At 41.7% G+C, this 243793-nt stretch overlaps 3 protein-coding genes and 1 pseudogene across 11 annotated transcripts; 1 reads left to right on the plus strand and 3 right to left on the minus strand.

The window, feature by feature from the left end:
* Positions 1-121524: 121524 nt before the first annotated feature.
* On the plus strand, positions 121525-144747 carry CLDN18 (claudin 18). Its single transcript, XM_054482293.2, has 5 exons — positions 121525-121744; positions 134655-134819; positions 135607-135724; positions 140892-141002; positions 142061-144747. Exons 1-5 carry the CDS (start codon positions 121525-121527, stop codon positions 142230-142232), a joined length of 786 nt encoding a protein of 261 aa, XP_054338268.1. The 3' UTR covers positions 142233-144747.
* Positions 128758-226148, minus strand: DZIP1L (DAZ interacting zinc finger protein 1 like). Of its 9 annotated transcripts, none has more exons than XR_010125763.1 (19): positions 225276-225676; positions 222312-222448; positions 213395-213976; positions 207658-207742; positions 204777-204898; positions 203536-203697; positions 202283-202444; positions 198275-198403; positions 196856-196918; positions 195472-195612; positions 193089-193119; positions 191941-191994; positions 188868-189001; positions 182968-183160; positions 179486-179702; positions 178868-179037; positions 175969-176108; positions 165128-165227; positions 128758-142939 (listed from the first exon to the last, which is right to left on the minus strand). XR_010125763.1 is itself a non-coding variant. In XM_063662200.1 (18 exons), the coding sequence occupies exons 3-18, from the start codon at positions 213893-213895 to the stop codon at positions 174158-174160; spliced, it is 2466 nt and encodes an 821-aa protein (XP_063518270.1). In that variant the 5' UTR covers positions 213896-213976; positions 222312-222448; positions 225276-226148; the 3' UTR covers positions 173332-174157. The 9 variants fall into 9 exon arrangements, 6 of the variants coding, with proteins under 6 accessions (XP_063518270.1, XP_063518271.1, XP_054339105.1 ...); XR_010125761.1 differs by having other exon boundaries at positions 128758-160452; XR_010125762.1 differs by having other exon boundaries at positions 128758-160521.
* LOC129033929 (keratin, type II cytoskeletal 8-like) lies at positions 211279-213216 on the minus strand (annotated as a pseudogene).
* Positions 226149-233498: 7350 nt separating the features above from the next.
* A4GNT (alpha-1,4-N-acetylglucosaminyltransferase) lies at positions 233499-242367 on the minus strand. The gene is made up of 3 exons (XM_054483646.2): positions 242189-242367; positions 240825-241258; positions 233499-234826 (listed from the first exon to the last, which is right to left on the minus strand). Exons 2-3 carry the CDS (start codon positions 241230-241232, stop codon positions 234212-234214), a joined length of 1023 nt encoding a protein of 340 aa, XP_054339621.1. The 5' UTR covers positions 241233-241258; positions 242189-242367; the 3' UTR covers positions 233499-234211.
* Between the last annotated feature and the right edge of the window lie 1426 nt (positions 242368-243793).

The following is a 243793-nucleotide window of genomic DNA, read 5'->3' on the forward strand; positions in this document are numbered from 1 at the left end:
GGATGAATCAAATAGCTCTTCAAATGACTAACAATATAGCAAAAAAGCCTAGGGGATTTTTCAGGGTAAGACAAAATGGGGATGTTTTAGATAAATGAACAGTCTTATATACAAAGGAGAAAAGGTAAAGTGGCACAGACAACTGGTACAAATGTCTCAGAAGGATATTTGGTATATATATATATGTTATAAAGTTTTAAAAATTTCTTGACTTTTTATCCAATAGTCCCATTTCTAGTCATTTGTCCTGAGGATATATGGGGGTGTGGGAGGGATGGTTGCTGGAATCAGAAATGCTCACAAACAAATAAGCCTAAGAAGGTTCATATCAATCTTATAAAGAATAACAAAGAATGAGCAGCAGCTTATATGTCCAGTAATAGAGATTTTGAATTATATATGTATTATTAAGTTATATATTTACTTGGATATTATCTGTCTTCATACTCAAGAATGAGAGGCAAAACTTTTTTCATTCACTGGGGTATCCCCAGTGGATATATTGCAGATTCTGTATCTGTCTATCACCTCTCTTAATTTATTTTTTGGTTTAATTTAATATACAATTATTAAAATGTGCTTAGAAGTATTGTTTATGTGCCCACATCAAAAAGTTAGAAAAATTTCAAATTAATAGCCTAATATCACAACTAAAAGAAATAGAGAAGCAAGAGCAAACTAACCCCAAAGCTAGCAGAGACAAGAAATAACCCAAATCAGAGCTATGCTGAAGAAGATCAAAACAGGAAAACCATTTGAAAGATCAATAAATTCAGGAGTTGGTTTTTTAAAGAAATTAATAAGATAGGCCACTAGCTAGACTAATAAAGAAGAAAATAAACAAGATCCAAATAAACACAATTAGAAACAACATAGAGTATGTTACCACTGATCCCACAGAAATATAAATAGCCATCTGAGACTGCTATGGACACTTGTATGCACACAAACTAGGGAACCTAGAAGAGATGAATAAATTCCTGGATACATGCACCCTTCCAAGACTAAACCAAGTAATTGATTCCTGTAACCAATAATGAGATTCAAAGTTGAATCAGTAATAAATAGCCCACACACAAAAAAAACTCCATGACCACCAGATGGATTCACAGCCGAATTCTACCAGATATACAAAGAAGAGCTGATACCATTCCTACTGAAACTATCCCAAAACCTCATTCTATGAGGCCAGCATTATCCTGATACCAAAACCTGGCAAAGACACAAGAAAAAAGAAAACCTCAGGCCAATATCCTTGATGAAAATTGATGCAAAAATCAACAAAATACTTGCAAAGCTAATCCAGCAGTACATCAAAAAGCTAAACCACCATGATCAAGTAGGCTTTATCCCTGGGATTCAAGGTTGGTTCAAATACACAAATCAAAAAATGTGATTCATCACATAAACAGAACTAAAGACAAAAATTACAAGATTATCTTAATAAATGCAGAAAAGACTTTTGATAAAATTCAACATCACTTCATGTTAAAAACTCTCAAGGGGGCGGTTCCAAGATGGCCGAATAAGAACAGCTCTGGTCTACAGCTCCCAGCACGAGCAATGCAGAAGATGAGTGATTTCTGCATTTCCAACTGAGATATCAGGTTCATCTCACTGGGGCTTGTCAGACAGTGGGTGCAGGACAGTGGGTGCAGCACACCGAGCATGAGCCAAAGCAGGGCGAGGCATCGCCTCACCCAGGAAGTGCAAGGGGTCAGGGAATTACCTTTCCTAGCCAAGCAAAGCTGTGACAGACAGCACCTGGAAAATCGGGTCACTCCCACCCTAATACTGCACTTTTCCAATGGTCTTAGCAAATGGCACACCAGGAGATTATCTCCCGCACCTGACTCAGAGGGTCCCATGCCCATGGAGCCTCACTCATTGCTAGCACAGCAGTCTGAGATTGAACTGCAAGGTGGCAGTGAGGCTGGGGGAGGGACGCCCGCCATTGCTGAGCCTTGAGTAGGTAAACAAAGTGGCCAGGAAACTCGAACTCGGTGGAGCCGATCGCAGCTCAGGGAGGCCTGCCTGCCTCTGTAGACTTCACCTCTGGGGGCAGGACATAGCCGAACAAAAGGCCACAGAAACCTCTGCAGACTTAAATGTCCCTGTCTGACAGCTTTGAAGAGAGTAGTGGTTCTCCTAGCACAGAGTTTGAGATCTGAGAACGGACAGACTGCCTCCTCAAGTGGGTTCCTGACCCCCAAGTGGCCTATCTGGGAGGCATCCCCCAGTAGGGGCAGACTGACACCTCATACGGCCAGGTACCCCTCTGAGACGAAACCTCCAGAGGAACAATCAGACAGCAACATTTGCTGTTCAGCAGTATTTGCTGTTCTGCAGCCTCCGCTGATGACACCCAGGCAAACAGGGTCTGGAGTGGACCTCCAGCAAACTCCAACAGACCTGCAGCTGAGGGTCCTGACCATTCAAAGGAAAACTGACAAATAGAAAGGATATCAACACCAAAACCCCATGTGTACGTCACTATCATCAAAGACCAAAAGTAGATAAAACCAAAAAGATGGGGAAAAAACAGAACAGAAAAACTGAAAATTCTAAAAATCAGAGCTCCTCTCCTCCTTCAAAGCAACCGAGCTCCTCACCTGCAACGGAACAAAGCTGGACAGAGAATGACTTTGACGCATTGAGAGAAGAAGGCTTCAGATGATCAAACTTCTCCAAGCTAAAGAAGGAAGTTTGAACCCATCGCAAGGAAGTTAAAAACCTTGAAAAAAGATTAGACAAATGGCTAACTAGAATAACAAATGCAGAGAAGTCCTTAAAGGACCTCATGGAGCTGAAAACCAAGGCACGAGAACTACGTGACGAATGCACAAGCTTCAGTAGCCAATTGAATCAACTAGAAGAAAGGGTATCAGTAATTGAAGATCAAATGAATGAAATGAAGTGAGAAGAGAACTTTAGAGAAAAAAGAATTAAAAGAAATGAACAAAGCCTCCAAGAAATATGGGACTATGTCAAAAGAACAAATCTATATCTGATTGCTGTACCTCAAAGTGATGGGGAGAATGGAACCAAGTTGGAAAACACTCTGCAGGATATTATCCAGGACAACTTCCCCAACCTAGCAAGGCAGGCCAACTTTCAAATTCAGGAAATACAGAGAATGCCACAAAGATACTCCTCGAAAAGAGCAACTCCAAGACACATAATTATCAGATTCACCAAAGTTGAAATGAAGGAAAAAATGTTAAGGGCAGCCAGAGAAAAAGGTCGGGTTACCCACAAAGGGAAGCCCATCAGACTAACAGCGGATCTCTTGGCAGAAACTCTACAAGCCAGAAGAGAGTGGGGGGCAATATTCAACATTTTTAAAGAAAAGAATTTTCAACCCAGAATTTCATATGCAGCCAAACTAAGATCCGTAAGTGAAGGAGAAATAAAATCCTTTACAGACAAGCAAATGCTGAGAGATTTTGTCACCACCAGGCCTGCCCTACAAGAGCTCCTGAAGGAAGCACTAAACATGGAAAGGAACAACTGGTACCAGCCACTGCAAAAACATGCCAAATTGTAAAGACCATCGAGGCTAGGAAGAAACTGCATCAACTAACGAGCAAAATAACCAGCTGACATCATAATGACAGGATCAAATTCACACATAACAATATTAACCTTAAATGTAAATGGGCTAAATGCTCCAATTGAAAGACACAGACTGGCAAATTGGATAAACAGTCAAGACCCATCAGTGTGCTGTATTCAGGAAACCCGTCTCGCGTGCAGAGACATACATAGGCTCAAAACAAAGGGATGGAGGAAGCTCTACCAAGCAAATGGAAAACAAAAAAGGGCAGATGTTGCAATCCTAGTCTCTGATAAAACAGACTTTAAACCAACAAATATCAAAAGAGACAAAGAAGGCCATTACATAATGATAAAGGGATCAATTCAACAAGAACAGCTAACTATCCTAAATATATATGCACTCAATACAGGAGCACCCAGATTCATAAAGTAAGTCCTTAGTGACCTACAAAGAGACTTAGACACCCACACAATAATAATGGGAGACTTTAACACCCCACTGTCAACTTTAGACAGATCAACGAGACAGAAAGTTAACAAGGATATCCAGGAATTGAACTCAGCTCTGCACCAAGCAGACCTAATAGACATCTACAGAACTCTCCACTCCAAATCAACAGAATATACATTCTTCTCAGCACCACATCGCACTTACTCCAAAATTGACCACATAGTTGGAAGTAAAGCACTCCTCAGCAAATGTAAAAGGACAGAAATTATAACAAACTGTCCCTCAGACCACAGTGCAATCAAACTAGAACTCAGGATTAAGAAACTTGCTCAAAACTGCTCAACTACATGGAAACTGAACAACCTGCTCCTGAATGACTACTGGGTATGTAATGAAATGAAGGCAGAAATAAAGATGTTCTTTGAAACCAATGAGAACAAAGACACAACATACCAGAATGTCTGGGACACATTTAAAGCAGTATGTAGAGGGAAATTTATAGCACTAAATGCCCACAAGAGAAAGCAGGAAAGATCTAAAATTGACACCCTAACATCACAATTAAAAGAACTAGAGAAGCAAGAGCAAACACATTCAAAAGCTAGCAGAAGGCAAGAAATAACCAAGATCAGAGCAGAAATGAAGGAGATAGAGACAAAAAAAACCCTTCAAAAAATGAATGAATCCAGGAGCTGGTTTCCTGAAAAGATCAACAAAATTGATAGACCGCTAGCAAGACTAATAAAGAAGAAAACAGAAGAATCAAATAGACGCAATAAAAAATGGTAAAGGAGATATCACCACCGATCCCACAGAAATACAAACTACCATCAGAGATTACTATAAACACCTCTATGCAAATAAACTAGAAAATCTAGAAGAAATGGATAAATTCCTGGACACATACACCCTCCCAAGACTAAACCAGGAAGAAGTTGAATCTCTTAATAGACCAATAACAGGATCTGAAATTGAGGCAATAATTAATACCTTACCAACAAAAACAGTCCAGGACCAGACATATTCACTGCCAAATTCTACCAGAGGTACAAGGAGGAATTGGTACCATTCCTTCTGAAATTATTCCAATCAATAGAAAAAGAGGGAATCCTCCCTAACTCATTTTGTGAGGCCAGCATCATCCTGATACCAAAGCCTGGCAGAGACAAAACAAAAAAAAGAGAATTTTAGACCAATATCCTTGATGAACATCAATGCAAAAATCCTCAATAAAATACTGGCAAACTGAATCCAGCAGCACATCAAAAAGCTTATCCAACATGATCAAGTGGGCTTCATCCCTGGGATGTAAGGCTGGTTCAACATACACAAATCAATAATCATAATCCAGCATATAAACAGAACCAAAGACAAAAATCACATGATTATCTCAATAGATGCAGAAAAGGCCTTCAACAAAATTCAGCAGCCCTTCGTGCTAAAAACTCTCAGTAAATTAGGTATTGATGGGACATATCTCAAAATAATAAGAGCTATTTATGACAAACCCACAGCCAATATCATACTGAATGGGCAAAAACTGGAAGCATTCCCTTTGAAAACTGGCACAAGACAGGGATGCCCTCTCTCACCACTCCTATTCAACACAGTGTTGAAAGTTCTGGCCAAGGCAATCAGGCAGGAGAAAGAAATAAAGGGTATTCAATTAGGAAAAGAGGAAGTCAAATTGTCCCTGTTTGCAGATGACATGATTGTATATCTAGAAAACTTCATCGTCTCAGCCCTAAATCTCCTTAAGCTGATAAGCAACTTCAGCAAAGTCTCAGGATACAAAATCAATGCACAAAAATCACGAGTATTCCTATACATCAATAACAGACAAACAGAGAGCCAAATCATGAGTGAACTCCCATTCACAATTGCTACAAAGAGAATAAAATACCTAGGTATCCAAATTACAAGGGATGTGAAGGACCTCTTCAAGGACAACTACAAACCACTGCTCAACGAAATAAAAGAGGACACAAACAAATGGAAGAACATTCCATGCTCATGGATAGGAAGAATCAATATCGTGAAAATGACCATACTGCCCAAGGTAATTTATAGATTCAATGCCATCCCCATCAAGCTACTAATGACTTTCTTCACAGAATTGGAAAAAACTACTTTAAAGTTCATATGGAACCAAAAAAGAGCCCACATTGCCAAGCCAATCCTAAGCCAAAAGAACAAAGCTGGAGGCATCATGCTACCTGACTTCAAACTATACTACAAGGCTACAGTAACCAAAACAGCATGGTACTGTTACCAAAACGGAGACATAGATCAATGGAACAGAACAGAGCCCTCAGAAATAATGCCACATATCTACAACTATCTGATCTTTGACAAACCTGACAAAAACAAGCAATTGGGAAAGGATTCCCTATTTAATAAATGGTGCTGGGAAAACTGGCTAGCCATATGTAGAAAGTTGAAACTTGATCCCTTCCTTACACCTTATGCAAAAATTAATTCAAGATGGATTAAAGACTTAAATGTTAGACCTAAAAACCATAAAAACCCTAGAAGAAAACCTAGGCATTACCATTCAGGACATAGGCATGGGCAAGGACTTCATGTCTAAAACACCAAAAGCAATGGCAACAAAAGCCAAAATTGACAAATGGGATCTAATTAAGCTAAAGAGCTTCTGCACAGCAAAAGAAACTACCATCAGAGTGAACAGGCAACCTACAAAGTGGGAGAACATTTTTGCAACCTACTCATCTGACAAAGGGCTAATATCCAGAATCTACAATGAACTCAAACAAATTTACAAGAAAAAAACAAAAAAACCCATCAAAAAGTGGGCAAAGGATATGAACAGACACTTCTCAAAAGAAGACGTTTATGCAGCCAAAAGACACATGAAAAAATGCTCATCATCATTGGCCATCAGAGAAATGCAAATCAAAACCACAATGAGATACCATCTCACACCAGTTAGAATGGCAATCATTAAAAAGTCAGGAAACAACAGGTGCTGGAGAGGATGTGGAGAAATAGGAACATTTTTATACTGTCGGTGGGACTGTAAACTAGTTCAACCATTGTGGAAGACAGTGTGGCGATTCCTCAGGGATCTAGAACTAGAAATACCATTTGACCCAGCCATCCCATTACTGGGTATATACCCAAAGGATTATAAATCATACTGCTATAAAGACATATGCACATGTATGTTTATTGCGGCACTATTCACAGTAGCAAAGACTTGGAACCAACCCAAATGTCCAACAATGATAGACTGGATTAAGAAAATGTGGCACATATACACCATGGAATACTATGCAGCCATAAGAAATGATGAATTCATGTCCTTTGTAGGGACATGGATGAAATTGGAAACCATCATTCTCAGCAAACTATCACAAGGACAAAAAACCAAACACCACATGTTCTCACTCATAGGTGGGAATTGAACAATGAGAACACTTGGACACAGGAAGGGGAACATAGGAAGGGTGGGGGGAGGGGGGAGGGAAAGCATTAGGAGATATACCTAATGTAAATGATGAGTTAATGGGTGCTGCACACCAACATGGCACATGTATACATGTGTAACAAACCTGCACGTTGTGCACATGTATCCTAGAACTTAAAGTATAATAAAAAATATATATATAAAAGAAAAAATAATAAAAACTCTGAATAAACTAGGTATTGAAGGAACATACCTCAAAATAATAAGAGTCATCTATGACAAACCCACAGCCAACATCATATTGAATGGGCAAAAGCTGGAAGCATTGCCCTTGAAAATCAGCACAAGACAAGAATGCCCTGTCTCACAATTCCTATTCAACATATTATTGGAAGTCCTGGCCAGAGCAATCAGGCAAGAGAAAGAAATAAAAGGCATCCATATAGGAAAAGAGGAAATCAAATTATCTCGGCTTGCAAACAACATGATTCTATATCTACAAAACCCCTAGTCTCTGCCCAGAACCTCCTTAAGCTGGTAAACGATTTTAGCAAAGTTTCAGGATACAAAATCAATGTACAAAAATTACTGGCATTCCTATACAACAACAACAGCCAAGCCGAGAGTCTAATCATAATTCAATTCCATTCACAATTGGCACAGAAAGAATAAAATACCTAGGAATACAGCTAACCAGGGAGGTGAAACATCTCTACATTGACAATTACAAAACACTGCTCAAAGAAATCAGAGATGACACAAACAAATGGAAAAACATTCTAAACTCATGTATAGAAAGAATCAATATTGTTAAATGGACATACTGCTCAAAGCAATTTGCAAATTCAATTCCATCCCTATGAAACTACCAATGACATTCCTCACAGAACTAGATAAAACTATTTTAACATCCATGTGAAACCAAAAAACAGTCCAAATAGTCAAGGTAATCCTAAGCAAAAAGAACAAAGCTGGAGGCATTATGCAACCTAACTTCAAACTATACTACAGGGCTATAGTAACCCAAACAGTATGGTACTGGTACAAAAATAGGCATGTAGACCAATGGAATAGAATGGAGGGCCCAGAAGTAAGGCCGTACACCTACAACCATCTGATCTTTGACAAAGCTGACAAAAAATAAGCAGCAGGGGAAGGACTTGCTATTCAATAAACAATGCTGGTATAACTGGCCAGCCACATGCAAAAGATTGAAATGGGACCTCTTTCTTATACCATATACACCAAATACTCAAGATGGATTAAAAACTTAAAGGTAAAACCCAAAACTATAAAAACCCTGGAAGACAGCATAGGCAATACCATTCTGGACATAGGAATTGGCAAAGATTTCATGACAAAAATGCCAAAAGCAATCACAAAAAGGCAAAAATTGACAAACTGGATCTAATTAAACTTAAGAGCTTCTTCACAGCAAAAGAAACTGTCAACAGAGTAAACAGACAACCTACAGAATGGGAGAAAATATTTGCAAAATATGCATTTGGCAAAGATTTAATATCCAGCATCTATAGGGAACTTAAGCAATTTACAAAAAAAAAAAAAAAAAACTGCATTAAAAAGTGGCCAGAGGACATGAACCGACACTTTTCAAAAGAACACATACATGTGCCAATAAGCATATGAAAAAAGTTCAATATCACCGACCATTAGAGAAATGCAAATCAAAACCACAATGAGATACCTTCTCACATTAGTCAGAATGGCTATTATTAAGAAGTCAAGGAGATTTTGGGCTGAGAAAATGGAGTTTTCTAGATATACAATCATGTCGTCTGCAAACAGGGACAATTTGACTTCCTCTTTTCCTAATTGAATACCCTTTATTTCCTTCTCCTGCCTAATTGCCCTGGCCAGAACTTCCAACACTATGTTGAATAGGAGTGGTGAGAGAGGGCATCCCTGTCTTGTGCCAGTTTTCAAAGGGAAAGCTTCCAGTTTTTGCCCATTCAGTATGATATTGGCTGTGGGTTTGTCATAGATAGCTCTTATTATTTTGAGATACGTCCCATCAATACCTAATTTCTTGAGAGTTTTGAGCATGAAGGGTTGTTGAATTTTGTCAAAGGCCTTTTCTGCATCTATTGAGATAATCATGTGATTTTTGTCTTTGGTTCTGTTTATATGCTGGATTACATTTATTGATTTGCATATATTGAACCAGCCTAGCATCCCAGGGATGAAGCCCACTTGACCATAGTGGATAAGCTTTTTGATGTGCTGCTGGATTCGGTTTGCCAGTATTTTATTGAGGATTTTTGCATCAATGTTCATCAAGGATATTGGTCTAAAATTCTCTTTTTTTGTTGTGTCTCTGCCAGGCTTTGGTATCAGAGTGATGCTGGCCTCATAAAATGAGTTAGGGAGGATTCCCTCTTTTTCTATTGATTGGAATAATTTCAGAAGGAATGGTACCAATTCCTCCTTGTACCTCTGGTAGAATTCGGCTGTGAATCCATATGGTCCTGGACTCTTTTTGGTTGGTAAGCTATTGATTATTGCCACAATTTCAGATCCTGTTATTGGTCTATTCAGAGATTCAACTTCTTCCTGGTTTAGTCTTGGGACAGTGTATGTGTCCAGGAATTTATCCATTTCTTCTAGATTTTCTAGTTTATTTTCATAGAGGTGTTTGTAGTATTCTCTGATGGTAGTTTGTATTTCTGTGAGATCAGTGGTGATATCCCCTTTATCATTTTTTATTGCGTCTATTTGATTCTTCTCTCTTTTTTTCTTTATTAGTCTTGCTAGTGGTCCATCAATTTTGTTGATCTTTTCAAAAAACCAGCTCCTGGATTCATTCATTTTTTGAAGGGTTTTTTTGGTCTCTATTTCTTTCAGTTCTGCTCTGATTTTAGTTATTTCTTGCCTTCTGCTAGCTTTTGAATGTGTTTGCTCTTGCTTTTCTAGTTCTTTTAATTGTGATGTTAGGGTGTCAATTTTAGATCTTTCCTGCTTTCTCTTGTGGGCATTTAGTGCTATAAATTTCCCTGTACACACTGCTTTGAATGTGTCCCAGAGATTCTGGTATGTTGTGTCTTTGTTCTCGTTGGTTTCAAAGAGCATCTTTATTTCTGCCTTCATTTCGTTATGTACCCAGTAGTCATTCAGGAGCAGGTTGTTCAGTTTCCATCTAGTTGAGCAGTTTTGAGTGAGTTTCTTAATCCTGAGTTCTAGTTTGATTGCACTGTGGTCTGAGAGACAGTTTGTTATAATTTCTGTTCTTTCACATTTGCTGAGGAGTGCTTTACTTCCAACTATGTGGTCAATTTTCGAATAGGTGTGGTGTGGTGCTGAAAAAAATGTATATTCTGTTGATTTGGAGTGGAGAGTTCTGTAGATGTCTATTAGGTCTGCTTGGTGCACAGCTGAGTTCAATTCCTGGGTATCCTTGTTAACTTTCTGTCTCATTGATCCCAAATATCCTTAAGCTGATAAGCAACTTCAGCAAAGTCTCAGGATACAAAATCAATGTACAAAAATCACAAGCATTCTTATACACCAATAACAGACAAACAGAGAGCCAAATCGTGAGTGAACTCCCATTCACAATCGCTTCAAAGAGAATAAAATACTTAGGAATCCAACTTACAAGGGACGTGAAGGACCTCTTCAAGGAGAACTACAAACCACTGCTCAAGGAAATAAAAGAGGATACAAACAAATGGAAGAACATTCCATGCTCATGGGTAGGAAGTATCAATATCATGAAAATGGCCATACTACCCAAGGTAATTTATAGACTCAATGCCATCCCCATCAAGCTACCAATGACTTTCTTCACAGAATTGGAAAAAACTACTTTAAAGTTCATATGGAACCAAAAAAGAGCCTGCATCGCCAAGTCAATCCTAAGCCAAAAGAACAAAGCTGGAGGCATCATGCTACCTGACTTCAAACTATACTACAAGGCTACAGTAACCAAAACAGCATGGTACTGGTACCAAAATGGAGACATAGATCAATGGAACAGAACAGAGCCCTCAGAAATAATGCCACATATCTATAACTATCTGATCTTTGACAAACCTGACAAAAACAAGCAACTGGGAAAGGATTCCCTATTTAATAAATGGTGCTGGGAAAACTGGCTAGCCATATGTAGAAAGTTGAAACTTGATCCCTTCCTTACACCTTATACAAAAATTAATTCAAGATGGATTAAAGACTTAAACTTTAGACCTAAAAACCATAAAAACCCTAGAAGAAAACCTAGGCATTACCATTCAGGACATAGGCATGGGCAAGGACTTCATGTCTAAAACACCAAAAGCAATGGCAACAAAAGCCAAAATTGACAAATGGGATCTAATTAAACTAAAGAGCTTCTGCACAGCAAAAGAAACTACCATCAGAGTGAACAGGCAACCTACAAAGTGGGAGAACATTTTTGCAACCTACTCATCTGACAAAGGGCTAATATCCAGAATCTACAATGAACTCAAACAAATTTACAAGAAAAAAACAAAAAAACCCATCAAAAAGTGGGCAAAGGATATGAACAGACACTTCTCAAAAGAAGACGTTTATGCAGCCAAAAGACACATGAAAAAATGCTCATCATCATTGGCCATCAGAGAAATGCAAATCAAAACCACAATGAGATACCATCTCACACCAGTTAGAATGGCAATCATTAAAAAGTCAGGAAAAAACAGGTGCTGGAGAGGATGTGGAGAAATAGGAACACTTTTACACTGTCGGTGGGACTGTAAACTAGTTCAGCCATTGTGGAAGTCAGTGTGGTGATTCCTCAGGGATCTAGAACTGGAAATACCATTTGACCCAGCCATCCCATTACTGGGTATATACCCAAAGGACTATAAATCATGCTGCTATAAAGACACATGCACACGTATGTTTATTGCGGCACTATTCACAATAACAAAGACTTGGAACCAATCCAAATGTCCAACAGTGATAGACTGGATTAAGAAAATGTGGCACATATACACCATGGAATACCATGCAGCCATAAAAAATGATGAGTTCATGTCCTTTGTAGGCACATGGATGAAATTGGAAATCATCATTCTCAGTAAACTAGCACAAGGACAAAAAACCAAACACCGCATGTTCTCACTCATAGATGGGAATTGAACAATGAGAACACATGGACACAGGAAGGGGAACATCACACTCTGGGGACTGTTGTGGGGTGGGGGGAGGGGGGAGGGATAGCATTAGGAGATATACCTAATGCTAAATGACAAGTTAATGGGTGCAGCACACCAGCATGGCACATGTATACGTATGTAACTAACCTGCACCTTGTGTACATGTACCCTAAAACTTAAAGTATAATAAAAAAAGAAAAAAAATAACAAATGCTGGTGAGGTTGCAGAGAAAAGGGAACACTTAAACACTTTTGGTGAGAGTAAATTAGTTAAAACATTGTGGAAAGCAGTGTGGCAATTCCTCAAAGGGCTAAAAACAGAACTACCATTCAACCCAGCAATCCCATTACTGGATATATACTCAAAGGAATATAAATCATTCTACCATAAAGACACATGCATGCAAATGTTCATCGCCACACCACTCACAATAGTGAAGACACGGAATCAACCTACCTGCCCATCAATAGTAGACTAAAGAAAATACAGTACATATACACCGTGGAATACTATGCAGTCACAAAAAGGAACAAGATCATGTCCTTTGCAGGAACATGGATTGTGCTGGAGGACATTATCCTTAGCAAACTAACACATGAATAAAAAACCAAATACCACATATTCTCACTTATACATGGGAGTCAAATGATGAGAACATATGAACACAGAGAGGAGAAAAACAGACACTGGGGCCTACTTGAGGGTAGAGGGTGGGAAGCAGAAGAGGATCTGGAAAAAAAAAAACATTGGTTACTAGGCTTAGTACCTGGGTGATGAAATAATCCATATAACAAACTCCCATGACATGAGTTTACCTACATAACAAACCTGCACATGTACCCCTGGACCTAAAATGAAAGTTTACTTTAAAGTTTTGTTTATGATATGAATGTGGCACCAGTTTAGTTCTGAATCTTCCCACTTCTTCTGGAGGCCAACAAGAGCAACAAGGAGAGTGAAGAAGGAAAATCTCACACAATACATTTCAATGTAACTAGGACACAAAGGAAACCTGAATACTTAAAATTGTAGGTAAGTGTTTCAAAGCAGAGCCAAACAGCAAACCTATGCTGAAACAGCAAGCCCACCTTCATGGGTGGCCCAGGTGAGAGCAGTAAGTATAGAGGAAGCAGAAGGGCACATAAATCTGGGAAATCTCTGCAAATATTCCCTTCCGGAAGGGTTCCTGCTGGGATAAACTCCAAATGAACCAAATATTTGAATATAAAAAATGAAACCATGCAAGCTCTAGATAATAACACAAATTCCTTTATAAACCTGGAGTGGGGAAGATCTTCCTGTGACTCAAAATCCAGAAGCCTTAAAATAAAAGTTTAACAATTGTATTATATGAAATTTTTATAAAAGTTCAAAAGCAATGTGAAGAAACTCCTGATGTATTGGAAAGAATATTTATAACTCACATTGCAGACAAAGAGCTAATCTCCCAAATACATAAAAAGGTGTAGAAACATTAGAAGAAAAAGTCTTAGCCCAACCCAAAAGGAAACACAGAACTTGAACAGATGGTTCACTGAAAAGAAATATTAAGCACATGAAAGGAAGTTCAATCTTACCGAAATAAAGAAATGCGAAGAAAGACCACATTGATCTACCATTGTCACCTACCAGAGTGGTACAGAGAAAAAAGAGTTTGAGAATACACTTTGTTGTCAAGGCTGTGGATAAATAGGGCCTCTCATACTTTACTGGGGGTTGTCACAATGGAACAATGCCTAAGGGGTCAGGTGAAGAGGAATCTGGCAAGTTTATAAATGCATTTGCCTTTACACAGGCAATTCTACTTGTGGGACACCTACACATGTATGGAACAACATATGAACAAGGTTATTTATTGAGACACCGCTTGTAGCAGCAAAATCCTGGAAAGAATCCCAGTGTTCAAAGGTTTCTATACTCTGTAGTTGAACATAAAGTTTGAAAGAGGTGCACACAATCAGCTCTCTTCAGCCAATGACAGCTGGCTACAGTCTTCCACTGAATATGAGTCTAATATAGGAATAAAACTATGTAATTGTTATTGATATGTATAAAATTGTGCATAACCCAAGACTGAATATATGGAGATTCACACCTGCTCCTCAGTACAAAATCTTAATATCATAAAACTGCTAGTTATTTAATATAACTAATTATAAATGAATATAAAATTCTAACCCCCATTGAAAATCTTATGTTTTTATTCAACAAAATGATTTTATGTTATTTTAAAGAATAAATATGGGCGAGGCCAAGATGGCTGACTAGAAACAGCAGCGTTCAGAGGCTCCCATCGAAAAAAAATCACAATAAGCGTATGAAACCTTCACCAGCAACCAAGGTATCCAGGTTCTCTCATCAAAATTGACTAGGCGGCTGGCATGACCCACAAAGAGAAGGAAGAACAGTGTGGTGCGGTGGCCCACCTGAGAGCCACACAGGGCGGGGGAGCCCCCTCCCCCAGCAAAGGGAGGCAGTGAGTGAGCATGCTACCCAGCCAGGGAAACTGTGCTTTTTCCATGGAACTGTGCAATCCATGGATCGGAAGATCCCACTCATGAGACTATATCCCTGGGCCTAGCATCCCAACCCCAGAACACATAGACTATTAACACCCTCTCAGCTGGAATCTGCTTAAGCCTACCAAACTCCCAGGGCAAGGGGCAACCAACACCGCAGCTGCTGCTGCCTGCTGTCTAAGCCATTTGAGGTCCTTGGGGAAGGGGCAGTAGCCAGCACTGGGACTTGCAACTGCCTAACACGCTAAGCTCCCTGGCAGGGGAAGAGCAGCACCCATCTCTATAGCCCAGGCTGTGCTTTTTCCCTGCTGGAGCCAGGGAGGGTGGACAGCTTTGTCCCAAGACTTTTCCCCCACAACCCAACACACCAGCAGTGGCAGTCTGTGGCCGGGTGCCTCTTCAGGCCTGACCCTGACCCATCCTTCCTCACTGGGTGGGGCTTCCCTGCAGGAACTCCAATAACTCCAGCCAGAGGCTCAGGGACAGAACCGGATCTCCCTGGTACTAAGCCCCTATGCGGGAGGGGTGGCCACAACCTCTGCAGACCAGCAGACTTAGCCTTCCCTCCTGGTAGTTCTGAGGAATCCGGGCAGCCCAGACAAGTGGGTGTCCCTTCAGGGAGGCACACCCCCTCCACAAAGAGATAAAGTGCTTCTCTAAAGAGGTCCTGTTCCCCATGCCACCCAACAGGGGTTGTCAGATGCCCCATACAAGAGCAATCCTATTGGCATTAGGTTGGTCCCCTCAAGGTCAAAGGTCCAGAAGAAGGAGAAGACACCCATGTTTGCTCTTCTCCAGCCTCCTTGAGTGATATTCCAGGTGCGGAAGCAAATCAGATGAATAGGGCCTGAAGTGAGCCCCCGACAAACTGCAGCAGCCCTACAGAAGAGGGACCTAATCATTGAAAGAAAAACAAACAAGCAGAAAGCAACAATAACAGCATCATCAACAACAACAAAAAAGCCTCCACAAAAACCCCATCCAAGTTTCAGCAGCCTCAAAGACAGAAACTAGACAAACTCACGAAGATGAAAAAGAATCAATGGAAAAATGCTGAAAACCCAAAAGGCCAGAGTGCCTCTTCTCCTCAAAATGATCGCAATGTGTCTCCATCAAGGGCACAGAGCAGCATGGAGGATCAGATGGACAAATTGACAGAAGTAGGCTTCAAAAGATGGGTAATAAAAAAATGCACTGAGCTAAAGGAGCATGTTCTAAACCAATGCAAAGAAGCTGAGAACTTTGATAAAAGGTTAGAAGAATTGTTAACTAGAAAAACCAGTTTAGAGAGGAACATAACTGACCTGATGGAGCTGAAAAACACAGCACAAGAACTCCATGAAGCAGACACAAGTATCAATAGCCAAATTGACCAAGTGGAAGAAAGAATATCAGAGTTTAAAGACCACCTTGCTGAAATAAGGCATGCAGACAAGACTAGAGAAAAAAGAATGAAAAGAAATGAGCAAAGCCTCCAAGAAATATGGGACTTCATAAAAAGACTGAACCTGCAATTGATTGGAGTACCAGAAGGAGACCGGGAAATGGAAACAAGCTGGAAAACACACTTCAGGATATCATCCAGGAGAACTTCCCCAACCTAGCAAGATAGGCCAACAAGCAAATTCAGGAAATACAGAGAACACCATTAAGATACTCCACAAAAAAATCAACCCCAAGACACATAATCATCAGATTCTCCAAGGTCAAAATGCAGGAAAAACTGTTAGGGGCCGCCAGAGAGAAAAGCCAGGTCACCTACAAAGGGAGGCCTATCAGACTAACAGCAGACCTCTCAGCAGAAACTCTACAAGCCAAAACAGATTGGGGGCCAATATTAAACATTCTTAAAGAAAAAAAATTTCAACCCCAAATTTCATATCCAGCCATATTAAGCTTCATAAGTGAGGAGAAATAAAATCCAGACAAGCAAATGCTAAGGGATTTCATTACCACGAGGCCTTCCCTGAAAGAGCTCCTGAAAGAGGCACTAAATATGGAAAGGAAAAGCCAGTACCAGCCACTGCAAAAACACACCAAAATATAAAGACCAATGACACTATGAAGAAACTGCATCAGCTAGTGTGCAAAATAACCAAACAGCAGCATGATGACAGGATCAAATTCACACATAACAATATTAACACTAAATGTAAATAGGCTAAAGGCCCAATTGAAAGACACACACTGACAAATTGGATAAAGAGTCAAGACCTATCCATGTGCTGTATTCAGAAGACCCATCTTATGTGCAAGAACACACATAGGCTCAAAATAAAGAGATGGAGGAAAATTTACCAAGAAAATGGAAAGCAAAAAAAAGTGGGGGTTGCAATCCTAGTCTCTAACAAAACAGACTTCAAACCAACAAAGATCAAAAAAGACAAAGAAGGGCATTACATAATGGTAAAGGGAACAATTCAACAAGAACAGCTAATTATTCTAAATTATTCTAAATATATATGCACCCAATACAGGAGCACCCAGATTCATAAAACAAGTACTTAGAGACGTTCAAAGAGACTTAGACTCCCACACAATAATAGTGGAAGACTTTAACACCCCACTGACAGATCAATGAGACAGAAAATTAACAAGGATATTCAGGACTTGAACTCAGCTCTGGATCAAGTGGACCTAGTAGACGTCTAGAGAACTCTGTGCCTCAAATCAACAGAATATACATTTTTCTCAGTGCCACATGGCACTTGTTCTAAAATTGACCACATAATTGGAAGTAAAACATTCCTCAGCAAATGCAAAAGAAATGAAATCATAATGAACAGTCTCTCAGACCACAGTGCAACCAAATTAGAACTCAGGATTAAGAAACTCACTCAAAACCACACAATTACATGGAAATTGAACAACTTGCTCCTGAATGACTCCTGGGTAATTAACGAAATTAAGGCAGAAATAAATAAGTTCTTTGAAACCAATGAGAACAAAGACACAACATACCAGAATCTCTGGAACAGAGCTAAAGAAGGGTTAAGACGGAAATTTATAGTACCAAATTCCCACATCAGACAGCTTGAAAGATCTCAAAACGACACTCTAACATCACAACTAAAAGAGCTAGAGAGGCAAGAACAAACTGATCCAAAAACTAGCAGAAGACAAGAAATAACTAAGATCAGACAAGAATTGATGGAGATAGAGACACAAAAATCCCTCCAAAAAATCAATGAATTTAGGAGCTGGTTTTTCAAAAAAATTAAGAAAATAGATAGACCACTAGCCAGACAAAACTAATAAGGAAGAAAAGACAGAAGCATCAAATAGACAAAATAAAAATTGATAAAGGGGATATCACCACTGACCCCACAGAAATACAAACTACCATCAGACAATACTATAAACACCTCTATGCAAATAAACTAGAAAATCTAGAAGAAATTGTTAAATCCCTGGATGCCTACACCCTCCCAATTCAAAACCAAGAAGAAGTTGAATCTCTAAATAGACCAATAACAAGTTCTGAAATTGACGCAGTAATTAATAGCCTAACAACCAAAAAAAGTCCAGGACTAGAGTGATTCACAGCTGAATTCTAACAGAAATACTAAGAGAAGCTGGTACCATTCCTTCTGAAACTATTCCAAACAACTGAAAAGGAGGGGCTCCTCCCTCATTTTATGAAGCCAGCATCATTCTGATACCAAAACCGGGAAGAGATAGAACAAAAAAAAGTAAACTTCAGCTAAAATATCCTGAACATCTATGCAAAAATCCTCCATAAAATACCAGCAAGCTGAATCCAGCAGCACATAAAAACATTTATCCACCATGATCAAGTCAGCTTCATCCCTGGGATGCAAGGCTGGCTCAACAAACACAAATCAATAAACATAATCCATCACATAAACAGAACCAATGACAAAAACCACATGATTATCTCAATAGATGCAGAAAAGGACTTTGATAAAATGAAACATCTCTTCATGTTAAAAACTCTAAATAAACTAGGCATTGATGGAACATATCTCAAAATAATAAGAGCTATTTATGACAAACCCACAGCCAATATCATATTGAATGGGCAGAAGCTGGAAGCATTCCCTTTGAAAACCGGTACAAGACAAGGATACCCTCTCTCACCACTCCTATTCAACATAGTATTGGAAGTTCTGATCAGGGCAATCGGGCAAGAGAAAGAAATAAAACATATTCAAATAGGAAGAGAGGAAGTCAAATTGTCTCTTTCTGCAGACAACATGATTGTATATTTAGAAAACCCCATCATCTCAGCCCAAAAACTTCTTAAACTCATAAGCAATTTCACCAAAGTCTCAGGATACAAAATCAATGTGCAAAAATCACAAGCATTCCCTTGCACCAACAATAGACAAGCAGAGAGTCAAATCATAAATGAAATCCCATTCACAATTGCTACAAAGAGAATAAAATATCTAAGAATACAGCTAATAAGGGATATGAAGGATCTCTTCAAGGAGAACTACAAACCACTGCCCAAGGAAATAAGAGAGGATGCAAACAAATGGAAAAATATTGCATCTTCATGGATAGGAAGAATCACTATCATGAAAATGGCCACACTGCCCAAAGTAATTTATAGATTCAATGCTATTCCCATCAAACTACCATTGACATTCTTTACGGAAGTAGGAAAAAAACTATTTTAAATTTCATATGGAATCAAAGAAGACCCCATATAGCCAAGACAATCCTAAGCAAAGAGAACAAACCTGGAGGCATCACGCTACCTGACTTTAAACTATACTATAAGGCTACAGTAACCAAAGCAGCATGGTACTGGTACCAAAATGGACACATAGAAGAAAGGAGCAGAACAGAGACCTCAGCAATAACACCACACATTTACAACCATCTAATCTTCGACAAACCTGACAAAAACAAGCAATAGGGAAACGATTCCCTGTTTAAAAAGTGGTGCTGGGAAAACTGGCTAGCCATATGCAGGAAACTGATACTGGACCCCTTCTTTGTACCTTATAGAGAAATTAACTCAAGATATATTAAAGACTTAAATGTAAAACCCAAAACCATAAAAACCCTAGAAGAAAACCTAGGCAGTACCATTCAGGACATATGCATGGGCAAAGACTTCATGACAAAAATGCCAAAAGCAATTGCAACAAAAGCCAAAATTGACAAATGGGACCTAATTAAACTAAAGAGTTTCTGCACAGCAAAAGAAACTACCATCAGAGTGAACAGGCAACCTACAGAATGGGAGAAAATTTTTGCAATCTACCCATCCAACAAAGGCCTAATATACAGAATAAACAATGAACTTAAATTTACAAGAAAAAAGCAAACAATCCCATCAAAAAGTGGGCAAAGGATATGAACAGACACTTCTCAAAAGAAGACACTTATGCAGCCAACAAATATATGAGAAAAAAGCTCAACATCACTGATCATCAGAGGAATGCAAATCAAAACCACGATGAGATACCACCTCATGCAGTCAGAATGGTGATCATTAAAAAGTCAAGAAACAATAGATGCTGGTGAGGCTGTGGAGAAATAAGAACACCTTTACGTTCTTGGTAGGAGTGTAAATTAGTTCAACCATTGTGGAAGACAGTAAGGTGATTCCTCAAAGATCTAGAACCAGAAATACCATTTGACCCAGCAATCCCATTACTGGGTATATACCCAAAGGAATATAAATCATTCTACTACAAAGATACATAAACACATATGTTTATTACAGCATTATTTACAATACCAAAGACATAGAACCAACCCAAATGCCCATCAATGATAGACTGGATAAAGAAAATGTGGTACATAGACACCATGGAACACTATGCAGACATAAAATGGAATGAATGAGATTATGTCCTTTGCAGGGACATAGATGAAGCTGGAAGCCATCATCCTCAGCAAACTAACAAAGGAACAGAAAACCAAACACCACATGTTCTCACTTGTAAGTGGGAGTCGAACAATGAGAACACATGGACACAGTGAGGGGAACAATACACGCTGGGGCCTGTTGGTGGGTTGGGGGTGAGGGGAGGGAACTTAGAGGACGAGTCAATAGGTGCAGCAAACCACAATGGCAAATGTATACCTGTGTAACAAACCTGCACGTTCTGCATATGTATCCCATTTTTTTTTTTAGACAAAATAAAAAAAAAGAAAATGATGTTTTGGTATCCCATTCTGTTTTTAGAAAACTTTTAAGTATGTTTCGAACAGCTTGAGCATGTGATTCTACTGTTTTTGAGAATATATTTTATAAAATCTAAATATAGATAAAATATTTCTGATGAAAATTAGCTTCTAAATTAAGATGTGCTGTCAGTGTAAAATACTCACCAGATTTTGAGGATGTTGTATGATAAAAAAAAATGTGAACTATCTTACTGGTAATTTTTTATATTGATTACATGTTGAAATGGTTATATTTGTATATATTGGGTTAAATAAAGTGCATTATGAACATTAAGAAAAAGAATAAATATAAAAAAGAATAATCACATGAAAATTATCAAAAATACTTCTTAAAGCATACAGAAAGGTTACTTATTCCAGCAGATATTAAAAATTACTACAAAGTCACTGTGGCTAAAATGATATTAACATAAAATGAGATAAATAGATCAATGGAATAGAGTACAAAATTTAGTAGAAATCTAATTATATACAAGATCTTATTTGATAAAGGTGGCATTTCAGTGGAGGGAAAGATGATTTAATAAATGCTGTTGACAGAATTAGCTTTTCATTTAATGTTTCTTATTGCAAAATATAACATACATACAGAATAATGCATAAAATATAGCGGTACAGAGTAGGAAATAATTATGGCGTGAACACACACATATCACCACCCATGTCAAGAAGCTGGACATTGCCCATCTTCCCATCCTGTTATGTTTCTCTTGGATGACAATCTCCTCCCTCTCCCCAAAAGGTAACTCTTAGCCTGACTTAGATGTTAATCAATTTTTTGCTTTTTAAACATAATTTTTCCATACACATACGCATCTCTAAACATCGTGAGATATCAGTTTCCATCTTTTTGAAACTTAGTAAGTCACACTCTGTATTTTTTGCTTCTTTCACTTAAAATTATATTTGTGAGATTGCCCCATGATGTTTAGTGAAACTATGGTTCATTCATTTTTCTAAAGTCAGGTTTATTGAGGTATAATTTACATTTAAAAACTCACCTTTTTAAAAAAGATGCATAATTCTATGTGTTTTGACAAACATATGCAATCATGTATCCATCACCACAATCCAGATATAGAATATTTGTTACTCCAAAAAGTTTCTGTGTGCCCATTTGTAAGTCCCTTCTCCTACCTTCACACCCTAGTAACCACTAACCTGGTATCTGCCCTTACAGCTTTGCTTTTTCTAGAATCTTATATAAATAGAATTGCACAGAACATAGGACTTTATGTTTGACTACTTTCACTTAGCATAATGCTTTTGGAATTCATTCGTGTTGCGTCTCTCAACAGTTCACTCATTTTTATTGCTAGTAACATTTGTTTGTATGGACACATCCCAGTGTGTTTGTGCAGTTCTGTCTATGCAGTGTGTTTATTCCAGTGGATATTTTATTGCTAGTAACATTGGTTTGTATGGACACATCCCTGTGTGTTTGTGCAATTCTGTCTATACAGTGTGTTTATACCAGTGGATATCTGGGTTTCTTTCAGGTTTTGCTGATTATAAATAAAGCTGCAACAAATATTTGTATACAGGTCTTTGTGTGGACATATGTTTTCATTTCTCTTGGATAAATACACAGGAGTAGATAACTAGGTCATATAGTAAATGTACATTTGAATTTTATACGGAACTGTCAAACTGTCTCCCAAAGTGCCTATGCCATTTTCCATTCCCATCAACAGTATATGCTTAGTATCCTGAAAACTAGGTATTGCTGGCTATTTTTTATTTTTTTTGTTTTTTTAAACATGTTTAATAATAAATTTTATTTAATAAAATATATTCAAAATATTATTTGAAAATATAAAAAAATTTAAAAATTATCGATGTGATACTTTTTTTGAGATTGGCTCTTGCTCTGTCACTCAGGCTGGAGCGCAGTGGAGCGATCACAGCTGACTGAAGCCTTGACCTCCTAGGCTCAAGCAATCCTCCTACCTCAGCCTCCTGAGCAGGTGCGCACCACCAGGGCCTGCTAATTTTTGTATTTTTTGTAGTGACAGGGTCTTGCTATATTGCCCAGGCTGGTCTAAAACTCCTGCGTTCAAATGATCTTCCCATCTTGGCCTCCCAAAGTGCTGGGATTACAGGCTTGAGCCACCATGTCCAGCCTATATTTTGTGTTTTGTACTAATTGTTTGAAAATTATTGTGTATTTTATACTTACAGCTCAACTTAGCTAAACACATTTCCAGTGCTCAATAGCCACATGTGGCTAGTGGCTACCCTATCAGATAGTGAAGGTCTAGACATTACTAAATTACTTGCCTAAGTTTTGCTACCAATATATGAGCATTCCAATTATACATCTTTATCAACAGTTGGTATGTCAGATATTTTCAGTTTTTTGCTGGCTATTTTGAAAATTTCAGTTTAGTCATTCGAATAAGTGCCTAGAGGCATCTCATCATGTGTTTTTAAATTATTCATTCTTTCATTTACAGCAATATTCACTCTTTTTGGTGTATAGTTATTTGAGTTTTGGCAAATTCATATATTCTTTTATTATTATGATTATTATTATATTTTAAGTTCTGGGTTACATGTGCAGAATGTGCAGTTTTGTTACATAAGTATACACATGCCCTGGTGGTTTGCTGCACCCATCAACTCATCATCTACATTAGGTATTTCTCCTAATGTTATCTCTCCCCTAGCCGCCTAACCCCAACAGGCCCTGGTGTGTGATATTCCCCTCCCTGTGTCCACATGTTCTCCTTGTTCAACTCCCACTTATGAGTGAGAACATGCGGTGTTTGACTTTCTGATCTTGTGATAGTTTGCTGAGAATGATGGTTTCCAGCTTCATCCATGTCCCTGCAAAGGACATGAACTCATCCTTTTTTAAGGCTGCATAGTATTCCACAGTATATATGTGCCACATATTTTTTATCTAGTCTATCGTTTATGGACATTGGGGTTGGTTCCAAGTCTTTGCTATTGTGAATAGTGCCACAATAAACATACGTGTGCATGTGTCTTTATTGTAGAATGACTTATAATCCTTTGGGTATATACCCAGTAATGGGATTACTGGGTCAAATGGTTATTTCCAGTTCTAGATCCTTGAGGAATCGCCACACTGTCTTCCACAATGGTTGAAATAATTTACACTCCCACCAACAGTGTAAAAGCATTCCTATTTTTCCACAACCTCTCCAGCATCTGTTGTTTCCTGACTTTTTAATGATCGCCATTCTAACTAGGATGAGATGGTATCTCATTGTGGTTTCGATTTGCATTTCTCTAATGACCACTGATGATGAGCATTTTTTCATATATTTGTTGGCTGTAAAAATGTCTGCTTTTGAGAAGTGTCTGTTCATATCCTTCACCCACTTTTTGATGGGGTTGTTTGCTTTTTTCTTGTAAATTTGTTTAAGTTCTTTGTAGATTCCAGATATTAGCCCTTTGTCTGATGGATAGATTGCAAAATTTTCTCCCATTCTGTAGGTTGCCTGTTCACTCTGATGATAGTTTCTTTTGCTGTGCAGAAGCTCTTTAATTTAATCAGATCCTGTTTGTCAATTTTGGGTTTTGTTGCCATTGCTTTTGGTGTTTTAGACATGAAGTCTTTGTCCACGCCTATGTCCTGAATGGTATTGCCCCGGTTTTCTTCTAGGATTTTTATGGTTTTAGGTCTTATGTTTAAGTCTTTAATCCATCTTGAGTTAATTTTTGTAAAAGGTGTAAGGAAGGGGTCCAGTTTCTAGGATTTTTATGGTTTTAGGTCTTATGTTTAAGTCTTTAATCCATCTTGAGTTGATTTTTGTAAAAGGTGTAAGGAAGGGGTCCAGTTTCAGTTTTCTGCTTATGGCTAGCCAGTTTTCCCAGAACCATTTATTAAATAGGGAATCTTTTCCCCATTGCTTGTGTGCATCAGGTTTGTCAAAGATCAGATGGTTGTAGCTGTGTGGAGTTATTTCTGATGCCTCCGTTCTGTTCCATTGGTCTATATATCTGTTTTGGTACCAGTACCACGCTGTTTTGGTTACTGTAGCCTTGTAGTATAGTTTGAAGTCAGGTAGCATGATGCCTCCAGTTTTGTTCTTCTTGCCCAGGATTGTCTTGGCTATGCGGCCTCTTTTCTGGTTCCAAATGAAGTTTGAAGTAGTTTTTTCCAATTCTGTGAAGAAAATTCATATATTCTTGTAACCACCACATCAAGATACACGATAGTTCAATCATCAGAAACATTCCTTTGCACTGTCCATTTGTTTTCAACCCTTTTCTCCATCCCAGGTTCTGATCTGTTTTCTGTCCCTATAATTTTACCTTTTCAGAATCTCACTGTGGATTTAATTAGCATATCTCTAATGAGTGATGCTATTGAGCATATTGTCTTTGTGAAGTAATTATTCAAACATTTCACCTATTCTTTAAAAGATTGGTTTCTTATTATCAATTTATAATAGGTTTTTTTGTATATTCTGGATCTAAATCCTTCATCAGATATGTGTTTCACAAATATTTTATCTCAGTCAGTGGCTTTTTATTTTGTTAACATTGTCTTTTGAATAGCGTATGTTTTAATTTTGATGAAATCTAATTTATTGAATTTTTCTCTTATGATTACTGCTGTTTGTGTCCTATCTAAAAATTATTTCCCTAACCAAAGATCACAAAGAATTTCTCCTATATTTTCTTAGAAGTGGTATAGTTTTTGGTTTTACATTTAGGACTATAATTTAAGTATTATATATGGTGTGAAGTACAGGCCGAATTTTATGTTTTTACAAATGGATATTCAATTGTTCCAGCACTATTTGTTGGAAAACGTTTCTTGTTTTCATAGAGTCATCTTGGCCCCTTTGTTAAAAATCTATTGTGCTGTTTTTCCAACTGGGATAAGGCAGAAATTTGCAAGCCAGGAAGAGGGCCCGCATCAGGAACAGAAGTGACCCGCACTTGATCTTAGACTTCCCAGCCTCCAGAATGGGGAGAAATAAATGTCTCTTGTTTAAGCCACCCAGTCTCTGGCATTTTGTCATAGCAGCCCAAGGTGACTAAAACAAATTTTGGTACCAGGAAGTGAAGTACAGCTATAACAAATTCCTAAAAATGTGAAAGTGGCTTTGGAACTGAGTAATGAGTAGAGGCTGAAAAAAAATCCAAGGGTCCACACAAAGGTATGTATACTCTGCAGTTGAACATAAAGCTTGGAAGAGGTGTGCACAATAAGCTTTCTTGAGCCCAAAATGGAAAGCTCATGTCAGCATAAAGAGCTCATCTTCTCCCTAAAAGTAGGCTCTAATTGGAGACCTGGTGATAATCAGAGGCTGCTTGAGCAGTGAAGACCCTTAAGACAGTTATGTAGACAGATCAAATGGCCTCTCCCTCATCGGGTACCAAAAGTCCCTTGAACTAGTTAAACTAAGAGGGGGAGTATTTATAAGGAACTGAGGTATCTCTAAGGTATATAGTACAGCCTGGCTTCATTAGGAATAAAACTGAAAAGCCTCAGGATCCCAAGCTCTGCCTCCACCATCTCTCTCCCAACCCTAGTGTCTCTACTTCTCATTTAATATCCCTTTTTCATCTTTCTCTTTCTTTCTGCTGAGTCATTTTTACTAATTAAGCATGCTCCTGACCAAACACGATCACCTCAAGGCTACTGAATTTTATATCCTCAACTGAAAGGGTCAGTTGAGACTAGCTAGAATTACCATCCAAATTTGCAGGAGCCAAATTCCAATGAGATGAACTTGGATCAGAGGTCCTATCTTGGTGCAATCAACTCTGGCCAAGCCCAGGCTTCTGAGTGGGTGAAACAGATTCTCAGAGAAGGGGATTTGCAGATGTTAAGACATTCTAAACAGTGGCTTTCACTAATGGCCCTAACAGATGTATGCTGATGTAGCCATTTCACAGTAAAAATTGTCTCTATCATTTGGCTACAATTTTTCTCCCACAGATGGGACTGGAATGAGAACACCTACTTTTGTTTCGGTGGTATTCTTTTTTCTCCACTCTTGTAGCTGATCACTGAATTGACACGTTTATTGATCATTAATAAATAAACACACTAAACCAGGTTTAGTGTGACCTCAGAACCTACTCGTCTTTCTGGTTACCTTGCATATCTTTGTTCTTGCTCATCATATGTTAACTTTCCAGTTTAACTCTCAGAGAGTATTATTATTTCCATCACTTTCAAGTTTTGTGGAGAACCAACTATAGAACCAAGTCATTAACACTTTATTTTTTCAAATTATTTTGTTGTGCATATAAATCTTAAAGAAGGGTCAGAGATTTTGGAGCAAGAGTCACAAAATGGTTAAGAAATATGAATACAGTTAACCTGAAAAACTCAGAACAGAGTATTAGATATGTAATCCATGTTATCTTTAGAAGGTGAAAAACTGAGCAAAAAGAGAAGACTGAAAATGGAAAACTCACTTTAAATAATCATGATAACCCATATGCTATCTGTGCTGCACATTCGTGTATGTGATATATAGAAATAGATATGGAAACCACATTGGAATTTGAGGTAGAGATAGACATGGACATCACAGAGAACAGGCTCAGAAAGAGTGGGAGCCACTGTGTATGGGCACCTTCACAGCACCTAGACCACTCCACTTGGGGTAACTTGACAACTACAACAGCTACATTTCACAACAGAGCATTTGCCAGTCTGGAAAGAGCTAAAAACCCACTAAAACTCCTGCCTTGGTTTCTCATACTCTATCAGAGCCAACAGATTCATGCCCTCATTCAAGTGAAAGATAAAAGACAAGGCTTTTTCCTTGTCAGAGAATTAAATGGTAAATACAAGTGTTTAACTCTACTTCAACCTAAAATGGGGGAGAAGGGGAGAAAAACTATTTTGTCCATAGACAAACAGGGAAGACAGGGAGAGACTTCAAGATTTTGGAGCATTAAAAGTGATGCAAAGCCCATTTAATGGACACCCCCAGAGCTTTTTTGCCCCCAAGCACCGCAATTGATTGCCACAAGATTATGATGCCATTAAAATTCTCTCTGCCCATAAACTAATGCTGCGGAAAATGCTGACGTTTATAGCGGTTCCTACAAGGGACATATTTCAGTGTGAAAGTAAGTCCTAATGTAAGAACTTTATCTCAGTAAAGCAACATCTAGGATGGGGGGAAGGAGGAGGAGGAAGAGAGGCTGTCCAGAGTGCTGTGAGTTTTATTTCTCTCAATAATGGGTGTATGGATGCTAAATTTCGAAGACTTTTTAAAATAAATCTATTGGCCTTTGACAAAATCAATCCAAACCCCATAAACCAAGAAGTCATCCACTTGATATTAATGAGCCCACATTTGCATTTATTTGTCTCTTACACTAGACAAACCATTAATTTCGTGTTTATGCTTCCTTTGAAGTCTGATTGCTCATAGATAGATGGCCTCATCGAATCTCCTGCTGCTACATTAATATTTCACTATAAATGATAAATTTTATCATTTTCCACAACACCCCTTTTTACTTTAAGAAAGCTGTGAAAATACAAGCAATAAGTCTTAAGGTCTGAAAGCACAGCTTTTTTTTTAATACTGTTCAGCAGAGATCATTAAAATAGTGATATCTTTAACGTCAAGATACCTTTGATGGCCTCTAGGACTTAGAAACCAACATGATGTATATCTCATCAACTCATCAACCTTTCTTGGGTAAAAGATGGTTCATTTGGCTAGGGCTGGCAGGCAGGCCCACTCTTGACCAAGACTCAGTGCCTAAAGTTTTTTCAGAATTTATCTGACAATATTTTCATTTCAAATATGAGCCTAACTTATTGGTATTCAAAGGAAAAGTATTTTCAAAAGATCAAGGTAGAAATGTCCACCACCAGCCTGGTGTTCTCACTTGGTAGGGCATAGGAATGGCAAAGTACCAAGTGGAGGGTCAAGGAGTTCTAGATTAAATATGTTCAATATTAATAATATACAATGCATTAAGCCACAAAGATGCTCACAGTTTGGTTCTTCTATTTGATGATGATGGTGATGATGATGACAATTGATAAATATTTATTGAGCTCTTTCTGCATGTCAGACACTGAGCTATAGGCTCTGGAACCATCCTCTCAACAATTCTGGGAAGTAGTTGCAACTGTTATTCCCAGTTTATAGATGAGAGAACCGAAGCTAAAAAGGGTGTAAATAATGTATCAAAGGTGTAACTGTTATATAGAATGGTAGATCCATTTGCCTCTTTGCCACTGTGCTGTTACATTCAGATCCACCAAGATCTCCTAAGGTTGGTTCTATAAATGCCTGAAACCTTTCATTTAGCTCTATATCATCCCTTTTAATTCTGCTCTCATAGTAGAGTTAAGAAAGAGACCCTAGAAAGGAATTTCCAGGTGATTAACTACAGGTGATGGTGACATCACCTGTAGTCAGCCTGAATCAGGAGCATGGAAGAACTGGAGCATCTCTCAAGCTTTGGTCTGGAGCATCTTATGGGCACATTCTCTCCCTTCTCCTATCCTTCAAGCAGCCTCTTTTCCATTACTGGCAGCTCCACAAGTCCAGTCTCACCCACAGACTGTCACTCAGCGTTCTCAGATGTGTTCTATTTCTCTTCCTCAACCCCAACACCTAAATGTACTTACCCTTTGCTTATATGTATAAAGTTTTTACTACATTTCATATTTTGCTTTGATGTTTCATTAAAATCAATGTGCAGCTTTTTTATATATCTTATAAATATGCATTCACATCCATTTTTTTAGATTAATATTACACATTTCTTTTGAGGGATGATGGGCAGGAATTCTATCCTTGACCAGAATCCCCATGTTCAAACTGATTCCGTAAAAGAGACTATTTGCATTAGCTAAAAAGTCATCATAATAAAACATTTATAAATTATTATGATGCCAGGTATTTATATATTTTATTTAGCTTTTTTTTTTTAACTTCTGAGCCAAATCTGTGATTCAGGACTGTATGTTTAACATGCAAATGTAAGCTTTGTTATTAAAATAATGGATTGACCAGAAATTAGAAGGCAGCTTATTAGTAAAGTGACCAAGAAATCCTTCTCTGTTTGGAAAAAGTGGTCACAGGAATAAGTAGCTCAGTTACTGGTAGACTAGAATTACCCCTCCTGCATCATCCACAAGCAAGGAAATAAAAGAATACAGCCAACCTTCCTGGCCACAGAAAAGGCTACGAGAGCAAACTAGGTTGTCTTTTTGTAACTAACTGGTGATTTGGGGTGAAGGAAAATCATCAATAGCAAGAAGGAACATTGAGAAGACTCGTTTAGGCATCAAGTGCACATGGACACAAAGAAGAGAACAATAGACACCATGGCCTACCTGATGGTGCAGAGTAGGAGAAGGGTAAGGACTGAAAAACTATATAATTGGTGTTATGCAGATTACCTGGATGACAGTTATCTGTACACCAACCCCCCACAACATGCAATCAGCCCATGTAACAAACCTGCACATGTACCCCTTGAACTTAAAATAAAAGTTGGAAAGTAAAAAAAGAAAAATTATCCAATAATTTTAGAAATGAATGGATTACAAAATACTTACAAATATTAGTTAAATAAAATTTCAAAACAAAGAAACAAGAATGAAAGTAAAATATTTTAAGAGGAGAAAGTAAAATGAAATCACTTAAGAGAAGAGACCACATTGGGAGATAAAATAAAGGAAAACAGATACTGCTAAAAGAAGTCACTCATATATGTCAATGGCAGGCTTTTAAAATGAATAAAAGGAAGAGGAATAAGTTTTTTAAAAATTAAAAGGATTACAGAGAAATTGAAAGCTATAGAAGACTCAAAACCCAAATCCATAAAAATCCATATTACTCATAAATACAACGAAGGAAATTATATAAAACATAATTGTATGATTTAATTTACTAAAGAAATATTAAAACATGAAAATGAAAAAAAAGACTTGTTTAGGGGCTTTTGATGCCTATCTGATCTGCATTCACAGCACTTAACATGTATCGAAGCTTACTTACTAGGTTGCAGGCACCCTTTTAAGTGCTTCACATTTGATTCCACAACTACCCCTTACACTATCATTATCCCCATTTCAAAGATAGGAAACGTAACACCCTGGATGTAAAGCCCTGATGATAGCTAATTTGCCTAAGGTCACATAGCTACTGGAGATAGAGCTGGGATTCAAATCCAGGAGCCCCCTCTTCACTCCAACACTATATTGCTTCCTTAATGGTTACAGATTAAGCCCAGAAAGGAAGCCTGTTTCAATACACTAGATATAGTTACTGTGATTATATATTTTAATAAATGGTCCTTTTATTTAAAAAAAAAGATATCTAAAGAGAAAACCATAATAATCTCTCAGGTAATTGTGGCCACAGCCAAAACCAGTCTTTCTAAACCTAAAGACTCTCATAAAGGCCCTGTCACATAACTTCTCCACTTCCCAGTAAAGCATTGAGGAGGAAACAACAGGCTTTTGAGAGCTGGACATTCTATCTTATACTTGAGAATTATACCCAAAATAACCTAGGACTCTGTATGGGTCCTAGGTTATTTTGGATACAACTAGTTGGAGCAACTTAATTTTTTAAAATTGTTTTGTGATTTTCCTTCTGAGAAAGCAGCTACACTAAGACAAATTGGCTTGTCTGTGATCAGAATTAATCAGACTGGATCTAGAGTTTTTATTAATATAAGTCTAAGGCTTTGGCAAATCTCCTCAGGGGCAATAAGGAGGATAGGGAACTCTGGTACTGACTAAACAGCCTTTACTTTAATTCCTTTTTTCATTATGTCTTCATGTTTCTTCACTTTATGGAAAAACTTACGCCATCTTTAATTACCCTTAAGGAGAACCCTCAAGAAGATGACAGTACACTATGGGGCTGGAGAAGTTAAAAAAGGTTCCTTAGAGAAGGCAGGATATGAACTAGGGCTTGAAAGAAGGGTGGAATAACCAGTGGCCTTATTTTTCCATTGAACTGACCCACTAATTGACTGTAACTATGCTACATGAAACTACCGCATCAAAATCCAGAAGATTTTGATCAAAATGTTAGTTAGACTAGTTCTCAAGGTCTTGTTGCAATGCTTGGCTCCAAATAGTGTTTTCTTGATGCTGGTTAGGTGACCATAGATCGTTTTGTCTGGTAAACTAAAAACTACCCTAACCAAGCCAACTTCCAGAAAAACACTAATTCAAGACATAACAGGGGGCTTTGTACTGCTGCCTGACTGAAAACAAACTAAAAGAAAACAAATTATGAGAGTAAACATTTTTAAATAAGCAATACAATTTGAAAAAATAAATGTAAATAAGCCTAATGGCATTGGCATTTCCACAAGTACTGATCCTAACACAAAGTCATTTGTCTCCATAGCAGGGGAGTATCTACAGAAGGAGACAGTAAGGATTTCTGGGCTTAGGTTCTCAACTGTAGAGGAGCAACTCCCTCGGCGGGGCCCTGCCCTGAGCCATTAACCACTCATTAGTGTGGATCCAGAAGCCCAAGCCCTTATTGGTCCTCACTCCTTGTGGGTTCCAGGCCTGAGATGGCCACCTGCCCTATGGTTTCCCTTAACTCATTAATAATATCATTAAAGAGACGCAACAATTGAGAGTATCTTTAATTTTTTTTTACCTCTATCCACTCTCTTCTTTTCCCACCAACCATTTCAGGTTCTCCATTGGATTTCCTGATTCTGGAAGCAAGGCTGAAATTCACTGTAGTCTATTCACTTTGGACAGAGAAATAAAGAAAAGAATGGGAAAACAAAATTTATTTTTTTAAAAAAAAAGAAATGTTAACACACAAGGCTCAGTGGACACACACCAAACAAAGTTCTTTTTGTCCTGTAGCAATCACCTCGAGAAGTAGGTGCCATTGTGTTGGGCAAGGTTGCAGCACAGGGCCCACTGTGTGGGATGTGAGTGAGTGTGTCAGCACCTCCGCTGCCAGAGCCTGTTCTGTCCTCAGAATGGTACCCATTGTGCCCATGTTGCTAGAAGCACTCCAGCTCACCAATGGAAAACACTCACTCCCACCTTCCCCCAACTTCTGCTTTGCCATCCAAATCTACTGTTATGGATATAATGCAGACCTCCAGCATTCGGGGTCCTCCTGCCCTGTACTTCTGAAACAAAAGCTATTATACTGCACCATGAAAGCATGGACACAGAGAAATAAAGCAGCCCAGAAGACTAGCCTAAGAGGGGGAGTGTGAGCTCCATTTAAAGTTAAAAACCCAAGGAAAACAAAACACTTCCAATTAAAAATGGGTTTTCATGCCTTTGTGTATACATATATGTGTATTCATCAGAACATTTCATCCAAATGCTCATGACAAAAGCGAGTGACCTGTCCTTGCTTTCAGAAACCAAGAGAGGTGTAGCAGGAGAAGAGGAGCAGAAAAGAAGGAATTCTAAGCTTGTTAAATAAAGCTTATTCTAATTAATGGGCTCCAACACAGAGCTGGGAAGGAGGAAGGGTGTCTTCTTACTAAGAAATGGCAGATAAGAAATACAATGTGTTTCATGCATCCACAGAAATGAAGGATGCAACCAGAACATTTGTTTACAGGGTCCACCCTTTTTTTTTTTTTTTTTTAATTTTATTTTATTTATTTTTTTCTTTTTATTATTATTATTATTATTATTATTATTATTATTATTATACTTTAGGCTCTATGGTACATGTGCGCAACGTGCAGGTAAGTTACATATGTATACATGTGCCATGCTGGTGCGCTGCACCCACCAACTCGTCATCTAGCATTAGGTATATCTCCCAATGCTATCCCTCCCCCCTCCCCCCACCCCACAACAGTCCCCGAAGTGTGATGTTCCCCTTCCTGTGTCCATGTGTTCTCATTGTTCAATTCCCACCTATGAGTGAGAATATGTGGTGTTTGGTTTTTTGTTCTTGCGATAGTTTACTGAGAATGATGATTTCCAATTTCATCCACGTCCCTACAAAGGACGTGAACTCATCCTTTTTTATGGCTGCATAGTATTCCATGGTGTATATGTGCCACATTTTCTTAATCCAGTCTATCATTGTTGGACATTTGGGTTGGTTCCAAGTCTTTGCTATTGTGAATAATGCCGCAATAAACATACGTGTGCATGTGTCTTTATAGCAGCATGATTTATAGTCCTTTGGGTATATACCCAGTAATGGGATGGCTGGGTCAAATGGAATTTCTAGTTCTAGATCCCTGAGGAATCGCCACACTGACTTCCACAAGGGTTGAACTAGTTTACAGTCCCACCAACAGTGTAAAAGTGTTCCTATTTCTCCACATCCTCTCCAGCACCTGTTGTTTCCTGACTTTTTAATGATTGCCATTCTAACTGGTGTGAGATGGTATCTCATTGTGGTTTTGATTTGCATTTCTCTGATGGCCAGTGATGGTGAGCATTTTTTCATGTGTTTTTTGGCTGCATAAATGTCTTCTTTTGAGAAGTGTCTGTTCATGTCCTTCGCCCACTTTTTGATGGGGTTGTTTGTTTTTTTCTTGTAAATTTGTTGGAGTTCATTGTAGATTCTGGATATTAGCCCTTTGTCAGATGAGTAGGTTGCGAAAATTTTCTCCCATTTTGTAGGTTGCCTGTTCACTCTGATGGTAGTTTCTTTTGCTGTGCAGAAGCTCTTTAGTTTAATTAGATCCCATTTGTCAATTTTGGCTTTTGTTGCCATTGCTTTTGGAGTTTTAGACGTGAAGTCCTTGCCCATGCCTATGTCCTGAATGGTATTGCCTAGGTTTTCTTCTAGGGTTTTTATGGTTTTAGGTCTAACATTTAAGTCTTTAATCCATCTTGAATTAATTTTTGTATAAGGTGTAAGGAAGGGATCCAGTTTCAGCTTTCTACATATGGCTAGCCAGTTTTCCCAGCACCATTTATTAAATAGGGAATCCTTTCCCCATTTCTTGTTTTTGTCAGGTTTGTCAAAGATCAGATAGTTGTAGATATGTGGCATTATTTCTGAGGGCTCTGTTCTGTTCCATTGATCTATATCTCTGTTTTGGTACCAGTACCATGCTGTTTTGGTTACTGTAGCCTTGTAGTATAGTTTGAAGTCAGGTAGCGTGATGCCTCCAGCTTTGTTCTTTTGGCTTAGGATTGACTTGGCAATGCGGGCTCTTTTTTGGTTCCATATGAACTTTAAAGTAGTTTTTTCCAATTCTGTGAAGAAAGTCATTGGTAGCTTGATGGGGATGGCATTGAATCTGTAAATTACCTTGGGAAGGATGGCCATTTTCATGATATTGATTCTTCCTACCCATGAGCATGGAATGTTCTTCCATTTGTTTGTATCCTCTTTTATTTCCTTGAGCAGTGGTTTGTAGTTCTCCTTGAAGAGGTCCTTCACATCCCTTGTAAGTTGGATTCCTAGGTATTTTATTCTCTTTGAAGCAATTGTGAATGGGAGTTCACTCATGATTTGGCTCTCTGTTTGTCTGTTATTGATGTATAAGAATGCTTGTGATTTTTGTACATTGATTTTGTATCCTGAGACTTTGCTGAAGTTGCTTATCAGCTTAAGGAGATTTTGGGCTGAGACAATGGGGTTTTCTAGATATACTATCATGTCATCTGCAAACAGGGACAATTTGACTTCCTCTTTTCCTAATTGAATACCCTTTATTTCCTTCTCTTGCCTAATTGCCCTGGCCAGAACTTCCAACACTATGTTGAATAGAAGTGGTGAGAGAGGGCATCCCTGTCTTGTGCCAGTTTTCAAAGGGAATGCTTCCAGTTTTTGCCCATTCAGTATGATATTGGCTGTGGGTTTGTCATAAATAGCTCTTATTATTTTGAGATACATCCCATCAATACCTAATTTATTGAGAGTTTTTAGCATGAAGGGTTGTTGAATTTTGTCAAAGGCCTTTTCTGCATCTATTGAGATAATCATGTGGTTTTTGACTTTGGTTCTGTTTATATGCTGGATTACATTTATTGATTTGCGTATATTGAACCAGCCTTGCATCCCAGGGATGAAGCCCACTTGATCATGGTGGATAAGCTTTTTGATGTGCTGCTGGATTCTGTTTGCCAGTATTTTATTGAGGATTTTTGCATCAATGTTCATCAAGGATATTGGTCTAAAATTCTCTTTTTTTGTTGTGTCTCTGCCAGGCTTTGGTATCAGGATGATGCTGGCCTCATAAAATGAGTTAGGGAGGAGTCCCTCTTTTTCTATTGATTGGAATAGTTTCAGAAGGAATGGTACCAGCTCCTCCTTGTACCTCTGGTAGAATTCAGCTGTGAACCCATCTGGTCCTGGACTTTTTTTGGTTGGTAAGCTATTGATTATTGCCACAATTTCAGCTCCTGTTATTGGTCTATTCGGAGATTCAACTTCTTCCTGGTTTAGTCTTGGGAGGGTGTATGTGTTGAGGAATTTATCCATTTCTTCTAGATTTTCTAGTTTATTTGCGTAGAGGTGTTTGTAATAGTCTCTGATGGTAGTTTGTATTTCTGTGGGATCGGTGGTGATATCCCCTTTATCATTTTTTATTGCATCTATTTGATTCTTCTCTCTTTTTTTCTTTATTAATCTTGCTAGTGGTCTATCAATTTTGTTGATCCTCTCAAAAAACCAGCCCCTGGATTCATTTATTTTTTGAAGGATTTTTTGTGTCTCTATTTCCTTCAGTTCTGCTCTGATTTTAGTTATTTCTTGCCTTCTGCTAGCTTTTGAATGTGTTTGCTCTTGCTTTTCTAGTTCTTTTAATTGTGATGTTAGGGTGTCAATTTTGGATCTTTCCTGCTTTCTCTTGTGGGCATTTAGTGCTATAAATTTCCCTCTACACACTGCTTTGAATGCATCCCAGAGATTCTGGTATGTTGTGTCTTGGTTCTCGTTGGTTTCAAAGAACATCTTTATCTCTGCCTTCATTTCGTTATGTACCCAGTAGTCATTCAGGAGCAGGTTGTTCAGTTTCCACATAGTTGAGCGGTTTTGAGTGAGATTCTTAATCCTGAGTTCTAGCTTGATTGCACTGTGATCTGAGAGAGAGTTTGTTATAATTTCTGTTCTTTTACATTTATTGAGGAGAGCTTTACTTCCAAGTATATGGTCAATTTTGGAATAGGTGCGGTGTGGTGCTGAAAAAAATGTATATTCTGTTGATTTGGGGTGGAGAGTTCTGTAGATGTCTATTAGGTCTGCTTGGTGCAGAGCTGAGTTCAATTCCTGGGTATCCTTGTTGATTTTCTGTTTCGTTGATCTGTCTAATGTTGACAGTGGGGTGTTCAAGTCTCCCATTATTAATGTGTGGGAGTCTAAGTCTCTTTGTAGGTCACTCAGGACTTGCTTTATGAATCTGGGTGGTCCTGTATTGGGTGCATATATATTTAGGATAGTTAGCTCTTCTTGTTGAATTAATCCCTTTACCATTATGTAATGGCCTTCTTTGTCTCTTTTGATCTTTGTTGGTTTAAAGTCTGTTTTATCAGAGACTAGGATTGCAACCCCTGCCTTTTTTTGTTTTCCATTTGCTTGGTAGATCTTCCTCCATCCTTTTATTTTGAGCCTATGTGTGTCTCTGCACGTGAGATGGGTTTCCTGAATACAGCACACTGATGGGTCTTGAGTCTTTGTCCAATTTGCCAGTCTGTGTCTTTTAATTGGAGCATTTAGTCCATTTACATTTAAAGTTAATATTGTTATGTGTGAATCTGATCCTGTCATTATGATGTTAGCTGGTTATTTTGCTCGTTAGTTGATGCAGTCTCTTCCTAGTCTCGATGGTCTTTACAATTCAGTATGATTTTGCAGTGGCTGGTACCGGTTGTGCCTTTCCATGTTTAGCGCTTCCTTCAGGAGCTCTTTTAGGGCAGGCCTGGTGGTGACAAAATCTCTTAGCATTTGCTTGTCTGTAAAGGATTTTATTTCTCCTTCACTTATGAAGCTTAGTTTGGCTGGATATGAAATTCTGGGTTGAAAATTCTTTTCTTTAAGAATGTTGAATATTGGCCCCCACTCTCTTCTGGCTTGTAGGGTTTCTGCCGAGAGATCCGCTGTTAGTCTGATGGGCTTCCCTTTGATGGTAACCCGACCTTTCTCTCTGGCTGCCCTTAATATTTTTTCCTTCATTTCAACTTTGGTGAATCTGACAATTATGTGTCTTGGAGTTGCTCTTCTCGAGGAGTATCTCTGTGGCGTTCTCTGTATTTCCTGAATCTGAATGTTGGCCTGTCTTGCTAGATTGGGGAAGTTCTCCTTAATATCCTGCAGAGTGTTTTCCAACTTGTTTCCATTCTCCCCGTCACTTTCAGGTACACCAATCAGACGTAGATTTGGTCTTTTCACATAGTCCCACATTTCTTGGAGGCTTTGCTCGTTTCTTTTTATTCTTTTTTCTCTAAACTTCCCTTCTCGCTTCATTTCATTCATTTCATCTTCCAGGGCTGATACCCTTTCTTCCATTTGATCGCATCGGCTCCTGAGGCTTCTGCATTCTTCACGTAGTTCTCGAGCCTTGGTTTTCAGCTCCATCAGCTCCTTTAAGCACTTCTCTGTATTGGTTATTCTAGTTATACATTCTTCTAAATTTTTTTCAAAGTTTTCAACTTCTTTGCCTTTGGTTTGAATATCCTCCCGTAGCTCAGAGTAATTTGATCGTCTGAAGCCTTCTTCTCTCAGCTCGTCAAAGTCATTCTCCGTCCAGCTTTGTTCCGTTGCTGGTGAGGAACTGCGTTCCTTTGGAGGAGGACAGGTGCTCTGCTTTTTAGAGTTTCCAGTTTTTCTGCTCTGTTTTTTCCCCATCTTTGTGGTTTTATCTACTTTTGGTCTTTGATGATGGTGATGTACAGATGGGTTTTTGGTGTGGATGTCCTTTCTGTTAGTTTTCCTTCTAACAGACAGGACCCTCAGCTGCAGGTCTGTTGGAGTACCTGGCCGGCCGTGTGAGGTGTCAGTCTGCCCCTGCTGGGGGGTGCCTCCCAGTTAGGCTGCTCGGGGGTCACGGGTTAGGGACCCACTTGAGGAGGCAGTCAGCCCGTTCTCAGATCTCCAGCTGCGTGCTGGGAGAACCACTGCTCTCCTCAAAGGTGTCAGACAGGGACATTTAAGTCTGCAGAGGTTACTGCTGTCTTTTTGTTTGTCTGTGTCCTGCCCCCAGAGGTGGAGCCTACAGAGGCAGGCAGGCCTCTTTGAGCTGTGGTGGGCTCCACCCAGTTCAAGCTTCCAGGCTGCTTTGTTTACCTAAGCGAGCCTGGGCAATGGCGGGCGCCCCTCCCCCAGCCTCGCTGCCGACTTGCTGTTTGGTCTCTGACTGCTGTGCTAGCAATCAGCGAGACTCCGTGGTCGTAGGAGCCTCTGAGCCAGGTGCGGGCTATACTCTCCTGGGGCACCGTTTCCTAAGCCCGTCGGAAAAACACAGTATTCGGGTGGGAGTGGCCGGACTTTCCAGGTGCCGTCTGTCACCCCTGGAAAGGGAACTCCCCGACCCTTTGCGCTTCCCGAGTGAGGCAATGCCTCGCCCCTGCTTCGGCTGGCGCACGGTGCACTCACCCACTGACCTGCACCCACTGTCTGGCACTCCCTAGTGAGATGAACATGGTATCTCAGATGGAAATGCAGAAATCACCCGTCTTCTGTGTCGCTCGCGCTGGGAGCTGTAGACCAGAGCTGTTCCTATTCGGCCATCTTGGCTCCTCCCCCTACAGGGTCCACCCTTTTAGGAGAGAAGCAGCAGAAAGCAGGTGGAGTTTTGCTTTCATTGTGGGAAATTCAGTGCTCACCAAAAATGCTGAAGGCACTATCCACGGCCAAGTGGCTGATGTGTTGGATTTGTCATCTAACTTTCTGAGAAGCTCAAGGAGTTTAGAAAACTTAGGTGTCAGGGAAAAATTGCTGAGCATAATCTTCAGGTTTTACAGTGACCCTGAGAAATTATGTGAGGCTTACTCTGGCTTTGGGCATCACACATTCCACACACATGTCCCAGGTAGGTCAGATACGATATTTTCTTAAAGCTCTCCAGAGCCGAACATCTCATGACTTCGCCCAGTCACCCATTCTTGTACCAAATTCACCTTTATTGCTTTGCCCATGCTGTTCCCTCTGCCCAGAAGCCCTTCCTTCCTCTCTTCATCTAACTCTTACTCGATTCTTCTCAACTTGGTTTTGACAAACACCAGGCCCTCCAACTCCAAGACTGGATGAGGTGCACCTTCTCCCTTAGGCCTCTACCTTAGTCCTATCTGATGATTTATCAGGTTGTAGAGAAAGTATTTCCTACTCCACTGGGAGCTTACTGCCTCATTTCACCTCACAGCACTAATGACTTATAACATAGCTGACAAAATGCCTATGCTAGGTAAACATTTGACAAGTGAACAACTAATGACTGGAAATTCTTTCTTATTCCAGTTCTAAGTCTCTTTATGCTACCACTTAAGGTCAAGATCATCAATTCTATCTCTCTTCTTCCTCAGGACCAGAGTGTCCCCTTCCACAGGCTGAAGAATGAAGCAGACGCTGAGGGTTGTTCTTTAGTGGCCACAAGCTAGGCTTGTCTGCTGGAAGCAGGGTGCAAATGGAAGGTCTATGAGGACACCCAGGTCCAGGGACAGATCTGCTTTCTAATCACAACAGCAAAGCCAGAGGTCACCCATCCTGCTGCAAGCAGAGGGCACTTAAATCCAGAAATAATTGAAATAGGGTCAGCTCAAAGGAGTGAGCACTGTAAACTGAAGCCAAGCCAGAGTTCAGAACTTGAGTGCCAGTCTAACTGCGATGAGGACCAAACTTTAGCAGGCAGTAGGTGAACAGCAAGAAGCATCAAGGAGATCACAGACCTAGGCATGGCAAATAGTATTTTTTTTAAGCACAGGAAATCCAACCCCTTGGACACAGGATAACACAAGGCTGGATTTAGAGCTAGGGGTTAAGTGTGAATATTCAAAAACATTAGAGAAGTGTGAGCCAGGCTGCACCATATATCATAATCTCACTTAGTCCTGTGCTTTCCAAGACAGTCACACACATTCAGGCTTTTGGGGGTTTGAGATACCCAATTATATCCTCTTCCTGAGCACGGAGCACACACAGGACACTACTTGAAAGGGAAGAAGTACTGATTTTACTAATCAGTATCCATAATCTCCCAACACAGGGCTTTCTGGCCAAAACTGGAGTGGGGAACATAGCTTGTGGCAAGAGACCAAGGTGACATTTCCCACTTTCAACCAAAGACCGGGATCTTGGGACCCATAGTCCCAGATATTCCTGTAGTGATATCTAAGAGCCCAGAACAAGTTGTAATTTCATTTCCCAGGAAACTGCATGGATGCTTCTAGTTAGCCTCTAGCTTGACACCATAGGAGAAGGACCAAGTGAGCCAGTTGCACTTGGGCAGTTAGGAAGAAACAGCAGGCCTTGTTCTGCTATTGAAATACAGTCATTCTACCCCCCAGTAAAATGTGGCTTATTAAATATCAGTCCCCCATGAGGCAGCTGAAGCAGATAAGGGAGTACAACACACCTTCAGCCAAGGCAGGAATAGAGAAGCTATTGTTTCATGTTCCAGGTTTAAGAACAAAGAATTACATAGACCTACATGTTTCCTCTAGCTTCATGATATAAGTATTTACATCCCATACAGTCAAGCCATTAAGCCAGCACCAGAATCATAAATGAAGCATCAACACCAAGATAAGGTATATTTTAGGCATGGAAGGTGATAACACACAAAAATATGTGTGAGACATATGGAAAGATTTGGTTCTTTCCAACTCAACCTAGAAGGCTTGGACATGGAGATGGTGTGTTTAGAAGTTTTTAAAAGAACAGTGTAAAGGATGTCCACTTTGGAGAAGAGTTGATTTGGAGCACTTCCACCATAGAGGTGCCTAAGAAGTGACAACTCAACGAAACAAGCAATTTTGTATCAAAACTACTTTGGCAGCCACAGCAGATTGTCTTCAAAATTACCAGATTGTCTTCAAGCATTAAAATTTTTTAATGTAAGTAGAACCTGATGACAATTCTATCTTTCTACAAATTCCAGAAATAACTCATCTTCCTCCCAAACTGTTCTTCATCTTGAGTTTCCTAATGGTACCACCATTCACCAGTCACACAAGTCAGAAATCTGGGAGATTACTCTTGCTGTCTCAACCTTCATATCCAACCCACAATCTACATCCTGTAGATTTCATCTTCTAAACATGTTGTGCATTTATTTTCTCCCCTCCATCTCCATTGGCAATGCATGATCCCAGAGCCTCATCTCTCTCTTGCTTCTCTCTGCCACAGGTATTGTCCCTCACACTTACTCCTGATCCCTTCTTCACTCTCCATCTTAGTGAACTTTCTTGAATGCAAGCCAGAGGCATTCCCTTGCTCATGTTTGGGTTGTTTGAGGGTTTTTGTTTGTTTGTTGATGTTTTTGTTTTTTGGGGGGTTTTTTTGTTTGGTTGGTTTTTTTTTGCTTGTTTGTTTGGTTTTCCCACAACTTTCACCTTCCCTTCTGGTTTTAATGAGAAGTCCATATCAGAATCAATTAAGGAGATTTTACAGACCTACTGAATGGAAGTTTCCAAGGGCCATAGGAGATAGTTTTTAATAGGGAAATGGATAGTTTACTATGGGGAGCAGACTGATGGCACATACAAGAGTTGCTAAGCAGCCCAAGATGGAAGACAGTGCATTTTTATTCTTATCTGTAGAGTTACAAAAACTCCTCCAACAGGGATCACCATTCTGTTGCTGGAGTTGAAATGGTAACAGATTACATGAATCTACATACCATCATCAAACGAATCTCTAAATCATAGCACCAACTGTGCCACTTAATGATTCACTCACTATCCACCCAATTCAGCACCTTACACAGTATAACCTCAACCTGCCTTTCCAGCTTTATCTCCTATACCAAATCCTCCAAACAATTAAATTCTTCCCTGTGTCCTGTAAAGTCCCTGATTCACACCTTTGCTCACAGTCTTCCAGCCTTCCAGCCATCTGAAGTTCCCCCCAATCCCCAGTCACATCACACCTGAAGTCCCTGGTGGGTGGCAGCGAAGGGGGGCTGCCCATTTAAAAAAGTGTTTTCCTTCTTGCCAAGCTGTACAAGGACTTTAGCAAAATGTTGTTTGTGATTATATTATGCTTTGGGAGATAAAGAGGCCCATTGTGTGGGCTAATTATCGTGAACAAAAATAGGAGCAAATGTAGCAAGCTTTCTCTGGGCATCAAGTACTTACATGAGAATACTTTCAGTGTTTTACCAAACTTACTAAGGAATATAAAGAAGTGGAGCCAATAAAATTTAGACTCCTGCTTCTCCTAGGTGGGCCTTAGGTACAAATCAGCCAATGAGAAATAGTCACCAGCTTCTGGAATAACTACCCTAAGGAGAAGAACACTGTAAAGAGACACAGTGGTTCACACTTGTAATCCCAGCACTTTGGGAGGCCAAGGTGGGTGGATCACATGAGGCCAGGAGTTCCAGACAAGCCTGGCCAATATGGTGAAACCCCATCTCTACTGAAAATACAAAAATTAGCTGGGCCTGGTGGTGCAGGCTTGTAATCCCAGCTATTCTAGTGGCTGAGGCAGAAGAATCGCTTGAACCTGAGAGGTGGAGGTTGCAGTGAGCAGAGATGTCACCACTGCACTCCAGCCTGGGCGACAGAGCAACTGCCATCTCAAATAAATAAATAAATAAATAGTAAAAAGAAACAAAAAAAGAAATGGGCCACACTCCTGTAGTCCCAGCTACTCTGGAGGCTGAGGTGGAAGAATCACCTGCACCCAGCAGGCGGAGGCTGCAGTGGGCTATGATCGCGCCACTGCACTCCAGCCTGGGTGACAGAGCAAGACCCTGTCTCAAAAGAAAGAAAAAAGAAAAGAAGAAAGAAAAGGAAAGAAAGAAAGAAAGAGAAAGGAGGGAGGGAGGGAGAGAGGGAGGGAGGGAAGGAAAGAAGGAAGGAAGGAAGGAAGGAAGGAAGGAAGGAAGGAAGGAAGGAAGGAAGGAAGGAAGGAAGGAAGGAAAGAAAGAAAGAAAGAAAGAAAGAAAGAAAGAAAGAAAGAAAGAAAGAAAGAAAGAAAGAAAGAAAGGAAAAGAAAAGAAAGAAGAAGGAAGGAAGGAAGAAGAAAGAAAGAAAAAGAAAGAAAGAAGAAAGAAAGAGAAAGAAAGAAAGAGAGAGAAAGCAAGCAAGCAGGAAGGGAGAAAGGGAAGAAAAGAAAGAGAGAAAGAAAGAGGAGGGAGGGAGAGAGGGAGGGCAGAAGGAAGGAAGGAAAAGAGAGAAAGGAAAGAAGGAAAGCCTTGGTTCCGTAGTATCATTTCATACTGCATCCTGCTAATCAGAAGATGTGCTAAAGTCTCTGAAGGGGCAGAGTCCAGCAGCTGTCTGAAGGGTCATCACCATCATGTCTGTCAATAGTTACATTCATCCTGGACAAGACCCAGGAAGATTAGGGATGGTGCGGCTAAGCATCTTTGCCACTTTCTTTATTTGCTGCTCTAACAAAGAGGACTTATTTTGGTTTGGTTTGGTTTAAAGTTTCTGAAGTTAAGAGTGATTGATTAGACTGGGCCATGTAGGTGGGTTAAGGAGGATTAGGGTAACAGGTTTCCTCCAGCCCTTAACTCTTCTAGATAACCCCAGCAAATATCTTCATTGACCCTACCTTCTCCTTCTTCCAGAGAGCTTAGCACTTGGACTACAGGACATAAGAGCTACAAACACCCTAATTCAGTCCCCTTGAATCTGCCTTTCCACACACAGTCTGGCTGCTTCTTAGGATGAGACATATTTGAAAGCACATTTGAATAATAATGTTTTCCAGTTAGGATATAGAATGACATCTGTACATCCCACCTAACTGCCCAGAGTTATGGAGGCTTAGCCAGTCCACAGCCATCTGCTCTGCCTTTCACTATACAAGGGGCAACTGAAGTAGAGGAATATGGGAGACAGGGAGAGACAGGAGCCGGTGCAGGCAGTTGGAAAAAGTAGTGTGTTCCTACAGTGACAGAGGAAAGCAGTGACAGAGGAAAGCACCTGAACAGAGGAGGACAGGGAAGGCTTCTCCAAGAAGGATGTGCCTCAGGTGAGCTCTGACAGAGAGCCTGGGTCTCCTGGGGAGATGCCTTCAGCCCAGATATGGACAAGATATGGCTGGGTGTACTTTTTTTAAAGTACCTTCATGCCTTCCAGAGTGAATTCCTGCTGCCAACAATTTTTTTTTTTTTTTAGATACAGTCTTGCTCTGTTGCTTTTTTTTTTTTTTTTTTTTTTTTTTGTGACAGACTCTCACTGTGTCACCCAGGCTGGAGTGCAGTGGCGCGATCTCAGCTCACTGCAACCTCTGCTTCCTGGGTTCAAGTGATTCTTCTGCCTCAGCCTCCCAAGTAGCTGGGATTACAGGTGCTTGCCACTATGTCCAGTTAATTTTTGTATTTTTAGTAAAGACGAGGTTTCACCATGTTGGCCAGGCTGGTCTTGAACTCCTGACCTCAAGTGATCTGCCCACCTCACCTCTCAAAGTGTTGAGATTACAGGCGTGAGCCACCACGTCCGGCCAACAGTAGATTATTTAATTAGGACACATGAAGATTCTATGACCTAGAACTGGGACAGATGAGTGGCTCTATATCTTAATAAAGTGATATTATCTTATGCTACAATTAGCTCTACTCACTATTGGAATGTCCTTCTAAATACTATTCTTATCACATTAATTTCCTGCTCAAGAATTTATCAGGCTTTTTAATGTCTTTGAAACTAACCTAACCCAACTTTCGATGCCATCTCCATGTGTAATGCCCAAAATATTTCCCAGTCTTATCCTTTGGCTTCAGCCAAACCTGTTGCCTGATCAGCTTTGGTACAAAAATTCTTATTTCCTCCTATTTACCCTTGATTGGGCTGTTCCCATTATTTGGACAGGAAAGGAGGATGGAGGTGGGAGTACAAAGGGAGTGGGGAGGGAGAAGGAGGACAAGATAATAGAGAGGTAGGGAATATGAAGAAATACAGAGAAAGGGAATAAGATGTTTGCACTGAGCTACCCGATTCCATCCAACTTCCCAGCATGTATTTTGTGCTCTTCCTTCACGCAGCCCTTTTCAAGGAGGCAAATCAATTGTTTGACACACTTTCAGTAAGTACTGAGTGTTTACCTCCAAGGTATTATCCTGCTTTGTGATTTCTAAAGTCATCTCTACCCTGCAGAAAATGATATAAAAAGAAGACAAGTTAATTTTTAGCCACAGATGCAGAGAACAGGACAAGTCTTCTTGTGGAGTCCTGGTCCTCTACATAATTTTGAGTAGTTTGTGCATCAATGTTTCATTTTGCTCATCCTTAGTCCTCAGAGCAACTACACATGTTAATAAGTTATAAACTGAAGCAGAGATGCAGGACACTGGGTTTCAGCAAAGTTCTCACCCACGCAGTCATTTCTTTTTTTTTCTTTTTTTCTTTTTTTTTTTTTTGAGACAGAGCCTTACTCTGTCACCCAGGCTGGAGTGCAGTGGCCCGATCTCGGCTCACTGCAACCTCTGCCTCCTGGGTTCAAGCCATTATCCTGCCTCAGCCTCCCCAGTAGCTGGGATTATAGGTGTGCACCACCATACCCAGCTAATTTTTGTATTTTTAGTAGAGATGGGGTTTCACCATGTTGGCCAGGCTGGTCTGGAACTCCTGACCTCATGATCCATCCACCTCGGCCTCCCAAAGTGCTGGGATTACAGGCTTGAGCCACTGCACTCAGCCCTCTTTTTTTTTTAAAGACAAGGTCTTCCTCTGTCACCCAGACTACAGTGCAATATGTGATCAGAGCTCACTGAAGCCTTGAACTCCTGGGCTTAAGGTATCCTCCTGCTTCAGCCTCCTAAGTAGCTCGGACTATAAGCATGCACCACCATGCCTGGCAAATTTTCTTATTTTTGTAGAGATAGGGTCTTACTATGTTGCCCAGGCTTGTCTCAAACCCCTGGGCTCAAGCAATCCTCCTGCCTCGGCCTCCCAAAGTGCTGAGATTACAGGCATGAGCCACCTTGCCTGGCCCAGTCATTTCTTAAATAAGTGCAAAACACTGGCCCTATTATCAATAGCCATTCTTCTTTCCTTCTTAGATTTGGCATCCCACCAAAATCCTGCCCCTGAAGCCTCCTCACATGTGTACATGTAATGACAAAGCACCAAATGAACCCACAAATAATTCGATCTAAAGCCAAAGACAATTCTGAATGATTTGCCTCAAAAGAATTAACAGAATTTGTCAAATGCTCTGATGTTCTATAAGCATAATTGCACTTCATAATTTGTTGCCACACAGTCACTAGGAGACAGAAGTGCTGAATTAATTGTACCATTTTGTGACCTCTTGACTTTTTCCGTTAAGATCAAGTTTATTTCTCAACATGGGAAGATTCATTTATTTGTATAGAATAATTTCAATAATAAACCCAGAGCATAAGTGAGCGGTGTGCACAAACAGCTGCTATCAAATGGCTGTGTGATCACACTGCAGTTCAGCTTAAATGCAATTTGTGTCAAATGCATTAATGGAGGATGTGATGAGTATTTGATTTGTTTTGGCTTTGTGGCCAAATAGCATCATTTCTCAAGAATTTGGATATGCGTTTGTGACTAGGTGAAACTAGTAAGTCATGTTCACCTGGAGGGTCATTTATGGGGTCTGGATGCACTCCAGGAAGAGACAGGCTTTGCTGTGGAGACATCTAGGAAGATCACTCATGCAGGGTGCTCCAGATCCCAAAGAGGCCATCGAGCATGTGCTGTTTTTGAGTCCACAGGGGTGTATTATTTTCCAAAAGCTAATGGTAACCTGATTTATTTTCATGTAAGTGAGGAGTAAAGAATGTAAAAAATTGAACAAATCTAAATCATTTATGGCCTCTTCTAAGTCAGAAAAACTAGTTTTTCAGATGCTGTCTACTGTTTTAGTTTTTTTTCCATTGATGATCTTGAGTATGAATGCTAGTTAATCCTAAGACATTACACTGTGATAAAATTTATGTTATTTCTACTTATAAATTCTATTTAGCTAGTTTGTTCCAATGAATTATTGGTTAAAATGATATATAAGTAGTAATACGGCTTTAAAAGTGATTAAAATATACATTATCAAGAAATTAATCATTTGAACATTACTATATCAGATGTTCTTAAGAAACTTGGGACAGATTCACAGTCAGTACAGTGTTCTTTCTTATTTCCCCTGAAAAATGGGAAAATTAAGCTAAATATCTGGTACATGGAAAAGATCTGACATTACCATTACCCAGAGGTTTCTGGGAATGGTAGGGCAGCATCCAGCAACAGCAGCCTGGAGGGTGGAGAACACACAAATGTTTAGGGGGAGGACAGGATGCTGGCACTAGGGAGCCTCAGAATAAGCAGCAAGCCGTTAAATCTCAGGCTTGAAAAACGGTGCCTTTTGATGAGCCATGCTCTGACCGAGAAATATCTTTCCTCTTTTAAAATGTAGAGTTTCATGTCTGATGAGCAAATTTGCATGTATGTACTCAGAAGCCAGATGGAAATATGGAAACACTCAATATACTACTAAACTTCTTTGATTACCACAGCTCTTCTTGAGATTTTTAAAGTGATATAGTCCAAACCTAGGATGAAGTTGTTTTTTCTGCCACCTGTATATAAATGGTTTATAAGGCAAATTAACAGTGCAAAAATTTCAGATAGAAATTTCATATTGAAATCATTGTTTTCTTCTTCTTTTTTAATTTTACTTTCTGTTCCAAGATACATGTGCAGAATATGCAGGTTTGTTACACAGGTATACATGTGCCATGGTGGTTTGCTGCACCTATCAACCCGTCATCTAAGTTTTAAGCCCTGCATACATTAGGTATTTGTCCTAATGCTCTCCCTTCCCTTGCCCCCAACCCCCGACAGGCCCCAGTATGTGTTCTTCCCCTCCCTGTGTCCATGTGTTCTCATTGTTCAGCTCCCACTTATGAGTGAAAACATGCGGTGTTTGGTTTTCTATTCCTGTGTTAGTTTGCTGAGGATGATGGCTTCCAGCTTCATCCATGTCCCTGCAAAGGACATGATCTCATCCTTTTTTATGACTGCATAGTATTCCATGGTGTATATGTACCACATTTTCTTTATCCAGTTTATCACTTATGGGCATTTGGGTTGGTTCTATGTCTTTGCTATTGTAAATAGTGTTGAAATAAACATACGTGTGCATGTGTCTTTATAGTAGAATTATTTATATTCCTTTGGGTATATACCCAGTAATGGAATTGCTGAGTCAAATGGTATTTCTGGTTCTAGATCCTTGAGGAATCCCCACACTGTCTTCCACAATGGTTGAACTAGTTTACATTCCCACCAACAGTGTAAAAGCATTTCTATTTCTCCACAGCCTCACCGGCATCTGTTGTTTCTTGACTTTTTAATAATTGCGATTCCGACTGGTATGGGATGGTATCCCACTGCGGTTTTGATTTGCATTTCTCTAGTGATCAGTGATGATGAGTTTTTTTTCATGCTGCATAAATGTCTTTTTTAAAGAAGTTTCTGTTCATATCCTTTGCCCACTTTTTGATGGGATTGTTTGGTGTTTTCTTCTTGTAAATTTGTTTAAGTTCCTTGTAGATTCTGGATATTAGACCTTTGTCAGATGGATAGATTGCAAAAATTTTCTCCCATTCTGTAGGTTGCTTATTCACTCTGATGATAGTTTCTTTTGCTGTGCAGAAGCTCTTCAGTTTAACTAGATCCCGTTTGTCAATTTTGGTTTTTGTTGCAATTGCTTTTGGTGTTCTAGTCATGAAGACTCCCCATGGTCTATGTCCTGAATGGTATTGCCTAGGTTTTCTTCTAGGGTTTTTATGGTTTGGGGTTTTACATTTAAGTCTTTAATCCATCTCAAGTTAATTTTTGTATAAGGTATAAGGAAAGGGCCCAGTTTCTGTTTTCTTCATATGGCTAGCCAGTTTTCCCAGCACTATTTACTAAATAGGGAATCCTTTCCTCATTGCTTGTTTTTGTCAGCTTTGTCAAAGATCAAATGGTTGTAGATGTGTGGTGTTATTTCTGAGGTCTCCATTCTGTTCCGTTGGTCTATATGTCTGTTTTGGTACCAGTACCATGCTGTTTTTGTTACTGTAGACTTGTAGTATAGTTTGAATTCAGGTAGCATGATGCCTCCAGCTTTGTTCTTTTTGCTTAGTATTGTCTTAGCTATATGGGCTCTTTTTTTGGTTCCATGTGAAACTTAAAGTAGTTTTTTTCTAAATCTGTGAAGAATGTCAATGGTAGTTTGATGAGAATAGCACTGAATCTATAAATTACTTTGGGCTGCATATGTTTCAAAAACATCAGAAACAGTCATTTATATAAAAGCAGTGGTATGTTAAGTACATTCACATGTTGCTGATCTGAAGGATAAACTCTGCAAAACCAGCACTTATGTAGCCAAGAATCCAGAAGCAAACATGACAACATTCTTCCCATTCTTCAGCACTCAGATTAAACCCCACCTCCTCCGAGAAGATGCACACCTTGCTCCCAAGGAGTTGTTGGCTCATGCAGACACAGTACTGGGCACTCATTTGGAGATGATGTTCATTTCTGAATCCCTCACCCCCACCCCCTTGATCTGGGAGCTCTCAGAGAGCAGGGACCATGTCTTTTATCTCTTTGTTGAAGCATGTCCTCCTGACATGAAGAAGGAGCCAATAACTGCAAGAAGAGAAGAGGGGGGAGGAAGAGAAAGGGGAAAAGAGGATGAGGTAGGAGAAGATGGAGGAAATTAAATAAAGAAGGACAGAAAAATCTTCTAAAAGGAAAAGTAGAACCACCCCAGATTATCATTTTTATATGACAACAAAGTACTACATTATGAAAAATTATGTGCTAATGTAAAGAGTGATAGAAGAGAGCAGAGAGAACCAGCAAAAGACCTCTATGAAGCATGTGCTGTTTTCTCTGTGCTCCAGTAATTTAACACAGCAGCCCAGAGCCACTAGGAGCAAACAAACCATATGGGGACAAGACTGAGTAGTTGCTGGATATAAAATACAGGGTAAAGTGGGAGCTTGGTCAGAGATAAAAAGCATGGGAACCGAGTTATAATACTTAGATCTGGCATTCAAGGACTTGCTTAAGGAGGACTGGGGCCAGAATCCTAACTGGGGCCAAGTGAATGGCACTGGTTGACAGGCTTAAAGAAGGGCAGGAGCAACAAGACAAAGTCATTATATTTACTCTTACCTTCTATTAATCTTCAATTATTTACATTTTTGCTCAACTAATTTTCTGGAAATATCAGTAAGGCCTAGAATGGTAATACAGCTAGTATATCTAAAGATGGGAGGCAAAGCGCCACCAGTTGGGTTCTGTAGAAGCAGACACTTGAGATGGAGTTTGAGTTTCCAAGATTTATTAGGATTCCAAGGGAGGAAGTAGGATTGAACAGAGGGAGAAGTCAAACTGCAGCACATCCCTGACAAAACCTTAGCCAACGTGAAGGGGAGCTCTGGAGGAAAGATTGCTGATCATAATTGTTCATGTCAGGTCAAAGTGGCCAAGCTTCTATACCCCTGTCTTGCTCTGTCACCATATGCAGCCTATCCTATAAAGATATGACCTCAGAAAACTTGGCTCTCTATAGATGAGCCCAACCCTTCAGGAGCTGATGGCAGGAAGTTTATGCTGACCACCTCACAACTGAAAGGGAAACTGAGTGGTGCATCTCTGTGTTATTCATAGTCCACCCTTTGCACTGCTCAAATCCACTTCTCATATGCATTTAGGGAACATCTATTCAAGGATTCTATTGGGTCTCTCTACTTAAATAGAAGTTCATTAGAGGGTGTCATGGGATGAATTGTGTCCACCCAAAATTCATACGTTGAAGTTTTAAACCCCAATACCTCAAAAAATAACCATATATTTCTAGATACGGTCTTTAAAGAGGTAAGTAAGCTAAAATGAGGTCTTTAGGGTTTATCTTAATCCAGTATGACTTGGGTTCCTTTTTTTTGGGGGGTCAGAGTTTCGCTCTTGTGGCCCAGGCTGGAGTGCAATGGTGCAATCTCAGCTCACTGCAACCTCTGTCTCCCGGATTCAAGAGATTATCCTGCCTCAGCCTCCCGAGTAGCTGGGATTAATTTGGACACAGACATGCATGTTCACAGAGGAAAGACTATATAAGAACACGCAAGAAAGTGACAATCTGCAAACTAAGAAGACAGACCTCAGAAAAAAGCAAACGTACTGACACCTTGATCTGGGACCTCTAGCCTACAGAAAAGTAAGAAAATAAATTTCTATTGTTTAGGCACCCAGTCTGTGGGACAGTCATCCCTCCATATCTGCAGGTTCCATATCTCTGGTTCCACACTGTAGATTCAACCAATCACGAATCAAAGATATTTTGGGGGAAAAATAAAATAGAAAATAACACAACTATTAAAAATAATACAAATAAAAACAATACAACAACTATTTACATAGAATATACATTGTATTAGGTACTATAAGGAGTCTAGAGGTTATTTAAAGTATACAAGAGAATGTGCATAGGTTATATGCAAATATTGCACCATTTTATATAAGGAATTTGAGCATCCACAGATGTTGGTATCCTTGGTTCTTCCTAAAACTAATCTCCTGGGTTTGGTTTCAGGGATGACTGTATTTTGTTATGGCAGTCCAAGTAAACTAATATAGAAGGAGATAGTAGGATGAACTACAGCCCTGCCACTGCGGTTGGTCTCAGGACCACAGTGGATCCTCACTGTCTCCCTCCTCCACTTTCTATTCTAGATTCTTCTCATCTTCAGCTAGCACCTCTGCAGGTTTCAGTGGCTTCCCCTGGTGGATTGACCAAGACACTCACGCTCAAGTCCCTCAAGCCACTGGTTACCATACCCTTCCCAGGTTGGGCTTACTCTTCCTGTTCACTTTCAGTCACAATTGGTCAAGGGAGCACCAAAAGGAACCCAAGTGAATCAGCTGAGTTTCATGTAATTTCCTCTCTGGCTACATTAGTAACAATAGGCTACATCCTCTTGGTAATCAGGAAGTCACCATGCCAAGACAGTAACTCTTTTTCTTTACTGCTGATCCCCAGACACAAGGATGCCAAAGTGCCCAAGCAGCAGCCATAATAGCACAATAGCTTAAAATTAAATGGGACCCTTACTATGCCCTCCAGTGAAAGTGGGTACTCTGGAAACTAGGGCTTCTGACCTTAGAGAGCCCAGAGTCCCAGGGACATGAATCACAAAGTCCCTCAGTGGATCCTTGGGAGTGATGGTAAGTGGGGTCATTGCTGCTTCTATTTATTTGTTCAAAGACCCATGTGTTCTTCCTATTGGAGACATAGCAACCTATTTTAAAAGTCTTTGATTCCATGCATACACTGTGTCTTGAAGAATGGCACCCTGTCCTCAAAGGATATTACCTAATAGTTGGAGTTTTGGCTACTTCTTCAGCAGGCTGCTCCAATGCTTTATCAGGCCGTCAGCACATGAATGGCCCAATATGTGAAATGATCAGTGTATTCCTTGGTCATGGGCCCACTCCTGTACTTTCTTTGCTGTAAAATGGATCCCCTGGTGTGACACAGTATGCGGGGCCTGAGTCAGTGGATCAAAATCTATAGACCGTCAGGTAGAGGTGCAGCTTGAAGCCCTACAGAAAGGAAAGCCAAACCTGTACACAGAATAAGTGTTTGTTCCTGTGAAAACCAACCTCTGGCTCTTCCTGGAAAGAAAGAACTCAATGTCCTCAACAGCTTGCCTTCAAGTAGCTAGTTGGCCTCCTCAAGGGATGGTGCCTTCAGGAGCTCAGAATTAGTGTCTGTTGGTGGCAGGTTGATTTTATGTTGTGCAATAACTATATCAGTCTTGACAAATAGGAGTCCCTGCTGTCGGGCCAATAGGTAGTCTCCACCTTGGCCATCATGGCTAGTTTGTTCACATGCTCATCATGCAGTTGGCCAATGACAGAGAATGGCTCTTTTCAATGGACTGGGTCATTTGGCTTACCTGGGTTGTTTGTGCTTCCTCTATAGCAAACAGTCTCTGGTGAGTGATAAAACGTGATACAAAGATCTTCACACTTTTGCCCACTCTCATATGTCCTTTTACTTGCCCTTCTTCCAGATGTTCTTATTCCCAGTCTTCTAATATTTTCCTTACAGTCCCTTGACCTGCTAGTCAGGCCATTCGCCACTGCTCATGAGTGGTAGTCTTACCTTAGACCCTTATCTTTCCATGAAAAGTGGATTCCAGGTCTGCCACCCAATACAATGGCCATTGGGAAAATATTCTGTCAACACTGTCTTTCAAGGCAACACATAAGAAAGGTTAAAGTGCAGCTACTATCCATTTTAGCCTGTGTGTACCTACCATGCCAAGCTATTCATACATGAAGATCAAGATTTTTCTTCTATTTCAGCTGGTTGTACATGATCCTCCATACAGGTCACAGTTTAATAAAACATTGACGGGTGTGCTGGGGGTAAGTTTGCTTGCATCCTCTCGTCCTACTCATTCTTGATCCCAGATATACAAGTTCCATGTTACAAAGAATTATTGTTGAGATCACCCAACCTATGGCCTGGTGGGTCCTACAGGGCACAATTCATGAGGAGCAGTTCCAGCCTTGTAGTCATATGGTGGCCCATGGTCAAGCGGTCTGTCTTTACTAGAGCCTAATGGCACAACAGAAGTTGCTTTTTGAAAGACATACAATTTTCCGCTGTAGATGACATAGCTTTGCTCCAGAAATCCAGGGGCCGTGTTATGATTTTCCAACTGGAGCTTGTCACAAACTCCACACAGCATCTTTTCCTATTACCAATATCTCCATCTCCAACATCACAGGGTCTGCTGAACTGTCGAGCTGAAAGGTGCAGCGCCCTTTTCAGCTCTGGGGCCTATTAAATCTAGCAGTCTTTTATGCCACTCAGTGTATATACCAGATAAGTATCTCTTGATGTGGAATATCCTGCCTCTAAAACCCAAAGAGTCCCACCAGGTGTTGTGTTTACTTCTTTTTGGCAGATGATGCAGGACGCAATAATCTTTTTACTTTGAATGGGATATCCCAGCAATCCCCTGATCACTAGACTCCTAAGTATTTTACAGATGTGGCAAGCTGTTGGATCTTCACAGGGCTTATCTCCCATTTCTGGAGCACTTGAGTTTACCAAACACTCCAACTTGTTGTCCAGGCTGATCAGCACAATACCACTGAGTAATGGACCAATGTGATGCTCTGCAGAATGCTTAAAATGTCTAGATCTCTTCAGGCCATATTATGACAGAGAGTGGGAGAGTTAGAAAAACCCTGGGGGGAAGCTATCAAGTATATTGTTGGGTTTTTCCATATGAATACAAACTGTTTCTGGTCCTCATTTCTGGTTGGGATAGAAAAGAATACATTGGCCAAATTCCTGTTCCACATCATGTACTTGAGGTCATATCCATTTTTTCTAACAAAGATACCAGATCTGACACAGGGGCTGCAATCAGGTTCATCACTTGGTTGAGCTCAGGATAGTCCATTGTCATCATCCAACATTCATCCAGTTTCTCCAGGGGCCAGACTAGTGAATTAATTTGAGACATTACGGAGACCACCTCTCCTGACCCTATTAGATCAGGAGTCAGCAAACTAAGGCCAAAAGACCAAATCCAGCCTGCCCCCTGTTTATGTAACTAAAGCTTTACTGGAACACAGTGGCACCCATTCATTTACACATCTTATGGCTATTTTTATGCTGCAGCAGCAAAGTTGGGTAGTTGTGACAGAACATATGGCCCACAACGTCTAAATTATTTACTATCTGCCACTTTACAGAAAAAAGAATTTGCCAACTCCTGCTATAGTTCCTTAAAGGTGACACTTATCTCCACAATTCACCCTGGGATGCAATATTGATTTTGGTTTATGACTTGGCCATTGTGTAATTGGATGATTTCAGAGATTTCCATGTGGCATTCTCTACTATGATAGCTCTTACCCTTTCCTACCATGATAGCTCTTTCCCCAGAGACCAAAAACCCAATATTGAGGTTTTACCAACTGTCAAGTGTGTCAGTCACAATTATACATTCAGGAACTGAGTAAATGACTACTGGGTGAGTTCTCAGACCCAGTGGATCCAATGTAAGATCCCACATGACCCTACTCTAACAGAGGGTCAACAATGACATTTTAGGTCTCTAGGTATCAATGTCAACTCAGAGCTGGTGTTCAAAAGTCCTCAAAATATCAGGGTATTTCTCTTTCCCCACATTCAGTTACCTGAGAAAGTGGCCAAAATCCCTTTGAGGAAAGAATTATTATAGTAAAAAATTGCCATGGTGTTGTAAGGACCTTCCTCCCAGAAACCTGGCCACTGCATCAGTCAATAGACTAGAAGTCTACAAACTGGCTGGTGTCTGGAAACTAGGAAGTGAACATAACTTTTTATTGGAGCAATCACCTCCAGCCTTCTAATTATCCATCCTTGATTTATGCTGCTAGTACAAGCTAGGTAGTACCCTTGTTAGATGTCCATTCATTTAACTTCTTAGGACACCATATTCAATTCACCATCTCCATAACCCTCTGTGGAGCACGTCCTCTTGGCTTCCACTCTAACTTTACTGGTTGTTGCAATGACTGTAATTTCCCCATGTTTTGGAGACTAAGCACCTCAACCTGACTACAGCTCTTTTAGGGTCCTATCATCCCCATTGCCATCAGTGAGTCAAATTTTATAACACCTTTTATCATCGGCTCCAGCCTATAGGGGATAGCTACCACTGAACATCTTAGTGATGCCAAAGGCCCTCTCACCAATGCATTTCTTTTTTTTTTTTTAACTTTTGTTTTAGGTTCAGGGATACATGTGCAGGTTTGCTATATAGGTAAATTGTGTGTTGCAAGGGGTTGGTGTACAGATTATTTCATCACCCAGGTAAAAAGCATAGTACTTGACTGGTAGCTTTTTAATCCTCACCCTCCTCCCACCCTCCACCCTCAGGTAGGCCCCTCACCAGCACATTTCTTTTGCTCTTCTTAAATGATGTGCCCTCATTTAAGAAGACCAAAAAGAATATGCTGGAACATAGTCATTTGGCTAGCCTTCCAGCTGTGCAAAGTATACCTATTCTAGCATGCCCACTTTCCTGAGCTGTTTAATCCCTTTATCCATCATCTGCCAAGGCAATTCTGGCATTTAAACTTTTCTAAGCATAGTGCATTGCTTCTTTCATGCTTCCAGGAGCCATCCTAGTAGCAAGTTCTTACTTAGTCAGGGGTCCTTGCCAGGATGTTAAATCCTGAATGTCAGGAGAGTACTTCCAAGTCAACAAAGTCTTCCCTATTCAATTTATGTTCTGGGACCCCTGATCAAACACTCTTAGAATCTAGTCCCAGGATACATTGACTACATCTTGCAGCCTTTTAAAAGTAGAATATTTTTTCTTCCTTATCCCGACCAGCACATTCTCAGCTGGGATGTACTGAGACCAACCCTGCTTATAGGCCTAATCCCCAAGAGGAGAAGTAGGAGTGGATTCCGAGGGGGTGGTACCCACTGCCTTTTGGAGAAGAGGTCTCTGCATCCTCTTCCGGCACAGAGGAGTGCTAGCACTTACCAGAGAGTGTTCAGCCACTTTTGCAGCCTCAGAAGTTTCAAGGCAGTCTAGGAAGCCAAAATGCTTAGAAGCATTGCCCAGATGTCTTTATCTCATGTGTTAGAGTCCTAGGATTTTCTAATCAGGGCCCTAACTCCGGCACAACAGATCTGCTTTAAGTGGACATTTAACTTTCCTTGATATTCAGCCACTGAACCTATAAAGTTCTAAGCTTGATCCTTGGCTTCCTCTTGTTCTCCAAGCAAGACAAGGCGGCTTCTTTGTGTATAACCAAGGAAACTCTTTGGCTTTCACACCTGCCTTTCAGTTGCCTGCTACTTGTTCTTCGCTGTTCATTATCTTAGTATAGGCTATCACTGGCACTTAGCAATAGCTGTCCAATACTGTTACCCTTAGAGCTCTTGTTTCTTCATACCTTTCAAACAGCCTGACACATCTCGTCTGCTAGCATATTCCTTTCCACTGTACAATACCCCCAATTCACCACTGCTTAACAATTGGAACTCCATCTTATACCAGATACCTCTGTGATCACCCACCAACAGTGATAAGCTCCTCACTACAGACAGGTGGTGAATAATCCTACTCCAAAACTGTATCTCATTGTCGACACTCTTTAACCAACCATTCATGGTACCAACCATTCCAGCTTGGGTTCTCTGGAAGCAGATGGGGAGAGAAAATTTAAGGTGTAAGGTGCCCATTAGGGACCAACACCTTTGAAAGGAAGGGGTGAAAGCAGGATTAGCTTACAATGCGGGCCTGATTGGGCTGGAACGGTTGGGCCTTTATACTGCCACCTTGTTAAATCACTGGATGTTGGCTATTAAGGAAGTTGTAACCTCAGCTATCTACAGCTGAGGCCAACCCTTGAAGGCACTCACAACTGACAGTCACCTGCTAACCACACTTCCTGGTACAACCAGAAAGCAAGTCCTTCCTTGAAGAGGAATCTGGGTGGTTCATGCCCACGTCTACTGCACAAAGATTTTCAGTTACTACTCCTCAATATCCATTTTCCCTTTTTTTCGTAATAATAATACTATAATTTTTACTTGAGCAGAGTAATTGCTAAGAATAAACACTACATTTTCCAGCCTCCCTTGCAGAAGTCATGGCAATGTGGCCAAGCTCTAATCAATGAATTGTGGGCAGATGTTTCACGTAACATTCCCAGGAACCTAATCTTCCTAAACAGACGACTGCTACTTATCCTTTGTCCTTTTTCTCCATCCCTTCCTCATTGTTGACCAGAATGCAACATGATGTCAGAGTCTGCTATAGCCCTCCTGGGACATGAGGTGATTGTGCAAATAAGGCCACATGTGTGACCAACAGGATGGAGGTGGCCAGGTCTCTGAGGACTTTGTGAAGCAGAGCTACATACCTTCCCTCGATTCCCTGTCTCTGGACCCTCAAGAGACACAAATAAATTCTGTCTTATTTGGATCATTGCTATTTTGGGTCTCTGGTTTTTTGTTGTTGTTGTTGTTTTTCTTTTTTTTTTTTTTTAGATGAAGTCTCACTTTGTCACCCAGGCTGGAGTGCAGTGGTGTGATCTCGGCTTACTGCAACCTCTGCCTCCTGAGTTCAAATGATTCTCCTGCCTCAGTCTCCCAAGTAACTGGGATTACAGGTGCCCGTCACCACACCTGGCTAATTTTTGTATTTTTATTAGAGACAGGGGTTTCACCATGTTGGCAGGCTGATCTCAAACTCCTGACCTCAGGTGATCTGCCTGCTTCGGTCCCTAAAGTGCCGGGATTACAGGTGTGAGCCACCACACCAGGTCTTGGGTCTCTGTTTTTTAATAGCCAAATCTAATTCTAATTGATACAGATGGATCCTGGCTAAGCATTTCCCAGGTGTAGGTGGCTCATAGGGAACAATTGTCCACTTTGGAGGAGACTCAGCCATGTTATACAATGACTGTATTGGATCTCTAGCTAAAATGATACTGCCTTAAAATCATATTCTCATCATAGCAGTAGGATGGTCAGAGCTTTGGCTGGGGCATTAACTTGAACCTTACTTGAATGTCCAGGGATGCCAGCCTGGAATGTAGGTGTGGGTTCCTTTATCCCTGATCATTCTAGGCCTGTGATAACCTGCAACTACTAGGATGACTCCCTACCAAGTCTCCCCTCCAGAAGCCACCTTTCCCTTGCAATGTCCTGGCTTTCAGATGCTGCTCTGGTAACAGCCTCTTCCCCTAAATTGTTAAGATTTTCTTCACCAGTGGTGGAGTCCCAGGATGTCCTTTCTAGGCACGCATGAGAATAAACAAAACATTTAGTCTTCACTTTCTTTTTTCTCTTTTGTTTGTTTCTTTTTTTTTTTTCCTTTTTTGTCAGCAATATGACTATTTTTCATCTAGTGCAAATTCTTTAAGTTCTGATGCCTAAATTTGATTTTCTGTTTTACAGTAGCATTTGTAATTAACAGTTTCAAACTTTGAGTCAGCTTCCAGATGCAAACCTACCACTCATCTTTTGTGTGATCTTGAAAAAACAATTTGCCCTCCCTGAGACTCAGTTTCCTCACCTGTTAAATGAGTGCCAGTTTTAGCCGATCATCTCCAACTTACCTTTGCGGGGGCGGGGCGGAGGGGGGAGTGTTTGTCCTATTGCATCCGTGAGTTGCTACCGCCCTCTAGTGGTCATAAGATGATTTGATTTCCTCCAAGAAAGTAGCCCCGGGGCCTGATGGCTTCCTGGAAACACGAAATGCAATCTTCAGAACTCAACCATGTAACAGGCGAGCTGTATTGTCACATCCTATTAGGATGCCACAGGGAAGAGCAAACTAAGAAAAGTGCAAACATTAGATAAACTGTGGGATAAATGTTTAATTTAAAACAGAGAATAAATAAATCTCACAACTACCATCACAAACTCGGCAATACCTTAAAGGTGTCAGTGACATAAAATAAGCCAAAACTGGTAGGTAAACTCTATGTTCTTTGTAAGATTTCAGAATCCTCTCTGGTATGTCTTAGCATGTATCAAGATTGGGAATCAGAACTAAAACAGCTTTCAACTTATCCTTGCTATACAGTGGCTCCTTTGTTGTCCATTTTCATAGCCCTAACCAACTTGCACATGGTCTAATATTTAGGAGGCATTTAGTCAACTTTATGCAGAAGGAAAATAAATCCACACAGTTGCATATGTCAAATTGCTCATCCCATAGGGAGAATATTAACAGCTGATATTTAATAAGGACTTAACTCTGTGCCAAGCATTTAATATGCAATCACTCACTGAAGTCTCATGACACTCCTATGAAATAGGTATAATGATTACCATAACCTCTTTACTATAAGGAAACTGCCCAGGCTCATAGCAGAATTGCATTCACTCCCCTCTTCAAGTCAGGCATCACCACGTGATTTCAGTGAGCCAATGAAGTATGAGTGGAAGTGGCCTCAGTTCAGGCCCCCATGATAGCATTTAAGAGTTACATGAACTTGGGCACATGTCTTGACTTTTCTGCACCTCGATTTCTAACTGTGTGATTTTGAGCAGCTTACTTAATCCTCTGTGCTTCTGTTTCTTCATCTGTAAGCTGAGAGAATAAGCACTATCTCACCTGGGTTTGTGAGGATTCAGTGAGATAGTGTGTAAAGGAGCTGGCAAGTGTAGAAAGTCAATAAATGCAGTAATGTTTTTATAAAATTATCAGGATTTTTTTTCTTTTTTTTTTTTTTTTTTGAGATGGAGTCTTGCTTTGTCACCCAGGCTGGAGTGCAGTGGCGCAATCTTGGCTCACTGCAACTTCTGCCTCCTGGGTTCAAGTGATTCTTCTGCCTCAGCCTCCCGAGTAGCTGGGACTACAGGAGTGCAGCACCACACCCGGCTAGTTTTTGTATTTTTTTTAGTAGAGACAGAGTTTCACCATATTGGCCAGGCTGGTCTTGAACTCCTGACCTTGTGATCCACCCACCTCGGCCTCCCAAAGTGCTGGGATTACAGGCATGAAACACTGCGCCCAGCCAAATTGTCAGGATTTTAAGAAAAGCTATGCCTTTATATTAGGAATATTTTTGAAGTTGTTTAAAGGTAAAAGAAGGAATTTCTATGGCACAAATGAAGAACATGGGAAAGACCCAATGCGGAGCATGTGCTTATGTTGAAACAAGTTGTCAGCATGTTCTTCCCAATTTGACAGGACTCTTGATAGCAGCTCAGCTACACCTTTGGAAACCCTGAGGGCACCAGCTTGGTTTATAGGCTGCTCACTGGGCTCTGCTGACTCACATATTCCCCTTGTGAATGCTACCTCTACTCTGAGCCTGGCACTGATGGCCAACAACAAGCCTGAGAAGCAGTGTCCCATCCAGAGGAGACACATGCATTTGTAGAAAGCATAGCTGGTGGAGAAGTAGAGATCGGACAGGAAATCAAGCAGCCTCTGATGAAAGGCACCACTGTCAGAGAGCTCCAACCTCACAGGCATCCACACCAGGTCAGATGAAGAGGAATTCCTGGGCTGGCTTCCCACAGACATGGGGGAGTAGCACTATCCCCAGGCATCCCCCAGTGCTGTGCCATCTGTCAGAACCACAGACACTTCCACCATCAAGGAGAGCTAGAAAGAGGGAATGTGGTAGGGCAAGTCAACATCCTCCAGGCACATGCCTGTTTATTCCTTTAAGGCGATGTTGTGCAGAAGTAGCTCCAGCCTGCTTGGTAAAGCCCAGCCCAGCCCAGCAAGTGCACGAGTAGTGAAGCCAAAAGTCATTCAATTTTAATCCTACTTGACCCTGGGACTCGAGTTTCGCTATGTGCTTATTAATGCTGGAGAAGTACCTCACTGGCATCTGAAGACAGAAGGAACAAAGTGGCAACAAAATACTCAATGTTAAAGCAAGCACATTGACCCACAGAGGTCTTTACATGCAGCTGAGCCACCATCCTCATCTTCAAAGAAGGTGATTAGGGATCTCACACTGGGCAACTTGCACCTAAAAGGGTCTACTGCTGGCAAAGGCTATCTAGATCAACTTCCTGCTGTGAAATTTAGATGGCAGTGGCTACCTGCAGGCTAAATGAAGAGGAACCCTGACAAGGTGTGTGTCCCTAGGAGGGAGATGGGTCCAGAGGCTATTCCCCTGCCCAAAAGTGGGTTCTTGGATACAGTGCCCCAGGGCTCAGCTTAGGGCGAAACTTAGAGTTAACCTCAAAAATTGTTCCTGGAAATGACACTAATAATCATATCTTCTACTTAAAATCATTGTACTGGGCACTTTACATTACTTCATTTAATTCTCACTGCATTTAATATCTTCAGCTTCCACATATGAAAACTAAGGTTCTGAAAGGTTAACTTGTCCAAAATCAAACAGCCAGTGAATAGTAAAGAAATTCCAAATTATGTTCCTAGCCACAGTATCTGAACTTAGGCCTGTGCTGGAAATATGGTAATGGGTCCAGGAAAGAAACTATCTTTCTCCACTCAGACATCAGAAAGCACTGAAAGTCTCTAAAGAACTCCTTAGCTTGCAGAAATGCAAACAGAGCATTTTTCAGAGAAGTTTGGAAAATTAATAAGTAGAAGCTTGAGGAAGGTCTTCTCTCATGCTTCATGACCGAGGGCTTTGGAGTGGGACTCAGGATGACTAACTACAGAAGTCCTAGCAGTCGTAGTAGCAGCTATCAGTGAGGGCCTATTTAGATGTCATGCCAAGCATTCTTCTAAGCCCTTTACATGTACTGACTATTTAATCCTGTCTACAACTCAGTGAGGGTGGTGCTATTACTATCCTTATCTTACAAATGAAGAAACTAAGGTACAGATCATTTAAAAACTTGTCCAGATCATACCACTGTGCTGGATTTGCTGGATTTCAACCCAGGTGGTCTGGCTGCAAACACAACCACTACACTGCATGGTGACATGGAATAGCAGCAGAGACCTGACCAGAGTGCCAGGATAGCAAAGGGCAGTTTGGAAGACTCATGAGGAATGGCTAGTGACACTTCTGGTTCAGGAGAATTATACCCTCTGCATCAGTTTCCTATTGCTGCTGTAATAAATTACACCAACTTAGTGGCTTAAAACAATACTCAATTATCATCTTACAGTTCCTATAGGTCAATCACAGTGTGGATGAATAGGTGGTTTCAATAGCTCCAGCACAGTATGGATGAATATGTGGTTTCTATAGCTCCAGCACAGTGTGGATGAATAGATGGTTTCTATAGGTCCAACACAGTGTGGATGAATAGATGGTTTCTACAGATCCAACACAGTGTGGATGAATTCTCTACTCAGGGTCTCACCAGTCTAAAATCAGGGGGCTCTGATTCTCATCTGGAGCTCGAGGTCCTCTTCCAAGCTCACTGGTGTTAGCAGAATTCAGTCCCTAGTGGTTGTAGGACTGAAGTCCCCATTTCCTTGTCACAGGGCCACATTCGCCTTCAAACAGCAATAGCATATGCAATACTTTTCTTGCTTCAAATATCTCAGTCTGATTTCTCCTGCCACATTTCTCTGACTTCCATTTTGGCCTTCCTCTTGTGCCACCAGCCAGAGAAAGTTCTCTGCTTTTAGGGACTCATATGATTAAATTAGACTCAATTGGATAATCCAGAATAATCTCCCTATTTTAAGGTCCTTTGATTGATAACCTTAATTATGTTTCACTCCATGGCATAACACCAGAGTCTGAAAGCCAGGGGCCAACATTCTGCTCACCACACCCTTCCATGCCTGGATTCCTGTGACTCTTAGCCCAGGGAGCCCAGGTTGAGCCTTATTTGCTAATAACCATTTCCTTCTTGACTTTCTCCATGAAAACAAGGACAGTGTTTGTCTCGTGCATCACTATATCCCTGCACCAACACAATGCCCAGCACATAGTAGATACTCAACAAACACCTTCTGGCTGAATGGCTGACTGACCCTAACAATCATCATCAGTAATCTACCAACTGTCATTTGCTTTTGGTGACTGAGAGAAAAAAAGTAATTTACCTCCATCCATCAAATTTGCATCTTCTCCCTTTCCCATAGTAGAATGAACAGATTTATTTCTTCAAAAAAATTCAAGCATTGGCAAGAAGGTAAAATTATAGAGTGGCTGGAATACCCTAAATCACTCCTTGTAAATGTTTCTCCATGAGTTAATTCACCAGGTTTTTCTTGAAGTGGCTTGCCTGCCTGCATCTGCAGATGGCAAAAAATAAACCCAAAATAAGATGGTGGAGTTAACGCCAATATATCAAGAATCATAATACATGTAAGCAGATTATATTTACCAATTAAAGTATAAAGATTATAAGAATTTTTTAAAGATCAACCTAAAATAAAACCAAAAGAAAGATGAAAAATAAAGGAATCCAAAATGATATGTCATACAAATATTAGCTCACGCCTGCAATCCCAGCACTTTGGGAGGTCGAGGCAGGCGAATCACGAGGTCAGGAGACCAGCCCGGCCAACATGGTGAAACCTTGTCTCTACTAAAAATACAAAACTAGCCAGGTGTGGTGACACACACCTGTAATCCCAGCTACACAGGAGGCTGAGACAAGAGAATTGTTTGAACCCGGGAGGCGGAGATTGCAGTGAGCCGAGGTCATGCCACCGCACTCCAGCCCTAGCGACAGAGTGAGACACTGTCTCAAAACAAGAAAAAGGAAGAAAAAAAAAGAAAACTAAGCAAGTAATATTAATTGCATCAAAAATGATGTGTTTAAGTTTTTCTTTTTAAGTTCCAGGGTACATGTGTACTATGTGCAGGTTTGTTACATACGTAAATGTGTGCCATGCTGGTTTGCTGCACCTATCAACCCATCACCTAGGTATTAAGCCCAGCATGCATTAGCTATTTTTCTAATGCTTTCCCTCTCCCCGCCCCAACAACAATAGGCCGCAGAGTATGTTGCTCCCCTCCCTGTGTCTGCGTGTTCTCATTGTTTAGCTCCAACTTATAAGTGAGAACATACGGTGTTTGGTTTTCTGTTCCTGTGTTAGTTTGCTGAATATAATGGCTTCCAGCTCCATCCATGTCCCTGCAAAGGACATGATTTTGTTCCCTTTTATGGCTGCATAGTATTCCATGGTGTATATCTACATTTCCTTTATCCAGTCTATCATTGATGGGTATTTGGGTTGATTCCATGTCTTTGCTATTGTGAATAGTGCTGCAATGAACATACGTATGCATGTATCTTTATAATAGAATGATTTATATTCCTCTGGGTATATACCCAGCAATGGGATTGCCGGGTCAAATGGTATTTCCGGTTCCAGGTTTTTGAGGAATCGTCACTGCCTTCCACAATGGTTGAACTAATTTACATTCCCACCAACAGTATAAAAACATTCCTATTTCTCTGCAACCTTGCCAGCATCTATAGTCTCTTGACTTTGTAATAATTGACATTCTGAAAAACATAAGATGGTATCTCATTGTGGTTTTGATTTGCATTTCTCTAATAATCACTGATGTTGAGCATTTTTTCATATGTTTGTTGGCTTCATAAATATCTTCTTTTGAGAAGTGTCTCTTTATGTCATTTGTCCACTTTTTAATGGGGTTGTTTTTTTTTCTTATAAATTTGTTTAAATTTCTTGTAGACTCTGGATATTAGACCTTTGTCAGATGGTCAGATTGCAAAAATTTTCTCCCATTCGATAGGTTGCCTGTTCACTCTGATGATAGTTTCTTTTGCTGTGCAGGAGCTCTTTAGTTTAATTAGATCCCATTTGTCAATTTTTGCTTTGGTCAATTGCTTTTGGTGTTTTTGTTATGAAATTTGTGCCTGTGTCTATGTCCTGAATGGTATTGCCTAGATTTTCTTCTAGGGTTTCTATAGTTTTGGTTTTTACATTTAAATCTTTAATCAATCTTGAGTTAGTTTTTGTATAAAGTGTAAGGAAGTGGTCCACTTTCAATTTTCTGCCTATGGCTAGCCAAGTATCCCAGCAGCATTTAATTAATAGGGAATCCTTTCCCCATTGCTTGTTTTTGTCAGGTTTATCAAAGATCAGATTGTTGTAGATGTGCCATCTTATTTCTCAGCTCTCTATTCTTCTGTTCCATTGGCCTATATGTCTGTTTTGGTACCAGTGTCATGCTGTTTTTGTTACTGTAGCCTTGTAGTATAGTTTGAAGTCAGGTAGTATGATGCCTCCAGCTTTGTTCTTTTTGCTTAGGATTGCCTTGGCTATACATGCCATTTTTTGATTCCATATGATTTTTAAAATAGTTTTTTTTAATTCTGTGAAGAATGTCAGTGGTAGTTTAATGGGAATAGCATTGAATCTATACATTACTTTAAGCAGTATAGCCATTTTCACGATATCAATTCTTCCTGTCCATGAGCATTGAATGTTTTTCCATTTGTTTGCATCCCATCTGATTTCCTTGAGCAGTGGTTTATAGTTCTCCTTGAAAAGTTTCTTTACTTCCCTGTATTCCTAGGTATTTTATTCTCTTTGTAACGATTATGAATGGTAGTTCATTTATAATTTGGTTCTCTGCTTGTCTGTTGTTGGCGTATAGGAATATAGGTGTATATCTTGTGATTTTTGCACATTGATTTTGTATCCTTAGACTTTGTTGAAGTTGCTTATCAGTTTAAGAAGCTTTGGGGCTGAGACGATGGGGTTTTCTAGATATAGGATTGTGTCATCTGCAAACAAAGACAATTGACTTCCTCTCTTCCTTTTTGAATACCGTTTATTTCTTTCTCTTTCCTGATTGCCCTGGCCAGAACTTCCAATACTATGTTGAATAGGAGTGGTGAGAGAGGGCATCCTTGTCTTGTGCCAGTTTTCAAGGGGAATGCTTCCAGCTGTTGCCCATTCAGTATGATGTTGCCTGTGGTTTGTCATAAATGGCTCTTATTATTTTGAGGTATGTTGCTTCAATATCTAGTTTACTGAGAGTTTTAAACATGAACAGATGTTGAATTTTATTGAAGGCCTTTACTGCTTCTATTGAGATAATCATGTGGTTTTTGTCTTTAGTTCTGTTTATGTGATGAATCATATTTATTGATTTGCATATGTTGAACCAGTCTTGCATCCCGAGGATGAAGCCAGCTTGATCATGGTGGATAAACTTTTTGATGTGCTGGTGGATTCAGTTTGCCAGTATTTTATTGGGGATTTTTGCATTGATATTAATCAGGGATATTGGCCAGAAGTTTTCTTTTTTTGTTGTATCTCCACCAGGTTTTGGTATCAGGATGATGCTGGCCTCATAAAATGAGTTAGGGAGGAGTCCCTCCTTTTCAATTGTTTGAATAGTTTCAGAATAAATCGTATCAGCTCCTCTTTGTACCTCTGGTAGAATTCAGCTATAAATCCATCTGGCCCTGGGCCTTTTTTGGTAGGTAGGCTATTTATTACTGCCTCAATTTCAGAACTCATTATTGGTCTATTCAGGGATTCAACTTCTTCTTGGTTCAGTCTTGGGAGAGTGTATACATCCAGGAATTTATTCATTTCTTCTAGATTTTCTAGATTATTTGCATAGAAGTGTTTATAGTATTCTATGATGGCTGTTTGTATTTCTGTGGGTCAGTGATGATATCCGCTTTATCATTTCTAATTGTGTCTATTTGGTTCTTTTCTCTTTTCTTTATTAGTCTAACTAGTGGTCTATTTTATTAATTTTTTTCAAAAAACCAGCCCCTGGATTCATTGATTTTTTGAAGGGTTTTCATGTCTTTATCTCCTTCAGTTCTGCTCTGATCTTGGTTATTTCTTGTCCTCTGCTGGCTTTGGGGTTTGTTTGCTCTTCATTCTATAGTTCTTTTAGTTATGATGTTAGGATGTCGATTTGAGATCTTTCTAGTTTTTTGATGTGGGCATTTAGTGTTATAAATTTCCCTCTTAACATTGCTTTAGCTGCATTCCAGAGATTCTGATATATTGTCTCTTTGTTCTCATTAGTTTCAAAGAACTTCTTGACTTCTGCCTTAATTTTATTATTTACCCAGGAGTTATTCAGGAGCAGGTTGTTCAATTTCCACGTAGTTGTGCAGTTTTGAGTGAGTTTCTTAATTTTGAGTTCTAATTTGATTGTGCTGTAATCTGAGAGACTGTTTGTTATTATTTCAGTTCTTCTGCATTTTCTGAGGAGTGTTTTACTTCAATTATATGATCAATTTTAGACTAAGTGCCATGTGACACCAAGAAGAATGTATATTATGTTGTTTTTGGGTGGAAAGTTCTGTAGATATCTATTAGGTTCACTTGGTCCAGAGCTGAGTTCATGTCCTGTATATCTTTGTTAATTTTCTATCTCAATGATCTGTCTAATATTGACAGTGGGGTGTTAAAGTCTCCTCCTATTATTGTGTGGGAGTCTAAGTTTCTTTGTAAGTCTCTAAGAATTTGCTTTATGAATCTGGGTGCTCCTGTATTGTGTGTATATATATTTAGGATAGCTAAATGCCCAAATTAAAAGACACAGAATGGTAGGCTGGATAAAGAGTCAAGACCCATCAATGTGCTGTATTCAACAGACCAATCTCATGGGCAAAGACACACACAGGCTCAAAATAAAGGGATGGAGGAAAATTTAGCAAGCAAATGGAAAACAGAAAAAAGCAGAGGTTGCAGTCCTAGTCTCTCACAAAACAGACTTTAAACCAACAAAGATCAAAAAAGACAAAGAAAGACATTACATAATGGTAAAGGGTTCAATTCAACAAGATGTTTAAGACTAATAGAAACAAAAAGGAGCACAACATAATAATAAAAGGCATATTCAAACAACATCTATATATAGAGGGGGGAAAAAAGAGAGAAACAGAGAGAGAAAGAGAATAAAAGCTGCAAATATGCACCCAACGACATGGGCTCTGAGGCAGATTTTGTTTTCCAAACCAGTAAGATGCAGCAGCAGTAATACTAGGAAACTTCAAGGGGCAAGGTCAGAAGAAACCTTACAACCTCTGCCTTGGTCTCTTGGAATTCTTCCCCTCTAGACACACCCTCTCGGGTGCTCCTTCAGAAGGCTGCTGCCATGTTGTGAGAAGGCCAAGACCTTGGTGAGGGGGGTGGCATGTGGAGGTGCCCTGGACATCAGACTCAGCCTTTGAATCTCTCCAGGTAAGGTCCTAGACATGCAAGACATGCAAGTGAAGAAGTCTCCAGGTGGTTCCAGTGTCCACCCACTAAGAACACCTCTAGCAATTTGCATCTTCCCAACTGAGGCCCCACACACGGTGGAGCAGAAAGAAACCATTTCTGCTGTTCTTTGCTCAAATTCTTGACTCAGAATCCATAAGCATAACAAAAATGGTGGTTGTATTATGCCACACAGATATGCTACCTAGATAACCAGAATAGACTTAAGAAATACAATGAAAACCAACTACATAGGCTCAATAAGTATAAAAAGTTATAAAATTGCAAACAAAATTAAAGAATCTATAATCACATCTGGAAATGTTAACGCAGCTCTATCAAAAACAATAGATCAAGCAAATTAAAATATTATAAGAATAAAGAACAACAAAATTAGCAAGTTGATCTAATCAATATAAAGAAGGATTTTGAACCCACAAAATAAATAATACATATTTTTTCACAAATTTAAATGTAACATTTCCTTTAAAAATTATTTTTTTAACATGGCATTGACCTTATATTAGATAACAAAAGAAGTCTCAAGTAATTTCAAAATCAATGCAATTAATTGATTTAAATAAATTATTTGTATTTATAATTTATATTGTATTTATATATAATTATATAATATGTAATTATATATAATATAATTTATATTATGTTATACTTGTATTCTTATTTATATTATATTATATTTATATTATAATTTATTTATATTAAATAATGATTTTAATAAAATAAAATAAATGCAATGAAGATAATTTTTGACATAATACAATTAAATCAGAAATGAACAATCAGTTGATAACATTTAAAATATATAATATTAAAATATGTAAAGTGTGCACATATATACAAATGCATCACTAAATTTATTGTTTAAAGAGGAAATTCACAATGGAAATGAAAAAACTGTTTAGAACTAAACAACAATAAAAGTACTACCTGGAAAACTAGTAGGATAAAGCTGAATTACTACTGAGAGGTTAATTTAAAACCTTAGATGTATTTTTTTTAATTACAGGAAAATTCAAATATACACAAAAGTAGAGAAGGGAGTATAATGAGCCTTTATGTACCTATCATCCAGCTTCAACCATTATCAGCATTTGATCATCCTGGAATATTTTGAAGCAAAATATATCATACATTTCATCTATAAATACTTCAGTATATATCTCTAAAAGATATGTATCTCTCTTTTTTAACCAAACAACAATTCTATCATCGCAACTAAAACAACTAATAATAATTCCTTTATAATTTTTATACAGTTTGTTTGAATCAGGATTCCAAACAAGGTCTGGTTATTGTATTTGGCTTGTATGTCTTTTACGTATCCTTCGATCTATAGATTTTACTCCTTTTTGTTTTTGTTTTTTTCTCCTTGCTAATTATTTGTTGAAAAAGCCTGCTGTTCTTCATGTGGAATTTCCCACAGTCTAGATTTTACAGGTTCCATCCCCATGGGGTCATTTAACATGTTCCTTGGTTTCCAGTGCTTCCCATACACCATTATTTAGATGCTGAAATCTGATTCAATCAAGTTTTAAATTTTTGCCTAGAATATTTCATAGGTGGTGGTGTGTACTTCCCAAGGCATCAAATCAGGAGGCTTTAGCAGACATTAAGGATTATTGCCTACCTTCGTATATTCGTTGAGGACTGCAAAGGGATGGTATCCTAAACATACCATTCTTTGTTTATTAACTTATTCTAAAGACAGCTTTCCCTCAACTACTTAGTTACTCCTAGGAAAAGTTTATATACAAAAAACAGGAAAAATACTGACAATTTCCCTTTGTAATGGATTTCTCAATAATGAGTTAATACCCTAATATCAAAGATTACCACGAGGGATATTTTTAGTATCATTATGGGCTCATGGATTTTAATATACATGATGTGTTTCAATTCTCTGCAGATATTATTCTTTTTGATGGTCATATTGTCCCATTTTTGGCCAGCGAGAATGAACCTCTTTAATTAGGCTTCAGAGTCCTATTGTTATGACCCTGGTAGTCTTTGATAGCTCCTTTGTTATCTATTGTGACAGATGTTCTGGGCTCATTTTGTATATTTTCTGCCCCCGATCTCGACTAAGCCATTCTTTAAGAAGTCCTAGTTTCTTTCAATGGGAATAATAAAGAGATGTACTTTTTAATTGACAGATTGGAAATAAATTAATTATGTGATCACTTCAAAAAGCTGGAAACAGAAATTTTTATAAAAGAAATATAAGAAAATAGCAAAGGGCAGAAATTAAGAGCTAAAAGATGGTTCCTTGCAAAAACTAATAAAATGAGTTGAACAATAACAAAATAGATAAGCCTTTAACAAGACTGAGCAAGTGAAAAGGCAGAAATAAGCAATGTTATGGGGGGGAAGGACAAAGCCACACCTACAGTAGAGATTAAAAATCATAAATTAATATTATAAATAAATTTATCTCAATACATTAGTAAATATATATATTAGAAAAGTTCCTAGGAAAAATCTAAAAAAAAAAAACTGAAGAAAAATAGAAGCCTGAATAAACCAGAAAACCATGAAAGAAATTAAATTGGAAATCAAAAGACTCTTCCACACTTCCAAAGACCCAGAGCCAGGAGACTCTTTTAAATGTTAATGGGACCATTGCTCGTCCATTGTTATATCCCAGTGACTAGAAGAGGGCCTGGCACATAGTCAGCACTCAATAAATGTGCCCCAAATAAATGATCTTGATCACACACAAACTGCTCCAAAGAATGGGAAAAGATGAAAAGATAAAAATCAATTCATGGAGAGGGTAAGCATACACTTAGTGGTAAGACATGGAAGGAAAGAAGGGAGAGAGGAAGGCAGGGAGGGCAGAAATTACATGTCGATCTCATTTATAAAACTGGATGGAAAAATCTTAGGTAAAATATTATCAAACTGAATTCAACAGTTTATCATGACAATGCAGGGCATATCCCAGGAATGCAAGGAAAGTAATATAATATACCACAGCATGAGACTGAATAAGAAGGACTATGTGGTCATCTCAATAACTATAGAGAAAGATCTGATGAAGATCAATCTTTTCAGAATTAAAAATAACTTCTAGCAAATTAGAAAGAGAAAATAATTTATTTAACCTGAGATAGGCATTTATCAAAACCTAAAGCAAATAATATACTTAATAATGAAACATTAGAGGTTGTCTCTTTAAAACAAGAACAAGGAAAAAATGCCCACATCATTGCTTCTATTCACTGTTTTATTGAATACAAGCAATTCCTTTCTAATACACATATAGAAATTGAAAAGAAGAAACAAAATTGTCTTTATTTGCAAATAAGATAATTTAGCAAGCTCACTAGAGACAAAATTTATATACAAAAATCAACTGAAGTTCTATACGACAGTAATAATCAATTGAAAAAGATAACAGAGAAAAATCCCATTCACAATACAAAAACGTAAAAATCTGTAAGGTGCCTTGTAATAAATAGATGTGCTTTGTGGGAAAAAAATATTAAATATTATTAAAGTACATGAAAGAAGATCTGAATAAATAGGGATACTCCAGATTCACAGACAGAAAGACTTAATCTCATAAAGATGTCAAGTCTTGCCCAAAGTAACCTATAAGTTTAATGTTTTTCCAATCAATATTCAATCATTATCCCAACAGGGGTCTTATTTATGGATTGTGACAAGCTCATCCTTAAATTCACAGAGAAGAGTGAAAAAAAACAAGAAAATGGACAACTGATTTGAAGAAAAGGAACAGATGCATGGGTGGGGAAAGAAGGAACCATGGGGCGGGACTGGGGAGGGAGGTCCTTGTCCTACCACATATCCAATTTTCTAAAAAGTCATTATCGTTAAGGAAGAGTGGTACTGATGCTAAGACAGACAAGTAAATCCAGCTCTGCCACATCTTAGGTATGTAAACAGGGACAAAATTCTTAGCCTCTCTGAACAACTTCTCTAATCCCATCTGAAAACTTAGCTTGTAAAACATCTACGTTGTAGGTCTGTTATATAAACTATAAAATAACTGATATAAACTGGTCAGTTCCGTAGGAAATAGTAGAGATATTTTTTAAAGGCAGATATACATCTGAAAATCAAAAGTAGTGATTAAGCTATAACAAGCTTTCTCAAAAATATTAACAGGGATAAATGCACTTCCAAATATTTCAGCTTCTCCCATTCATCAGGGCCCTATTTGCTCTGCTGCCAGCCCTGCATGGTCTATATATTAAGGGAAAAAAACCCAGAGTCTCTTGACCCAGCTCCCCACTTGCTGCTAGGTGTTGACTACCATTCTTGTTTCTCATGCTGGTCTGCACCAAGTACAATTCCTCACTCTCCTCTGAATCCAGAGGTTCTCACAGGTTTCTTTGTCCTGAGCACTCCCTACCTACCCAAACACATAAAATTCAGTAGAAACCTGGGTCCTTTCCCCTGAGCCTGGCTACTATTCACACAAGAAGGATAACACACAGCTCATCTGTCCTGTGGCTATGGGCCGATCAGATGCTTAAGGGAATCTAACTTTAATGAGAAATATAATAGTAGAAGGTATTACATGAAATCTTCAACACTGGTCATAGGTAATTTGATTTGATTTGATTTTTTGCTTAGGTTTATTTCTCAAAGTTTCTATTCTACAGTTAACATATTGTATAAGCATAAAAGTTAAAGGTACTTTGGAGAAATAAACAATAATGGGGGACATATTTTATTTACTTTTTAAAAAAGGAAAAATATATTGCCATAGTACATCTCTTCCTTGCAAGGAGGGGCCGTAAGTTTTGTCTGAGTTACTTGGACTGGGTCTGGTCCATAGTACAGACTCAAGACTTCATTGCTGCCATCGCCTTCCATTTCCTTAGACAGAATTTTCCTTCCTTGTGCTGTAATTGGGTCAGAGAAACCAGGACTTCGTTACTAAGGAACAAGAATTATAAACTATTTCTTTTTAATTGTGCGATTCCAAAGCTCATTACATGCAACATGCATTCCTTCAACAGCACAGAACAACACTGACATCATTAACTCAGAATAACCCATTAAAATAAGAGTCCAAGGTTGGCTAGTATCAGGATAACAACTAACACCTTCCATTGCTTCTCTGAACCCAAGAATCGCTTTCACAACCCTGGTGCTCACTAAAGTTGGTGAGCAGAGCTCCATAAAATAGTCCTGATTGGAACCTCTAGACCCTAAAGATTCCCAGCTCTTTTCTCCACCACCACACACACAATTGTGATGTCTCCATGAGGGTCATAGTCCCAAGAACCTGCTCTGATTATGGGTGGCAGCAAGATAAAATAAGCCATGGTTTATGCATCATGCCTCAGAATTCCTTTCTCTACTCCTCAAGAAAGAACATTAAAGGCAAATAAGACAGATTTACGAGGAAAACCCTGAAACTGCTCTAGTTTTTAAACAAATCAAATTGCTCGAAATGTCACACTTTTCTTACAGTAACTGATTACTGTAACAAGACCACAGCTGAGGTTGCTGCTCTAAATATTGGGCCTCAGGCAGCAGCTTTTCTAGTAACACTACCTTACGATGACAAGGACACCTTTCTCTTCTCAGTAGTCACAAATTCCTCGGGCCTCCCCAAGAAGAGCTTGGAACTGTCTCTCTCCTCCGCACCCATGGTGGTAGTGATGGTGGTGATCACTTCCAGCAGGCACTGCAAATTTTATTGCTTGTTAACTTTCATCACAATGTCTAAATTTAATATAACTAATTCCAAAGGCTGGAAATCAAAATCCTATCTGGATTGAGTTTAGGGCTTCCTGGCAAGAGGCAACAGGAATCTTTTAGTTCAGTGGCACTTTTAAAAAGAAGTTTAATTGAAGTCTGAAATGTTGTATAAATGGAAGATATAAGTTTTAATTGAAAAATAATTATAACCACTTAATCATTTTTAAATGAGGGCTGTAATTGCAGTCAGCACACAATAGCCACATACAGACACTGAGATTTCCGCAATAAAGCAGGGATGGTACAGCTTGATTTGCTAATAGCACTTCCACTTCTCCTCCCTTTTGTCTCAAAGATTAATTCAGGCAAGGGCTATTAGTGCTGTTAATTGGTTCTGCAATTTAGACCTTGTGCCTGTGAATGAATGACTGATGCAGTCGCTCAGCCAATAAATGGGAGCACTTCGTCAATGCTCCCCATTGTCCAGCGGGGCATCATCCTGGCCTCTCAGGCTTCCTCCCACCAGTCCTTGGGGACAAAAGGCCCAGCGTCTCTTCTAGGTCACAGCTTCAGCAGGACCCACGATAGGTGAAGATGCCTTTAAAATGAGGCTGACTTATTGAATCTAATGGATATTCAACTAGCGCTCATCCCTTCTTACCAGAAGGAAGATTTTTTTGAACCCTCCTCTCACTGTTATGAGGCTGTGAAGGAATAGGAGGCCCAGTTGTTTTGAAGCTTGGCAAAAGGAAGCACCAACTGTAACATTAGCTTGAAGATAAATATACCCCAGAGCTCAGGGAGAAAACCTTCTTTAATTGCTGCAGTGCCTTCTTGGCATGGGCACCGCACCCCAGGGAGGCCTTGGAGAGTTATCAGACCCGATGGGGGACCATACCGATTGTGCCTCCCCCTGAGGACTTTCAAGATAATTGCATGTTGACACACCACCAAAGAGGCATCCTGATTGAAGACTCACACTCACCAGCGGTCATTTGCAAAGCCACATTGGATTTCACTATTCAAAAAAATTTCCATTGCTCCAAGAGAGAGCACCTCCTCTACAATAGCAGGCCCCTCACTCTCTGCCACAGATATTCAGATCAATGCTTTTCAGAATTAAGATATTTAGAATCAGTGGCCTACTTGCCATTTTAGGTCCCTGGAGCAGCCTCAGGCCAGGAATTGTGGAAGATGAAGGTTTGGAAGGCCCCAAACAAAAGCATTGTGAAGGGATTGAAAAAGATCTCTGTGACCCACTTGACAATGACTGTGGACATCCTCTGCATTCTATGCAGACTGTGTACTGAGGCTACATATTCATGCCTCTGCCCAGGCAGCAGCCATGTTCAGTTTTGATCCCATTCATAGAGTGATTCTTCTCTCTAAAATAAGAGTTCAAAATCTCTTCTTTTCATGCAAGAAAAACTGCACCATACAGAAAGAAGACCCAGTGTTCAGATGACAGCAAGAAGGAAAGCCACAGTGAGGCAGGGCAGACAAGCCCCCAAATCGGGGCTTATTCCAGGAGGGTTCTTGGCTTTGCCCAGGAAAGAATTCAAGGGTGAGCCAGTGGTATCAGACAGCAACTTTTATTGAAGCAGCAGTGTAAGCAGGAGCAGAGGTACTCCTCCTTGCGGAGCAGGGCTACCCTGTAGGCAGTGTACCCACAGTAGCAAACAGCTCAAAGGCAGTTCTGCAGTCATATTTACATCCACCTTTAATTTCATGAAAATTACAGGGCAGATATGCAGACATTTCTAAGCAAAGGGTGGTAACTTCTGGGTTGTCACGTCATTGCCAGGGAAAGAGGCAGTAACTTCTGGGTGTTGCCATGGCAATGGTAAACTGACATGCCACACTGCTAGGCATGTCTTATGGAAAGCTGTTTCCACCCTGTCCCTGTTTTAGCTAGTCCTCAATTTGGCCCAGCATCCGAGTCCTGCCTCCTACCTGCCTCAACAGCACCAAGAAGCAGTTTCTATAGTAACAAGTTACCGAGTACTAATCTCCAACTACAAACTCAGATGTTTAAGAAAATAACTCTTCATTTAATAACTGAGGATTATTTTTACCTTGAGCCCTTTTCACTCAATGACAGAAACTGGGCCTTCTGCTCATGTTTTTCTGAAGGTTGAATCCAAGCTCAGGAGCTTATATGGTACTAAGACATCAAGGATGAATCATCTGTGGAGAATTTAAAAGCAGTGATTAAATTCACTCAAAGTTAGTCTGCTTTTCAAGATCATTTTGCAGCATTTCTATATACTGCCAATGATAAATACTCCTCTCAAAATATCTTTTGTTGGTTTAATGTCTAAACAATTACTGTGGTAAGTTTCAAATTAGTACATTGTCACTATTCCCCTTTTAATAAATATTTTCTACATAGAAGTTAATTCAGAAAGTTCCCTGCTGTCCAGTTGGTCCCAACACACTGGGTCTTAGCTACACACATTTGTTTCAAGAACAAGTTCCTAAAGGTTGAGAATAATTCATGCTTGCTTCAGGCACAGTTTACTATCTCCAGCTCCTGTGGTACTACATATTTCTGCATTTAATCAAAAGATTTGAAATAAGCAATGATAGCATGGTTACTGTAAAGACAAAGAACATGTGTTACTTCAACTCTGTCATTCTATGAGACAGCCTGGAGTTTTTCTTCTGTTTAAATTGTAAAAGAGTGCAGACTGCAGTGTAATTTTTCCTTTAAAAAATCCTAGTGTATGTACAAAGCATTAGTTCATTACTTTTCTCCTTTCTGTATGGTAATATTTTTATTTTTTGTTTACAGGCATGATTATATAGAGAAGTTTAACAAAAGAAAAATTTAACTGTCTGTATTTCTTCTTTGGCCATTATTATGATTTGCTTCATTTTATGATTATTACTGAAGATAATGTGGTCATATAGAGGGAGGAAATATTAACAATCCTGTTGGATTGTCAAATATACCCAGGTACATCATAGTTAGATGGGACATGTTGAGGTGTGGCTGTTTTTTGGTTACTCCGACTTAAAGGACCTTTGCCATCTAAGAATGATTGGGAAAGATATTGGGCCTACTTGGAGTGTAATCATCCACAAGCAAGGAAAAAAATACCCCAAGGCTGGGTGAGGGTGGACCCTGGGCAAGGAGAGCTGTCTTGGGCTTGCACCTTATGGATTCAGTTCCTTCACTGCATTTTGCAAAACATACCAGAAGGAACGAAAAAAGCTGAACTTTATTCTGATTATGCTGAACTGAAACATGAGGAAAAAGGCAGAAAATGGGTGTCAATGGCAAATGGTGGGCTTAGTGTAAGGACATGCTGCTGAGACACACAGAGAAGGTCCCCAGAAACCTGGCCACTGCAAACAGACCAGGAACGGGCATTCCAGACATCATTTCAGGTGAAGACTTTCAGAAGCTCCTCAGTGAGAATTAAAATTGATCAGATGTATATGTTTATTGTTAATTGTATGGTAAAAGAGTAAGTTGTCTCACTAACAAACTTCTTTGTAGTTTTTATAAACATCCCCCAAAATTATATCAGATAGACTTGGACTTCCTAACTTTGAGAGTCAATGAGTGGGTACACACAGAGTGCCCAACTAGGTTAGCAGCACCACCTTCCACCCCCCACCAAAGTCCATGTTAACAAGCTTATTTCTGTCTGAGTGAGCTTCATGCTATACTCACACTCTTAAAAAAATGGAAACACTATAAAACCTGGAGTTATACAGAAGATAAGAATCAGAAAAGTACTCTAATCTAAAACAGTAATTGGAAGCATTAATTTTATATATAATTGGGGGGTAGAGACCTCTGCCCACCAATTTGACATTAATTTCACCAAAAGAAGATATTAAAACACAACCTTGCAATGCAATTAGTAATCTGATTAAAACTTTCTTCATCAACATGAACAATAAAATGAAAAGAGAAGAAATTTAAAATGCCCACAAATGCAGAAAAAGGTGCTTATCATCAGACAATAATCCAAGAACTTATAGGTTAAATTAAGACATTACTTCCACCCATTCTCTCTTGAAAATAATAAAAATATTGATGATCTTCAGTTTTCAAGGATATGGAAATTTGTCATTAAGCATATTTGTTAGCAAGAGTGTAAGCTGATCTAACTTTTTGAGACAATAATGTATCAAAAATTTTAACATGCTTTTTTAAATGTTCATACAAAATGTTTCACTTTGAGGAATATATCCTAAGAAAATAATGAAAGAAGTGGGGAAATATTAAGGGTTTAAGATATCAATATCATTATTCTTTATAAGAAAAACCATTGGAAATGACTAAACATGCATTAATATGGAATTAACTGAATAAAGAAGAATAGAGTTACATGATGGAAGATCTTTTTTTTTTTTTTTTTATTTCAATAGGTTGTTGGGAAACAAGTGGTGTTTGGTTACATGAATAAGCTCTTTAGCGGTGATTTCTGAGATTTTGGTGCATCCAACACCTGAGCAGTGTACACTGTATCCAATGTGTAGTCTTTTGTCCTTCGCCACCCCTCATCCTTTCCCCCATGTCCCCAAAATCCAAAGTATAATTCTTATGCCTTTGCATCCTCATAGCTTAGCTCCCACATATGCGTGAGAACATACAATGTTTGGTTTTCCATTCCCGAGTTACTTCACCTAGAATAACAGTCTCCAATTTCATCCAGGTTTCTGCAAATGTCATTATTTTGTTCCTTTTTGTGGCTGAGTAGTATTCCATGGTATTTACATATACCATATTTTCCTTATCCACTCATTGAATCATGGGCATTTGGGCTGGTTCCATATTTTTGCAATTGCAAATTGTGCTGCTATAAACATGTGTGTGCAAGTATCTTTTTCATATAATGACTTCTTTTCCTCTGGGTAGATACCCAGTAGTGGGATTGCTAGATCAAACAGTAGATCTACTTTTAGTTATTTAAGGAATAAAAAGTTTAAGGTAAATCTTGATGTAGTTGAATTTTAAAAATTCTGTGGCATATTAAGTACAAGATAAAAAGGGTACAGAATACTGGGTGTGACCAATACACTGAATAGACACCACGGTTGACATAATAAAAATACAGTTTTATTTTGGGTCTTTTATTGTCATTTTAAAATTTGTTCAGTGGGTGTAAATTTCTTCTGCTACTAGATGAAAACTCCAGCAGGTCCATGATTTTTCTGCTCACTCTTAGTTAGTAAACAATCCTACAGTCATTTTAAGTTATGATTACTGTCTCAGTGCAAAAATCAGAATGGTTGTCCATGATATTAATAAAAACTCCAAACCCAATTTAATGTTATTTATATATAAGACCTATTAAGATATTAACCGTTTGCCTATTTGCCCCAGTTTGTCATTTGTCTTTTGGCTTTGTTTTTGATGTTTTGCTATATAGCAAACCTGTTTCAGGCCAGAAGCCTATAATGGAAAAGGAGGGTAGAGTTGTTGTTGTTGTTGTTGTTGTTGTTTTAGACGGAGTCTTGCTCTGTCACCAGGCTGGAGTACAGTGACACGATCTCAACTCACTGCAACCTCCGCCTCCTGGGTTCAAGCGATTCTCCTGCCTCAGCCTCTGGAGTAGCTGGGACTACAGGCATGTGCCACCAAGCCACACTAATTTTTTTTTTCTCTTGACCTCGTGATCCGCCCATCTTGGCCTCCGAAAGTGCTGGGATTACAGGTGTGCGCCACTGCACCTGGCCGGTGGAGATTTTTTTCTTTATTTTTCTCCACATAGAACTTGGACTTATCCCCTTCCCTAGGCAACCCATCCCTTCCCACAAAACCCTGCAGGACTTTGACTAGTGAGGGGATAGGAAAGGCATTATATGAACTGGTCCAATGGGCAACTCCTTGGGGATCAAAGAACTTAAATCAGAAACCAGGAGTGAAACAATAGGACACCAAAGACAAAATCTAACCTGAAGTCAGAGGGAAGCCAGTGAGGCTGTTGGTTTAGCAGCCTAGCTCTGATAAATGAGGGAGAGAAGAAGGGAGAACACGCCAAGTGGAGGACAGTGATGAACAGTTGTGGGTAGGTGAGAAATAATGACCTGTGCAAGAAACAGTCAGCAAAACAGGGAATTAGGAAAGAGGGAGAAGATAGGGAAAGGGAAGACCAGGGCTACTCAGCCCTTCCTCTGCCAGGTGCCTTGTATATATTACCACTTCCTGAGCAGAAGGTCTTATTAGTCTCCTTTAATAAATATCATAACTGAGGCTCAGAGAAACTGAGTGAACAACAAAACAAGAAGTTAAACCCAGGACCCTGAATTCCAAATCCCCTGTTCCTTCCACTTTCAATGGTTTCCAAACAATACGCTACAAAATCAGTATCAGGCTGGCTGCTCAGAATCACCTGGAGAACTTCTTTAAAATTCATAGTTCATAATCCTGGCCTCATCCTAGTCCTACTGGATCAGAATCTCTGGGAGACAGGATCAGGAAACAGGATTTATTCATAAGCTCCTTAGGGGGTCCTGTGTTGCAGCCAGGTTTGAGGACTAATATATTAGGGGTATCACATAACCTTCGACGTATTTGTAGGGGAGGGGGAAAATGAACTGTTATTTTCTGAGCACCTACTTTGCTTTACTTTATTACAGACACTTCCCGGGCACGGTTCTAAGTATATTATCACACATTGCACTTCCTCAACATGGTTGTGAGATTGGTATCATCTTCACACTAGTGAGGAAGCTGAGGACAGTTGTGTGACGCCCTGAAAGACTTTAGCTAGTAAGGATCAGAGCTGGAATCCAGACCCCAATCTGTTGGACTCCGGGTTCCTAGTCTTTGTACCTTCCCACACTACTAAAGGGGGAAGACCTTATGATAGTGGGAGGTGGAGGAAGGGATCAAGATACTGCAGGTAATAGGGATAATTGTGGAACAGTTTAACAGAAAGATCCACAGGAGTGCCCCAGACTGTGGAAAATGTTGGCTGGGAAATTGAGTGTGAGGGAAGCTGAGGAATGGGTCCAGGCGCGGAGCACGTGGACTCGCCCAGCATTTCCTGATCCCTGTCTAGTGAGACTTTAGGTGACGTCGAGAAGGCGCCTGTATTCCAAGGGGCTGGCTCCCTCTTGTGGCGGCTGCCGCTCATCACCAAATGCTGTGACCAGGTAGCCCCGCCAAGCAGTGGTGGCAATCCGGCTGCACATTGGAATCGCCTAGGAGCTTTTAAAACGTTCCCATTGCCCAGGCCCATGAAAGCCAAATACCTGGGATGATCCAGACCTGTGCTGTTCAATGCACTAGGCACTAGCCACATGCAGCTCTTTAGCACATGAGATGTGGCTACTTCGAATTGAGATGATGGAAGTGTAAAATACACACTAAATTTCAAAGATTTAGTATAAGAAAAGAATATAGAATATCTCACTAACAATTTGATATCAATTATATGTGGAAATAATATTTTTAATAAATGGGATTAAATATATTATTTCATTTATCTGTTTTTACTTTTTAAAATACAGATACTAGAAAACAGAATTACATATGTGGCTCACATTTATGGCTAGGATTATATATGTAAGATTTCCAGATGTAGCAAATAAAAATACTGGATGTTCAGTTATATTTGAATTTCAGATAAACTCAAGTAATTTTTTGGTATATTTAGTAAATTTTCAGTATAAATGTGTCTCATGCAATACCTGGGATATGCTTATACTAAAAGCAAAATTCATGGTTTATCTAAATTTCAAATTTAACTGGGTGTCCTGTGTTTTTTCTGGCCACCCTAATATGTCTACCAGACAGCACCAATTACATTCTTGATACTCAGAGTGTGGTCTGAGGACTAGCAGCATAGGTCTTAACTGGAAGCTTGTCAGAAATGCAGAATCACAGGCCTCACCTGTAGCCACCAAACCAGAACCTGCAGTTTAACAAAATTCTTAGGTGATTCAGGTAGACACCAATTTAAGAAGCCCTGAGCTTGAGAGCCACTAGCTGAGCGGAGGCATACAGGAGAAGAAAGATGGAGGTCTCCAGCACCCTTGGCCAAGGCAGACAGCCCTGAACTCCAAACCCTGAACCTATCCGCCTCTCTCCTCATCCCCACAATGCCCAGCACAAAAGGTTGGTTGAGTAAACAAATTATTTGTAAATGGGTAAGTGAATGAATGGATAAATAGATGAGTGAGTGGCCAAATTGATGAATGTTTGAGATGGTGAATAAATTCAAGAGCAAATAGCCTGAATGGAGAAATTCCCAGTGAACTCTGGGAACTCTGGCCTACTCAAGGGCCAGCAGAAGGAAGCAGATGGCTCAGATGGAAAAGCGAGCCAAAAAGCTATCCCTTCCCTGGCTCAGGACAAGCCCATGAAAAGAAATGCACTCCTCCTGGCCCAAGATCCACCATCTGCAGCCCAGGTAAGGCAGATAGGAAGGACTTTCCTTCCCTACCCATGCCAGCTGACCTGGAACTTGTGGGACCTGAATGCATATCCCCTTGCTCACCCAGCCCTGGTCCACTCTGCCCCCTGGAGTAGCCTACTACCAACTTGTTCTCTCTCAAACCATCTGAAGTTGCAGGAAATGTTTTGGATTATCCTTAATTATAAAAATGGGTCAGATTTTAGTTAAGAAATGGTCATTTCTTTCTTGATTTTTATTTGCACTACAAATGTAGCACATGTTCATGTAGAAAGAAAGCCTCACTACTATCCTTCTAGACATTTTATACATTTATCTATCTATACGTAAATATTTTTATATAAATGATATCACACCAAACATTATTTTATGAACGCCTTATTTACTAAACAGTACATCTTTCATATCATCCAAAGTATACACATCTATCTCTTATAAATGGCTGCGCATTATTTCTTTTCTTTTTTTATTTTTTATTTTTATTTTATTTTATTTTTTTTGGCAGGGGGGACAGAGTCTCACTCTGTTGCCCAGGCTAGAACCTCCGCCTCTCAGGTTCAAGCGATTCTCCAGCCTCAGCCCTCCCGAGTAGCTGGGATTACAGGTACATGCTACCACGCCCAGCTAATTTTTGTATTTTTAGTAGAGATGGGTTTCTCCATGTTGGCCAGGCTGGTCTCGAACTCCTGACCTCAGGTGGTCTATCCACCTCAGCCTCCCAATATGCTGGGATTATAGACGTGAGCCACCGCGCCTGGCCAGGCTGCACATTATTTCATCATGTGGATGCACCATAATTTATTGAAAAAAAATCCCCTCTTGTTGGACATTTTGGTATATCTAAAGTTCATTCCTATTATAGGCAATACTATTTGCTCCCGGCCACCTCCCCCTCTTTGCCTGCTCATCTTTCACATCTCAGCTCCATTTCCACTTTCTCAGAGAAGCTTTTCCTGAACTCTCCAGACTAGTGCAAACCACCCTATTATATGCTATAATAGCACCATGAGCCTCTCCCTTGTGCCTCTTATCACTGTTATAATTTCAGGTTTATAATTGTGATGTGATTAATGTCTCTCTCCCTATTATTCTATCAGCTCAGTGAAAACAGGTTATAGGTGTTTTATTCACCATTGTATCCTCTGCACCTAGCACAGAGTCTGGTTCAAAGAAAGTTATCTATAAATAAATGATGGAAGAAAGGAAAGAAAAGAGGAAAGAAGGGAGAGAGGGAGGGAAGGAGTAAGGAGCAAATAGAGAACAAATAGAAGAATGATTAAATGAGGAAATGTATAGTGGATTCTGAACTCCTCAACAGCTTCAGGAGGCAGATGGCTCAGAGAGAAAATAAATTGAATGAATGAATAAAAATGAATAGTCTGTCTGAATTTTCTGTTTGCCTAAACTCTGGCTTAACCCCATCTATTTTCTCAGGGACTTCAATGTCTCAATTATCCCTCTCTTTTCTGAGTCTGTCTATTCTCTCCTAGTTTCCCATCACCATTTATACACTCTAGCCTTGCCTTCCCCACTTCATCCCCAATTTTCCTTCAACCCCATGCTCCTTTCCACTGTTGTTTCTCCTTTCATGGACAAACTTACGGGAAGACACATCTTTTGTGCTTCTCTTCCCTTTCCGACATCCTATTCACTCCTCCACTCCCTATATTCTGGCTTTCTTCCTTATCACACTATTAAAATTATCCCCTGAAGAGTCATCAATGACCTCCTTGTCATTCAATCCACTGGACACCCCTCAGTCCTCCACCTGCTTGACCTCTACTGGCTTTCAACAGTGTCACACTCACTTCTCCTCCAAGCATTCTTTTATCTTGCCTTCCATGATCCCACATCCTCAATCTCCTCCCAATTCTTTGGTCAACACTTTCCAGTCTCTTTGCTGATGCCTCTTGCTCTGTCTGTCCTCTAAGTGTTGGTAGTATTCTTAAAGGTTCTGTCCTTGACTTTCCATGCTACAGATTCTGCAGTCTCTTCCTACATGATTTTGTTTCTCTAACGACCATCTTGTCTCTCTCAACATATGTCATTCATATGTTGATGACTCAGAAACCTACACCTCCAAATCCCTAAATCTAACTATTTATGAGACATTTCTATAAGCACAGACCAAGATACCTCATAGTCATCCCATACCCAACTGAGCTCATCCCTCCCCTTTCTCCAACCTCCAAAGTGGTTTTCCTTCTGCCATGTTTTTTTTATTTCAATATAATCTACCACAATCCCCTCAGATACCACACCAGAAGTTAGACATCTTTCTTAACATCCTCTTCTCTCTTACTCTCCTCAACCACGGAAATCTATTGACCCTGCCAGCTCTGAGACATGTACTGCAGGCTGGTTCATTCAACAACATTCCAGTTACTTTCTAGCATTCCTTCCTTTACAAAGGTTGTACATATCTCTTGCTTCTTTGTCACTGGGGGTATGTATATGATTAAGGTTCTTCTAATTAGATGAACGTGCGTGAGGCTTTTATCGTAACTGCATTAGGCAGAGCATGGGGCATTCATGTTGCTGGTATGGGTAGTAGCAGAGGCCATGTGGTTCTGGGTTTTGTAGTCACAGGACAGATTTTTGACCATGGTGAAAGGATTTCTCTACCATCCCCATTAAAGTATTTTTCCAAAAGCTCAGACTAGTGTCTATTGGGTAAGCCTTCCTAAATTTTCTGTGAGCTACCTAATATCCTATAATAAATCTCTTCCTGATTAAATCTCCTAGAATAGATTTTGTTTTTTGCAACTAAGAACCCTGACCAATACAACCTTCTGAGTATATTTCAAATCCATCTACTTCTCTCTCCATTGGCATTGAGACTCCTGAAGTCAAGGACACTGTAAGTTCTTGCCTGGCCCATTCAGAGCCTTCTGGGCTTCCTGCTGTTAGTCAGTTTCCCACTAGTCCATTTCATCCTCCATATGCAACCAAAGTAACCTTCTAAGATGTAAATATGATCATGTCCCTCTTCTGGCTAAACCCTTCACTGGCTTGCCATTACCCTTGGGATGGAGTCTAAAATCTTTAACAGGCCTACAAGAGCCTCCCTGGCCTACAAGAACTCCATGTCCTTGCTTTTGCCCAATTCCCTCACCCCTCTCACCATTCACCCCCACCTCACTCTGCTGCAGCCACTCCAACCTCCTTTAGCACATGGCCTCATCAAACTCACCCTTCATTCTCAGCCTTTGCACCCACTGCTGTCTGGTTCTTCTCCCATTTTCTGTCTCACTTCCAATCATCTCTCAGGTTTCCATTAGATAGCACTTCATTCAAGAAGTTTCCACAACTACAAAGATTAAATAAAATTATCTGGAGTACCACTCTGTACCTCACCTAATTCATGTTTTTGGTAATTTCTTTTTTTAATTTTGTATTTTAATTTTTGTGGATATATGTATCTATATATAGTAGATACATATATTTATGGGGTAAATGAGATGTTTTGATACAGGCATGCAATATGTAATAATTACATGATGTAAAATGCAGTATCCATCCCCTCAAGTATTTATCCTTTGTGTTACCAACAATCCAATTGTGCTCTTTCAGTTACTTTATAAGGTACAATCAAGTTATTATTGACTATAGTCACTCTGTTGAGCTATCAAATAGTAAGTATTATTCATTCTTTCTGAGTATTTTTTTGTATGCATTAACTATCCCCACCTCCCCACTCCCACCCTCCCACTACCCTTCCCAGGCTCTGGTAATCATCTTTCTGCTCTCTATCTTCATGAATTCAATTGTTCCGATTTTTAGGTCCCAGAAATAAATGAGAACATGTGATGCTTGTCTTTTTGTGCCTGGCTTATTTCACTTTGCATAATGACCTCGAGTCCCACCCATGTTGTTGCAAATGACAGGATCTCATTCTTTTTTATGGCTGGATACTACTCCATTGTGTATATGTACCCATTCGTCTGTTGATGGACACTGAGATTGCTTCCAAATTTTGGCTATTGTGAACAGTGCTGCAACAAACATGGAAGTGCATATAACTCTTCGATATACTGATCTCCTGTCTTCTGGGTATATACCCAGCAGTAGAATTGCTGGATCATATGATACCTCTATTTTCAGTTTTTTGAGGAACCTCCAAACTGTTCTCCATAGTGATTGTACTAACATACATTCCCACCAACAGTGTATGAGGGTTCCCTTTTCTCTAACGACCTCACTAGCATTTGTTATTACCTATCTTGAGAATATAAGCCATTTTAACTGGGGTGAGATGCTATCTCATTGTAGTTTTGATTTGTATTTCTGTGATGATCAGTGATGTTGAGCACCTTTTCATATGCCTGTTGCCATTTGTATGTCTTCTTTTGAGAAATGTCTACTGAAATCTTTTGCCTAGTTTTTTATCAGATTCTTAGATTTTTTTTTCCTATAGAGTTGTTTGAGCTCCTTATATATTCTGGTTATTAATCCCTTGTCATATGGGTAGTTTGCAAATATTTTCTCCCATTCTGTGAGTTGTCTCTTCACTTTGTTAATTATCTGCTTTGCTGTGCAGAAGCTTTTTAACTTGATGTGATTTCATTTGTCCATTTTCGCTTTGGTTGCCTGTGTTTATGGGGTACTACTCAAGAAACTTTTGCCCAGACCAGTGTCCTGGAGATTTTCCCAATGTTTTCTTGTAGTAGTTTCATTGTTTAGGGTCTTAGATTTAAGTCCTTAATCCATTTTGATTTGATTTTTGTATATGGCAGGAGTCTAGTTCCCTTCTTCTGCATGTGGATATCCAATTTTCCCAGCACCATTTATTGAAAAGACTGTCTTTTCCCAAGTGAATGTTCTTGGCACCTTTGTTGAAAATGAGTTCACTGTAGGTGTGTGGATTTGTTTCTGGGTTATTTATTCTGTTCCATTGGCCTGTGTGTCTGTTTTTTGTGCCGGTACTATGCTGTTTGGTTACTATAGCTCTGTAGTATAATTTGAAGTAAGATAATGTGATTCCACTGGTTTTGTTCTTTTTGCTTAGGATCTTTTTTTTGCTATTCTGAGTCTTTTGTGATTCCATATACATTTTAGGATTCTTTTTCTATTTCTGTGAAAAATGTCATTGTTTGTTTGTTTGTTTGTTTGTTTTTTGAAATGGGGTCTCACTCTGTTACCCTGGCTGGAGTGCAGTGGCATGTTCTTGCCTCACTGCACTCCACCTCCCGGGTTCAAGCAATTCTTCTGCCTCAGCCTCCCAAGTAGCTGGGATTACAGGTGCACGCCACCATGCCTGGCTAATTTTTGTATTTTTAGTAGAGATAGGGTTTCACTGTCTTGGCCAGGCTGCTCTCGAACTCCTAACCTCAAGTGATCCACCTGTCTCAGCCTCCCAAAGTGCTGAGATTACAAGCGTAAGCCACTGTGCCTGGCCTGTCATTGATATTTTGATCGGGGTTGCATTGAATCTGTAGATTGCTTTGCGTAGTATGAACATTTTAACAATATTGATTCTTCCAATCCATGAACATGGAATATCTTTTTATTTTTTGGCGTCTTCTTCAATTTCTTTCATCAGTGTTTTATAGTTTTTATTATAGAGATCTTTCACTTCTTTGAGTAAGTTAATTCCTAGGTATGTAATTTTATTTGTGACTATTGTAAATTGGATTTTTTTTTAATTTCTTTTTCTGTGGCCACCACTACTAGGACTTTACTGGGTCAGACAGGAAGCCAGCACATCACTGGGTCTCACCCAAGGCCTGCTGTAACCACTCTCTGCCTATAACCTATGTTGACTCAAGACCCTGGGGCTCTACAATCAGCAGGTGGCAAAGCCAGCCAGACTTGTATCCTTCCCTTCAGGGTGGTGAGTTCCTCCAGGCCCCAGGCATGTCCGGATGTGCTGTCTGGGAGCCAGTGACTGGAGTCAAAAACCTTAGAAGTCTACATGATGTTCTATTATACTGCAGCTGAGCTGGCACTCAGACCACAAGATGCAGTCCTTCCCATTCTCCCCTTCCCTTTCCAAAGGCAGAGGAACCTCACCCCATGGCCACTGCCACCACAGGCTCACAGGGAGTACTGCCAGACTACCATCAATGTTCTCTTAAGGCCCAAGGGCTCTTCAGTCAGTTTGAGATGAATGCTTCCTGGCCTGGGACTTGCCCTTCAGGGTAGTGGGCTCCCCTCTGGCCCAGGACAGGTCCAGAAATGTCATCTAAGAACCAAGTCCTAGAATCAGGGGCCCCAGGAGTCTGCTTTGTGCTCTACCCACCTGTGGCCAAGCTGGAACTTAAGGTGCAAGACAAGATCCCCTTGCATTTCCCTCCACTTTTCTCAAGTGGAAGGAGTCTCAGCCCATAGCCACCACATCTGGGAATTGTGCTGAGCCTCACCTGAAACCAGCAAGTCTCATGAGATTCACCCAAGGTCCTCAAGGTAGTACCTGGGCATTGCTACTGGTTATACAGTGCCCAAAGGCTCTTCAGTTAGCAGGTGATGAACCCTACCAGGACTGGGTCCTTCCCTCTAAGATAGCAGGTATTTCTTTCTGGTGCAACATGTGTCTAGAAATGTCTGAGGACTAAGGCCTGAAAAGGGGGTCTCACAACTCTGTCCAGTGCCCTAAACTGCTGTGGCTGAGCTGGTATCCAAGATGCAAGACAGTCCTCCCCAAGCTTCCCTTTTCTCTCCTCAAGCAGAGGGGAAAAGTCTCTTTTGAAGCTGTGAGCTGCTCAGCCTGGATGAGGGGAAAAATGATGCCAGCATTCCCTTAGCTGCCCCAGCTGGTGTCTCAGGAGGTCACACCCCTGCAACCCCAGTCCACTGGCTCTGGGTGCAGTTCAGCCCTCAGACTCATCCAGGAGTTCCAGTCTGTCGGGCCTAGACTGCCTTTCAAGTTTATTCAGAGGCCTGGAGTACTTTAGCCCATGGAGGTGAGGCTTGGGGAAACTCAAGTTTGGACTACAGGGATCAACAATTCTCTTCTGGCAAGGACTGGTTTAAATGCTCCCTCCATGGGTGGGTGTCAGCTGAGTTTGGTCCAGTTTTGTTTTCTGTTATCAAAGGGCAGCACTGAGTTCAATGCCTCACAAATGCTGTAGTCTCACTCCCCTGGAGCCCAGAGACACTCTCCAAACCACACTGCCACTGCTGTGGGATAGATGAGGGGTGGCATTGGCGATTCAAGACTGTTTTTCCGGGGGTGGTTCCAAGATGGCCGAATAGGAACAGCTCCAGTCTATAGCTCCCAGCATGAATGATGCAGAAGACCAGTGATTTCTGCATTTCCAACTGAGGTAGTGGGTTCATCTCACTGTGGCTTGTCAGACAGTGGGTGCAGCACACCGAGTGTGAGCTGAAGCAGGGCGAGACATCGCCTCACCCAGGAAGCACAAGGGGCCAGGGAATTCCCTTTCATAGCCAAGCAAAGCTGTGACAGATGGCACCTGGAAAATCGGGTCACTCCCACCCTAATACTGCACTTTTCCAATGGTCTTAGCAAATGGCACACCAGGAGATTATATCCCACACCTGGCTTGGAAGGTCCCACACCCACGGAGCCTCGCTCATTGCTAGCACAGCAGTCTGAGATCGAACTGCAAGGCAGCAGCGAGGCTGGGGGAGGGGCACCCGCCATTGCTCAGGCATGAGTAGGTAAACAAAGCAGCCAGGAAGCTCAAACTGGGTGGAGCCCACTGCAGTTCAAGGAGGCCTACCTGCCATTGTAGACTCCACCTCTGCGGGCAGGACATAGCCGAACAAAAGGCAGCAGAAACCTCTGCAGACTTAACTGTCCCTGTCTGACAGCTTTGAAGAGAGTAGTGGTTCTCCCAGCACGGAGTTTGAGATCTGAGAACAGACAGACTGCCTCCTCAAGTGGGTCCCTGATCCCCGAGTAGCCTATGTGGGAGGCACCCCCAGTAGGGGCAAACTGACACCTCACACAGCCAGGTAACCCTCTGAGACAAAACCCTCCAGCGGAACGATCAGACAGCAACATTTGCTGTTCAGCAATACTGGCTGTTCTGCAGCCTCTGCTGCTGATACCCAGGCAAACAGGGTCTGGAGTGGACCTCCAGCAAACTCCAACAGACCTGCAGCTGAGGGTCCTGACTGTTAGAAGGAAAACTAACAAACAGAAAGGACATCCACACCAAAACCCCATCTGTACGTCACCATCATCAAAGACAAAAGGTAGATAAAACCACAAAGATGGGAGAAAAAACAGAGCAGAGAAACTGAAAATTCTAAAAATCAGAGCGCCTCTCCTCCTCCAACGTAACACAACTCCTCACATGCAATGGAACAAAGCTGGACAGAGAATGACTTTGACGAGTTGAGAGAAGAAGGCTTCAGATGATCAAACTCCTCCGAGCTAAAGGAGGAAGTTCCAACCTATCGCAAAGAAGTTAAAAACATTGAAAAAAGATTAGACGAACGGCTAACTAGAATAACCAATACAGAGAAGTCCTTAAAGGACCTGATGGAGCTGAAAACCATGGCACGAGAACTACGTGACAAATGCACAAGCTTCAGTAGCCAATTCGATCAACTGGAAGAAAGGGTATCAGTGATTGAAGATTAAATGAATGAAATGAAGCGAGAAGGGAAGTTTAGAGAAAAAAGAATAAAAAGAAACGAAAAAAGCCTCCAAGAAATATGGGACTATGTGAAAAGACCAAATCTACATCTGATTGGTGTACCTGAAAGTGACGGGGAGAATGGAACCAAGTTGGAAAACACTCTGCAGGATATTATCCAAGAGAACTTCCCCAACCTAGCAAGGCAGGCCAACATTCAAATTCAGGAAATACAGAGAATGCCACAAAGACACTCCTTGAGAAGAGCAACTCCAAGACACATAATTGTCAGGTTCACCAAAGTTGAAATGAAGGAAAAAGTGTTAAGGGCAGCCAGAGGGAAAGGTCGGGTTACCCACAAAGGGAAGCCCATCAGACTAACAGCTGATCTCTTGGCAGAAACTCTACAAGCCAGAAGAGAGTGGGGGCCAATATTCAACATTCTTAAAGAAAAGAATTTTCAATCCAGAATTTCATATGCAGCCAAACTAAGCTTCATAAGTAAAGGAGAAATAAAATCCTTTACAGACAAGCAAATGCTGAGAGATTTTGTCACCACCAGGCCTGCCCTACAAGAGCTCCTGAAGGAAGCACTAAACATGGAAAGGAAAAACTGATACCAGCCACTGCAAAAACATGCTGAATTGTAAAGACCATTGAGGCTAGGAAGAAACTGCATCAACTAACGAGCAAAATAACCAGCTAACATCATAATGACAGATCAAATTCACACATAACAATATTAACCTTAAATGTAAATGGGCTAAATGCTCCAGTTAAAAGACACAGACTGGCAAATTGGATAAACAGTCAAGACCTATCAGTGTGCTGTATTCAGGAAACCCATCTCACATGCAGAGATACACATAGGCTCAAAATAAAGGGATGGAGGAAGATCTACCAAGCAAATGGAAAACAAAAAAAGGCAGGGGTTGCAATCCTAGTCTCTGATAAAACAGACTTTAAACCAGCAAAGATCAAAAGAGACAAAGAAGGCCATTACATAATGATAAAGGGATCAATTAAACAAGATGAGCTAACTATCCTAAATATATATGCACCCAATACAGGAGCACCCAGATTCATAAAGCAAGTCCTGAGTGACCTACAAAGAGACTTAGACTCCCACACAATAATAATGGGAGACTTTAACACCCTACTGTCAACATTAGACAGATCAATGAGACAGAAAGGTAACAAGGATATCCAGGAATTAAACTCAGCTCTGCACCAAGCGGATCTAATAGACATCTACAGAACTCTCCACCCCAAATCAACAGGATATGCATTCTTCTCAGCACCACACCACACCTATTCCAAAATTGACCACATAGTTGGAAGTAAAGCACTCCTCAGCAAAGGTAAAAGAACAGAAATTATAACAAACTGTCTCTCATACCACAGTGCAATCAAACTAGAACTCAGGATTAAGAAACGCACTCAAAACCACTCAACTACATGGAAACTGAACAACCTACTCCCGAATGACTACTGGGTACATAACAAAATGAAGGCAGAAATAAAGATGTTCTTTGAAACCAACGAGAACAAAGGCACAACATACCAGAATCTCTGGGACACATGTAAAGCAGTGTGTAGAGGGAAATTTATGGCATTAAATGCCCACGAGAGAAAGCAGGAAAGATCCAAAATTGACACCCTAACATCACAATTAAAAGAACTAGAGAAGCAAGAGCAAACACATTCAAAAGCTAGCAGAAGGCAAGAAATAACTAAGATCAGAGCAGACCTGAAGGAAATAGAGACACAAAAAACCCTTCAAAAAAATCAATGAATCCAGGACCTGGTTTTTTGAAAAGATCAACAAAATTGATAGACTGCTAGCAAGACTAATAAAGAAGAAAAGAGAGAAGAATCAAATAGATGCAATAAAAAATGATAAAGGGGATATCACCACCAATCCCACAGAAATACAAACTACCATCAGAGAATACTACAAACACCTCTACACAAATAAACTAGAAAATCTAGAAGAAATGGATAAATTCCTCGACACATACACTCTCCCAAGACTAAACCAGGAAGAAGTTGAATCTCTGAATAGACCAATAACAGGAGCTGAAATTGTGGCAATAATCAATAGCTTACCAACCAAAAAGAGTCCAGGACCAGCTGGATTCACAGCCGAATTCTACCAGAGGTACAAGGAGGAGCTAGTACCATTCCTTCTGAAACTATTCCAATCAATAGAAAAAGAGGGAATCCTCCCTAACTCATTTTATGAGGCCAGCATCATCCTGATACCAAAGCCTGGCAGAGACACAACAAAAAAAGAGAATTTTAGACCAATATCCCTGATGAACATCGATGCAAAAATCCTCAATAAAATACTGGCACTCTGAATCCAGCAGCACATCGAAAAGCTTATCCACCATGATCAAGTGGGCTTCATCCCTGGGATGCAAGGCTGGTTCAACATACACAAATCAATAAACGTAATCCAGCATATAAACAGAAACAAAGATAAAAACCACATGATTATCTCAATAGATGCAGAAAAGTCCTTCAACAAAATTCAACAGCTCTTCATGCTAAAAGCTCTCAGTAAATTAGGTATTGATGGGACATATCTCAAAATAATAAGAGCTATTTATGACAAACCCACAGCCAATATCATACTGAATGGGCAAAAACTGGAAGCATTCCCTTTGAAAACTGGCACAAGACAGGGATGCCCTCTCTCACCACTCCTATTCAACATGGTGTTGGAAGTTCTGGCCAGGGCAATCAGGCAGGAGAAAGAAATAAAGGGTATTCAATTAGGAAAAGAGGAAATCAAATTGTCCCTGTTTGCAGATGACATGATTCTATATCCAGAAAACCCCATCATCTCAGCCCAAAATCTCCTTAAGCTGATAAGCAACTTCAGTAAAGTCTCAGGATACAAAATCAATGTGAAAAATCACAAGCATTCTTATACACCAATAACAGACAAACAGAGAGCCAAATCATGAGTGAACTCCCATTCACAATTGTTTCAAAGAGAATAAAATACCTAGGAATCCAACTTACAAAGGATGTGAAGGACCTCTTCAAGGAGAACTACAAACCACTGCTCAATGAAATAAAAGAGAACACAAACAAATGGAAGAACATTCCATGCTCTTCCTATTGATAGGAAGAATCAATATCGTGAAAATGGCCATACTGCCCAAGGTAATTTATAGATTCAATGCCATCCCCATCAAGCTACCAATGACTTTCTTCACAGAATTGGAAAAAAACTACTTTAAAGTTCATATGGAACCAAGTCAGTCCTAAGCCAAAAGAACAAAGCTGCAGGCATCACGCTACCTGACTTCAAACTATACTACAAGGCTACAGTAACCAAAACAGCATGGTACTGGTACCAAAACAGATATATAGACCAATGGAACAGAACAGAGCCCTCAGAAATTTACAACTATCTGAGCTTTGACAAACCTGACAAAAACAAGAAATGGGGAAAGGATTCCCTATTTAACAAATGGTGCTGGGAAAACTGGCTAGCCATATGTAGAAAGCTGAAACTGGATCCCTTCCTTACACCTTATATAAAAATCAATTCAAGATGGATTAAAGACTTAAACGTTAGACCTAAAACCATAAAAACCCTAGAAGAAAACCTAGGCAATACCATTCAGGACATAGGCATGGGCAAGGACTTCATGTCTAAAACACCAAAAGCAATGGCAACAAAAGCCAAAATTGACAAATGGGATCTAATTAAACTAAAGAGCTTCTGCACAGCAAAAGAAACTACCATCAGAGTGAACAGGCAACCTATAGAATGGGAGAAAATGTTTGCAATCTAATCATCTGACAACGGGCTAATATGCAGAATCTACAAAGAATTCAAACAAATTTACAAGAAAAAAAAACCCATCAACAGGTGGGCGGAAGATATGAACAGACACTTCTCAAAAGAAGACATTTATGCAGCCAAAAGACACATGAAAAAATGCTCATCATCACTGGCCATCAGAGAAATGCAAATCAAAACCACAATGAGATATCATCTCACACCAGTTAGAATGGCAATCATTAAAAAGTCAGGAAACAACAGGTGCTGGAGAGGATGTGGAGAAATAGGAACACTTTTACACTGTTGGTGGGACTGTAAACTAGTTCAACCATTGTGGAAGTCAGTGTGGCGATTCCTCAGGGATCTAGAACTAGAAATACCATTTGACCCAGCCATCCCATTACTGGGTATATACCCAAAGGACTATAAATCATGCTGCTATAAAGACACATGCACATGTATGTTTATTGCAGCGCTACTCACAATAGCAAAGACTTGGAACCAACCCAAATGCCCAACAATGATAGACTGAATTAAGAAAATATGGCACATATACACCACGGAATACTATGCAGCCATAAAAAATGATGAGTTCATGTCCTTTGTAGGGACATGGATGAAGCTGGAAACCATCATTCTCAGCAAACTATCTCAAGGACAAAAAACCAAACACCGCATGTTCTCACTCATAGGTGGGAATTGAACAATGAGAACACTTGGACACAGGAAGGGGAACATCACACACCAGGGCCTGTTGTGGGGTAGGGGGAGGGGGGAGGGATAGCATTAGGAGATATACCTAATGTAAATGATGAGTTACTGGGTGCAGCACACCAACATGGCACATGTATACATATGTAACAAACCTGCATGTTGTGCACATGTACCCTAGAACTTAAAGTACAATAAAATATATAGAGAGAGACTGCTTTTCCTACCTCTTCAATGCCTCTTTCAGTGATATAAAGTTAAAACCAGGTACTGGGATGTTTGCCTTTATTTTAGTTCTTATGAAGGTGATTTTTTTGTGTAGATAGTTGTTAAATTGGTGTCTTTGTGGGGTGGGGAGACGATCGGTGGAGACTTCTATTCCACCATCTTGCTCTGCTCCCTGTAATAATTTAATTGTCTGTTTCCTGCCTCTCAACTGTGTGCTTCCTGAGAGCCAATACCATGTCTGTATGTTTCTCCACTGAATCCCCACCACTTTGCAAAATTATTACAATGCTTACTAATCTTTTGAATAAGTGAATGTTTTAGTAAACGTACTTGCATATAAATTGTACCTAATCTCTCAGTACCTCACTTTCTTTACCTGTAAAGTTGGAATATTTAGAATGCCCATCTCATAGGGTTGTTATGAAGATTCAATCGAGCTATGCCTCTGAAGTTCTTGACTAATGCCTGGTACGGTGTAAGTACTCAATAAATGTCAGCGGTCATTATTATTATTTCTTCACATTTAGATGCTCTGTGTGAATGTGCATTGTGGAAATTTAGGAAGAAGCTGGATGTGAGATCTGGGTACACATGGTATGTAACAGGGACAGGTGCAAGGAAGCAGGATCTCAGGCAGAGATGATGAGAACCAAGCTGCTCAGGAAACTGCAGAAATCTTGGGTGGGACTTTGGAGATCCATGAGCTATAGAATGAGTGACAGAACTATCTTATCTAGATCTTAAGAGGCCAAGTGCTCTGGGTAACCACATATGTACATAGACATGCATAGCCACATTCAGGAGAACAAGTCTTTCTTTAGGCATAGAGCAGTTTCACTTCAAACTGAGAAAAAAAATTTTTTTACTCCATTTACTTCTTACCAAACAAATAAACATATTCTGCAGAGATACAACTCTGACTCAAGCATACACCAAAAAAAGAGAGAGAGAGAGAGAGTTCCTTACACATCAGTATACTTGGATTATAAGTATACAAACATCTACGTTATGGTTGGGTGTAACAACGCATTTTCTCCCCAAATGGCAAGTGGGTATGTACTTTACATATGTGTAATTATAGTGTGTTAGTTACGGTGGTGCCCAGAACAAAATGCAGCTTATGCTGAAGGACTATTACAGCATACATCGCTAATGAAATTAAAAATTGCTTACAACTTAAATGCTCGGTTTTTTTCTAATTCTTCCCATCAAGATTTCAAAAATCAAAGATTCTAATTTTTCAAAAAATAAACAATGGTAAAAACCTAAATAAACAGTGGGAGAAAGGTTAAATAAATATGATACATCCACATGATAACATATTAAAATTTATGCTTGCAATGGGTTTTAATGAAGAAAATATTTTTGACAAATATAAAGTTAAATGAAAAAACATAATAAAATATGTATGTGCAGTCTGATCCCAAATATGTAAAACGTATGTATTCAGGGAAAGAAGACAAGAGGTAAATAAAGACAAAATGTTAACAATAGTATCTCTTACAGGAATCTATGCTTTGTTGGCTTGAGGAATGTTTTTCCTTTTATTTATTTATTATTAGAACTTGCTTTTTTAGAACAGTTTTAGGTTCACAGCAAAACTGAGAGGAAGGTAGACATATTTTCCATATACACTGTGCCCCTATATCCCACACATTAGGAGCCTCCCCCATTATCAACATCCCCCACAGAGTGGTACGTTTCTTGCTATTGATGAACCTTCATTGACACATCATTATCATCCACAGTGCATAGTTTACTTCAGGGTTTACTCTTGGCGTTGTGCACTCTATGAGTTTGGACACATGTATAATGACCAATGTGCAATGTATCCACCATCGTAGCATCATACAGTAGTTTTACTGCCTAAAAACCCCCTGTGCTCCACCTATTCATCCCTCCTTTGGATTTTTTTGTAAATTTTTTATTCTTTCACTTTTATATTACTGTTTATATTACTCTTGTGAAAATAAAAAAATAAACACTGTAACTTAAAGAAAACCTTTGTGAAAGAAAATGCAGGTTGTAGTCTTAATTGTCCCCATGACTCAGAAACCCTTTGAGTAAGTTTTTAGCTCCCCTGAATAAAAGCACCTAAAGGTGAACCTGCAGTTGATGTGTTGAACATTGGGAGGTGGCAGGAAGGCGAGGAGGCCTACAGCTAGTCAAACAGAAACCAGCCCTCCCTACCTTGTTTGCTCTCTTGTCTCACTCTCCTCGTGATTCCTGAGAGCAGGAAACAGAGTCCGCTCCTGATACTGAAAGCAGCTTAGATAAAGCATGTGTGGTGGGTAAATGAAAACCTCTATGGCCATCAGCCCTAACACTTCCCACACGGGGGATTTCCTCCCATCTTAGTGTCATCACAAAGTTAATTTATTATATACATTAACTAAAGGTGATTTAATTTTATATTTTAAAGAAAAATTTTGAGACAGGGTCTTGATCTGTTGACCTGGCTGGAGTGCAGTGGTGCCACATTCACTGTTCATTGCAGCCTCGACCTCCTGGGCTCAAGTGATCCTCCCACCTCAGCATCCCAAGTAGCTAGAACTACAGGTACACGCCACCATGCCCAGCTATTTTTGTATTCTTTTGTAGAGAGGGGGTTTCAGCATGTTGTCCAGGCTGGTCTCAAACCCCTGAGCTCAAGCAATCAGCTCACTTTGGCCTCCCAAAGTGCTGGGATTACAGGAGTATGCTACCGCGCCCGGCCTAAAAATAAATTTCTATGTAACCTAAGAAGTCAGAGGGGAAATGCCTCCTCCATTCATGCATTTAAACACTTTGGTTTGGAAAACGCAGTCCCTCTACAGGACCTTTACTATGAGTGTTTTGAAGCACCACTGCCTGAATCTCAGGGGTTTTCTGGAACCTGGGACTTTCGGTCACATAACCAGGACAGTCCTGAGCAAACCAGGATGACTGGTCACCCTAGTGCTGTTATCAAATGACTCAAAAAGCTAACACTGAGCCACAGTGCCCGGTGACCTATAAGCCTATCAGAATCAGTGCAAGATTCTCCCTTGAGATTTATGGGTTTCCCTCTTTCCAGTCTCACGTAAGCCCTTCCCACCCTGTACTCTGCAATTGAGCATAAGCTGTCAGTCATCACTGTATGACTATGGGGTGTACCTCATATGAACAGTAGGTAAATCACAAGTCAGCCTCATGCTGCTCACTTCACTGAGTCCACATAAGCCAGATCCACTCCAACCAGAGTTTCTAGCTCCCTTTCTCTCCCTAAGCTCCACCTCAATGAGCACTCACCAGTTTTTTAATCACCCTACTTATTCCCCCAGCCCCAAGCTACACATCCTTTCTTCTCTTCTTTTTGCTTCGTTTCAGCTTTCAGCTTACTGCATTCTTTTTCCTTCCTTTTTCTTTGGTCCTAAGAAATTCATGCCACTCTCTCTTTGAGCCCCATGTCTATGCCTTAGGCTCATGGCGCTATTCGTTTCCCCAAAGCCATCAGCCCTCCTACTTGCCAGTCTCCCTCTCTCAAGTTGCTCACACCTCATTTGGCCAACAATCTCCAAACAGGGAGTGTACACAGCCCAGAAAAATAATCCACAGGAAGATAATCTCAGAACTTCTATTTATAATCATTTTTGTATTGTCCTTATTTAATTTTCATGTCAGGGTATGTTTTATAATGTATCTAATACATAAAATATATTAGCACATATACAGTCATGTGTCACTTAACGATGGGGATACATTCTAAGAAATGCATCATTAGGTGACTTTGTTGTTGTGTGAACATCATAGAGTGAACTTACACAAACCTGTATGGTATAACCTACTACACACCTAGGCTATATGGTATAGCCTATTGCTCCTAGGCTACAAACTTGTACAGTATGTTACTGTAATGAATACTGTAATCAGTGTAATACAATGGTAAGTATTTATGTATCTAAACATATCTAAACATAAAAAGGTACAATAAAAATATGGTATAAAAGATTTTTTTTAATGCTACACCTGGGTAGGGCATTTACCATGGATAGAGCTTACAGGACTGTAAGTTGTCCCGGGTGAGTTAGTGAATGAGTGGGAAGTGAATGTGAACGCCTAGGACATTACTGTAGACCACTATAGACTTTACAAACATTGTACACTTAGGCTACAGTAGATTAATTTTTTCAGATTTTTTCTTCAATAATTAATTAATCTGAGCTTACTGTAACATTTTTACTTTATAAGCTTTTTAATTATTTTTAACTTTTGGATTCTTTTGTAATACTACTTAGGTTAAGACACAAACACATTTTGTACAGCTGCATAAATATGTTTTTTTATATCTTAATTTTTCCCTTTTTTTTTTTACTTTTTAAACATTTAAAAAAAGAACTAAGACACACGCATTAGCATAGGCCTACAAAGGGTCAGAATAATCAATATCATTGTCTTTCATCTCCACATCTTGTCCCACTGGAAGGTCTTCAGGAGCAATAACACTCATGGAGCTGTCATCTCCTGTGATAACAATATAGCCTTCTGGAATTCCTCCTGAAGTACCTGCCTGGGGCTGTTTTACAGTGAACTATTTTTAGTAAGTAGAAGGAGTACACCACAACAATAAAAAGTATAGTATGGTAGATACATAAGAGCAGTAACACAGTCATTTATTATCACTATCAAGTAGTATGTATTGTTTGTATATAATCGTTATGTGCTGTATACTCTTATATGACTGGCAGTGCAGTAGGTTTGTTTACACCAGTATCACCATAAACACGCGAGTAATGCATTATGCTATGATGTTATGATGGCTACAATGTCACTAGGCAATAAAAGTTTTTCAGCTCTATTATAATCTCTAGGGCCTACTATCATGAGTGCAGTTCATCATTAACCAAAACATTGTTATTCAATGCATGACTGTATACCATTTATAAATAATTACACATATCTGAGGACAAAAAATGTACCTTATTAATTTCCATAGCCCCGGTCCTTAGTGCATTACCTGACTCAACAATTGCTTTTTAGACAAATACATTCATGAATTAATCAAACGAATCTCATGCAATCAATCAATCAATCAATGTTTCTTAGTGCTTGTCCAGAGAACATTCTAAATGAGCCACTTGTGAGTTCATAGTCATGGTCCTTAGGGACTTTTCATTGCTTCTCTTCTCTTCTGTCCTTGGTGTGAATGACTTTTCACCAGACACCCTGTCCACACTTCTACCCACCTCAGTCCCTGCACCCTCAGTCAGATCATCTGGAGTCCTCAAGATCTTCTCTCTTTGCCTGTCTACATATTCTCCCAAATTCAGCATCTTTCCTCAAGATCACCTGCAGCTCAAAAGTCACACTTCTGGCCCCCCTATCCTGGCATTGCTCCTCCTCAACAAACTTATTAGCGAGCATCTCACCAGCTGAAGGTCAGCTACTAACCCTGCAACTCCAAGCATCTGCACCCATGCTGGCTCATGGACTATGATGGTCCATGATGATGGTTTCCTCATGTGAAAAGAAACTAGATAAAAAATGAGGACAATGTTAAACACAGGTACAAATGATATATATCATTTATATATTATATATATCATCATACATATAACATTTGTACCTATGTTTAACATAGGTACAAATATATATATTATAACATATATTTTATATATATCTTACCTGTTGAAGACTATCCTTTATTCTGAGATTGTGGTTTTCTATCATTTCACATTAAAATATTATTTATCTTATAAATGATGTGATATGGTCATTAGTTATTGTCCTTACTTAACAAAATAATGATTTGCCAGTCCTCTTTGAGTCCTGGAATCCTTTATATAAAATTTACTCATTTATAAAATCCAAAAGTCTAGGGATTGCCAAAGCACCAGCAAACAGATGATGTTTTATTTGATTTGTTTTTAAGGTGGAGAGAGAAGTTGATTCCCAGGCTAAAATATAAATAATTCAGAAGAGGTTGCAGACGAAGCCTTCCTGATCATGCCTTAGCACATCTCTTTCCTACTGGCATATTTTAGAGACATGAGAGCACATGAGGACCTGGGGCAATGAGCATCCATGAGGAGGAAAAGTCCCAGAAAAAGACAGACAGGTGAGGGTTGGGGAGCCTGAAGATCATGTGTGGTGTCATCACACCCTTGCCAAAGGCTGATTCTGTCTTAGAATTCTTGTCCTAGAAAGGCCTCCTGTATCTCAGGGTACATCTTAACATAGACATGTGCTGGCAACCGGGAAAACATGGTATTATGGATAATGTTCACAGTTTTGCTGCATCTTACTTTATGTCAATGGAAGCAATGTTTGAGTTTACCAACCAAAACCCTGCTTGGCAAACAAACAGATCTATTTCATGTCTAGCCTGAGAAAATACATATTGTTCAAATTCTTTCCAAATATGCCTGAATTTATGAACTGCTTTTAGGTGTATTTTTTATTGAAAATCCATATGCTATTAGTCACTCAAACTGGGGCTCAAAAATATAGCGAGAACTAGGAAGCCAGTGAATAATACTGGGCATATTTTGGTTTGCCATGCTTTCTGGCTTTAGAATGGAACCTTGAGTCTGCAAATTGCGGAAGGTGCTTGAGCCATTTATACCTCCTGTCTACAGTCAAGGGAGTGATGCCTTGTTACTCCCACAAGCCAAACCAAGTGGAAATGAGTCACTACTTAGTTGAATGCTGTCCTTAGAACGCCCACCTTAGGCTGAAACTCGGAGTTCAATGGTCGTTTTTCTGAGTTATATCTGACCCATGAGCTTATGACAAGAACATTCTGAGTTTCCCCTCCAGAATCTGGGATGGGCATTTTTTCTGGAAAGAGCAGGTGGGCTCTCTCTTCTGGAAAATTGAATTTTTTTTCAGAGCCCACACTTAGTGCTGGAGACCTCTGAACATAGTGGTATTTAGACTGTTATTTTTCAAACTGTTCCTATACTGTAGGTGAGAAATATTCCCTATGTTCCTGGGAATCAGATTGGTAAAATGGGGCAAATAAAATCCTCAACACCGTTAGAGTTAGCACAGACGCTTGGATTGTTTCTGCATCTTGGCTGTTATAAACAGTGCTGCAATGAACATGAGTGCACAGATATCTCTTTGAGGTTTGATTTCATTTCCTTTGCGTATATATCCAGAAGAGGGACTTCTGGATCTTATGGTAGCTCTATTTTTAATTTTTTTGAGGAAACTCCAGAATGGGTTTCCAGAATGGGTGTAACAATTTACATTCCCACAAACAGCATACAATAATTTCATTTTCTCCACATCCTCGCCAACACTTACTATCTTTTATCTTTTTGACAATAGTCTTCCTAACAAATGTGAGGTGATATTTTATTATTTCTTTGATTTGAATATCCCTGATGATAATGATATTGAGCACTTTTTCATATATCTGTTGTCAGTTTGTATGTCTTCTTTAGGAAAATGTCTATTCAGGTCATTTGCCCATTTTTTTAATCCAGTTGTTTGTTTATTTGCTATTAAGTTGTGTGAGTTCCCTATATATCTTTTATATTAACCCCTTATCAGCTACACTGTCTGCAAATATTTTCCCCTAATCTAGGTTGTCTTTTCATTTTGTTAATTGTTTGCGTTGCTGTGCAGAAGTTTTTAGCTTGATGTAGTCTCACTTGGCTATTTTTCCTACTGTCACCTGAGCTTTTGGTGTTATATAAAAAGAAAATTATCCAGATGAAAGTCAACAAGCTTTTTCCTGATGTTTTCTTTAAGGAGTTTTATGGCTTCAGGCCTTACATTTAAGTCTTCATCCAATTTGAATTTATTTTTATATATGGTATAAGGTAAGGGCCCGATTCTATTCTTTTGTATGTGAATATCCAGTTATCCCAACACCATTTACTACCCTTTCTTTTTTGTGTATTTTTGATGCCCTTGTCAAAAATTAGTTGACTGTATATTGCTTGGAATTATTTCTGTCCTCCATATTTTGTTCCACTGGTCTATATGTCTGTTTTTACGTCTGTGCCATACTGTTTTGATTACTATAGTTTTGTAATATAATTTGAAATCAGGACGTGTGATGTCTCCAACTGTGTTCTTTTTCCTCAAGATTGCTTTGGCTCTTTAGGGTCTTTTGTGGTTTCATACAAATTTTAGAATATTTTTTCATTTCTGTGAAAAATGGCACTGGAGTTTGATAGGGGTTATGCTGAATCTGTGTATCATTTTGAGTAGTACGGACATTTTAACAATATTAATTCTTCCAATTCATGAACAAGAGACATCTTTCCATTTATTTGTGTCTTCGATTTCTTTCATTGATGTTTTATAGTTTTCAGGCTACAGATCTCTCACCTCCTTGGTAAAATTTACTCCAGAAAATTTTATTCTTTTTGATGCTATTATAAACGGTATTTTTTTTCTTGATTTCCTTTTTGGATAGATCATGATTGGTGTAAAAACGCACAACTAATTTTTGTGTTTCTTTTGTATCCTGCAACATTACTGAATTCATTTGTTAGTTTTAACAGGTTTTTTGTGGAGTCTTAAGGAGTTTTTATATATGGGATCATATTATCTGAAAACAGATCATTTTATCTCTTTCTTTCCAAATTGGATGTATTTTGCTTCTTTTCCTTGTCTGATTGCTCCTGCTAATTCTTCCATTTTAAAATCAGGTTGTATTTTTTTTATTGTTGAGTTTTAAGAGTTCTTAGTATATTTTAGATAAGAATCTTGTACCAGATGTCTTTTGCAAATATTTTGTCTCAGTCTGTGGCTTGTCTTCTCAATGTTTTGAGTTAGTAATTATTTTTATTATCAGTCTTTAAAGATATAATTCTATCCTTCTGGCTTCAGTTGTTGCAATTGATATAATAGCTGCAATTCCTTTCTCTCAGGAATTCACAGATGTAATTAAAGTTACTAATCAGCTGACCTTAAAGGTTTTAAAGGTTTTTCTCTTTGACTTTGGTGTTTTTCAATACTACAATACATCCAGGTGTGAATTTGTTTTTATTTACCATTCTTGGAACTCATTTAACAACATTAACATGGAATTTATGCTTTTCATTCATTCTTGAAAATCCTTAGCCAATAACTCATCAAATATTGTTTTTTATTCTATTTATTGTCTTCTTCTTATACTCCTATTAGATGTGTGTTGGAATTTCTCATTCCTTTTTCCATTCTCTTACTACTGTTTCATGTTTTCCACCTCTTTATTTCTCTGTCTACATTTTGCATAATTCTTTCAGTTCTATTTTTACTTTATGAGTATTACCTTCAGCTGTGCTTAATCTGTTAATTAACTGTTTTTAGTTTTCTACTGCTGTCATAACAAATTTCCAGAAACTTAGCAGCTTCAAATAACACCCATTTATTATCTCACAGTTTCTATAAATCAGATGTCAAGCATGATATTGATTTTTGCATATGGTGTAAGATAAGGGCCCAATTAGTTTTGGGATATTCTGTTTAAGGAATTGCTGAGCTTCAATTAAAGTATTTGCCATGCCTGTGGTTCTCATACGGGACTTGGAGGGTTCTTCCAAACTCACTGTTTGTTGAAGAACTCAGTTCTTTGCAGTTGCAGGGCTGAAGTTCCTGCTTCCCTGTCATGTGATCTCCTATCATCTTCAAGGTAACAACTGTGCATCAAATCCTTCTCATTCTTGAGATCTCTCTAACTTAACTTTCTGCTACATCTCTCCCACTCCATGTTCTACCTTTTTCTGCTGCTTTTTAGGGTTTATATGATTACATTGGGCTTTCCTGGATAATCTAAAATAATCTCTTTATATTAAGGTCAGCTGATTAGTAACTTTAATTACATCTGCAAAATCCTTTTTGCCATGTAATATATTATAGCCATGGGAGTAACACAAAGGCCAGAGATCATTGGGAAAGAGGGCAAAATTGTGCCTACCACACTATCCATTGAAGTTTTGTTTCGTTATCTATATCCTTAATTTCTAGAAATTCTAGTGGGGAAGTTGTCAGATCTTCCTGTTCTTTTTTTATGGTGACTTTTATTTACTTATGGTTTTAGTTCCTTCTTTTATGATTTAACTGTATCATCTGATTCGAGAAGGGGTTTCTTGTAAGCATTTAAGTCTTATGATAGTATTCATAAGTAATGTGCCGGAGTCAGCTTGCAAGAGTTGATTCCATGCATCTCTTCCCAACTTTGCATTTAGTGACTTTATACTCACATTAGTAGCTTGAAATCAGCCATGGTAGGAGAATTGGCAAAGGCTACAAATCAGAGTAATTCTTTTTTTCTTTTTAGAGTTGGTTTACTAGTATACCACTGGGTTTACTAGTACACCACTGTTTATAGCAGATTTTGAATTTTGGGTTTTGAGCTCAAGTTTGACAGGACTTTAAATGTCGAAATCTTATGCAACCTGCATTGAGGGTTTTGCAGTTGCCTCTGCAAATCATTCTAGATGTGTTATCAGCCTGGAATCACCTTTTAAAGCTACTTTCTTAGTGTAGGACCTCCAGGGCCATGATGTTCAGGGTACAAATTCAAACGCCAGTCACATTACAGAAAGAGACTTTTGGTAATATAGTCTCAGAAGATTTTTTTCAATTTTTTTCACATACGGACCAGATCAGGCAAAGCCTAACAAGCTTCCTTGTTTTCTCTCTGGGCCAGTGAACTGATTTTTCTAGTTCATTTTTTCACTGTATGAATTTTTTAATAGATTATTGAGGGAGTCTAAGCCAATGGTTTTCAAATTATGTTCCCTGGATCCCTGTGGGATTCTAATAAGTGATCTTAGAGGCTACTTCATGGAGCAAGAGAAAAGTTTCTTCATCCCATAAATCAGAGTAGCATGCCCTTCCTCCTGCCCTCCCACTGCCACACAAGCATATACATGCACACACACATGAATGCACACACACACACACTTTTAATCTAAACGATATATTTGTCTTCCTGACAATATCATAGTCAAAGAAAGAGGTACCTCTTTTTTACAATTATGAACTATCTAACATATTCCAAAATCTTAACTTTAGAAATGGAGAGACGAGAACACAGAGATGTTAGCCAACAACGTATAATATCGCTCTGTGACTTGGTGAAAAAAGTTGAGACTTGAGTCCAGGTTCAAAATAAGTAGGAATAATATTTGGACAAAAAAAAACCTTTAAGCCTTTTTGTAACTAGAGACACTTTGTGTGAGTAGGCTGCGGTTTAATTTCTGGATCAATGTGAAGAAACACAATGTGAGAGTGATCATCAATTGCTACAGCTTTCAATTATATTATCAGTCTGCCCTAGTAATATTTCCTAGTATTTTCTGAGTACAGTGCTCCACATGTAATGCTCAACATTTCACATGTATTTTCACATTTAATGTACAAAACAATCCAGAGAGATAAGCACTATTATTACCTCATTTTACATATGAAGATAATGTGGCACAAAGAGGTTAAGTATTTAGCTGCTCCCCCTCCACAGCTAGTAAGCAATGGAGTGGGGCTTGAACCCAAGCTGTGTAGTTCCAGAGCCCAAAGGCCTTCTTGCTTCTTACCTCTGCTATCTTCCTTCCTGCATGGTTTCTCCATTGATTAAGGCAGTCAGGTGCCACAGAAGCTGCAAACAGTTTAACCACATCAACTAGTCAATTCCATCAAATAACTACTACAGCTGATTCTCATTAACCATGTGTACCATATTTTCAAATTTGCCTACTTGCTAAAACTTATTTTAACTCCAAAATCAATACTCATGGCACTGCTGCCATCATAACAACATGTGCCATGGGTGAAAAATTTGCATTGCCCAAGTTGCATGTTCCCAGCTGAGGCCCAGTAAGGTGAAACTCTGCCTTCTTTTTTCAGCTCATACGGTAAACAAGTGTCCTTTTTGAAGTATGTGTACCGCCACATTTTTCACATTTTTGTGCTTTTTGTTGATTTCACTCTTTAAAATGGCCCCCAAGCATAGTACAGAAGCACTGATTACTGTTTAGAAGCACAGGCAGGCTGTGCTGTGCCTTATGGAGAAAATATGTGTGTTAGATAAGCTTCATTCAGGCATGAATTTCACTGCTGTTGGCTGTGAGTCCAATGCTAATGAACCAACAATTTATATTAAATAAGCTGTTTTTAAACAGAAATACACATACAGTAAGTTTATCTATTGATGATGAAAATGTTGTGACCAGAGGCTTGCAGGAGCCTGACCCTGTACTTCCCCTATGGGCAATGATTCAGTATTCACTACTTCGGTGTTCTTTGTGACTTTATAGAATGTAACTACCGTGATTAACAAGAATCAACTATACCTTATTATGCCTCATAACCGGCCTTGCCTAAGTTTTTTAACTAAGGTGGCAGCATGTATCTCAGTCCCCAGGGCCACATGGATGAAGCCCTTGTATCTCCAAGTATTTTGTGGCTTAGCTACTGGAAGCCCTGCCTGACCAATCTGCAGTGCCTTCCGGGCAACCACCTCTGCACTTGCTTTACCCTCTACAGAGTGGAGCCTGGTTAATCAGGAAAGAAACTCCCTCAAAAGGTAAACAGTGAGTAGAATGTACATATGGCGGAAAACAAATGACTCTTGGTACCATGTTGTGGGAATTATCTCACTTCAATAGATAAAGGAGTAGGGCAAGCCCAGGTGGCACTGGTGAGTAACTGCCTCGATTACATGGTCCGTTCCTGACGTGTACACCAGCCTCTCAGAGAAAACTCCATCCCTACACTCGGCAGTCTCAGAATTGCGCTGTCCACTTGTCGTGTGGCTCTGTGTCGACACTGTGCGCCACCATGGCCGTGACTGCCTGTCAGGGCTTGGGGTTCGTGGTTTCACTGATTGGGATTGCCGGCATCATTGCTGCCACCTGCATGGACCAGTGGAGCACCCAAGACTTGTACAACAACCCCGTAACAGCTGTTTTCAACTACCAGGGGCTGTGGCGCTCCTGTGTCCGAGAGAGCTCTGGCTTCACCGAGTGCCGGGGCTACTTCACCCTGCTGGGGCTGCCAGGTAAGGGCCAGGTGTCTGGCTGGCTGGAGGGAGAGATTGGAGGTGGAGAGGAAACTGCAGCCTCTGCCTGGGCACCACGACAGGGACTGCTGGGGAGGGAGGAACTGCGATTCATGTTTGACAGGGGCAACAGCCACCAGCATCAGGGTGGAATAGGAGGACGGGAACCTTAGGGAGAGGAAGTTTCTGGAGCTGTCTGAGCTCCTGTTCCCCTAACTGGATGGTGCCCAATTCTCCCAGAGGAACTTATTTTTTCAATAACTCCTATGTGAGCAATGGCATAGTCTCAATCACCCATAGGAACAGGACTCAGGAGGCCCAGACTTCGGCCACTTTTTTCCTTCGGCCCCGGGATTCCCCCTCACTGAATTGGGGACTGCCTATCTCCTGAACAGAGTTCCATCTTCAGGCCTCCTTGTGCCTGACCTCAGCTTCCAGGGACACCTAAGTAAGCAACAGCAATAGAAATGGGGCAGAGGAAAAAAGCAGAGAAAAAGAACTAGGTGGCTGTGTTTCCTTGGGATGTCAGATGGGCCACCGCACTGGGGGTCCAGGTTCCCGATCTCCAGAGAATATTGGCAACAAGGAACCAGACTCAGGGTGCTCTCTGCACAGGGGCTTCTGCTGTGGCAAATGGGCGCTGCCATGCAGGGAAAGGTATTGCAGGCTGCCGTGCCCCCTTCCAGGGATTGGGATTGGCATATTCAATGCACAAGGATTGTGTTTATTTGCTTAGTAGATTGGTTATTTTAACTAGAAGAAAAATTCAAGTCACAAGAGTAGAGAATGTTAAAAATGTCTTTCACTCAGGTAAGAGAGTAAGACAATGAATAAATTTGTTGTTTTTATTTTTGCTTATTTATTTCTTTCATAAATACATATTGAAGTCTTGAGAGGGGCATTGATCTAAGGTGGGCAATGTAAACAGGATCAGAAATGGAAAATATGAGCCTTTCTCCTCCAGGAATTTGCCATTTGACTGCAGGGTCAAGACTTAGACACACAAAAAGGGTAACAACAGAAGACTTGAATCATACGGTGATTTATTCTTTTATACATTCAACACTTATTTATGGAGAGCTTCCTATAACCTCGAGAATCTGTGGGCCTACCCTTCCCAAAAATATAAAAGAGTGTACCAGGCTGGATATGACAATATGCCAAGTGAGGGGGACAGAGGGCCAGTGCGGCAGAAGAGGAGGGTGAAACTGCAAGACTCCATCAAGGTGGAAAAACCACAAGCGTCTTGTGAAAAGGAGTTAAGATTTGGAGATGGCAGCAATACAGAAAGGAAAAACAGCATGGACAAAGCCATGAGGGTGCCACCGCCCAAGTCTGGGGCAATGAGAGAATGACCTTGGCTGGAGAAGAAGGTTTATGTGGGGACAATTATGGACAGCAATGGATGCCAGGCTAAGGTGTTTGGAAGCCATTGAGAGGTTGGTTGGCTAGTTGGTTGGTTTGTTTGTTTGGGATTGTGATATTTCAAGGATATTAATCTGGCAAGAAGATGCTAAAGAGATTGAATCAGTAGGACAGTCAAAAGCAAAGGCAGCAGAACCAAAGTGAGAAGGAGGGACTGGGTATAAACAGCGGAACGTGGGCCAGATGGGTGGGTAACTGGCAGCTGGTCAGTGAGGTCTCCCTCCACTAGGGACCAGAAGGAAGGTGAACCTCTTCCACGTTCCCATGTCCTGCTGACCCCTCCTTAGCTCTTGGTCTAACCACTTGCCACTGAGATTCTCCCTCACTGCAGATACAAAGTGCCCAAAACCTGCCCAGTGGCTAGGACCTGAGTCCATGCAGTTACAGGCCATAGTGGGGAGAACCAGCCTATGGCTGACCTCATGCCACACACAGCACCTGCAGTGACATCTGAGGGCTTCATTCTGCTTCACAGAGGGAAAATAACAATGACAAATCATGCACTAGCACTTGAGTAGGCAACTGCCTTACAATATTTTGTATAATCTCTACAGCCACCTTGTTAGTTTGGTACTACAATTATCATTTTTGAGACAAGAAAACTGATTCTGAGTAACTTGCCCAAGGACATTTGCAGATATAGCCAGAGCTAAAACCCTGTCCTGTCCGCACCTAAGCCCTGTCTTGCAGCCCTAATAGGGAGCCCTAAACACAAAGCAGAAATCTGTCCTGACCCAAGTAGAAATTCCCAGTGCAGAAGTACCTTCCTGTCCTCATCTCTTGCCTAAGACTGATGCTGCAGGCCCATACAGAGTTATCCTTGAATGGGGTCCTGGACAAACAACAGCTGTCAACATCCCCCATTCTTTTTTTTTTTTTTCGTATTTTTAGTAGAGACGGGGTTTCACTGTGTTAGCCAGGATGGTCTCGATCTCCTGACCTCATGATCCGCCTGCCTTGGCCTCCCAAAGTGCTGGGATTACAGGCATGAGCCACCACACCCGGCAACATTCCCCCATTCTTATGCTGGAGAGATAGGGAGATGGAGGCTCTGAAGAGCAAGGTGATTCGCCCAGGCTCAAAGATCTAAAAACGAACCTGATTGAATCTACCTGTTATGCCTTCTCTTAAAACGTGTGTGTGTGTTTGTGCGTGTGTGTGTGTGTGTGTAAAATAAAACCCTTTGACTATTTAATAGATAGTTTATATAACCAGATTGAATCTGCCTGTTATGCCTTCTCTTAAAACGTGTGTGTGTTTGTGTGTGTGTGTGTATGTGTGTGTGTAAAATAAAACCCTTTGACTATTTGATAGTTTATAGAAGTATTTTTCAAAGAATATAGATTATAGAATCCCTTTTAAAATAAAAAATTCTTGCATACCATCAAGGTTGGTCTAAAGTATACTTACTTTAATGTTATTTTAATATATACAAGTATAACAATAGACTTAAATTCCTTATGCATATGTCTTATACAAGTACAAAAACCACATTTGCAAATGTAAGATACATAAAACTAAAAAACTAATAAGCCCAAATTTAAAATGTAACAGTGTGAGAGATAGTGTTCATTTTCATTTGGGGTAAAACAGGACAAAGATACAACCTCAAACAAGTGGATTTTTTTTTTTTAATTTCACCTGTTTAGTGTTCAACCTTTATATTAACGACATAGATTCTCAATTCACATAGAACTGTTTTACAAAATAATATTAACTTTAAGGTAATCATGCCTCACACTTAGCCACCACCCTCTCAGCAAAGCATTCTCTGATGTCTGGGGTAGTGAGGTGTCTATGACTTGATAGTTCTCTGCAATGGTCTTGCTTGTTTAAGGAAAGATTGTATGTGGTGCTCCTGAAATCCAGTTCGAATGGCTATCTGAACCCACTTATTTCTAGAATTAGACAAAAAAAAAAGTTGTTTGGTGTGTATTTACTGCCAATAATTGTTGCAATCAGGTCTGACCAAAGACAGGCCTGTGAAATGCTTGCAGGTGATGCTAATGCACTGACCGCCAGCGTGCAGGCATTTGAGTTTGGAGTTCCCCCAATTCTGTTTTCTGTTTAATCTACGTGACTCTGTTCATTAGCAGTTGAGGATGTCATTTGGCTGTCCTCTGGTGCAAATACAATCATAAATACCAACATAAACATAATCCATAAGTAGCCAGCCAAAGGATCTGGAACATTCTTGTTTTAATTTGTTTCTCATTTCCATTGAAATGAAAGTATGGAATGTTTAAATTTCCATTGAGAAGTTAACATACCCTGAAGATGGAAACACAGACACTTAGGCTCAGAGGGAAGAAGACAGACACAACCAAATCTTCCAGAGAAACCCTAGGCATAGAACTGGTGGTCACCTTCCTGGGCAAAGTCATTTCACTAGGCCCATAACCAGTAGTCAACCTTTTCTGGGCTGATTGGGTTTAGACAAAGTCCCTTCTTGGAGAGAACAAGGAACAAAAAGCAAAGGTCCTTGGTCCTTTCACACACATGGAAATAATAAGGAAATAAACAACAACATAGAAATTGTGGCATTAGAAGAAATATTTATTCATTCAACAAACATTTATTGAACACCTACTATGTTCCAGTCTGCACATAGGGAATATAGGTGTCAAAGGGCTCATGAATCTAGGAAGACAGACATACAATAAACAGTCTCAACCTCAGCACTATTGACATTGTGGGCCATAAAATTCTTTTCTGTAGGAGCCTCTCCTGAATACTGTAGAACTTTTAAAGGCATCTCTGGCCTCTACCCACCAGACAAGAGTAGCATCAATACCCACCCACACCAGTTATGGCAACCAAAAGTGGCTCCTTACATTGCCAAATGTCCTCTAAGGGGCAAATCATCCCTGGTTAAGAACCATAGCAATAAATTGTAGTAAGTGTCATGTCTGGTACAGGGTGCAGACCGTGAAGAAAGGGAAGGCTTCCAAAAGGAATGACAGCTGCACTGAGTTAATAACAACAGATATGAATTACCCAAGAAGATAAAGAGGCAAAGGGTTTTCCAGAAAGAGAGACCATCATCTTGGAAAATCACAGTGGCATGAGAGAGTGTACTATGTTAAGAAAATTAAAAGGACTTAGTTCTGCTTATATGTGAGATGGGCTGGGGTAGGTGGAGGGCACAGTACAATGAGATACATTAAACACTTAAGAATAACATGCTTAAATATTTGGCAAAATCAAAATGAAAGAAGTTTTACTAAGAAATTATTTAAAGATTTCGTGGAAATATATAATACAGGTTTCTAGATGGGACTATTATTAAAATGTAAATTTGTCCCTAATTAATGTGTAATGATAATAATAATAGAATTTATTAAGACCTTGCTATGTGCCAGGCATTGTTTTGAGAAATTAACATATGCCTGTTCTGATTTAGCTGGAGAGACAGGAATAATAAAAAAAAATTTAAAAGAAATTAATATATGCCTGTATTAATATACATAACTTATATAATTATAAAAATGTAGGCCAGGCACGGTGACTCACACCTATAATCCCAGCACTTTGGGAGGCCAAGGCAGGGGGATCATTTGAGGTCAGGAGTTCGAGACCAGCCTGACCAACATGGTGAAACCCTGTCTCTACTAAAAATACAAAAAAATTAGCCAGGTGTGGTGGTGCACACCTGTAGTCCCAGCTACTCAGGAGGCTGAGGCAAGAGAATCACTTGAACCCAGGAGGTGGAGGTTGCAGTGGGCCGAGATTGCACCACTGCAACAGAGTAAGACTCCATCTCAAAAAAAAAAAATTTTAGATAAATTACCTATACATATTTTAATCTTTGCAACTACCCTATGAAGTAAGTAGTAGTATTATCTCCATTTTATAGGTGAGGAAACAGGCACAAAGAGGTTAAAATATTTGCCTAATGGCACTGTGGTAGTAAATGGCAGGATGAAGATTCAGACCATGCAGGCATTCTTCAGAGCTTCAGCTCTTCTCCTCTACAAGAATTCTTATCAAAATACCGGTAAGAGTTTCCCCATGGGAACTTGACAAAGTGTCTAGGTGTAAGAAGAAGCAGACAAAAAAATGAAAGTTTTTTTTTTTTAAGTATAATAAAGTGATGGGCTAACGCTGCCAGATATTCAACCAAATTTTAAAGCTTTGAAAGTTAAAAGTATGCTTTGGCATAAGGATGGACAAACAGATTAATGGAACAAAATCTAAAATCAGAAAGACATATATGTGAGTTGAATACAAGATAGAGGAGGTTTTACAAAGCGATGAAGAGAAAGGAAGTTTATTTAGTTAATGCTGCAGAAGTTATTGACTAGCTTTTTTGGAAGGAAAAAGTAATTACAGTATAACTAACAAATATACCAAAATAAATCCTAGGTTAATTAAATATTTAAAAATATAAGATAATTTTAAATATTTTAAAATTACAAAATAATTCTAGAATAACTGTCTCCTAAATGGAAACTATTCTCTAAGCATAGAAATAGTGGAGGAAAACACAAAGAAAAAGTAAATTTATTTGACTACATCATTCAACAAATATTTATTGAGCATACTTTATGTACCAGGCACCAGGAAGCACATAAAATAAAATACATTATATGTTTTTTTCTAAATCATGAATGGAATTTAAAAGCAAATAATCAATGGGAAAAGATGTTTTTAGTAATTACAGCAATGTATTAAAATCCTTAACAAATACATAGCTCAGATAAACTGATAGAAAAAGTGCTAAAATTCTAGTAAATCAATGAGGAAGGAATACAAACTGACAATTCAAGAAAAGAACAAAAATGCTTCATACAAACTTCTTGGGTTTTTTTTGTTTTTTTTCTATTTTTGATGATGAGGTTTTTTTTATTATTATTATACTTTAAGTTCTGGGATATATGTGCAGAATGTGCAGGTTTGTTACATAGGTATACATGTGCCATGGTGGTTTGCTGCACACATTAACCATCTGCATTAGGTATTTCTCCTAATGCTATCCCTCCCCTTGCCACCCACCCCACTAACAGGCCCAGGTGTGTGATGTTCCCCTCCTGTGCCCATACGTTCTCATTGTTCAGCTCCCACTTGTGAGTGAGAACATGCGGTGTTTGGTTTTCTGCTCCTATGTTAGTTTGCTAAGAATGGTTGTTTCTAGCTTCATCCATGTCCCTGCAAAGGACATGAACTCATATTCGTTTTTTTCAAAAAGGCTCAAACTCAGTAATTAAAGAGATGCAAGTTAAAACAAGTAATCATATACATATATAACTTACCAAATTCACAATGTAGACTAGGATGTAAAGAGATAAGAACTTTCAAACACTGCTGTTAGGATATAAAATTCATAGAAAGCAATATGGTTGTGTATAAAAAAAGATTTTTTAAAACTTCACAGTTTTTGACAACTTAATTTCACTCCTAGGAATCTATCCTAAAAGAGTCATCAGAAATGCTGACAAAGAGTTATATGTAAGATGTTCATCATAACATTGCCTTTTATTCAAAAAAATGGGGGAAGGTACAATCTAACTATATAAAAATAGGTGAATAATAGCACTTCTATATAATGAAATGCTAACACACTCATATTAAATGATGTTTACAAGAGCTTTGGTGAAACTAATACAATTAAGTGAAAAGAGCAAAACATCAAACTATATTATCCTTTAATTATGCAAAAAAATACATACAGATAATTGATAAGAAGGAAGTATGCCAAATATTTTGTCTAGGGTTTAAAATTGTGAGCAATTTGTTCAAATTCTCTCCACATTTTCTATTATGAACACCAAAAGGTGAAATTAAAAATTAGGGATATATAATGTGGTAATATTTTTGAAGAAAAAATTAATAGATGTGTCAATTATTTTTCTCACTAGTATATTCATTTTATTCTTCCTAATTCCTAGCTATAATATTTTCTATTGTTATTTATGCCACCATTTTTGCCTAATTACCATAACAGTGTTATAAAAAGTGGTGGAAATGTTTTCTCCAAGGTCAGTAAAATAATATAAGCTCCTGGAAACTTACAACCTGAAATGACACTGCCAGGGCCGTATTTAAACCTGAATGCAGGGATGATTTCCCCTAGGAAGTCAGCAAAAATTTAGCTCCATTTTAAAGGTGATTAAACAAAGTTTACCAACCCCATTATTGTTAAACAGAATCAGACCCGGACTTATCTGGTAGAGATACATTGGTATGTTTCAATAAAGCCTATTGCCATAAATGAGAAAGTCATATTTTCCTCTGCAGACCCCCATTCATTTTTTGGCAGATACGGCTAAAATGGTAGTCTGCTAGGAGCCCAGAAAAGTTACCAGGAAGTGAAAAATCCTATCTTCCAGTTGTTTTAAAACATGTCAGTATTTATTTCACACAGATGAAATGTGTAGATTTACAATTTCCCTCCTCTCATTCAGTATTCTGCCTAGGTAGAGATAGTCTTAGTTTATCTTTTAAAATTAACTTTTTCTATTTTCAAAAAAGTGTCACTGTCACCATTTCAGCCAAGAAAGAAAACTTAATTCCTTATTATCTGAGTAACATTTTTCCCTATTTTGAAACTCTGCATGAAAACATTTGCATAGGGAAACTGGGGGAGGAATTGCCATAGATGAAAAATACACAACTTTAATCAACAATTTTTTTATTTTTCCATCTTCAATCTATGTTTTTGGTGGTATTCTAACACATGTATATGTATTGCCAGGGGAGGGTTAGACAAATGTCATAAATTGAACATCTGAAAATCAAACCGATAGAGCTTTTTAAGAATAAAAAGATACAATTTGACCTAGCAATCCCATTACTGGGTATATACCCAAAGGAATATAAACCATTTTACTATAAAAGCACATGCACACGTATGTTTATTGCAGCATTATTTATAATAGCAGAGATGTGGAACCAACCCAAATGCCCATCAATGATAGACTGGATAAAGAAAATGTGGCACATATACACCATGGACTACTATGCAGCCATAAAAAGGAATGAGATCATGTCCTTTGCAGGAACATGGATGAAGCTAGAAGCCATCATCCTCAGCAAACTAACACAGGAACAGAAAACTATACACCACATGTTCTCACTCATAAGTGGGAGCTGAACAATGAGAACACATGGACACAGGGAGGGGAACAACATACACTGGGGCCTGTCGGGGGTTGGGGGGGTGAGGGGAGGGAACCTAGATGATGGGTCAATGGTGCAGCAAACCACCATGGCACATGTATACCTATGTAACAAACCTGCACACTCTGCACTGTATCCTAGAACTTAAAGTAAAATAATTTTTTTAATGAAATAAATTTTAAAAATGAGGACTAAAAAGCCTGCCTGTTGGTTGAAATAAAAATAAGATAGACTCTGTCCATGGAAACACTGGTAGAATCATTCCTGAATTATTCCAACAACCGTTTTCAACCTAATTGGTCAATCTATGCCCACCAGCAGAAACCAGTGTCACTTCTAACTGTCCCCATCCCTCCTTTTAGAATTGGCCTTGTAACAACTCAAGGGATACACAGCCGTCAACATTCCTTCACTGTAAATCATGTAACTGTTGCTTACCCTCTTATTTTAGGCTTTCTGGCTCATGCTTCACTCTCTGGAAACACTGATGACAGAACCTAAAGTAAGGTGTGCAGTGAAGGGGAGTGTTGCCTCCATTCAAATTAGGGGTAGTTCTTCCCTATTTGCTTTCTGTGTTTGCTGGGAAAAATGCAGTGGGAGCGGTGGCTGGGTGCACCCAAGATAAAAGTCCAGACACAGAGGCTCATTTCCTGGAGAACCTGTAAAGACCTATAAAGGTTAAAGATTGGAGTATGTATGTGGGGGGGTGTGTGGGTGTGGGTGTGTGTGTGTGTATGTTTCAGGGCCTTGAGGTCCAGATTTTGGGGAGTCTCATTAAAATGTCTCCGGAGGGCCGGGCGCAGTGGCTCACACCTGCAATCCTGGTATTTTCGGAGGCCGAGGCAGGCAGATCATTTGAGGTTAGGAGTTCGAGACCAGCCTGACCAACATGGTGAAACCCCGTCTCTACTAAAATACAAAAATTAGCTGGGTGTGGTGGCAGGTGCCTGTAATCTCAGCTAGTCAGGAGGCTGAGGCAGGAGAATCGCTTGAACCCAGGAGGTGGAGGTTGCGGTGAGCCAAGATTGCGCCACTGCACTCCAGCCTGGGCGACAGAGTGAGACTCCCTCTCAAAATAAATAAATAAATAAAAACAAAATATATCTAGAGGCCAAGCACAGTGAGTCACGCCTGTAATCCCAGCACTTTGGGAAGCCAAGATAAGCAGATCACTTGAGCTCAGGAATTCGAGCCCAGCGTGAGCAACATGGTGAAACCCTGTCTCTACTAAAAAAATAAAAATTAGCCAGGTGTGGTGGTATGCATGTGTAGTTCCAAATACTCTGGAGGCTGAGGCATGAGAATTGCTTGAACCCGGGAGGCAGAAGTTGCAGTGACCCTGATGACAACACTGCACTCCAGTCTGGGCAATAGAGCGAGACTCCATCTCAAAAAATTTTTAAAAGTCTCTGGATTCAGAGGCCAGACATACCTGGCCCCCACATCCGTCAACCAATTCTCTAGCAAAATTTAGTTGTATAGACAAAACACAACACCTGATGTCTTCAGCCAAGTCTCTCTACTGTGATTATACAATTCCTAATATTTTGACCAATTCTAGTGAAAACTTTTCTGCAAAAGGTAGAAGATAGTGTATGAGATCTGAAAAGGCTCTGGAGTGTTCTAGTTGAGATCTCACATGTTGTGGATGAAGAACCTGTGACCTACAAGGGCTTAGGAGTTTGCCCCCAACCTGCCCAACACACGACAAGTTAGGGGCAGTGTCAGGAGCAGATCCTAAGCCTCTCGGTGACCAGGCCAAGGACTTCAGCCCAGCTAACCCTGGTCCCTCCTCTGGCCTTTGTGGGACCTTCTGTGTCAGCCACAGAGTCCTCATGTGGTTCTTGTGGCACAAGTGAAAGCATGACATGGAAATCAACGGGGTCCCTGGCTTCCTCTTATCCCAGTTCCAATGCTTGTGGACCAAGAGCATAGATCTAGGATTTGGCTTCGTGTTCTCAAAAGTAGGAACAATTTTGCCTGCCCCTGTTGCTCCATATGGAAATAGAGAAAGAGCGCTGGACTGGAAGCTGAGGTGAGAGCCCCACCCCTGCCGTTTTTAGAGTATCTGTCGTTCCAGGCACTGGGACAAGTCCCTTAACTTATCTGTACTTTTCTTGACTCACCCCAAAAAAATGGGGATAATAGTGCCTGCCCTACCCATTTCTGTAAGATCAAAATGGAAAGATGTAAGTGAAAAGTCGTTTATGAGTTGTGAGGAGAAAATGTGAAAAGTCTGGTTTAAGACAGAGCACGGTGGGTTCTTCCCAGGGCCATCTTAAGCGAGGTCAGCCAAAGTGGTCTGCAGTCACGTTCCCCGTGGTGGGGACACGTCAGCCTTTTCTCCAGATGGCAGCGCTCTCCGGAGGAGCCAGAGCTGGAGGGAGGCCAGTCTGGCCCGGAGCAGGGAGTCCTTCTGCTCCCTGGCACGGCTCTGCGCTGAACCCACCCGGCCTGCGGAGCACAGACAAGTGCCTCTTGGGCCCGCTTCTCTAACAAATGTAAAAATAATGCCCTTGAACCAGGAGTGAAACTGAGCTATCTAAGGAAAACACTGTGAGCAAATACTGAGAGCCTAGGGAAACCATCTGATTAGAAGAGCTCCCCTCAGGAGCGCGTTAGCTGCACACCTTCGGCAGCAGGAGGGCGGCAGCTTCTCACAGGCGGCAGGGCGGGCGGCCAGGATCATGTCCACCACCACATGCCAAGTGGTGGCGTTCCTCCTGTCCATCCTGGGGCTGGCCGGCTGCATCGCGGCCACCGGGATGGACATGTGGAGCACCCAGGACCTGTACGACAACCCCGTCACCTCCGTGTTCCAGTACGAAGGGCTCTGGAGGAGCTGCGTGAGGCAGAGCTCGGGGTTCACCGAATGCAGGCCCTACTTCACCATCCTGGGCCTTCCAGGTAGGCACTGTGCACCCCGGGGCAGGGCCAGGTGAGCGCAGGGAAGGGGGCGTTTGCGCTGAGCCCCACTCCCGCCTCTGGGTGAGGACCCTGGCAGCTCTGGCTCAGAATGAAAGGTGTGAATAAAAGAGATGCTGGCTCGTGTCAAATAGGGCAACAGTCATACAGGAGAAAATGGGAGGATTAATACTCAAGGCGAAGGAATCGCTAGTGAGGAGGCAGGCCTCAAGAAGAATGGGTCTACTGTAAGGGTATGTTCATGATATCTGGAATAAACTCGTGTTTCCCAAGGAGAAAATAAATTGTGTGCATTACGTTCATGTGGCTTGCTCCTGCCTGCACATACGTGGGAGCAGGGAAGCAGGATGCTGCGTATTTTGTTATATCTGGAAAAGTTTATTGAGAGCTAATTTAATTGTCTTTCCATTTCAATTAAATTTTTCAAAGTTGGAGTCTCTGTGGGTGCCAAAAAAATATTGCCATTAAATTATAAATATCCTTTTTCTGCATTTGTATTAAGAATATCTTGTATACTGTCCTAAAAATCAATGTATATCAAAATATAATTACAGAATTATAATTATATTTTAATGTCAAAATATAAATATAATTACAATTGTGACATCCTTTCATCCCTAAAGATGAAATAAATTAAATCCCTGCTTTTAATACAGATAATTACTTCAAATATGCATCATATTCAGAACTTTGCATTCTGAATAATATGGGAGCTCTATTTGTATTTTTAAAATGCAAACAAGAAAATAATATCTCTAGCTAATTAGTGGCTCTAAGGGGTGGCCACGATGTGAGTGTGATGGAGAAAGGAGAACAATGTTACGTTTTGCCTCTCTGAAACAAATACCTTTTATAAACAAGTAGATGGAAATAAATTTGCAAGAAATTGTGAAGAGGCTGTAGAGCCCTTGAAACTGAATTGAATTGTGAAAAGCAATTCAACTAATCCAAGTTCATTTTCAGAACGAAATAGACGATGGGTGTCAGAGTAGAAGAACTGGATTATTTATTCCATTTTTTGGAAGCCACTTATTGCAGGACCAACAGGATCACTGACTCCGTGGAAAGACCTGCTTAGGGAAGCAAGGGAGGTAGAACCCGGCCAAAAGAAAGAGAACCAGACTGAGGAGGGATTATGCTGTAGTGGGAGGGGAGAGGTGAGAGGCAGGAAATGCCACACGGAGTGTTGAGTTGCTAGTTATGTCTAATTTTAACTAGCATATAAAGAAAAAATATTTTCCTCATATTCAAAATTAAGGCATGATATCTTACGACTTCATGTTCAGTAACCTCTCCCCAGGGAACCACTACATATTATCAATCTCTTGCTCACTGCGTATCACAGTCTCCATACATGGGGCTCCTGAATATTCCCACTCTCCTAAATGGGCAAACCCCATTGTGTCCACTGTGACTTGTCACTCCTATTCTGTCAACGGATCTTATCTCCATGACACCCTCTCAGAATAGCTCCACCTCTCCCCCTTGACAGAACAAGATTATCCTCCCTGCTTTCCTGCTAAGGTCAACCTCTCCTGCTAAGGTCAACCTCCCCAGCAGAGCTCTGAAGGCCTCATGCCACCTGTCTGGGATCATGCCCTGTTGGTCAGCCCCTCTCCTCCTTGCCTCTTTCATCTCTTCTCCTCACTTATGCATATGGCCTCCTTTCTGGAGAAATCTGTTGATCCTGATCATTGTCAATTTCTGTCTCTCTCCTGAGTCACTGACAAACCAAATTAAAAGACTAAATTTTTCCACTACCTCTCACTCTTAACCTTTCTCAGTCTGGTTTCTATCCTTCATCTCTATAGAATGTTTGCTTTTTTGACCATAGCAGAGGATGAAGGGGAGTATTTCCGTCACCAGCTCCTAGTTCTCAGTTCTCATCTCCTTAGACATTTCAAAACCCAACCAACTTCCATGGTTCCCCATTCCCAGCTTAACTAGGTGCACACATAACAGCCTGACACCAAGCCTTCCTAACGCCTCACCTACCTTCCTTGGCAGTCTCTTACTCCCCCATCCTGTTTCTTCTGTCCTTTCAGTATACCCTGGACTTGGTCCTGGACACCCATTGCTCCTGCTCCCCTGAATTCCCCCCACCACCACCCCAACTGTCCTCTCACAAATCTTCCCCCAAACCTCCTCCAGCCCCCAAATTGAATAAAGATTCCACAAGTCTCTCTACCAAACCCAGAGCATTCTCATAGCATTGAGCATATTCACCCCTTGTGACACTGCTCTCAAATCTGAGAAGCATTTATTGCATACTTACAAAGAGTACACAACACAAAACTGGCCTTGTCGGCACCGTAAATTCCAGCAGAGGGGACAGGCATGTACGTGAATATCAAAGCAGAGGCAACACATGGCATGGGGCTTTGACACAGGTGTTTGGAGCACCATGAAGAAAGTGGTTATTCAGTAGGAAGAGTCAGGAGCGGAGGAAATCAGGACAGTTTCGCTAAGGGAGTTCTGTTTGAGTCTGAACTTCAGCTTACTAACTTGGTTATTTGTACATTTGTCTCATTCAGCTTCTATATGGTGGTTCCCTCCAGCTGGTTAAGAATTATTTCCCCATTTCCCAGAAAAGGGCCTGGTAGAGTGAGTATTTAGCAAAGGATTGATAAACTAAGTTGAATTAAATAGTATGAATAGTTCATTTTAAGTGCTTATGCAAGCCATTGAACTAAAAACAGGTTAAGGTCTTCCCCAAAAAGGACACTAAATCATTTTTGTACTACAAATTTTTTGTTATTATGCCTCCATATATAGAAAAGGACCTGGTCCTCCTCCTGCCTGGAACAGATTCATTTGTTCATCCAATCATGTATTTAACAAATATCTCTTGCATGCCTACTGTGTTGTAGAGACTAGAGTTCAGGAACTCTATTAGTCAGAGTAGTTAATGTCTGCTGCGGCAACAAACAAACCTAAACATCTCAATGGCTTGACACAACAAAAGTTTACTTCCTGCCCACATAAAGTCCAGTGTAGGAAGAGCAGCCTCCTTGTAGCTACACTATTCAAAGTTGCTGGGGCAGGAGAAGAAAGGCTTGAAGGAGGCACAACAGTTCTTAACTGCTTCAATCTGAAGGTAACACATGTCACTCACAGTGCATTGGCCAGAACTAGCCATATGGCCCCAGGAGCTGGGAGATGTAGGAGCACATAGCTATTTGGTGAGCACCTACTGTCTCTACCACAGGGAGCATTTGAATAGTAACTTCCTGGGCTGAAACACATCAACCACACTAATTTCAGTTCTGCCAGACAGATAATTCCCTGAACATCAAATAGTCAAAACCAATGAGATTGCAAAAGAAGATATACCATTAATTTATATTCAAACAAATATGATTGAATTATATGTGTAAACTATCATCTGATACAAGATAATATACAGTGTCTAATTTCAGAGCTAGACATTTTGGTGGGGATGGCCTGGAATCAGGAAAGAGGAGGGGTTTGAGGTAAATTTCTGCAATGTAAAAATTCCCTAGCATTTAATAACAGAGGAATGTAAATATGGCCGTGGGGTGGGGGCGGAAAGCAAATTTTTTCAAAAAGTAAGGAGGAAGAAAGGAATAGTGGGTGAGGGAGAGAGGGAGGGAAGGCGAGAAGGAAGAAAGTAGAGAGGGAGAGAGGGAGGAAGAGAAGTGGGAGAATTGGTCATGCTAGGTACTTTTATTCCATGTCAGGCCAGACAAAGAGCTGTTAGAGAGGGAAGCCAGTTGCCACTCATGGAACCCTGAGATGTTTCAGACCCATGAAAGGCGAGGTCCTTGGCTCTCTGAGAAGGATTTTAGGGAAGCTGGAAGAAATGACTTCCTCAAATCCCATCTGGAGGACAGCAAATGTAAATGTCAGGGCCAGTAGCCATGTATTGAGGGCTCTTGGAAACTGCTGGTCACAAGACCATCTATTGGTAAGCTCTGTCGGTGGTAAGACTGTGGCCAGAGGACTCTGATGTGCCCGTCTTGCATCTCCCACAAAACCCAGCATGGCGCACAACAAGCATAGGGGGCTGAGGGAGGGGGAAGTCGGTGCTGCTCTGTGTCCTATCTCTCAATTGTGCTGTGAAAAGCCAAGCTGGGCTGAACCACCATGGGAACTGGGGGACAGTTTCCAGCAGCCACCACAGAAGTGTACCCCACTTCTGCCTATCTGAGTTGAGGGAAGAGGATTTCACCAGAAGCTAGAAAAAAAACACTTCTTGGGATTGAGTTTGCAGAAAAGGAGGTACTTTAAATCACTGAAAATCTGTGGCCTTCAAGAAGACTGTGGACTTAAAAGCAGACAGTCCTCATGCAGCAGGAGTGGCTACACTACAAATTGGCACCCCAAAATACAAATATCTATTTGATGACTTAGATAAGGAATGGGCAGGAGCTGGGAGTGGTGACTTACCCCTGTAATCCCATCACTTTGGGAGGCTGAGGTGGGAGGATTGCTTGAGGCCAGGAGTTCAAGACCAGCCTGGGCAACAAAATGAGACCCTATCTCTACAGTAACCTTAAAAATTTTTTAAAACTAGCTGGGCACAGTGGTGTATGCCAGTAATCCCAGCTACTCGGGAGGCTGTGGCAGGAAAATCACTGCAGCTGGAGTTAGAAGCGGCAGTGAACTGTGATCATGCCACTGCACTCCATCTTGGGCAACAAAGTGAAACTCCATCCATCTCTAAAATATAAAATATTTTTTAAAAAATATTTAAAGAGTGTAAGAATGGGCAGGAAGATTACCAGGAGGAAAAGGCTCGAAAGAAACTCAAAAGCTAAAGGCAACAACGCAAGGAGATAAAACAGCCCGAGAGGACACTTGTGGGGCTCCTGAAGGAGCTGGAAGGAGTAACAACGAGCCAGGACCTAATGCCTAACTTCTCATCAGAAACAGCTGTGTAAAGTATTTTCTTGTGCTTAACGAGGAAACTGGGGAAGAGACCTGAAGCAGAGGAGCTGGATGAAATGCCTGGAGGGAGAAATGTAAGTTTGCAATGATTCTCCCAGAGAGTTTAATTTTGACCTAGAACCCAGAAAAGTATCATTCTTTAGTAGAGAAGTAAGCCTTAAAGTGTTTACAGAAAGGCAAAAGGCAGATACCTATAATACTTTAGTTAATAATCATAATTATCACTGGGTACAGTGGCTTGCACCTGTAATCCTAGCAATGCAGGAGGCTGAGACAGAAGGATCATCACTTGAACCCAGAAATTCAAAGCCGCGGTTATCATGCCACTGCACTCCAGCGTGGGCAACAGAGCAAGATCTCACTTCAAAAAATATATATAAATAAATAATTATAATAATCATTACCAGTTATTAAATTCTTCCTAAGTACAATCTCTGTTCTTGCAAAATCTCACTTAACTTTTCATTCGTCTGACAAAAATGTATCATCATGTCTCTTTGGAACTTACAGCTATAGAAGAGTGTAATTCAATGCAACAAGTTGTATTGTGTAAACTACAGATAGATTAATGAGGTAAATGGTGGTGGTAGCAGGACTGTATACTTGTATATTACCAGCTCCATATAACTGATAGCTCAAGATTCAATCTCATTGTATTCCACACAGTCAATACCACATGCAGTACTCTGAGGACAGTGCCAGAAATAAAAATAACTACTATTTATTGAGCTGCATATTGGCTCTTCAGCTTAATCTTTTCAAAAATCAGGAAAATATATATTAGCTTTAGGTTTAAAAAGTTGGAAACTGAGGCCAGGGGTGAGGGAAGGACATACCCAAGGCCTCGTGGATAGAAGATGGCAGAAACAGGATGTGAACACAGGCAAAGACTTCCGAGTCTGCGTCCTTTTCCCCTGCCCAGACCCTGTTTCTAAAGGCAGGAATGGGCTGCCTTTAGAATTGAAGAGCTTGGTCTAGGCTTGAGCACAATAAGTGCAGAGGGTATATGGGGGTTGACCCATTTGTAACAATATAATCAATGATGTGAAATTAGGAGTATGAATTAAGTTTAAAGCATGGATGACTTGCATCCCATTCACACATGCCTTCCCTGGAAACAGTGGAAGGGATGAGCAAAGGGCCAATAATGAGCAGAGTGGAAAGGGGGCAAAGATACGGCAAACTCATGTCCCTGGCTCCATCATGTCCCTGGCTCAACATCACAGTCAAGTAATGCTTTTTCTAAAGTGTTTGCAAACATTTGGACTAAATTTGGTAAAGTGGTAAGCCTTACAGTTAGAGGGAAGTGAGCTGGAATCAAGGGCACAATTTGGCCACCTACATCTCTGGACCTCATTTTCCCCATTTGTGAAATGCCTCACAGTAAGACATTTATATGAAAGTGCTGGGCCGGGCTTGGTGCCTCACTCCTGTAATCCCAGCACTTTGGGAGGCCAAGGCGGGTGGATCACCTAAGGTCAGGATTTCGAGACCAGCCTGACCAATATGGTGAAACCCTGTCTCTACTAAAAATATGAACAAATTAGTGGGCATGGTGGCATGCACCTCTAGTCCCAGCTACTCGGGAAGCTGAGACAGGAGAATTGCTTGAACCCAGGAGGCAGAGGTTGCAGTGAGCTGAGATCGCACCACTGCACTCCAGCCTGGGTGACAGAGCAAGACTCTGTCTCAAAAAAAAAAAAAACAAAGTGCCCTGTGACCCATTTACAAGATCTAGCTCTTGGCATCACTAAACCATCGCTGCTGTGTCTACATCACTTAGGGCTCTCAGTTAGGACATTTGTTCTAGACTTTTTTCCTCCAAACTCAAAAACATTTTATGAATTCAAATATCCAAAGTAAAGATCACTTAAGGTTCTGTGTTCTCCCTTCCCATCCCCATCCTACCCGTGTTCTGAGCACCTCACTATATCTCAGCCCCTTTGCAGGCACTGAGGGTCTTGTTTTTTTTATATTACTATCTATATTTTCCCCTTTCTGCTTCAGTGTGTAAAAACAACAGCCACTGGAGAGTTACAGAGTTTCCTATCAACCTATAAATCATATTTACAGACACAGGAATGAAGTTTTAAACCAAACCACATTTAATCCAGAGAACAGTTTCACAAAACCTTCACAAAATCTAAATCAAAAATCCATAAGGGAAAAAAATGAGACTTCTCATAAGTATCATTTTTAAAGGAGCTTGTCTGTTTATTTCTTGCTATTGGCTGAATGGTTTCACTGGTTGTGAAACCAGTTTGTCTTTCCCCATTTTCCGGTAGAAGAAACCAGCCCTAGAAGGTGAAGTGATTATAAGTTAGTTATAAAGTTGGGGAGTCTATTGGTTTTCAGTCAAACTGCTTTCCCTCTCTTCAAAAGAGAAAAATATTTCAGCATCAGCATGCCTCTTCAAATATGTGGACAAACATCTAAATGTTAACATGTTATTGTACATATGAAGAAGACACCACGGGGAACTCAGAATGGGCCTACACAGCTCAAGAGAACCTGCAGCTTAGGTAAATGGGGCTGCTTGCCCTGACTGCTCAATGAGAAAAGCTAGGAACCAGAATGCCTGCTCAGCTTGCGGCTGTGGTGGTCCCCAATTAGATGGCAGAGGCAGCTACCACAAAGCATCATGCCCTAGGATGGCCTAGTCAGTGGTGCAGCATCATTTCATGGTGGGGAGACACATCATCAGAGTTGTAGTTGGATCTCATCTTAGAGGATGTCTTAGATGGTTCCTGCTGCTATAAGAAGATTATCTTAGACTGGATAATGTATAAACAACAGAAATTTATTCTCACAGTTCTGGAGGCTGGGAAGTCCAAGATCAAGGTGTCAGCAGATTCCATCTGGTAAGGGTTCACGCTCTTCAAAGACAGTGCCTTTTGCTGTGTCCTCATATGGCAGAAGGGACAGAAGGGCAAAAGAGATAAACAGGCTCCCTCAAGGCCTTTTATAACGGCACTAATGTCATTCCTGAGGGTACCTCCTGCAGACTTCACCTCGTGGTAGTATTGCATTGAGGATTACGTTTCAATATATAAATTTTGGAGGGAAACACACATTCAAATCATAGCAGAGGTGAAGAGGAAGGTCAATGAGGATAGAAACCCACCTATACTGCCTCTCCCATCAGCTACCTCCCTGCTCATTGAGGGTCTTGTGTCCATTTTTCCAATCTTCTCCACTACTTAGGTGCTGCTAGATTCAGGCCTTTCTTTTCTTCTTCTTTTCAAATTTTCTTCCCCTCTTGCCCATAGCAATTCACACACATGGCTGTTTCAAATCCTCAACCATATTTTATCATCATGTGAGAGGATTCACATTTGTATACAGTTAGCACAAGTCAAAGCTTTGTGGAGTTGCCAAGGGATACATTGTTTTTAGGGAAGGAGAGGAAACTGACATTTATTGAGCCTGGCTTAGGTTTATGCCAAATAGCATCTGATCCTCACAGATCTGTGCAAGAGATATCTTTGACTCCCTCCAGAATTGAGGACTCATTTTCATTGAGCTTAAATGACTTACCTAATAACACTCACCTGGTATCGCATTGTTCTGTAGAATTTTACAAGGTACAAAGGACCTCCGTGTTGATTCCCTGGAATCTCCAGAGAATCTAGCCTCTCCCATCTTATTCTCAAGAGCGTTTCCTCTGGGGTCTGGCCTCAGACTACCATCTTCTGAGCTCCCCCACTTTGGGCTCCTCCATTAGCCCTCTTATCTCCAGTCTAGGAGCAAGCTATGCCTGAAGGTATGGCTCCTCCCATCCCCCTACTCCACCAGGGCCCCAGTCCAGGCCTTTGGCTGCTGGTGAACTGCTGTCCCATCATCCTCACTCCCACTTCCACTTAGTGATGCCAGCCCCTGAGAACCCTCTTTCAGCCCAACTCTCCACTCTGAGTACCTCTGCTGAGCCCTTCTTGAAAGCTGTTGTCTCGCATTATTCCTTGAAATTTTGCTTTGAATAATTAAGTGAAAATCTCTGGGGGTGAGAACAAACATCAGCATTTCTTTAAAAGCACCCCCAGAAGATGCTCAGGTGCAGCCTGTATTGAAAAAACCACACCTGAGGGCGCCTCACCTGTCAGTTCACAGCTACTTGGGGAATTAAGGTATTTTGCAACAGGGAGGGAACACTGAGTTCCCATTTTTCTGTTTGCTTCTTTCAGCCCTGAATCCTGCCCACCCTTCAGGTCTGATAACACTTCATTGTTCATTGGGAAGAATGCTGTAGTCACACCTTTGGTGCAGGGAATCAGGCTTTAGAGCCTGTTGACTCACCTGTTATCAGCTGATAAGCCTCTTGATCAGAATATCAAGTAAGAGACAGAATGGCTAAAAGAGAAACCTACCTGCTACCTGCTTTGTGGCAGTTTTCTCTGCTTACTTATCTATAGAGAAGATTAGGATCCCAGAGGGTAAGACCGTGCAGGTGCAGGGGAAGGTGAGTTTACCACCATGAATCTCCATGGTCATTACTAGACTTAGGGGGTTTCTGGCAATGAGCAGTGGAGCCAGTTTCCTCCCACTTACTGGCACCTGGCTCCCATGACAGTTGCCAGTGGGACCAAGACTGATGATCATTGTTTGTAGAATTCTCTTTCCAGCAAAGAAGCAAAGTTAAAATCAGAAGTTTCTTTAGGAGAAGAGAATCAGAATCAAGTATATGGAGATCAGTGGGATAGAACTAGAATAGGTGGACACTGTCATTCATACTTCAGACAGATATCTGGTGAGAAGGCTGCTAGGGCCTCTGTTCCTCAGACATTGCAGGTGGCACTTTAACAAGTTCTACATTATCTAACTCTCCTTTTTCAAAATTTCTCATTGATTGCCGATTCTTCTGGCATGACAAATTGCTTTATGATACATACACACCTTAGAGTGAATATACTGGCAGCTCCACTGACGTTAGCTGTTGTAGGAGAGGGAAATCTTCCCAAGGTGACTGGAGAGAGTTCTCTCCCAGGACTGCTGGAGGAGATGGGAATGCTGTCATCTTGAGAGTCACATTTATAAATAATCTACCAGGCCAGGTTATTCCCTAAGAAGATTTGGAGAATGTTTTCTTCCACATTCTTAGCATCCATTTCGGAAGATGACAGTTTATGGTTGAGTCTCCAAATTTGGAGGATACATTCTGTAAGAGTATACAGATCCTTGTACCTTGATGGAAGCCAGGACTTTACCTCTTTTTCCAGAATAAGGTGCCTCAAAACAATGTGCTGTGATGGAAAAGTAATGATTTTGAGGCAATTTTGGATTTGACTCCCAGCTCTGCCTCCTTTCCCTTGGTGTGTGTCCTTGGGCAAGTTACCTCACCTGAGTCTCCATTTCTTCAACCATAAAATGGGTGATAATTTTATTACTTACATTGTAGGGGTTTTTTTCACATGGACTACATTTTTGAATGTCTGAAAATTCCTTACTAGCTTTCACTAAGAAGTAGCAACTGCCTATGAAAACTAGGGCTGGACAGAACTCTCTGTTTTGTTGACAGTTTCCTCTGAGCCCTTTGCCTACAGCCCTATAGGCAGATTCCCTCAGTATCTCCTTCAAAGAGAAAAAAAGTGTTAAGCATTTCTCCTGTTTCTTCTCCATTCCCAAATTTTAATTTGGCTTGGGTATTATTAACTGGTCTCACTGAGGGTAGGAATGACACCTCCTTTGAGTGTAACCCCACAAGCCCCTTCTAGTTAAAACTCAGCAAGGTCTCCATCTGCATTTCTAGCTGGCTCCTGACTTGCTCCCTTTGGTCTAGGTGACAGGGGGAGCCTCATTAGCGTTTTGCTTCTCCTTTTTAAAAAATTCCCTCCTGGAAAACTACCCACCAGGATGCTAAAGGTGGCTATCTCCAAGAGTTGGAATAACAGGTTATTGTTTTTCATTTCCTGTTTATGGTTTTCTATACATCCTGAAATTTTTATATTGAGCAGTTATTGCTTATATAACTAGGAAAAAAATCAGCAATTTCCCAAAAAAGAAAAATGATGCCCTTTACCTCTTCTCTTCGCACACCACACTGTGGAATGCGATGTCTTTGCAGCCATAAGACTTGGCATGAGAGGTCCCCTCACATCTGCAAGGGTCTTCAGCAGCACTCTGGTCATGACTTCAAATCTGGAGGGGTGGAAACTCTCCAAAAACAATAAGACTTTAAAGGTTAGCATGTCTAGACACTGATGAAACCATCTTCCATAAGTTAGAACCACTTGATTTCAAGTAGCAGAACCCCAACCTGAATTAGTTCAAACAGGTAGGGATTTAAAAATAATAACAATAATAATAATAATGGTGCTGGGATAGCACCTGAAACCTAAGGAAGGAATGTATGTGGACCATAGGAAAAGCTGGAGTCAGGAGCTCAAACACTGTCAGGGCCCTCTACCTCACTGTTGGGTTTCATCTGCTTGCCGTTATACAGCAGCTCACCACCTGAAGGAAACCATGGACTCCCAGGACAGCATCTTACACTTTCAGTCCCTGGAGAGAGACTGGCCTGATGCTCTCTGTGTCCAGCACAAACATTCTGTATAAGGGTCTCATCCGCCCGGTTTGACTCAGATGCCCATGCTGGATTAATTTGCCATGGTCAAGGGCACCAGGTATAAAGTCTGGGCCTGAAAGATCAAGGTCAATATTACTACTCAAAGTAGGGCCTGTGTACCAAGCTGGCCCACAAACTATGTGTTACCCACCTGAAGAGTTCTGGTACCGAAATCAAAAATAAATATTTCTAAACATTTATAATAATTTGACATGCCTGTGACACTCGAGCAGGTGATTTTGTATTTTGTCAGGATGTCAATTTGTGACAGATTGGAAATTTAAATTTTTAAGTAGTTTGAAAAGCAGTGATGTAAGACACAACAACTCCTTCAGAAATCATGGACTTAAGAGGAAAAAAGGGGATATACTGGAGGGATAAAACAATTGGTGTCTAGCACATAAGCATCTCCACACAGTTTTGCAGTTCAGCTCCACCAGACCAACCCACACTAGGGGGCTTGTCTTCTGGAACACATGCAGGACTAATTTGTCTTCCTTGTTAAATTAATTATACTTGTAATAGACATGCTTAATGACTGTCGTTCCCCACTTTGGCATAAGCTCCATGACAACGGAGACCATGTCTGACCTGTTGTTAACTACTGTCATCCCATGGCCAGTCAGGGGGGCTCAGTAAACAATTGTTGCTATGAGTCACTGCAACTTAAGGATGCACTAGAAACAACTTTGGATATATCTGGAGGTGAGGGCACTGCAGTAGAGTCCCTGTAGGGCCTATAGCTATGACTGATTCCTAGAAAGGAAACTGCTGATAAACTGTAGTCTAGTTGAAAGGCCCAATATTGTTATATTGTTTTATATACATCTGAAACCTACAGCTCACCATAATCTTAGTAGTTCCTTTTGGAAAGGGACAACATTGAGTATCCTTGGTATATCACTTAGCAACCTTGGTTTCATCATATGCTATAAATGAATTCTGGGTTTCCTAAAGTGGACACAACTATGTGAAACTCTTGGCGCATATGGAAGCACAAGAGAAGAAAAATATTTGAGTTAGAAGTCACAGCTATAAGCTCTATCAGCAATCTGAACTCTTACCTTAGACAAACTATTTTCCCCTTTCCGACCCCCAGATTATCAAGCTTTAAAAATCAAGAAGCTGAAATAGATACAATCCAAGGCCCCCCCCCAGTTCCAACCATCCATAATTCTCTGATTCTGAAGACATCTGAGTGCATGTCCTTCATCAGTCAGAGAATTGTAAGCGATGTATTTTGTATTTCCCACAATTCCACATCCTTTGACAATGGCAAGGTTCACAGTTCATGGACTTTGCTGTCTCTCAGAGGTTTGGTGCAGGTTAGTTGTGGTTGCTTTGTTTTATTAAACCAGAGCCTAATCAAGTGTGCTGAGCTGGTCTTATTTGTCTGCTTGTGTCTTGCCCCTTGTCCCACAGCCATGCTGCAGGCAGTGCGAGCCCTGATGATCGTAGGCATTGTCCTGGGTGCCATTGGCCTCCTGGTATCCATCTTTGCCCTGAAATGCATCCGTATTGGCAGCATGGAGGACTCTGCCAAAGCCAACATGACGCTGACCTCCGGGATCATGTTCATTGTCTCAGGTAAACACAGAGCCTGGAGTTCCCACTTCTGTGAATGTCAAAGCAAAATCATTCTGGTAGAGAAAACATGACTCCTCCCGACTGCTGAATGTGGTTCAGAACTTTTCATACTGGGATTCATGATCTGAGTGTGGAGGCCCAATTGTGTATCATGAGTGCCAAGGTCCTTCTTAGCTGTCACTCCAACCCCAATATAAGAGGTTCTTAGCTGGGTGCAGTGGTTCACATCTATAATGTCAGCACTTTGAGAGGCCAAGACAGGAAGATCACTTGAGTCCAGGAGTTCAAGACCAGCCTAGGCAGCATTGTGACACCCTATGTTGATTAAAAGAAATTTTTTTTATTTAAAAAAAAAAAAACTTAGTAAGCTTTTGACTCTTAATTTCAGCTGGAAAAAAAAGAGGTTCTCAACCCTAAAAGAGTCATGTGACTTGATCCCTAAAAGGCATTTTCTTGGTGAGGCTTTAGAAAGTGATTTTAAGGGAAGATACTTTGACATTACCAAAGAACCAGACTGAAAATATTTGGAATATTGAGCCTTGGTCCCAAGATGCATGAAAAATTTATTTCTGTACACACACATATCCTTCCACAATTAGCGATATAAAACATTCTAAGCACCTATCACAATATTTAGCACATAGCAAGAATTCAATAATCAGTGCTTGGTTATAGGGATACAATATTCTGCAGCCTACTCATCTAAACTCATCTAGGCATAAACTGCCTCAGAAACATTGTAATCCCTTGAAACTAACTCTGGAGTTTTCTTTTTCTTTGCCCACAGGTCTTTGTGCAATTGCTGGAGTGTCTGTGTTTGCCAACATGCTGGTGACTAACTTCTGGATGTCCACAGCTAACATGTACACCGGCATGGGTGGGATGGTGCAGACTGTTCAGACCAGGTAACCTCCTAATCTAGGTCTCAGCATTCACCATGATGAATATTGTTATAAGAATCTGATTAAACACATGCGCCTAATGTGACTGTCAGTGCCTGAAATAGCAAAAATTTATCAGACAACCATGCCATATCATAAATCAACAATCACCTGTAAATTCATAAACTTCATTTCAGTGAAATATCCTTGGTGATATGACTTGAGGCTGATCTGACATTTGCATTGAAATACAGTGACAGTTCATTGTATTTATCTAACACTCTTACACAAGCCCCATTGTGGTGGCAATGAAACAGGCACTATTAACCCAGGCAAGTAAATGAACATCAACTTACATCTACCGTCCATAACTGGAAGCTGGCTAGGAACAGGGAAATGTTTGAATAGAAATTAGCAAGGGGCAGTATGGGTGAGAAAAGTGATGTTCCTTCCTGGTATAGCTGCCTCTTTCTCTCATTCATTAATTCATTTATTCTACAAATGTATTGATCACCTGCCATAAGCCAAGACATGTTCAGAGTGCTGGAGATACAAAGTCCCCACTCTCACAGGGGGTACAGTCTGGCAGAGGGAGATGAAACCCCACTACGATTTGGCGTCTGAAAGACAGTAGAACTTTTAAAAGATGGAAAAGCAATACCAATGCCCGTATTCATTTAGTCACTTTAAAGGGATATATCTCATAGCAAGAAGCTGGAGCAAATTCCTGAAAAAGAAAGATCTTGTTCTTGAGAAGAAATATAAATATTAGACCTCAGTGACCTGTCATGTCTGGATGCATGCACTTGGCATTTTTCCAGCCACACCAACATGGGGTACAGATGGAGAGTGAGGGTGTGATAAATCCATTACCCTCTGGCTCCCTGGAACTCCAATCCCCATTCACTTTTCTGCTTTATTTCAAGAATGTAAAGGAAGTGATCCCCATAAACTCCCCTGATCCTACTCTGTGTTCCTCTCATGGTCTCTTAGTTACAGGTGCAACTTAGAAGTAGGTTGACCAACTCATTCCAGTCTGCCTGGGACTTTCCCAGTTTCAGCAATACGAGTTCCACATTCTGGGAAACTCCTCTATCATGGGCAAACCAGAATGATTGCTCACCCTACTTAGAAAAGCCCACCTTTCCCAGAGTATTTGGGTGCCTGGGGTCATTGCCCTTGCCCAGAGGAGCCATCTACCAGCCACTTTGCACTTAGCACTAATGCCTGCCATCACTCTCTCACACCATCTCCCTAGCACTGGCCCCTGTCCCATGGGCAGGGAGCTTCAGTCCTGGAATTAAGACTATAGAATTCTGAAAGGCCTCCTGAACTTCTCCCTCCATGGATGGGCAGCTGTCTTCCCCTTTCTTTTGTCTTCTCATTTTCTCCACCCAGAAGTCTTACAAGACAGCCCAGCTGCCAGGAAAGACCTTGGCAGTAACCTTGATGGAGCTTTGGTTCCAGTGCCCCACTTGGTCCTGGGACCCCCTTCCTTCTCCTGTTCCCCGACTCTGTTATTGCCGTGTTGTATGTAACAGTGGCAGAGCCTAAGCCCCAGACTAGAGCTGCAAACTGCCTGCCCTCACACTGTACACAGTCTGCAAGGTGTTTTGTATAAAACATTTCATTTTATAATCTGAACCAATTACCAACTTTTAAAAATTAGAAGGGTTAGGCTGGGCATGGTGGCTCACGCCTGTAATCCCAGCACTTTGGGAGGCCGAGGTGGGTGGATCACAAGGTCAGGAGTTCGAAACCAGCCTGGTCAATATGGTGAAACCCCGTCTCTACTGAAAATACAAAATCAGCTGGGCGTGGTGGCAGGCACCTGTAGTCCCAGCTACTTGGGAGACTGAGGCAGGAGAATCACTTGAACCTGGGAGGCAGAGGTTGCAGTGAGCCAAGATCGCGCCACTGCACTCCAGCCTGGGCGACAGAGTGAGACTCCGTCTCAAAAAAACAAAAAAAAAAAATTAGAAGGGTTAAGGGCTGGGTTTCTCAGAAACAGATCCTGAGAAGAGGATCCCAGTGCCAGAGTTCATTAAGAAAAGGGAGAGGGTTAGTGGGTGAGGGAAGCAGGGATGGGAAGGAAGGGAAGCCAAGCATGGGCGTGATTTCAGGTGAAGCCCTGGACTCAGCCTGATCCTGAGGAGAGCTGTGCAGTGTGAATTATACGCCAGAGTTGTCTCGACTCCAAACTAAAGAGCTGAGCTTTCATACCTTGGGCCCCCCAGTCAGTCCCTGTGGGCAGAGTGGCTTCAGTGGCTAAACCAAAGCCAGAATTCCAGAGGCAGCCACAGGGGCCAGCAGGTAAAGGCAAAGGAATACACAAGCTGGAGAAGAGACCCACAGAAACGGTTAAAGGGTAGAGCACCACTAGTGCCTACTACAAGGAGACTTCACCCCCCAACACACATACACATACTCTGCTTTTCTAGCTTTGTGCAAAAAATCGGAAGATCTGGCAGCATTACACTGGGCCCTCATTCTCACGTGACCGCCATCTGCAGCTGAGAGGCAGCTGCCCTTTTGGCTAGGACTCACCCTGTCCAGTTTACCACAATTTCCACCATGCCCAAACAGCCCAACTCATGCTTATAGGGATTTTTCCCATATATTACAGTTGAGAAAATGAAATATGTTCTTCTGTCTAGCTCACTTCACTCATTTAAGTTTCTTGCCTGTCCCAGGTAAGTATTTAGGTTTGCTAACCTTGACCCAGAGTGTCTAAGTTGAGGAAAAGGACTTTGTCCCTCATGCTCAGAAGATGCATTAACACTGAGAGTTTTGAAGGCAAAGTGACCTGAATTTGAATCCTGATGATATCGTGTCCTTCCTGGGTCATTGGAGAAGTTACTTAACCTTGCTAAGCCTCAATCTCTTCATCTGTAAAATGCAAGTGACAAATACTATCACAGTGGCTATTGGGAGAATTAAACAAGATAATGGTAAAAAGTGCTTATCACAATATCAGTAAGGGCTTAATAAATGGTAGCAATTGTTGTTATCATCATTAGCATTAAGCAATCACTCAACCATCCATAGGGGTATCAAGGACAGGGGCTCTGTCTGTGTCAGGGCCCACGGACCAGGGCTGTCACCAGGAAATCACCTAGAGACCCCCCTAGGAGGAGCCCCAGGAAAAGATCCGCTGTTCAGCCCCAGCCACACCGGGCAGGATGAGGGGGCAGGGCTCTTCATGCCAAGGCAGAAGCCTTTAAACCAAATTTCTGTCTTTTTCCCAGTCCAAGGAAATAAAAATAGCCTACAGGTAAATTTTCTCCCAGAACTTTTTCAAGGACTGAGCTCAGTCAACTATACTTGATCATGAAGCTTACATTGTTTACTTTAATCCTGCTAAAGTGTGTGTGCTTTTTTTTTCTTTTTTTTTCTTTTTTTTTTTTTTGAGATGAAGTCTCACTCTGTTGCCCAGGCTGGAGCGCAATGGTGCAATCTCAGCTCACTGCAACCTCCACCTCCCGGGTTCAAGCAATTCTCCTGCTTCAACTTCCCAAGTAGCTGGGATTACAGGCACCTGCCACCACACCTGGCTAATTTTTGTATTCTTAGTAGAGACGGGGTTTCACCATGCTGGCCAGGCTGGTCTCAAACTCCCTACCTCAGGCAATCTGCCTGCCTTGGCCTCCAAAAGTGCTGGGATTACGGGCGTGAGCCACCACACCCAGCCAATGTGCGTGCTTTTAAAGCACATCTAAAGTATTGTATTTTCTTAGGTTGCAGAGGTTTGCACACATATTACTTATACATATTACTTATACACATATAACATATTACGTTATACCAACAACGTAACGTATTGTTACGTTACGTTGGTATATTGTTGGTATAACGTTCTTAGCTTGTGTCGTAGACTTTAAACATATTAGTAATTCATAGAGTTCTACAAACAGTCCCCATGCTCTTTGAGGAACACAAAGGGAAACTTCCAAGGGGAGGCACTCCTTTTCCATGCTGAGCTCTGCTTTTCTCCAGAGCTCATGGAGCTGGAAATCAAGTTATCAGCTGGCATTAAAATACACACTGACATCCTAACAGTTTTTTGGTCACTTGAAGGATACTGCTCTCCACCATCCAAAAATGTCCATTTGGGATCACAATTATTTTATTCCCAGGAGATTTTGTTCTCAATCCTGATCTGATGTAATTGAGTCTCATTGGAGGCAGCCCCCCTAGGCGAAGGGCACCAGCTTTGGAGGCAGACTACCCCAAGTTAGAATTCTCTTGTGAGCTGGAACAGAAGCACCATGAGCACAGGGTCTCTGTCTACCTTGTTCGCCCTGTGTCCCAGTACCAGGGCAGGGCTCTGCACATAGTAGGAGCTCAATAAAGACTTGTTGAACAAATAAGTAAAGACATCAATAAAAGAATGAATAGTCACTTCAACTTAGTTCCTTCTGAAGGTAATAGCTCTACCTGTATGGATGGTTGTAAGGATTATTTGAGATAAGTTAAGATGACTGCTTGTTGGCCCATACTGAGAACTCAAAGAACTAAAATTCCTTCAGAAATAATAACTTGAGATTGATTTTTTTTTTTGTCAGAGTCTCCCTCTGTTGCCCAGGCTAGAGTGCAATGGCACAATCTCAGCTCACTGCAACCTCCACCTCTCAGGTTCAAGCAATTCTCGTGCCTTAGCCTCCTGAGTAGCTGGGAATACAGGCGTGCACCACCACACCCAGCTAATTTTTGTATTTTCAGTAGAGACAGGGTTTCACCATGTTGGCCAGGCTGCTCTTGAACTCCCGACCTCAGTTGAAACTTGGCCTCCCAAAGTGCTAAGATTACAGGCATGAACCACCGCACCCAGTCAAGATTGATTTTATATCTCTCAAATTTCTCTTGCCAAACCTTCAAGACACTTTCTTTTGCCAGTAGAGGGGGGAGGGAGATTTCTTGAGATGTGTCACAGAGATAAGATTTATAATTTTATGGTTGAGTGATGCTAGAATCCCCCTGCTGTTTTGCCCCCTAGCTTTAGTCCCAATTCTACTCTCCAGGGTACCTGATCAGTTGGCTGTGACCCACAGGAATGTGTGTTCAGGGGCATGGGCAGGGATGGATGTGGCATCCAAAAGTGGGGACAGAAAGAACAGGCACAGCCAGGTGCAGTGGGCGGACCCTGGAGAGTTGAGTCAACCATATTGACAGCCACCATCTCCCCACCCAGGTACACATTTGGTGCGGCTCTGTTCGTGGGCTGGGTCGCTGGAGGCCTCACACTAATTGGGGGTGTGATGATGTGCATCGCCTGCCGGGGCCTGGCACCAGAAGAAACCAAGTGAGTCTCCCTGCTCCGCTGCAACCAGATGTTTTATTTGTTCAGGGTCTATTTTAATGTATAACTTGCAGCCAAAAAAAAAAAATTAGGTATATGGATGAACTTTATTTGACTTAAGGATTATCGAAGCTTCTCTTTTAGGGGGAACCTAAAGAACAGAATGGGAATATTTCAGCCTAGACTGATTTAAATGTGAGCCTATTTGAAAGAAAAATCCTTCCTTCTTGGTTCCTTCTGAGATTGTTTTGTAACTCCATGGTTCTCAACTAGGAGCAATTTGCCCCCCAGGGGATATTTGGCAACATGTGAAGACATTTTTAATTGTTACAATTTTGGGAGGGTGGGGGAAAGTGATACTGGCCTCTGGCGGGTAGAGGCCAGGGATACTGCTAAACACCCTAAGTGCACAGAACTGTCCCACGACAAAAAAGCATCTGTTCCAAAATGTCAACAGTGCTGCTGCTGAGAAACTCTGCTGTAACTCCCTAAATTGAACTGGTGTGGGGAGAGCTGGATTCCAGCGTGGTTCTGCTGCTGACCAGCCCTGTGACCTCCAGCAGGTTATTTGCTCTCTCTGTGCCTCTATCACCTCATCCATGAAATGAGCAGCTTGAGGCAATGGGCTGAACATAGGTACCCTCCAGCTCACAAATTCTATGATCCTTTGACGTAACAGTGTTCCCCTGGACATTGTTTCTGGTTCAGCTTTATTTTTATTGATTAACAGAGGGAACTCATTAGTTACTGAGGATTTGGGGATACCTCTCTCCACCATCCAAAAATGTCCATTTGGAATCACAATTGTTTTATTCTCAGGAGATTTTGTTCTCGGCTCAGCAAAGCTCTAAAACAGTGCAAGAACTTCTGTTCCACTGCAGAGGCAGAAAAACCAGTGTACCAAAAACTAGGGTTACTAACTATCCTGGTTTGCCCCGGACTGACGGGTTTCCAGGGACACTGGACTTTCAGTGCCAAGACTGAGACAGTTTAGGGTAAATAGGAGGTTGGTCCTCCTAACAAAGACATCTACAATCACGGAATGTTTATTTTTCTTTCAGCTACAAAGCCGTTTCTTACCATGCCTCGGGCCACAGTGTTGCTTACAAGCCTGGAGGCTTCAAGGCCAGCACTGGCTTTGGGTCCAACACCAAAAACAAGAAGATATACGATGGGGGTGCCCGCACAGAGGACGAGGTACAATCTTATCCTTCCAAGCACGACTATGTGTAATGCTCTAAGACCTCTCAGCACGGGCAGAAGAAACTCCCAGAGAGCTCACCCAAAAAACAAGGAGATTCCATCTTGATTTCTTATTGCTTTTGACTCACAGCTGGAAGTTAGAAAAGCCTTGATTTCATCTTGGGAGAGGCCGAATGGTTTTAGCCTCATGTCTCTGTCTCTAAATATTCCATCATAAAACAGCTGAGTTATTTATGAATTAGAGGCTACAGCTCACATTTTCAATCCTGTATTTCTTTTTTTAAATATAACTTTCTACTCTGATGAGAGAATGTGGTTTTAATCTCTCTCTCACATTTTGATGATTTAGACAGACTCCCCCTCTTCCTCCTAGTCAATAAACCCATTGATGATCTATTTCCCAGCTTATCCCCAAGAAAACTTTTGAAAGGAAAAACAGAGTAGATCCAAAGACACTATTTTCTGCTATTTGGCTTTTGTCTCCCCACCCCCAGCTTGGCTAGTAATAAACACTGAAGAAGAAGCAATAAGATAAAGATATTTGTAATCTCTCCAGCCCATGATCTTGGTTTTCTTACACTGTGATCTTAAAAGTTACCAAACCAAAGTAATTTTCAGTTTGAGGCAACCAAACCTTTCTACTGCTGTTGGCATCTTCTTATTCCAGCAAGACCATCCTAGGAGTTTCCTGAGCTCTCCACTGGAGTCCTCTTTCTGTCGTGGGTCAGAAATTGTCCCTAGATGAATGAGAAAATTATTTTTTTTAAATTTAAGTCCTAAATATAGTTAAATAATGTTTTAGTAAAATGATACACTATCTCTGTGAATTAGCCTCACCCCTACATGTGGATAGAAGGAAATGAAAAAATAATTGCTTTGACATTGTCTATATGGTACTTTGTAAAGTCATGCTTAAGTACAAATTCCATGAAAAGCTCACTGATCCTAATTCTTTCCCTTTGAGGCCTCTATGGCTCTGATTATACATGATAATAAGTGTAAGCCATGTAAAAAATAAATAATGTCTGGGCACAGTGGCTCACGCCTGTAATCCTAGCACTTTGGGAGGCTGAGGAGGAAGGATCACTTGAGCCCAGAAGTTCAAGACCAGCCTGGGCAACATGGAGAAACCCTGTCTCTACAAAATATAGAGAAAAAAGCAGCCAGTCATGGTGGCGAACACCTGTAGTCCCAGCATTCCAGGAGGCTGAGGTGGGAGGATCACTTGAGCCCAGGGAGGTTGGGGCTGCAGTGACCCATGATCATACCACTGCACTCCAGCCAGGTGACATAGCGAGATCCTGTCTAAAAAATAAAAAATAAATAATGGAACACAGCAAGTCCTAGGAAGTAGGTTAAAACCAATTCTTTTTTTTAAAAAAAAAAAAAAAAAAAAGTTGAGCCTGAATTAAATGTAATGTTTCCAAGTGACACATACCCACATTTGCACGGTTACGAGCCACTGCCAGCTGGCAATAGCACTTTCCTGACACTGTGGTCGGTTTTGTTTTGTTTTGCTTTGTTTAGAGATGGGGTCTCACTTTCCAGGCTGACCTCAAACTCCTGCACTCAAGCAATTCTCCTACCCTGGCGTCCCAAGTAGCTGGGCTACAGGTGTGCGCCATCACAACTGGCTGGTGGTCAGTTTTGTTACTCTGAGAGCTGTTCCCTTCTCTGAATTCACCTAGAGTGGTTGGACCATCAGATATTTGGGCAAAACTGAAAGCTCTTTGTAACCACACACCTTCCCTGAGCTTACATCACTGCCCTTTTGAGCGGAAAGTCTAAATTCCTTCCAGGACAGTAGCATTCCATCCCAGTACCAAAGCCAGATAGGCCCCCTAGGAAACTGAGGTAAGAGCAGTCTCTAAAAACTACCCACAGCAGCATTGGTGCAGGGGAACTTGGCCATTAGGTTATTATTTGAGAGTAAAGTCCTCACATCAATAGTACATATGAAAGTGACCTCCAAGGGGATTGGTGAATACTCATAAGGATCTTCAGGCTGAACAGACTATGTCTGCGGAAAGAACAGATTATGCCCCATTAAATAATAACAAGTTGTGTTCAAGAGTCAGAGCAGTGAGCTCAGAGGCCCTACTCACTGAGACAGCAACATTTAAACCAAACCAGAGAAAGTGTCTGTGGAACTCACTGCCTCAGTTTGGGTAAAGGATGAGCAGACAAGTCAACTAAAGAAAAAAGAAAAGCAAAGAGGAGGGTTGGGCAATCTAGAGCATGGAGATTGTTAAGTGCTCTCTGCATTTGAGTTGAAGAGCATCCATTTGAGTTGAAGGCCACAGGGCACAATGAGCTCTCCCTCCTACCACCAGAAAGTCTCTGGTCAGGTCTCAGGCAGTGCTGTGTGGCTCAGCTGGGTTTTTAATTAGCACATTCTCTATCCAACACTTAATTGTTTGAAAGCCTCCATATAGTTAGATTGTGCTTTGTAATTTTGTTGTTGTTGCTCTATCTTATTGTATATGCATTGAGTGTTAACCTGAATGTTTTGTTACTTAAATATTAAAAACACTGTTATCCTACAGTTGAAGAGCTTCTGCTCTTTTTTCTTATGTTTTGGGAAGTGGAGGTGGGAAGTCCCAGCACCTCAACGCTGGATGCTTCTTCCTGGGAGTTTTTCTGCTTTCAGAATCCATTTCTGCTCAGCAGCAGCCTAGCTACCTAGAGCTAGGTGTTGGTCCAGACCAGACTGTGGTTTCTGCAAGTTGGGAAGCCTTAATGAAAAGGAGTTCCCAGAGCAACCAGGCATGCAGCATGGGGTCCAAGGATCCAGTTTAGCCTGTCTAACCCTAAGCACACCAGCCCGAAGTGTCTAATGTCATTGTCCTGTTTGTGGGCCAGTAAAACAAGAGAGCCAATGCCTGCCCTCTTGATGCTGCCAAAGTTGGGTTGACCAGCTCAATAAACTGAGGCTGTATCCAAGCTACAAAAGCAGCAAAAGCTATATAGTCAGAACAGCCCAACCTCAAATCCAGGTCATACAACTTCCCAGCTATGTTAGCTTGAGCAAAGCCCTTAAACTTTCTGAGTCTCCATTTCCTTATCTGTAAAATAGGGATGATAAGGATAATGGAATAATACAAGTAAAGGACCCACTTAAGTGACAGAAAACCAAGCTGTACAACTTTAAGACAAAGAGGGCAATGCTTATGTAACTGGGGGATCTGAGGCCAGGGTTGACTTCAGACACAGCTGAATCAAGGGTTATGATTAAGACTCTATTTTTCTCTGCCCATATCTCAGTTCTGCTTTCTTCTCTGTTGGTTTGCTTCTCAAGAAGATTGTGAGTTGTTGTGTTGGCTGCTTATATTTCTAGCCATAAAGCCATGTTTCAGCTATGGGAAACCTAGCCAAAGGGAGGCATCTCTTTCCTTCTATCCATAGGAGAAAAACCCTAACAAAATACATTAGATTATTTGAGTAATGTACCCATCCCTAAACCTCTTCCTGTAGCCAGAGCAGTGGTATCTAGTTTGGTGACTAGACTGGGTCCCCCAGTCAAAACATGGAGATTTGTCATATGCCATGAAGACTTGTATTCTAAGGACCCAGGGTCCTTAGAAATCAGGCAAACTCATTGCTTTGCCTGATTTTTTTCTTCTTTTGGTTGAAACTGAACTCCAGAGAAAGCTTCAGAGATATAACTTCTGAGCCTTTTTGACTAGTTACCAAACAGTATATAGTACAGCAAGGAAGGATCTGAGAGATTACTCTGGTTCTCAAAGAAAGCTGATAATTAAAACCTAAAAATTAAAAAAAAAAAAAAAGACAAAAACAAAACACTTTACATTCAGTTTTAAACAAGTGAGATTACAAAAGTCATCAGTAAAAAGCTGTCCTTGGTTATGTAATTTTGAGCTATTCAAATTTAAATTTTCTAAAATTTAGGGGCATTTTGAAGTCTCCTTGTACAAAGACAGAAATGGACGAACCAAGCCATGGAATACAGGCTCAAAATATGACTCAGCAGTGTTACCCATAAAAATCTCCGGGAGTCCCCAGTTCTCTTACCTTTTGCTTAGGTAGTATCCAGCCCTCTCCTGCCTCCACAGGACGTTATCCATGGTTGACTACTGCAACAGCCACAGTTTTTGCCAAAATGCCTGATATCTCTGAGTTGACGTGTTCTACTGGAGAGAGCACTGGGCTTGGAATCAAAAACCTGGATTTCTGGTTCTGACTGCATTGCCAACCAATTATGTGACCTTCAGGATTGATTACAATTATTCACTAATATATTTTCATTATCTAACTAACTTCTGTACTGAGTCCTCATAATAATCAGTACTGTGCCTAGTGCTTTATAAACTTTAACCCTCCAACAACGCTGATCTCACCCCACTAGTGGCCCAACACTCTAAACACTCAAGGATCACACACACACTCACACTCATACATACACACATTTACCACACAGTTGGTTCAATTTTCAGAGCCTCATCAGGGACCGTCACTTCTTTGATTTTTCTACTCTTAAGTATTTGCATATGCCTCAGAACGGCTTTTGAACAATTCCATTCCTTCAGCTAAAGTCAGGCTGATTTTTCATACTTCCCAACCCACAGCTAGAAAGGGAAGGGGGTATTCTCTTCATAATAGCCCAAATAAATGTGAAATGAGCACGTGAGGCCCTTAAGAGATGACGATAAGCAAAAAGTTTCTTGTGGTTTAATATTCACTATGTAAGATACTATATTAATATTCAATATGTAAGACACTATAATATATTGTAGAGACAAAACGTCACTAAAATGCTTTAAATATGTCCAAATTCTATTCTGGAGTAAGGGTATTTAATTTAGATACCCCAAAATCGTCTATCAGTGATGGTTTTGAGTATCCACACCACCACAATATTCAATACTAAATGCAGCTACTCCCTAATAACCAAATAAGATGAAATCTCAGTCACCCCTGCCACAGTGTGTAGCTAAAAGAAAGCATAGAATTCTTCTTCTTCAGAGAAACTTCAAGGAGTGGGTGGGTCCTACTTGCAGACCAAGGATCATACAAATTCCTTACATAGAAAACATTATATTTTGTCCTATCTTTTAACTTAGATTTTAGGGTAACATAAAGGTAGAATCATATGTAATATGGAAGAAAGCTGGAAATATTTCTTCTTTAATCCAGCAATGCTCCTTCTTTAAATTTCTCCTAAGGAAATAATCATAAATACTTATGCTCAAAGGTATATATCAATTGTTTAAAATAATGTAACTGGATCAACCTAAAAACCTAATGAGGGAAAGATTTCTAATAGTCTTTATATATAAGTAAACAATTATATAGTCATTAAAATTATTATAGTATTTTTCTAACATTAAGTCTATTAAACGGTGCATTGAAAAACACCCTGAAAGAAATATATTCCAAAATATTTTAAGCAGTTGCTTCTGATTGGAGATATAATTATGATATTTTTTTATTTGTACTTTACAGTACTTTGCAAATTTTCTTCAATGAGAATAGCTTTATTTTATATCTAGAGAAAAAAAACTAAAAACTGAAGAATTAAAAAATAGAAAACAACACCCAGACATGAAGTCCACAGGAGCAGATATAGCTCATTACCTGGAGACATGACCATCTCAGGCAGCTTGGAAGGAGGAAGTTATTAAGTCATGGCTGAGTAGAGTTCTCTGTTCACTCTGAACCAATAAATTAAAATGGTCATGAGCCCAGAAACTGATCTCACACTATTTTGCTTTAGCTTTTCTTCCCCTTTAGAGACTCTTTGGCAATTGGCAATCATTTCCCCATTTACTCACTTCTACTCACCTCTGAAGACGGGAAAGCCGAGGCCCATACCTCTGTTGTGAACAAGGACCAGAAAGGAGAAATGACATGCTCAAGGCCTTTGCACAGGCATATCAGGGGAGCCAGAACAAACACTAGAGTCCATACCAGGCTAGCCTCTTGCTTGCTCCACAAGAACACACAGACCTCATCTCCTCCCAACCATTGGCCTTCTGTTTCCAATTCCTTTTCCTGACTAGAAGGGCCATCCAGAAAGAGCAGGATGGGCTTGCTTCAGGATGGGTGGCCTAATGTTGGCAGGTGGTCTGAGCCAACCAGATCCACCTGTGTGGGGAAATGTCCAGAACAGACCCTGAGTCCCCAAATATTTAACACCTGGAACTCATCAGACCTGCATCTGATAAGGAAGGGGCTCTGTATGAGCTATGCACAGAGCAGCCTATCTCTAAAGAAGACTTTTGGGTCCTTGATGAATTTTTCAAGGTTTCTAAAAGATAATCTCAACCATGTGTTATCACTGGATTCTACTCAGAGATGTTAGACATCAGGGAAAATTCAGCAGCTATTGTTTTTTAGTTGGACATAGCAAAGCTTCAGAAACCCAGTTTCTTAGTCATTTTGTGTTTCTTATCATAGAATACCTGAAACTGGGTAATTTATAAAGAAATGAAATATATTTTTTTACAATTCTGAAGGCTGGGAAGTCCAGGGTCAAGGGGCTGCATCTGGTGAGGCCCTTCTTGCTGATGGGGATCTCTGCAGAGTCCCAAAAGAGTTCAGGGCATCATGTGGTGAGGGAGCCAAGTGTGCTAGCTCAAGTCTCTCTTCTTCTTATAAAGCTACCAGTACCACTCCTGTGATAACCCACTAATCCATTAACTCACTGGTCTCTTAATCTATGAATGGATTAATCCATTCATGACAGTGAAGTTCTCATGACCCAATCACCTCTTAGAGGCCCCACTCCTCATTATTTCCACATTGGGAATTAGGTTTCAACATGAGTTTTGGAGGGGACAAACATTCAAACCATAATACCCAGGCTTACATAAAAATGAAGAAAACAAAATAAACTTTTTCTCCTTGAAAAGACATTAGGAAAAAAGAGAAAAGCATTGATGGCAGAAAAAAATCTCTCTGAGCCTTTAAAAAATACAGATGATTATTAATGTTAATATTGCTGTCATTATCATTATGATTATTGAGAATCTACAATGTCACAGACATAGTTTCAGGCCCTTTTCTTACACTATTTCCAACCCTCAAAATAGCCCCCATGAGACAGGTATTATTATCCCCAGCTCACAGGTGAAGAAACCGAGACTCAGGGAGGCTAAGTATCTTGTCCAAGTAAGGTGACCAACCATCCCAGTTTGTCCAGGACTGTCCCAGGTTCAGCACTGAAAGTCCTGTGTTCCAGAAAACCTCTCAGCCTGAACAAACCGGGACAGCTATGCCAAGTCTACATAGCTAATAAATAGAAAAGCGTGGATTCCAACCAGGTTTGTCTGACTCCACACCTCACTTTGTTTCCAATATGCCAGAGAAAAATCCCATTAAATGGGCAAAATAAATTCATAACTACATTTTTTTAAATGGAAGGAAGAAAAAAAGGGAGAGAGAGAGACAGAGAAAAGGAAGAAAAACACAAATGAGAAAAATAAAGAAAGATAGGGAGAAATTCATATAAATCTAGTTTAAAGAAAAAAATATTTGCCAATGAAGCCAAGAAGCGTAATACTTAATTTATTGTAAATTTTTAATTTTTAACACTCAAATTTTAAATAATGCCCAATAAAAGCCTGTCTCTGTAACTAGTGCATAGACAGATGGCAGAGATGGGGGAGGACATTGGGCTACCCGGTCCCTCAGCCTCTGCAAAGCTCTCAGTGGGTTCTGTGACATATGTGCACTCTTAAGGGCTTCCAGGCTAAAGAGGACTCTGGTGTGATGCCACCCAGAAGGGAAAGGAAAGCCCCAGCACTCCCAAGGTGGACTGTCTGTAGGAGAAATACCTGTTCCCTCCAGTGGTGACAGCTACACAAACATTACAAGGTTGGGTTTGGACCAGGGCTCACTTCATCCCAGCAGCCACCTTAGGCTAGAGCTTCCCCAGCAGCATCTGGGATCTGAGTCAGTTTCCATCAGCACTGAGAGGTTTCCCATTCCTTTCTCATCTCAAGTGGAACTAGATGTGACCTGCTCACTCTGGTTTCGAGTTTTTGACCAGTCCAAGCTTTCCCTGTTATCAAAGCTGCTGCCCTTAGCCCTTGTTGACAATAAAAAGCTTATTTATTTTGTTTGACAGGCCAACTTGAATTTCCCCAAAGAATGTTTTGAAAGGTAAAATATCAAACATATTAAGCATGTAGGACTTTGCCGCCCATACTTATTGCCCAGAGGAGGGAGGTTGCCACGGCAATGCCTCTGGTAAGGAGGATGAAGTCTGGCTGAAGGGTGAATAAAGTATCACAGTGGGGCACAGGCTGCCCCACCAGGCAGCAAGCCCCTTATGATACTGGAAGTGTTTGCCCAAGTCTTAAGAATTAAGTCATAATTAAGAGAGAGTAAGAAAAACAAAAATGTCCAGCCGCAAAAAAAAAAAAAAATGTTGAGGGGCGGAGGAGTCAGAATGTAGATAGAGATAATTTAAAAGTCAGCAGTGAACAAATGTGACTATGTCTTCTTATGACAGCTGGCAGAACCCGCCCACCAGTAGCTTTTGTGCAGACGGGCCACACCCCATCCATCTGCAGAAAGGTACAGCCAATGGAGCAGAGAGAACCCAATAAGGAATTTATTGGAGGGTTGGCATCAAATGACCTTCATGGCCTCTTTGGTAACACGCCAAAACTCCACAGAAATTAACACAAAAACTAGGCAGGAGGAACTCAGCTTCCAGTATGGCTTAGTAAGCTCCCACCAGGCTAACCCTCCTGCAGATAACAAATATAAACTCTGTACAAAATACAAAAAGTAACTACTTGAAGCCACTAGAGGGTGAACAAAGACGGACATATTCTGAAGGGTAGTTGACATTTAAAAGAGAGGAAAGGTATAAAGCAAATTCCCGTTTTTGAGGCTTCTGGCCCAAGGACAAGCCAAAGTCAGGTGGCATGAAGTACCTAAAATCTGTTAGAAAATCTGCAGTTTCTCTGGCCTGAAGAACCATGAGACAGAGTTCAGGGCAACTATAGCCACTATAAGGTGAGCAAAGAATCTTAGAAAAAAGAGACTCAGAGGGAGAAGATCCAAGTTTTCTATAAAAATCCCTCCCTGAGTCTCTAATTAAACCCTAAGCCATGCAAGTATAGGGCTTACTACAAACAGCTGACTTAGGATCCAAAGCTGAATGGAGACTTGAGATGTCCCCAAGACACGAAGTTTGCTGTATGAGTAGAAGCAAATTAATTGTCTTCTCCAGCAAACAAAAAAAATCAATACTCTTTGGAAGACTATAAGAGCATCTAGAGTCTCTGAAACATAATATTCACAATACCCAGGACGCAATCCAAAACTATCTGACATGTGCATGACATGACCTATTTTTAAGAGAAAAGGTAATCAATGGAGACCTGACCCCAAGATAACCCAGACATTGGAATTAGCAGATGAGGATTTGTAAAGCAACTATTGTAACTATGCTCAAATACATAAAAGAAAATATGCTAATAATGACTAAAAAGACAAGAAATCTCACAAAGAAATGGAAACTATTCTTGAAAACAGAACTTCTGAAACTAAAAATACAAAATCTGAAATTTAAAAACGTATGAACTTAGCAAAGTGGAGGTAACAGAGGAAATCATCAGTTAACTTGAAGATAGATCATTAGAATTTATCCAAAAATAGAGAAAAAAGTTTTAGCAAAAACAGAACCTCAGGGACTTGCAGGATAATATCAAAAGAAAAATAATTGAGGCCAGAAGACAGTGGTATTTTTTAGGGGCTGACAGAAAAAAAATGTACAAATACACTTCAAGAATGAAGGCAAAATATAGTTTGCAGATAAAAGGAAACCATGAAGATTCATTGCCAGAAAATCTTCACTATTAAAAAGAATGCTAAAAGAGTTCTTCAATCTGAGGGAAAATGATACTAGATGAAAACTAGGATCTGCAGGAAGACATAAAGAGCATCAGAAATAGACCTTGTTGAATAGGACACTGGATATCACTAGATGTAATGCAAGACTCAAAGCCTGAGAATTTGAGGCAGTCAGGCACTGCACCTCACCTTCCACCATCACAGCAGTTCTGGGCAGCTGTCAGCATTCCTATTGCCTCACATAACTGGGAGTGTGAATCCACCTATAGAAGCACATATTGCCATACGTACAAAGAGGAAAGACAGTAGAATTAAGTAGGTAACAGCAATAGCTAAGTCTTGGCAGTCTCTAAATCCAATACTAAAGCAGGAAAATCTTAACTTTGTAAACTGAATTGAAAAAATACTTTTGAAAATGTTACTTTGTACATATTTAATATAGACATGAAAAGTTTCAGGATGAGAATTCCCTCACAATCACCATATGTCAAAGGCATTTCTCAGCGGGTCTCCAGATAATAAGCAAAGCCAGTACCAATGACAAAGAATTCATCAATGGTCATTCTCTGAATGTCTTGCCTCATACTAGGAGGTAGTATCTTCTAAAAAAAAAAAAAAAAAAAAAAAAAAGATGACTTTCACTTCATATTTCTCACCAATCTATCAGTTTGTTAGACATTTGTTTTTATGTTTTGATCTCTCTTTTTATGTGTGCTAACATTGAATATTTTGTGTGATATGTGTGTCTCTTTGTTGTGTGTTTATGGATGAATTGAGTATTGGTAAGAATAAAGGAAATTTCATAATCCTTGGTTCTCAATCAGAATGTGCTAAAAAATGAGAAACTTCTAGACTCCTGGAAGAATAACAGCAAAAAATGTAATTTTATGCCCAGTACATCGAGTTGATTGACTTAAAATATCTGCTAAAATAACTTTTTCACACTAGGATGTTAACAGGGAAACTGTGTATATATATGAAAGTTGTACAGAGATAAGATTTTAAAAGAAATGAAACTAAGACTACTCTGTTTACATTTAATCATCTAAAACCTATTTTTTAAAAAGGATTACAGAGTTATCAATTAGTCATCATCATTGATGGCAAATAGTTCAACTCTAGTCTTCCTTCAGGCATATTTTCCTCCAGGATGTGAAAGAAAAATCTTTTCCAAAGCAGCTGTCTTTAGGCCAGATTCTCCCAAGGAAATTATTATGACCCCTGCAGTGGACAATTTAATCCCAGAGCAGCTAGTGAGGGTACGGTTTGCAGAGTAGGATGGGATAGACAATGAGCGTAAAGACACTGTTGTGAGATCCTGTAGCTGACTGCCCTTCAGTTCTTCTGCTCTGCCTTGATTCATGTTTCAACGGAATGGAAGCTCCAAAAACAGGCTGAACATGAGTCACCTCCACTTACGTGCAACCCCTTAACACTCTTTTTTTCTTCATAGAAGCTAGCTCTTCTTTCTGTGAACAGTAGAACTGTTCAGTTATTGTTCTCCAAATTGGGTTTCATACATTTAATATATTTTCAAGATTCAGTTGTATTCACTTAGTCAACAAATATGTATTAAATATCTATTTTACAAAAACATGAAGAAACTTTGCTGTTAAAATATAACATCTATGAACCATGTAGCAAATTTTTTAAAAATTAAAGAAATAAAGGAAAAAACTAGCCTGCAGTAGGTGAAACTGTTGAGTCCCATAGTAGGCACTCCTTATGGATGCATCCACACCCCAGGACATGCACGAGCTCCCCATACAAAAACACCTCTCACTAAAGATAAGCTCACTATCAAGAATTAGACAGCATGTGAAAAAAAAAAAAAAATGATGAGAAAACCACCCAATGTAATAACCAAGAGAAATCCCATCTCAATATCTATAGCTAATAGAAAAATCTAAAAGAGACTGTAAAATAAGCGTATGTAAAATGTCCAAAAACATAAAGAATCGTGTGGTGGGGGGATGGAGGAACATGTGGGATTTTAAAATAAACCAAATAAAAATGCTGGAAATCTAAAATATAGACACTGATACAAGAAACACAGATAAGTTAAATAGTGGACTAGACACAGCAATAGTGACTGAGGAGAGCAAGTCAAAGAAATGACCCAATATGAAAAGGAAAGAGATACGATGACTGAAGAGGCTTTGGAGACATGACACACAGGATGGGGAACTTCATAACATGCATTTAATTCAGGTTCCAAGAAAGGAGAATAGTCAGAATAAGGAGAGGAAATGTCTCCAGACTTGAAGACATATGTTCCAGTATTGAAAACACTCTGTCTCCTGAGAAGTATTAAACCATGCTTAGCTACACTCTAGTGAAAATGGAGAATATCAACAATAAAAAGAACATCTTAAAATACGAAAAAAAATATGTATTACATATCCATGGCAATGAGACTGACATCAGTACCAAAAAAATGACAGAAGACTTTGTAATCATTTCTTCGAAGATCAGAAGGAAGACAACTGTCAAGCTAGAATTTTACACCCAGCTAAATCATCATTCCAAAGTAAGGGCAAGATAAAGAGTAGCAACAGCAACTGTGATCAAAGCCTTCATGGGACCAGCATAGAAGATACTGGAAATTCCAGCTGTCATCATGATCTTAATGTGTAAGCCACTCAGGATTCTCCTAGCAAAAAGGGGTCAGACCTAAGGAACTGGAGATCCTGTTGACCTTATTAGGTGGGGAATCTCATGCAAATGTCACTGAGGATTCTATCCAGACACTCAAGAGCAGGTGGGCCTTGAATAGCAGTCATCATCTTAGTTTTAGTGTTATTTACCCATCAGAAATGGCTTCATTAGTTTGAGAACTGCAAAGATGCATATACTGGGTGGGAAGAGGGCCCAGATTAAATGTAAGCTATGCTCACCCTAAGATGCATACATCTATGAATACCCTGGTCAAGTATTTTCATATGCAAGGAACAGAAAACCCACTCCAAGATTTTGGCTGTCCCTGCCAAGTGCTTACTCATCAACTAACAACGGTTGCCCCACCCAGATCCAATTCTGTGTGAACTTCTAATTCAAGCTTCTACTACTGCCTAAGCAAAGTCTATGTTTCTCTTAGTTTAAATTCTCTCAAGAGAGAAAATCTGATTGACCACTAGCCAATGAAATGTCTGCCACCCCTCTCTGAAGAGAGATCCCCTCTCTCAAGAGTCCACCTCTGATCCAATCAGCTCTTTCCCTGTGAAGCAAGAACTGTTGGCTTGCCTACTCAACATCCATTCCACCATCACTATCACTTTTTTCTTATTAATATTGTAAATCAACCCCTCCCTCCTGTGGCACTATCCTCGGCTCAAGGGGTATATTCTGATTTGCCTAAGTCATGGTGTCCCATTCCCCTTACCAGTGAGTGGTTTAGGGGATGGAGCACATGACCCAGTTTCTTTCTAAGTCTTTATTTTTTTAAAGCAGTTTAAGCTTACAGCAAAATTGAAAGGAAGGTACAGAGATTCCTCACATACACACAGGTGCATAGACTCCCCCATTTTCAACATCCCCCACAGAGTGGTACCTTTGTTACAACCGATGAACCTACATTGACACATCATTATCACCAGAGTTGACAGGATTCGCTCTTGTTGCTGTACATTCCATGGGTTTCAACAAATGTGTGATGACACATATCCACCATTGTAGTATCATACAGAGTGGCTTCATTGCCATAAAAATCTTCTATGCTCTGCCTTTTCCCCAACCCCTGGCAACCACTGATCTTTTTACTGTCTCCGTAGTTTTGCCTTTCCCAGAATGTCATATAGGAGGGATCATACCGTATGTAGCCTTTTCAGACTAGCTACTTCCAGTTCATAATATGCATTTACGATTTCTTCATGTCTTTTCATGGCTTGATAACTCATTTCTCTTTAGTACTGAATAGCATTCCATTGTCTGGATGTAATACAATTCTTTATCCACTCGCCTACTGAAGGACATCTTGGTTGCTTCCAAGTTTTGGCAGCTAAGAACAAATCTGCTATAAACATCTATGTGTGGGATTTTGTGTGGAGGTAAGTTTTCAATTCCTTTGTGTAAATACCAAGGAGCATGATGGCTACATCATATGGCAAGATTATGGTGAGTTTTGTAAGAGCACATGACCCAGTTTTGACTAGTGGTTCAAAAAGGAAAGATTCCAGCACTTCTTCATTGAAGGGAAAACTTCTTCACTCTTAATGAACAGACAACAAAAGAGGCAGCTCCATCCTTGGAAACATACACACACACACACACACACACACGTGCACACCTTCTTCCTCCATCTAAGCATTCTCATGACTACATGTGATACATTGGAATACTGCAGCCCAAAGATGAACCAACATGGATGAAGGTAGAACAAAAGAAGCCTAGGGAAATGGAGCCAGAGCTCTACTTTATGTTCCTCACCTGACAACACCCTGCCTCTGAACTTTTTATAATGTGTGGTAAGTTTTTTTTTGTTTTTTTTTTTTTTTTTGAGTCAGAGTCTCGCTCTGCCACCCAGGCCGGAGTGCAGTGACGTGATCTCGGCTCACTGCATCCTCCACCTTCTGGGTTCAAGCCATTCTCCTGCCTCAGCTTCCCAAGCAGTTGGGAATACAGGCACATGCCACCACGCCCAGCTAATTTTTGTATTTTTAGTAGAGACGGGGTTTCACCATGTTGGCCAGGCAGGTCTCAAACTCCTGACCTCAGGTGATTCACTCACCTCGGCCTCCCAAAGTGCTGGGATTACAGACTTGAGCCACCGCGCCCGGCCTTATGTGTAGTAAGTTTCTTTATTGCTTAAGTCAATTTCAGTTGGGATTTACTATTACTTAAAGCCAATGCATCTGAATCAAAACATGGACATCCAGGCCAGGCCTCCATTAAAGATCATGTGTAGGTCCAACTCCCACAGAAATATCCAATGTGTCATGTGGGTTTTGTGGACTCAGAAAACATAAGGAATGAACAACGTCCTGGGAAGTCCCAACTCATGAGAAGAAAAGTGAAAAAGAACAAGTTTGAGTAGGGATGAGGGATACTTCTATTGCCCTCTAAGCTAGTGTGCATAGACTCATGTCTGAGTTCCAGGGCATACACATTGCAAAAAGTAGTTTAAAAAAGTTATATATATATATGGCTATTTCACTAAAATCTCTGTGGCATAGTGAAAGGTGCTAGTAGCTTTGGTGCCATGACCTGGCCATGTCAGGAGACCAAAGGAAGCCTCCTGAGGAGGGAGTCTTTGAATCTCAGGTACTAAATGCATACAAGTGTTCCTTTTTGGAGCCAGGGACGACAAATTGTTTGATCTTAAATGCCAACTCAGGCCAATTCCAACTGACTATGCTGAGGAGGACTCAGGAATGGAAGATTGTCATGATCAATTGGCAATGCCTGTCACAGGACTGACTGGGAACCAGCAGTACACATGCCACATGTTTGCCCTCTTGAATTCCTTTCTGAGATGGACCTCGGCCAAACACTCCCTGCATCAGTGAAAATGCATTCACTCTAACACCCCATGTTAAATATTCAAAAATCTTATATTTTATTTTCTCTACTCTTAAGCAAGGACACACATACAAAAGTGCACTCTCTCTAACCAATCTAATCGTTGTTGAATAATCCCCCAAACCCAGGAGCTGTTCTTGTCACATTTATTGTCCCTTGTGCTTCAGGGTACTTGACAATCCTCAACTACTGCTGTTCCTTGAAGAGCAACAGCACTCCACCTAGTAAATTTTACTTCAGAATGTTAGTGCTATTGTTATTTTTAGCATTATTTTTGTCTGTCTGCCTCATCCTAAAGATTGTAACCATGAGTAGCTTTGACATGCTTCAAAACTTCTTTTGTTCTTCCAGGGAGCTTTTGGAGAGGGTCCCACTTCATGATGTCTGTATGAAACAAGGTCATGGAGAATCCTTTGAATTTACTTCCACAAATATTTCTTTGAGTACCTATTTTGTGCCAGGTGCCACAACAGGTATAAAGATGAATAAGGAAGAAAAGAGAAGGATCATTTGTCGAGATTCTGGTCGGCTATGCAATGTGCTAATGCCATTCTGGGGACTTGGAAGCATTTATCTCATTCCATTCCCATAACTACCTCCCAAAGCATCTGTATCACAGTTACAGCTGAGGAAACTGAGGCTTGGGGAGGTTACATGACTTGCCCAGTCATTCATCTAGTAGTTACTGGTGCTAGGATCTGAATCATGTCTGTCTGACTCGAAGCCCATGTTTCAACTCTCCTGACATGAGACCAATTGAGAAGTATGGTTCACAGGCTGGGGAGGGTGTCTTGGGAAATTTTGAGGCAGGGCACTTCCTAGCCCAGTGTGTGAAAGCAGGCCAGTTACTAACCTGTCTTAGCCTCAGCAGCCTAGTCAACAGAGGCTAATACCTATTTTGCAAGGTTGTTGTGAGGATTAAAGATAATGCATAAAGCATCTAGCACACAGTATGTGGTCTATGAAGAATAGCTATGTTATTCAGAGCTACGTAAAAAATTACCATTTCTCAAAGAGGCAGGAGCTATTTTCTGATACAGTGAATTCTTGGAACTTGCAATGGGTGTGTATTATGAAATTTAGGATCTAAGCTAGCAAGACTTTGCTATATGGCTTTGAGAAGGTATATGGTTGTCGCAAAAATCTCAGGAGAATCTGCAAGATAAGAAAATCTCAAAGCAGAGGCAAGTTCAGAGACTTCTTTTCTACTCCTGAATCTTCATTCAGCTGAGCTACTGGCCAGGAATGACAAGAGGACTCGCCATTGTTTGAGCCTGCCTGTGAATTTGCATAAAATGTGATTTAAAACAAAAACATAACCAAGGATCTGGCCCCCAGGAATAGCCAAGGTATCTGCAGTGAGTAGAAGACCATTATTTATACCGCCTGGAATCCCACCACAAATCTTTACAGAAAGGCACAAACTCACATTGGATCAGGCTTTTGTTGGTCTCCAGGGAATGCTGACTTTGTTTATTAATGCCACAAAAAATGTGTCTCTGAATAAGGGAATTGACAGGACACCCGTCTCTGCATTGAAACCTGATTAAAAGCAAATCCAGCCCCTTCTAGTCTCTCAGGAGTCTTCACAGTTTCTAAGCTGTCTTTTGTGAGTCAGTGATGTCGATGGCAGGAAAACTCCATCCTTGTTTCTTCGGGTGATAATCCACACAGCACAGCATGAATACTCAAGCTCTCACACGAAGCAATGGTCTGCCTCTCAAATAGAAAGAAGGAGAGTTGCCTACGTGGAAGGACTTGATAGGAGCTGAAAATGCAGCCCCATGACACCCAGTCCTCCTCTAATAAAAGTTTTTCCCTATCTCCTGTCACTGATGCTGCAAATTCCACTCTGGAGGCAGAGTGGCATCGGCAGGCAGCACTTCCTGAACCTTTCCATGAAAGGACACCTTAAACACAGGGGAACAGTGGGGATAGTTGCACAACATTATGAATATATTGAAAACTACTGAATTGTATACCTTAACGTGCTGAAGTTATGTTATATGAATTATATGTTAATAATGATAATAAATTTTTAAAAAAATACATAGAGGAAATAGCCTATGTCCTTGCAAGGCCATCAGAGCCAGGACTCAAGTGGACAGCTCTAAGTATGAAGTATTGTGCATGTTGCATTCTGCTCCAAAATATATCTATATCTGTTGTAACTGTTTAAGGTTAAAGTTATTTACCAGTTAAAATGCTTAACTTTTATCCCCTCAGATATTCAAATAAAATTGATACCCCAGGTAGACGTGCCTTAGATGGAGAACCCTGTGGCAGCACCACTCACTTGTGGCTTGAGAAAGACAAAGGGGAGGTAGGCTTACCAGGGTGAGATCCCAAGGTGTGGATCCCAGAGTACGAATCCCAGGATGTGCATCCTAGGGTATGGGCACCTAAAATGGTGCTGAAGTTCTGACTTAGGGTGATTCTCACTCACACTTTTCACAGAATAAGTTCATAACTCTGGGCTATCAAAAGCCCATTGTCACATGTGTGGACCCATGCATCCACTCTCACCCTTCCATGTTCTGTTCACAGTGCTGCCTCAGGTCTATGACATCCAATGACAGCAGGCATCGTTCACCTTGTGCGTGCCCAGCTCTGACTCCCAAGGCAGTCTCCCCACACCTCAAGGGCTTCATGCCACATATGAAGCAGGCCTCTGGGGGTGGTCTCAGCCATAGCCTCCGAAAGCCTTCAAGACTGTTGTTCTGCAACACCAGTGGTCCCTTCCAACCAATGTCCTTTCTTGCCTCCAGCTGACATGGTGACATCATGCTCTCCAGCTTCAGTTTTAAGCCATGGTGGAAAACGTTTGGGCATGCCTTGCACAATGGACATATCTTGCTCTTCTCACTCCATCCACAGGCCTTTTGCCTAGCCGGCCTGCAGGTGGCTGTGTGTGGAAGGCAGGGGTATGTCAACATTGAAAGAAATCACATTCTAGGAATGTGGGGGTTAAGGCCTAAAAAGTCCAAGAGAAGACATGATTGGTAGATGTGTCATGCTACATTTACATTATGAAATTTCAAATGGCAAATTTAACAAGACCAGAACATTATCATTCAGATTCTCTGCATACTCTGGGTAGGATTTGTATTTGGTCTCAACAACAAAGCACAGCAACAAGATTAGAGGGAGTCGTTGGAAGCCAGCATCCACAGGAGGCTGACATGTGACTCAGCATCGCAAGTAAGCAATGATGTCACCAGCATGACATGTGAAGCCCAAATGCACCTAGATCTACTAATCTGTGGGTCCTAGGTAAACTGACGTTTCCTGCCAGAGGGCCTAGAGTGCCCCACGTAGCAACAGAGCTGTCACCTGCACCCTCCGCGCTCATCCTCCCTGTGCTCTGTGATTTACTGCCCCCTGCAGACCTCCCTGGACACACCTCATCCCTCTCCTCTCTGAAGTCCAGACTACCATTTCTGGCTTCTTCCAGGCCACCCTCAAACCACCATCTGCGCCCACTGCAGATCTGTACACACCCCCTGCCTCTGTCTCCCAGAACAGGGCTGCCTTCCCCTTCTAAGACCGAGTTCTGTCGCAGAGCTGCGTGGGCCCCTAATGATATAGCAGTGAACTTCGTAATTCCTGAAGGGCTTTTTCTAAAGTCATTTTGTTTCTGCTATACATTAGCCACAAAAGAACTAATTCTAAAGCAAAAAAAAAAAAAAAGACAATTATGTGAAAAACGGCTTGGAACCATGAAATAGATGCTGATTATAAATATAGGCTTCAGGCATTATGAAATGAGGCAGCTCTAAATTTTCAAAGAACAAAGAAAAAGCAAGAGGATTTTTTAAATATCAAAAAGAGTTTCAGGTTATAATTAGTAAATTGACTAACCTTTTTAAAAGTAAAAGTGAATTTCTAAAGCCTGCAGCATTCATGGAATTATATATGCTGTAAGTCTAGGGGACTGACTCTGATAGCCTCCTCACTTCACAGATGAGAAAACAAAAGGTTCCATGACTTTCCCAAGGTCATAAAACAAGTTTGTGGCTGCTAGGATTTTAATTGGAGCTCCTGTCCTCCATCTTCAGTTTCTTTCACCCATTCTACAATGGAAGCTGCTTTCACAAATAGGCAACAATGTTCAGATTACTTGCATAAATATATGGAGATGGTGTTTGTGGAGGTGGTGGTAGTGATGGTGGTGGTGGTAGTTAAGAGGGTGGTAATAATGGTAATAGCGGTAGTAGAGGAGGTGGTAATAGCTATGGTGGTGGAGGTGGAAGTGGTTGTGGTGGAGGTGGTGGTTGTGGTGGTGGTAGACGTAGTGATGGTGGTAAGGGAGTGATGGTAGTGATGGTGGTAGATGTGGAGGTGTTAGTGGTAGTGGTGGAGGTGGTGGTTGTGGTGGTGGTGGTAGTGAAATGATGGTAGTGATGGTAGTGGTGGATGTGGAGGTGGAGGAGGTAGTGGTGGTGATGATGGTGATGATGGTGGTGATGATGGTGGTGGAGGTGGAGGTGGTAGTGATGATGGCAGAGATAATGAAAATTGTGGTGGGGCTAGGCACAGTGGTGCACACCTATAATCCTAGCACCTTAGGAAGCTCAGATGGGAGGATTACTTGAGCCCAGGAGTTCAAGACCATCCTGGGCAACATAGGGAGACCCCCATCTCTATAAAAAATAAAAAATTATCTGGATCTGTGGTCCCTGCTACTCAGGAGGCTGGGGCAGGAGGATCTCTTGAGCCTGGGAGGTTGAGGCTGCAGTGAGCTGTGATTGCACTACCGCACTCTAGCCCGGGTAACAGAGCAAGACCTTGTTTCAAAAAAAAAGGAAAGAAACGAAAAGAAAGAAAGAAAATAAACAGTGGTGGTATGCATATATGCTGGGAAGTTGGGGAGTGAGGAATAGTTCAAGGGCAGTTCAAAGGCATGTGAGCCAAAGCTCAGATTCGGTTAAGAGTGAATATATATAAGAAACTGGCAGAATGAGGAAAAGGATTCAGCCGGTATAGACAAATCAATTAGATATATCTATAAACAAAATGACAGAAATGGTACAGCAGCTGAGGAAGCAACAGGGTCATAAGGATCCTTCAGTGTGGGATTGCCATGCATGCTGGATATTTCCAGGCTGGGGAAAAGCTCCTAATAGTGAGGCTCCTTGAGTGCAGGTACAGGTTGTGAAACCCATCAATATTTGTTGATTGCCTTTTCTGTGCAAGGACCTCAGCTGGGCCTTGCCAACACAAGAGTATGCAGGAAAGCAAAAGAGGCCACACCCTGTCCTGCTCCATTTTCTATCTTTAAATGTTGGGGGTTTTGTGTTTTGTTTTGTTTTTTAATCATGGGAGAGTTGCCTGGATGAATAAGACAATTCATCAAGTCCTGCCAAACCATGAGTGGTGGTGCAGGCTGGAGGAGCCCCACTTATTTCTTACAGTGAAGTTAGCCTGTCATTAAAAAGTGTCTGTGTAGCCATTCACTTTGTGGCCCACAGTGCCACCGTGTGGAAGGCACCTGTTGGCTGGACATGCTCAAAATAAAACCGAAGCAGTGGCAGCTTTTAAACCAACCCATCACCTTCACTCAGGGAACCCAAAGCACTCCCTCCATGTGACTATCATGCTCAATTTACCAAAGAAAAGGCCGTTGGATCTGTGAGTTCAACGAACCCTTAGTGATCAGCTATGTGGTCTAAGTTCTCACTGATCTCCTCTCTAAGATCCCTGATTGAGGTCAGAATCGCAGAATCAATGGGCACTTCTCTATTCTTTCATACCAATCATTTGATCCATTGCACTGATAGATTATTGAGTACAAAATGCAGCTTCCTCTTCCACAAAAGCCTAACAATGGTCAGCTATTGCCAATGGAAGAACAATTCAGCTCATCGCGTCTTTTCTGGATCAGGTCCTTATATTTCCCACCCTCTGAGCTTTACTTAAAGTCCTCTCTAATCCTTTGAAACATTTTTCTTTCTGGCTCCCTGCTTAAGTTAGCTCTTCTCGCTTGTCTTGTCATTAGGTGGAATAATGCATGAAGACACTCCTGGCACGATTACTGCCTTGGAATTGGCCCAGTTCAGCTTATCAGATGATGAGTGTCTGCTATGGGCAGATGCAAGTGATATAAGCATCAGAGACACCTCCTTCCTAAAGAACTTAACAAATGTTAGTGTCTCCACTGGCAGCTCTGTTTTCTGTTGACTATGCTAAACATTGAGCCTGCATCTTTACATCCAGCAGGGAGACAGGCTTGCAACCTTTTGTAACAGACACAAGCATGAACACAGATGTAGAGAAGGCCATACAGGTGCAGGACAATTCCTTCCACATCCTTTCCACCTAAGCCTGGAGAGGATTTAGCAGACCTTCGCAGCTCCCCTCAGAAACTGGCAGTGAGGCCAAGCACGGTGGCTCACACCTGTAATCCCAGCACTTTGGGAGGCCAAGGCAGGTGGATCACCTGAAGTCAGGAGTTCGAGACCAGCCTGGCCACCATGGTGAAACCCCATCTGTACTAAAAATACAAAAATTAACTGGGCATGGTGGCGCATGCCTGTAATCCTAGCTACTCAGGAGGCTGAGGCAGGAGAATTACTTGAACACAGGAGGCAGAGGTTGCAGTCAGCTGAGATCAGGCCACTGCACTCCAGCCTGTGCAACAGAGCAAGACTCCATCTCAAAAAAAAAAAAAAAAGAAAGAAAGAAGAAACTGGCAATGAGAGACACGGGGAAGAGAAGAAAGTGCAGAATCACACTTGATGCTCTGTTGATTTTAGAGGTTACTTTACTTAGATTCCCTAAAAGCCTAGAATTTGGTTATAGCATGTGAGTCAGCTTATTATAAATATGTAATTCACTTTGGATTTTCTAAAGCTGAAAATGGTCTTAATCTTTATCTCAGTTACACACCACTACTAGGTTCCAGCCACAAGACCAAAGCATCTTCTACTTCCTAAATTGTGGGCTCAGGTTTTCAGGTGATAAAAACCTCTTTCAGGTTGTAACTATAAACCTATTATACATTTCCAATCAATGTCATCCCTATATGCATAAGTTCAGGACATTCTTCAGTTTACCTCAGAAAATATAGCTAATTAAATTTTCTCTTTTTATATTGAACCATGCAGTCATGGAAGGGAAGAGCTGGTATGGTCCAAAGACACAAACCAGTGCAGCAACTCCCAAGTGCTAGGCTGTGGGCCAGAGCTGGTCCATTGCTGAATTTTCATTTGTCTAAGACAAATATGGGGCCAACTGTCCATTCTTGGAGAGTCTTATCTTCTTACTCTCCCAGTATTAAAGTGTCCTTTATAAAATGATGGTGATTGTTGCATACTTTATGTGCTGACTTGGCAAAAGAAAAGTTAGCAACCTTGGGTCAACTGCAAAATTTTTTGTTAACAGCCTATAGCACAATGCTACCTCACATTACCAGGGACTATACTCCTGCATTACAGAGAACTAGCCTAATGAGAATCCAGAACAGGAAGAATTGCGAGAAATGAGACTTTCTACTTAGAAGTATTCAGAAGATGCCCACAACTAAGGTTCAAGACTCAACTTCAAAAAGATTTCTAATTAGAATTCATGAAGGTACCTACCTGTCAGAGCATTCCACGCATTCATCCATATGTAGAGATTGGGATGGCCTCACAAGAATGTGATGTAATTTCAAATTTGAAAAATAGCCAATATAAAATTCTAAAAGAGAAAAATAATCAGAGTATCTGTGTCTTGCAAGATGGTAAAACATATGATAAAATTTCCATGACTAAGAATAGCTCACTGTTAGAACTAATAAATGGATTCAGCAAAGTTAAAGGATACAAAATCAACACACAAAAATCAGTTGCATTTCTATACATTAATAATGAACAATCTGAAAAAGAAATTAAGTAATCCCATTACTGGGTATAAAGTACCCAGTAAAAGTACCCAGTAAACGTAAAGTACCCAGTAAAAAGTAATCCCATTACTGGGTATAAAATACCCAGTAAAAGTACCCAGTAAAAGTAAAGTACCCAGTAAAAAGTAATCCCATTACTGGGTATATACCCAAAGGACTATAAATCATGCTGCTATAAAGACACATGCACACGTATGTTTATTGCAGCACTATTCACAATAGCAAAGACTTGGAACCAACCCAAATGTCCAACAATGATTGACCGGATTAAGAAAATGTGGCACATATACACCATGGAATACTATGCAGCCATAAAAAATGATGAGTTCATGTCCTTTGTAGGGACATGGACGAAATTGGAAATCATCATTCTCAGTAAACTATCACAAGGACAAAAAACCAAACACCGCATGTTCTCACTCATAGATGGGAATTGAACAATGAGAACACACGGACACAGGAAGGGGAACAACACACTCTGGGGACTGTTGTGGGGTGGGGAGAGTGGGGAGGGATAGCATTAGGAGATATACCTAATGCTAAATGGCGAGTTAATGGGTGCAGCACACCAGCATGGCACATGTATACATATGTAACTAACCTGCACATTGTGCACATGTACCCTAAAACTTAAAGTATAATAATAATTTAAAAAATTAAGAAAACAATCCCACTTATAACAACATCAAAAGGAATAAGATAATAACACACCAAACCAAGCAAACAAAACATTTGTACACTAAAAACTTCAAAACATTGCTGGAAAAAATTAAAGAAGACACCAATAAATGGAAACACATCATGTGATCATGGATTGAAAGACTTAGTATTGTTAAGATGTAAATACTACCCAAAATAATCTATAAATGTAATGCAATCTCTATCAAAATCCCAACATTTTTTGCAGGAATAGCAAAATCTATCCTAAAATTCATATGGAATCTCAAGGGACCCTGAATAGCCAAAACAATCTTGAAAAAGAAAAACAAAACTGAAGGTCTCATGCTTCCTGATTTCAAAATTTATGACAAAGCTATAATAGTCAAAATAGTGTAGTACTAGTATAAAGACAGACACGTAGACCCATGGAGTAGAATAGAGACCCCAGAAATAAAAATTGCATATATGGTCACATGATTTTCAACAAGGGTGTTAAGACCATTCAATGGGAAAAGGACAGTCTCTTCAATACGTGGTGTTAGGAACACTTGATATCCATGTCCAGAATAGCGAAATTTGACCTCCCCCCTCCCCACCTTACAACATATACAAAATTTAACTCAAACTGGATCAAAGACCTAAATATAAGACCTAAAGCTATAAAACTCTTGGAAGAAAAGATGGGGGAAATATTCACAACATTGGATTTGGCAAGGATTTCTTGGAAATGACACCAAAACACAGGCAATAAAAGTAAAAATAGATAAACGTGACTACATAAAAATTGAAAATTCTGCATCAAAACACACAATGAACAGGGTAAAAGGCAACCTATAAAATGGGAGAAAACCATTTGCAAATCATATCTAACCCCACAATATATAAAGCTCCTATAACTCAACAGCAAAAAACCCAAATAACCCAATTTTAAAATAAGCAAAGGACTTGGATAAACATCTCCTCAAAAAAGATATACAAATGGCCAACAAGCATATAAAAAGATGCTCATCATCACAAATCATTAGGGAAATGCAAATCAAAACTGCAATGAGATACTATTTCACATCCATTAGGATGGCTGATATTTTTTTAAAAACAGAAAATAACAAGTGTCAGCAAAGATGGGGAGAAATAGGAACATTTGTGCATTGTCAGTGGGAATATAAAATGGAAAACAGTATACAGGTTCCTGAAAAATAAAAAATAGACTATATGATTACTATATGATCCAGTAATTCCACTCTGGGTATATATCCAAAAAAGTTAAAAATAGGATCCTGGAGAAATATTTGCACAGCTGTGTTTATAGCAGCACTATTCACAATAGTCAAGATGTGGAAGCAACCCAAGTGTCAACAGACAAATGGATTTTTTTAATGATATATATTCATACAATGGAATATTATTTAATCTTAAAAAGGAAGGAAATAGTGATACACGCTACAACATGGATAAACCTTGATGACATTATGCTAAGTAAAATAAGATAGTCACAAAAAGACAAATACTGTATGATACTAGCATATATGGTACTTACAGTAGTCAAAATCATAGAAATAGAAAGTAGAATGGTGGTTGCCTGCAACTGGGTGGGGGGAGATAGGGAATTGTTTAACAGGTATAAAGTTTCTGTTGGGGAAGACGAAAAAGTTCTGGAAATTGGTTGCACAAGAGTGTTCATATACTCAACACCACAGAACAATACAGTTAGAGGTGGTTAAGATGGTACATTTTATGTGTTATTTTACCACAATTAAAAATGAATTTTTAAAAACAAAACTGTGCCATACCAGAATAGTAACAGAATAGTCAGATTAATGGAATATACAGAAAGTCCAGGAATAGACTAACCACATACAGTAATTTACATTTGATGAAGCAGGTATTTTTTAAGTGAAGAAAGGATGAATTGTCAAGTAATGCTGCTGAGACGACTGGCTAATTGCAAAAATAAAATAGATCCCTAACTTACTGCTAACACCCCTCAAAAAATCCAGATATATTAGATATTCAAAATTTTAAAACTTTTTAAACTAGTAAAAGAAAATATAGATGAACATGTAGAAGTCTTGGAATGGAGAAGACCTTCCTAATTATGACACCAAAAGCAGAAATTACAAAGTAAAACACTAATTAATTAGACAGCTACAACTTAAAATCTCTTTATAGCAAAGAACTCCATGAACATAATTAAAAGACAAATGATTGACTAGAAAGGAGAAAAAGTAACACATATAACAAAGGATTAATATTTTCAATATATTAAAAACTCTTAAGAGCAATAAGACACAAATTACATAATAAAAAGGCAATCTCTAAAAATCAAAAGTAAAATAAGGCATTCAGTAGCATAACCACAGAAAAGAACTACAAGTGACTTTAAAACACAGTAATTTAACTGGACATCCCAAGTAGGATCTACCTTAAGGACAAAAACAACTCCAAAAAAATTAATAATAAATTTTAAATTGTTTTCAGTATTCATACAATAAGCAATAGGGTGGGTATTGTTATGTCTAAGACTATGATTGTGATGTTAACAGCCAGGATTTTTGGTATGGAAGAAAAGCGATATACATGTTAGGTCAACGAGATAAAGTAAAAATTCTGTAGTCAGGAATTTGAATAGGGAATATCAACATGCACTCACGATATTTTTATCGTATTTCCTATCTCTGTGCACTGAAAGATCTTAGAAACAATAAGTCCAGTAGTGATAGGCACTCCTAGCATCCAGATGTCTATAAATATAATTTCCTTCTAAAAGAAACCAGGATTCCCCCAGATACATTACTAATTTTAGGACTGGGACAAGAAAGGTATGCAATGAGCCTGGAAGGAAGCTATCAGACTACTAAGGTCATATCAAAATCATTCAAGAACCAAATTAAAGAGGCACCCAAAGACAGGACAATCTCAGCGTTAATAAGGATAATAGTACAAAGGATTTAAACAAATCAAATATATTTAAATCTATAAGGTTGTATGGCACCTATTGAAGATACTAGGAAGCTCATTCATTATTCTGAAAAAAGAAAGACTTGAGCCTTTAGCTGCTTTACCTGTATGAACTGCACATCAGAGCAACCAGACAGTTTGACGTGGAGAATTCCTCTTTACAGAAGTTTTCCAGCTAGTAAATGTCAAAGGAATAACAAACAGACTATTAAATTATTATTAGAGATCTCTAATTAATAGATGGGGCTGGGTGTGGTGGCTCACGCTTGTAATCCCAGCACTTTGGGGGGCCGAGAAGGGTGAATCACAAGGTCAGGAGTTCAAGACCAGCCTGGTCAATATGGTGAAACCCCGTCTCTACTAAAAATACAAAAAATTAGCTGGGCATAGTGGTGGGCGCCTGTAATCCCAGCTACTGGGGAGGCTGAGGCAGAAGAATCACTTGAACCCGGGAGGTGGAGGTTGCAGTGAGCTGAGATCGCACCACTGCACTCCAGCCCCGGTGACAGTGCAAGACTCTGTCTCAAAAAAAAAAAAAAAAAAAAAAAAAAAGATGGATTTAGGCAATGGTCATCAATGTCTGTCATCAATGCCATCACCAACATCACAAGAAAGGAGAAAAAGATATTCTGTGTCTCCTGACGGTGATGCACAAAACCACCGATGAAGAGTCCTGCCAAAACACAAAAGAATAGTCAAAGCTGAACCTGATCAAGTATTTAGCTCTAACTACAAATTTACAGATAGTTCAGGAGAAAGAGGAATACATTAAATACCACCACAGTAAGCAATCAGCAAAACCCAGACTGTGGGGAATTCCACAAGACGAACAATCTGATTTATTCAGCAACAGTAAAAATAATAAAAATCATGGGGAAGGAAAAGGGAAAAGAAGAGAGGAAAGGAGGGAAGAAGGGAAGACAGGAAAGAGGGAAAAATGGAAGAGGAATCTATAGATTAAAAAAGACAAATATGTGCAGTAAAATAGAGGAATTGTGGACAGAGAATCGATATTTGATGACATTTAGAAAAAAAGTACTGATTTTTGTTGTAGTGTGATGGTGGTACAATGGTTATTTTTGAAAAGGAAGTATCTTTTAGAGACACATACAGAAATTTTTGTAGATATAATGATATTATTTGGAATAATATGTAGTATTACATGTATATTACTTGGAATAATATGCAGTATGATATTAAAATATACAATATTATTTGGAGAAAGATATACAGGAAACAAGATTCTCTATGTGTTGATAATTGTTAAAACTGAGTAATAGGAACACCAAGGTCATTACACAATTCTATTTTTATATATGCTTGAAATTTTTCATAATAAAGAGATAAAGAAAACAGCAACAAGAAAAGTGAACTACGGGCAACTCTTAAAAGAAGAAATAGCAACAACCAATATGAAAAAGAAATAAAAAAGAATTTTACTTTAGAAGAAATCTTAAAAGTGCAAATTTCTTAAAAGGTGAGGTTTCATTTTTCACATATCACATGGCCAAAACATTGAAAGATTAATGATATCCGTGGTAGCAAGGGAATGCAAAAACTAGCTTTCTTGGGTGCTCCAAACACTAGTAGACTAAATTGGCTCCAGTTTTCTGGAAAGCATTTGGCAGTATGTAACAAAAGTACATGGAGAAAGGAGCTAGAGTTCCAGGGCCAGGCTGCCAAAGTCACATTGCAGTCACACCACTCACTGGTGGCAGGACCCAAAGCAAGTTTCTTAGCTGCTGTGTACCTCAATTCCTAGTCCATAAAATGCATGTACTATAATAGTGGCATCCACCTCAAGGGCTGCTGTGACACTAAATCATAATATTCATACCAAACTTGGACCAGTGCCTGGCATATGGTGCTGGCTTTCATTATTATGTTGGCCCAGCAACCTGACTTCTAAGAATTTATTTTAAGGAAATCTTAATCAAGTGCACAAAGACATATATACACATTTTTTAATCACTTCATGATTTATAAAATGCAAGAAGTAGAAATATCTGGCTAAAAAAATTTTTGTAATCTTTGCCTGGAATACTAGGTGGCCATTAAATACAACTGTCTTATATTTATACATACTGACATGTACATGTGTACTGATATAAAGACATTTGTAATCTGTTTCCCAGGAGGAAAATCAATCTATAGAAGAATATAGTTGAACCCTAGGAAGGAGTTATTTTTTCACCAGTGCATGTACATCTAGATGTTAACAATAATTGACTGAATTTGTGGGTTATATTCTTTTTTATTATCTGTATTTTCTAATTTTTCTGTATCAACCTTATCATTTGTATAATTTTTAAATGATCTGTTACATATGTTCCATAGTTCTGGCAAATCTTGTGCTGGTTAATTTTAGGTTGAATTTGATGAGATCAAGAGATACCTGGACAGCTGTAAAGCATTATTTCTGAGTAGGTCTGAGAAGGTGCTTCCAGAAGAGATTAGTATTTGAATCAGTAAAGTGAGTGAGGAAAATCTGCCCTCACCCATTGTGGGGAGCACCGTCCAATCTGCCGCAGGCCTAGATAGAAAAGCTCTCTCTCTGGAGTCAGGACACCCAGCTGCTGTCCTTGTATGTCAGAACTCCAGGTTCTCTGGCCTTTGCACCCCAGGACCTGCACCAACAGTCCCAGGTTCTCCAGCTTTCGGATTTAGACTGAGGCACTCTACCAGCTTCCCTCGTTCTCCAGTTTGCAGACAGACTATGCCGTGACTTCTCAGCCTCCATAATCGCATGAGCTAATTCCTTTAATAAATCCCCTGTCATTTATTAGGGAAACTGGCTAATAAATACCCATAAGTATCTATCTATCTATATATCCTACTGGTTCTGTTTCTATTGAGACCTAATACAACTTACTAAAGAATTTTAAAATATATTTGAAAATGGGGAAGGGTGAACACAGCATAGAAACACCAAAGTAATGTTAGTCAACCCCTCCAAAGTAGATAGAAAAACCCATTTGGAAACATATAACTTAATGATGAACATTCAAGAACAGAGACATTCTCACTGATAATCATCACCAGTGTGTGTACACACATACAAACACATTTACTGTTTGCATTTGTATTCCCCCGAAAGTGGAGCTAGAAACAAGGACTTGGGTATGGATTAATTTATCTCAGAGGTGCTCATAAGAGAAAGAAGTGAGGGAGTGAGAAAAATGAAACAGAAAAGAGGAAGGCCAATGAACTATGCATTAATAATAGTAACTGCATATCAGTGAGAACTAGCACTCAATCCCACAAGGGACTCTGAGAAACCGTGCAGAATAAAACTCAGAGGTGCCCCACAGAAGCACAGGAAGCCTGGAGCAATTACTCATCAACTCCCATCCCACCAAGATTGTGGGCTGATCTGGTAGCATCAGCTCTCCAGCTCTCCTGAGCTTCCTCACTGAGCAACTTCCTTTGTACCACAACACCCCCAGCCTGCCCCCTCCCCCAGCCACCCTACCCCACCACCAGACAGACCCCTTTTGCTCCCTGCAGTGCGTTTCCTCCACCATCTTCCTACGGGAACTTCAAAGATTCGCCAGGTGTCAGGACCACCCAAAAGTCAAAGGAAGTCTGGGTAAGATGGAGATGGTAATAGATGAAACGAGATTGATGTTGAGTCGATAATATTTGAAGCCCAGTGATGAGCTCATGGGTTCATCACACTATTCCCTTTATTCATATATGTGTTTGAAACTTTCCATAGTAAAAAAGTTAAAAATAGATCTTTGCTGTGTCAGGGATGGAGGTTCTTTGCTGGGTCTCCCTATCAGGAAAAAAAAAAAAAAAATGCCATTCAACCAGGAGAAATGAAATCGACTGACAGGTTCACTCCAAGGTTCACTCCAGCTTTCAAGTCAAGGTCTCATTCAGTCTGGGCCACCCCAGCCAATGGCCAAGTGTGGTGCAGGCACAAGGGCCTGGCCGTTTCTGCACAATGGGGACTCCCAAGTGGGCAGTTCTTGCTCAGGACCTCCCCACTGGGTCAGTGGAGACCTTGTCAACCCCACATTGATGCCCTGAGTTCTCCTGGCTCCTCTGACTTCCTTCTCTCTTTCTGTTCACAGTGGTCAGGTGTGCATTGCAGTCTGCGGCCTTTCCCCACCGGATCCTGCCTCCACCTCCTTTTCTTTCCCAAGTGCAGCTCCTCAATAACTCCATCTTGGCAACCGTGTCCCAAAAGACCTAAACTGACATAATTAAGACGCAGTTGCTTCCTTCCCTCCCAACCCCCTGAAAGTTCCAAAAATAATGAAATACATACCAGAGTTAAAAACATTGTACCATATTTAAATGTTTGCATATAATATATTAATGTTTTTCACACTAAAAATATACAATGGCTATATATAAAACCTGATTTTGGAAATAATAGCAAAAATTACACGTGTGGTCCCTTGGGGATACAAGGTCCAGCCAAGTGGCCCTCCTCCCTTCCCACCCATGAGTAGGCCTGCCACATATCGAAACCCTGGGAAACTCTCCAGGATCACCCAGGTTGGGATGGATGGCCTCTCATATGCTCCCCGTAACACCCTGTTCTCTGTCACTAGATTACTACCTTGTGCTGGCACTGGCTGTAGACATTCTGCCCCAGCCTCTGCCTGCACCCTAACTCAGTAGTGAGAGGCTAGAGAGCCTGGCGCAGAGTAGGCAGGCACTCAGTAAATAATTTTGGATCAATCACTGAATGACTGACTGAGGCATATGTCCCCAAAAGGACCCCAGATAGGACCCATCTCCACAGTGTTCCCGCAGTTTTATAAAAGGCTTGGGAAAAGAGAGCTAGTGACTCTTTTCAGTCTCGGGGGGATGTGGAGGTAGACGAAGAAAACTACCTGGAGGTTCTGTTTTAACTCTTTCTCAAGCCTGGGAACCCAGGGGCTCCTAGTCAGGCACCTGTGGCCCTCTACAGCAGGGCCCCTCACAGGTCAGGAGGGATGAGATCATATCCATTCCTTGCACTGCTTCTCTCCAAGAGGATGATCTCTTGGTTGTTTGCGAAGACAAGAGGCCCTGCAGCCTCTTCTGTTGCAGTGGACCTGAGCTGGCCCTAGTCAGGTTAACCCTCTATCCAGCCAGCCTCTGGGGTGAATCACCAGGCAGGGACCCTGGGTTGGCTGGAGGTCTGTGGACCAGTGCCAAACTTCTCTGGGAGCTTTGAGCAAGACAAGGGCTTGGGTTTCTCTCTCTGGTCCAGATCCAGAGGAAGATCTTCCAAGGAGGAGATCTCCAAGTCACTCTCATCTTCAGAAAGCTGCAGAGGGTAAAGGGGAGAAGAAAATGCATTTTGATAAGGGAGGAGGGTGGCTGAGAGCTAAGCACATTGCAGGATGGGAATGCAGAATGGAAATGGGGACAAATGCAGACTGGGAAGAAAGCAATAGGGAGATGCTACTCCTCCTGCCTTCTCAAGTCTTCCTGCCTTTGAGAACCTGCTTTAGTGACCTGGGATCAGGGTGATTTCAAATACCCCTGAAATTCTACTAACCAAACCCAGGCAAGTGCCTTGGAAAGGCCTATGTGCAGAGCAGGTTGCTCTCATTTTCACTTCAACTTAGTGCAGATTTTTAACTCCCTCTTTGACAGAGCCAGAAGCCCAGAAACTCGACCGTTCCAAGTTCTCGAGCGGAATGCACTGTAGGCTAATGACCCACCTCCTCTCAGACAGGTTCCCTCAGGTCTGGTAAACATCCTGACTGAAGGAGCATGAGAGGAGCTTGGGAGCAACAGGAGTCCTTCAGCCTGGAAGGGTCTGCGCTGCAGCCAGCAGGACAGCTCAGAGTTGGCCAAGGGACCAGGCCACCCCCTGACCACAGCCACCTGCATAGCAGCCCAGGCCTTCCTCTCTGGAGTCCTCAGTGCCCCTATTGGCCACCTGGGCTTTGATACAAGCCATCCTATGCATCTTCTCCAGGAATGTAAGGCCGACCAATCAGAACCCATGCAAGGTGCAGGGCAGCAAGCATGCTCTGAGCAGCACCTCAATCTGTTTGGGGCTGTTGGTGCTCTTTCACAATTTGGAAAAATGAACAAGTTTTTTCTTTTCAATCATTTGGATGCATTACTCACAAACATACATGAGCTGTGTGATAAACCAAACACACCGTGGTAAAGAGTGGGGAGTGCTATCAAAAACCAAAGAATGGTTGCCCACCACTTCCAAATTTTAGAGCAATAGCACTGATTATCCCAGGATGCACCTTTTTGATTGAGAAAGGTGAGAAAGGAGTGTGAAGTAAAGGGAGCTCTAAAGTTTTCTGCTTGAAAAATAACAGCAGTGTGCAAGTTGTTCCCTGATGGAGGAGAGACGGGCAGTGAGGAGGGTCTGATGATGCCAGGGAAGCCCAACATCTGAGCTCTAAGTCTGAAAATCTGATGGTGGCTACAGTCTGAGGCAAGGCTCAGGTTTCTAAAACAGAAGTATCTAAATATTCCCATCTTGTGCTGTTACTGACTCTGATGTGCTACCCGAGGCCACTCCAGTACCACCCTTGGGGGAGTCCGCTCCACACACATATTGTGTTAGTGTACATGGCAGAGTAAGGGACTGGGGAGGAGCCCACTGTGGGATGAGACCGGGCTGGAAGAGCAGCTGCTGCAGGATGCCAGACACAGAGTCAGCTCTGAGGCTCTCTGAGAGGCAGGAGATGGGACAATCCAAACTTACTGAGCATTGCTTGTATAATGAACCAAAAGGCTTTTTAATGTTAACTTGGATACAAGTATTCCAAACTGGCCATCTCTCCACGTGCACAGGGGCAGAAGGAGGTCACCTGCAATGTCCCACTAGGGCAAAGGATGACACTTGCTGGACCCTCCCCAACCTTTACCCCAGGCCCCCCAAACTCAGAGCTGGTTCTGTAGGGAATTCCAGAGTGAACTCTTAAGCATCCTACATCCTACCTGAGGCTTCCTTCCTGGTATGGCAGCGCTCTGTGGCCCAGCATTGGGCATAAAAAACAGACTGACCCCTCCAGCAGGCTTCTTTGCCGGAGCTTCTAGCTGCTTCTCCAGGTTTTTGACCATCGACTGCACCAGTGTTCCTGGAAGGGGAAAAAGTGGCTGTGTCAGTGGGAGAAGCCTAGAAAATGAACATCTCAGTTTTGTGGGTCATGTCCAGGCTCCAATGTGGATAGAGGGAATAAGCAGAAGGGCCAGGAAGAAGAAGGCTGAGCAACCACAAAAAAGGAGACAGAGAAGGCCAGGCCCATGGGTGCCCAGTGAACAGAGGCTTGGCATATTCTGAAAATGTGACTGTGCAAACTTAATGACATGGCTAGTGACAGAGGCTTAGGAAGCTGTGCTTCCCTCTAATGAGAGGCTGAGGCAGGACCTCTGCTCACTGTGGGGAATGAACTGTGCTAATATGCAGTTAGTTCCTCAACATCTTCATAGAGACAAGAAGAAATATCATGAAGATTAGCACAGGAGGACCGCAGGCAACAATGACTTTCTGCAAAGTCCATGCAGGAAGCAGGAGCTAAGCAGTGACAGAGATCATCAGATAGATCCCTGATGCCTGGCACACCAAGGTGATGTATGAACCTCAGGAATGACCAAGAAGCAGGAAGCTAACTACAGCCTTCTACGATTCAAATGAAATCAAGGTCTAAGCAGACTTTCGGAGCTACAACAGCCCTTGGCTCATTGATTCATTCAAGAAATGTTTGTTAAGGGCCTACGATGTAGCAGGCACTGTTTCCTTGCCCTCTCATTAATCACCTTGTCCAAATACCTCATTTTATAACAAAGGAGCAGAAACCACCTGCACAAGGACAAGCAGGTAGTAAATGGCAGAGCCAGGACTTTCTCTGAAGATTCCTAACTCCCAGTCCCAAGACCTTGCCACCCTATTGCCCTTGCCTGGCAGGGCATCAATACTTCTCCAAAGATCTGTTTCTGGTGAATTCTGATGGACTGGCAGACTTGGTTTATGCTGTAAACATGGCCAAGTACTGCAGAGTCTATTAAGAGCAAGAACTTTGCAGACTGCAAGCCTAGCCTGACATCCCAGGGTTTCTACTTACTGACCTTGGAAAGACAAAACTCTAAATTCCATATTCTTTAACTCACCCTTGGCTAGAAAATACAACTGAAGCCAGAAGCTACAGGCCTCAGTTGGCAGTTTTATAGGAAAATCTTGAAAGAATGAGAGTAGACAGTTGTTTTGAAAAGAAGGATGCTCAACTAGTCATTGCAACCTGTTAGATAGAAAATAATACGTTTAATGAATATTTTCATTCCAGTTACCATGACAGTTAGCTCAGGTCTCCACAATGCCCTTTCCACCAACAAGTTGAATTTCTAAGTCTCTTGGCTGAAAAGGGCAAAGAGCTTTCCTGTAGGATGAAACAGGCTGCGTGGCCCAAAGTCAGCCTGCTATAAAGGTTGACTGTGGCTGCCTCCTCTGTCTCAAGCTTTGCTGGGAAGCCACATTTTTCACAATTGAGTTGTTGCAAAAAGTTATGTTTGTTACATTCTATGTGTTATTGAAAACTATATTTGTCAAAATGTTCATGGTAGGAAACTGATTTCCCTTCAAGTTCTAACTGAGGTTTGCCTTGGAGGCTACTTTGACCACTGTGATATTTAACTCTATGATCATCAACTCTTGATCTGGTGCTAATGAACTCAAACAGCATTAAAGACCGGGGATATTCTTAACATTGGGAACACAGCTAAAGGCAGCTCTTTCTGGGGGAAAAAAAATGGTTTACAAGTAAATAAATAGTGACTCTAACACATTAACTTCAAAAACATCATACAGAATCTCAACTTGCCATGACATCGTTCTGTGGTCTTGGGCCAGTCATAATGTCTATGAGGCTTAGTTTCAACTTCTATCACGACGTGTGTGGCTCAGCCTTCCCTCATCAGTGCTGTGAGGAGTAAATGAGGAGACTCGTGCGAAGAGATCCACACAGAGCTGAGTACGCGGTGAGCACCCAGAAACACCAACATAGATGGGAGAGCCTTCTCTCACACTCCTCAAGCTTCCACAGAAGAAGGAACTTCTGCTCTACTCACCGAGATGGACAAGGATAGGAGAAACACCCTCTCAGTTTCTTCCCCACATAACTACCCTCTCTCACAGAAGAAGCCAAGCAGAGGGGTGGGCCTGCAACACACCCTGGGCCATGGTGCACCTGAAGGAGGGCCGCTGATCCAGAAGACAGTGTCAGCTCTTTCTCTCGGACCCTCCCCGCCCCTGTGGCTGGGGTTGGAGCCTGGCTGGAGTGTACCCTACAGCTGCCTGTTAAGGGCCTGCACACTCAGGGTCTGCTTTGCAAACCCAGCCTTGCACACAAGTAAGATTGGGATCTGGATTTGGGGAGGCTGGAGGGGGCCCCCACTTTGGCCTCAAGTGCGGGTTCTTCCTCTAATCCAGCCCTAACAGGAAGCCTATGCCTCAGGCATTCCTGGGCCCTGTCACCACTACTAGAGCGAGGCTTTGATCACCCATAGCTGGCCACAGTGTTTACTCTCTACTGGAAAGAACATGGAGGAGAAAAGGGGTGAGTGGCTCCCTTCAACCTCCCACAGTTAACAATTTAATGACAAAACAAGGGGTAAAATTAAACCTTGCTCAAACTCTAGCTTTCTCCTGATATCTCTGCTATCCCACAAAAAAAAAAAATCTGAGGCGAAGAAGGACCATCCTTTCCAAGCCAAATAGAGAAAGAGATGTCAAATAAGAAAGCCTAAAGGAAGCTAAAGGGTGTTTCTGGAGCCTTGAGAAATCTGGGCTGGAGAAGGGCTACACCGGTGGTCCCAGCCCACTCACCCGAACGTGCCAGCTCACCTGAGCCCTGGCCAGGGGGCTGGGCATTCTCCTCTGAGGTCTCTGTGTCAGACCAGTCCCAGTCATCCTCGGGCCGGGGCACCATCCTGGAAGGAACTTTCGGGGGCTGCAGAGACACACGCTGCACACGGTCTCCCTCTGAGTCCTCTTCAGAACTGAACGGAGGCGTGCTGCCACGAGGAGGAAAAGAAATGAGGGATGCATGGGCCAGAAAGAAAACTTCAAAAGCCAAACTTCACCATGCTTCAAGCTGGTTTGGTTTTCTCAGGGCCAGCCTGCTCCCTCCCTCAGGCCCAGAAGACAGCCAGGAGACCCCTGGAGTGCAGCAGACACACCAATATCTCCCTTAGTAGAGCCCTGCCCATCTGAGGATCCAGCCCCTCTAGAGGGGAACGGGCTTGGGGGAGGAGATGGGTAAGGGGAGGGTGGGTTTGTCTTGGCTGGGAGCACAGGTTCTCAAGTCCAGAGCTCAGACTGGACCCCACCTGAGGCACCTTCTATTCACATGTGTCTGCCCCGCTCCTATCTGCAGAAGCCTGGAGGGAGCCCAGAACAGGGCTGCCTGAATCCAGGAGCCACCACTGTAGGTGGGGTGAGAGGGCAGAGTCTGGGGCTCACCTCATCCAGGGCCCCGAGGAAGGAGGGGTGCTGAAGGGTCCATGCACTCTGGGGCGTGGAGCGGGGGCGGACACCTGGGTCAGGCTGGAGCCATGGCTGCCATGGCTCTGACGAGTTGGTGGGGGTGGCTCTGCCCGTGTGGATGGCAAGGCCACCTGCAGGGTCCTGGTCTTTGGCTGGGCCTCTCTGGTGACCACTGTGCTCTGTTGGCTTTTGACTGGAAACACAGAAAGGAATGATTTTTGGAGTACATCCATGCTGGGTCTCAAGCCTAAGAAGAGGGAGAAAGTGGCTCCAACGCCCTGGAAATGAACAATCACTCCCTCTCTGTGCTGTAATAACCACAGCAGATTTCATGACTGCTGCCAAACCAGGTGTTCTGCTGGCCAGATTCGAGGCTACGACCACAGTTCCACAGTTTCATCAGAGACTAGGAGAGCAGCTGGGTGCTCCAGGGTCATGTTGTCATTACAGAAGACCAGCAGGAGTCCGCGGGCCTGAAGAGGGGCTCAGCAGTCCTAGACAGACTTCACCAAGGCCGCTTCCCTCTCCCCCACCCACGCTACAGCCGCTGCACTGCAGGCAGTCCTGCAGGAAGACCCCACTGCCACCAGAGGTCGCCGCAGGACTGCATGAACCATCAAGATCCATTCAAACCTCCTCCCAAATGCAGCCTGGGGCAAGGCAGTACCAAGGCAGGCAATTGGACACAGCCCCTCTGTTTTCCAAATTGCATCAAGACCTATAGCCGAGAAGAGCGGTCCCGGATCAGCAAGTTTTTATGGGAAGAGAAGAGAGAGAGTGCATCACAGGGAGTCAGACATGTGTGGATTGGATCACAATGTAAAATGAGTTTCTTACAGTAATTCAAGATCAGAAAATGTTTGAAATACAGTTGACCCTTAAATAACGCGGGGTTGAACAGCCACGGGTCCACTTATACATGGATTTTCTTCCGACTCTGCCACCCGTGAGACAGCAAGAGCAACCCCTCCTCTTCCTCCTCTTCTTCAGCCTACTCAACACGGAGATGACAAGGATGAAGTCCTTTACGATGATCCACTTCCCCTTAACGAATAGTAAACATATTTGCTCTTCCTTGTGATTTTCTTAATAACATGTTCTTTTCTCAAGCTTACTTTATTGTGATAATACAGCTTATAATTCATATAACATACAAAATAAGTGTTAATAGTCCATGTTGTTAATAGTCCAACAGTAGGCTATGAGTAGTTAAGTTTTGGGGCAGTCAAAAGTTACACGCAAATTTTCAACTGCATGGGGGGTTGGCGCCCGTGACCCCTGCATTGTTCAAGGGCCAGCTGTGCACTGCTCTCAGTGAATGTGTCTACTCAGAAATGGAGCTTCCAGGAAAGAGTGAACTGAAGAGAAGGGGAAGACAAAGAGAAGCCTACTGGGGGAAAATAACAATAGCTTCCCATGACTGTGCACCAGATACCAAGAAAAGCACTTTACATACAACCACTTGGCCCCCGAGCATCTTCAGAGGCTATCATTTTCCCTACAGAGGCTTGCCCTCAGCTCGACGGAAGAAAGTGGTGAATACAAGCCCAGGTTGTCTGTCTGCCCCAATCTTGGGCCCTCACCGCTACTTCCCACAGCCTTGCCCAGGCCACAGAAGAGGCAGGGTCCAAGCAGAAATGGGAGGTGAGCATTAAGACAGCACTTGTGGGACCCAGGAAAAGAATAAAGGTGCAGAGCTGGAAGGAAAGGTCTACAAAATGCCACAAAAACACAGCGCTCATCTCACAACTCAGTAACATCTCCAGAGAAGGCAGAACCCCAGGGCCAGGGAAAGGGAAAGGCTGTGAAGGGCGCTCTCCCTCCTGGCTTTTTTACTACAGGAACAAAGGTGTGTGGGAGCGGGTGGGGCATAGCACCTAGAAGGAGCAAGATACCTTTGCTTTCTCTTGGAAGCCAGCATACCGAGGGTTTTTCCATTCATCCTCCCCAAGTCCTTGTCCCCTCCCTCCTCTGAGCTCCCACCACCCCGATGCTTGGCTCCATCACATCACCTGGTCCTGGCTGGTTTCCCAGGTGAGGTGGAAGGCCCTGGCATAGAGTCAACCTCAGCAAGTACTGTACTAAATGAATGAGTGGGCGAATGAATGAATGAACATTTGACCGAATGAGCAAAAGGATATACCTTTAAATTGGAGCATAAAAGGCAGATTGGCAACCAGGGCAAATACCCTTCTGTCTGAGATTTCTATGTAAGACTAAAAACCGTCCTTTCCTTAGTGATTTTAAGACCAGAAGTTTAAACTAAATATTATAGTTTTCCAGGTCATCAACACATTTTTTACCATATTTTCATGCCAAAATGACAATGCTTTTAAACACAAAATACCTGCTTGATACTTGTCCAAGTAATAATTTCCATGAGCTCACAGGATTGCTATGTTAGTGTTATTTTCTTCTAATTCACATGAGGAAAAATAAAAATAAGTTATAAAATGATTGGTGGATGTAGCAACTAAAATCATCTCTCATATCCTCAGAGATACGTGGGCCACACTCTGCAAAATTTTTTTGCATGAAGAGCTCAGATCGGTTCTTCCTGGACACAGGAGATATAGAACTGGCCTCCCTCTGGCCGCATGTGTCCCTGACTGAGGAAGTAAAAGGAGCAGGACAGCACCCTGCATGAGCAGACCAGACCCACTGAAGCCCTCCCCAGAGCCTCCCACCACAGCAGCCCAGGGCCTCTGGGAACCCTCTAGAAACAGGGGGCTCTCAAACCTGGGAACACAAATACACTTGCTCTGTAAGAACAGACTCAAGGGTCCTGGTCCACAGAATTTAGTGTTCCACCAGAACCACAGGGCCTTCTCTTGTCATGACCCCCAGAACATGGACAAATGGTAAAGTAGCAGCTATGACCTGGCCCAAGGAACCAACTCTGAGCTCTGAGAATTCATCTGTGTGCAGAACTGGCCCAGCCTCTCATGCTCTCCCATGGCCACAGCAGGGGCTATCTGAGCTCTGCAGAAGTTTACATTTGATTGATATTTGCCTCCACCTGCGGCTTCAATGCTCCCAGGCCTCTGCCTATCTCCCCAGGCTGGCATGACTGGTGTGTAGAGCCAGAAACTGAATAGGCTGCTCTCTGTTGAAGAGACACTCAACTGTGGTCACAGCAAGCCAAGCAGAATGAAGGTGCCAAGGGAGGCAGCATGTCTGCACAGGGACAGTTGAGGCTGACAACAGGCTCCAGCTCCGGCTCTCCTCCAACTTCCCCGAGTGACCCTGGACAAATGCCCCCACTCCACCCCAGATCCTATTTCCTCAACAGAGAACTTCTGGACTCAGTCCCCTGTGAGGACCCTACCAGCTCAGCCCTTCAGAGAAGTGCCCCTAATGGGGGACAGAGACTATACCCTCCTCATGTGCAAACAAGTTTTGGCAAGAATGGGACCCTTACAGGTCACAGCCCTGAGCAAGCCCTCTCCCCAGTGTACCTGAAGGCTGCCCGTCTGGCTGGGACACCACAGCGCCATTCTCCTGTCTCTCCTTCGCTCTGCTGGTGACTTCCTTGACAAGCTTTCCCCTCAGACTCAGAAATTCAGAAAACTTCCGGGCCTTCTGCTCCCGCTGGACTCTCAGCAGGGATTCCAGGTGTCTGAGAGTCTGAATCGAGATTCCCTTTGCATCCTAGAGGAGACAGGAGTTCACCTTTACAGAGAGAGGCTACCCTTCTTCTCCTTCCCCTAAGCCTCTCACACCTGCTGCTGCTGGCCTGGGAGTCTGTGATCAGTGCCGGGTGCTTTTCTTGCAGGACTAGGGGGCATGAAATGAGGATCAGAGAAGGGTAAGCAGCGGCTTCAAAGTTGCTGAAAGTGCAATGGTTCAGGGTTTGGGAGCCCTATCAAAATGTGCACAGCAGGAAAATGCAAAGGACTGCATCACAATTCTAACCACATCATAGCATAAGGGACTTCGTTGGAACATACTTTCCTGCCATCTGACTGAATCCTAAGATAAGAGACCATGGCTTGCTCATTTTTGTACCCCCAATTACTAGTATTATGCCAAACACACTGGCCATGGCTAACAATGTTTAAAAAACTAAACTGCTGTAAACACAATCCAAGTACCCTTTCAAGACCTATTGGAAGCTGCTCGAGCTTTTGACACCCACCCAGAGCCCATGGGAGGGTCTAGGGAGGTATCTGAAGCCAAGATGAGGATTCATGCAAGGTTAGAAAGGAACATCTTAATCAAGTCTTAATATAGGGCCAAAGTTAGAGTAGTCAGTAGTTGAAAACAATCAAAGCAGTGAGCATTCTTCCTAAAATAACCCTAGTTGTCTATTTTTTTTTTTTTCTAACTTACTCTACACAAACAGTATTCCAATAGTGTAATGCTTGGTTAATTTAATAATAGGTGTGTTTTTATTTAATAATAGATTTCATTGGTGCTTCTAACAATAACATACGTGTTCTGGTTAAGCACAATGGCATTCAAATACTAGTTGGAGAGAGAATCCATAGACCCTGTAAAGGAACTGGATCACTGCTGCAGACTCCCTGAGATGCCGAAAACCTGAGTCTGCTTGCTTTCTCAATGGGGAGGTTCGTGGTCTGGGGCAAGTTCCCAGCCCTGGTCACTGGCTGCTTGGAAATAGACTGCAGGCTGCGTGGAGATGGGCTGAGGCCTGTGACTGCCAGATACCCCCCACTTCCCTGACGACCTGTACGACTCAGCAGAGGCAGCCATAATCCCCCTGGGAATATAACTCCATTGGACTGGGAATCACACCCTCATCCCCAACAGCAGCTGCAGCAAGCCCCACCCAAGGAGAGGCTGAGCTCAGACATGTCTATCCCTGGCCCCACCTGGTGGTCTTCCTGCACCCGCCCTGGTAGCTGAAGACAAAGGTCATAATCTCTTAGGAGCTGTATGGCCCTGCCTACCGCCTGAGAAACCTGAATACTTAACCAGGTGCCCCTAGGGCAAGTAGGCAAGTATGCATCCTCCCTATAGGACCACAGCTTGAAAGCACCACCTCCTAGCTGGAGGCCAACTAACACAAAACCAGTGCACTAAACAAACAAACAAAAAAAAACAAGGACCCTCAAGAGTCCACTTCACTCCCCTACTACCTCCACTGGAGCAGGTGCTGGAATAGTATCCACGGCTGCAAGACCTGAAGATGGATCACATCACAGGACTCAGAAGATCAAAAACAAGCACTACAGTTCAGCTCTTAGGAAGCCCCATTCCTAGGGGAAGGGGGAGAGCACTACATCAAGGGAGCACCCCATGGGACAAAAGAATCTGAACAGCAGCCCTTGAATCCCAGATCTTCCCTCTAACATAGTCCACCCAAATGAGAAGGAGCCAGAAAAACAATTCTGGTAATATGACAAGACAAGGTTCTTTAACACCCCCAAAAATCATACCAGCTCACCAGCAATGGATCCAAACCAAGACGAATCTCTGAAATGCCAGAAAAAGAATTCAGAAGGTCAATTATTAAGCTAATCAAGGAGGGACCAAAGAAAGGTGAAGCCCACCTTAAAGAAATAAAAAATGTGATACAAGATATGACAGGACAATTTTTTAGTGAAATATATAGCATAAATAAAAAGTTATCACAACTTCTGGAAATCAAAAACACACTTAGAGAAATGCAAAATACACTGAAAAGTCTCAGCAATAGAATCAAACAAGCAGAAGAAAGAACTGCAGAGCTAAAAGACAAGGCTTTCGAATTAACACAATCCATCGAAGACAAAAAAGAATTTTTAAAAAATGAACAAAGTCTCTAAGAAGCTTGGGACTGTGTTAAACATCCAAACCTAAGAATAATTGTTATTCCCAAGGAAGAAGAGAAATCTAAAAGCTTGAAAACATCTTCGAGGGAATAATTGAAGAAAACTTCCCCAGCCTTGCTAGAGACCTAGGCATCCAAATACAAGAAGCTCAAAGAACACCTGAGAAATTCATTGCAAAAAGATCATCACCTAAGCACATAGTCAACAGGTTATCTAAAGTCAAGATGAAGGAAAGAATCATAAGAGCTGTGTGGCAAAAGCAACAGGTAACCTATAAAGGAACACCTCTCAGATTAACAGCAGATTTCTCAGCAGAAACCCTACAAGCTAGAAGGGACTGGGGTCCTATTCTTTAGCTTCCTTAAACAAAACAATTATCAGCCAAGAATTTTGTATCTAGTGAAACTAAGCTTCATAAATGAAAGAAAGATAGTCTTTTCCAGACAAACAAATGCTGAGAGACTCCACCACTACCAAGCCAGCACTACAAGAACTGCTAAAAGGATCTCTAAATCTTTTTTTTAATTTATTTTTTTATTATACTTTAAGTTTTAGGGTAAATGTGCACAACGTGCAGGTTTGTTACATATGTGTACAGAAACAAATCCATGAAATACACCAAAACAGAACCTCCTTAAAGCATAGATCTCATAGGACCTATACAACAATAACACATGAAAAAAAAAAAGGCAAGGTATTCAGGCAACAAACAGCACAATGAATAGAATAGTACCTCACATCTCAATACTAACATTGAATGTAAATGGCCTAAATATTCCACTTAAAAGATACAGAATGGCAGAATGGATATGAATTCACCAACCAAGTTTCTGCTGTCTTCAGAAGACTCACCTAAACTCACATTAGGACTCACATAAACTTAAGGTAAAGGGGCGGAAAAAAAACATTCCATGCAAATGGATACCAAAAGCGAGCAGGAGTAGCTATTCTTACAGCAGACAAAACAAACTTTAAAGCAACAGCAGTTAAAAAAGACAAACAGGGACATTATATAATGATAAAAGGACTAGTCCAACAGGAAAATATCACAATTCTAAATATATATGCATCTAACACTGGAGCTTCCAAATTTATAATACAATTACTACTAGACCTAAGAAATGAGATAGACAGCAACACAATAATAGTGGAGGATTTCAAGACTGCACTGACAGCACTAGACAGGTCATCAAGACAGAAAGTCAGCAAAGAAACAATAGACTTAAACTATAACCTAGAACAAATAGACTTAACAGATATTTACAGAACACTCTACCCAACAACTGCAGAATATACATTCTTTTCTTCAGCACATGGAACATTCTCCAAGATAGACCAGATGATAGGCCACAAAACAAGTCTCAGTAAACTTAAGAAAATCGAAATTATATCAAGCACTCTCTCAGATCACAGTGGAATAAAACTGGAAATCAACTCCAAAAGAAACCCTCAAAACCATGCAAATACATGGAAATTAAATAACCTGTTCCTGAATAATCGTTGGGTCAACAACGAAATTCAAGATGGAAACTTAAAAGTTCTTTGACTGAACAATAATAATGACACAACCCATCAAAACCTCTGGGATACAGCAAGAGCAGTGCTAAGAGGAAAGTTCATGGCATTAAATGCTTACATCAAAAAGTCTGCGGCCTGGCTCAGTGGCTCACGCCTGTAATCTCAGCACTTTGGGAAGCCGAGGTGGGTGGATCAGGAATTTGAGACCATCCTGGCCAACATGGTGAAACCCTGTCTCTACTAAAAATACAAAAAAATTTAGCTGGGTGGGGTGGCGCGTGCCTGTAATCCCAGCTACTCAGGAGGCTAAGGCAGGAAAATCCCTTGAACCAGGGAGTCGGATGTTGCAGTGAGCCAAGATCACACCACTGCACTCCAGCCTGGTGACAGAGCGAGACGCGTCTCAAAAAAAAAAAAAAAGTCTGAAAGAGCACAAATAGACAATCTAAAGTCACACCTCATGGAACTGGAGAAACAAGAATAATCCAAACCCAAGGAGACAATGGATCAGGACAAGTGGCTGAGGAGTGGGCCCAGAAGCCTTGGGTAGCAGCACTGGAGGTCCTAAGGACTGCAGACTGTCCTTAAATGAGGAGGGAGCTTCCCAGAGTGGGGATGGTCAGCAACACTAATTACCAGGAAAATGCAAATCAAAACCACAATGTGACACCACCTCACTCCTGGCCATAATCAAAAAATCAAAAATTAATAGATGTTGACATGGATGTGGTGAAAAGGGAACACTTTTACACTGTTGGTGGGAATATAAACTAGTACAACCACTATGGAAAACAGTGTGGAGATTCCTTAAAGAACTAAAAGGAGATCTACCATTTGATCCAGCAATCCCACTACTGCGTATCTACACTGAGGAAAAGACGTCATTACATGGAAAAGATACTTACACATGCATGTTTATAGCAGCACAATTTGCAATTGCAAAAATGTGGAACCAGCCTAAATGCTCATCAGTCAATGAGTGGATAAAGAAACTGTGATATATACATACCATGGAATACTACTCAGCCCTAAAAAGGAACAAAATGATGGCATTTGCTACAACCTGGATGGAACTGGAGACTATTATTCTAAGTCAACTCAGGAATGCAAAACCAAACATCATATATTCTCACTCCTATGTGGGAGCTAAGCTCTGAGGACACAAAGGCATAAGAATGTCCTCTGAGGACACAAAGGCATAAGAACATTGGACTTTGGGGATTTGAGGGAAAGGGCATGGGGGTGGCGAGGGATAAAAGGCTACACACTGGGTACAGTGTATACTGTTCAGGTGATAGGTGCACCAAAATCTCAGAAATCACCACCAAAGAACTTATTCATGTAACCAAACACCACCTGTTCCCCAAAAACCCACTGAAATAAAAAAATAATTAAATTTCAGATATTTTATCTGAAAATAAAATGTACATACATACATGTATGTACACACATACATGTATGTACACACATACATGTATGTACACACATACATGTATGTACACACATACATGTATGTACACACATACATGTATGTACACACATATATGTAACTGCTAAAAAACTATAGGAAAATATGTTATTATTTCTCAAAAAAAAAAACAAATAATTGGTGTCAGACATAGCTTTCAGTGATGCCCACACACAGCCACCTGCTGAGTGGACACAGCCACATGTACCACAGATGATGGGCTTGCAGATGGATACTTACCCAAGGGGGGACCTATCCATAGGCCAGATTGAGCCAATTAAATTCCTTCTAGCAAAAAATTTAGAGACACAGAGGGAAGTAACCAATGAGTGGAGAACACTGAGCAATCAGGACTCAGGGTAGCATCACCAGCCAAATAGGGCCAGTCTTGAGAAGCTGCTGGAGAAATAGAGGAAAGATATCACACTGCCGCTGTGAAGTGAGAAAGGCGTGCAGATGCCAGAGGAGCCCGGGCTGCCACAAGTGAGATGAATGAGCTCACAATGCAAAGAACAATCGATCATTTGTCTGTCTGAGAACATTTAGTGTCTAAATCGTAGGTATCAGCCCTTAAAACGATGGCCCTGAAACTCACCTTCCTTATCCCCATGCTTTCGAGCTTCTCTTCCAGGGTGTCCTCCAGGATTGGTCTGAAGTGCTTCAGCAAAGTGGGGTTATGCCTCAGAGCTGCCAGCAACTTGTGCTGTTCATCCTGGGAGTCTTCCATCTCTGTAGCATGAGACAATCACCCAGATCAGCCTGGGCACCTGAGTTCTCCATTCCCAGAGCCCTACTGCACCTGCCGAGCCCTCAAGCTGCCAGGAATCCTGGTCGGTTAACTCAGGACTTGGAGATTGCACTTGAGCCCTTAAAGCAGCTTGTTCTCTGGGCTCCCTTCTGATCTCAGATTCCAGGCCCCACTGCTGTGGGTTCCAGCCTAATCCCAGCCCCACCTGATACCCTCATCTCATTTCCATGCCAGGCTCAATTCTGGTCCAGGTGATAAACTGGTGGACAAGATAGACAGATCGCTGCTCCCTCAAGTTTACTGTCTAGACTGGGGATTCTCCCTCTAACATTAGCATATATCAGAATCACCTGGTCATGGGTTAAAAATTAATAGTCCCTCACCTCACCCTCCAAAGAGTCTGATTCCATAAGTCTGGGGGAGAGCCCTAGAATCTACATTTTAACATACTGAGACGATTCTGATGGAGGTAAGCTACAGACCATACTTTAAGAAATACTGACCTGAGGCTAGCAAAATAAGCAATTACAATTAAATGTGGTAAGTGCTACAAAGGAGCAGTCCAAGGTGAGTCAGGGAAGGCCTCCTATAGTGTTCTTCAGGTTCCATCTGGGGGCCTCTGTGGTAAGACCAGGACCAAGCCCTTTGACTCACTCAGTAGACATTAACTGAACAAGTAGCATGAGTGTAATCAGGCTAGGGCCGGATGCTAAGGACACAGAAGCCCATCTCTCATCCTCCAAGGACCTCACTCACAATCAAGGGTGGTGAATTTCACTGCTGGCTGCGAGTTGGAATCACCCCAGGCTGATTCCATCAGAATCTCTCAAGTTGGACCCCAATGCTTGATATTTATATTTTAAATTCTCTAGATATTCTAATAAACAGCGAAGCCTGAGAAACAATGATTCTAGGACAATGGTCCTTAACTGTGAGCCAAAGCATCAGCATTACCTGGTAACTTGTGAGATGCAGATTCTCAGCTCCCACTCCAAATCTACTGAATCAAAAATTCTACAGGTGGGACCCAAAAATCTGGGTTATAATAATTCCTCCCCTACCACCCATTCACCTCTGACCCTGCGTGATTCCGCTCAATAAAGTTTGCACCAGGACATGAGCCTCAACCTTGTCTGCACATTGGAATCACCTGCAGAGCTTTAAATGCTACTGATGCCTGGAACCCACCCACTCCATGTTCTGCTTTAGGTAATGTGCTGATGTAGCATGGTCCTCCAGACAGTTCAAGCTTCCTGGGTGATTCTTAATGTTTAGCCAGTTGTAGACAGCCACTGGTCTCACAGTGGTTCTCAAACTTGAGCAAGAATCAGAATGCCCTGGAGAGTGTGTGAAAACAGACTGCTGGGTCCTGCCCCCAGAGTTTCTGCTTCAGTTTGTCTGGGATGGGGCCTGAGAATTACAACTTTGCATTTCTAAAAAATTCCCAAGTGATGCTGCTGCCTGCTGGTCTGGGACAGGAAGAGGTAGACAAACAGTATAGTAAGCAAGTAAAACCTCCACTGTAACAGCAGGGGCATGGCCACGGGATCCCCTGACTCATCAATCTCAGCCTCCTCCTCTCTAGAACCCTGCATCCACTGTTTGAAGATGTGATTCATCCTATCTGAGGACCTTGTGTTACTCAACAGATACCTTCCTCAAAAGTGATATGCAATTCTAATTTTTACAACTATATCCCAAGGTTAAATGCACTGGGAGGGTAGGGGGAGGCAGTAGAGGACTAACTGGTTAAATAAATTTTAGTTCATCCATCTAAGGGAAGACTGCAAAGCCCTGAGAAAATAATGAAGCAGTTCTCTTTAAAGGGATATGAAACCATTTCCCAAGTAAGTTGTTAACAATATAACTAACTGCACAACAATGTGTACAGTGTGTTCCCATTTGGGAAAAGGGAGAAGAATGGGTACACACATGTGCTTATATTTGCACATATTCCCATGTAGCATGGAAAGATACATGAAAAACCATTAACAGTGAAACTTCTGGAGAGGAAACTGGATAGCTGGGCAGAAGGAAGGCCTGCTTCTCGCTGCATACCCTTTTATACCATTCCTTTTTTTTTTCCAAAATGCATAGATTACCATCTCAAAAATAAAGAAAAACATTATATTAAAAAATAAAATATCCCATGATGAGCTCTTTGATGGCACAATTAAAACTTGTCTGGGTGTGTCCACTGGAGAACTCTGAAATTGTCATATCATTGCCTTGCTCAAACAAACGGGCCCTGGTCAGTAGCTTTTCCAGTCAGCACTCACTCATCTGTCTTGGGAGCTTCCTCTCCCTGACTATCCCTAAGAGCTCCTTGCAGTCAGGGAGCATCTCTCTTTTTTTCACTTTTCTTTTGCATCCCTTGGCTACATCTGGTTGAGAGGTCTGCGAAGCAGAGTCAGTCACCAGATGGGGTGAATAAAAACAGCAGGTGCCCAATGCTCTGAAAAGGGAGCCGAGGTGGATTCCTATGCATTCGTTAGACCCTGTGGGACCTGTCTGCAGCACACTCACAATGTAGAATAAAACAGCAAAGGCCATTTTAAGTCAACTCAGCAAGTTCTCTTCCACTGTTCTGCATAGTCGCAGGTGAGAGTCAGTGGGGCAGGCTGTGAATCAGACATCCCTCCAAATCCTCACTCAGCTACCTGCTAGCTTTGTGACTCTGGACAAGCTAATGACCCTCTCTAGGCCTGGGCTTCCCCATCACTAAACCAGCAGATTGTACGTTAGTACCTGCATGTCACATGCCCGGCACACAGAAGGTGTTAAGAAATATTATTTCATGTCCTTAGTTCCCTCCACTCCAGCTTCGGATGTCCAGATACAGTTGAGACAAACTAAACAAGGAGGAGGGCAGCAAATCTGTTTCTGCACTGGACACCCAGGAAAGAAAGTAAGGTCCCACCTTCTTCCGGAGAGTCCTCCTCTGTGTCCGCAGGCTTTGGCACCTTGTGGATCCCTGAAGAGAGGAGGAACAGTTAGTGGCGCCAGTGCCCTGGACCCCATCCCTGACTAGAAGAAAAGTACAGAACCCCAGCTGACTATGAGCCAGAAAGAGAAAACCCTCCAGTCAGTTCATCTTGACTGGAGAGAGGCAGGATGGAGCAGATACTGAGGGCAGAAAGATCAGAGTCCACACACTAGCTCTGCCCCTCGCTATCTGTGCAAGAGATGGCAAGTCCTTGAACCCCTCTAAGCCTTGGTTTCTCCATCTAGAAAATGAGGATAATTCAATAGTGAGCCATGTAATGAGATGATGCATCTGAAGTGGCTGGGGAAGGGTGTGGCACATGTCTGTTATCAATGGCTCTGCTCTAGCTCCATCCCTCAAGAAGTTCAGGGCCACAGAGGTTGGGCCTGTCTGAACTGGCTACATGGCTGGGAAGGGGATGGGTGGAAGGCAAGGGATAGGAAGAAATGTGAGTTTGCAATAAAAGGCAGAAGTGTAGCTAAAGCCATAGGACAGGAGAGCTGGGGGTGGAGGATGAAGGGCCAAGCTTCACAAGGGGCTGTCCAAGGTCCTCTAAACAGGAGCAGTCCCCTGTGGGTTGCCGTCTACCTTTAGATGCCAGCACCTGCACCCCATTACACACAGACACACGCATCCCCACACTAGAGTACCCAAGAGGAGGAGACTGTATATGCCAAACAGGACACATTCACATGGGGTTGGGGTCAACTTGCTGAACATTGGGAACAAGATAAAGGTCGCTGGCAACCCTGAATCCTAATTTTTCTCATTCGCTGCAGGCATGGTGAATTAGAAAAGCCTTCTCATGAAACCCCACTCCACCCATAACCACCCTCCTCCCCACTGCCTTCATCCCTCTACAGACAGGAGCAAGCCAGGCAAGAAGCCCTGCCAGCTGCATGGAAAGCCTTCAGCACAAACAGAGCTGCAGCCTGTGTGGCCCAGAAGCCTGACACTACATGTCCACAGGCTGCTGCCACCAATCCACCACCCGTGAATTGATTGGGGGAGAGGGAAAAGGAGGGAGAAAAGCCAGAGACAACAGTCAAGACTGCTACACACTGCCCTGTGTAGACACTTACCTTCCACCTTCCTGAGAGACAAGGACTGGATCTGCAAAGAGGTGGAATAGAGCGGGTTACAACCAGCAGAGATCGTTGTGAGAACTCTGCTTTGAGCAATGTGTCTGCCTAGCACAGTGAGGAAGGGATGGCTACTGATTCCATGCCTCACATTGGGAACTGGAAGGAGCTCAGATGCACCACCCCAGCCCCCTGACACATCTCTGGGGTCCGTGTGTGAAAGGGAATGGCAGCATGCTCCATTTTCCAAGGTGGGGAGGCAAGAATGTCCCCTCTTCAAAGAAGAATTATGGCTCGAGGGCAGGAGCCCCATAGAAACAGAGTGGGACAGGCACACAGTTGTTCCTATTGGTATAATTCATGGAAAACAGCCAGGGCAAGGGAGACGCTCCCTCCCACAATGTGGGCGTCTGAGCAGAGCACTCCCTGGGAGGAAAGAGTCAGACACATTCCCGGACAGGAGGCCAGATGCAGACATTCACTGAACTGTCTGCTCAACCCCCCTGCTCCAAGAAGTTCCTGTTCCTTCCCCCTTCATTGCTGCAGGCAGGACAGCCACAGGTGAACAATGAGACTTCACACCACAGCCGGAGCCAACATCCAAGTTTAGGCAGAGAGCTCTGGACTGGTAATGAATGATGTCAAAACTGCTGGCAGCCACTTGTTTGTGGTTTTCTTGGTTCGTATATTTGTTTGTTTTACCACATAAAACAGATAAGCAGCAGAAGCTGATCTTCAGGGTAAAAGGAAAAAATAAAGCAGTTATAGAGAAAGGAACAGAGACACACAGAAGAGGAAAACTGATGACCGCATTCATGTCTCTGATTTCAGTTTACTCCCAGACTCAGCTGCTCCCTGCCGTGAGCTCTGTGAGATGCTCCATCTACCCTCACGACAAACACCCTCTTCTGCTTAAGCTTGGGTTGCTTTTTATTACCTGCAGTGGCACATGCTGACATATGACTCATCCAGTGTCCATTCCCCACTGCTGTCTCCTTTGCCTACCTCTATTCCAAACTGCAAAACTAGTTGTTTACTTTCCCAGCCTTTTTTGCAGCTGTAGTTTCCCATGTGACACAGCTTTAACCAATAACACAGATAAGCACAAGTCTTGGGAAGGGACTTTTTCATCAACTTCTTCTGCCAATTATGTTGTATGGTTGGGGCTACAGTAGTCTGCTTGCAACTATGAAAGTGAAGCGGGAAACAAAAGTCATCACACTGAAGATGGTAAAAAGAAAAACACAGTCTGGATTCACAATGGCATACTACTGCTGCTAACCAAGCCCAGCAACTGTCACCTCTCTTGCTGTGAAAATAAAAATAATAGCCCCTATTAGCCTATTCTGTTATCTTTAGCCAATAGGTTCCTAACTGAATCATTTGCAAACAAGAGTTCTGAGTAACATACAGGACATTACAGCCAGCAGGGAACATTGTGGAAACTCTGCTGTGGTTTCCTCCTTTGGAAACCTCCAGACTAGAACTCAGTGCAGAGCTGAGTGTTTTGGGGGGAAACTGAAAAGTAGCAAGACAGTGGGGTAGTTACGTCACCTGGGTGAAATGTGGTTAGGTGTGTGGGAAAGCACAAATAGTAAGGGGTGCAGGAACAAGAGGCCGGGACTAGACAGTAACAGTGGGTGCTCAGCCCAGGGAAGTTGTGTGGAACCTGGTCCATAAGGTTGGTGGCAGCAGAGGAAGATACAGATTTTCCACAGACCTGGGGCTCGGGAGGGGGAGCTCAGCATGGACTGGGCAGAGAATTGTCAGCAATAGGTAAAGAGTCACAGGGGCCAGCTTTAGGAGAAAGGTGCTAAGTGAGTGCCTTTTCATCACACTGCTTTATCTCTCACCTCATCAGAGGCTGTTCATTTATGAAAAAGGTACTGGTTAAGGAATTCTGCCTAAGAGTACTGTGTAAAAAACACAAGCTTTGCGTCCTTCCTGCCTGGCCGGGGTTGAATCTCATCACTTACAGAGTGCCCCATGAGGACTTGAGAGAGGCACTTCCCTTCTCCAGCATATTTCACCATCTGTCAAATGAAGATGGGGAGAAGGGGATGCCTACCTTGAAGGATAGTAGTGAGGCTTAAATGAGGTAATAAGCAAAGTATCAGTGAGGTGCTGAGCATTTTATATGGTCTCTGCTGTTAGAGTGGCCCCATCTGCCAGCAGCCCCTAAGGAGATGGCACATCTTCAGCCCGGAAGGAGGCAGCTACAGCCTTATCATTTTGTGCCCTTCATGCCAGAGGACTCTTCTCTCTCCTTAAGGAGTCTGAGTGGTAAGACTAGCACTGATGAGCCCAGAAGAATCCAATGAGATCCTCACAGGAAAGAGGCCCAGGGACACCAAGGCCTGGCTGAAAGGAACGGCAGACCTACCATCTCCTCCTGGGAGGCAATGATCCTAGCTTGTTCCTGCAGCTGGGCATGGAGGGCGCTGATCTGGCACTGGGACTGGGCAGCTGCCTTCTTCTGATCCTGAGACAGGGAGGCCTGGAGCCTCTGGTTCTCCTCCTGTAGCTGGCAGGCACAAGATGGCTGGTCAGTCAAATGTCTGCAGGGACATCTGAGTGCCCGGTGTCTGCAGGCTCAGCACCTGTAGGCAAGTGCCGGGCAAGCACAGTAAAGGATTTTGAGACCTGGACAGGCTTTCTAACAAGACTACCTTCTCCCAGTCTGGGGACATTTTTGTGCTGTGCCTGAGAAGAAGTAAGAATGGAATGCATGCCTTTAAGACCAGGAGAGAAAGGGCTGTCTGTCAGGTGTAGCCACCCATTGAGGAACAGTCAGATAAATTAAAACCATTTGAAAATCATCAAATGGATGTTTTTAGGTGAAAACAAGAGGTGAAGAAAACAAGTTAACATGCTACTTCTGATGTAATAGCAGAAATAAAGTGAAAATATTTATTAATATTTGCATAAATAAACTTTAGAAGAATACAAAAGAAAGCCATAAAAGTCACCTGAGCAGTAGGTGTTGGAGAGAGGTAGATGGGGACAGGTGGGAGTGAGACTCTATTCAGTGTATCTTAATATATTCCTCCTGTTTTTGGAACAAATGTGAATGTATTTCTCATTTGAAAATGCTTCAGATAAAATAAAACCATCACATGTGAGTGATCGTGCTTCCCTACACCGGAGTGAGGAGCATCTACCATGGACCAGACTGATCTAAGCCCTTTCATCTTCTGAGCTTTTTGCAGGCGGAACCTGGGGCTCTTACAAACCCCAGCTTCCTCTTCAACTTGCCTCCTGCTCAGGACATTTTTACAGAAGCTGTCTGCTCTGCCCTGAGGCCCGTTGCTCCCTGTTCACTGTTCTCAGCATCTAAGTCCTTCCCTTTGGACTCCTGCTGAACTATCACTGAGGCCCACAGCCGCCTGGTTCTCTCCTAGGGTGGGGGAATTTCAAAGAAGAGCCCAAACATGAAACGACCAGGCGATTCATCTGAGGTTTATAGAACAACCCTCCCTGGAGGGCCTAAAGGGGTCACTGCAAAGAAGATCACAGAACAAAGGATGTGTTCGATTCAGAGGAGAAGGCCTGGAGGCCCCTGATCCTGGACAGGGAAGCTGCTGGCTAGACAGCTCACCCCTTCTGTGTACTGATGGGGACAGTAGTCAGGAGCAATATCTGCAGCATCTGCCAACCAGTTCCAGGTGAGATAGGGGAGATGGTGGGTAAGGGCGCATGGAGAATGCTGAATTCTGAGAGGAGGTCACAGGAAACCAAGCTCCCCGAGACCACCCAACAAAAGCTACCTCTCTCTTCTCAGCCATGTGCTCTTCATGCAGTTCCTTCACTTTTCTTTTCCACTCCGTTTTCTGAAAAAGATTAAAGGCTTACCAAATGGGCCCTTGCAGGTATTAAAACATGTTATAAAGCTACAGGAAGTTAAAAGTATTGGCTCATGAGTAGGCAGACAGAGTAGTGGAATAGAATAGAAAATCCAGACAAAGATGGAAATACATAGAAACTAAGTATGAGGAGAGGGAGATGGATTATTGACTAACGGTGTTGGAACAAATGGCTAGCTACCTGAGAAAAAATAGGAACTTCGATTCTTATTACACATCTTAAAGCAAAATAAATTGTAGGTGGGTCAAAGATTTAACACAAAAAACAAGGCCATAAAAGTACTAAAAGAAAACACAGGGAATGTTGTCTTTTTAAATCTCAGAGTGGGGAAGGCCATAAAGAAAATATGAATAATTGGATAATTTTGACTACATAAACATTAATTCATTATTGTATGGCCAAACCATAATAAACAAAATTGAAGGACCAACAGAATACTGGGGAAAATAACCACAACTAGAACAACAAAGGGCTGAGTTAATTTCCATACATTATACGAACTCACAAATTGATAGGGGAAATATCAATAATAGAAAAGTAGGCAAAGAATGTGAACAGAGTTCTCGGGAAAAGAATGGCCTCTTTATAATGTGAAACCTGTCAAACATCAATCGGCAGAAACACCTTACTGCTGATTGTTAGATAGACTTTACATTTTTTCTCAAGAATCTTGGACAGCAGAAAGAGATGCACAACATGACTTAACGCCTGTACCAACTACCCTTCTTTGCCAGGGAATTATCAGTGATACAGACCATTTTATAACCAGACTGCAGTAAAATTCATCCAGGGGTGGCCAGAGCCACCTCCTACCAGCTGGTGAGAGCAGACTGTGCACAAGTCTTCCTGGCTCCATTCAGTCACCTCACATTGATAGCAGGAAATCGGCCATGCTGGGAGTATTTACACCACGGAAATTGGCAAATGCTACAAATTAAAGCTTTTTTAATTCCAGAGAGCTGGTTGCTAAACAACTACCATCACAACAATGGATGCATCCCAAATATCTTCAAACCCAAGAGACTGTCACAGTTTCTAAGAGTTGTTTCCAACTGGGTTAGAATCAGAATGGGGCAAAGGTGCCAAATGAGAGACAGAGTTGTATGTATTTTTTAAAAGATCTTAGGCAAATCTGACATTGCACACATACCACCAGCCTCACCTGAGAACCCTATTCTATGCTTTCATGTACTGGCAGAAGGTCTGAAAATATAGAACTTTGATGTCCTTCAACTTCTCTACATTCATAAATGAGAGAATATATGGAAGAGAAGATGGCTCTTGGCTTTCTCTGGGAAGAAAGGCATGGAGCATCAGCTCACCTGAATTTCTGTCTTCTCTCTCAGGGCCTGAAGCTCCCGTGCCTGCCGGAGCCACTCCTCTGACTCCTCATCTCGCAGTGATCCCAGGTTGGACTCCATCACACTGTGGGACTGCAGTGCCCGCAGTTTCTGAAAAGGCCAAGGCATAGTTTTATTCAGATGAAGATCTCATCATGATGTTGTCTTTTATACCCAGAACAGTGTCAGAGGGGCACGCCTTACCCAACTCATCCTCCCAACTCATCCTCACTAGATACCTACACGCCTACAGATATTCACACAAATCAGCATTCCCTTCACAAGGGCTCTCCTGGGGGCTCAGCCCTTGCATAGAAAAAGCAATTCCATGGAAGAACAAATTAAAGAGTGTAGTTTCCATTTCACTTAAATTCTGCTATACTCAAAATCCCGAGCTCTCCTGACTGCTGCCCCATTTCTTCCTCAGTCTGGAATACACTGATGAGAATGAGACTCTTAGAGCCTATGGGAGGGTCTCACCCCAGGCCACTCCCTGAGGACTCCTGCCTCTCGCCCTACAAAACATCCTGGCTGTCTCCAGAAAGGGCTTTGCACAGCTTGAAGTAGAGTCATCAATACCTGGTGATTCCTGGGCTAGCAGTGTGTGTGACCTGAAGGAAAAGGTACAGAAAATTGGATCAAAGAGAGGATGCCTTTCTACCCACCTTTATTTCTTATAATATATGACTGTCTAGTAACAATAGCAACATATTTCCATCTGTATGACTGTATAAAACTCATAAGCCCTATTAAGGCTTTAAGGAAGTAACTCCAAGTGCCTAAGTTTAACTTGGTATCATTCTTGCTAACACTTCTCAACTATTGCTAAACAATACTGGTTCCAAAGGTTAACAATTTCTAAACTCCCTGAATATTTTCAGAGTCAAATGCTTGATCAGATGTATGCACAACTCCCGGGTTCTAATGTGTCACTCCTGGTTTCCATATGCCGCTTATGACACATCACAGAGCTGACTTTCTTGGCATTACAAACCTTCGTGGTATTTTCATTTAGCTAGACACTCCTTTGGCATCTCAATTTACCCCAGGTCTAATCTAAAGTTCTCTCTTTAGTCAGGTAACGTAGCCAAAGTAAGCTCTCAGACTTCTGTATCAGGGAAAAAGTTTTGAGGAAAAAATATTTTCAATATATAGTTTTCATTGGCCTTCCTAACATCAGGGAGAATCATTTTTTGCATTTTGAAAATGGACGTCTTACAGTGTTTTTTTTACAATCATTCTAAATGGAATCTTGCTTGTTTTTACCCTTAAAATTTTTTAAAAATAAATTAGCAAAACGACTACCCAGCTACACTGAGAATTTGGTATCCAGTTTGATTCCTATACTTTAATAAAAGTAAAACAATAAAATATTGAAAGGAGACAGGGTGAGACACACAAACATACAAACACAATATAAGTAATCCTATAGGGGAAAGGTTTTTAAAAAAGAGTAAGATAGGCCAAGCGCAGTGACTCAAGCCTGTAATCCCAGCACACTGGGAGGCTGGGGTGGACAGATCACTTGAGCCCAGGAGGCCAGCCTGGGTAACATGGCGAAACCACATCTCTACAAAAAATACAAAAATTAGCTGGGTGTGGTGGCACATGCCTGTAGTCACAGCTACTCAGGAGGCTGAAGGAGGATCACTTGAGCCTGGGAGGTCAAGGCTGCAGTGAGCCGTGATTGTGCCACTGCCCTCGAGCCTGGGCAACAGGGTGAGAACCTGTCTTAAAACAATAAATAAATAAATAAATAAATAAAATTAAAAATTAAAAAAAAGATAGCATGTTCCAGTTTAGGAGAACATGATCCAAGTTAAAAAGGATATCATGGATGGTAAGGATTATGTCCTCATTCACCAAAACTCATAATTTTCTGACCAAAAGTAACCCTTTGACCCTTGAAGAGGCGGTTTCTGAACAACAACTTCAAATTCCTATCAATACCTATTTATCAAACGTCTAGTCAGCTAGCACTGTGTCGGGGAAGTGTGGGGGTCAGGAGATGTTTGCATACGCTTGGGAAGGATGGGTGTGGAGCCGTATATTAGGAGCATGAGGTCGATAGTGGAGCAGCATCTTCTCTTCCACAATCATCCCTGGCCCAGCTGGGAAGCATTTTGGATGGAAGGGCTTGCGTCATTTTAGGGAGCCCCCATCCCCACCCCAGTGCACACAGAGTTCTCGTTTCAACCCCTCCACCTTCCACCTTTGGCTTTCCATCTCAGACAGGGATGATGGAGCACCCAAGACTCCAGGCATATGACAATTTCCTTTTGAAAAAAATTTGCCTAGGTGCTTCTTTAGGTAAAACGTGGAATGATTGTGAAAAACGCTATTAGACAGTTCATTTTCAAAAACAAGATTCTCCTTGATCTAGGAGGACCAATGAGAGATAAATACATTTAAAAAATATTTTTCCTTGATACAGTTTTAGTCATACAGGTTTATATGGGAAGATATGGTCAAGGGATAACATTTTTTTTTTTTTTGAGAAGGAGTCTCACTCTGTCACCCAGGCTGGGGTGCAGTGGCGCGATCTCAGTTCACTGCAACCTCCACCTCCTGGGTTCAAGTGATTCTCCTACCTCAGCCTCCCAAGCAGCTGGGATTATAGGCACCTGCCACCACACCCAGCTAATTTTTGTATTTTTAGTACAGACGGGGTTTCGCCATGTTAGTCATGCTGAACCACCCACCTTGGCCTCCCAAAGTGCTGGGATTACAGGTGTGAGCCACTACGCCCAGCCCAGGGACAACTTTAATAATGTTATCCTGCATAAACTTGTTAGTATATCCAGTAGAAGAATAGGACCTTTGGAAATTAAAGAGCTGGGTTCAAATCCCAGCTCCATCTCTTCTTAGCTAAGTGACCTTGGGCAAGTTATACGGCCTCAATTTCTTCACCTATAAAGAAAGAATGATGGCCAGGCGCAGTGGCTCATGCCTGTAAATCCCAGCACTTTGGGAGGCCGAGGTGGGCGGATCACTTGAGGTCAGAAGTTCGAGACAAGCCTGATCAACATGGTGAAACCCCGTCTCTAGGAAAAATACAAAAATTAGCCAGGAACGGTGGCACACGCCTGTAATCCCAGCTACTCCGGAGGCTGAGGCACGAGAATCACTTGAACCCAGGAGACGGAGGTTGCGATGAGCCGACACCACGCCACTGCACTCCAGCCTGGGCGACAGAGCGAGAGAGTGAGAGCAAGAAAGGAAGGTGGGGGGAGGGAGGGAGGAAGGAAGAAACGAAGGGAGGGAGAGAGGGAGGGAGGCAGGAAGGAAGGAGAGGGAAAGAGAGAGAGAAAGAAATAAAATAGCTTTTCTAAAAAAAAAACTTTAAAAAGAAAGTACTAAACCAGTGATGCACCTATTCTGAGAATGTTATGGTTGATCGCTATGCAGATTAAAAGTTAGTATATATAAAGTATACTGCATGGGAGCTGGAAAATGGTAAATACAGTCACAAATGTTAGGTATTATGTGTGACCTCTGAAGACCCCAACAGAGTGTCTGGCATATAACCAGGATTCAAGGAATATTTGTTGGGAGAAAAATGCATTCATTTAAATTTTGCCCCATTTCTTGTCCAGTGATGAAAGCCCCTTGCAAAAATAAGAATAATACCTAGAGATATTACTATATACCAGATACACTACTGATACTTTACTATATGCTGGATAATGTTACATACTGTATATGTACTAATTTAACCCTCTCAGCAGCCTATCTTACAGAAATAAAACTGAGGCATGAGGAGGTTAACTAACTCATTCAAGGTCTCACAGCCAGAATGTGACACAGCAGTGATTCAACCCCAAGGCGTCTGAAATCTGGGCCTCTAATATCAGGCCTCTGATAACTGGCCTCACAGTGTTTTAGCTTCCAACAGCAGATGAAATAAAACCAGTACAAACTAAGAAATAAATTTTGAGAATAAGCAGATTTCCAACAAAGAAACTTTGAAAAGCCTTTTATGTTGGGTACCTCTTCTAGTGTAGAGTTCTGCTTGGCGACATTTTTAAATTCATCCCAAAATAATTTTTTTAGTTTATCTATTTCCCCATAAAGTTTGGTCCACTCTTGTTCTTTCCATTTATCAAATTCTTTCTTAGCTTCTATTTCCCTCTGATGAATGAGCTCTGCTTCCTAAAAAGAAGAGCAAGAACAATATGATGATTAATTCCACATTACAGCAAATATTTACTAAGAACCTACTTAGGCCTCCTTGTCTATGCAAGTCACTATGGAGACCCAAAGAGCATTCATCCCACAGTTCCCATTGTTTGGACTTGGAAGGACCAGTCTAAGCCTACTAAGTCTACTACTTCTAAGCATCTTCAGAAGTAGTAGATTCCATCTCAAGAAACTACTTTATTTGCTCATCCGTAAGAAGCAACTCCTCAACCATTAGTTTTATCATGAGGTTGCAGCAATTCAGTCCCATCTTCAGGCTCCACTTCTAAGTCTAGTTCTCTTGCTATTTCCACCACATCTGCAGTGGCTTCCTCCACTGAAGTCTTGAATCCCTCAAAGTCATCCACAATGGCTAGAATCAATTTCATCCAAACTCCTGTTAATGTTAATATTTTGACCTCCTCCAAAGAATCACACATTTTCTTAATGGCATCCAGAATGGCAAATCCTTTCCAAAAGGTTTTCAATTTACTTTGCTCAGATCCATTAGAGGAATCACTATCTATGACAGCTATAACCTTACAAAATGTATTTCTTAAATAATAAAACTTGGAAGTCAAAATTACTCCTGATTCATGGGCTGCAGAACGGATACTGTGTTAACAGGCTTGAAAACAACACAAATCTCCTTGTACATCACCACCAGAGCTCTTAGGTGACCAGGAACATTGTCAATGAGCAGTAATTATTTTGAAAAGAATCTTTTTTTTAGCAGTAGATCTCAACAGTGGGCTTAAAATATTCAGTAAACCATAGCTGTGCTGTCATCCGGACTTTCTTGTTCCATTTTTAGAGCACATGTAGAGTAGAGCTAGCATAATTCTTAAGGGCCCTAGAATTTTCACAGTGGCAAATGAGCATTGGCTTCAACTTAAAGTCACCAGCTGTATTAGACCCTAACAAGAGAATCATCCTGTTCTTTGAAACTGTGAAGCCAGGCATTGACTTATCTCTAGCTATAAAAGTTCTAGATGGTTATTCCTATAGAAGGTTGTTTTTTCTACACTGAAAATCTGTTTAGTACAGTCACCTTCATCAATTACCTTAGCTAGATCTTCAAGATAACTTGCTGCAGCTTCTACATTAGCACTTGCTGCTTCACATTGCACTTTCATTGTTATGGAGATGGCTTCTTTCCTTAAACCTATGAACCAACCTCTTTCAGCTTTCAACTGTTCTTCTGCAGCTTCTTCACTTCTCTCAGCCTTCACAGAAGTGAAGAGAGTTAGGTCCTTGCTTTGGATTAGGCTTTGGCTTAAGGGAATTTTGTGGCTGGTTTGATCTTCTATCCAGACCACTAAAACTTTCTCCATCTCAGTAATAAGGCTGTTTCACTTTCTTATCATTCGTGTGGTCAGTGGAGTAGTGCTTTGAATTTCCTTCAAATTTCCTTTGTATTCATAACTTGGCTGTTTGGCATAAGAGGCCTGCCTCTCAGCCCATCTCAGCTTTCGACATGCCTTCGTCACTAAACTTAATCATTTCTACCTTTTGATTTAAAGTGAGAGATGTTTAAGTTTGCCATCTTATATGGATAGTTTGTGGCACCCCAAAACAATTACAATAGTAACATCAAAGATCATTGATCACAGATCACCATAACAGATATAATAATAATGAAAAAGTTTGAAATATTATGAGAATTACCAAAATGTGACACATAGACATGAAGTGAGCATATGCTGTTGGAAAATGACGCTGATAAACTTGCTCAACACAGGGTTGGCACAAACCTTCAATGTGCAAACAATACAATGTCTGTGAAACACACAAAACACACAAAAAATGAAGTACGCCTGTATTTGTCACAATACCAACTATGCAGCTGGTGCTCAATAAATGCATGCTGAGGGGATGAATAATGAAGGGATGAGCAGGGCAACTTCATGTATTTTCATTCTACAAACATATACTGAGCATTTTCTCTGGGCTGGGTTCTGGAGCTTTCAGAATCAAACCCAGTCTTTGTCCTCAAAAAGTTAACTAACAGCATTGTGTACGAAGCTAAAATTCAGGTTCAAATGTCCTCAGAGGGTGCTGACTAATGCAGGAAACTGCATCTCTCTGCTCTACTTTTGTCCACATAAGTCTGGCAAAAACAATTCAATTTTCCTTTCCAGCCTACCTAAAATCATTTGCCATGTCCAAGAAGGCACTATCCCAGCTCTGACTCCCAGCTCTGGGAAACCAGCTGGAATTTTTGCCCTGTGGGATTCATGTGCATCAAGGGTCTCCTGGGTAGTCCATGACCCAAGTGTCCCTGATGTTTTCTCTCCCTGCCCACCTGGAGCTGCCGCTGCCTCTCCGCCTCCCTCTGGGCTTCCAGCTCCCCTTGGGTCCACTTTAGCTTGGCCCGTAGCTCTTCTAACACCTCTTCCACTGGCTGTTCCTGTTTCTTCTGTTTTCCTGTGGGGTCCATGCAAAGACAGGTGACCAGCTGAAGTCCAAACATCAAGGGAGTGTAGTTTCTCACCTCGTCTATCAGCCATACCTCGGTCTCAAACCAGCTTCGCTACTTAGTACATTGACATTGGGCAAAGAACATAACCTCCCTGTCCCTCTGTTTCCCCAAACTGGAAAATAGAGATAACAATAGCACCTAACTCAGAGGGCCGCTGTGAGGATGAAATGTGAGAATGCAAAGTGCTTAGCATAGTGTCTGGCACGACAGCTCAAAAAATGTGAATTATTATCGTACTGTCACTTAAAATAAGTATTTTGACAGTACTGACACATGGAAATAGAAATTTAAAATTACTATAGTAACTGAAGCAGAATATCAAATAGCATGTACACCAATTATCAATACAAAGAACATATCCATGTATCCTGACAGTAATCAGAGAGAATTTCAAAGTAATAAAAATCACTGTAGTTTTAAGTTCACTTTTTTCAATAATATAAGCGTATAGTTGTAAATTTCAGGCCGGGCGCGGTGGCTCATGCCTGTAATCCCAGCACTTTGGGAGGCCAAGGCAGGCTGATCACTAGGTCAGGAGTTCGAGACCAGCCTGACCAACATGGTAAAACCCCGTCTCTACTAAAAATACAAAAAAAATTAGCCGGGTGTGGTGGCGGGTGCCTATAATCCCAGCTACTCAGGAGGCTGAGGCAGAAGAATCGCTTGAACCCAGGAGGCGGAGGTTGCAGTGAGCCGAGATCGCACCACTGCACTCCAGCCTGGGAGACAGAGCAAGACTCCATCTCAATTTCAAATGGGAAAAAAGCAGCATGTATTATAAAGAACCAAAGCTCCTCTAAGTGTATACTTTAAATTGTTTAAGTGAACAAAAAGATTCAGAATGAATTATAAAAAACATCCTAACTAAACCACACACTGATGATAAAGCAAGAGTTAAGGGTCAAAAAAGAATACAATTATTCTTGAACATTTGTTACTTTTTAAAGCATATTTAGTGATTACTAGATAAATCATACTGTTATTAAAATTCTAAGCCTTTTCTTTGAAAAGAGATGTGGCTTTTCTCAGGTTGGACATTTTACAAACAAGCAATTTTTAGTTGCAGTAGAAATTAATTTGGCTTAATAACATGATTTGAGGCAACTGCGGAATAGGAGAGCTGGGCATCTGGGAAGTCAGCTGCCTGCGAATAAAGAGGCCATGACCATTAATACAGCAAAAGTGATCTTAAGAACACATCTCTCTCTGCTTACAGCACTTTAAGGAAATAAGAGATATGCTCAAAGATCTGCATGCAAGAATATCAATCATCATGTGATTTATAATAAATAAATGTTGGGGTAAGCCATATATTCAACAGGAGGAAATTGTGAAATAAATTATGACAGCCACTTAATGAAATACTATTCAGCCATTAAAAAAAAAATCACATTTTCAAAGATAATTTAATGACATTGGAAAATAAGACATATTCTTAAATGAAAATAAGCAATAGTCAAAGCGCACACTATATGATTATATATGTCTACAGAAAAAAAATGACAGAGAATACACCAAAATATTAACTGCTGGTGATACTATCCATGGTTTTTATTTTCTCTTTTCTACTTTCCTATATTTAAATTTTCTATACCAGAGACATATTTTTATTCAAAAAAATTTAAGTCATGGAAAATCTATTTTTCCTTAGCCTCCAATGCAGTACTAAGAAGAATTAGATATGCACTAAATACATAGTTTTAGGTAAGTGGTAGTTTTTTTTTATGAAAAGAGAATTTGAATGATGGAAAATAGGAGGGAAAGTTTTACTTAATGGCATTTTTACGTCTATATTTTGTGTTTTAACAAATATTTCTTGTTGAACCTCAAACAGTGAATATAGGTTGAGTGCAGTGGCTCATGCCTGTAATCTCAGCACTTTGGGAGGCCAAAGCAGGCAGATCACTTGAGCCCAGGAATTTGAGACCAGACTGGCCAACATAGTGAGACCTCATCTCTACGAAAAATTTTTTAAATTAGCCAGGTATGGTGGTGCGTGCCTGTAGTCCCAGCTACTCAGGAGGCTGAGGTATGGGGATTGCTTGAGCCCAGGAGGTGGCGGCTGCAATGGAGCTGAGATCAAGCCACTGCACTCCACCCTGGGTGACAGAGTGAGACTCTGTCTAAAAAAAAAAAGAAAAGAAAAGAAAAGTGAATGTAAAATATGCAAATCTCTTTATGGGGAAAACATACAACCTTGCTCCTCATTTTGGAATCTGAAATTGTAAAATTAAAGTGATTAGATCACGATAAGCTCAAGTATGTAGAAAAGTCAAAGAACTGGTCTGACTGCCCATTCACCCCATTCAGGCTTATTCATGGCTGGCATCAGGGAATTGCAGATTCGCAGAAGGCTGGAAGGTAAGAGCCCTTCAAAGTCACTCCATCTGACTGCCCCATTCACAGTGAAAGCCACTGAGACACAAAGGGGAAAGCATGGACCGAGGTTACATAATAAATAGCAACAGAGCTAAGAGTAAAATCTACCTGTCTGACTCCCAGCCCTTCTTTACACATGGGGTCGGAAACCCTTCCAACCCATGTGGGCTCCCCTGGTGGTGGATGGTGGGATCATCCCATCCCCAATTGGACAGTGAGGTTCTGAGAGCAGTTTTGGGTGGTATAGGTGGTCGCCACCCACTGAATACCAGCCCCAGCCCCTTCTGCAGTCCCAGAAGGGGCCCGGGCTGCTGTCTGGACTCACCACCTTCTGCCACGCCTGCATGCCTGCGCTGGATGTGGCCCCGGAGAAAGGTGGCATTCATGAATGTCTTGTCACACAGGTGGCACTATACAGAGAGGAAGCAATGGGGAGTATAAGATTAGGTCACCTGAGTCAGCCTGGGATTTTCCCTATATCAAAGCCCCCCATCCCCTTGGGACTCCTGGGCTGCTTCAGAAATAAAGAATTTAATTTACTGAGCAAGGCAATGATGTCAACCCATGCTGCCCACTAGGATCACCTGGAGAGCTTTAAAATACTACCAGTGTCCCGGGAAACTGTGAACAGTGACTGGATATTCGATGATACTAAGGAATTTCTGTTGCTTTTTCAGAGTGTGATGATGGTGTTTGTCTATGTTTAAAAGTCAGAGTCTTTCTCCTTTAGAGATACAAATACAGATATTGAAATAGTACAAATAAAATCATATTACTAATATGCTTCAAAATAATCCAGAAGTGGGGGGAAGTGGGCAGGGAAGAGATGCAACAATACTGCCCATGGGTTGACAGTGCGTAGATAAAGGTTCATTATATTATTCTCTCTACTATTGTACATGTTTGAAATTTTCCATAGTAAAAAGTTTTTAAAATATGCCAATGTCTAGGTCCCATCCCAGGATAGAGAACCACCAGAGGCAGAGGTTAGCAAATAAACAGCATCTGTAATTCCACATCCCTCTCCTAAGACATTTCAGACATAAGCAACCTATCACATCGTCTTCTCACTGTAAAATTTCAGAATTCTTCTCAACACAGCTTTGGAGGCTGCCATTGTTAGTTAATCCATAGGCAGATTATTTGCTATCTTTGCAGACAATTGTGACAGGAATTGCCAGTTGTCCCCCAATACCCATTTTCCCTTTCTTCCTTGGTAATAGTAAGTCTGTGGCCAATGAGAATAAACACTCTATGTCCCAACCTTCCTAGCAACCAGGTGTGTCCACAGGACTTACTACTAAAAGGGTTCCGACCCTTTTAATCATAAACATCATATCAATTATATCAATTTGTTATCAATTAATAATATATCACAACAATTCCTTCTGTCCCACTGTGATATTGTGATATAATAAGAATGTAGGCTGGGCACAGTGGCTCACACTTAAAATCCTAGAACTTTGGGAGGCTGAGGTGGGAGGATCACTTGAGCCCAGGAGTTCGAGACCAGCCTGGGCAACCTGGAGAAACCCTGTCTCTAAAAAAATTAGACAAACATGGTGGTAGGTGCCTGGAGTCCTAACTACTCAGGAGGCTGAGGTGGGAGGATCACCTGAGCCTGGGAGGTTAAGGCTGTGGTGAGCCATGATCAGACTGCAGCCTGGGTGACACAGTGAGACCCTGTCTCAAAAAAAAAAAAAAAAAAAAAAAAAGAATGTAAATTTGGTCTTTGGTCTTTGTTCCTAGTTTCTGGCAGGGAGCTCCTAAAACACTTACAACAAGCTTGTTCAACCTGCAGCCCATAGGCCACACGTGGCCCAGAACAGCTTTGAATGCGGCCCAACACAAATTTGTAAACTTTCTTAAAACATCATGAGTTTTTTTAGGAATTTTTTTTTTTAGCTCATCAGCTATCATTAATGTTAGTGTATTTTATGTATGGCCCAAGACAATTCTTCTTCTTCCAATGTGGCCCAAGGAAGCCAAAAGATTGGACACCCCTGACTTACAATCTTCAGAGCGATAAGGGCAGTAAAGCATCTTTTGTAATAACATTTGGTCTTAGTCCCCAGTTCATGACACAAGAGATTCTGAGATCCTTGGAATCTCCAGAGTAATAAGAGCGTCTACTATTGTTTGAATGTTTGTCCCTTCCAAATCTCATGTTGAAATTTAATCTCCAGTGTGGCAGTGTTGAGAGGTGGGGCCCAGTGGGAGGTATCTGGGTCATGGGGCAGATCCCTCATATACAGATTAATGCCCTCCGTTGGGGGTGAGGGAGTTCTCATTCTTGTTAGTTTGACAGAGCTGGTTGTTAGAAAGAGCCTGACATCCGTCTCCCCTTACTTCCTCTCTTGCCATGGGCTCTGGACAGGCCAGCTCCCCTTCACCTTCCACCAGGAGTGAAAGCAGCCAGAGGCCTTCATCAGGTGCCCAGTCTTGAACCTTCCAGCCAGCAGAACTGTGAGTCAAATAACCTCTATTCTTTATAAATTATCCAGCTTTGGGTATTCCTTTATTGCAACACTAAACTTACTAAGACAGTGTTTTTTGTATGCTAATGAAAGGACTGGTGGCTGGGCACCTTCTGCCCCACCCCACAAATGACTTTCTGGTGACCAATCCCCATCCTTTTTTTTTTTTTGGCTCATCAGCTCTCATTACGATAAAGATGCCGGGCTCAGGTAATCCTCCCAGGATGGGGGTTGGTCACCAGAAAGACCAAGGCATGGGTAGAGGGTTGGAACTTTCAGCCCCACTCTCCAGCCTCCAGGAAGGGAAGAGGGGCTGGACTACTAAGCAACGGCCAATGATTTAATCAATTATGCATGCTTGGTGGAATCTCCATAAAACCCCTAAATGATGAGATTTAGAGAGTTTCCAGATTGGTAAACACTAAGGTGCTAGGAGACGGCACACCCAGAAAGGGCAGGGAAGTTCCGAGTCCCTTCTCCCATACTTTGTCCTCTCTTGTCCTCAAGTACATCTCTTCCATTTGACTATTCTGACTTCTATCCTTATAATAAACTAGTAATAAAGTGTCTTCTTCCTGAGTTCTGTGAGCCATTCTAGCAAATTATTGAACCTCAAGATGGAGTTATGGGAACTCTCAATTTGTAGCCAGTTAGTCAGAAGTACAGGAGGCACAGGTCTCTGAAGTGGGGCCAGTCTTGTGGGACTGATCCCTTAACTCATGGGATCTGATGCTAACTCCAGGTAGACAGCATCAGAATTGAATTGAAGGGCACCCAGTTGGCATTGGAGAATTGGCTGGTGTGAGGAAGAAAAACACACATTTGGTGTCAGAAGTGTTATAAGCAGAAACAGGTAACCCATCCATCCACAAACTATGATTGTCTTAAAACCTGAACCAGCATGATTTGTGCCCACATCCTCAGATCGTGGCACAGGGCCTAGCCACCATGACAATTTTTATTAAAGGGCAAATGTCCCTAATCCATACTTTCATGGAGACACATTCAAATGCTCCATGCTGCTTTGGGAAATGAACTGTCACTTGGTTGAATAATGGAGTCAGTATTCCAGAATAGGCCTGGCTCCACCAATCCCTTGTCACACGTAGATTCAACACATATGCACATACAAACCCTTCACACACACCTTTACACAACACACTCCTCTACATACACATACAAATCCTCCATCATACATAAATATGCACGCACTCACACCCTCTATAAATACACCCTTAGACACATATATATCCTTCTTTTACATACACATCCTTACACACACTCTCCATAAGTACAAACACACACTCTTACACACATATATACCCTTCATTCATTCACACACACACAAACACTATGTATTTTTTTTTTTTTTTTTGGCAGAGATAGCTGAGGTTTTATTTTGGACAAAAAAAAAGCAATTGAATTGTTTTGTAGCTGGAGGCATGGGCAAGGGGGGGGTCCCTACGCAGTAAACTACCCCGCAGGTGGGTTGAGGGCTAGGGCTGAGCCCCAGGTGGGTCTCCCGTTCCCTGTGCTACCCTGCGCAGCAGCCTCCCACCCTGGGCTCTGGGACAGCCACAGGAGGGGCAGGCTGGGAGGGGCTGCCACAGCTGTTCACTTGGGCAGGATGTCAGAGGACTCGGACACCAGCTTCCCACCGCAAGCCTCCATCGTCTTCACAACCACAGTGGCCCTGGTGGAGCTGGTGCGGCTGAAGGAGCTGGAGCCTGCGCCAGAGCCAAAGCTGGAGCCCAGGCCGTAGGTGAGGCCAGGGCTTGTGAGGCCCCCATAGGCCGAGCTCAGACCACCTGCATAGCCGCTGGTGGTCTTTGTATGGATACTCGTGTTCTGCATCTCAGACTCCAGCCGGCTCTCCTCGCCCTCCAGCAGTTTCCTATAGGTGGCGATCTTGATGTCCAGGGCCATCTTGACATTCATCAGCTGCTGGTACTCACGCAGCTGCTGCTCCATGTCCTGCTTGGCCCGCTGCAGGGCGGCCTCCAGCTCAGACAGCTTGGCGTTGGCATCCTTAATCGCCAGCTCCCCACGTTGCTCGGCATCTGCGATGCCCTCTGGCCTTTAAGGCCCTCAATCTCAGCCTGGAGCCGGCTGATGTTCTGGTTCATCTCTGAGATCTGTCTTTGTATGCTGCAGGTCATCTCTGTGCTTCCCAGCCAGCATCTGCAGCTCCTCATACTTGATCTGGTACATGCTCTCAGCCTCAGCCCAGCTGCGGTTGGCGATCTCCTTGTACTGTGCCTTGACCTCAGCGATGATGCTGTCCATGTCCAGGGAGCGACTGTTGTCCATGGACAGCACCATAGGCATGTCCGAGATCTGAGACTGCAACTCCCGGATCTCCTCTTCATACAGCTGCCTGAGGAGGTTGATCTCGTCAGTCAGCCCTTCCAGGCGAGACTCCAGCTCTACCTTATTCATGTAAGCTTCATCCACATCCTTCTTGATGAAGGCAAATTCATTCTCCATCTCTGTATGCTTATTGATCTCATCCTCATACTTGTTCTCGAAGTCCTCCACCCAGCCCCTGCATGTTGCCAAGCTCTGCCTTCAGCTTCAGCTTCTCCTGGTCCAGAGTCTCCAGCTGCTGCCTAAGGTTGTTGATGTAGCTCTGAACATGTTGTCCATGTTAACTCTGAGCCGTCTTCTGCTGCTGCAGGAGGCTCCAGTTGGTCTCCAGCATCTTGTTCTGCTGCTCCAGGAACCATACCCTGTCTATGAAGGAGGCAAACTTGTTGTTGAGGGTCTTGATCTGCTCCTTCTCCTGGGTGCACATGGCCTGGATGTTGGGGTCCACCTCCACATTAAGGGGGCTCAGCAGGCTCTGGTTGACCGTGATGGTGGTGATGCCTCCCATGCCACTGGCCCCACCATAGCCTCCGCCCAGGTTACCCCGGAAGCTGTTGCTGCCCACTCAGGAGAAGCTCGAGGAGCTGATGCGGGCACTGGGCCCACTCATGTAGGAGCAGCTGCTGAAGGCCCGGGGGCCAGAGGTGGGCACGTTGTAGGACTTCTGGGTCACCCTGATGAACATGGTGGAAGAAGGAGTGGAGGCAGGTGGGCTGAACCAGGCGGAGATTCCAGAAGGAGCAGAGAAGCTGCTTCTTGGTCACAAACACTATTAATACACCTTTTTATACATGCTGCAGAGTTGTATCTTTTATAATATAGTACGAGCACACATTACATACCACACACCCTACATACACACAGAGGTACCCTTCAAGTATTCACACACACACACATTAAACACATACATATATTCACACCGTTTATAAACACACACACTCTCCATACATTCATGCATATACATACACTAGACATGCACCCTCTCCATAAAAACACACACCTCCCACACATGTACAATCTACACACACACTGTAGAACCTAATGAGACACGCCCAGGCTCTCTGGCCACGAGCAGCATCTCTGAAATCTGCTCCTAACCAGTGAGAACAGCCCCCCAGCAGCCTTATGGCCCCAGCAGTGCTGCCCAGTGGCAACAGTTGCCCCAGTGGCTGGGACACACAGCCCTCCCACTCGCCCTGCCTGATGGAGATTCCTCACCGTGTGGTAGCTGTGGGTGCCTGTCTGCATTAGCAGCTGCTGCAGGGTGCTGATCATCTTGCGACGCCGGCGGCTCTCCTCCCGCACACCCTTGAGCTCGTCAGCCTGGCGGCCCAGCTCCTGCTGACCACGCTGCTGCTGGCCCAGGCTGGTCTGCAGCCGTGCCTCCAGCTGGGCAATGCTGGCACTCAGGCAATCCTGGCAGTGCAGCAGGTACTCAATGATGAGCTGCGCCAGGCGCAGCACCTTGAGCAGTGCCGGGTCCACAGGCTGCCCACAGCGGCTGCACACCTCCCGGTCCAAGTTGCAGAAGGTGATGCCAGCAATGTTCTCCTGCAGTGTGGCCACATCCAGCTCCCGGGCCACGCGGTCTACATCCAGGGTGCTAATGCGTCTCCAGTCCATGCTATCATGGCGAGGCTGAAACTTGAAGGTGGGGAACGTGTAGGCCCCAAAGAGGGGGCCACTGAGGCCCTCAGCAGTGGCAGCTTGGGACTGCATGGGCAGAGGAAGCCCTGAGCCGACCACCAGAGGAGGGTGGCACCAAGGCCACGGCAGTAGACCAAGGAGCTGAGAGAAGGCCTGGAAAATGAGAAGAGAGTCCAAGTTAGGTGAGGTGTGTGTGGCTGCACCTACTCTATATCTGGCCAGCAAGGGCCTAAGCGGGGCAAAGTGAGGTGTCTGTGCAGCAGCTGTACCATTCATGGTGTGTGCTGATGTGGCCGGAGCTGTGGAAAGAAAACATGGGCTTCGCAATCACACAGATGTGGATTTGAATGCTCTGCCTTGGGCAAGTCCCTGCACATCTTTAAGCCTCCTGTGTCTAAGGAGGAACATGGGGCCCACTGTGCAGGCCTGTGGTGAGGAATGAGGCAAGTGAAGCACCCAGCCTAGTGCCTGGCACATTGCAGGTCCTCAGTGAGCCCCCTCTGCAAAGCCCACCTCCACTGCAGGAGTGCCTGGCAAAGGCCTTTGTCAGCAGGTGGCTATCAAATTTAGAAATGGGTCCTTCTGCAACCCTATTTTTATCTCAGGATAAAGTCCAACAACTTGCTGTGAGTGACCAAGGTTCCTAATGTCTACACTGTCTTCTCTTTCTCCTATAACTACAGGATTCTAGTGGAACACGAGTGAACTACCTTTCCCAGCTTCTCCAGCAATAACGTGTGATCATATGACTAAGTTCTCTCTCCTGGAATGTGAGTGAAATGATGTCCACTCCTGTCAGGAGGGGCTTAAGAGAGTCTCTGCCACATGGTGCTCAATCCATCATGGGCTTTTTTTTTAACTTAACAGTTAAGTAAAAAGATCTCCAGTTTCTTTGTCAAGACTCAGATTCTACTCTCTAAACTCTTGGTGAGCACATGAACTATTCTCTCTGAAGAGTAATTTGACAATATCAATGGGAATTTTGAACATTCCACTACTAAAAATTATAATTATGCTACAAACTCATATGTACAAAGGTAATTGTGAAAAAATTGTCATTGTAGCATCTTTTATAAAAGCAAAGTAAAAGAAAAAGTAGAAGAAAGCAAAGTACGATGTATCTCTATGCAATGGAATATTATGCAGCTATTGATTGGTATAAAGCAGACTTACATGTACTGATATGAAATGATAATCTCCAATATATATATATGTAAACACACACAAAATAGGCATATATACCTCTATTTCTGTTGTAATGACATATTAATATAATCATATTTAATAACTCACCAAAGTGAAAGATATACATTACATTAGAATGGCTGTCTATGAGAGAAGGGAGGGAAATGGGAGTGTGGAATGGGGATAAATAAATGAATAGATGGATGGTGTGTGGGTGGTGATGGTCAGATAGACAGGGAAATAGGCCTTCACAGACCAATGATGATCATTTTATATATATATATATATATATATATATATACACACACACATACATATTCAGTAGTCTGTCAGTGTCCATGAGGGATTGGTTCCAGGACCCTCCTCAGATACCAAAATCTACAGATGCTCAAATTGCTTATATAAAATGGTGTAGTATTTCCATATAACCTATACACATTCTCCCACACACTTTAAATCATCTCTAGATTATTTATAATACCTAATACAATGTAAATGCTATAAAAATAGCTGTTATACTTAATTATTTAGGAATAATGACAAGAAAAAAATTCTGTGCATGTTCAGTACAGAAGAAACTACCCTTTTCTTTCAAATATTTTTGATCCGCAGTTTGTGAATCTGCAGATGCAGAATCCACAGATATGGAGAGTCAACATATATATACACCCATATACACACATACATATGAAAGACTCATATTTGTTATAATTAGTTTTATAATAAATAAAATATGCTCATTTATAATTCATATATATGATTCACTTATGTATATTATTTCATAAGCATAGACTGTTTCTGGAAAGATAGACAAGAAGCTATTAGCAATGGCTGCCTCTGGGAAGTGAAAATGGAGATTAGAGGACTTTTATTTTTCACTTTCTACCTCTCTGTACTATTCCAAGTTCTTACCATCATCTTGTATCACTTTTATTATTTTTTAAAATAAAACATAGAATTTCAGTTCTTGCAGAAGTGAGAATCTGATTAAGGCAACAAGAGGTACATTTTACCCTATTTAATCAAGTCTTTCGAGATTATATGATTCAGTCTTCTTTCTTTTTTTTTTTTTTGAGACAGTGTCTCTCACTGTCGCCCGGGCTGAAATACAATGGCGCGATCTCGGCTCACTGCAACCTCCACCTCCCGGGTTCATGCAATTCTCCTGCCTCAGCCTCCAGAGTAGCCAGGATTACAGGCACACTCCACCACACCTGGCTAATTTTTTGTATTTTTAGTATAGACAGGGTTTCGCTATGTTGGCCAGACTGGTCTCAAACTCCTGACCTCGTGATCCACCCACCTCAGCCTCCCAAAGAGCTGGAATTACAGGCATGAGCCACCACACCCGGCCCATGACTCAGACTTTAAAAAGTGCAATAGAAAGTGCACTTAAAAAAGTGCAATAGAAAGTCAAAGAAGTCATCAGCTTCAGAAGGAAGAAGGCCTTTAAAAAATGGTAGGACTAGGCTGGGCGCGGTGGCTCACACCTGTAATCCCAGCACTTTGGGAGGCTGAGGCGGGTGGACCATGAGGTCAAGAGATTGAGACCATCCTGGCCAACATGGTGAAACCCCGTCTCTACTAAAAATAGAAAAATTAACCGGGCCTGGTGGCGTGCACCTGTAGTCCCAGCTACTCGGGAGGCTGAGGCAGGAGAATGGCGTGAACCTGGGAGGCGCAGCTTGCAGTGAGCCGAGATCGCGCCACTGCACTCCAGCCTGGGTGACAGAACGAGACTCCGTCTCAAAAAAAAGTGGTAGGACTAGGTTGGCCAAAAAAAAAAAGAGAGAGAGAGAAAGAGAGAGAGAGAAGGGCCTCCAGGAACAGCCCCTGACCCCACTGAGCCACTGTCTTCTTCCGTCTTCTGTGAAAGGCAGTGACAGGCCAGCCCTGCCTACCTCACAGGGTGCTATGAGACTTGGAGAAGATGCAAGGGGAAGGTGCTCAGTGATAACAATGGCAACTCTGCAGGGAGTGCCACCCTCTGTGCTAGATACAAACTCCTAATACAAACCTACAAACAGGTATTATTATTCTCATTTTACAAATAAGCAAACTGGTTTCTGGAGCAGTTCAGTAGCATCCCCCAAAGGTCATATGTTGAAAACTCAATCCCTAATGCAGCAGTGTTGAGATGGGACATTTAAGAGGTGAGTAAGTCACGAAGACTCTGCCCTTGCGAATGGATGAATGTCATTATTGTAGGAGTGGGTTAGTTATCACAGGAGTAGGTTCCTGACGAAAGGAGGAATTCAGTCCCCTCCCCTCTTGCTCTTATGCTTTCTCGACCTTCCACTCTCCACCAAGAGATGATGCAGCAGGAAGGCCCTTGCCCAATATTGGACTTCAAGCTTGATATTGGACTTGATATTGGACTTGATATTGGACTTCAAGCTTCCAGAACTGTGAAAAATACATTTCTTTTCTTTACAAATTACCCAGTATGTGTCATTCTGTTGCAGCAGTACAATATGGATGAAAACAGGAGACCAGATTTGAAGTGTAATTGTAGGTTCATCTGGCACCAAAGCTTATGGACTTTGAACCACTCAACACTGATTCTTGGGGCTATTCCTCCTAAAATTTTGCTTTGATCAGATTATCATCCTTTATCCCCTAAACCTCCAATTCATCCATTTACTCACTCCACATTTATAGTATGCCTATGTGTGCCCAGCCCAAGCTCAGGTCCTGGGCTATGGAGCCATATTAACCACACAGCTGCTCCCCACCCTGGAGCTCAGCATGGCTCCCTATTCCCATTGTACCAAACGCAAACCTCTTAGCCTGGTCTTGAGACTGCCTACAGGATGCCACTGGCCCACCTTTTCAGTTTCAGCTCCATCCTTCCCTTTTTAAGATACTCTTTCCCAACAAGTACTCCAAAAAGAAAACCAGCCAGACATAAGCACCCCCACCATGGCCATGAGAACACTAGCACATTTCTGCCATGTTATGAGGGAGTGCAGTGGTGCGATCTCGGCTCACTGCAAGCTCTGCCTCTCAGGTTCACGCCGTTCTCCTGCCTCAGCCTCCCAAGTAGCTGGGACTACAGGCGCCCGCCACCGCGCCTGGCTGATTTTTTGTATTTTGAGTAGAGATGGGTGACATGATACTCACCATGCTTAGCTCCAAAGCTGCAAACTGTGCCACCAGAGCCTCAGAGACGACTGCTCACAACAAGCTGTGCCTCAGAGCAACAGCAGGTTACCAGGCATGCTGTGGGCAAGGGTAACAAGACACCTGCTTCCTGATGTCCCAGCTCTCAGGTGAGCTCACCTGAGAACTGTACTGTTTAACTATTTAAGCTTTGGCCTCAGATGTTTGCCAACAGTCCTCTCTCTAATAATAAAGTTAAGAACTCTCCATCAGCCACTCTCTCTCTCATCTCTCCTCCTACCTCTTTGAATGCTCTTCCTTAAGCAGTGACTATTCTTTCCCCTTTCTTTTATGACAGGGCATGCCAGTGCCCCCTTGATATTCTGCTATCCACCTGCAACCCATTTCTTCCTGCACGCTATCCCCAGGAATGAGCTCACAGCTTCAGCTACTATAGGTTTGCTCTAGGCTGAGCCTCAGTCACCCCCAAATCTCTTTCTCTCTAGCCCCTCGGTCTCTTGTGATCTTATACCCAACCATTCCATACTGATTATGCCAGGAATTGCAAACCCAAGTTCCACCAGGGCCAGAAAAGTAACATTAAATGCACAAAATGTAGCAGATATGAAAGAAACCACAGTACATGTGTGACGATAAATGGCAACTCATTCTCCATCTTAGTGTCCAAGATACAATAAGGCAGTGGTTCTCAAAGTTTGGTCTCTGGACCAGCAGCATCAGCATCACCTGGGAATTTGTTAGAAATGCAGATTCCCAGACTTACTGATTTAGAACCACTAAATCTGTGGAGTGCTGGGCTAGGAAACATTAGGGATTGTGGCAAACCTGAGAGTGAAGGCCCTGTTTAAAGTGGGAAACCACTACTGAGCTCCAGCCACAGGAGAATGGATTTTGTGTTCCTTATTGGCTAATTCCAAATACACTGAGTGATATTCAAAGACTTTGATGAACTGTTTCCAAAAGTACCTTTCTAGCTGCATCTCCCACTTACCATATTACTTGCCTTCCACACTTTCATACTTCTGGGCTGTTTATTTTATGTATAGACACTGTTTTTAAATGCTTTACAAAGAAGCGCTCATATATTTCTCAGGACAAGCCCTTGAGGAGGTACTATTATCATCTAAGCCAGAGAAATAAAGAAGCTTGCCCAAGATCCAGAGGCAAGATTCACACCCAGGCAGCCTGGCTCCAGTATGGGCTGGCCTCTATTCTATGCTGCCTCTTGGTATAGATGGTCCTTTGCCACCTCCTTTTGTTCCAGCTAAAGGTTGATGCATGTTTCAAGGCCCTGCTTATAAATGATTACCACCATATGGGAGTGTAAATTAGTTTAACCATTATGGAAGACAGTGTGGCGATTCCTCAAGGATCTAGAACCAGAAATACAAATTGACCCAGCAATCCCATTACTGTGTATGTACCCAAAGGATTATAAATCATTCTACTATAAAGATACATGCACACATATATTTATTGCAGCACTATTTATAATAGCCAAGACTTGGAACCAACCCAAATGCCCATTAATGATAGACTGGATAAAGAAAATGTGGCACATACACACCATAGAATACTCTGCAGCCATAAAAAATAATGAGTTCATGTACTTTGCAGAGACATGGATGAAGCTGGAAACCATCATTCTCAGCAAATTAACACAGGAACAGAAAACCAAACACGGCATGTTCTCACTCATAAGTGGGAGTTGAACAATGAGAACACACAGACACAGGGAGGGGAACATCACACACCGGGCTTCCTGATATCCCAGCTCTCAGGGCTTAAAACCTAGATGACGGGTTCATAGGTGCAGCAAAACACCATGCATGTATACCTATGTAACAAACCTGCACGTTCTGCACATGTATCCCAGAACTTAAAGTAAAATTAAAAATAAAATAAATAGATCCCATTTGTCTATTTCGGCTTTTGTTACCATTGCTTTTGGTATTTTACTCATGAAGTCCTTGCTGGAAACCATCATCCTGAGCAAACTATCACAAGGACAGAAAACCAAACACCGCCTGTTCTCACTCATAGGTGGGAATTGAACAATGAGAACACTTGGACACAGGAAGGGGAATATCACACACCTGGGCCTGCTGGGGGACGGAGGGCTGGGGGAGGGATAGCATTAGGAGAAATACCTAATGTAAATGACGAGTTAATGGGTGCAGCAAACCAACATGGCACATGTATACATAATGTAACAAACCTGCACGTTGTGCACACGTACCCTAGAACTTAAAGTATAATAATAAAAAAAAAACTTCCCATAATAAAATAAATAAATAAATAAATAAATGATTATCACCATATATTCCTGCTAAGCTCACAGTCAAAGTTCCCTGCCCCTCCCCTGGGCTTCCAGAGCGCAGAGCATACACTTTGTCTGTCAGGGTGTTTCTGCAACATTCATATCTCCATCCCGTCAACAAATGATTCCTGAGGCCCTACTAAGTGCCAGGCATCATGACTGGCACTCGGGATCAATGATGACCTGGGCAACTATCCCTGCCGTTGTTAATAAAAATAGTTCACATTTCTGGAATTCTATTATTTTCCATACACAGTGCTAAGGCTTTACATGTATTATCCCACTTAATTCTCACAACAACCTATTATGCAGATGAAGAAACAGAGAGTGAACAAAGAGAGGAAACAGAGAGAGGAAACAAACAGGGGAAGTGACTTTCCCACAGTCACACAACTAGTAAGTGACAGTGTCTGGCTCCAAAGTTTTTTTCTCCAGAGACACAGAAAAATACACAGAAATTAACTCACAGAGCGGCAAGTGCCAAGACAGGAGCTGGGAAAGGGTTCTCTGGGAACACCAAGGAGGGGCCTATACCAGGACACTTCTGTCTCCTTCCTCCCCCAGTCCCCTGGCTATGAACTTTACAGGGGCTGAGACCATGGCTTATTCGTATCTGCTGTATCCCAGTCCTCAGCCCATTACCTGGCACCCAGATTGCTACTGAACGGAGCAAAATTGTTGAAATCTCAGAATATCTGACTTAAAATTCTATTATTCTTAGGGTCTTGAAGAAATGAGGCTATGGACTGCCAAGAGTTAGGATAAAGAGTAAAAGCTGAGTTAGGAATCCCTCATTCGGACTCATTGGAGGGAAATGCCATTCAGACTTAGTAAATGCTTGATTTGTTGACCATCTGCATCCAGAGTCTAATCCCATGGGCTACTAATAAGAGCTGAGAGTGCAGGAGTCCCAGCAGGTGGAATCAGGCATATCAATGAGAAGTCACAGTGCCCACGCTGACTGTCAAGATATGGCCTCAGTGTTGCAGCTTGCTTCCTGAGCAGACCTGAAACCTTCGTACTTACACTCTGAGCATACTCCATAAACACAGAAGGGGGCAGCTCCACTCCTAGCTACACAAAATTAGGGGTCTGAGTTCATGAGGTTTTAATGCACCTCAAAAGTATTACTCATGTCTTTTTCTAGAACCCTAAGGGTCCAATTCTTAGATGTCCTAGAGCTCTGGCATTATAAGACGGAGCAGGGCTAGGCGTGGTGGCTCACACCTGTAATCCCAGCACTTTGGGAGGCTGAGGCAGGTGGATCACCTGAGGTCAGGAGTTCAAGACCAGCCTGGCCAACATGGTGAAACCCCGTTTCTACTAAAAATACAAAAATTAGCCAGGCATGGTGGTGGGCGCCTATAATCCCAGCTACTTGGAAGGCTGAGGCAGGAGAATTGCTTGAACCCGGGAGGTGGAGGTTGCAGTGAGCCATGAGCAGAGACTGTGCCATTGCACTCCAGCCTGGGCAACAAGAACGAAATTCTGTCTCAAAAAAAAAAAAAAAAGATGGAGCAGAACTGTGGAACTTGAAGATGATTGCGATGATATGATGATAGTATAATACGTAACATTTATCAAACATCTATATGCCAGGCACTGTGCCAGCCTTTAAAAGTACTAATTCTAAACTCATATAGCCTTGTAGATGGCTATGGTTCGTCTCATCTCACAGATGTAGAAACTGAGGCTCAGAGAAGCTAAGGGCCCTGCTCACTCAGCTACTAAATAATGAAGCCAAGATTCAAACCAAGTTCTATCTGACTCCAGAGCTTCTGAATTATGCCAAACTCTTAATAATTATCATAATTATAATGATGATATACAAATTATTTTCCATTACGGAAATTACAATACCTGAGTTTTCTTGACCAAAGTGCAAGCGCTGACAGAGTTTACAGCAAATCACGACAGGGTTAATGTTGGGGATTCTAAATTCTCCAGGTATTTCAGCAGGGCTTGTCTGAACCCGACTCAGCTCCACAGCTTGCGTCCTGATTAGGATAGGCAGACAAAAAGCCGAATGAGAGTGTTGCACGTTACCTGGAAACCATATACCCAAGGGGCAAGGACATCGTGCTTTCTCCAGACTGAATTGTGAGCAGACTGCTTTTCTCACATCTGGGAATAGAAACACAAGGAAGAAATGACTCACTGTCAACCAGGCGCAGTGGCTCACGCCTGTAATCCCAGCACTTTGGGAGGCCAAGGCGGGCAGATCGCCTGAGGTCAGGAGTTCAAAATCAGCCTGGCCAACATGGCGAAACCCTGTCTTTACTGAAAATACAAAAATTAGTTGGGCGTGGTGGTCCATGCCTGTAGTCCCAGCTACTCGGGAGGCTGAGGCAGGAGAATCACTTCAACCTGGGAGGCAGAGGTTGCAGTGAGCCGAGATCACGCCATTGCACTCCAGCCTGGGCGACAGAGTGAGACTTCGTCTCAAAAAAGAAAAAGAGAGAAGAAATGACTCACTGTCATTAGGAAAACTGAAGCTGTTTAATCACCTTTAGATATATTGACAGGGTTTTGGGAAACTTCCCAATCCTAGACCAATATTATGAATAAGGGACCCAAAAGAATATTTGTGCTAACATTCAAACTTGCTTCATTGTTAAGAGTTGGTTTCTGCCTGGGACAATCCCACACCCATCTAGAATATAGAAAACCCATCTACCACCCTTGCTTTGCACACTCCCAGCGACAAGTTGTTCACCACCTCACAAGGCAGCCATCCCACTGTGAAACAATCCCTGGAGACTTTATGGTTCTTCTAAAACCAGCCCACCAATAATCTGTCAAAAATAACTTCCTCAAAATTGGCCAAACACCTTATTTTTTTTTAACATAAACCAACAGCTAGACAACAACAACAACATCACCACCTTATTGTCTCTTCTGTTTCCTCAAGAATGCAGTCAAGAGGAGAACTTGAGGGAGCCAAGTTTCCAAGGTGGCTGCCAGGCAATCATTTACAAACCTGCCCTGGCTCCCAAGCTAACTACAGCGGTGCCCACTAGGGGAGCTCAGGCATGTCATTAATGCTAATTGTTGTGGCTGCCAAGGAAACCTTCACACAGTTTGCAAACAGGCTATGCACACACAGTATGCAAGGGAGCTCCAGAGACCTCAACAGAGATGACAGGGACCTGGGGGCTCTCCTGAAGTACTACCACTGCAGAGCTTAGCCTTATTCTCAGATTCCATTGTGTTCTCCTTTTCCACTCTTCCCTGACCCTCATGGGGGCTGCAGCGACTCCTAGAACCTTCAAGCAGCAAGACAGAGGTCCCCTCCACCGGGCACAGTGCTCTCCTTACACCTGGCCTCCTATTCCCAGCAACTTTAAGGAGATATTTTTAAGTGGCCATGGTTTTATCAAATACCTATTAAGTTTTTGCCACAAAAGGATTCTCTTTAAAATAAAAATAGGGGTAAGTATTTGACTGATGTCTCTTGGGAGTGTTTTAGAGATGAAGAATGAATACTGACATGTCCTGTCTTCCCAGATGCAGAATTGTAAAACAAACAAACAATTGATTTTCACATGTAAAAGAAAACTGGCTTAGACCATACTAGCGTTTTCTTTGCCATGGAGTTCACCTTCAGTGACTAAGCCAGAACTACTAGAGTTGCCAGGCCTAGGGACAGGAGACATTGTGAGTGCTTAGCCAGGCTGGCCAGGACTAACCATCTCTGCAAGGAGTCCACAAGAAGCCTCAGGGCAGCCTTTCCCTGCTCCTATCAATTTGAGTTGAGCAACAAACATTTTGACCAAATATCAGCTCCATGGCACAACCCACAGTTATGGTGCCCACATGAATTCAGATTTCTGTTCCCAACCTGAAGCATACAACTTCATGAGGCATTTTATCAAGTTAGATAGTATCAAAAAATATTTCCATATGAGGGAGGTGTCTGACCAAGACAGACAAAAGGCCCCTTATCAGCCACTTGACTGGAGGATCAGCCTTCCCTAAGCAGGATTGTTCTCATTGGCCAGTCCTCACATCCGGGAGGGGTGCGAGAGGTGCTAGGGGCTGCAACAGAGAAGGGAGAGATCACCCACCCTATCTGCAGATGAGGGTGTGAGAAGCCAAGTCAGAACACCCCATACTTCCCAGGGCTCTCTCCAAAGTCCTGTTAGAAATCGAATTCCAGGAGACCAGGCAGGGGCAGCCTAGGCCGTGGGCCCCTAGGAAGTGCTCCGTGAACTAGGCCCTGCCCAGGCAGCCTCGGACCCCCTCCTCTGCCCTGCCTCCTGACCCCTGTCCTGCACTGAGCAGGTCTTCGGTGGACTTTATGCGCAGCCACCTCAGGATGAAAATACCACGTCTGCCTCCTGCTGAGGTCCAGCCCAGGAAAGACAGAAGGGGAACGAAAGATGCCAATGCGATTGTTTTTAAATCACCTCATTACTAAAAGAATCCTCCTTTACCTACGGCACTCAGATCATCAAGCCCTCCCAAATCACTTTTCTTTTTTCAAAAAGTAAAAACCCAAGGCCGTCTTCCCAGTGAAGCCGAGTCTTGGGGCATCCTGTCATTCGCCCCCACGCGCGGGTCCTTCCCTCCCGGGGCGCCGCGGTTCGGAGCAGGCCGAGGGGGCCGGGGTGCAGGGCGGCGCCGGGCCAGAAGGGCGCGCCCTGGGCAGCGCGGACGCACGCAGCCGGCTCCTCCCGCGCCCTGCTGCACCCCGGCGGGGAGTTCGCCCCCGCTAATGTTTAACCTCACGAATCGCTGATCCCTCGGACTGCAGCCAAGCTACCCACCCGCCCCGCTCCCGGGACGAATTCCTGGCATAGTTTTCCCGCTCGGCCGGCTCACCGTGGGGTCTCCTGGAGCCGCGGGCGGCGGGAAGACGTCTCGAGGTGGCGGCTCCCCTACTCGCTCCACGTCCCGCCTCCAGACTTGCTCCACCGCGCCAGACAGCCCAGAGATGGTTCCCCGAATGCTCACCGCCCGCCGTTCCCGGGATGCTTCCCCAGCCCCCCGCAGCCCGGGCGCCCTCTGCGGCGGAGGCAGAGCCTGCCCGGCCCACTCCAGTGCCGCCAACCTGCGGGGCCGCGGACAGAGAGCTCCTCCGTGCGCCGGTCAGCTAGTGGCCTGGGGTCTCTGGTGCCTCCAGCTCCTACTACAGCCGCCCCGCCCAACCTCAAGAAGAGGTGGAGCCTCTCCCGGCCCCTCTGGGACGAGCTATTTTTAGGTCTGTAACGGATGGGGGAAGGAGAGAATGCCACGTTTAATCCGTTAGTAAAATCCAGGATCCAAGTGAATGGCTTCCTGGCCTTGCTGAGAGGCTGGCCTTGCCCCGTTTTCCCCACACCCTGCCTCCGGTACAATTGATGGCCTGCTGTGCAGGGGCGGCCGCAGTCCCCCGGGCAGATAGCCCTGCCCACCCTCCTAAAGGGACCGTCCTGGTTTCTTCCTGACCGGATCCCAAGCTAGGAGAGTTCTTTGGGTGTGCCCCAGGTCTGATCAGACAGACGGCAGCCCCCTTCCCTCCGCAGCCCCCACCCACCACCCCCTACCCTCCCAACCTGCTGGTTTGCCCTGGGGATGTCAACTTGGAAATCCAGGACTGAAAAACTTATTTTTTCTCCTGATGTTAGTCCCTGATCTCTTCCCATAGCCAGTAGTTGCTTTGCTGAGATTCTGTTTTGTGGGCACCGTAACTGTGAGTTGAGCCATGGAGCTGATATTTGGTCAAAATGTTTGTTGCTCAACTCAAATTGATAGGAGCAGGGAAAGGCTGCCCTGAGGCTTCTTGTGGACTCCTTGCAGAGATGGTTAGTCCTGGCCAGCCTGGCTAAGCACTCACAATGTCTCCTGTCCCTAGGCCTGGCAACTCTAGTAGTTCTGGCTTAGTCACTGAAGGTGAACTCCATGGCAAAGAAAACGCTAGTATGGTCTAAGCCAGTTTTCTTTCACATGTGAAAATCAATTGTTTGTTTGTTTTACAATTCTGCATCTGGGAAGATAGGACATGTCAGTATTCATTCTTCTTCTCTAAAACACTCCCAAGAGACATCAGTCAAATACTTACCCCTATTTTTATTTTAAAGAAAATCCTTTTGTGGCAAAAACTTAATAGGTATTTGATAAAACCACGGCCACTTAAAAATATCTCCTTAAAGTTGCTGGGAATAGGAGGCCAGGTGTAAGAAGAGCTCTGTGCCCAGTGGAGGGGACCTCTGTCTTGCTGCTTGAAGGTTCTAGGAGTCGCTGCAGCCCCCATGAGGGTCAGGGAAGAGTGCGAAAAAAAAGCTCCTTTTCACACACACTCTCTCTCTCTCCACCCCGCAACTCTTCTCCCTCCCTCCCTCTTTCTCTTTTTTCCATTTCAAAGGCTTTCTTCCCACCACAATCTCAATCTGCCAAGCTCTACATTTTGAGGCAGCCAAAGCAAACGTGTATGGGAACAAGCATTGTCAAGGACTTACAGGGAAACTGGAACTCCTGTGCATTGCTGGTGGGAATGTAAAATGGTACCATTACTGTGGATACAGAATGGTAGTTCCTCAAAAAATTAAACACGAATTGCCAAAAGATCCAACAATTCCATTTCTGGGTATATAACCCAAAGAACTGAAAGCAGGGATTCAAACAGATATTCATATACTCATGTTCATAATAGCACTATTCACAATAGCCAAAAAGTGGAAACAATTCAAATTATCTATCAACAGATTAATGGATAAACAAAATGTGCTATATCCATACAATGTAATATTAACTTTAAAAGGGAAGGAAATTCTGACACATGAATGAACCTTGAAAACTGTCTTAGTCTATTCAGGCTGCTATAACAAAATACCATTGAGTGGGTAGCATATAAACAATAGAAGTTTTTTTCTCACAGTTCTGGAGGCTGGGAAGTCCAAAATCGAGACATTGGCAGATTCGGTGCCTGGTGAGGGCCTGTTTCCTGGTTGATAGGCTGTCATCTTCTCACTGCACCCTCACTTAGTAGAAGGGGGCTAGCTAGCTCTCTGGGGTTTCTTTCATAATCCCAATTATGAGGACTCTACCTTCATGACCTAACCACCCTCCGAAGGCCCCACCTCCCAATACCATCACCTTGGGGGTCAGGATTTCAACCCCATTTTGCAGGGACACAAACATTCAGGTCAAGGCAAAAACATATGCTAAATGAAATAAGCTGGACACAAAAAGACAGATATTGTATTATTCCACTTATACCTAGAAATATTGTATGATTCCACTTGTACCTAGAATAGTCCATTCACAGAGACAGAAAGTAGAATAGTGGTTACCAGTGGCTGGAGGAGGGGGAATGAGTAGTTATTGATTCATGAGTACAGAATCTCAGTTTGGGAATGATGAAAAAGTTCCAGAGATAAATGGTAGTGATGGTTGCACAATAATGTGAATGTACTTAATGCCACTGAATTGTACACTTGAAAATGGTTACGATGGCAAATTTTACATTATGTATAGTTTATCACAATTTTTTAAACATTAAAAAAAAAATAGTGGATGGAGCAGGGACCAGGACTAAGTTGGGATATCTGTGCACCATCTATTCAGATGGGGAATCTTGTTCCTGCCATCTTCTCCTAGTCAGGGCACTTTTTTCATCCCAGGATTTTCTGCCACCCACAAGAGCAAAGAGAAGAGTCCAGGCCTTGGGAGTCAAAGACACATCTACATTCCACCTTCCCAAGCTACATAACCCTGGGAAAGTCACGTAGCCTCTCTGACCTTTGTTTTTCTCCTCTGTAAAATGGAAAAAGTAAACTCTACCTAGAAGAGTTGTTAGAACCAAATTAGCTAAATTATATGTAAGCTCTGCCCTGGACCTACAAGTCAGTGGTGTGCCCTCCTGACTTGACACTGTGAAATCGCCTAGGACATTTGCTTCTCAGCTCTCTTCCCACTGTATCCCTGAAATTTGCAGAAAGTAGTTCTGAGGATACCTTTATGTGTGTTATTTCCACCAGCCTCCATTTCCCCATGTGTAAATAGGGTGCCCTCCTTTGCAGGGCTGGTATAAGAAACTAGACTTGACATGCACCCAGATCTACCTTAGCCAAAAACCAAATCCTGAATCTTGAACTGACTAAGACCTCATGCATGGACCCTCACACTCTTCCCTTACTGGGCCTTAGTTCAACACTCAACACAGGGAAGAGTTACTGAGTGCCTATCATGTGCCAAGTTATTTTCTTAGTCCCAAGGATACCAACAGCCTCTAGAGGACTACACCACTTGGCACTGGAAAGCCGTCATTTCTGCTGCCCACCTCTACTGCAGCACACACAAGCTCTGTCATCAGCCGTGGGGACAGGTGCATAGACCAAGGGAGACTGGCCCTAGCTGGCTAGTCCAGGAGACATTCCTGCCACCCCGAGCAGCTGGCCCATAACTGCTGGGTGGGAGGACAGGAGGATGGATTTTCAATACCCCAATGGCCCCTCACTCCCTCCTCAGCCCAGTACTAGGCACCTGCCCTCAGACCCAGCTCAGCCCCTTTCACAGACGGTCTCCCTCCTACACCTCAGGAAATAGGACACAGCCTAGGCAGCCTGTAATAGGAGTGCCCTCTGCTGCCAAATGCTGGCATCACACCTTAGAAACCTGCTCTGGATCCCACTCTCCTGAAGGGAAATGTTATCTGAGGTGTATGGGACAGGTCTCCCTGCGCTGGGATGCCGGCCACTAATGAGCCCTGAGGTGATTTTAGGTCAAATGTGTATTGTTGGGTTTTCTGTGTTGATGTATAGATAGGCAGGCATACAGTCAGAGGGGGGTTTTACATAAAATCTGGTTTGCTGGTTTCTGAAAAATCTAAGAATCTAGCAACAAAAGAAAGGCCTGCACTCTGACATGTCTAGAACTGGCAGGATCTGAGAGGAAACTCTTTCTTAGACAGATCGTACATTCTAGCCCAATCCCTGAAAAGATCACTTTGAAGGAAGTCTGAGCACTTACCGAAAAGACCTCCTTTCTCAGGAAAACGTCCCTTCTGCAAAAATGAAAATGCAGAGCTGGATAAACCTGGCCTAAGGCGTGGCTGTGATATGGCCCCTCATTGGCTGGCAGTGATGGGCGGGTGGGATCTAGAAGGAGCTGCCCCAGCTGCCTCCTGCCTGGGCTTTTGCCTTTTAGAGGAGGGATTCCTCTTTGGCAGTTTGATGAAGCCCATACATACCCTTTCCTCAGAATGGTTTTTATTTTTTTATTTTATTTATTTTTTTTTTTTTTGAGACGGAGTCTCGCTCTGTCTCCAGGCTGGAGTGCAGTGGCATGATCTCAGCTCACTGCAACCTCCGCCTCCTGGGTTCAAGCGATTCTCCTGCCTCAGCCTCCCAAGTAGCTGGGACTACAGGCGCCTGCCACCACGCCCAGCTAATTTTTGTAATTCTTAGTAGAGATGGGGTTTCACCATGTTGGTTAGGATAGTCTCGATCTCTTGACCTTGTGATCCGCCCGCCTCAGCCTCCCAAAGTGCTGAGATTATAGGTGTGAGCCACTGCGCCCGGCCTAAGAATGGTTTTAAATGCACCAAGCAAAACATAGAATTACAGAGGACATCAAAATATTGAAAATATAGCTATGAAAACATAAGAAAATGTGTAAAATAATAGCATTTTTGCTTATTAATGCATTAAATGGCAAGCTCTAGCATCTGACCTAAAAGTAGTAAGAGTGTAAACAATTATTTCAAGATATCCGTAATAACTTTAACGTGATAGGAAAAAACTGATATTTAATGACAAAGTCACAGGTTCTACTAATACTACTGTGGTTTGTGGCCTACATTCATAATTGAAAGAAATGATACATTTTGATTAGCAGCTAGTAAAAATAAAGAGTAAGTTCCCAGACCCCCAAAATCTCTTCACAGCCCCCTAAATTAAGAATCCCTGCCCCAATACCACCAAGGGGAGTGCATTAACCTTGTAACTTAGTTTAGAAGATACATCTGAGATTCAGGGTCCTGACAATTCCCTTGGGTGAGAGAGCTCTGCCTTTATTTCTTGAAGGGGAGCAGGGTGACAGAAGGGTAGGGAAGCATGGCATGAAACCCAAAAAACAAAAAAAAGACAGGTTGGATTACATAAAAATTTTGAAACATATATGGTGAAAACATCCTAAATGAGGTTAAAAAACAAAGCTAAAAAAATGCAGTGTAATGATACAGTATTAGTGACATTAATTTATAAAGAGTGCTTACAAATCAACAAGAAATAGAACAACTCAAAAGAAGAGTGGACAAAAGATGAGATGATTCATAGAATAAAAAAAATTGCCAGTTAAACGTGTAAACAACCTTACCAAAATGAACATAAAAATTACATGTTTTAAACTATTATACTGGCCAAAATTAAATAGATGTTTTAAATTGGTGAAAAGTGGGAAAATGGGCAGTTTCAAACAGCCTTCTTGAAAAATAATTATCAAAATTTAAAGTCCTCAAAAATGCAGTAATCAGGATTTTTTGCTATAGTATTATATGTGCTATTAAAATTAGAATAATCTAAGTATCCACCAATCAAATAATGATTGAGTAGATTATGTATCATGTATCCTACAATGAAACACTATGCAACCATTATAAAGAAAAAAGTATATTATATTTTGGTGTGCTAATGAAAAAAGGTACCTACGACATACACATTTTTAAAGTGAAAAACAACATACAAATAACATGTATCTTTTTTTTTTTTTAAAGACAGAATTTGGCTCTTGTTGTCCAGGCTGGAGTGCAGTGGTACAGTCTCGGCTCACTGCAACCTCCGCCTCCCAGGTTCAAGCGATTCTCCTGCCTCAGCCTCCCAAGTAGCTGGGATTACAGGTACCCACCACCACGCCTGGCTAATTTTTGTATTTTTAGTAGAGACAGGGTTTCATCATGTTGGCCAGGCTGGTGGTCTCGAACTCCTGACCTCAAGTGATCTGCCCCTCTCAGCCTCCCAAAGTGCTAGGATTACAGGCATAGGCCACCACAGCTGGCCATAACATGTATCTTATGATTCCATTTGTATTTCTTTTAACTATTTATATGAGAAACTCAGGAATGGTATTCAAAATATTTAACGAGTCTGGCACAGATACCAACCAATCAGCACTGATGCTGGCCCTTACCCTAGAGAAGGAAAGAGACAGCCCTGTTGAATTGTGGGTGGGAGTCCTGGGGAAAAAGCAAGGGCAGACAAGGTGGCAGTGCAGTGTACTTGGAAGAGACTTCTTACCAATAAGCATGAATATATATGCAGAGAAAGAGCGAGAGGTACCTACAAACATGACAGTAGTACACAACAGGCACTTTCACTTTTTGCCCCACACAATCCTATTTGAAATTCTAAGAATGAGTAGGATTTGAAAAAAAATTAATACAGGGAAAAACACCAGCATGAGCCTATTTGCAAAATGTAGCCTGATATAAACTCATGGCGTAGATTCACAAAAGGCCAGAAGGAATCCAGGGTTATCTGGGGTCCCAGGAACCTCACATTTCTTACCACTTACTACTCTTGCCATCATCACCACCACCATGTTTTGAAATGTTCTTTTTCACTAAGCAAACTGGATTCATTAAGTAATACATTATTATTTTATTTGCTACATTTTTTATTAATCAAAAACATAATTTACTGCCAGGTAAAGCTCACTATAAACATCAAATTATCATTAATGTCAAAATGAATTTGTGTATGTGTGTGCGTGTGTGTGTGTGTGTGCATTTATTTACTTATTTATTTATTTGAGATAGGGTCTCACTGTCTTGCCCAGGCTGGAGTGCAGTGGTGTGATCATAGTTCACCATAACCTAGAACCCATGGGCTCAAGTGATCCTCCTTCCTTAGCCTCCCAAGTAGCTAGGACTACAGGTGAGCCACCTTGCCTGGCTATTTGTTTTTTGTAGGGACAGGGTCTTGCTGTGTTGCCCAGTCTGATCTCAAACTCCTGGGCTCAAGCAGTTCTCCCACCGTGGCCTCCCAAAGTGCTGGCGTTATAGGCATGAGCCAATGTGCACGGCCAATTCACATATTTTTGAAATATCGAAAATATTTCTAATCAAACCCCTCAAAACCCTGTTGGTCAGGAATAGTTGAAGAACCATTTGTCATGCATTCTCCAAATGTAGAAGAGAGAGACAATGTATGTGTCCCTGCTTGTCTCTAAGACAGCTAGCCCTAGAAATCCTCACCTGTGGAGACAGTCAGGAGAGCTGAAAACCAGTAGTGGTTCCTAGGACACAACCCAAAAGACAGCCATGGGGTATGGCAGCAGGCCTCAGAGCCTGACGATGGTATCAGACATCTACAAGTCCAAAGCAAGTAGCTGTGAATAAATAAAGCTGGGGCATGAGACATGACTTGTAAATATTTTTTAATAAGATTGTCAAAGCAGTGATTTTTTTTTTTTTGATCTGGCTTTGTCACCCAGACTGAGTGCAGTGGCACGACCTTGGCTCACTGTACCCTCAACCTCCCATGTTCAGGTGATCCTCCTAACTCAGTCTCCCAGCTAGCTTGGACTACAGGCACGCATCACCACACCCGGCTAATTCTTGTATTTTTTGTAGAGACAGGGTCTCACCATCTTGCCCAGGCTGGTCTTGAACTCCTGGGCTCAGGCAATCCACCTGCCTCAGCCTCCCGAAGTGCCAGGATTACAGGTGTGAACCACTGTGCCTGGTCAGCAGTGATTCCTAAAGGGGGAAATATTAGAATAAAAGAGGGATAGATGGATATAGTTTGAAAGGGTATCATAATTTTATATTTGGGGGCAAATATAAACTTTTTTCCATAAAGCAAACTATCAAAAGGAAAGTTCTAGAAAATCTTGGCTGATAAGTGTTTGCTGAAGAAATATTAATTCTCATACCTTCTGAAAAGAAATAATAAATTATTTATTTATTTGTAATTGACAAATAAAAATTGTATATATTTATGGTGCTTTGAACATGACATTTTGAAATGCAGGAGGTAAATTTTTATGCGAATCTAAAAAGGGCAGCAATTTTAAATAGTCTGAGTTTGTAAGTTGCTTCTATGGGCCAATTATGACAGGGTTAATGTGTATATTGGAAAGAGGTAGGGTAGAGAACAGCAGACACCCTGGGGAGGGGAGGAGACTGTCCCAGGATCATGAGGCCAGGGATTAGGATATAAGTGCTGAGGACCTCATCTGCTTGATCCAGCTGTATCTGCAGCATCTAAATCAATGCTTGGCACATAGACCAGGCTCAGTTAGTATTTATTGACTGAATGCATTAATGAATGTCGAAATCAGGACTAGAAATCAAGTCTCTTTTTACCTCAGTCAATGCTCTAACAGGTCCTGGAATTAATCTTACTGTATTAAATAGAACATGTAGCAAAACTGTTAGCTGCCTATCCCAGTACCCATTTTTTCTTCCTCCTTAAACTTCCCAGCCTCTCTTGCAGCTACATCTGAGTCAGTGCAATGTAAGAGAAAGTGTTATACGGTACTTGCAGGAAGTCTTCACAAATAAAGCAAGTGCACCTTTCCTCTTTTCTTCATCCTGCTGCCTGAAATGCAAACCTGGTGGGTTGGAGGTCAAGCAGTCACATGGACCATGGGTGTATGTTTTATAGCCAGTATCATTTGGGATTGTTCTATTATAGACAGAGAAAGCTAATCCTGACTGACATTTGAGAGGTAACCCTCTGCCCACCCCCCCAAGAGACAGTGGAGATCAAGTGACAATGTGGCACTCCAGGAAATGTCCATTTCCACACTGCAGCAGCAGCAAACAAGTGTTAGCTCTATTTGTTACCTGGACCCAGCTCCCCAGTCACTGACCCCTCTGGGCCTTGAATCAGGTCCCTGTAAGTCCTGGGACAGTGCTTGCGATAGAGATTTTCCACCAGTGTGTTGCTTCCTCTAATCACAGCCCGCCCCTCCTGGTTCATGTGGTTCCACAAATGCAGGGCGTAAGAGTCATTGAAGCTTGGGTCTGTATCCCACACTTCATAGTAGCGCCTCCACTCTCGATAGGAGATGGGGTAAAATCTTTGGGGGTGTAAGAAGGATATGTTCAGACACCTGAGGTCACTCACCTCCTGGAAGTCTTCAAGTTTACACCATACCCTCAACATCCGTGTCATCAACTCAGGGCCTTGGTTGCCCCAAATGTCTGAATTATAGTGTTCAACAAAGTTTTCCATGCATTCCCACAAAAAGGGATGGTGGGGGAGGAACCCAAATACTCCATTACTAGAGTACCGAGAAGCCTGCGCAGCCAAAAAGTTCTCCTCAGGGATGGGCCTGATGGAGATGACATCGGTGTCCATGTAGATGCCACCGTATTTCCAGATGATGGCCAGGCGGGATGCATCCGAGCTGATGTGGAGCCAGTTTCTCTCTGCGCTGGCGTTGATCTGCAGGAGCAGGTGAAAATCAGCCCCAAGTAGCCAGGGGAAGAGGGAGGGGCATCACAGCAGGAGGCCAGGCCCAGAGAGGCTGGGGAGGGGTTAAAGAAGCCAGCTTCCCAAAATCCTATTTGCCACAAGCAAATTTACCAAACTTACCTCACTCTAAAATTTTTCATTTAAGTAAAAAGTTTGCAGCAATCAGTATCAATGCAATGGGAAGGTTTTAGCAGCTTTTAAAGATTTCATGAAATGGTATTTTTTTTGAAAAACATTGAAGCATTGGAAAGATAAAGAAGAAATCCAGAAAAGATTTCACAATGCACTATATGAGTCATTCTTCAACGTGGGTGTACATAAACTACAAATATGTAACTGTGGAGGAAGAACCAAATAAAGCCCTTAAAATGCTAACAACTGACAATGAAAAAAATCAGTATGCCTGCTATTTGAAAAATTGGTAAAAACAATCTTAAAATGCATACCTTTGTTCATGTATTAATTCCTTTATAATTAAAGGCATTAATTTATTGAGGGCCTATTTACTATGTGCCGAATTCTATTAAAACTGCTAAGGATACAGCAGTGAACAAACAAACAGAAACCCCTACTGGGAGGAGACAGATAATAAAAAAACATTCTGCGTTGGATGTTGACAACAACTATGAAGAAAAAAAGCTGGGTGAAGGGATTGTGAAGGGGCCAGGGTGGAGCACTGTATTACATTAGCTCCCCCAGAAACTGGAATGAAGCGGGTGGGTGAACCACGCCCATAGCTGAGAAAAGAGAGTTCCAGGAGGAGGGAACTCCTAGAAATCTCTTCTCTTGCAGTAGAGATTGTCCACCAGTGTGTTGCCTCCTCTAACCACAGACCTCCCTTCCTGGTTCATATAGTTCCACAAATGCAAGGCATAAAAGTCACTGAAGCTCAGGTCTGTATCCCAGTGAATACAAGGGCCCTGAGGCAAAAGCACACTTGCCATGTGCGGGAACAAGGAGGAGGCAGTGGGCTGAAGCAGAGCTGAGAAGGGAGTGGGGTAGGCAATGAGATCAGAATTGGAGAGGGGTGGGGAGGGAGGCCAGATCATGTAGGCTGGGGCCAAGACTGAAGTTATTTGGAAGGTTTAGAAGAAAGGAGGGAAGTGATCTCAATTACTCTTCAAAGGGTCACTCTGGCTGCTGTGTGGAAATCAGTCTGGGGTAGGGTTGGTAGATGGCAAGGGCAGAAGCAAAGGCAAGTTAGGAGTCGGTTGACATAATCCAGACAAGAGATGATGGTGCTAACAGTGGGGGTGAGGGAAGGGCACATAATGAAGATGAAGCTGGTCAGGATTTGCTAATGGGCTGGGTGTGGGTGGGAGAGAGAGGAGTCACAGATGACTGCAAAGGCTAAAATGTGGGTAAAGCAGAAAATGACTTTAAAAAGAATAAAAATAAATCAGCGTAAATGTCAATGTTCTCTTATGGAATGCTAAGATTTTGAAGAGAAATAGAAAGCAAAATGTTTTGTTTGTTTGTTTGTTCTTTAATTTTAAATACATTGGTTAAAAGGTTAAACAACCACCCCTGGCTTTTAACAAAATAAACAGTCTTTAAAATTCTGCTATCGAGTCAAATGAAAGCAGGTCAACTAAAACTTTGCAGAAATCTTCACAAGTTGTTAAAAATTGTCACATTGTGCTGGGCATGGTGGCTCACACCTGTAATCCCAGCACTTTGGGAGGCTGAAGTGGGTGGATTACCTGAAGTCAGGAGTTCGAGACCAGCCTGGCCAACGTGGTGAAGCCCCGTCTCCACTACAAATACAAAAATTAGCCAGGCGTGGTGACAGGCGCCTGTAATCCCAGCTACTAGGGAGCCTGAGACAGGAGAATCATTTGAACCTGGGAGGCGGAGGTTGCAGTGAGGAAAGATCGTGCCATTGCACTCCAGCCAGGGCCACAAGAGTGAAACTCCATCTCAAAAAAAATAAAAATAAAAATAAGCCGGGCATGGGTGGCTCATGCCTGTAATCCCAGCACTTTGGGAGGCCAAGGCGGGCAGATCACAAGGTCAGGAGTTGGAGACCAGCCTGGCCAAATTGGCCAACATAGTGAAACCCTATCTCTACTAAAAATACAAAAAAAATAGCCAGGCGTGGTGCTGGGCACCTGTAATCCCAGCTACTCCAGAGGCTGAGGCAGAAGAATCATTTGAACCTGGGAGGCGGAGGATGCAGTGAGCTGAGATTGCACCACCGGCGAGAGAGCAAGACTCCATCTCAAAAAAATAAAATAATAATTGTGACATTGTATACAATTGCCAAAAACCTAATAATAATAGCTAACATTTATCAATAATTGTTCTAAGCTCTTTTTAATCTACACAAGTCCTCAAAAATAGGTACTATGATCATTCCTATTTTTTAAGTTAAAAATTATGACCAGGGGCGGGGCACGGTGACTTACACCTGTAATCCCAGCACTTTGGGAGACCGAGGTGGGTGGATCACGAGGTCAAAAGATCGAGACCATCCTGGCCAACATGGTAAAACCCCATCTCTACTAAAAATACAAAAATTAGCTGGGCATGGTGGTGCATGCTTGTAGTCCCAGCTACTTGGGAGGCTGAGGCAGGAGAATCATTTGAACCCGAGAAGTGGAGGTTGTAGTGAGCCGAGATCGCGCCACTGCACTCCAGCCTGCGCAACAGAGCAAGACTCCATCTCAAAAAAACAAAACAAAACAAAACAAAAAACAACATAAGCACTCCAATAAGGATGACCAGCGGAAAGAGGTTTAAGGTTCTAGCTGCTCAGAGAATAGTTGCCCATCCCCACCCTATGCCCATAGTTCTCATTCCTGGGCATCATCAAGGGCTACAATAGCCCAGATCAGTGCAGAAAACCCAGTGGTCACAAGGAAGTGATGGCACCTTGGGTCTTTCCTAACAGGTGGTTCCCAGCTATCCTGTGGTGGCCTAACTGGGGAAGCACATGCCACAGCTCAGTATCCCTAGGGTATTGTGGTGTGATCCCTGTAGATGTACAGCCTACTGTAGTATCCTGCAGGCTCAGACAGAGCAAACACTTAGGAGCTCTCTAGCTCAGAGCCCATCTTGCATCTAAAATCCAACATAGTAAAATTAAGGTGCAGCTCAGAGCAATCTAAACTGTGTTCCATGGAACATCAGTGCCAAGAGATTATTTGTCACACTGAAAGAGGGTTCCATGCTCAAATAAGTTTAGGAAGTGATGGGTTGAATCCAGTTAAATTTCTTTAGTTCAGAACGATAAAGAGGCTTTAATATCCTCATGTGCATGATTCATCTGTAAGAAAAGGATGTGGTATGCAGCTTCTCCCAAAATAATTTAATTACAGATTTTTTTCAAGGAGCAAAATACAATTTAGGCAGTGTGTTAGGCTGTTCTTGCATTCCTATAAGGAAATACCTGAGACTGGGTAATTTATAAAGAAAAGAGGTTTGATTGGCTCACGGTTCTGCAGGCTGTACAGCAAGCAAAGCAACAGCATTTGCTTGGCTTCTGGGGAGGCCTCAGGGAGCTTTTACTCACAGCTGAAGGTGAAGCAGCAGTAGGCGCATCACATGGCGAGAGCAGGAGCAAGAGAGAGAGTGGGGGTGGGGAGGTAGGTGCCACACACTTTTAAACAACCAGATCTCACGAGAACCCACTCACTATCCTGAGGACAGCACCAAGTCGTGAGTGATCCACCCCCATGACCCAATTACCTCCTACCAGGCCCCACCTCCAACAATGGAATTACAATTCCACATGAGATTTGGTAAGGACATATATTCAAACTATATCAGGTAGTGTTAGTCTAGCCCAGGCATCAGGAAACTTGTAGAGTCCCAGAGCACCCTCTAGCAAGTTAGCACTGAGAGCCACAAAGACCAAGCTGGGGTGTCCCCTCCACTCCCAGAAACTGCCTCCCTACCCCTCTGCCCGCCCTGCCACTGTGCAGGGCAGTGCCACCTGCTTGTTGGGAACTCTGCTGTTGGCAGCTGCCAGCACAGTGGAAACTCAATCCATGAACTGCCCCACCTCCTCCTGATGGGTCCCAATTTGAGGACTTCAAGGCTCTTCAGAAGGAGAGATACGCACTTTGGGATCTAGAAGTCACTGGGGCCAAGAATAAACTGACCCCATGAGCCATTCCCAGCCCCAGCCCCAGCTCCTACCTTTCTGTTCCACCAGATCCCTCCCCATCATGTCTGTCACTTAGTCCAAAAAATGTCTCCAGCTGACAGCAACTAGGTACAAGCATGCCCTCCACCCAGGACAGTCCACCCAGTTCCCAGGCAAATGAGGTGGGGCAGGGAGTAGGCTAAATAATGGCTACCCAAAGACCTCAGGTCCTAATTCCTGGAACCTGTTAATGTTACCTTATATCGGAAAAGTATCTTTACAGATGTCATTAGGAACCTTAAGATGAGGAGAGTATCCTGGATGGGCCCTAAATGCAATCACAAGTGTCATTTAAAGGGAGAGACAGAGGGAGATTTTACACAAACAGAGGAAAAGAGATTTGAAGATGGAGACAGAGACTGGCGTGAGGGGCTATTAGCCAAGGAATGCCAGCAGCCACAGAAGCTTGTCAGAGGCAAGGGATCATCCTTCCCTAGGAACTCAGGAGGAAACACAGCCCTGCCAGCAGTTTGATATTGGCCCAGTGAAAATAATCTGGGACTTCTGGCCTCCAGAACTGTGAGAGAATGAATTTCTGTTGTTTTATGCCACCAGGTTGGTGGTAATTTGTTACAGCAGACGGAGGAAAGTACCACAAGTACCTTCATAATATCCTCAATTTTACCACCTTAGCCCACAAGGCCGAAAATATTTACTATCTGGCCCTATAAAGAAAAAAGTTTGCTAATATTTGCTACAGCCTATGATTAGAATTTAGACTGAACTTTATGTGGCAAGCAAATAGTATTATTTTTGCTTGTGTGTTTGTTTGAGACAGAGTCTCGCTATGTTGCCCAGGCTGGCCTTTGAACTCCTGGGCTCCAGCGATCCTCCTGCCTTGGCCTCTGGAGTAGCTGAGACTACAGGTGCATGCCAGCACACCCAATGTGAATAGTATTATTTTTATGTCAATTTTTAAACTACTTTTTGTTTTCTAAAATAATTTTATTTGTAAAATCAACACATTCTCATCACTAAATTCACTCCTAATCCAATTATACTAAAACACCTACTATTATTGTGTGTTGTATAGTTCTTTCAGGTCTTTTTTTTTTCAATAGATGTGTGTGGGTTTTTGCATAACTTAAACCGTTATAACTATTATAATTACATTATATATAATTACATTATGACATAAGGTGGTTTTAATTCCATATTGTGTTATAGTCTTCATAGGATGTCAGTTTTAAAAAATCATAGTTAAAGCCTGCATAATGGAATCATTGAGTGGTTGCACTATAATTTCTTTAAGCAAACTGATTTCAGCTCCTCTATAAGAGAAATGTTAGATTGGCACATTATTCCCTTATTATGGTTTGCTACAAACTTGGGGATTACAAAATTCCTCTGAGCTCCAGGAGTTTCTCAATCATATCTTAATACAACCCAATCTCATATCGCAGCATTTCACCGATCCTTCACAAATTTTCTACTTACATCATTTTCATGTTAAATATTGCCTGGTTTCCACTTTAGGTGCAAAAAAAAAAGTTTAACATAAGTGGATTTAAAACTGTAGTGAAAAATAAGTGTCCTATACACCTAGAAAAGATATAAAAACTCATTCAGTTAAGAATAGTCTCCAAAGTAACCAAGATCCTAAAAGAAATAAGGCTAGAAGCAAAAGACACCAGAATAAAGATGCACCTAACATAAGTCTCCCCTGTTTATTTAAATCAGCTCTCAACATGGTAAAAAGAGGGCCAAATGAGAATCAACCCAAATGTGGGTTCTAGTCCCCTCTCCTACCTGAGTCCTTACCCTCAGTTTACCCATATATACAATTCGTTGACATTTTAAGTTTCCCTAAACACTTACTTGATTGTACCATGAAAACAATGGTGTGTCTTCAAACAGCCTTTTCATATCCAAAGGGAAGAGGAAAACGTTGTCTATTGCTGAGAGGAAGGAAAAAGCTGGGTATGTGGAGTTTGAGGGCATCAGTGTGGAATCAGTAAGACCCTTCATAAAGAACACCACAGGCCACTCAGGATAAATCTTGGCAGCAGACTCTACAGAACAGGAGACCAAGTGGGGCGGCTCCATTCTCTCTGAGGTCTCTAGAAACACAATGCCACGTCTGTGGCTCAGGAGGGCTTCCAGCCCCTGGTGGGACTTGAAAGAAGGCAGGCAGAAGAGACAGCTGGACTTCAGGGTGAACTGGTAGAGGAAGCCACAGACAAGCAGTAAGGTGACTGACAGGGAGAGCTGGAGCTCCTTCCGCATGTCCTCTTCTCTGTGCCAGCCTGCTCCTTTAAATCAACACAATTGATTAAAAATCACAGCTGCAAAACCTGATAAAGATAGCACACAAGAAAATGATACATGAATATCATTTAAAAACTTAAATTTTAAATATCCTAAATAAAATATGATGAAATCAAGTCCAGCAATATTAAAAAGAAAAATGCAGCCAGGCATGGTGGCACATGCCCGTAGTCCCAACTACTAGGCAGGCTGAGGCAGGAGGATCCCCTGAGTCCAAGAGTTCAAGACTAGCTTGGGCAGCATAATGAAAATCATCACAAAAATTTTTAAAAAAAGAAAAAGAAAAAGACAAGAAATGTGTGAGAAAGAAAAATGCATCATAACCAATCAGGATTTATCTTAGATTTTAAAATGATTTGACATTAAAAATAATTAGTTAATAGGGAAAACTATTGATAAAATGCATTATCTTCACAGACTAAAGAAGAAAAGCCATGTGATCATTTTGGCTCAAGAGATGCCAAGAATGTGACTAACTTTAAGATCCATTCACAATTTTTTTAAAGTACAAGAAAACCTTCTTAAGCTGATTTTAAACAATGTCTACCAGAACATATAGCAATTATCATACTTAATATGAAACATTTGAAACATCTCATTAAGATCAGGAATATGATATGAATGTCCATTGTCATTGTCACTGACATCATTGGTTACAATCTGATAATTGTAACCAGTGCAATAAAACAAGAGAAAGGAATTTCTACTATGAATATTAAAAGAGGCAAAAGTATCTCTAGGTTCAGAAAACATAATTGAAAAACTAATAGAACTAAGAAAAAAAATTAACAAAGGAAGCAAACTGAAGGCTAAAGAGTTAAATAAATTGCCAAGATCACACAATTAGCAAGTAGCAGAGCTGTGACCGTAACTTGCATCCACCTGCCACCGAAGTCCAGACTCTGAACCGTTACCTGCAGTGCTTTCCTCACCATAAATGTTAGCTGTAACCAAGGAGAACACAGATCTCAAGTCTTGGCAGGTCTATCTTTCAAATTACATATAACCCTTTTAGAAAATACAAAACAGTGAATCAGAGCCTACCTTCTAGCTGCAAACGCAGTTAACCAGTATTTGAGGTCTTAGAAATGACAAGTTCTTCCTGCTACACTTGCTGATAAATCGCCACCCAATCTTCCAATTCAACAACACAGGGGTAAGTAAATCATTGGCAGATTGAGACTAAACACAAAAAGTTCCCAGGAAGCTCCTCCCTTTACTAAGTTCCCCCAAACACAGACACTCGGGAACAAGAGGGGTTTACCAGATTTTTAAGGTGACCCACACACTAATCCCGCCTGTTTGTGGATCTATTATGGGGGTTATAAAGGGATTATTTCACCTGGAGAAAACTGTATTCTGGCATAACCTTGAAGCCAATATATCCTGCACTTGATCGGTTTAGCTTGAATCAAAATTATGGACAGAGACCCTGTAAGGTGGTACAAACTCCCCTTTGCAAGCACAACATTTGATTAAAAGGAAAGAAAGCCCATCACCACAAATAAGCAATGAACAAAGCCCTGCAGTCCAAAGGCCCAGTGATCTAGAATGAGAAGTGATTCCCCAGTGTCAGTCACAGGGGCTGCAGGAAGGCTCCTTTTTCACCAAGGGTCCCCCTTATGGGGTATGAGCCTCCTCCCAGTCTCAGGAAGCCACCTTTGTTGTCCCCCACTGATGTGGCAGTCCCCACATTTCCCAAGGGGTTAGCACTCACCTGTGGCCTATTCCCCACTGCCCCTGAAATGAGCTCTTAGCAATCTTCTTTGGAGCCATCCTCTGCTGAAAGTCACCTGTCTTGGCCATGAGCAGGTATCCACAGTTCCCCCTGGATGCTCTAGTGTGAACAGGTAGGCCTGCTCCTGAGCAGACTTTGGATTCTAACATAGCAGGTCCTACATGAAGGGAGTTAAAGCTGCCCCACTCATTGATGGCTTCTGGTTTTCTATGTGTCCAAGGACCCCAGAAACAGCTTGTAGGTCTCCACAAACCTCTTCCTTTTGGAGCTGAATTTCTTCTCTGGACCTCATCAATTATGGGCTCAGAGTGCCTTGGCATCTTTCCGAAGTTCTCTGTAATTGGACAGATTGGTTGTTCTTTCCTATGAAGGGGAGTGGAGATTAGTACTCCTGCTCCTTGCCCAGAGGTAACTAGAGGACCCCATCTGTGGGAGTGATAACTCATTCCTGGGCCTCAGGTGGGTCACATATCTTAGTGCCTCCCAACTGCTAGCCCAGTGGCTAAAACTATTGAACAAATGGTCAAGGCAGAGATCAGTTATGTAGTTAATGGCCTTTGTCAGGTGAGGATGGATGTGAGCATCAGCAATGCAGTGAAATCCCAAGCATAAAAGTAGGACCTATCTGACCAAGAACCAAGTAGAAAGTATGATGGAAGTACCACTGAGCTTGGAGTTATGCCTCCAGCCACCACAGGCTGAGGGCACTAGACAAGCCCCTAAACTGCCCAGAGCCTCAACTCCCTTGAAAAGTGCAGAAAATTACCGACCTCAGGCTCAC

Source organism: Pongo pygmaeus, chromosome 2 (genome assembly GCF_028885625.2).
Source record: "Pongo pygmaeus isolate AG05252 chromosome 2, NHGRI_mPonPyg2-v2.0_pri, whole genome shotgun sequence".
Lineage (NCBI taxonomy): Eukaryota > Metazoa > Chordata > Mammalia > Primates > Hominidae > Pongo > Pongo pygmaeus.

What these genes read in the sequence shown, in the direction of transcription:
- CLDN18 (XM_054482293.2), top strand. Translation starts at nt 121,525, where the DNA reads ATGTCCACCACCACATGCCAAGTGGTGGCGTTCCTCCTGTCCATCCTG. An exon ending in CACCATCCTGGGCCTTCCAG is followed by an intron (nt 121,745 to 134,654) that starts GTAGGCACTGTG and finishes CTTGTCCCACAG; the next exon opens with CCATGCTGCAGGCAGTGCGA. An exon ending in CTGGCACCAGAAGAAACCAA is followed by an intron (nt 141,003 to 142,060) that starts GTGAGTCTCCCT and finishes TTTTTCTTTCAG; the next exon opens with CTACAAAGCCGTTTCTTACC.
- DZIP1L (XM_063662200.1), bottom strand. Translation starts at nt 213,895, where the DNA reads ATGCAGTCCCAAGCTGCCACTGCTGAGGGCCTCAGTGGCCCCCTCTTT. An exon ending in GCACCCACAGCTACCACACG is followed by an intron (nt 207,743 to 213,394) that starts GTGAGGAATCTC and finishes CTCTCTGTATAG; the next exon opens with TGCCACCTGTGTGACAAGAC. An exon ending in TTGCCTCCCAGGAGGAGATG is followed by an intron (nt 193,120 to 195,471) that starts GTAGGTCTGCCG and finishes ACCTCTTTGCAG; the next exon opens with ATCCAGTCCTTGTCTCTCAG.
- A4GNT (XM_054483646.2), bottom strand. Translation starts at nt 241,232, where the DNA reads ATGCGGAAGGAGCTCCAGCTCTCCCTGTCAGTCACCTTACTGCTTGTC. An exon ending in TGTTTTCATGGTACAATCAA is followed by an intron (nt 234,827 to 240,824) that starts GTAAGTGTTTAG and finishes CTGCTCCTGCAG; the next exon opens with ATCAACGCCAGCGCAGAGAG.